The following is a 288,358-nucleotide window of genomic DNA, read 5'->3' on the forward strand; positions in this document are numbered from 1 at the left end:
GCAAACACAAGGGCCTATAGGCAATGTGAAGCAGGCAATTACATTCAGACTTTCTGCTTGTGTGGCTGATCTGATTTGTGCAGATATAATTCATGTGTCTAGACAACTGGAGAGATGACTGGATAAAACTCAGCCAAATGGTTGACTTAACAGCATCAGTTAAGCATTTCAGATGGGCTTAAGATGTAAATCCAATAAAATATGTGGATTGTTTTCATGTGAGGGAGGATTTCCCTTTCACTCTATTGTAGTCATAGAACTATTAAATATTTTTACACTTACTATTTCTTTAATAATATGGAAGAGTTTCATATTAGTCTTCATCACTTAGTGATATATATAAATCCTAGGAAATTTGTCCTGATGCTTATTCTTTGAAGATCTTTTGCTGGAGGTGGCATGGGTGCTTTCTCCTTATAATTTAAATTTATTTTTATTTCTAATGTTGTCAGAATGTAGAACTTGATTCCGAATCTCTGATGTAACTGTATAAAAAATCATGTATGGTGTCATGAGTTCCAGAGTACATTCACTTAGCTGAAATAGGAGACAATGGAATGTGAAGGTCTTCTGATGTTTTATTTGTTTTATTTAGTAATAGGTGAAATTACAATATAATGGTGAAGGATGAACATTCTAGAATTAAAAGCCAAAAAACCTCAAGACTACCTATCAGAAAACCCATCAAGTACTTCTCAGCCCCAAAAGAATTTTCCAGATACTGTATTTTAAAATACTTTTTAAAATGGCAAGTGGTATATTTTATGGCTATTGGGAGTATTTTCAGTGTCTTTCTGAGCTTTTCTGGTTTGACTAATTGACTAATATTGAATTTATGGAATTCAGTAAAACTTCATCTTCTACTTAAATTAGCTGCCTAATTTTAGAAAGGGTAACATGAAATATGAATGAGAGACTTTCATTTTTCTGGAGTTATTTCTGTTTGCCTTCACTGTATCTATCTTCTTCCTGTGGATACTAGGAAATGTCTGTTGTATTCAGAATATTGCCAAATTCAAAGTAGAAAAAAAACATTCCCATGATAATTCCTAATGGAAACTTATCACAATATAAAAGGTGAACTACTGTAAAAGTGCACAGGCCTCTTAAAGCTTTCCAGGAGCATCCATTGTCATGGACATCTGCTTCTTATAAAAGTGAGGGCTCAGATACATTAGTAATCTGAGCTTCCTGAATCTTAAGAGGAGTAAGACTGTTCTTCAAGCAGCTAAGGCCCAAATTTATGGAGTCATTTAGGGGTTCAAATCAAATCCTGAATATACATTGATAGCAAATCCAAGGCAGAGAGTGTTAATACAATAGGTTCACTCTGAGGAGAGTAGCTGAAAGAAACTATACTGTGGTATTCTGTTGGTCAGAGTTAGTCCTCATTGTGAAGTAAGTAATCATCAAATTACAGGTTTGTTGATTGGAACATTACCAACAATTTTCAGAATTTGTTCTATGCTATGCAAAGTCAGTCAATACATTGTCTGAAGTTCTTGCTCAGGAGAATTTAGTGCATAATGGCTTTCTGCACCCACCAGAATTTGCCAATACTGAGAAAAAAAAATCATCAATTTGGTAAATGAACCAAAGTTTCAGACATTTGGGGTGAGTAAATCAAACTAAAGCTGTTAAATGTTTTTAAAATCACATTAAGTATTTTTATATATTACTTCATCTCTTTTTTTAATACTGAAACTCAGAGCTGATGTTCACAAAATAAAAAGGAACATTGTAAATAACTCTTATTTTTCCAGTTTGCAGTACAAACACAAACAAACAAACAAACAAACAAATAAATAGGTAAGAGGGGATGGGAGCAGCTTTTCATTGTTGCTTGTGACACAAATTTGTTCTCAGTTAGGTTCCAAAGCTGTAGGAATGACAAAATCTTCTGAGCCTAGTTATAGGTAAAAGAGGAATGGAGTTCTTCATACCATACTACAACTTGAACATGTCCTAGCTCACTAATTTCTGTACAGAGAAGCCTATGAAAACATTTATCTAAAGTTTAAATACATATAGCTCTAAACAGAGAAGCTATTGTTAAATGATTTAAATTTTCCTAACAACAGCAAAGGAAATACTATGATTTTTTTATAACAGCTAGCTGATTGACTTTCGATAAAATTACTGTAGATAAGAAATGGAAAATTACTTGGGTTTTTTACATGGCTGGTCCTTAGATTTTGAAAACTTTTTCATTTTATGGACTTGATTTTATTGGTGTAATCATATTTAAATCTTTCAATAACAACTCAGGTTTGCATGAACGTTCTACCAATTTTGTATAATAAATCCCAGTGTTTTACCACATAAAAATTTCTTCATGTGATGTGACCAAAATCAGTGGATTAGCATAAATACTCCAGAGAAGTACTCAAAAAAGCAAAATTTTTTGAAACACTTAGTTTATAAAATAACATTTTATTTATCTGCCATGTGGAGAGTATAAAAAATTACATTAAAAAGATTTCATTAAAAAAATTACAAAAACATTACAATAGTTTCAGTCCAGAGTAGCAACTAGATCTGCAGCAGTGTGACCCAAAAGTGACGGTGAGAGGCAGGGGGTTATGTCTGACACTCAGAGCACAGCCAGGAAAATACATGGATTTTTCTGCCCAGGTGTGGAAGGCTGCTAGCAGAGGTAGTGCACAGCTACTGCTTGCAAACCACAGTCACATGCAGTCAGGAATAATTTCAGTGTTACTGTAGGGAAAAACTGGAAATAAAGAAGACCACAGAGTTACAGAAAGACTCTTTTCTTTAGTCTCCTAAAAAGGAATCAGGCAGAGCTGAAAAGAGCATCTGGGAGAGTTTTACTGTTTCTATTCCAGTCCATGTGAGAATAACAGTTGCTTCTACAGGAGTATTTTGTTGCTTTAAAAGATTCTGGCCTCCACTGGAAGTACAGGTTTTGCAACAAGTTAATTATTTTATCTTCTCATCTTGTACTTGTCTCGTAAGACCCCGGATGGAAAAGTTATGCAGTTATACCAGTTATACCATACTATATTTCAACATCACTTACGATACCAACAGTGTGAACTGATGTAGAACCATTAATTTTGGAAGCACTCAAAGCATTAGTAAGATGGAGCCACCCGCTGGCTCTATAAAGTGTCAGGGAGAATATATACCTTAAAATGCTGCTTCTGCAAGCAGGTAATAAGATTACTATTTCTGAGCTTTTTCTATTGAGGGCTTTTGAAGTATGCTGTCTTAGTGTCTCTGATGAATTTTTTCCATGTAGTTAGTCCACACCTCTTCCCTGGGTAGCCAAGCCTCCATTCTGTGATCACTTACAAGCACACTTAAGATCTTATGCCACAGAGTCCTTCATGTGCAAGGAGGTTTAACAACAAGGTTTGTTGCAAGTTCAAATCCTGTCCATATTAGTAGCTTTTACATAATTAAAAGAGCCAGACCAATAAAAAGCTACAGTCTGTACACTGATTTGGAAAGGAATTAATGACAGAAGCCAGAAGCTATAGAGGGAGATGTATCAGAAACTGAATATTGTTGCATATTATTATTTAAAAATTGTGGTGCTAATTACTTTAATAACAGATTCTGGATACAGATTAGATGCTGACAAGATGAGCAAACTTGAAATACATGTTGTATATCATACATGTTTTTCCTGTAATACTTACTTTTTTCACAAAACGCACTGGGAACCTGACATAATTTTGCAAAGCAGAAGTTTAATTTTGCTGGACTTTACCTTGATTTATGCAAATTAGACATGGTGTAAAATATGAATCCTCATACGGACCTCAATTTTGAGGGCTATTCCTGGGTGGAAAAGTGCTATAAACACATTTGGAGTTAGACAACTGCCCCTGCAGATAAATGATGTAAAATTCAAATCATATTATGGGAGTATTAAAAGTCAGAATAACCCCAAAAGAGGAAAAGGAACTATAAAACCAGCTGAAACTGGTCTACACACTTGGATCTCTTTCAAAGTGCACGTGCAGCAGCCATGGAAACAGGATGTTACTGCAAGAGAATTTCGTCCATGAGCATCCAAATTCCACCCAGTAACAAGAAGAGTATAAAAGGGTACACAGAAAGGTGTGTGGTGGGGACTGTTTCTCTGTGTGCTTCTTAAGCAGGGCTTCTGGGATACTGAGAGCTCTTCAAAGCCTGGCTCTGAATATTTTGCTGGACTGGCCACCAGGTAACTGATGCTAATGTAGTTTTTTATGTATTATATGATGACTCCTATTGTTACAGGAAGGATCAAATTTAATCCTACCTGCAATACTAATGTTGAAAAAATGTGGTTGTTTGTTGTAACATTAGATTGCATTTGAATTGGAGTCTTACTAAAGAATTTAATTAGACAAATTCTATAAAAGGAAGAACTGTTCAAGCTACAGATAGGCAATATCTCTTTTCTCCAATTATCAACACTGCCTGCAAATATATCTCTGCCTACTTAAAAAATCAAACTTTTTCATTGATCAGATTGCTGTATTTGTCTGTGCATAAATACGGTCAGGAGAACGGAGCTGTGCTTTGTGGCTTGATCATGAGTTAGAAAGTGCCCTTTTTTCAGATTCCCAAATCACTGGTATGGTAATTTTTAAAAAAATTCATCATAGACTAAGGAGATATATGAATGTGGCAGCCACTCTGCATTCAGCATGAGACAATCAGGTTCTTCTGGGTACTGAATTGACTCTAGACCTCTGAAACCCCTGGTTGTGTCACGTGCAAAACCTGTAAATCTTCTGGCAGTGGTAGCTGCAGGGTTTCTCTGGGGCTGTTATCAAGCCTGTAAGAATACTGCATGGATTGTGTGAAAGCAGCTAGAGAGAACCTGTAGTGAATGAAGTTTTTGGGAACAAACTTGGTCCTGAGAGCACTTCTTGGAGATGCAGCATGGGAAACAGAGAGTACACTGCCTGCTGTAGTTTTCCAGAGAAGGATATTAGACTCATTGGATTAGAATTAGAATAGAATAACTGGATATACATTCCCTAAAAAGAGAAGAGCATATGAAAGAAACATTTTGATCCTACTGATAAGAAAAGCTTGGCAAGTCCCAGGACTCAGTTAATCACAAGAATCATCTCACTGACTTTGTACACTTCAAACCAAAGGCTAAAAGCTGACATTTGCCTTTTTGGTAGTTGTACTATGTAGATTAAAATCAATGTAAAGTTTGCTCCCATCAGCAAATTTCAAGTGTGGTATTGTGCAATCCAGTTTAACTCAGACAACTGCTGATTGGAGTTTGAGCTTCCAGATGACATCTGCAGGAAATTTGCTGAAAAGTTTGTAGAGTAAATTCAACCCATCATTCTCTACTGAAAGTGAGTTCTGTAATGTTCTTCCCATACTTTGTTCTGAGTCTTTATAGAGATTGCTCAACTTAAGCAGTGGAAGAAAATTCCTACTTCTGACTCATCACTTCTCCCCCTGAAAGCCATGGTTGGGATGCACAAGTGCACCCAAGGAATGTGGAGGCCTACAGGACCATCCGTGCCATGCAGGTTGTGATACAGTCCTAGATTTCAATAACACTCCAGGTCTTTTTTATTGGGGCAGTTATGAGCAAATATACCACTAATAGCCCTGGACTTTTTAGTGGACTTTAGGATTGACAGCTCCCTTTAGAGTACAAGCATGAAAATCCTGAGTCTTTTTATACTGCTGTCAAATAATGTAGCATTTTATGTATCTTGTTGCTTTCTCATTCATGCAACAAATACGTGATTTTTTTAACTGATTTTGTAATGCAAAAGGAAGTAGAAACCTTATGTGAATTCAAGGTTCACCTTCTGACTCAACTCTGCCCCCAGTGAACAGTAGAACTTTTGCTATTTAAATATATTTTCCTTTGTAATTTATGTATATTTTAATACTCTTAGGGTTTTTTCAATATACACATTAATATTTTATACACAGTTTTCAAGTTACTGGTGTAATATTTACATGTAAGAAACCTTTTATTTTAAGATGCAAACCCCCTGGTTTTTTGTTTATATTTTTTTCAATTGTTTTTTGATCTGAAGTGATTTTTTTAGACAACTACTTAGGACTGAAACAAAAGAGATCCCATATGTGTGGAATCTCTTACTTGTTTTCATATTTTGCGTGCTGCCTGGTATGCCTAGCCCTTCAATTACCTCACTACTAATTTCAGCTTAGTTACTGGATTTATTTTGCAATCATACAGTGTGTGCCTTTGTGCCTTTGACACACAAAGGCACACTTTCCTGACTACAGGAAGCTACTCCCTGAACTATTGATTCATTGCTAGCTCAACCCTCACCTCCCATTTTTTAGGATATGTTCTGGAGAAGCCATCTCTCTTCATCTGAAATATTTAAGTGTTGGAGTTCCTAATACTGTTGTGGAAGGGAACTGAGGAAAATCTAAACTGTCACAGACTTCACAAAAAGTGGCTGTTTACTTATGGCACCATGATCTCTGAGCAAAGGCTAATTGCTGTGCCCTGTGAGGGACCTATGGCCGAGGCAATGGGGAGGTGTAGGCCTTGGGGAAGGACCCCTCTGGGGACAGTGATTTGTGTGCTTGGCCTACCCATGCTGGAACTCAAGGTCTGACCCATGGCAGGCAGTGTTTATAGCCATAGCTGTTGTACTTATGGATTAATCTTCAAGTATTTGGAAAAAACCCCAAACAAATCCAAATCAAATGTCTATATATTTGGTTAGATTATAAACATTAATTGAAAGAGCTTAAGTTGCTGTTACTATCAGCCACTGAAGGGAAAATCCTTGACAATTATATTCTGTAATTTGACTCCGTGCAGAATCATGCAGATATCAAAATACTACTCAAGCTCATTAGTGCTCCCTGCTGTCCCACATTGTATCTGGCAGCAATTCCTAGGTAAGTAGGCTACTGTCCTTTAGGCCACCCACGTGCACTCATCAGAGCAAAGTCATTCAGTGACCAGTTAGGCGAAGAAAGAATGGGAATGTGGCTATTGAATGGAGCGGTTCTGAGACTGATGAATCTAAAATGCATTTCAAGCATGTGTCTACACACCACTATCCAGTTCTTGCAGCTGGCTTTACCTGGTATTGAGCTCTCCCGCTAGAACTTCCAACATCTGCAGTACAAAGCCAGCTGAGAGCTTCAATAAACACCTCAATAACATAACATGGTCTAACAGCAGTAGCTGATAACCTTCCCCTGAGTCAAAAGCGTATTCTGCAAGTTCAAGCAGCATATTTTTTTATATACTCCATCAGCTCAGTATTTTCTGGTAACTGAATTAAATTTATCTATGGGTTGCTTTGTGTTTTCCTATATTTGCCATAGTGTTTTAAATATCAGTTCCTCAAGTACCTGACTTTTCAGGTAGCATTTCCAAATGCTAGCTATATAAGGACTGTTTGGCCTCCAAGATCTGGCAAAAGGGGGTGCACTGTAATATGTTTTGAGGTAAGTTTGTGGGGTTTTTCTGCATAATTTATGATACGAAGAGAACTTTAAGAGCCTTCTATTTGTAAGGAAAAAAAAAAGCCTAGAATTCTTTTTGAATAAGGAAGGGGAGGTAGTCCTAATACATGATGCAAAATTCATCTGGTGGATTTCCTTTGTGAAGTTGAAACTGGGCAGAGTGTTTGGTTTTCAATCAAAAATAACTTTCATTTCTTGGTTGGGTTTTTTTGGTTGTTCTTTGATTTTTTTTTCTCTTGGGTGGAGTATTTGGTTTTGATTGTTTTATTTATCTGATGTCTTCCTGTTAGATGGCTGCCACATTCTGTGTCATAAAACCTATTGCTGTGGTAGCTGAAACATAGAAATGGGTTCTGTGTCTCACAGATTTCTCAGGCACCTCAGGTCAACATGGCATCAGAAATTAAAGAGGCAAATAGAAGTGAACAAAAAGACAAGAGTGACCTGTTTTTACAACAGGCAAATAAAATTCTGCTGAGTTCTGTTCTCAGGCAGCTATGCTGCTGTTGGTACAGACTAGTTCACACTTCTTGTGCTCACGCTTGTTTGGGGGTGCAGATTTCATGTTGTAGTCATCACTGCTGCTGTAACTCTGAGAACTCCTGGAAAGCTCATCCCTCTCCATGTAGTCCTGAAGGTAAAGCAAAACCCCCCTTCAGACAATGATAGACTATGACCTGCTCTCTAAATCTTCACATTGGCTCAGCTCTCTCTTGTAATTCCCCTTTCAGGTGGAGAAAAGTGTGCTGCAGACTGAAGGAAAGCTAAAATACTTGGCTTAGAAAGAGAAGATTTCTTCTCTATGAGAAGCAGGAAAATGTGTGTCACTGGAGAGTCAATCTGCATGTGGGCTTAAATCCTGCTATTGAGCTCCCATGTTGCAGGACTGTAAGACATAAAGTGTTATTATATTATTAATGAGTAGGTGTCCACACCTGGTGTCTCAGCTGATAAGGACCTTCTTCCATAACTTGTGGGCTGACTGTGGCTGCTGAGGTGAATAATCTATTTTAAATACTCACTGGTTTGCTTCACTATTCTCTATGCAATTGAAAGCATTTATCATTCCTGAGAAGCATATATTTATAGCTTTTCTTTTATGTTCCACATTAAAGGGCTCTGCATATTTATTAGCTGGTGGTAGTGAGCATTATATATTTCACATTTGTTTGTGGTTGCTTGTATTTCCTGCTGTTAGCAGTCCAGCAGAAAGCTAAAGGAAGCTCTTACAGCAGTAACAGCACTCAGACTCTTACACGGGATTTTCTAAAGAACAACACACTCACATGGAGCTATTTTCAAAATATGGACATTTAGAGGTAATCACAGACAACTGTTTCAATAATAACTGAAATTCATCTTCTGTGTGATTGTCAGTTCTTCTTTTATATTTGTAAAAACTTCCAGTCATGTCACATTTTGCCCTGGCTGTTTTTCATTTCATATTTCAAAGGCAAGTGCTAATTTTTTAACACAGTGCTGATCCCTGTTTCAAGGCTGGTTAAGTTTGGTGCTTGCTTTCTGCCAGCAAGGTTTTACACAAATGTATACACCCTTTTGTGATGCAGAACATAATAGTGAAACCACTGGATGTTTTATTTTCTTTCCCACTTAGACAACAAATGGGGTATGACTGCTGCTCCCTAATGGGTAATTTTTTTTTTCCCCTGAGGAAATAAGTTTCCAAGGCTTGCGCTCTTACAGTAAGTTGTATTCTGTTTTCTTCTGTTTCATTAGGGTACACTCATCTTTAGTGAGGTTTCTTTATGTGACTCTCTATATGTATTCCTCCTGCCTCGGGCTGTGTTGGGATACGCCGGAGGCATGGGCGGCCAGCCAGCCTGGGGACTCCGCTCCCCGCCGGCAGCCTGGGTGTTGTCCCCCGTTTGCAGGGCATCGGACATTCCCACGCTAGTACCACTCGCCCAGGTGAACTCAAAACCAGGCGAGGCACGCCCGTGGCGGCGAAGACAAACGATCGCGCCGTCCATTTCCCCCTGGGCGCTCCCAGCCCGACAGAAACGGAGCCGCGCAGGGAGCCCGGCCGGGACCGGTGGGGCGGAGAAGCGGGAGGAGCAGGTGAGGGCGGAGAGGTGCCCCCGCGGGCCGTGCCGTGCCGTGCCATGCCGTGCCGGGGGCGGGCGCAGGAGGATGCTGAGGCAGGCCAGCGGAGCGCATCCTGACGCAGCGGCGGCCCGAGCCGCGGCGGGCGGGCGGATGGCGGGCGGCGGCGGAGCGCCGCGGGGCTGAGGGGTGGCGCTGCCGCCGCGCCTCTCCGCGCCGTGTGGCGCCGTGCAGCGCCGTGCCGTGCCGCGCCGTGCCTTGCCGTGGTCGGCCGGGCGCCTCTGCAGGCTGGCCCCCTGCGGCTGCCTGCGGGGCGGCAGGGGCGGGCGGGCTGCCGGGATGATCCGGTTCCGGAGCTCCAGCATCAGGTCGCTGAGCGCGGAGATGAAATGCACCGTGCGGCTGCTGGACGACTCCGAGATCTCCTGCCACATCCAGGTGCCGGCGCGGAAAGGGGCGGCGGCGGCGGGGCGGCTCGGGGGGCGGCGGCTCGCGGGTCTCTGGGCCCGGGCGGCGGCTCGGCTGGGCTCGGCTCGGCTGGGCTCGGCTCGTGTCGGCTGAGCTGGGCTGGGCTGGGCTCGGCTCGGCTCGGCGCGGCCGCGGCGGGAGCTCCGCTCCCCGCGCGCCCCGTTCTCGGCGGGGGCTCCGTGCACCTGCGGGGCGGCAGCCGCGGCTGCACCGCCAGCTCCCGGTGCTGCGCCACGGCGATGCACTGCACGGCGCGGAGCCCGCCCGGCCGCTGCCGGAGCCCCGGGATCCTTCGGGCTCCGGCACTCCCGGCACAGCGTCCCCGCGGGCGAGAGCAGCGCTCTGGGCTGCGGTGGCCCGGGCGAAGGGGGAAATGCCGGCGGCCACTTCCCCGTCCCGCGGGGCGGTAACGGGGCGCCTGGACGGCAGGGCAGGGCTGCGGAGCCGATGTGCGGGAGGACTCGCTCTCCGACACCGGGAAAGCCCTGCCTTGGAAGCAAGGCCGGCGGCGTGCGGTGTCGGGAACCGCCGTTACCGAGATAGCGGGCAGAGTTCAAAATGAAGCTCTGCCCCCTCTTCCTCTTCATCTAAGACAAAAGATAACTTGGAGCAGGCTTTTCAGTGATAGTAGTTGCTGTGTGGTTGGGAGAAAAAAAAACCCAACAAAAAACAACTTCGCCGTAGTGCTTCTTCCTAATTACTTAGTCCCTCTTTTTATTCCTTCAAGTAATAAGGATAGATGAAGAGTGTGCCTTTGTGGTGTACCAGCAATGTTTGTAATGCGTGAAAGCAGGGGTATTTCAGGTGTTCTGACAGGAACTGTAACTCTGGTTATACTCTGGAAGACTTAGAGATTCTTACAGATTTAACGGCAAGCATGAAAATCAAGTTACCCTCTGAAATTTCCACAGTGTTCACAGAATAACAGAACATAAAGCCTGTTACTGAGGGCATTGCCCAAGTGTCTCTTTTTAAGGCACTGGCAGGTTTGAGGCATCAGTTCCAGGAAGCCTGCTCTAGTGTTTGACCATCCTCTTGGTAAAGAAATGTTTCCTGATATCCAGTCTGAACCTCCCCTGATGCAGCTTTGAGCCATTCCTATTCCATGTTGCTAGATGCCAGGAACACAGCAGCATTCCCTCTCCAGATCTCCTCAGAGCAATGAGGTCACCCCCTGAGCCTCCTTCTCTCCAGCCCAGACAGACCCAGAGCCCTCAGCCCCTCCTCACAGGATGTGCCTCCCAGCCCTGCCACCAGCTCTGTTGTCCTCCTCTGGACCATCCCAGGACCTTCTTCCCACCCTTCTCAGAGTGTGGGGCCCAGCACTGCACACAGGACTCGGGGTGAGGCGCACCAGGGCTGGATCCAGCGGGATGATCCCAATCCCAGCTGGTGATGCTGTGTCTGCTGCACCCCGGGATGGGGTTTGCCCTCCTGGCTGCCCGGCACACACTGCTGGCTCACCCTGAGCTGCTGCCCACCAGCACCCCCAGATCCCTTTGGCAGGGCTGCTCTACACACACTCCTCTCCCAGTCCGTGGTTGCCTACTAGTTACTCTTGAATGGCGTGTGACCTGGAAGTAACAGGAAATTACCAAAAACATTTTGTACTTGTATCATTCTAGTGCTCTCATTAATGAAGAGCATGGTTATAAGATTTATTGAGTAAGAAGCAGCATGGCCTTCAGAGTCTTTTCTTGAAGTTAATGGAAGCTTTGCATAACTTATTTGGCACCTTTAAAAATTAGTCTCTTTAAACAATCATAAATTTAAGGTCAGATTCTGAGATGATGTTATGACAGTTCTTTGGGCTTGAAGTACTCAATAGATTTACATATGCTGAGAGTATTCTCTTCAATGCCTACAGGGTAGAAAAAGAGTTACTTTAACACTTCAGGTATTGTATTATGCAAGGTGAAGCAATGAGCTCAGAACAAGTTGTATGGTATTACATTGTTGTGGCTCATTCTGCAGGCAAGAGAAAAATCACTGTTGAAAATATTTTACCTATTAGATTTCTAAGGATAATTCTGAAGATTGAATTCTGTTATAATCTCATTCAGAACTTGTTTTCCTGTGTCTGTACACTGACAAAAGCATTTAAAATGTGGGACTAGCTCAGATTGTTTCTTTATCCTTCTGCGTGTGCATAGCTTTTTATTCCTTCTAGAATGAATTAATAAATCCCAAACCACTCAACTTTTTGTCTTTAATCTCTTTGTCAGACCTGTATTTGAACTTCATAATGTGGACAAAACTTGCTAGGAGCTTTAGCAATACTAAATTTTTTTTTTTCTTTTTTTTTGTTAATCAGAGGAACTCCCACTTGCCTGTTAGATCTATATGTGCATATTGATGCATATTGATGCACTGGGACAAAATAGCCCAGATGATGTGCTGCTGGGTTAACAGTAGAGATGCCAGGGTTGTGCTGGCTGGAACATGTTGGACAGCTGTGTTTTGGTCATTAAGATGATAAGAAATCCTAATTCTACAACACTGAGAAATGCCATCAGAGTCTCCTAGGGACACAGGATGCAGTAAGGAATGTGATGACTGAAATTCTTGCTGTTCAGGGAAAAGGAAGGGGAGATATGTAGCTAGTCTAGATGATGAGGTGTATAGGTATGATTTGATACAGTTTAGCACATCAAGTTTTACCAAACCCTACTTTTTCAAGTATATCTTTCCAGCAGTTGGCTTGTACACATAGATTAGTATCACAGGAACCTGGTACCGCTTCTGGGCAGAGGTGCATGCTAATTTTTAGATGCACTGTAGATCTTTGGCCCTACAAAATATACAACAAGAATTGTATGTTACTCATCTAAAACACTGGGAGTTTGTTTTAGGAAAAATAAGTGGGACGAGATATACTTAAAAGCTGCATATGCACATGTGTGTATTTTTTTCCTTCTTCTGTAAATTTCAGTGTTTAGGTACGAAAAGAAAATACATGTTTCTTTTATAAGTAAAGTTCTTTCAAAGTAGTGCTTCATCAGGTGACCAAGCTAATAAAGTTTGCTTTTGGAAATTACATTTTTTTAGCAAATAGTCTAGTGACAGCATATGGTGCAGTGGGAGAATCAGAGAATCAGAAGTGAATCATGCATTTTTAGACTCCAGCCAACTAGTTATTGAGTTGTGCAGTTGCCATGTAGGTCACCAAGTTGCTCAAGGCTAGGTTTGCAGCTCAAAGGTCAAGACTCAATGTGCCGTCCTCCTCATCTGAGAGACTTTGTGACTGCAAAACAGATGAAGTGGTGACAGACACAAGAATGAGCTGGGACCCGAGGAACACCTAACTAATTCTTATGGTGATGTTTATTTTCCCATGTGAAGGTTTTTGTGTTTGTTTGATTTTTGTCTCTGTAACCTGTAGCCAGACAGGCTATATAGCAGCAGTACGGTGAAGCGGCTGCGGCACAGCTGAAATGGAGAGGTTATGAAAAACAGCCTGAAGGGCCAGTGGCCACTGTCTGTTTCCATTTGCAAGAGAAAGAGGTGACCTGCTTGTGCAGTCTGCCTGATAAAGCACAGAACCCAGGTTTGAAAGAGGGCAGTGGGGGAAGCAGGTCTTCAAAACTATTGGAAATGAGTCTGGAGCAGCAAGAACACCTCCTTTCTGGAGGTATTATTGAGACACTTCTCTTCTGACTCAATGACAAAATGGGTAAAATTTTCCAGTTTTGCTGACTTCAAGCAATAATTTAATGCAGCAATTTACCCTTTTAGAAGCAATAGCCTAGACCAAGTCTTGGTTTAACCTGTGCCACTTGCTCACTCCTTAATTCAAGTTTTCTTTACTCTGAGATGTTCAGGTTCAGCTGTGTACAACCGGAGATAAGTTTGGCATGACTGAAGCTTTTCCTCTCATTTAGAGCTTATTATTGAAAGATGAACTTTGTTATCTGTGTGTTTATTTGTAGAAATACTGCATGACTGGGTCTTCTTGTGCCCCAGCACATGTGTAAAATTGTGTTGTAAGGGGCCTTTTAAATGTCACAGGTTTTGCTTTGAATGACCTTTCCTGTACAGAAATCTGTTTTGATATTTCCAAAAATATCATTTGGCTACAATACTGGGTTTTTTTAAAATTGTATCTAAATAGTAATTTGATTGTTGCTTAAAAGAAAAACTTGAATTTCTATGTGTGTCCAGATTTGAACAAGGAGAAAATGTTATTTTTAAAAGCTGATTTAGGAATCAGGGAGAAAATATAGCAGAATAAAGCTTTGATTTACTCATGGTCTGTTCTTAGACCTTTTAACTTTTTTTGCAGAATTTAAAATGAAGGTGATAAAATCTGAGAAAGCTCACTTCCTTCTGCTGCTGGTAGTTCAATAGTGTAGAATGGTCTTGTGCTTTGCTAATCTAATTTTGGGAGCAGCTTCTGTACAGTTTGAATACTGCTGCCTGTACTTCAGCTAATAATTTATTTGCTTGACTCTTTTTTTTTTCTATTTTTCTTTTAAATGTGACATACACTGTTCCGTCTAGTTCTTTTTGTAGCACATAGATCACTGAAAAGTTGTCTACTTGATTAATATTATCTGCTTGGTCTGTGTCTTACAGGCAAAAGCTAATTTTAATAGAAATCTGCTAACCAGATAACACTATTTAAAATTCCCATCCCTCAATAAAATGTAAAACCCAAACCAACATGCTGAAGCAGGCTGTGAAGTAAAAGAGCAGTGACCACAAGTCTCACTGTGAAGGTATGCTGAATGTCAATGAGTTAAAAAAAAATAAGTGGGAAAGGGAAGGCAGCATGAAAAGGGAAGGCAGAATGCAAATAGTGGAGAGGCCAGGGATGTAAAAAAGGCAGCGAATCATAGCTGTGGAAAGGGAGAGGTTAAGGGATTATGTAGACAGAAGGCAGGAGATTTAGTGAATTTATATTTATCCTGTAAGCGATGTCAGAAGCATAACCAGCAAGCGCCTTGAGCTGCTGGATTGATACTACAGCGGTTCAAAATAGTAAGATGAGATAAGGGCGGAGATGCAGGTTAGGAAGAATTATTCTCTGTGTTCTGTTGACACATTTTAGAAACTGCTCACTAGGGCTTGTATTCCTGTCTTCATGTTTGAGCCTCTAATTGTACAGTTACAGGGGGTACTCTTGGTGAGAGTTGTACATGAGAACACTCTCTAATGAAGCTAAGCCTGTGGGTTAAAGCTATTGCTGTTGTAATTGCATGTGTTTGATTAAAGTTGCTTCAATGTATTTATATTCTGTTTGTTTGTTGGAATTTGTTTTTTGTTTTGTTTTTGTTTTTATACATTAATAATTCTTAAAGATGTGCTCTTAGCTTCTTCCAAGTCTTTCTGAAAAGGAAACAGGAATAGAGTGTGGTACTAGAAGATTACTAGGGTGTTGGCAGTTTTCATTAAAAAATAAGAAATTGATTCTGTTGATAGATTTTAATATGTGTTCCTGAAACTTGGTACTTGCTTAACATTAGTTTTCTTGTCTCTGATAAAGAAAAGGTGCATACCCATGTGTAATACTGCCATATTACTAACAATTCATAAACTCTGTTGTTATCTCTTGCTATTTTTTAAGTGAAAATACTCACAAAGCTGGTTTGTACAGGATTTTATCCAACATATACTAAACTGCAGATGAACAGCTTTACTGTTGGCTAAAGCTTATTAATGATAATTTTTTTTCTCCACAATCTCATGCTGTCTGATTAATGACCAAAATCTAAAAATTTCCTGTCCCAAGACCATGATCTTGCCTTTAATTTTTAACTGCCTGTTTACTTTTTGTTGTGATTGACATTGCAATTCATATTTTGATTGCTAGTAAATAAAGGCATGTGTACTTAAAGACTTACCCAATCCATGGTTAAGATGAAGGTGTGTTTCAGTAAAAAGAAACAATTTAGGTGATAAGTAACTTAATATAAAGTACAGTCTTTTCACTTTTACCCTTCTTTCATTTTCCTTTTAGCTTTGCATAAAAATTTTTACATTCATTATGGTCAGGCATGTTTGGACACTAGCTGAACAGCAGAGGTAGAGCTGAAGTAAGAATAAAAGGCAATTGGAAAATCTTTAAGCACAATGCAGCACTGCTTATATCTGTGAACTGCAAATCATAATTTTAATCTTGTGTGTAGAAAAGTGGCTCCTGTGAGATACAGAATGCTTTGCAGGAACTTCATGCACTTTTTTGTTCTGAAAGGGCTTTTTGCACCTCACCCAAAGGTTTTCTTGTACCTTGATACACCCTAGTCTATATAAACATCTTCAGTGCACTGATACAGATTGAATAGATGAGGCAGCCAAGAAGAAATAATATGGCAGAATTAAGTAGCCAAAATAATTGATTTGTAAGGAAGTAATGTATTTTTATGTTTTGGTTGTATTTTTCTAGCTTGGATTTCCTGTAGAGGTTGAAAATTATTTTACAGTGTGTATCAATGCTCCTGAACTTTGAGCTTTAAGAAAAGGAGAGATTAATGCCTTTCCTATGGCAAGGTGAGAGAGAGAGTGGTTTTCACCGGTCCCCTGTAACAGATATTATATTAAAAACTCAAGTTCTAAACACTTAGGTTAAAGAATAGGAAAAATGACAGCTGATTTTTCTCTTCTTCCTCAAAAACAACCAGGTGGTTTGGAAGACTGGAAAGTAATTATCTCTGTGATAAAATACTTGTTTTCTGTAGCACAGGTTCTTGTTCTTCTGAGTATTTTGGCTTACTAAATCAAACATACTGAAATGGCTCTCCATCTTCTTGTCGTTCTCTCTCTCTTTTTGCACTTCCCCTCCATTCCCTAGTGAGGATAATGTCAACCTGTTGGCAATGTTCATAACGTCCAGATAATCCTTCTCGCCTTGTCCTGTTAAAGTCAAGCTGTCAGCATTCGACTTTGGCCGTGCCTTTCCCTGCTGTATATGGCATATATCTCTTTATAGTTCTTCCTTTAGCTTAGTTTTCTTGTCTGTTCCTTTATTTTTGATTGCTTAAATACTGCTCATTTTTCTCCCTAGCCTTGTTTTCTAACAGACCCATTCTAGACCTTACAAGTCACATTTTTGTTCCTTCTTTGCACTGTTTTTAATTCCTTGTCTGATAGTGAAAACACAGTTTTAATAATTCAGCAATTTAATATTAAATCTTCTTTTTGGCATGAAATAATAATAATTATTATAATAATGATTATGATAATCATAACAACAACAATAATATCACACTTTTCAAGCAACATCACACTTTTCTTTTTTCACTTCTCCACTGTCAGTTTATGTTATCTTTCCCAGCTGCAGGCAATCAATTCCTAAAAGTGCTTTTCTTTTCCTCTTTTCAGGGTCTAACATGTTCTTGGTGGAGGTGTGTTGATAACCACCTCTGGCCGTTTCAGTGTGCTTACAATTTCAAGACAGGTGTTGTTCTATGACAGTTGTAAGCCAAGTGTGAGCAGGAATCATCATATTTGCTGCTTATGGGAGCTACTGAAGAATACACACTGATGATCTAGTACTGTTATATTTAGAGGAAAATTTTCCCCTCTGGAAACTTGATAGGAAATGTATCATACCAATCTGTATATGGTTAGAAAACATATAAAATTTCTCAAGGCTGTTCACAGTCAGAAATGAGAAGGTAAAGAGCGGTATACCTTAAGTTCTTTTTCAGCAGAAGTGTTCACAAATGGAAATAACTCCTGCAATAGTTGGAAATCCGGTGATTCAAAATAATTGCAGTAAGATACATAAGTATTAAGTGGCTGCAAAATCATTGCTCTTTAAATGCTCCCTTTGGAAAATAAGTTAAATGAGTCAACACCTTCATTAAAAATACAGTAATTTTTCCCTTGTTTACTTGAACCCCAGGTAGAAGTAAATTATTTATATTGAAGACAAATTTTGCTTTTTTCAAATACATTATCTCACAATGATATTTTCCCCATAGCAACTCCCTTTGGATCAGAACTGTACTTTAAAGAACACAAACCAAGATGATTTCCATCTTACCAATTTTTTCTTTATGTTATAATATTTAAACTTGCTGTAAAAGGGCAATGTTGCAAAGATAACTTTGGAACTTCTGACAACACCATGTAAAACCTTTTTCATGCCATGCATCTGTATGCCCACTTTTCACAGTTTTTCACGTAACAGAAAAGTAATAAGAAATGGTATTACAACATGAAAACAAACACACAATACCCTCATGTTCCAAACCCAGACAGTGCCAGAAGAATTTACAACAGGTCATAATAATTTATTAAACATAAATAAGGTGAAGTTGTGAGGATATTGATGCATGAAGTTCAGACTACAATGGTGTGTATTCCTTTTGTTTCCAGATGCAGAGACTAGTCAAGCACTTTTATCTCCAAAACAGAGTGTCTATATGTGAACTGCTTTTTGGGAATGGTTCCTGGACTGTCCTATCTACCAGTCATTACCTGGGAGCTAGTCAGCAAGAATGCTAATTTGGAGAAACAGTACTGTTGTGTCCTAGCAGTTTGCCTGGCATGGGTGGTGGATTTCAACACTCCAAAATGCTTGGAGTGTTTTAGTAGTCTTAGTATAGATGCAATCTCCATTTTTAAAAAGGAAGAAAAAGAAAGAAAAAAGATTTTTTTTTAATGACTGAAGATGTATTTTATAGTTTGATACTAAATCATGTGAAATGGTAGCTATGTTCATGGCACTTTCATTTTAAGTGGAAAATCTGAAGAATTGTGAAGAGGATCTTCAATGGTTTTTGGTTGCTAAACCAGGAGTCACACTGGTTTTAGTAGGTACTTACAAAACATCTGCATTTAGAATATGTGGCTGTAATCTTGGATTTGTACCTGTAATCTGTTCTGTGATGACAGTCTTGATTTTTCTGGGGAGTGTGGGGGGTGTATGTGTGTGCTGTTTCACTTGAGTGCTCTTAGCAGCAGAGTCTAATACAAAAGTATTCTGCACAACTTCAGTCAATGGTGTTCTGTTCTCATTTTTATGGACACAATCTCCAAGCCCTATAGAGGAACAATGAATGAGACATGGCTGTTTCTTTATTTGAAGAATACTTGCAAAAATGCAGATGAGAATGGAATGGAGTGCTATGTATGCCACAGAAATTCTACAGAACATACTTCTAATCCTATTTATTTTCACTTTTCAGAACAAAAGGCAGCAGATCTTTCACATTCACCCTATTAATTTAAAATTGAGAAACAAAGATAAATACTGCACAATCAGAGGATGATAGCTACTCTTGTGTTAGATGGGACAGTTAGCTGGGGTATGAGTTAAACTCTGAAGCTGTGCTGTGCCAGCCTAAACTTTAATGACTTCAAGAATTTATCTTGAAACATTCAGTGTGCTAGTCAGTGGAGTGCACCACACACATTGACCCTGCTTGCTCCTGCTCTGCGTGAGTTTTATTTAGCTCCATCCTTGGAAAGGGAAGGGAAGGAAACAGCAGAGGCTTTCACAGACGGTGCTGTGAGTGATTCAGTGTGCAGATTCAGCCATTCAGAAAAAATCATTCCAGCAGCTTGAGGAGCCCCTGCCAGTTGCTAGGTGCATAGCCAGAGAGGTTTTCTGTTTTGACTGGAGAATCCACTCACATTTCCAGGATTTCTGGAGTTTTTTCATATGGTCTCTCAATTGGTACTTAACAGCCACCAGAATAGAGAAGATTTGAGCAGTTGTCAGTCCCCAAACCAAACCATGCTGCTGGCTTGTAGGATTAAAGCAAGAAGAGTGGTACATGAAAATGGAAAATTACCAATTCACACAGTTTCAGGACAGTTCTGGTTATTTTTTGTGTGTGCATTATACGTAACAAAGAGGTAGCAATTTTCGTCCTCTTACCTTCTTGAGAATCAGAGGCTTGTATCTTGCCCAGAAGAATTTATGGTGTAATTTCAGTGAAAACATAATGGGGGAATGCTTCATTCATATTGTGATGATGAGATCTCACAAAGTAATTCATGCAGCTAGCCTGAATTTTAACATAAGTGTGGAAAAAAATGCTGTAGAAGAGAAATTCCGGTAGCAGGATGCTGGTACATGTGGGCATGAGGAAAATCACGCTGCCCAAGGCTAGTGTCCACAGAGGACACAGAGGCAGAAATCAACTTTATTTGAATATATAGAGAGACCGCTCTGTCTTCTTTGTGCTCATGGGGAAGAGAACAAGACTACAGTTGTGTAGGGATTTCTGTTGTTATGTGGTAAAATGCAAAGACAGCAGTATTGGTTACATCTTACCAACATTTGCACCTGTACTTTTGTTTCATTCTGTTATGTAGAAATTCTTTCCAGTGAAAGAACACATAGATTTTAAATCTACAATCACAACCACTGAGGTAATTTTTAATAATCTAATATGTTCTCCTCCTTGTTCTATATTTACATTTGTTTTCTGGTGTCAAGGGATGAGTTCTGTTTCAACTAGGTTTGTGCAAATAACTTGCTCTCTCCTGACTCTGTTAGAGCTCATTCATCTTGTGAGTGTAGGAAGAACTACAGGAGGCTGGGTTGGACTGGAGAGGAAGGGGAAGTAGGAATTACAGTTCTTCTCTGTGGCCACAGTGGTTTTGGTTGCTAACTCTCCTGCCTTTCAGCAACTCCCAGATTACTGCCTTCTCTGAAATGGGTAAAGATATCAAATCTGTGCCTAGACACAGACCCTCTTTCTGAGGCCAGGATCTGACTTGACATTCACACCTCCTTTTCATTACCTGTTTCTTCAGTACACCAGATTGTTTTCAGTGCTTTTCACAGATTCTCTTTGTGGCTCTCCCAGGTTATGATTTATACTTTTTGTTTGGAAGTGGAGGGCTTTGTACTGTCTTGGAAACAGAAACCTAGACTGGTTGATAAACAATTCCACAGTTTGGTAATTCCTGTAATTATTTCACAGGGACTATTTAAAGAATTGTTATAGGTTCTGTAAATAATTTTTTACTTGTGTCCCACTAGCTTTTTTCACCCCGAAGTACCTTTTTGGATCATTGTTATGATGAAAATGATCTGGAGTTAGTCTTTGGACAGGGATGGCTAGAAGTTCCTTGCAATATTTTGGACAGAGATTGTTTTCTGGTTTTTTTTTTTGGGTGTTCTTGTTTTGTGTTTTTTTTTGTTTTTGTTTGTTTGTTTGTTTTGTTGTTTGTTTTGTTTTGTTTTGTTTTTTGTTTTGTATTTTTTTGTTTTATTTGTTTGGTGCGCTTGTTTGTTTGAGTAATCTTTTGGAATTTATTTGCTCTGTGAATTATCTTGACTCCCTTGTTATATTTTATTGCTCTTGTAACATACTGCTTGCATAGGGTAATGTGTGTTTGTGCACACCCTATAATTTTCTAATTTTCTTAGTCTGTACAGTTGTAAGGCCTTTATAATATCCTAACTGTCTCTATGGGGATTTTTTGCAATTCTTTTATATTAATCAGGTTTTGCAGTAACTACGTTGTACCTTAAAAACTTCAATTTCTACACTTTCTTGCTCATTAACTAGGTTATTCTTACAAGTTTAATTTATTTTAATTGATTTCAAAATAAAAAAAATCTTATTTTTCATGGTCTCCTTGCTGATCCCTCTCAACCCCAATCACATTTTTAAAATATCTTTTCCAAAGCTGTAATGGTATTTATGCATTTTTAAATTGAGATTTAAAAAACCTTACTGTTAAAAACTTACAGTATTTATAGTACTGATTTATCCCCATTCTTTTTATTTGCACTGTCGTGTGAAATCCTGAATGATACCAGGGTTGTTCAGAAATAGTGGAAATATTTCTAGGTCCTGCAGGTGCTTTCACAAAGCATAAGGAAACAAGTAAATTTTGATAACTATACCTCCCATTCTTCCTGTAATAAATCAGCACTGCTAATATATTATTTGATATGAATATTCACATATTTTAATGTTTCTTTTGCGTGTGTGTACACGTGTTCACTCTAGAATTTATTTACACACCATGTCCAGGAAATGGTACATAGTTTTCTTTCATGAGTCATAAGTAGTTCAGTGGATACCTCTGTTCTGAAAAAATAGACACAAACTGAATGTCCTGAAAAGCTCCAACATCTGCTTTTTCACTGTTCTATTTTTACTCTGTGAATGCTCTTGTTTCTTTGTGGTCAGAACTACCATTGTAATCCAAAACCTTTAAGAAAAATTGTCTTTTCCTTTTAGATTTTCCATAAATATTCTGCATTCTGATAATGGAAGAACTTGCATTTGATGTCTTTCCATTAGCCTGTTTTTAAAAGCTTTATCTTTTATTGTTTGGAAAACTACAGGGAAGATGCAGATGTGGATTTAGTTGCCTTTGCCTTCTTTCTTCTTCTCCCCACCCTTTGCAGGAGGACCTTTTGGTAATTTTGAGGGCACCGATTTCTAAAAATTATTTTGATGTCCTTCTTCTGCTTAGCCAAGCTGTACTTTGGTGGTATTCCAAGAACAATTAAAATTCTACCAGGTGTTGACAGGTGTGGCCCAAGAAGTAATGTATTATTCTTCATTCCCAAGCAGGTTATTGGTTTTGCTGGTGATGTCCTCTCTTCTCCAGCCTCAGAGACAGCTCTGTGGTTCCCCTGCTGCCTGTCTCAGTATAAATTATTAATATAGTAACTTATATTAACCTCTTTCCCTTGAAGCAAAACTCTGTGTTTTCGCACTCGGTCACAGAGATAATCTGTTTAGAAAAGAACTTCTTTGTTCTGTTCACTGCATCAAAGTGGATTTTAAACCGCTCTCCTAGCTTCTGTTTTTTTAAAGAACAAGCAGGTAGGCACAGTGACATGTAAATTCTTCCTGAAATTCCCGATTCACTGACTTTGCAGTACTCAAAGAAGACAAGAAGAGCTGTGATTGTGGTGAACATGCAGAGCTGGTTTGTGCCCTACATAGTGTTTGGCACTTCTCTGAGAGATGCAGAAGAAATTGCATTTTCTAACCTCCCTCTGCCTTCTCCCTCTCCAGAGGATTTCCTGCTTACGCAGTAACCAAAACGTTTGCTGGAGGAGGATTCTGAGTGTTTTATCCTGCAGACTGGATGGTACAGGAAGATTATGAATCCATGGGGAAGCCAGTTTAACAAATTCTGTTTCCCTATTGTGTCTGTACAAATTTGATATTACTTTGTAATTAAAGTTGAATCTGCTTCTACAGGATATTGTTTTTCTCATTTTGAACTGTGAAGATTTGCCCATGCATTCCTGAAATAGATCAGCTAAATATATGCTTAAGAAAGAAGGGAAATAAAAGGGAAAGTACTGTCCTCCCAAAGGTTCAGTGGGATTCTTGTAGCAGTATTTCTTTGCAGAAATACCATGAGTTGGGTTGTCTTGCTGAGAGAAGGGTTTCTGCTTTATGAACAAGATAATTGTATATTTCTGCTCAAAGTAAACATCATTCTGACACAATTCATGAATGCTAGATATTTTATGCACTCACTGGAATAAACAAAACAGTGCCCTCTCAAGCACGTCATCTGTGATTAATGTTGTGCCTGCTTTTACACATCTTTCAGCTACATCAGAGATCAAAATGAACTCCAGCACTTGAGGGCATGTGGGGAGGATTTTAGACACTCTGGAGGAAAGTGTGTCTTTAAAGCCTTAATGATTGCTCCTTCATCTACACAGATTTGCTTTAACCAGTGCCAGATCTGCTGTAATATTGATGACATCCTTCACTTTATTGGTGGCCCAAATGTAAAAGAGCATATGCTAGTAGTCAAATTCCATTCATTGTATAGGGAGACCAGAAATGTTGAAGGCTACAAAAAGGATGTAGGCTACAGCTACAGGTTTGGCATGGAACATGCTTTCTGTTAAGTAAATGAAAAATGTTTACAACTCTGACTTTTGTGCACTGGGCACATCCTCTGGCTTAGCTGGTGTGAGAATTTGATTAAGCAAATTCTGGAAGAGTTCCCTGACAGTGAGGCAATTAGTAAAATGTTTCAAGATATAATGGTAAAGTTGTATGTTGAGTGACTGCTTTTATCCCTGGAAGGGTATGAGAGTGTGTGGAGTACAAAAAGCCTGTTGCTTTCCATCTGCCTTGGTCTTGGTACGGAGATTTGATGAAGCATTTGGCATTTCGGACACAACAGTAGTAGTTGGTGAAAAACTAGACATGAGAAATAGGAATGCTTAGCCAGACTGGGCAGTATTTGAGCTCAGTTTTACGGGCTGACAATATGAGATTGCAGAATGCCTGAAGTGGGGCTGCTCATTGCCAGGGCTGTGCCTGGGAAATGGGCTGACTGAGGTGGTCTGGTCCCTCAGGGAAATAAAGGCTACCTCCCATGAATTTTATGGTTTCAGTGGGACTATTCATCCCCTTACATCTAGGTGTAGATTTTAAGGACTAAAGGAGGTTTCAAGGACAAAATCTGCTGTTGAGAGAGAGGCTGTAATGGCTATTTAATTTGGATCACTTTCTCAGTTCTGCAAGAATGACTATAAAATTCAAAAATCTGAGATAGAATGCTCTCCCCTCTATACATGTGGATACATTCATGTGGGAATATCCTGTCTGAGATTTGTATTTCAAAAGAAACATTTAGTTCCTCAGGTTACTGTGTGGGATAGAGTGTTTTGCGCTGCACTGGAACTTGTCTTCTGCAGAGCTCATGAATGAGAATGTGCTTTGCTATGGGTAGTGTAGAAAAATGAGTTACCATTCTTATTTGTGGTCTGCCTTCTGAGCCTCTCCCCTTTTGCAGAGAGAGGGGATGAAGCCTGCATTGATCGCAGTGTCTTTGTAATACCCCAGGTTTGCAAAGTCACTGTGTCCCCCTGAAATGCTCAGGAGAGAAGTAGACATGCAGACTGTTTCTACACTGTCGCTGCTCCAGAGTTGGTGGGGTTTAATAGAAAAATTTGCTTTTGTGCTGTGTGGGATAGATATTGTGTCCCCGAGGAATGTTGAGCATTAAGCTTTCCTGTATCTTTGCCATTCTCACAAGCTATGACCTTGTGTACAGCAGTGTTACTGCCAGACCTCAGGCACACCAGATCATCTGAAGCACTCTATTTTCCGATATTGTTTACTTGACAACCATTTGGGAATACAAATGGAGAGCACAGCACAGGTAGCATTCAGAATTTCTAGAAATCACACCATATGCCTCTCAGGGGCTTATAATTTGGTGAAAGCAGAATCATGTTCTTTCAGAGTCCATAGCTCCTCAGTGCCAGAATTGTCACAGATTATCAGTCTACCCTTTTCTTCTTTTTTGCAAAAGGGGCTGATAATAATTTTCCTCCATACTAGTAATTTGTTTTCTCTAAGATGTTACAATTTTATTTTTGCAGGATTTGCCATTTTTAAACTAAAAATATATGTTGTGAAAGTTTGAGCAATTTTCATTAAGAATATCTGTTATTTCATTTCTGTAATTTAAAAAAGCCACCACATCAGACAACTAACACTCATACTTCAGTTGTCTCTGTATGAGTATCTATATATCTAATGAATGCAAGAAGCTGAGGGCCAACATGCAAATGACAGCTTGAAACAGAATGAAACATGTGGCGTGCATTTCCATGGGCAGTGACAGCAGTGTTTACTGCATTATCACATTATCACAATATTGCTACAGAGCCTAAGGCATGGATAAGGACCCCATTTTGCTATGCAAACACAAAGTATGATGCACTTCCACTTCATGTCTAAGGACACAGACAGAGTGGAATAGTATATTACATATATAAATAAAATAGCTTGCTGCCATTTAGATGAGAAGTTGTACTTGAATCTCTATGTGCTCTTGGTTCAGGACAAATGGGAGGGAAAACATAGCAGTCTGTATGTGTGTATTAACATGTATTTTGCCAATACATGTTAATAAGATTGGTTGGACAGTGTTCACAAAGGCAGGCAATAATTACTGAATCATCGAATGCAACTGAGTTATTTTCTGAGCCAGGGTACTGAGCCCAAGTCCTTAAATTGAGACTGTTACCTAGATGGGCACCAGTAGATGAAGAAATGATGCAGGACACTGTGGTGTGGTAGCCTCTGCATATTGCCATCTTTGCCAAGAAGAGAGGGGATTGGAACGTTATAATGAAATGTTTTGCATTCAGTTTTTTTGTACAAAAGGTCTGACCTGGAAGGAAATGCAGCTCCTTGTTTTGGAATTTTAAAAAATGTGGGAGCTAAGAAGAATAGGTGATTGTTATCCTCTCTCACTCATGAGGAAGGAGACAAGGAGGCTTAAAGTGAGAGGGTGCTGATGGGCACCTGATAGGCTGAGCTACAACAGGGAAAGTTATCTGTAGATAACAGGTGAAAGTTATCTGTAGATAATCACATTTGTGGCCCTCCACTGAACTTGCTCCAGGACCTCCATGTGTCTCTGGCACTGAGAAGCCAGAACTGGACGGAGCACTCGAGATGTGCCTCACCAGGGCTGAGCAGAGTGGAAGGATCACAGGATCACCTCCCTCAACCTGCTGGCAATGATCTTCCCAATGCACCCCAGGACACCATTGGCCTTCTTGACCACCAGGGCACATTGCTTGCTCATGGACAGCTTGCTGTCCAGCAGGAACCCCAGGTCCTTCTCCTCAGAGCTGCTTTCCAGCTGGTGTTGGGGGTTATTCTTCTCCAGTGCAGGACCCTGCATTTGCTCTTGTCAAATTTCAGACAGTTCTTCTCTGCCCATCTCTCCATCCTATCAAGGCTGCACTCTGGGGTATTGGCCACTGCTCCCAGCTTTGTGCTGTCAGCAACCTGCTGAGGAGGCCTCTGTCTCTTTGTCCAAATCATTGGGCTCAGTATTGAACCTTGGGGGCACCACTTGTGACAGGCCTCCAACCAGACCCTGCATCTCTGTCACTGTGTCACCTTCTGGGATCTGCCAAACAGCCGGTTCTCAATCCACATCCACTCATCAAGATGGTATTCCTGACTCTGCCTTTTTATGGTATCATGCTACCTAGAGCCTTGCTTCAGGTAGACAACATTCACCACTCTCCCCTCATCCAGATAACAGTCCCACTATAATAAGGTAATCAGTTTGATTAAGCATTACTTCCTTTTGGTGAATCCATGCTCAGTACTCCTTATTACCTTCTTGTCTTTCACACGGCCAATGATGGTATCCAGGATGAGCCATACCATCACCTGAGGTGAAAGGACTGAGGTGAAGCTGACTGTCCAGTGGTTCCCTGGATCCCTCTTTTTGCCCATTTTGAAGACCAAAGTGATGTTTGCTTTCTTCCAGCCCTCAGGCACCTCTCCTGATCACCACGATTTTCAAAGATGATGTGAATAGCCCAGCGACAGTGTCTCCCAGCTCCCTCAAACATTTGTGGGACTCCCATCACTCCCACTGGGGCCCATGGACTTCTGGATATCAGGTTTACATAAGCAATCTCTAAGCCGATCTTCCTCAACCAAAGGAAAGTCTTTCTTCCTCCAGACCTTGTTCCTTGGTCAGGGAATCCTGAGGGCTGGTCTTGTCAGTGAGGACTGAAGCCAAGGTGGCATTCAGTACCTCTGCTTTCTCTGCAGCCTCTGTTGCAATGGCTCCTGTTCCACACAGAAAAAGGCTCACACTTTCCTTTTTGTTCTTATGTATTGGAAAAAGCCCTTGTTAACCTGGATGTTCTTGGGCAGATTAATTCCAAATGGGCCTTGGCCTTCCTTGTTGCATTTTTAGACACTCTGACAACATCATAGTAATTGACCCAGGTGACCTGTCCCTGTTTTCACCTCCTTTATATCTCCTGCCTATGTTCAGATTTTGACAGGAATTCCTTGCTGATCATGGACTGGTGTTGAGCCTAGATGAAGTGATTGTTGAATACTCTAGGATCCTGCTCCCTTCAGAGCATGTTCACGTGAAATTCTTCAAAGAAGGTCCCTGAAGAGACTGAAGCTAACTCTCCTGAAGCCCAGGGCTGTTTCCTCCTCAAGCAATACAGAATTCCATGATCTTATGGTCACTGTAATGAAGGTTGCCACGGCCTTCACATCTGCAATCAGACCTTCCTTGTTATATATAGTTTAAGGTCTAGCAGCCCAGCTTTTCAGGTTGGCCCTTCCATCACCAGTAACAGAAAGTTGTCATCAATGCTTTCGGCAATGCTACCATTTGGATTGTTTGTGCTTTGCTGTGTTGTTCCTATCACAGACATTAAAGTGGCTGAAGTTCCCCATGAGAACCAGGTACTTTGACTACATAAAGGAATATGCTGAAGCAGGAGACCATGGAAAAAAATCTTTGCGTGATTTTTTTTGAAAGATACCAGTGGAGCAGAATGGCATTTGGCAGGCTAGAGGATATGATATTGGGATAATGTAGTCACATAATAACAATAATGAAATAATATCTTCATTTATTATATTTTAATGTGCTTAGGAGTTAGGATGAATAATGATTATTTGTAGTAAGAATATGATTTTAGGAAACAAAGTAGATGTGTGTTATGAGATCATGAGCTTTGTCATACTTCAAAATTAACTGAACAAGAAAGAGGTTTTCAAAAGTGTTCCTTGACAGGCCAAGGATGCATGGGCTGTGAAGCTGGCTGTGTATTAGGTGTGCTTACAAGAAGGTAATAAATCTCTGGAAGCTTAGCAGTGGAATGATGTTTGCAATTAATAAATGATATTTTAGTACTTCTTTGCTTTGAATTTGGCATGGAAAATTCTGACTGCTACTGCCCTGTTGTGTGCTGGCAGAGTCACAGTCTTCTGGATGATATCATCTAGATTTATATTTTCTGTGTTTCGAGGTTGTCTCTAATATTATCTACAAGCTTGAAAGGCGAGTTTCCAATCTATTGAGCACTTCAATTACTAAAAAATTGCTATACTTTTGTACAGCAAATCATATGTACTCTGACCTTGGGAGAGGTATGATTTTCAGTTCTTAAAAAGAATTACACTTTTTGACAGTCAAAAATGGCTGGCATCTCTAATGTGAGAATTTTAGTGTGAAAAACTCAGGTTTAGCAAAGTGTTAGGGAACACTGTATAAGGTGCAAGTGCAGGTGAGCTGCTTGTTGACTTCCAATGTAGTTTGCTGTTTTGGAGAAAAAAGTTGAGGTATTAGGGTAAATTAAACTCCATTTAGAAAAAAAAGCAAGTGTTTCTGTTGATTTGTATAAGGTATTTGACTAGCTTAAGTTGAATTAGACTAGATTAGTTTACTAAACTAGGATAGTTAAAATTAGACCAGAGGCTTTCAGCATGAGACAATCAGCTTATATGTTAGTGCTGAAAGACAGCAATATAAGGAATGCCTGCTAGAAAATGACAATCTTAAATAACTTAATATTTTTAAATCAACATTTCACAGTTGTCTTTAAAGGATTGTTTAGTGTGATTTAAGATTGTGTGGTGAAGAATGCCAACTCACTGTGTCAGTTTTCTATTCTTGAACAAAAAATATGTGAAGGAAAACCATTTTTATGCTCACTTCATCATTCATTAACTACTCAGAGATATTATGTATAAGGTTCAATGTGGTACACCTGATTTATGAAAGTAGTTTTCTTGTTTTGCAGCAGATTTCTCCTGAACTTGATTGGCTAATCAGAAGTGAATGTAGCTGTACATAGTGCTCTCCCTACTTCTGATACCAGAGATGTAGGAGAAGGAAAATCTAAATTTTAATGTACTTAAAATGCTTTTTTAAAAGCATTAGTTATATGTAAGTTAGTTATATGTAAGCTATATGACAGATTACATGTTCATTAACTACAAAAAATGCATTGAGCCAATGTCTTTGAATATGAAGGCACATAAGTTTAGGTACCTTAAAACGCATTGATTCCAGCTAAATTAACATGTAACTAATTGGATGGATCTATGCTTGTCCAACTCCTAGCAGAGTGGATTTGGAAGGAAGTTAGAAGTTATTTGTAGTCCTTTACAGCTAATCTATGTTACTGTGGGAATAGGGTTATGATTTGCATCAGCTTTAGGCAAAACCATGCCATGAATAATACACAGAGCTTGCATAATTTTTTAAATTTTAGATTAAGGCATGTACAACTTCTGTTTGTTTAACCAGTTAGCAACATCCCCTTGAAGCAGATCTTCTATGCAAAACATCATAGGAAAGGATGCAGGAAATAGATCAGTCTTCAGATGCAAATCACTTCAAAAGCTCAGGGTGAGAATCAGAAATTTATATTTGGCAATTCTAGTATGGAGAAATGGTAAGGTCTTTTTGAAAAACTACTCCACTGCATTAAGGTGAGGGAAACCAACGGAGTGGTTCCAGTGCAGTCAGTGAAAGCAACGCTGTGGAGGGTATGTTGAAGGTACACGGACTATACATGAGTCACCTTTTTTTTCTGAATTATGCCTGGACTCTGGACTCTGCGCATGAACAGTACATAAGAGCAGTTGCTCTGAAATACATGTGCATTCTTACAATTTTGTTAGCTTACACTGAAGAGGGTCATTTTCTCAGGGGCATGACTTCATTTTGGTGGTGGTCTTCATTTTTTTTAAACATACTGCAAGTGGTTTATCAGCTTGCTGGGTTGCAGTTAACAGAGGTTTGGAATATTATATCCAGCTCTGCTGGTACAGACCTACTGACAGTCTTGGACTTCCAGAAAGAACAATGGCTAATTTAAATGTTACACCTGGCATCTTCAGTAATGTTTCTTCAGGAAACTGAGGATTCGCTCCCTTAATCACATGAGCATCACATGAGCTTCGAAAGTTAATTTTATGCAAGAATCCTGAACTGCTGTCAGGCCAAATAAATAATTTGTGTAAAGCTATGTAGTTTTTACAAAGACAGTCTTATTCAAGCACTCAGAATGCTGAGGTTATTTGTTTTATGTACTACAATAAAGCTGATTTTATGCTGTATACAAGCAGATAATAAGCTGGAGTTTCCTGTGATGATATTAGTCCAGTCTGTGATTCTGAGTTATAATCAAGGCAAAAGGAAAAGTTACAAACCATCCTATTGTCATAAAAGAGTGTTATCAATACTTGTTATAGTTGTTTTGCTTCATTTTCCCTGCACAATATTAAGGATTAAATACTTAAATACCTAATTAAATACAAATATGAAAAATTTGTATTTGTTTAAATAGCAACAAATTAAAAAAACCCCAACCCTTTCCAACATGACAAACCTTAGAAAAGCTGTCTACTTTTTAATAATAATTTAATAATTTTTGCAGCATATTATATACAATATTTGCAGTGACAGCTTTTCCTTTAACAATTACACAGATTGTTCACCTCAATGTCTTGTACAAATTTCATAAACTGATAAGAACTGAAGAAATGATAAGAAAAATATATAAGCACAATAACATACATGAAAGTAGTACTGTAGACAATTCACACTTCCAACTCACTTCCAAGCCATAGTTTAATTTTAATTAGTAGACATTTATTTTGTTTACTTTTCAGTTGAATTCTAGTGCCCATCCCATTAAAACAGAACACAAATGGAAATGATGTCTAGCTTTAGGAAGTCTTCCAAATGGAAATGGAAATATTGAACCCAGGCTTGGTGATATTTAATTACTTAAATAATTAGGTAAGTATATTTAATATAATGACATGGTTAAATTGGATAACATTTTTGAAGAATAGCAACTACAGACAACTAATCTAAAAGAAAAAAGTGCAAATATTAAAATTGATTTTTTTGTTTTGTGTGTCAGTAGTTTCCTGGTTGCTATTTTAAATCAAACGCACTTGCCTAACAGTTTTCAATGTGTGTAATGGTTGAAGTCCCAGTTTGGCTTCAGGTTTTACCAACAAAAATTAGCAAGCAAAAATCCTGACTAGTTTGGAACTGAAGATCATTCCTTGCTGCTTTAAATTATGCCTGATGAGGGGTTTTTGTAAACATTTCCACCTTTGCAGTTCATCTTGCAGGCTAAATTCTGCCTTCAAATGCAAATGTCTGTGATTGCAAGCAGTGTTTGCACGGTGCAGGGTAGGTCAGGGCTCAGAATGCTGGCGTGTGTACTGGCTCTGCTACTGTGCTGCTTCATATTCTGGGCACTCCTGCCACTGGCCTGTAAAACAGGAGCGAATTATCAATTTAAAGAGAATTTGAAAGGCTGTGTTGGCTGTGTTTTCCTTAATTCACTCTTGTGCTTAGGAGGAGACAAATATAAAGGTCCCAGGTATTCACATTTACTGAAATAGATCTTTCAATGTAGGTAATATTATTTAAATAAAGGGCACAAAAGTGTGTCAGTCCTATTTTTGTATTATTTTCTTTTTATCACAACAAAAGGATGTTTGAAAGCACTTTGAGGGAGAGAGAGACAGTGTTAGATTGGAAATTTATTTTAATAATAAATAATTTTCTGGGATTAGGACATCAGTGTTTTTGAAGATACAAATCTTACTCTGCTTTTGAACTAAAAGTAATCAAGTCCATCAATAATATGATTTTTGTAAGTAATTTAAGATCATGTTTTAGCTTCTTCCATTTTCATAAACCTAATTTAGCCTGTATGAAAGAGTTGTAAAGTGAATTTAAGCATGAGTCTCTAAAAACACCTATTTCAGTTAAAGAGAGAGACATTTTGGGGTATGCAGTTTCTCATGAAATATAATTTATAGAAAGGATTATTATGAGCATATTTCTGATTCCTGCTCAGTACTTCACTGAATTCTGTATAGTAATACTAAGGTTGAATTACCAATCACAAAGATGTCCTTGTATCAGGAAAGGTTTTTTGGTAAATGGGAATCAGTACATTTTATTACTTGGTTGTAAAAACATTTACTTATTTATTTGTGGTTTTCAATGCATTTATTTGTTTATTTTAAAGAAACTATATGAGTCTGAGGGGAGAAAAGCAGAAAGTGTATATGTGTCACTTGTGGCGAACTTTTAATTTTTAATGGAATTCAACATAATTTAGCAAAGTTATCCTTCCTCAAGCAGCGATACTAATTGCTAGTATTACCCACACCCACTGATAGTATTACCATATATAGTGCATGTGTATGAAATTCTGCACTGAGGTATGGCTCAACCATATGCAGAAAGGATGTGTTCTATGTGTTCTAATGTATTTATCTGTTTTATCTGTTTTCTGTTTTTAAGATGCCTTTTTTTTAAGTGGCAGGGTTTTAGGTTGTTTTTTTTTTTATTTTATTTAGGGGCAGTGGATGAAAATTATTCTGAAAATCCTTGAAGGTTGGAAGCTGCTATCATTATCTGAAATTTTCAGCTCAATTATTCGGCTCCTGAACCATTTGATAGTTTAAAACAGAAACTTTTCTGGCCCATTATCTTTTGATGTGTAACTAAAGTCTCTGTCATTTAACATTTCTGGTCTTGAATCGATTCTATCTCTGATGTCATTGAGCAGAGAGTGTTTTCATTTCCTCATACACACCTGCACACCCACTCTTTATAAGGCTGTCTTGTCTCTTGGGGTGGAGGCAGGACCCGGGTTTTCTTCTTGCTGAAGTTTTTAGCAATGCAGTGTTAAGAACAGGAACCACAGCATTGCTACATGTACTTCACACATCCCTTTGTGCCTCGAGATCTATGGAGGCGAGACAGTGGTGGCTGTGGCTGTGCCACCAGGGCTATTGATCACACCCTGGTGGCCTCTGCTGCCTTGGCTGGTAGCAGGGATGGCTGCTTCCTTGCCTTGAGACAGAGGACAGCACTCCAGTGATAGCTTGGAGAAGGATGGAGTTCCTTGGGAATGATGGTGAGGGGCTGCACAGGATAGGGATAATTTGCCTTGACACCTGTATTAGGCAGTGGAATTGTTTATGGGGCAAAATCTGTGTGTAGCTGGGGGGCTCCTGAATCTTTTTGGCTATAGGTCCATAAGGTGGGCAGCTGGGACCCTAAGGACTTGCTTTGTTGCTGATGCAACAAAGACAAGATTATATTTGTGTAGAAACATTAGAGCTTTCTCTGACTTCATCATCTTTATGTGTTTCCTTATCAACTTCACTTGGTCAGATGTTCTTTCTTTGGAACTACAGAATGCTTGAAAAGCAAATTTAGTCCTATTTATGCCATTCCCAACATCTGAAGCTGACAGCAGTCCAGTTACAGCATACAAATTTTGTATATTTCCATTCTAGCCACTATAGGATGCCTCAAGTTATAGTTGTAGCTTGAATATTAAGAGGTGCTTACGCTTTTATTGTAGAGTAGTGAGCAAGTTCTGCCAAAAAATTCCATGGAACATTTCTTTTTTAGTATGAGATTCGTATTATTCATCTTATTGCAGTTAAACTGTGTATCTTCAAAGTTTTTTCATGGTAGTATCTGTACTATGGCTGGGGATATACTTAGGGTACAAAGTGTCTTCAGGAATGGGAGAGACACATTGGTTTAAGCCATACTGAATACTCAAAATGGTACTGGAGAAATTCAGCAACTCTGAATTGGCCCTTTACCTCTTTGCTTTATGAAAAATTCTTGGCCAGGTTGTACGCAATCTTGCTATATTAATCTAAATTCTCAAATTTATTCCTAATTTGTAGTAATCCAGAGGTATTTGCTTCAATTTTTTTTAATAGTCTCAATTGTTGGCCCTTTTAAAAAAATTGTATGCTGAATATATCTTCAAAAAATGCAAAGTATTCATATTCTTATGTAATATTGCAAGGTCTGTATTTTCCACTCTAGTCAATATTTTAGCAATGCAGTGTTAATATGTATACGCAAAGTATACATATTCTTATGTAATATTGCAAGGTCTGTATTTTCCACTTTTCATCAGTAGATGAAGAATCCTTCCTGGAATTCTTTGGTTTGCGCCTGTTCAAGTTTTGATTTTTTTTTGTTGCTCACTAACAGAGAAGGTCCCACATATGAAGTTGTCATTTGTGCTTGACATGGCCAGAGTGACCATGAAACAATCGAGTTTAAAATTTCTGTTGTCAGGAGGAAATGTGACAGCAAAACTTCAAGCCTGGGCATGGGGAGAGCAGAATTCAGGCTTCTTAGGGAACTAGTCAATGAGGGCCTGTAGGAAATGCTTTTGGAGGTGCTGGAGTACATTTTTGCTGGTCACTTTTTAAGCACCACCTGTGAAGGGCACAGGAGCAGCAGATCCCAAATGTCACCTGTTAAGCAGGTGAAGCTTGCTGAACAAGGATCTTCTTTTGGTGATAGGGCAAAAAAGGAAGGTGTAAGCCCAATGGAAGCAAGGTCAGGTGACATGGAAGTATACAGAGATGCTGCTCACCACTCTAGGGAGAAAATTTGTGTGGCTAAAGCTCAACTGGAGTTGAACAAAACTGTGTGGAACAAAAAAAGGAGTTTTAAAAAAATTCATTAATTGCCAAAGGCAGTGGAGAAATGAGATTGGCCTGTTGCAGAATGACCATGATCACCTCATGAACAGGAACACAGACAAGCAAGAGTTGTCAAATGCTTTCTTTGTCTCTGTCTTCAGCACTGATGATGGTGTCTGGGAGTCCCAGTGTCCTGAGATGGAGGACTGTGGGTGTGACAATCATGAACCCTCAGGTGACTCTGAAGTTGTGTGGGACCTGCTGTTCCAGCTGGATCCCTACAAATCTATGGGGCCTGATGGGATTCATCTGAGAATACTAAAATCATCAATATTGTCTGCTGTCATTGTGAGGTCTCTCTCAATGATTTTTGAGTGGTCTTGGGAATCTGCAGAGTTCCTAGTTGACTGAAATGTGTCAAATGTCCTACTTTTCAAGAAGGATCAAAAGGAGGACCCCGGAAGCTACAGGCCTATCAGTTTCACTTCAGTGACTGGTAAAATTACGGAGAAGATTATTCTGGGAATTACTGAAAAATACTAAAGGATAATGCAGTCACCAGTCATAGCCAGCATGGCTTTGAGAGCAAAGCCTAATCTGTCGAACCTGGTTTCCTTTCATGACTAGGTAACCCACCCAACTGACCAAGGGAAGCCAGTAGAGTTTTTGATACTGTCTCTCACAGGATCCTTCTGGACCTAATGTGCAGCCCACAGCTGGATAAACACATCAGGGGATGGGTGAGCAGCTGGGTCACAGGTCAGGCACAAAGGGTTACAGTGAATGGGGTGACATCAGACTGGGGACCTGGCACTGCTGGGGTTCCACAGGGCCCCATCCTCAGCCCTCTGCTCTTCAACATCTTCATAAATGACCTGGACACGGAGCTGGAAGGGATACTGAGCAAGTTTGCAGATGATACAAAAATGGGAGGAGCTGCTGACTCCCTCCGGGGCAGGGAGAGGCCCTGCAGAGAGACCTCCACAAACTGGGGGTCTGGGCAATCATGAAGTTGCACAGATGACATAATACCTGCTTCAGTGGAGGAAATTAATGGCTTGTTTGGCCCACTTTCAGAGCCTGGACTGGTTCTGAATTTGCAATTACAAGTATGTCTTTTCAGCAGCTGCTGTGTCAGTCAGCATGGTATTGTGACGTACCAATACCACGGTAACTTGAGGCCAGTATTGTACAATCTGTCACTAGTTGAGCTCTCTTGCTCTTCCTTCCCATCTCTCTTTCTCCCTGCATAAAAACTCATTTTGAAGATGACACATACTTTCCTAACACACTGAAAACAAATTGTTTATTTTGATGCAAGTTCTCATAAGTGGTGATTTGTAGAGAGATTATAAAGGTTTCTTTCTAGAGGGCTGGATGCAGCACCACTGGAGTGGCTCGCAAGGACAAACTTCCCGAAGCTCCATTCACAGGCTTTGGATGAAAATCTCCTATCCTGATGATGATCTGTAATAATTTTATGAATCACACTGACTTGGTCACTGAGATATTTACTCTGTGAATATCACAGTTAACAAAGAACTACGTAATTAATTTGAGTCTACTGAAAGTAGACCTTGATTAATTCACTGTCCACAAGGACAAGCATCAGGGAGTAGTTGCTCTGTGCTGATTCCAGCTCTGCAATGCCAAAAGGTACTGCATGTTTTCTAAGCAATTGGGAACTGAAGCAGTATGTTGCAGCTAAAGCCCTGAGAGAGAGGGGGAAGAATTTCCTGCCAGAATGTAAAAGGCGTTGCATATCTGGGCCATTGGTGGAGCCTTGACAAAGTACAAGCTGGCTGTGGGCCAGAATCTGCCATTTAAAATAATTTTATGCCTGGTTTAGCATGTTGGAAACCCATAAGCAGTAGCAACCAGTAAGCAAATAAAATTGTTCAGCATCAGCCACTGCTTTCAAAACACGGAAGAATTAATTTGGAAAAAATCTCAAAATAAATGTAGGATTTTATGCATGTAGTAGGTTTACTTTTGTGTTTGCACTGCTGGTCAGATACTGCTGTCAATTTACAACATATTACAGGACTATAGTAAAAATATAAATTTTCAGCCTACTCTCACTTGTCAGTCACCTTCACTTTTGCTTTCTTCTCCTATATATTTTGTGCTTCCTTTGTAAAGTCTCCTTTTACTAACTTGTGATTCTTACTTGGAGAAAATGGAAAAAAGGAAAGAGGATGATGACTGAACTAGAGTGAGAAAAGCAAGAAATGAGGGAGAATGTAGAAAGTGATGCTGTGGTCAGAAATTGGATTTGAAAAGAAAAGCATCTACTTCTAAATCTTTAAGGAAGCATAATAGATGGTAGGTTGCAACATTTTATTGTTTTCCTGTTTAACTTCTGCCAATTAATTCAGGATCTTTTCAAATGGTCATAATTATTTTTTAGTAGCTGGACTGATGAGTTGAAGTTTTCTGTTCCATTGTTGGATAATAAGTGCTTTGTACATTTAAGAATTTTATCATACTTAAAGTATGAGACAACTGCATTTGTGGCATTTTCTGCATTTAATTATAGAGTCATTTAAGTTGAGAGAGGCCTCTAAGATCATCAAGTCCAGCCATAAAACTAACATTGCCAAGTCTGCCACTGAATCATGTCCCTAAGTGGCATGTCTACATGTCCTTTAAAGTACCTCAAAGGCTGGTATTCTCAAACACATACCTGGTACCTCGTACCTGGTACCTCAACCACATACCTGGTACCTCAACCACATAATTTTTTCATAAGATAATGTCCAATGAATATCCATGAATAATATCCAATAAGAAATAGCCTTTTAATGCTGATTAGTAGTACACGAGTAAAAGTTGTACATGCCAGCTGTGAAAATGTCTGGCTAAAATTCAACTCATATATTTAGGCCATTTTTCAGAAGTCCACTTTCCCAGAGTCAACTTAACTCCTCCATCTTGTGTGAATGGCACCTCCCTTTGTTGCAGAGGGGTGATAGAAAGAGCCATTTCTAGCTGGGGCAAATCTGCTGGTGTGCAGATCAATTCTCTGTATTACTCACCTTCTCTCTTCAATAGAAACATAAACTAAAATACAGCATATGGGAAACCACAGACGTGACCAGCTGAACTGTGGCCAAGTTGCATTGCTAGCAAAAGACAGCATCTGCTGTGTAATTCTTGTCAAAAAACAATACTAGTCTCATTCACAGGCATTTTCTCCTTTTGCCTAGCTCAATATGCATGGTTAATATTGTTTGCTAGGCAAGACATGTACTATTAAGATTAAGTGAAAGGCCTTGGTGTGGTGACTAAATCTGTGGAGAGGATGGTGCATGGCAACTATGGAGCTGTAACACAATGATGCATAAAACCAGTATTCAGGACATTTCAATATTGTAGTGAAACTAAGTACTGAAATTCAGTACTGTGCAATTAAATACTGTAGACAGCTGCAAAGTAATTTGAATCAAGTGATTTTTTTCAAAATGTGATAAGAAGAAGAAAATAATTTGAATGTGGAATGTCAGTGTTGTGTATTTTCCTGAGGTACAGTTAATTACTTCTCAGTGGCTGGCACAGTGCTGTTTGGGACTCAGTAAGAGAATAATCTTAATAATTAATGCTACTACACTGGGAGGAGCTGTTGACACCCTCAAAGAAAGAAAGTCCGGGCAGTGAGACCTCAGCAAACCAAAGATGGGTAGCCACCAGTTGTATGAAGCATAATAAAGATGTGCCAGATCCTGCACCTGGTATGAGGCAGCCCCGGATCTATGCACAGACTGGGAATGAGGTGCTGTAAGCAGTGCCATGGAAAGGGACCTGGGGGTCCTGGCAAGTTGAACATGGGTCAGCAGTGCCCTGGCAGCCAGGAGGGCCAACCCTGTCCTGGGGGGCATCAGGCACAGCATCACAGCTGGGCAAGGGAGGGGATTGTCCTGCTCTGCTCTGAGCTGGGGCAGCCTCACCTCAAGTGCTGGGGGCTGGTTTGGGCACCACAGCATGAGAAAGACATTAAACTGTTAGAGAGCATCCAAGGGAGAACTATGAAGATGGTGAATGACCTTGAGGGGAAGCTGTATGAGGAGTGGCTGAGATCACTTAGTCTGTTTAACCTGGAGAAGAGGACACTGAGGGGAGAGTTCATTGCAGCCTACATCTTCCTCATGAGGGGAAGAAGAGGGGCAGACACTGTGCTCCTGTGCTTAAGTACCCTCTAAGAAAAGAATTATTTTCTAACATCCAAGATAAAACAGCACTATCAGTTTAAAAACATTGCCCATTGTCCTGCCACTGCATGCCCTCTCCCTTCTTTTTATAAACCCCTTAAAGGTACTGACAGGCCTCAATAAGGTCTTCCTGAAGCCTTCTCTTCTCTAGGATAAACAACCCCAATTCTCTTTGAAGAGGTGCTCCATCCCTCTGATCATCTTCATTGTCCTTTGGACTCACTCCAACAGTTCCATGTGCTCCCTGTGCTGGGACCCCAGAGCTGGATGCAGGGTTCCAGGTGGGCTCTCACCAGAGCAGAGCAGAGGGGCAGAATCCCCTCCCTCCCCTGCTGCCCACGCTGCTTTGGATGCAGCCCAGGACACGTTTGGCTCTCTGGGCTGGGAGTGCCCATGGCTGGGTCATGTCCAGCCTCTCACCCACCAGCACTCCCAAGTCCTTCTCCCCAAGGCTGCTCTGCATCTGCTCATCCCCAGCCTGTGCTGGTACCGGGGGTTGCCCTGACCCAGCTGCAGAACCTTTTACTTGGTCTTGATAAACGTCATGGGATTTCCATGAGCCCAATTCTTGAGCTTGTCCAGGTCCTTCTGGACGGCATCCTCTCCTGTGGGTGTGTCAGCTGCATCAGACAGCTTGGTGTCATCTGAAGACTTGCTGAGGCTGCATTCAATCTCACTGTCTGTGCCATTGACAAAGACATTAAAGAGCAGCAGTCAGAGCCCTGATGGATGCCGCTTGTCACTGACTTACAAATGGGTGTAGAACCATTGACTACAACTCTCTGCCAGTGTCCATCCAGTCAATTCTTTATTTACTGGACAGTTCATCCATCAAATCCATGTCTCTCCAGTTTGGAGATAAGGATATGATGTGGGACCATACTGAAGGCCTTACAGACATTGTTTGCCAGTCTTCCTGTGTTGATTGTTGCTGCCATGTCATAGAATGCCACCTTACTGGTCAGGCACAATTTGCCCTTAGTAAAACCATATGACAGCTTTGGATCACTTCTTTGCCTTTTAGGTGCCTTAGAAAATTTTCAGGGAGGATCTGCTTCATGGTCTTCTTCAGGAACAGAGATGAGATTCTTGGGCTGTAGTACCCTAGATTGTCATTTTAAAAATGGGGGAGATGTTTCCCTTCCCCTCCATGAAAACACAATATCGTTTTTTCAGATGAACTACACATAAAGACTTAAGGGACAAAGAAACTGAAGTACCAGCTCTATATTTTGATGATTCCTTGATTGATATACCTAATTTTAACTCACAAGTTTAACATTCCCGAACCTACTGCTGTGCACCACCAGCAGCTCACTGCAAGCAATGGTTCAGCTTCTGAGCCAACTGGTGTAATGTCTTTGAAGACATACACTGCATCAAAACCACTAATCTACATCAACCAATAACAGGATTAAAAATACATCAAAACAGAAACTCAAAATATAATGAGGCTAAAGATATAATGAGGCTCCTCCCCCATGCTCCCAGTTATAGTCTCAGGAGCTATCATAAATTACTTTTATGCAAAAAAGCTCTTTGTACATATGGATGCAGGAAATATTTCTCCCATGCAAACACGTTGTGAAGCCCACATGTATACAAACCCTAAGGCATAAACAAATCATCTGAGAAGCATGGTCATATCAGAGTTCCCCTGACTCGCACATTTAAGAACTGACAGAGGCAAGAGGATGAATGATTGTAGAACATTCCTCCCACAAACACTAAAAATAGTTTTCAAAATACTGGATGAAGTCTAGCAAAGAAAAGGCGAAAATCTATTTTGAGATAAAAGAACTTTGGTTCTGTCAGTGGTGATTTCATGAACAATATTAATATTAAGGAGAACACCTCTTAAGTTTTGAGGTACTGTAGTTGGCTAATACAAGATATATCCAAAACATGTAGTAATTTTGATTACAAGATAAATAATATTTACCATATTAAAAGAGTTTTGTATGTAGCTCCTTCAGCAACTTTTATTAAATATCACAATAAAATTATAGAAAAACAGAATTTTCAGTACACCAAACATTCCTTGTGTATTACACTTCCAAGGGCTACCAATATATGGTGATGCCACTACAATAATTCTCACAATCAACCTTGATTACACTGCTTTTTCCTCTTACCCTCCCCCTTTTCCTTTCAAATGGAAGCAATTAGAAGTTAGCTTTCCTAGGAACAGCTGTTAGGGGTTGTACAACAGAGCTAAAAAGAAAATCTCATCAATTGCACTCATAATCACCATCGTTTTGGTATTAACAGATATCACAGTAACCTCAAATCTTAAAATATTAAGTACTTCAAAGGTCAACAGTCCAACGATGTGGAACAGGACGGGGGTAACAAATGCAGATGCATTTCCATAATATATTGTGAACTTCTGAATTTTAGAGATCTGATCCTCACATCTAATTCTTATTATTATTTGAAATTTAATAATCTATTAATATTTAATAGATTAGAAGTCCAACTTTAGAGTAATTTTAAATATCTATAATTAGGAACATGCTGATATCATAAAATATTTTCATTTGGTCTGGATTGTTCTTACTTCTCCTTTCTCTTTTTGCCTCATCCTAGCATCAAGCACTACAGAAAAATCTTTTTGCAAGTTTTTACAATGTTAATTCTTTCTAGATGCTAATTCTTACTACAGGACATTTTTATAATAGGCTAAGTAGAGGCAGAAGTCTCGCTCCTGGTTAGTCCCCCCCAGCAGAAGATCTTCATGGGACCCCTCAAACTGCATCTGTTCACTGTTCACTGTTCACTGCATGTTCATGGAGAATTCACTACTTGTGCATGATCTGCTTGCCAGCTTGTCATCTGGCTATGCAAGCAACATAATTGCCTCTGGAAATGGGGACTGTGCCTGCTTGCAGTTGCAGGTCCTCAGCAGGAATGCTTTCACTGTGCCACCAGTGCTGAATACTACCAACACACTGAATACTACCAACAGGGTTCCTAGGTGAGCTTCTAATGCCATGGCCAGACAGCCTCTTTCCTTAGGACAACTTCTTGTCATTGGGCCGATCCATCAGGCAGACCAGTAGCTCAATCCAGATGCTGTGGTGTAGATTTTGGTTTAGTCGAGAATAATAAGCCTTCTCACAAGGCTCAGTTGTTACCATTGCTTTATTAAACAGCTTTCTTTGATGTCAATAGAGGTTCCTCTGTCTGGAAGGAATTTCCAGATTTAAAACTGTGACTTCTCATCCTACACATATGTCCGCACGCACACATGCGCACACGCAAACACACACGCACACACACACGCACAGATACTCTTGCTCTCCCTCAACCTCCCCTTCATCTTTGGCATGTGTTAAATGCAACAAAGCAATCAAAGGAAATGGAAAGCAGTTTGTAATGTGAGACTAACAGTGTCATGCACATTTTACTGTAATACTTAGAGTTATAAAGAAGAAAAACATTAAGACTGTAAGGCCTCATACCTAGGATTGTTCTGAAAGGTGCTGGACTGTTTGGTGTCAGCATTTTCATCTTCAGCATAGCTGGACTTTGAGATTTTAAGTCCAGAAACCAGTTTGGAACACCTACAATCCCTAAAGATTTTTACGTAATCCTGGAATTTTAGGGTGACAATTATTCTTAGCAATATCCACTAGGCAATAGACTTTGCAACGTTATATTTCTTATTTTCAGTTCTACTTTCTTTTCTTCCTACCCTCACATTATTTCCTATGTCTGTTCTTGCAGAATTAATGGAACTAAAGGAAATGTGCATTCCAACTGGAAATGTATAATCACAGCTTTCAAATGACATGCTGTGTTAATATCCACTCATTCTAGATTTAGATCCTAATATCAGCTAGAAGTATATTGAAATTACAAAGGCAAGAACATGAAGTAGTAGTCCTACTGACCACTTTTGAAATAAGAGCAGTTTCCAGTGGGTTTATAAGTAATTTTCTGATGTTTTGATTATTAAATTCTTCTCCCAGATCTTCTCAGGAACAATGGAAGTCACAGTGCAGTGCCGTTTCTGAAAAATATGCAATAGCCACTTGAGACAGTGATATTTTAGCAGCAATGTTTCCTGATTTTCCAGTTAAGAGGAAGGTGTAATGGGAAAATACTGGAGGTAAGAAGGAAGATAATGAACCTGATTTTTGCTAACATCTCCTGTTAGCAGCTGCACTTTCTCCTCCTCTTAGGAGCAAATGCTACACCAGCAGTAGCAGCAAGAGTCCTACATTTGGCATACATTAAAGTAGCACAATGCAGTGCCAAGTAAGGAAACACCAGCAACTTGGAACAGGACTCTTCTGGCAGAAATCAAATGATTGCTTGGATGAAATTCAAGTTTCTGCTACTGGCTTAAAACTGGCTATACTGCTCATCTATCTAAGAAAATTCAAGTACCAGCAAATACTGAGCTAAACAAGATGCTGTTTTCTCAGCAAAAACACTTGAAGTGTGAGGGAGTTTGCAAGCTGAAAAGCTAAACATGCTTTATCTTTTACCACTTATCACTTCACCACTTTTTATCACTTTATGTTTTTAATTTTTAAGTCATTTTAGTCTTTATCAAATTTCTGTATCTTTATATCACTGGCTTAACTACTGTCATCATAAGCCCAGATGGCAACTATGCATTGGGCACACACTTGTTCCCACCCCCCACTGCACCTGGTGGAATGGGAAGGAGAATGAAAAGGGAAATTTGCAGGTTGAGATTAGAACAGCTAAACAGCTGAAGCAAAGTAAATAGGTTTTTTTTTTGTTAGAAAAAGGATAAAACTCAAGGAGAAACAAGTGATGTACAGTACAATTGCTCACCACTCACAGACAGATGCCAGATCATTCCCAATCACTTATCAAACCCATTTCCAGGTAACTCCCTAACTTTATATACTATGCAATATATTATAGGTTGTGGAATCTTCCTTTGGCCAGTGTGTGTCACCTGTCCTGGCTGTGTTCCCTCCCAGCTTTTGTTTTTTTTTCCACCACTTCACTGGCAAAGCATGACAGACTGAGTAAATGCTTGACTTAGAATTACGATTGCCCAGAGAAACTGTGGATGCCCCATCCCTGAAAGTGTTCAAGGCTGGGTTGGATGGGGCCCTGAGCAGCCTGATCTAGTGAATGGCATTCCTGCCCATGGGATGATCTTTAAGGTCCCTCTTAACCCAAACCATTCTATGATTCTTTGATTCTATCTACTGTGCATTTTTGAACTTGCAGTTTCCTTCCGGTAGAAGTCTGTAATCACTGACTTCTGTAGAATATGTAGACACTGGTTTAGGAGGATCAAGAAGTGGCAAACTTTTTTGATAGGTAGTTACTGATGTGATCCATTGCAGAACTGCTGACTGAGAGAGATTAGTGTTAACACTATGTATTTTACTCCTAAGTGCATTTCTGTCTTTTTCACTTGGGTGTGATGTACTTTTAACTGTATTCAGAATTTAGTGTTAGAGGCAGAAAAATAAGTATGAAGAAACTAAAAACATTGGGTCTCTAGCTAAAGAAGTTACCTGAGAGACACTTCTAATAAATATTTAAGCATACCAATACCTTTCTTAAAATTTAGTTATCTGTGGGTGAATATCTTTGCTCCTCCAGTTCTTTGTGAAAGCATAAATTGTGTGCATTTTCTTGAGCACTTGACCTAAAGGAGAACACTCAAGCAGCAAAAGCCAAAGTCATGGTTGTACTACCTTGTCTTTGCTTCCATTTTACATGTGTTTTTACCCACCTCTCACAAAATTTATTCAGGTTGGCTCTCTGTAGCAACAATTTTACAGATTTGAATGTGCTGTTCACGTCCCTTTAGAAATTTGTGCTTACTGATATGGAACTGCACATCCTTATTCTACCCCATGCTTCACATTGATTCCCTCTGGGATATTTTACAAGTGTGTACTTTTGGAAAATGTACAGTAAACCTACTTTTGAAAGTTGACTTTAAATTCCATACTAGTATTCTTTTCAAAAGGACAAATTGTGTGGAGTGAAAGAAGCTAAGTATTTTAAAATGTGCAAACAGCTCTCTGAGTACCACTGTCACAGTTATATCAGTGAACTTCTCCTTGTTAGACACTAATAAATAAAGTTTATTTAATTAAATTTTAAGAATGCAGTTTGCCTTTTTATATCAACTTTTATAGAGGTTTTCTTTTTGGTAGGGTCCTGTGTTACAATAGGTAAATATTCTGTTATAGTAGTTAACCTTTTATTTTAAAGGAACTTGTACAAATTGAAGCAATTGTACATTTTGCATTTATCTAAAACTGAGTTGTTTTCTCCATTAACTGAATGGCATCACTGTAGTACAGGGTCACACTTGCTAATTTCTCATTCTTACACTTGAAAATTGGTATGCAAGTGGGAAGCTGAATGAGTGGTGGGAAGCTTTTCTCGCTTCTCCCCAAAACAATTTGGCAGAGCTTGTATGAGAGCAATGTATGAGACCAATGGGACACATGCCTCTATCATCCTTAAAGAACAGTGGGCTTCTGTTTTAATCCTGTTTAATGCAAACTCTTTGGTATTTTTTACAAGGATTAAATTCCTAGTTCATGCATGTTTCTGAAGAAAAATGACTTACAGATGAATAATAGCTCTTGGCTGATTTCACATAGTATTTCTGCTAGGAGGTTGGTGTTAAAACATGCAGGATTGTCTTATGGGCACACAAAATGGCATTTTGGCAAAATGTTAGTCTGTTGGGGCTTGTTTTAAATAGTATTAACAGTCTTGTGGCACTGAGCTGGTCAGGTCCAAAACTGATATGCAGAAGGATGAGAAAGAGGAAGTGAACAGCAAATATAAGCCTACACTGCCAAGCAAGGTAGGGTTCTGTGTTGTCTCTGTTGGCATCCTCTTGGGAATGTTTGAGTAGTTCCCTGGGAAGTGGTTTGTAGTGGAGACAGAAGAGGTGAAGGAAATATTTATGTGTATTGACAGTATCTCTGAACTTACATTAAGTTTAGGAAAGCCCCTAAGAGAGGAAAACCCCCCAAATTTAAAAGTACCATGGCTATGGTTTTCAAAACTGGAGACTCACAGGTTCTCAGGATATATATTTATGTGGGAAAAGTATTGAACTTGCCTTCACCATTAAAATTCTCAGGAGTCATTAAGATTCTCAGTCTCAGGCTCCCAAACTCAGTTTCTCCAACTGTCTCAAAACGCGTTAGTTTCCTGGCTGAAATAGGAAGCATTGTACTAATTACCATCACAAAGCTGCTCCAAGAGGATTGTGTCTATTAATATTTATTGGAAGTGTTATGTGACAAAGATGGGGGGCATGTAAAATGAAGGACTGTAGAATTTTTTTAATACATTTTTGCAATGTTGTGATATATGGCCAATTTGGTAATGTAGTGTGGAGATGTTGTTTTACCTGGCTCCTGCAAAAAGATGCATTCAGATCCCTCAAAGGAATGCTGTCATACAGATTACTCTTACCTTGGATGCTCATATTTCACAGTCTGCTGAAGCTGGAGGCAAATGCTGAACATTTCATCTCTGAGGAAACTACTTTTATAGAAGTTTAAGGGGTGAACTTTCAATGGTGTACTTAAAGACTGTTTCCACTCTTTACTCTTTGCACCTTCAATTTTTTAGTAGCTGTCCATTCATTTTATATCTCCATGAATTAAGTAATAATTTTTAAAAAGAGGTCAACCTTTTTTCCATCTTTTAAAAAAAATTATGTTTTTATTAGAAACAGTTTCTATCAACAACAATTTCACCTCCTTACTTTGTAAATCTGTGAACTGCAGGACAGATCAAAGGGAATCTAGTGCACAACCTGTAAGTAGGAAGATTAGAAATCACTTAATTGTTTTCTTTTTCTTCCTCTGTTGCAGGAAATACTAAACAGTCTCTCTGTACAGATAAGCTTAGAATGGTGAATACACAAGTAGATAGGAGAAGAGAACATGAAAAAAGAGAAATACTCTTGCCCAGAAAATATTTGAGTTTCTCTGATGAATCATAAAGGTGTTTAATTTTTTTCTCTCTTGTGCATCTTACCACCCTGCAGGAACATAAACTAAGAGTTCCTCCCCACTTTTACTTTTTGTTGCTTTAGGCTTTCTAGAACCCCCAAAAAGGCATTAGGCATTTTGCTTTTTTATGTTCACTTGCAATATGTATTCAATACAAGGTCTTAACAATTTGAGAAATAACTGTTTTTATTTTCTGATATGTCTGATTGATAGATTTTAAAATCACCTTTAGCTCTTATTTGCACAATTTTCATTTTTAGCTTCCCCTTAGTGCTGATGTGATCTATAAAAATGCTTGGAACTGTCAGTACCTATGAAAGGAACAAGTATTTCTGATCTGCACTTGTAAATACATATTGTAATTAGGTTTCCCTGTGATTTTGTAAGTATAAGCACTGTCAAGTCATCACTGATCAGTGATGTGCCAGTGTTCAGTAATAACAGAGCATGAAAATGTGGAAGGACGCCATTCTGGCAGCAATGCTGTCCATAACAAATTTTGCCTAAAAGAGCAGAGAAGAAAATCTTACTGTTGCAGGTTAGTGAAATAGGGAAGAATGTGCTTGATTTTGATAGACAGCTCAATTCAAAACTGTCCCTGGTCATTTCTGCTATAAGCAGAGATCCTTAACATAGATCATCATCATGGCATGATAGAATCATAGAATAATTTGGGTTGGAAGGGACCTTTAAAGGCCCTTTAATCCAACCTCTCTGCAATGAGTAGGCACAAGTAATGGGCAGAGAAAAACATAAAGTAGAAGTTCCAAATAGAATTCTAATATCCTAGTCAAAATAAACAGCAAATACAAAGTCATACTTTTATGACTTTGTATTTGCTGTATTATTTATTTCGACTTGTTCTAGTTTTCAGATTTCTTTTTTTTTTTTTTTTTTTTGTAGGGGTTTCTTTGATTGCTTTTGCTTGTTGGTTTATTGTTTTGTTTGTGTTTTATTCTTGTTTTTCTTAAAGGTATTTACAAGCATCAAGTCTCCACTGAAAGATATGGAGACCTGCTCTTGAGATCAGAGCAAGGTATTTAATTGCCAGGAGCTGTAGAGCATGTGCTGTTCCCTGTTAACTCTTTGTGCAATGACATGCAGAGGAGAATTGAGGAGGAAGTTGTAAGATCATCACTGAGCTGTGTGAAGCTGTGAGGCAATTCCTGTTTGTGGCAGGGCACTGGAGGCACGGCTGCAGCAGTGGTCAGAATGTTACTATGAGCTGGGAAAGCAGTTCACTTGCTATTTTTACTGTATAGATCATACCCATTTGCTTCATGTTTGTTTGCCTGAGGAAAAATTGATTCTAAATGCTAGATTTTCATTTGGATGATTCAAAACGGTGGATTTTCTGTTCCTCTTATTTTATATAAAATGTCTTTATTTTTTGAATTTAAGCAATGATTGTTCAATAAATATTCAGTGATGGATTATCTAAATTCATCAAAGTGCTAAACACAAAGAGCTTTCTTACCTTCTAATTTTTTGTAATAAAGAATATCAATATCATGTTCCTGTAGGCTGATTTTTTAGAATGTGCACTCTCTCATTTGAAGTGTCTTTGGTAGCATTAGGTGTGGTAAACATAAAGAGGAACTGGAATTTCCTGGAAGGAAAGATCAAAGAGTGTAAGGATTGTGCAAAATAGAGATCCATTGTGTTACTGAGTTTCCTAAGGAATTTCAAAGAAAATTTCAAGCCCTGCTACTTTAAAATATTTAAGATTTATGAAACTTATTGGTCAGCTTACCTTTGAGCTAATGAACATAAAAGGAGCAGTAATTAATTAGCTTTTTTATCTCTAGAAAAATTTAAAATTAAACTTAATAATGAAATTAATACACAGATGTCTTTGAAAGCATGAAAAAATGAAAGCAGAGTGAAGAAATGAGGCTTAATCATTCTGTTTCATTGCATAATTTGCTCAATCCCTTTGCCTTGAAGATGTTGTTCCTCTTGTTCTACTGGTTCCATTTCATACCTTTGCTGAACAGTGCTCTGATGTAATTTCCCATGACTGCACAATTGATACTGAGAACAAACCTACTTTTTCTGGCTTGCCTTTGGGAATATGGTAAACCTTTCAAAGGCTCCTGCTGCAAGTAGGTTAAAGGGATACAGCAATTTGGACACAGTAGCTGCTTATCCTTGGTAGATCCATGTGTATCTTGGGATGCTACACATCCACGTGTATCTTGAATGCTGAACCTTCACACCCGTCCCAGCTGCTGGTTAGGTGCTGGTAAAAAGCTTTATGCCTTTGCTCTGCCTCTTTCAAGTGTGCTTTCACTGTGCTACTACTGAGTCTGGTGCCTGCTGACAGTTTTTCTGGTTTTTACTGCCCTGCACAGAGGACATGCTAGTGAGCAGTGTAATCTAGGCACACATCTTCCCTTTGCAAATCTGCCTCCCTCATACCTTCTCCTGAGAGCACGTGATGTATGCCTGTGGCACTACCATGATATATACCTGTGTTTCAGACCTTTGGTGGTCTGTGTGATGGGCAGTGCTGCCATTTTGCAATGTTTAACACACTGAAACAAAACAAAAAGAAAAAAAAAAGAGATTACCAAAAATATGTAAGCTTGTGCAAAGGGAAACACAAGAAAGGGTGACCCTGGCTTACTCATGCTACATATACATTGAATTTTATTGAGACTAGGACAAGATAATTTGTGCACTGATTTCTATATTTGACCTTCAGATTTGGGTATGAATGTGAGCTCCACAGATTAACAGGAAGAGCCTTTTTGTGATGTGCGAATAGCAGCTTGCATTGTAGGCTGAGATGCTAGCCTGAGACTGCAAAGTGCTGTGTGGTGCATACTTCTTTTTCTTTTCTCCTCCGCCTAGCTGTTAACTCATTCAGACTCCATCAAATGTAAAGTTGGACCCTTGCAGAGTTAGGCTGTGACTCTTTTTTTATTTAAAAAGCTGGTGAGACTTTCAGAGTGGGATCCAAGATTTCTAGTAAATAACTTTAAAATATGACATTTTGCAGGAGGGATCCCCTAAAATAATCTTTTCAGCTAGTATTTTAAAACCTGAAATGTGTATTTAGCTATACTACTTACTGATTTAGAAGGGCTTAATGAATTTCTCCATCAACATTCTTCTCACACATGCATTTCTAGAAACCATGAAAAATTTGTCATGGTAACTTGAATGTCTGTATTCTAGTTAGCTAATTCTGCTAGCCCAGAAGCTGGTGCTACTGAGGCAATAGTAGTAAGTTGTTTTATGCTGATTCTACTGTCACTCTCACTGTTACATGCTTTAGTCATGGCACACTCTGAAGTGAATTAGTATTGAATGTTTGAATGTTATTTTTGCATTCCACCATGTTACCAGTAAAGCTGGTGTAGAGCCAGCCACAATAGGCCCTACCAAGACAAAGCTGAGTCAGTTGCTGGATGCATCCCATAGTAATCTTTTCCTCCTCTGATTTCTGTGATGATTCTGCTTTCCCTTACCGTGCATAATAGTGTCTCACCACTGGAATCATCTGCCTGTCCAGGGTTGTAACAAAAATTACTGTCAGGGGGATAAAAATATTGTCCGTATTTCCTTTATGTGGTCTTTAGGATATATTGGATTATGATTAATAGTCTGAATAAGACCTTGAACTACCTGTGAGGTTCTCTAAGAAGCCAGTATAGGCAAGAAAGTTTCCAGTTTGCCTTTTATTAGCCCTTTTGTGATGCTTTTGGCAGGTGCAAGAGTAGGGTTTTTATTAACTTAGGGTGTATCTAGAAAAGAGCTAGTGTATTTCCCAAGTCATGTTTCTGAGGGCAGACATGCTCTGGCATTCACTGATGCTGCTCTTTACCTTTTCATTCTGAGTAAATGAATCCAGTCTTAACAAGAAAACAAATATATACCTTTCTTATTCAGATGTTTTCTGTGAATGTGCTAGCAATTGAGATGCTGCTATTGCCAGTTAAATTTCCTTTTACATCCTTAATGCAGCTCCTTTCCGGAGGAGTTATGTTATACCTATGTTTTTGTACATTGCCAGGAAACAGTCATCTTATTAAGATGAAAAGTTAATAAGAAATTGCCCTCTGCAGAGGGGCTAATTGTTCAGGCTAGTCTGGAGCAAGACTGTCTTCCTGACTGAAATGCTGTTGTTAAGTGGATGGAATGGATGCATGATTAGATTATCAAGCTGAATAATGCAGATGGTTTTCTTGCTGTGTTTTGGGTGTTCATTGCTAGAAGAGTACAATAAAATAGAGTTTGACAGTACCTAATGACTCGCTGTAGCAAAATAGGCACCAAGATGCAAAGAGTATAATACAGGTATTTTTTCACACGATAGGAAATCAAGTGGTAAGGCAGAAAACTGTCAAAACATAATTCATTAAATTGAGACAATTTGTCATTAAACCTTGGATTACCAAGCACAAAAATTTATTAAATGGAAAAGATTGTCAGATGCTTGTCACAGGTTATCGGAATAAAGTCTATTTATACATTTGGTGTAGAATTCAGACAGCAGATATTCTTCTGTGTTGTCTTGCAGCTGCAGTTAAACACAATGTTGATCTTCACAGTAAAACAAACTGGCTTTTGCAGTTTATGTTTTATTGTCTGGATTCATGAAGCCATTTCAGTAGAATGTGTTGTACTGATTGTAGATCGGATATAATTCTGTAATAAAGGGATTAATTTTGCAATTTAAAATTTGAAACCTGTAGTTTAAATGACCTTTAGATGTTTGCTTTTCCGTGGTATTGGCAGAAGAGTATTGTACTAGGAAAGCTAAACTTTGTCCTTGGCACAGATTAATATCTCTATGTTCAGGAGAAAAGCTGAGTTGAATTCTGGTTTATGAAGTCCTGGCAGGACACTGTTGAAGTCTAATAGTTTATTGATAACTGTTTTGATTGCAGTATTTTATTTGCTGCATATCACATGGCACGTTTGCGATTGTTTTCCAAGCATATACAAATCACTCCCCAAACAGGAAGATTGTCTTTCAAGAAAAGAAAACTGCATTTACACAATATGTCTCCCTCTTTTCTCTCTCTTGGTGGTGTTTTGAGGGGATGTGTGCACTTGCCTTAGCTTGGGTCTCATGTTTCCATGTAAAATTTTAAGTTCAACTAGAGTTTAGTGCCCAGTTTTATAGCAAATCATTCCTTCAGGAGTAGATCAAATATCACAACAATTTTAGTGCAATAATGGGAGTCATCATTGTCATCTCCTGGTATCACCCAAACAGAGAGTGGTGTGAAACAAGAGAGGGGTATGACAGCTGTGACCTGATTGTGCAGCTGAGAGGTGGAGACGTGCCCCTGTTGTACAACTTTTTTTGGAATATTGAATATTGTAATTTTTCTTTTGGTGATTTGAGAAAGAAGCTGAAAAAATATGTGAATTTCTATCTTAATCTGTCAGAGGGTTTTTGGTAATTTTTTTTTCATGTGCACAATGTACTTAACTAATAATAATTTTGCAGGATAAGAATCTTAATGTTTTAGCTTTCTGGTAATTTCAAAGGTCTCTGGCAGAACCCATAGTTCCAAGTGGTAGATGAGGGAGGGTGAAGTCAGCTGGGTAATATTCTAATAAAAAGAGAGAAGAGTTTGAAATGGCCACAAGGAGTCTAAAGTGCATGGAATTGCCACCTGCAGTAAGCAGGATCTGTTTTCTGTGTTTTCATGGCTGAGATTTTTTTGACAAATAAAAAATTTAGCTTAAGCATTCAGTGCATGGTTCTGAGGACTTCCCTTGATTCTGCCAGGAGGGAGGAGCTGTGCCTGTTTTTCCTCCTGATATAGGGTAACATTGAAATTTGAGTGGGACAGTGAGACAGGAATCCTGACAGTCACAGAGCCAGGGCTGACATCTGGTTTCCTGTGTTTTCATGGTAGGGAATGCACAATTCCATCCAAGGGCAAGCTGCCTACCTTCCTTCTGTTTCATTAGTCTGTCATGAACTGACTGGGTGTTTCCAGTGCCAATATAAAAAGAATAAAAATTATATCCATCCCCTTTTTCTTTCCTTGGTGCTAGCTCAGCATCAGCTGTTGGAAGGCAGAGGAGACTTTCCCAATTTTCAAATGCTTTTTTGTTCCCTTCATATTTTTTTAGGGAAAGGATGCCTATAATCTCTACAGCTGCTCAGTATATGAAGAGCTTTTGGAATTGTGAAGTTTTGCATAATTTTCAAGGGTGATGTTGAGGAACAAGGTAGATGTTTGACATAGATTTTTGTGCAGGTATATTTTAAGTCTTCATTTGAATGATCTGTAAAAAATTTCACCCAATATGATGGTTCAAGTTGACTGGTCCTAACTGTTTTAGGGACTCAGTGAAACAGGGATGAAACTGCACCTTAAAACTTTTTGAGGAAAGCTGTGCTTAAAACTTTGTAATGTGTTCTGGCTTGTGATAAAGTGAGTATTATTACATATGACAGCATATATACATTTTAAAATAACAGTTTTTGAATGCTGTCAAATAGATCAAAGTCCTTCATTAAATCCATTTGATGAAAAGAGATTGTTCTAGATAGGTAGCTCTCTTTTTTAGTATTTTTATTTTAGTAACAATGTTTGTGGGAAATTATGGTGCTCAGTGGTGCTATGTTGCCATTACAATCAAAGCATGTTTTTTCCAAGTTTGTTTTGTAAAGCCTGTAATGCAGTAGAATTAACCAGCATCAGAATCTGCATATTTTCAATCTCTCTTCTAAAAAGCTTTAAATCAAGATTGACTGCCTTGTTTGAAGACATGCTGTAGAAAAAAAATGCAATTATTTCATTTTACAAAAGATAAGGCTGGGAAGTATGAGACATTAATTGGATAAAATTGTATTTGTTCCAGATTATGCAGATAGCTAAATCATCTAATGGCCTCCTCTAATGTTAGAATGAATCCCTTAGTGTCTTTTCTTGACATCTTTTTTGTATTTATATACAAAGTGTGTACCTGTATGTATATGTATAGACACATATGCACAAAAAATATGGGGTGTGTATGTGTGAGATGTAGCAAAGACTCAGTATAAGCTAGAAAAGGAAATACCTTTGATGAGCTAAATGCATGATGATGGTCAGCATTTTTAATCTATTGGCCATTGCTATGAGAGATTCTTTATTAAATATTTCAAGACTAGTATCTTCAGCCATGTATGAGTATGCACTGCAGAGGTTCAGTGGAGTCAGTTTTAAATAGGTAGTAATGTCTGGAATTACTGGAACACCTTTCAGCCATCCTGCAGAATTGTGCCTTTCAGTAGGTTGGTGCTTTCTGACAGCTGTGCACTGTTGTCCACTTGTGCTGCTCTCCTGCCATGACTATAACCCAATACAGATATTTGTGTATTGGGTTATAGGCATGGCAGGAGAGTTTATATTTCTGTTTCTGTTTGCTGTTGAGAGAAGATGATGAAGACAAAGCTTCAGAGGATTGGCTGCTGGGTACCTCGATGTGTGAGAACCACCTGCATGGCCTGAGGCTGGCTACCCACTGCATGGTGAAGAGGAAGATAGGCGGAACTGGGAAGGGTTAGAGAAGACTAGGTGGTGAGATTGGGCAGCATAAGAGCAGAGTGTCATTCCTGCACTAAAATAAAGTTTAAATGCCTTGTATGAAAGGGAATCTTTCATCTTTTCTAGAAAAATATATCGTGGTTTACTGGTTCTTGTGTCTCTGATATGGTTTTGCTTAACTCTGGTGCATTCTCAGTTGAGTTTTCAGTGAGGTCTGTTCTTCAAGGCTCTTCAGAGAACACCTGGACATGGGTGGGTTTGGGTTAATGGCAGCTGAAGCACTTGATGGTGAAATCTTCAGAGATTTGCAGAATCACAGAAAATTCTGAGTTAGAAGGCACCCACAAGGATCATCAATTCCAGCTCTTAAGTTAATGGCTCATAGGAGGATGAACCCACAACCTTCACATTACCAGGCTCTAACCAACTGAGCTAACCCCAGTGGTCTTCCCCTGCTTTCCTTCTGCTTGTTGATTTCCTTGTACTTAGGGAACATGGCTAAGGATGATTGCTGCATCCCACAAGGAAGGGTGCAAGGCCACTGAAGTGTCTGATTGCTCTCTCACCAATTTCCATGCTGGCTTGTTTCTTGCTTTATTTTTCAAAAGTTCTTTTTGCACCGATGTGTCAGGCAGAGAGAGAAATCTGAAAAGTTGTCCTGTGCTGCAAGACAAGATACCTTTTATTCTTTGGTGTCATCTGCTCATTTATATAACTTCTCCAGTTTTGAAAAAGAGGTTCATTATAAAATAATTTCATCCTGAGGTTTTGCAGTCAGCTTTGGCAGAGCAGTTACAAAGCTGTCAGAGTTTTGCTTCTTAGAATCTGCATATCAGCTTTGCAGTGCACCTAGCTCTTTCCTAAGACATTTTTTAAGAAGTTTTTTTTCTTTCACATAAGCCTGTAGTACCCATAGATGACCTGGGTGAGGAGAATGTAGCCTTAGTTTGCTCCCAAATTACAAGAGGTTTAGTACAGGTTTTCTACTCTCAGAGGACAATAAGAAATCTTACTTTACTTTTTATTTTGCAATAATATTGAAAGCCATTCACTCCTTTTTCAAGTTCCTTGGTTGTCTTCCTGATTTTTTCTATTGCTCTTCTTCAATTCTAAATGTGACATGAATTTAAAGAGAGACCATTCTGATGAAACAATGACCTAGGAACCAGCTGTACTCTCTGTTTATGAAAGTTACTGTATGTTATATGTTTTGCCAGGTCTCCTTCCACTCTGTAATCACCTGTGTGAGAACAGGAGTTTATTTAAAAAGTTGTGGTTTGATGTTTAAATACCTGTTAACAAGGCACATTCCCTAAAAAATTTGCTTAGGAGAACTGTGGTTATTTGTATACAGGAAGTAGGTTCCATTATATGTTTTTTTATCTGCCACTACACATAGTAAAATGAATATAGGCAATCCTATTAAGCATCATCTTCTGTTTTTTTGGTTTTGTTTTATTGGGTTTTATATTCAGTTGCAACAGGCAATGTGGGTGGTTAAGGGAAATTGATAAGGGAAATTGTGTGCATAAACATCCTCTGCATCCACTGATTTTTCAAGGCTTTCCCCAAATGCCAGCCACCGGGGAGAAAACTTCCAATATATAAACACATAATCCCTAGTCCTTTTTCCCCCTCCTCGTCTTTTTTTCATTCAGTTTCAGCCAAGAGCTAAAATTTTATAAATATCAAAGATAGCAAATTTTGTCCTTAATAGATAGGAAAGAATAGACAGAACAGTATATTTGTAAGGTCAGGAAAACTGAGTTACATACATTTGGTATGTCATTCAGGGCTTTGCTTTCCTTTTACTAGATGGGAAGACACATTTGCAGCATCCTAGGATTTATTTTGGGGGAGGCCATCTTAAAAGATTCAAGAGTAACTACTGCTAAGAAGAAAAAAAGTATGCTGAGTTCCCAACTTAGTCAAAAAGGATGCATTTTAATCGTGTGTCAGTATGTTCCCCAACTAAAAAATGTGGAAAACAGACCAATTACTGAAACAGCAAAAAGTGAGGTCAGCTTGCCTTTGATCTCTGCTGAGTGTGTGGGAACAGGAAGTCTGAGCACATGATGGAAAGATGAAGCTGAATCTGACACAGTAAGGGAGAAAGTAAAGTCTAGTAAAGGTGAAACAATTATAGGGTCTGTAAAATGCATTGCTTTATTATCTTCTTTTTTGCAGCTGTGGTTAATGGAATAAGTCTGTAGAGCCCTCTATTTGAATTTCTATTGTGTGTTAGGTTTTTGTGATGATAGTTAAAAGAAATTCAGAAAGACTTGTTGTTTTCAATCTGTATTCTTATAAGTACTTCTTTAAAGAGTGGAAAAAAAAGACAATAGTTGTAATTTTGTGAGGTGATGATTATAAATGCAAGGGTAACTCTGGCTATGCTATGAAATGGAGGTTTTATTTTAGGTAGTGCTAATGAGGCAGTTTGTATGTCTTTCAAGGACTGAATGACCTCCAGAAAGAAAGAAAGAAAGAAAGAAAGAAAGAAAAAAATCAATCCAGCTTTCCCAAAATGCAAAGAAAATTGTGAGCTGGGGAGTTTTTTTTTGGCAAGGAGACAGAAATTTGTATTACACAGAGAATGAGTTTCTCCCCTGATGCCAATAGCTGGCTTTTATTAAATAGCATTGGGGTGCCTTGGTGTAGGCACTAAGTCCAAGGAAATCTTCTGGAGGACTTCTTTCTTCAGTGTTTTCTATCCGCCATTAATTTGCTCTTTTGAAGATTGAATGTCAAATCTTACAAATTTAATGTTTGTTTTCCTTCAAAACAAGCATTTAACAACTGGGATTATTATGAGGGGGGAAAAGTACTAATGAAAGATTCTTTACTGTGTAATTATTTCTGACAGGAAAATATATTTAACCATATGTGTCTATAAAGCACTAGTTGAGCAGCTTGGAAATAATTTCTTGTGGTAAAATTATTCCTACAGTCTGCTGAAAGAAAGTACAGGAATGAAGCATTTTGCTGAGTGGGAAATGAGCCAACATGATCCTTGAAGTTACAAAATTTCTGCAGTCAGAGCACATAGGAAAAGTGATTAAGCATTCTGACATATTACCAAAGATGTATAGAAAGGGGTTACTTACCTAAGGCAGGTAAGCAGGATGAGTAGTTGAAAAAATGTGTGTTGGTGGATTCTAAATTAGTAGAAGGTGAGGGATCTTTGTGTTTATCCCCATCCTCTTTCATAAAAACTTTTTTTTTAATGTGCATTTTTTGAAGATGCACAGTAGGTATGATATGGTTTTGCTTTACTCTGCACAAGGTCCTCTGAGGCATAATGACATAATTATATTGTATGTCTATCTGACAGTTCAAATGCACAGCATGGTGAGGATTCCTCAATTAACCAAAAATTTTATCTGGGCCCTTATCACATGAGATTAGTGTATGAGTTGCATTTTCAGCTGGTTCACTGAGAGCTGGTGACTTCTTCACCATGACTGAGGGTCTTGTCTGTCAGGAGACATTATTTGTGAGTTGCAGGACTTGTTGTGATTGGGTGTGCTCCAGGGATGATATTGCCAGATCAATGACTATACAGCTGGGTTTGTGATTCCGGAATTATCCACAGAGTGATGGATCAAATTTCTGTGATATCTAGTTGTATATTCTGTTCATTATGTGAGCTCTTAGCCTTTCACATCAGCCTAATAGCCTTTCAAATGGGCATTACTTCATCCCCTCTAGGGATTATGTTCCATGATCTTGGATTTCTTCCTCCATTCTTCCCACCATGTGACATCCTGTGTCATGCTTGCAGACATTCAAGATGTGTTTCCTTGTCCGAGGTGATGAGCATGTGGGGATCAGCTGAGGGGCCACTCAGGGCTTGCAGGGGTTCCCCCGCTCTACTCATAGCTTCTTTCAAGCCACCCTTTTCTCCCACTTGGTGTGGAGGCAAAGGTGTGTTTGTTCCCACACGACCCTTACCATGGTTGGGGTTCAATATGTGCAGCTGAGCCCAGAAATGCGCTCCTGAAGGGGCATTCTGGCCACTACCCTGGCTGGCTGTTTTCATCTGGGCAGCACAAGTGAGCTGCATCACACACTGCTGAATGTCACTTTAGCCTGTGCTCAGGGATGTGTCTGTTTGGCTAGAAGAATTTTTGGTGCTTTTCTTTTTTAAAAACATTTCTTGTAAAATAAGGACAGACTGCTATGCATCTGTTGGAAAAGGCATATTTAAAGAATGGTACTTGGAGTTGTACTTGAATATGCAGTGATTTTTCTGTCTTTTGAAACTACTGAGGAGATTCAGGCCAAGGGAGGATTGTTGACCATCCTGTACTGGGGGACATTAGGTATTTTTTATTAAATTCCTGGTTTGGCTTTTATGTTGCTTCATAGGTGGGGACTGAGAACTCATTCCTGAAATCTCTAGTCCACTTTCCTAGATGTGGTATGATGTCAAGAATGAAAGAGAGAAAGCATAGTCAGGTTTGCTGAACAATGCTGGATATTGAATAAAATGATAGATTTGTTGACAGAAGGACTCAATTCCTTTTAAGAAATCAATAGTGTCTCAGATGGCATCACAAATGCAGTGCTAATGGAAGCTGTTATCAGAAGTGAGCAGTTAATGCTGCAAGGCTTCTGTGAGGCTCACACTTCAGGGACACAAAGCCTAAATGGCTAAGTGATGCCCATGTGCACAACAGCAAATGAGCATGAGCCCTGTAAATGAATATTGCATTTGTGGTCTCCTCAGTGCTTGCTGGCCAGACTGGTGGAGACTTTTGAGAGCTGCAGTATGCAAACTATAAATATTTCTTTTTTATTATTTATAACTTACCCATGGGTCAGAGTGATTTACTTGCAGAATATCACTGAGGTCAAGAACTGATTGTGTGAAAGCTGTTAGCTGTCTTCACTACTGCTGCTCAGGTTTTACTGTGTAGTAGAATATACTTTTCATTTTCCATAGTATTTTGCTTTTAGAATAGTTTTCATTGCATGGGACTGGCATTGTGAGATTTTTTTCTGTTGTGTAATTTTTTCCTTTTCCTCTTCATCTCTTATTTTTTGATCACTATCCTCATACAATCACCTCTAATTTAAGAGAGCACAAAAATATGCTGTCTTATGGACAAATCTGTCTGTCTGTTGCAAATGAATAGTGTAAATGAAAGAAAAATAAATAACCTCAAATGATCCTCATTTTCCAAACAAGATAGCACATAGGAGGAATTTGACAAGTATGTTTCTGACCTCACTGCAGCAGTTATTTCTGGGTAAATTTTCAATGCTTGAACCTTTAGCCTTGCAGTTTCAATGAAGATTAACAGAACTTCCTCAGCTACATTCACATATACACCCTTGAAATTGCTGTTCCCTTATTTCTCTTCTTCCCAACATAAACATTATTCTTTTTTCTTTCCTTTCTCCTTTATTTTTAAAATATATTTGTATAATTCTTCCCCAAAAGAAACTGCAAATAAAGGCCTGTTTATGGGGTTCTTTTTCCCTTAGTTCTCTTGATTAGTATGTATAGCTTAGGGCCCAATGGATAATTAAGAGCTTAGAAATTTGAGTTTAAAGACTGATATAGTTGCAAAAATTATGTTCTTTAAGATCCATTCCAGGTTACCAAATGAATTCTAAAACCAGAGTAGTAGGTAGTTTGTGTCTCAGACATGAAGCATTTTTTATCACTACTGACTGCTAAATTCCCTATGAAATAAGAAGGGCATTAGTTCTCTAATGTTTTCTATCATCTATTCACATACTTTTATTTGTAATAGAATGTATTAAATGACAGATTTAAAAATTGTTCCTTCACTAAGTTCTAGAATTAGATAATGTTGATAGAAATGATTTTTAATTAATATAGAAATAGTAACTAGTATATAGAACAAAATATATACTTTGCATATACATTTATATTAGTTACCCATATAAAATATGTGGAAGAGGTAATTAACATAAAATAATGTGTGTTATACTCACTTATAATTAAGTAAATGTCAGCTACTTTATTGCAGTGTCATGTTTTGTGGCTTTCATTAAAAATCATTGGCCCTTATTTTTGCTTCATTTTAGGTTTGTAGAAATATAATTAATTATTCACTCTTAACAGAAGAAAAATCTGTGATAAACACCTGGTTTCTACAATGAAATCTTCAATTTCCAATTTGTATGTTTTCTTTCAGCAAAAGTTGCCTTTTGTATTTTGGGACTTAAACTACAATAAAAGAAGTAAATTATAACTGGCTCCTCTTGTAACTGAGAAAATTTTCTGGTTAAATGTTATATACTAGACTAGACTCTAGTTTAGTATACTCTTCTGGTGTATTTTCAAATAGTATAAAATACTGTAGGATGCTGTTTATGGATGGAAGGAATCCCTTTTAAAGAGTTATACCACTTTAGCTGAGGAGTGAAACAGGCATGCTTTTATTGTTCTATATATTTTGAAGGCATTATTCAATATTGACTTCTTGTGAGACCTTTTCATGTATTCCTGTTGTTGTTTCCAAAGAAGGAAAAAAAAAAAGGCAAAGGACCTTGTCTCTGTATCTATCTTGTGAGTACTTGCTGTCATCTGTAGTTTCAGTGAATCCATAAATCCAAAGAGCCATAGGAAGTTTGCAGAGGGCATTGGATATTGTCAGGGTTAGGGCTGGCCCAGTTTTTCCATGTCAGAATTGAGTCTGTTCCACCTCACTGACTTTTGTTGCTGCAGAATGAGGTTCTGTTCCAGATTCTGTTATTCAGACAATAATTAAAAATTTATCTAGAAGGTACTGAGAAATTCCGGCATGCCTAGCTGTCTTCCTTCTCTGTGCCCTTAGTTCTCCTCCCTATTCAGCTTCAAAGGACAGATATTAAATGAATCCCATTCCAGTGATGCTCAGTGAACTCTTTTGCTGTGCAACTGGAGACAAATACAAATGTGATGATAGCGGTATCAAAATGGGCATGAGCAGGGATTGCTCCCAGTTGTCCTTTCACAGCCAGGCTCTGGTGTGTGAGAGCTGGCCCCATCCTGAACTATGGAATCATTGTCAATGAAATAGAAGACATGTGCCTGTTGCTGTTCAAGTAATTTCTCTCATGAAAAGCCTAGAAGAAATACGATCTTATTACTGGTAGAGGATGTCCAAAGAAAAGTCAAAAATGTGAGACATGGCAGTCAAAGATGTAGTTTAACTCCGTTACTTTTTATAATTGTTACATATTGTCAACAGAACTATCTTTTTTCAGTTTTTAGTGGATAAAAATGCTTTTTGCTTTTGTTGGTTTTTTTTTTTTTTTTTGCTCCTTAGAGGCACAATGGTTTTGTCCATTTTTCTGACTGGATTAGTTTTCATTCTACTGTTCTATCATGATTGTTCTTCAATACATGCATTTAATTCTTTTACATCTATTGAACTTCAAATATGTTGCACACCAAAGGAAACAAGCATAAAAATCAAACAGCATGCTTGCCTTGCCTGAGAGCCTGACTTTAGACAGAAATGCTGGTTTCATTGTGCTTTGTTTGTTGTGTTGATAGTTTTTTGGTTGGTTTGTTATTTTGTTTTTTGTGTTTTTTTTTTTTTGTTTTTTTTTTAATTTTTTTTTTATTTTTTTTGTGCGTGACTTTACACTTAAGTAAGCACTTAAGTATGTGACCAGCTTTACACCCAGGGTCACTACTGGGTGCTGTTCACACAAGTAAAGACACTTATGGGATGAGGATTGAAATCCCCAGTACAAATAAATACTGTGTTTATGACTCTGCACACTTCTTAGTAAACTCAGTGACTTCCTGACAGAGATAAGCACAGCTGGCAGGACTTCAGTGGTTAGATAACAGAGCAGAAACATTGTGTTTAATCTGCTTGTGATTCTTGCTCTCCTTTTGACGACATTCAGATAAATAGACACAGAACTCCACAGTAAAGCAAATTCAAATAGGGAAAACATTTCACTGAATGAAAGATCTTAAAATGTTATAAGTAGTTTTCCTCTCATTTTCTGATTTGTGAAGCAGTCAGAAAGGTTTTGTGATCTTGTTTTATGTCATTGGAGAATTGTTAAATTGGTAGAACAAGTTACACTCTGCCTTGCTTTTTAAGTTGCATCAAGATAGGTGAAATAAAAAAAAAATCCCCAAAGCAAGCGTAAGATGGAGATAATGTGTTAAACTGTGCAAGAGCTACAAAGATTGTTGTTTGGTTTAGTTTCTGTATACCAGAGAAATTACCAAGGAATTAGGTTACTCAGTCATAAATTTGCAGAGTTGCAGAAATGGAAGCTGTAATAAGAGTGTCTGGTAGGGAGAATGAAGCATTCTCCAGTTTGTTACTCAGTTCCTAGAGCTGAGGAACAAACTCAGGTTGCCCTCTGAGTCTATCAATGGAAGACTCTGTGTGATCATGTTTTCATATCTTGTTGCAGCACAGAACATCCCATTTTGCTTAATTCTTTTGTCACAGCTGCTAGTTTAGTTTGATACATATTTGTTTCAATGGAAATGAAAACTTTTGATCCAGCTTAAAAAAAGCAGTGTTTAACAGTTATTTGCAAACTGACCTTGTGTGTTTGGGGATTTTGTCATTTACATGGTATTATATCTGTTACATATGTCTTGGGGTTTGTTGTGGGATTTTAGTGGTATTAAGGTCAGATATTCAAATACAGCCATAGGAAAAACATAATCATCTTGTCTGTGCCTATTTATCTAAATAAATTAGAAAGTCATTCCTCAAATTTATTTATAGAAATCTCCAAATTTTTAAGTGTGTGGAATATCTGCACTATAGGACTTTGTTTAAAGCCAGTGCATGGGTTACAAAAATATGAATGAAAATATTTCTTATTTGAGATAGAAAGGCATATTTGAATTAACAGACTTAAAAAAGTGGCTTATTTAATCATATTATTTAATTGAACACAATGTGTTGATTGCAATTCAGGACATTTCATATATCTCACTTACAGACTTTTCTGACTATTGTTTCTGCCTGCATATGTCTTCTTTAATGGACAATAGTGGATAACTTCTGAGTGAACTGTGGTATAATTCTCAAATATTTGAGCTGTGAAAATTTTAAGTGTATGACTTGACTATTACTTTCAGATTCCTGTTGTTTGTGGCTGAAATTCTTCAGTGGTATTGTAAATAATGGGTTTCTTTATTATGTAATTTTTTCATGTTCTGACAAACATTCTAAAATGTAATATAAAATTATTTTTCGGAATTGCTACATAGTACTTTTTTGTATAGAAGGATTTAAGGATTGTTTTTGTATGTTTGAGGGTTTTTTTTGTTTATTTTCTTTTTTTTTAAGGATCACTTAATTGGAAAGCTGTATAGCAACTGTCTGAAATTTCAGGCAATGTTTTATGTTCTCTGACCCAAATCCATTCCCCTGCTCTGTTGGGGATGACTAGCTGTTCTTAATTTGTGTTATCCAGATTCTTTCACAAATCAGAACGAAACTGGGTTTTAATATATTCTTTTGTAGCGTGGTAATATGTAGTAATGTGTAATAAATAGAAAAAGATGATTAAATTCTAAAGCTCAGAAGAATTTGAAGCATTGTTAGAGAAATGTAAAAAATGTTTATTTATTCTGCTCTTGGGAGAAAATAAAATTAACTGCCATTGCCCATCCTTCTTGTCATACAATCTATTATGAATTAGGACTTGATGTGCAATGTGCCACATCAAGTATTTTCCTCTGTGCATCAATTAAGATCTCATTATTTTTTTCAAAATTTCAGGTGTCTAGAAGGCTTTAATAGTGGAACATTTCCAATTTTCTATGAGGACTCTCACTACATTATGCATGTGCTGAATTAGCTGACTTTTGTGCATCTTGAATTTTTTTAAAAATGTAATGAACTGAAGTGGGTATATTAACCAAGGGTGAATTATTAACTAGTCCCTTCTATTTATTGATGGGAGGCTTAAAGATAGCTAGAGCATGAATCTAGCTTGGAGGCTTTTTGCTCTTTTTAGTTTGGTTTGTTTCCATCATTCATTTTCCAAGGAAGAAAACTAGGACATCAATTCCTTTTAGAAAGAGAACGTTGTCACTGGATTTATAAACATTATATGTGCTGTACGCTTTTATCAGTTTCTTCAGGAGCTCAGAAATTTGTGATTATTTAGGTGACTGAAGCAAAGAAAATTTTAAAATTCATAGATTAGAATGTGAACTCCTAGTAGTTTGTTGTAGAAGATTGTATTACTGACTGTTCTTCCAGTGTGTCCTGGTTTAGGGCATACGAGCATCATATAGCCAAGCCAGAACACAGTGACACCCTCTAAAGTTGTCAGATGAAAATATGGATAATCTGTCTTCCCCATTTCCAGTGTTTTAAAAAATGGATTTCATTTGTACACTGTTGCCAGTAAAATCTGTTTTCATGTTTAATTGTACCTGAGTCATCTAATAGCTGTTATTTCCCAATCCTATTTAATTTGCTGTAGATTAGTTTAAAACTGTATGCAACTTAAATGTCACATCTGTGTTTATAATTGCCCCTACTGCCTTTGTGATGAAATGTCACCATGCAATTTTGTCAATATTTTGATGGTCTCTCATAGTCACAAAACTTTCCAGACACTTACAAGATTTTAAGTAAGAAAGCAGTTAATTGAAATATGGCTGCATAAGTGTATGGGTTTTTTTTTTTTTTTGTTAGCCACAGGGAGAGTGACAGTTTTCCTTTTGTATTTTTCAGACTTTGCTAGGACTTTTCCTTTTGAGGAAAGCATTCTCTATGTTGTCTCCAGGATGCCCATACTTGTAACTGGGTACAGCACAAAGAAATGTCAGGGAACGTAACCACTCTTAACAGTAAACCAGTTGATTCTTAAATGTCTTGAGGCTGGAAAGAAACCTGTTGCATCTAGGTTACATGGGAAAATGTAACAATACAGGGTGCAAAGCATGAGGATGCATGAGCACAAACTGAACAGACAAAATGTGTTAACATCCTTTGACAAAGACTGTTTAAAAATAGGAAAACAAATTATGGAAGCACCATGTGCAGACAAGGCAGAGATATCTCCAGGCAAGTAGGAGACCATGGAAGAGTGCAGGACTAAAATTTATAAGAGATAGAAGGTGGAGACAGATAGGAGAAGGGGAATCAGATGGCTTACACAGTAGCATTGGAAACAGAGGTGGCCACATCTTTTCCTCTTCCTAGGAAAAGGAAATCTGTAGAGAAATTGGCAATTCCATTGTGGCTGGAAGTGAATTTGGGAAGAGAGGAGGTTCCTATGGCAGGCAAGGTTAGGTCTGCAGGAGCCTCAGTATACGGAAGGGCAATGCATGTCTCTGTCAGGGCCTTAACTGAGGGTGTTTTTTATTTAGTTATCTGTTTGTTGAGTGATGGAGACCAAAAAATAAGCAACTGTATCTACGTGAGAACTCCTTAGTAACTGTAAAGATAAGAGAACAAAAATTTAGTTCACAGATCATATTATTTTCTAACTCTCCACTCTTTAGCATGTCTCATTTTTCCTGTTGGAAGCAGTAGATCTCACCAAACAGTGGTGGTGCCCAGGCTATCACTTCCTCTGCCCTTTAGAGCATGACCTCTGACAGGTCATGGTGCTGGTTTGGGCTCAGCTACTTCTGTGCAAAATGAATATGCTAGCAATACCCAGCCTTGAAAAGTACCCATGAGATACATAGATGCTGTCCCTTCAATTTTGCTTGCCATGCTCTTTACAGCTTAAACAACCTCTTAAATTCTTAAAAAAAGTTTGAACAAGGCATAGCATTAAAGTTTTCAGGAAGCAGTTTGGAGAAAAACAATTAAGTATTATTTTTATGTAAAGTGATTTCATGTCCTGTGTAGTTTCTATTCAGTAGACATTAAAGAACTGAATTCAAATTGTTTCATGTCAGCAAAGGGTAGAGACTCCTGGTCTGCAGCAGAGATGTCTCAGTGCAGGATGAGGGTGAACACATAGAGGGAAAAAAATGTAGAGACCTGACACCACTGTGCAGTAAAGCACCATTCGTTGTCTGTTTGGAAGGGACTATTTCAGGAAAACAGCTTTAGTCCCATGCTAATACTGACACAAATCACATTTCAGAAAAAAACCCACATGAACCTTCACATTAGCTGGGTCAGAAGAAATGTGAAAACTCGTGTAGGATCTCCATATAAAGCATCAGATAAATGAGAATAAACCCACACTCTTGAGACTGAAGAAAACAGAAAGAAAGAATGAGATTGTTAGCTAAATATCATGTGTAACAGTAAGATTTGGCTGTGGTTACCCAGTGACAACACAAAGATGAAAACTTCTCTTTCAGTCATTTCGGCATTTGTTCTTTATACTGTAGCTTTGACTTAATGGAGGGAATCAGTGATCAGACCTCTCTTGCTGTGGGCATTGTGTAAAGATCCAATAGAGTACTCACATTCAGATCTGCTTTCAAATTTAGGGGATAAAAAAACACAAAGGGTTTTGAAATTCCGTATGTAAATGTTATGCCATTATAGCATCTGTGGAAACATGATTGCTAGTAGCATATTAAATCTCATAAATTTGTAGCCATTAGAGCAGCATGAGTTTTCCTGAGGTAGGAGTAGTAATGATATTTTCTTAATCAATCTGTGAATGTGCAGGGAGTGTATTTATCATTACTCTCTTGAGTCTTATAGAGACAATAAACACTTAAATCCTTGTCCTCATCTGAATAACAACAAATTTCATGTATCATTTTCCTTGACACTTTGTATAGATTTGTAGACAGCAAATTCAGAATAGTCAACATAATGTATAATTTCTTTATCTTTTTACAGAGAGAAACCAAGGGTCAGTTTCTTATCGATCACATCTGCAACTATTACAGCTTGCTGGAAAAAGACTATTTTGGCATTCGATATGTTGACCCTGAGAAGCAGAGGGTATGTATATAATCTCTAACTAAATTTGCTTTAAAGTAAACTTAATTGATATTTTTTTAATAAGAATGTGTGTTCTGATGCAAAGTTATGTATCTCTGAGGATTTGTACTTGGGCTGTAATCTGTAAAGGTTCCTAAAGTGGCATTATTAAATTAATTTCCCCCTCACTTAATCTATTTATTATCATGCTATTACTGTATTATTAGTATTATGATTTGTGTAGTTCTGGGCACTTAAACTAGAACCGAATCTATAGGCATGACTCAGACAACGCAGAGCAGCTCTAGGCTCTGACCGTGTGCTGGAATTTGGGATTTTTAATTTTCTCTTAGTGCATGATTTTTGGGATATGTAAGAAGAAATCCTATTATGTTTATCAGGTAAAAGCAGTCATTCTGTTTCACCCATCACAGGGTACCTGGACTTAAAATCTGTAATATAGAAAACAGATGTGATTTGTCAAGCTTTGGAGGGTTCTTCAGGCTGGTCCTCCCTATAAGCATCTTTACATTTCTGCAATAAAAAGTTCTCAGGCCTGTGCTCTAGACATTTTTGTGTACAGCAATTAGTCATCCTTCCTAGGTGTTAGGTGGTTCTGCAGGTTATATTTCATAGGTGATTTGCTGCTGCTACCCCTACATGGCTTCAGATTGTATGAGAGTAGGGGCAAATGGTGAACACAGAAAGCAGAAGTCCTGAGATACTGAAATTCAGAACTGCTTCTTCACCATGTTGTCCTGCTGGTTTCAGTATTAAGACTTAGATATGTGACTTTAAATATCTTGGGTACATATAATGGCATTTAATCTCTGGAAAAAATTACCAGTTTGAAGCTTCTGTGATTGAAAATGAAAAAAATAATTTGGCTGGATACCTCTTACTACACCTTAATTAGTTTTGTCAAAAATCACAGGGGTTGGGTTATCACCATCAGCTCAACCTTATAGAATTGCAAACGCTTTGCAAAGCTACACCAAATAGTTTCCATTGCATCCCCCTTTTAAAGTGAAAATAATTAGCAGTTAGTTTCACCAGTGTTCTTAATTCTTCACAATCATAAAAGTTATAGAGTCGTTCACTTCTTTGGAATTGATAGGAAGATTAGGTTGGGTTAATAATTGGGCTATAATTAAGTAAAACTTTACAAACACTTCTGTTGGGTGTTTCTCTGACAGTCACTCAAAAAACCTACAGAAAAGTTATTTTACTTAACGGAAGTAAAGAGGGTCTTTTAAATAAAACCAAATTTTTGTCAAAATACTTTAAGATAGTGATACTTCAGAAAAGAACTCCAAAACCTGGAAGTGATTGTGATGCCCATTACATCACACTGTATGTGGTTCCCACATTTCAAAGAGCTGTTGGCTATATTGTTAGCTAAATTTGCTGCACTGTCTAATCCATCATGGCTATACAGTTGCTGCTTTACATCTCATAGTATAGGTAATTTAGTGCTAAGTTTATGGAAGATTCTACAGAAGCTAAAATTTTTTATTGCTTAGCAGCACGAGACAATTGGAGAAAAAAAAATTTGTTATAACCTAAAAAATTTTGTGTTTTCATTTCCCTTTTTATCCCACAACTAGAGAATACTGTTGCCATTCTGTGTAGTATGGACCAGTACCAATTGCTCTCATGTTTTCAAGCATATCAATAACGTCTCTCTATTTCTTTATTTTAAATTCTGTCATGAATTAGGACATGATTTATAAGGGACCCTTTTTTGTACAGACTTAAATGCTATGTTGATGAGTTGAAAGCAATGTACATTCTTTTATGTAACAATTCACAAAAATAAGCTATTTTTATATTCAATACCTTATACTGTTGCAAACATCTTCCTGGAAGCCCAAGAATTCCTTATTTCTGCACCCCAGCAATGACATGAATATATGATAACCCAGACACTCCCACATATCTCCAGGCTTTGCCACCTCATGGTTACTGTAAAAAGTTAATTCTGTCCTGGCCAAAACCAGGACAGCTCACTAAAAACTATGGAAATTGCAGTTTTGAATTTATGAGGTACCAATTTATGAGGTATGTGGCAGTTTTCCTCACTGTTTTTATTTTAGCAATTGTGAGTTTAGATGCCTGGAATTCATCTAACAAAAACTCATCAGTAGTTCCCTAGGTATGTGGTTAAAGAGATATGCTATAACAAGTATAAGATCACAGGAGAAATGTCATATGGCTGTAGCCACTATACAGGTATGAGTACTTATATTTCTGTAGAAGAAATTTTCAAATTTCCATGGAATAAGTGTATTTGTAATTTGGTCGAAGAGATTTCCAAGACTTAGTGGAATTCTTACAGGTCCCAGTGAAGAGAAAGGGACACACATTTTCCACAGTACATTACTAGGGCTTGGTGAGATGTGCCACGGAACACAAACAGTAGCCCGGCAAAGATCAGTAGGTGGATTTCAGCAACAGCTGCTTTCCGAATTTAAACCTTGTGGTTTGGGCAAGCACAATTATTTTGAAGGAAAGCGATAGTTCATGCTGTCATGTTAGTTGATAATGTGTGTGACAATGTACTTCAGTGTCCCAGAGACAAATAAAGGGATGTGGGAAAACGAATAAAGTGACTATCGACTAGTCTGGTTTTAGTGCATGGCATGGCTATGGTAACAGACAACACTTTGTTTTTCTCTTAGGACTGTATTTGCAGGAAGGTATAAATATCATTAGGCTCTAATGAGACCTCAGCTGCTCTGATCTAGATATCTGTATTCAAGGAAGATCAACTTAACTGAAGATGGAAAGAGGGGAGAAGGTGTATTAGAAGCATAAAGAGAGTGGAGAGCTTGTTTATGAGATGATTCTAAGAAGAACACACCCTTTTAGTGCAGGAAAAAAAGGCTAGGAAGACAGGGTTAAAAGGCTAGGAAGATAGGAAAGATACATGCATCAGAGTGTAAAATAGAAAGAAAAAAAATGTTTAAGCAAGGGAGGTGGTTCTTACAGTAGTAAGAGCTGCACTGTCTGAGACAGTCCTAATGGAGGCAGTAGGGATCTTTCACCAGGCTGGTCAATAATTTTGGGAGAATTCTCTATAATTTTATGGAAGGGGTTTATATTAAATATCAGCAAAGATAGAGACTAAGCACCATCTTCTGACTGTTCTTTCAAACCACATGTAATAGGACCTGAAACAAGAAAGCATAACTCTTTTTAGGAGGGTTATTGTTGATTCTGACATACATAGCACACAATGGGTGTTGCTTTGCTGAATTTCTTGGAAATGCTAAATGCCTCTGTTGTAGCATTTTATATGTTGCAGATTTTTATATTCAATCGCATAGTCTCTGTGTTTGCACAGAATGGGCTATATCACTGGTTCCAAATGAAACTGCCAAAATCATGCATTTAATTCTGGCTTTTAGTGAATTATTCTTGATTGATTTTTTTTGAACAGTGATGTACAAAATAATAGTATATTATTATACAGTGTACACACACACAAATATATATATGAAAAATTATGCAGATTTATGCCACTGGCATTTAGTCTAGCAGTGATGCTTGCCTCCATTTTATTAAGTTTTAATTTTTTTTGTGCAAAGGTTCCATAGTTGCTCTGAAAGCTAATTTGCAGTCTTTTTGTTTTATAATGAGGGAGCTCAAGCAGGCAAAAATGCCAGCTTTAATTAATCCAAAATATCTTCTAAATGTAGAGTATGCTACTAAAATGTAGCATTTTGACTTAGGAGTATGAAAATGTTTGATTGAGTTTGAGAAGTTAAAAAATTAATTGTTTCAATATTTCAGATGTTTAAAATTAAATGTTTCAAGGTTTATGTTTAGAATATTCAGAATTTCTGACTGTGTAAAAAATGTAGAAAATTGAGCTAATTGTCTTATGTAAAAAAAAAAAATTGAAATACAGGAAAACAGCTGGTGTTTTTATAGGTTATTTTTCAAATAAGTAATAATATATATTTCTTCCTCTCCCCAACTCTGCTTTTATAATAATCCTTTCCTCCTACATAAATAAACATGTGTGTATATTTTGGACATACTTAAACTTTTTTGAGCATACATAAACTTTAAAAAATTTTCTATAGTTTTCCATATTCTTCTCCAGACAAACTCTGGATGACACTCTTAACAGAAGGTAGCATTTTATTTTCTTTTATGTCTATGGGAGAGTAACAGTGACAATAAAATCAAATTGAACTAGTAGTTAAAAACCCTAGGTTCTCCACCGTGTTGTACCTTTTAGTGTCACATTTGGATGGTCTTTTGGGGAAACTTTGCCTTAGTGTAGATTCAAAAATGTCAGTGGTGTACTAATAGTATGCAGTAAATTGTGGTATGCCATTTTATGTCTAATGATACTGAGAACAAAGGAGTTCCTAGTGTTCATATATTAACTGTTAATTTTTTCATGTGGATTTCTGAGACAGTATGTGGGGTCATGTTGCCTTTCTCCCTGACTCTAAACATTTGAACAACATTTGAACATTTAATGAGTAACATTTGAAGCTACTTTTGATAAAATTTGACTAGGGCAGAGATCATCCCTCTGCACTTGGCACTGGTGAGGCCACAACTGGAATCCTGTGTTTGTTCTGGGCCCCTCACTTTAAAAAGGACTTTGAGGTGCTGGAGAGTGTCCGGAGAAGACCAACAAGGCTTGTGAAAGGACTAGAAAACCTGTCTTATGAGGAATGGCTGAGGGATCTGGGTTTGTTTAGTCTGGAGGAGAGGAGGCTCAGGGGGAACTTCATCACTCTCCACAGCTCCCTGAAAGGAGGGTGTAGTGAGGTGGGCGCTGGTTTCCTCTACTGTGCCAGCAGTCAGAGGACTAGAGGAAATGGCCTTAAAATGAGACAGGGAAAATTCAGACTAGTTATTAAGAAATTTTTTTCACTGTTAGGGTGGTCAGGAAATAGGTTTCCCAGGGAGGTGATAGAGTCACCATCCTTGGCAGTCTGAAGAGAAGTCTGGATCTGTTGCTGGGTTATGTGGTTAGTGATTTAAGGGTTATATTGCTAGTGCTGGGTGAAGGATGGGACTGGATGGTGTTAAAGATGTCTTCCAGCCTTGATGGTTTTATGATTCTATATAGTTCTCATGTGTTAAGTTCCTCTATGGGTTCATGAAGATTAGCTGCCACATTGGTGGATAGAACCCTGTTATTTTTCTTACTGAGGAGAGCACTGAAAACCAAACCCAGCCCAGGAAATCTCAAGAGAATAAAGAGACATTGATACATTGTAAGATACACTGTAAGAACACAGGAACATCATTTTGGAGCTTTTACTTTTTAACAGTTTCAAATAGGAATCATGCCTGGACGGGCTGTTACTGATTCTCCTGCTGAAGGAACTATTCCTGGTACCTTTCCATATACTAGATACCATATTGAGGCCAATTGTCACACTCCCACACTTGTGGAAATGCAGAATGGCTTATTCTCTGGGTTTATTGTGTAGCATCTTTGTGGTTTTGGACTGATACAAGATGAGAATAGGATGACAGAGTGAAGTTGCTGTTCAACATCTTCTCTAGAGTGGATTTCTTGTTGAAAGAGGCTGTTGTTCTTGAGTGCAAGGGGAGATTCAGCTGAAAAATGCGAGTGTGGTAAAAGATAGTCTTTAAGTCCCTTCAGAAGGGCACCTGAGCAATCTGAGCAATGATTTAAACTTTGAAATACTTCTCTCTTTTTTTTTTTTTGTTTTTTTTTTTTACTCCCAGTGGATCAATCTGAGCACAATGCTTGGGATTTTGTTTTTGAGTGTGGAAGTTTGAGGTGGTAGTTAGACAGAAATACCTTGGAGCTACCCATGGTGTAGGTTGGAAACGTCATGAAAAGGCTTTGTAGGACCCTGAAGCAATTGTGAAGTCTTACCTGTCACTGTGGAGATGTCTGAAATCATAATCACCCTTAAGCATTAAGATGCTTTGTCATGTGGGTGTACTGCAGGGCTGTCTGGGAGTAGCAGAGCAGCGCAGTGGTTTTAGCTCTGTGCTTGTACGAAAATAAAGCTTTCAAATTAGTAAAACTACTCTATGAGTACACTCCCTCTATGCAGCTGATCCTGAATGGTAGCTTTGAGTACACTGGAATTTTCTGACTTTCCCAGAGCATAGAGCCTGGTTTGCTGCTTTGATAGGGGGGTGACATTGGATACTATGGATTTGTTGGCATGCCTGCTAATTTCCCCCTAAAGAACTATTGCAGATAAAATTCTCATTTTGCTTTCAAGCTTAAATATGGTGAAAATTGGGTGACACAGATATAGGGGTTTTTTTTGGTCAGATTTTATTTCATTTGTTTCACTAGTAAGGGTGGTGTATACCAAAGTGTATCACTTATCTGGGCAGAATATTTGTTTAATTTTACAACCTAAGTAGTTCAGCATTGTGCCAGTATTTACTAGGAAAGGAAATTAATCTCTGGTCCATTAGTAATTAATTTCTTTATCATGAAGTAGTGGTTCTGTTTTTAATGGGAGCTATAGACAAAATGTACAGCAGTTCCTCATCAGAGGGACCTTGGGAAAAGGTCATCAAATCTTGGGTGCAGCTGATCTCTGCTTTAGCAAGAGCAGCTTTTTAATACATGTTTCTAAAAATGTGTACCTAGTCCCACATGAGAGTGGTGGAGGTTGGCAGAAAGACATATCAGACAACTTGCAACCTCAGTTTAATGAAGTTATGTTTTTAAGGACTTGCAATACTCCACACAGTTAGGAGTAGAGACCAGTCTGGGAGATCTTCAGTCTCTGTGAAGGGGTAGAACAGAAGTATTATGGGCAGAACCCCAGGGTAACTGAGCTATAAGTTAATAAAAACCTTAATCCTTATCCATGCACATGAACCTCTGTTCCAGGGCAGAGTTATCACAAAAGTTATTGCATTTGTATGAACTTTTGCTGCAATGCTGCTTGCTGTGTGCTGTTCAGGTCATGTTAGTTCAAAATAATAGAACTGGAAAAGGAACAAAGAAGGCTGTGAGAATTATATCTAATAGAAATGGATTTCATCCAGAGCTGGAGTAAAAAATAATATGTCTAGGAAAAGAGGTGAGTGAGAATGAATAAGAGAGAGTCAGAGAGTAAGCAAAAGTAAATGAGACAGAAAAATATGTTGTAAAATAACTTGGAGAAGGTGATCAGGGAAAAGTTGCCCTGTAATTCTTAGAACTGAGACACTCAAAGTAAACTAAGTGTAAAGTCACTGGTATTGAGAAATAGTTTTTAGAAAACCATAGGCAGTAATAAAATTCATTGTAGCTGTCATGAATTTGAAAGAAGTGTTAAAAATTGGAGTTTGGACAAATTGTTAAAAGCCTACAAAGATTTAAAACGAATTTTAATGGAGGCTGGGAGCCCATTGAGCACAATGGGAGCTACTGCTCTTGTTCTTTCTCTAAGTGCTTGTTTCAGACCATTTTCAGAGACTAAGTGCTGAATTAAATGGCCTCATGCTTTTACTAGTAGAGCTGCATTTATGTACTAAACAAAAATTTGACAGAAATGAATAGTAGTATGAAGAGAATATATACTTATATATATACTTAATTCAGCAGAAATATTACTAACTAAATATCTTGTGTGAAGATTAGTAAACCTGTAAATGAAATCCTTTAATATTATCATATATTGATAAAAACAAAGATTTTTTTTCCCATTGGTTGTGAACCTGTTTTCTTTGAGAATATGGTGGCTCAGGTATCCATCAATATATGCAGATTTTATGGCCAGATGTTCAGCTGATGTAGAGACTATGGATAAGTTCCAACATACGGCAGTGATAATTTGGAAATTTGTTTAATAAATGCCAGTTCAGAATCATATTCTGAACCAGTGATTCTGCTCCAGTGTATGTGACTACCTTTTCTGGACCAGATAAATGTTTGTGATAGTGATGTACCTTGTTTCTTTCTCATTAACATGCCACTAAATAACATTGGTGCTCTGATTTTGGAAAAAATACAGAGGAGAAGATCTTTTGCTATGGCAGAACAATGTCAATATTCTTGATATAAAAGTTCTTGAAACCATGAGACAGCAGTGTTGGCCTCAGGGCATGAAGAAGGAGACACAAATTATGCCCTAGGTCCTTTGGCATCTCTTGTGCCTGTAAGAGTTGCCTGCCACCTAATTAATTCCCCTGTCTGAACTTCTGTGAGCTTTGGATAGGTATTTATTTGTTTGTTTGTTTTTGTTTGGTTGGTTGGTTTGGGTTTTTTTTTTGGCAGTCCCTATGCAAGTCCCTTCTTTGAAGCTGAAGCAAATTTACCCTGATTTTGCTCTTCATTCAAGAAAAATATTAGATATTCATTTTTATTAATATAGGTTTATTTTCAAGATTAATATAAGGAGTTTTCAATAAAATTAATTATTCTTTTAATTTTCTAGCAGTGTTTCATATCTCCATTCTCCTGCTATTTTCTGTCGATTAAACAAAGTTTTCCAATCCAGCCCTTGTCTGAAGTATTTTTGAAAAACCTGCAGGTTCTTCTGATTCTGTTTTACTGTATGCAAATCCAAGCACTTGGCTAAGTATTGCTTTCTGAATGAAATTTAAGTATTCATAGTATTTGGCCACTTTCAGTTGCCCCTTCCTAACTGCTCCTCTTCCAAACACAGAGACATAATCAAAAGCCTCTAGGCTGGGAAGAGATGAGACTTTGCTTTGCTTCCAGTGCTTTGAGGCACTAGAACAGGTTGCCCAGAGAAGCTGTGGATGGCCCATCCGTGGGAGTGTTCAAGGCCATGTTGGATGAAACTCTGAGTAACGTGGTCTTATGACACATGTCTCTGTCAATGGAATGGGAGGTGGAACAAAACAGTCTTAAAGTCCCTTTCCACCCAGGCCATTCTTTGATTCTATCACTGCTTCCTTTTTCCTCACAGCTTCTTATTTAAAACTCTTAACCCTGTGCTGGATCAAGACTAAGCTCGGTCCTCTCAGACCTTCTCAGTGAATGGCTTCATTTGAAACAGGTCAAAACAGGCTGAAGTGTTTTTCACCAAAAGCATATCAGTGTTTGTGGAGTTAAATTGAGTTTCTAGAATGGTGCTTTTACCCTTGCAGGGTGTCCTTGTTCACCCTGAGCTTTTGCTGTGAAAGCTGATAGCACATCAGCTGCTCAGCATTTGTGGGTAAGCAAGAACACACCTGGCCTAGCTAATGACTACTCAGCGCCACTTAAGGGCTGATCAGAGGTGAAGGCTCTATTTACAAAGCAAAAATTGCACTAGTCTAAAACACAGCATACAGTTGCAATGAAATCTGAGTCAGAAGGTGATGCTCAGCATATTTTATCATCCAGCACCAAAAGTGATATCTGTGACAGTTTGCTTATGCACCACTGGCACTTGAAGCACCAAGACTCGTTAGCTATCCCATGACTGACCTTCAAGATTTCTGTGTATCTTTCTCTCACCCTTCTGTTTTCTGTGAGAGCACCTGTCAGATCTCTGAGATACCTAGCAGCTACTGAAACCTCTTGTGGAAAAGAGATTAGAAATTAGTAGTGCTGAACATGAATCTCCTCTCAGGATGCTTGGCAATGTGTTAACAGGATTAGGATCAAAGTATTTTCTTCCCCATTGGGCAGCAACCATGTTGCTAACGTGCTTTCAATGAAACAAGAAGTTCAGCCCCTGCAGGAATGATTTCTGGTGATCATTAGCTACTATCACACGTAAAGCCTACACCCTGGGTTGAGGGTGTAGGCCATCCTTCAATTAAAGCAGGCTTTGTGAACTACAATGTCAAATACACAAGACAGAGATGAAACTGCTTAAAATTGCTGGAGTTTTTTTTTTTTCCTCTCACTGATTTGCACACTTTAGTGCTAGTAAAGAAATGAAAGATTATTGTCCCTAGTTACAGTTTTATATCTGAGTAGTTTTGTTTGGGTTTTGATTACAATAAAGGGTACAATAACTCATTGCAATGAACAGTTGAAAACATCTGTGGGCTGTTCTTGCAAGGCAGTGTGGCATGTGAATTAATGACTTTTTTTGCAGCTGAACATTTAAAATGTTTCTAAAATTTATCTTTAGAAGCCAACTCGAGGTGTTATATTTTCATTCACCTAAGATTTTTTTTCAGGGAAGTTGTTAAAAAAATATTGCTCCATGAAAAGAGCATTTTGGAAAACCAAAAATTTTCAATATAAAGTTTCTGCAGAAACAGCTTGATTAATTTATAGGAACCTTAATCTCCTCCTAACTATAACAGCTAATTAATCTGGGAATAAATATAGCTTGGATACTGTATAGTAGAGATGAGGTACAGGTATTAATTATTAATAGTCAATGCTGTAAGGCTGAAAGATAAGTACTCACGGGAAAATCTTTCCTAAAACTCAAATTGAAATATGCAAACAAATATAGGGGTGGCTATTTCCAGAAATATTAGCAATGACTAGGTGTTTATCTTCCCTTCACAGTCAGAGAGCATTAAGCACCTAATTGCTGTGTCTTTGAAAGTCTCCACAAATTATGAGGTAACTCCTCTGTTTTCTGGAAGATTCAGCTGAATTGTGTACACGTTTGCAATCTTCCACCAACAGAAGGTCACAGCAGAAATCTGAGCTTGTAGAAACTGCCTGTCACTTCCATGACCTCCATGTGAAAGCCTAGATTGCTTAATTGCTTGGTGTCTTTTCAGTCTGTTTTTAACCCATGAAGGTCAGGTCTTAGTGATACACATTTGATTTTGGAAATGTTAGGTAAATCTGCATTCCTGGGGGTTTGAGAAATTTCCATGCTTCCCCTCTTTCACTATTCACATGATTGGTATCAGGGTTTCATATTTGCAAATTTGCTTTTTTTTAATCTCTAACTGCTTTGTTGTAATAGGTAATTAACTTTTCCAAACAGTTCTAAATGCTGATCTGGTCTGTGCTGATACTCCAGCTTGGTATTTCAAAAAGAAATATCAAGAAAATCGTGTTGTGTTTCTGCTAGATGAAAATGGTGAATACACTTAACTTTCAGTTTCCTGGGAGCAGTACAGCATGGCTCACTGTCCAAGTCTCCTTTTGCTGTCTGAATCTTCATCTAGGACTGGCCTGATCCTGGTGGATGTGGGGTGGGTCTGTGGAAAGTGGACTTCTATATTGGTTTGTCTTGGTCTCCTATCTGTGAATTCATTCTGGATTATGTACCTATAAACCATTGCAGACTGTATAAGAATTCTTAAATCAGATTGTCTTTATCTTTTTATGAGCAACTCTCAGCCCCCATTATTCAGAGTGAAACATATAAATAATTTATGTGTATTATCTAAAAAAAGAATGAAATGAGCTAGATATTTCTGGTAACTCAGTGAAACCGTCATTGCTGATTCAATTATGTTTCTTTCATCTTTTCCCCTAAAAAGAGAGATACTGGGAAAACAGAATAGGTAAAGAAATGTTGGAGGGTTGTTTTTGTGTTGTGGCTGTTGTTTGAAGTTTGAAGTTGTTGCTTTTTGTTTCCATATCAGTCTCTCGGTGATAAGTGAACTTCAAAAAGAAATTCGTTGCAGGGCTTGTCCCCAGTACTACTGTAGACTATTTGTGAGTGAGTTTCTGAGCAACCATAGCACATAAACCACAGATATTGAAAATGCTCATTCAATGGTATTTGTTTTTTCCAAAGTTCTCCTTCAGAAAACTGATTTGCAGTTATCCTGACTGCACCTGAATTCTTGAGATGTCATAATTTTTAAAGTAATAATTTTCTGTCAGTTATTAACAACTCCTACAATATATCTACCCCTGGCCTTTCTCTGTAGTAGAATTGCCAAAGGTTATGAGGAGAAATGGTAGCCCATGTTTTAGGATCCAATATTTTAAGTATTGGATATTGTTTAATAAATGCTACGTTTTCTTTTTGCAGTTGACCAAAGGGTTTTAGAGCTAGAATGAAAGGGTTAAAAATGAAACCCCTTACTGCAAGGCCTTCCAGTGTTGAGTATGCTTATTAAAACTGAATGCTGTGCTTTTCGACCAGCTGCTTCCACAGCACAAATCTCATTTTACTGTGGAGATTTTTGCTTAAATGAAAAATAATAATACAAAAGCTGCTGGCTGTGGTCTGAAGTGGCACTTGAATATCAGCATGTTCTTTTGTCTGACAAAACATCCTCCTGAGCAGGTGAGCTAGTGCTAGCAGGGGATATGCTAAGGCTCTTAAGTAAAGTGTGAGCCTAACTTATTTTCCTGCCAAAAGCATCTTTTCCTGTAAATTTATGCACCTACTGATAAGCATCCATACCTCTCTGCTGTATATTAGCTATGATTAGGTTATTGTGAGCATTTCACAGAAAAGTGGATCTTTTTCCCTTGAGATTTTTAATTATTGCTAGAAGAGAACAATTGCTTGTGTTTTGACTGAGAATATAGTACTTAGACATCCTTTAGTTTTAAGAAACGTAGAAGACAACACTAATGAAGAGACAGTGGTAAAGTTTCTGAATCGTCTCTCCTACTGTCTGATATGATTATTCTTCTGGAAAAAAATGTCTAAAAGTATAAGACTAAAATGTCTACTGCAAGCTGAGGACTACAGTCTGTAGTCCTTTAAATATGTCTTTGAAATATCTGTCTTATTTCTATCTCAACTACATCTATTTTAAAGGCACTAGTGATATCAAGTATGCTTATACAGTACAATTCCATTACGGAGGTGTTTTTCTCATTTATGTATGTCTCAGTGAAATAAAATTCCTACTTTTCATTTTTGGTACCATTTACATTTACAAGGCTATTTTTGATTGATATTAACCTCTGCTCTCTGCTTTGTCTTTTCAGCACTGGCTTGAGCCCAACAAGTCCATCTTCAAGCAAATGAAATGTAAGTCTTGAAAACTCACGCTTTTAAACTTATTTTTAAATAACAGAAGGTTTTCTTGTGCTTCCATGCAGTAATTTAGAATAAGCTTCATTTGTTTCTCTATGTAAACAGGTCCTTCATGTTAGCACATGAAGGAGTCCCAAAAACTCCATGCTACCCTGATCTTACCATCTTACAGTGTTCTGCAATCAAAGCTTTTCCTTACTGCTCATGGCTACAGCCAGAGGCCAGCATTCTTTGGATGGCAGATCTGGTCAGAAGACCTGTATGTCCCAGCTCTCATTTTCAGTCAGATGCCATCAGCCAGTGGGAGATGGCAATAAAAATGGAGTGTGACAATTGCTTCTGGGTCTTTTCTGGTTATCCTTCTTTCTGCTGCCCCTTGCTTCCTGAAAATGCAGAGCATTGGCTTAAGATCATTGTTACTGTCCAGCAAACTCAAGTACCGTGGGCTAAGCAGTGAGCTTTCTGCCACAGGTGGGGGGGACTTAAGATCAGTGTTTTAAAAAGTGTCTTTAAACCAGGAATGTATTATTTTAATTATCTTATTGAAATGTTACTTTCTGGCCTATGGGTTCCATTAAATCGTCCAACTGTGAAGACCTGTTCAGGAAACAGAACTGCTTTAGCAGTCAGAAGATTATATGCAGCAGCTTATTTGGCAATTCTGGACAATTGCCATGGCTCATTAGAAGCTGCGTCTTAGCTGTCTATCTATCTATCTATCTATCTATCTATCTATCTATCCATCTATCTATCTATCTATCTATCTATCTTCTATCTTATGAAATGAAGGATAATTTTATCCTCATATTGTTCATATACAGTTTTCTGTTTTAACAAGGAGCCTTTTTTGTGGGAGATAATGTATTTGCTTTAAAATTTAGTGAGGCTTAAGAGATTGTCTAATATGCAAAATCAATTAATACTGGGTGTTGACTACACTATACGGAATATTTCAAGGAATTCTTCCACTAATGCAGCCATACCACAGTATATGCATGCATGTGTATATATGCCAATACACATATATCTGCCATATTCAATATGAACTTGTATATCGAGTGTTTAGCTAGCTGGAGTACTATCCAGTAATAATTAAGTTTAAAAAAGTCAAATTAGAATGAAGTTGTTCTCCTCAGCAGTGCTAGTAAAGGAAGAAAAGAGGGAAGAACAGAAAAAGTGTAAGAATTGTAAATTAACTTAATCTCTTGCTTCCTTCTAATGTGTTATCAAAAGTAGAACAATTTCCTGAATGTATCCCCTGCATTTATGTTACTGCTTTCACCCAACAAAGTATAAGGGCTCATTCCTCTTGTGCACTTTGCAAAGCAGCACATGCAGGGGCTCCGCCAACAGATGTGCTGAGAATGTTTTGACGTATTCAAAACAACCTTTCCTGCATATAGATGCTGCCTAGATGTGATAGGTGATAGTCCATGAATTCCGTAGATGTAGTGATTTGATGGCCTCATCAGAGGATTTCTGTGTCTTTTGAGATAGAATCCAAATCAATACTCTAAAAACAATATGTAACAAAAAAGCAAAATAAAATGCATCTAATATGAGGATGTTTATCATAGTGAAAAGGTCTTAAGAACAACTGCCAAAGAGAATAAGATAATAGCAAAGGATTTTTGTTACCAGCCTTAGATTTAGGACACAGAAGTTGGATTAAAAATTTATGTTTAAAAAGTTGGGTTGGCAACTTATATTTAAAAATACTAGTGTAAGTTAACTTTCTCTTATGTCACAGAAGAAAGACTTCAGTCGCTACAATAACCCTTTAAGGAAAAAAAAATAGAGCTATATATTATATATATATAGTATATATATTTCGTACATGTGTAGAATCCATGAAGATTATGATCCCACAGGTTTCAGGACATTTTTTGTATGAATTTGGCATCAAGAATCTTTTGACTTATTTTTCTAAAAGTAGGCTATATTAATGTAGAAAACAAAAAAAATTCTAAAGGAACAGGGTTAACTCATAGTTGATCTAGAAATATTCAGTTTACTATGAAAAGGTTTAAACTCAGAAGAAGAAATTATTGATACTCACTTGGAAAACTTCCCAGTGTCAGGTGGCACAAGTGAGGACTGGAATTAGTAGAAGGTGGAAAGTCTAAAAACTGTAGCAATGAAGTGACTGGTTAATAGCACATATGTTATGTATACATGACTCCTGGGAGAAATGGTGGCAGAAAGCTATTCACAGTGACTGTACTAAATGGAAGTTTCCTTTTATTTCTTTGCATTAAGGAATTCAGGAAAAAATGAATAATTTTCTCTGATAATCTCTAATGACTCAAAAACTTCTAAATTCAGTTGAATGTTTAGATTTATGTAGAATTGTGAAGCACTTGCATAGGTGCAGAAGAAATTTCAAAAATGTTTTGTTCTTGAGCTCAGCTACCATATGTGTGGAGTTTCCTTTTCCTCCATCACTGCAGCAGCAGGATTTGCAGTCTATTTATTCATAGCTCAATATTGACAAATATTTGGAGCAGAAAAAGTTTGACTAGTAGAAGTATTCTACTATACATTTTATTAGGTACTAGCTTTCATGGGCCTCAGTAGTACATTAATCATTCAGGCATAATCCCTCTATAATCAGGCTGTAGAGAACTCATAATCTGGCAACAGTACATCTCTGTAAGTAAAAAAGAATGTTGTTTCTTTGAATCTCTGACGTGTTCATAGTATCTTTTGTGATATGCTACAATTTCAATTTCTTTGGCTTTGGAAAAAATTGCTTTAAATTCATATTTAGTAACTGGTATATGACAGGAAGAATTGTCTAAAATTTTCTATCTTGTCTTATCACATATGAAACTATATTTAAATGCATTTCTGGTGCCACACAAAAAGAATGAAGGCATGGTACCTTTTTTGTCTCACCATCTACCTTTTCATTTTTCATTGTCATTGTAATGTTTGTGTTTTAACATGAAGTGTAGGTCTGTGCCTCAGCCATTTTTACCACTGATTTTGCCTGAGAGGGAAAAATTCAGTTTCTGAGAAATATCCTGAACCACTGCCAGTCTTGTTTGTACAAATTGAAGCCAATTGGTGACCAGCAGCTGCAAGCAGTGTGTTTCCAACAGTGTGACAGAAAACTCTCTGGAAGGTTGCCCAAGGAAGCTGTATCTTTGTGGTTCAGGATACAGAACTTCTAAAAGAAACTTCTGTTCTTTGCATGTTTTTGTGTATACTGTTATCTCTCCCAAATGCTGACAGTAAAGTTCTCTGTTTGGCAATGTTGTTGCTTATTTTCTGTCTAGTAATGTTATGGTGTAAAACCTAAGTCACATCAGCACTAATGTTTTAAGTAAAGAAGAGTTTTCCCATGCACTTTCTCTCCTGCTGTTTTTTTAATAACTTTTAAAGATTATTCTGCCTAATAATATGCAGCTCTCCTGCAACCTGCTTGGTGGGAAATATCCAAATATGTGAGTTTTGTTATTGATGGCAGTGACACAGAATAATTTCTGTTGCTCTGATGTGCAGGCATTCTAAATTTTCATGTTTTTCTTGTTACCTTGCATAACTGAAAGAGAGTAGGTTTAGATTACATATCAGGGAAAGATTTTTTAGTGTGAGGGTGGTGAGGCACTGGAACATGTTTCTCAGAAAGGTAATAGGTGTCCTGTCCTTGGAGGTGCTCAAGGCCAGGTTGTAACCTGGTCCAGTGCAAGCTGTTCCTGCCCATGGCAGCAGGGATTGGAACTTGATGATCTTTACGGTCTCTTCAAACCCAAAGCACTCTATGATTCTATGATCTAAATGAGTAATGCTACAAGGATGTTCTCCTGTGTCAGGTCATTGGAATTTTTCAGTTAATTTCCATGATCTCTAATGCTATCCTAAAACCTGAAAGGAGATGGAATGAACCAGGGGATCTCAGTACAAATGTAAAGAAAATTTTAATCAAATGTGAGATTCATAAATACATATATACATATACAATGAAAAATTCATAAATACATATACAACAGGAGTTTTGTGTGATCCTTCAGGCACTAATATGAATGCTGTGTATTCTATAATCCTCATGAATACTTCATAACAGCATTTTAGGCTTTATTATAAACACTTGACAAAAATCCACCTTGCCCTGTGTTGCTCTGTAACTAATGAGTGCAATGTGGGATAGCCCTAATTTGAGATTTATGATAGATCAGGTACCCCTTATGCATAAAAACACTGAGTAATTTTCTGCCTGTCTTTAAAATGCTCAGCAAGGAATATGGATAAAGAGCTGATTCATCTGGAAAGGAAACAGGTATATGGAAACAACTATGTATTTCTTAATGGTTTCCCAGAGATGCTTCTGCAGAAATAGTGAACACGAAGACTATTTGAGTGTAATATTTTTTCTTGCTTGTTTGTTTCTTAAATTTCACTAACTTTTTGTAGGAATCTGTAGTTCAGAGAATATGTAACAACAAGGAGAGATGAAGGAAGTATTCTGCAAAGTTGCATTCTCAGGACTATGAAGATAATTTTAATATCTGCTTTTGGCTTTCAGTATCCATGTGTAATTCATGTACACATGTTCATGTACACTGACAGTGCAGTGCATTATAGAACATAATATTTGTGCTTGGTGAAAAGGAAATTGTGAAAAACAAACTTTCCAAAAAGTGTCAACTGAGAAGCTTCCATTTTTCTCTATTTGGTTGACCCCTGTAAAATTTCAATCAAGTTTTTCAACAGCTTTTAAAAACTATTTTCATCTTTCATAGTGTTGTGGTTTAACCCCAGCCAGCAACTGGCCTCATGCAGGCACTTGCTCAGTCCCCCACAATCAGGATCACGGAGAGAAGGGTAAAAGCTGGAAAACCCATGGTTAAGACAAAGTAAATTTAATATGGAAGGGAAAAGAACACACAAGCAAAGCAAAACTAGGTATTCATTCAGCCCTTCCCATGGGCAGGCAGGTGTTCAACCATCTCCAGGACAGGTAGGGCCACACCACATGTAACAGTGACTTGGGAAGACAATTACTCAAAATATCCCCTTCCTCTTTCTTTCTCCTACTTTATATACTGCACATGATGTCATGTCATCTGGCGTATTCCTTTGGTCAGCAGGAGTCATCCATCCTGTCTGTGTCTCCTCCCAAATTCCCATGCACTCATAGTCTCCTCACCAGGGTGTCAGTATGAAAAACTGACAGTATGAAAAACTTCTCTGTATTATCAACTCTGTGTTCAACACAAATCCAAAGCACAGCCCTATACAAGCCACTGCAAAGAAAATCAACACTACCCCAGCCAAAATCAGCACACATAAATATTTTATTATTTTTTCAGATTCTTTTTCTATGAAGAAAGTGGTAATACAAATGTGTGGTTTTTTTTGTAGGGTGCTTAAAAGTAGTTCATGTGAGACTCAGTCCCTTACTTACTGATTTCTGTACCAAGGGAGGCATCTCCCATATTCCTCTTTGTTCTTGTCATGGTGTTGTAGGTTTGGGAGTACTTTAGGGAGATCCTTCCTTTTTGATGTACATAGAATACTGTATCTTAGTTAAATGTAAATGAAATAAAATTTAAAAACATACAGCCAGTTGCCTTGAAAACTATGCTCTGTGTGTAGCTCCTTCATGAGAGTTTAGATCATTACTTGTTTCAGCATTTAACATAACTTAAATGATTTTATTTGTACTTTTTCTTTCACCTCTTACATACTGTTAGCATATAAACTGGCAAATTAAAGGTTCTGCTTCAATGGAGTTTGCTGTCAATACTATTCTCCACACTAAAGTCCTTTGAAATTATTGTAATTGTGAATGGTTTTTAGTGAGAAAGTGAACTCAGATAGTAGGAAATTCTGACAGAGCCTCAGGCATTTTGCTATGCTAGCTGCTTCTTATCTGAGAGATAAAGGACCCTCTGAAAGAAAAGACTTATAAGAAATAGCTACTAAAAAACTGATTATGTGACTTGATAGTTTTGTGTTGATGAAATGGGCTTCTGCAATTCTGCTCTATTTTGGGAAGGTTTGTTGTTAATGTCTCCACTTTAATATGGAAGTGGTCAAAAGTAATTTTACTTACAAGGAATTGAGAAATTATCTGGCTTGACAATCACATCTCTTGAGCTGATAAAATTCAATGCCCGTCTTGGTTTCCGCTATGAGAAACCAAAGAGAGAACATGAAGTCCTCATGCATGTTTCCCCAGTGTGGTAAAATGTATGAGAAAAAGGCCTTGCTAAACATTCACATATTATCAAATGTCTGTTTGGAAGAACATTAGGCTTATGATCTACCTTAAAATTAAGATGGAGGGTAAAGTGGATATCTCTGGGGGCTCCCTTCTTCCCCACTCAAATGTTCATCATGGCTAGTTTTCTAGCTGAGAATAAGGAACAGACAAAGACGCTCTCCTGTAGTTGCAGGGAACCTTTTTATCTCCACAGATGAATTAGATGGATAGATTCATATTTTTTTTACCATTTCAAATTGCAAGTTGTTTTTGTTCCATTCTTGCACAGCAATAGAGAAAAGACCTTGGCTTAGCAGGCTGCAGCAGACTTGTATAGTATTGCTGCACTGCTGAGGAGGAATATTGTTACAGGAGCTTGAGTCTAGAAAAAGATTTGAGAAATAGGCTTTAAGCTGCCTTGACAAATCCCCTGCATGTCCTGTGCATTGGTGTGTACTTCTGTCACATACTGTTCTTCTGCTCAAGTAAAACATTTCCTACTTTAACCTTTCCTATGAATGTAGCCTATTTTTATAGTGCAGTGTATGTCGTCAATTCCTCACTGTGATACTCTTTACATATAGGACATCTGATACTTTTATGTGTTTACCATATACTGCCAGAATGGGACTCTTCTATTGTAACTTTTATTTATTTATTTATTTATTTTTACCACTGATAAATTTTCCTTTTTTATTTTTTTAATTGACATCTGGAAAATTGGGTGAAATTCAGTACATTTTTGGAGCCTTGCAGTAGGCTTGCATTTGCTACGGTCCTGAAGACATATGCATTAGCTATTCTTTTATCTTCATGGCTATTTCCAAACTAATTCTAAATCTGCCAAAACATTTAAAAGTGAGAGTTTTTTTCCCTTTTTTTTTCTCCAGGGGAAGAGCTCTTGCTTGTTTAATACAGGTTGTCTCTCCTGTCACGTTTTTAAACTGGAACAGTATTCCAAAATTTCCTCCCTTAACAGTTTTAACATGACTATTGAAGAGTGACAGAAACATTTAAGATTACTTAAGTTATCTTTTGCTGTGTCCAGGCAACATGACTCCTTAGTGAGTTTCTGCATGGCTGCTTTCCTTTCTGGGACAGTGAATTCACTTTACCTTCTACTTTGCTGTTGCGGGGCAGTTTAGACATAACACTGTCTTCTGTTTTGCAGTCACTGTAAGACAATGCTGCAGTCACATCGAGGACAGCAAAGCCCACAGAAAACAGACTGAGTGTTTCTCTAGCTTTCAGAGGGCTTCTCCAGATATGAAAACTGTGAAAATTCAAACCATCTATAGAGAACAACAAAGGCTTAATTTTTTTTCCTAATTTCCCCTTAATTTCTATTTATTAATGATTACTTGCTTTTTTCTTTTCCTGTATTTTTCATATTTCCATTCCCATCCCTTCTGAAATTCTTCCTTGTGTCTTAAATGAATAGTTATTTAAACAAGGAAAAAAAAATTAAACCAGCAGTTTTTGTGGAAACTGACTGTACTTAAAATAAGTACAATGTGAGATTTTAAAAGAGGAAAATATTCCTTTATCTTCAAGAAGAGCTGAGTCTTCCAAAAGATACCAACCGTAACAAAAGATTTAAATCATTTTTATTTTCTATTGCTGTTGTACATCACATGGAACTATGTGATATCTAGGGATGTGTTTCTGAAACACTGCAGCATACACGTAGACACTGCAGTCAGAGTAGCTTGAAGAGTATCATGATTGTTGAACTAATCACCACTGGTGAGCTTAAGAAGATGGTACAGTAAAATGTTCTGGTAGCTTACTAATTACTGTTACAATTTACAATTTAAAAAAGAAATGATTGATTTCACCCAGTAATGTCTTCCATTTTCTCTGTAATTTTTTCTTGCCCTTTTCTTCTGCTTTCCCTTTTCCTGCCGTAAAAGCACAATCTCTTCAAGGTTTTGGAAATTTAAAATTGTCTGTGTACATTGAGAATATATCCAGACCAAAATATATTAAAACTAATTAGAATATTGTAGATCTGCACTTTGCTCTAAATCAAAGTGCCTGAGAGGCATGACTGCAAAATTGAAATATTTCCTGTTATTGTGATCCTTTCCTCTTTCTCCTTTCTTTTTCCCCTCTTTCTTTTCTATTGAAAGGATTGTACATCAAGCCTGGTACTGATATCATTGCTCAGAGTTGGGTACTATAATCTTATTAAATACTGGGAACAGAAATATTTCTACTGTCTTTAGTTTCATTAACTAAATTAATTTCTTCAATTTTGTAGTATTATCATTGCTTACTGCTTATCGTTTGCCACAAAAGGCGACCCCAAAATAAAGCATATATAATAATGCCCTTGTTTGAATCTCTGCCTAAACTAACCATTAGTAAGTGACTTTAAGGTCACTCCTTCAGAGTGGCTTAAGCAATGTTTGTTTACTATGGTTCTCATGCTTTTTGTTTATAATGTTTCAGCTCATCCACCATATACCATGTGCTTTAGAGTGAAATTCTACCCACATGAACCCTTGAAGATTAAAGAAGAGCTCACCAGGTATTTGTTTTGTTTTGTTTTGGGTTGTTTTTTTTTTTTTTTTTTTTGGGTCCTTTTTTAGTCTGTCCATTTAATGTGCTTTGCTAATAAGTTCAAGAAAAAGCAGATTGTTGTCTAGGGTAGGGTTCTCACTATTTCTGATAAAATTAGCATAGGCTGACATTTGCAATGCTGATCTTCTTTGTACTGTGATACCTATAGATTTTTTAAAGCAGTTTAAAGGATATCTTCTATAACATACAGACAAGTAGTTACGCTATACAAGAACTTGCAAAAAATGAAGCAATGGTGAAATGACTGGGCAAAATTTACCCTGATTCTTTCCCTGGCAGGAATAAGTTTCCTTCCCTTCCCTTCCCTTCCCTTCCCTTCCCTTCCCTTCCCTTCCCTTCCCTTCCCTTCCCTTCCCTTCCCTTCCCTTCCCTTCCCTTCCCTTCCCTTCCCTTCCCTTCCCTTCCCTTCCCTTCCCTTCCCTTCCCTTCCCTTCCCTTCCCTTCCCTTCCCTTCCCTTCCCTTCCCTTCCCTTCCCTTCCCTTCCCTTCCCTTCCCTTCCCTTCCCTTCCCTTCCCTTCCCTCTTTTGCTTTCTTTTCTCTTCAATTCCTCTTTTGCTTTCTTTTTTTTTTTCCCTTCCCTTTCCTTTTTTCCCCCCTCATATATTCTGGAAAGTTTAATTCAGACCTGACTATTTCATGATGTTTATGCATAGTCTCATTAATTTTTCTCTTGGGTGTATCTTAAGGATCACAAATAAGACAATCTTTTCAAAGTAGTGAGAGACCTTAAGCTGATACAGAGATGCAATATATGCATACTTTTCAAGTACAGCTGCTCTGGAGGGTAAGAATCCTTGCTGTTTATGTTGGAATTTTGAAAATTTTGTTGTGAAAACAGAGTTGTACAACAGCTTAGCTGTGCTTAATGAATGGGAGCTCTGTCCTTCCTACGGGCCATTGTGAATATTCTGTTGCTCTGGGCATTTTTCCAAGAAGTGTACGTGGGGGGGAATGTAGGAGAGTAGCTCTTTTGAGCTCTGTACCAGCTGTGCAGGACTGTGTGTGTGCTTTACCACCTTGCTGGAGAGCAGGCCACGCTGCTGACTGCTGGCTGCATGCTGCAGGAGCACCAAGTGCCTCCGCACCTGCTGCCTTGGGCTCTTGGTTGATTCTCTCCCCAAGCACTGCATGTGCTTGTGCTCACAAGTCACTTCACAGTGTGGGGGATCCCATTGTCACTGGCCTCACACTGAAAGTTTCAGAAACAGCTTATGTTCTGCTGAATGGTACATTTGTAGTTTGTATAGAACAGCTGGGGCATGCTGTTATTTTATAGCTATTTATCTTGGATGAAATACTGGAATTGTACAGATGAGTGAACAGGTTGTAAACCAGGAAGTCAATGGATTTTCAATATTTGCTACTGTTTGTCCTTGGATGAACATTTTACCTTTTATCATCCAGAGTATGATTGTATAGTCCTTTCTCATTCAAGAGTCTAAATTAATTGGCTTTTAAAAAACCTGGATATCCTCCCAGGATAAGTTTTATTGAAATGTAAAGCACCAAGAATTCGCTCACTGATGGTTATTGTGCTGTGACTATGTTTTAGTCTTTGCTGGGATATTTCAAATAAATTTTTTAAGTGAAGTTGTTGTGTGAAAAATGGGTTACAGTCTTTTATAAAAACTAATACCATTAAGAACTTAAAAAGGAGAAATAATTTGAGGCATCATTTATTCAACATGTTTTTCTATCTGATCAGCTTAATAGTTTCCCAAGTTATTATTTGGGAAGCTTAGCTTCATCTCTGCCATATGTCTTACACAATAACAAAATACAAAAAATGCTCCTGAAATGAGCAAGTGAAGTGCAGTCCTGCAACCCATCTCTGAGAATTTGCTTCATGACCAAAGCAGAGGGTCAGATTCTAGGTGATGCTCTAGATTGGCTGGAGTTATTTTTATTTTTCTTGAATTGCAATGATTGGTGAAATTCAAGCAGAAGAATGTTCATTAGTATTTTAGAGAGGACAGTCATGAAACCTTGAGGACTAGTTCTTCTAGTCCTACTAGTCTTCTATTTCTTCTAGAGGCTTCTTGGTAGACTTTTGCTTTGCCTTTTTTTTAGTGCTGCTGTGTTCACTTGACAATCATATTTTTGCTGTGTGTTCTTAAGATGTTTTGAAAATGAATTACTAACATTGTCACCCTTTGACTTAAAAACTATCTGTACTTTGCAGCTGTATGTACAGTCAGCTGAATGAGAGTAATAGTGTTTTGCATTTCTGTCATTGTCCGTGCCTGTGGATGTCAGAGCTGCTCTATCACTTCTTCAGCTGGGTGAAAATCTGATGGGTGTCTGTGGTCACCATTTAAATAATGAAATTAAGTTACAGTAAGACATTCTATCACATTGCCATACTACTCTTTGTTTCAGAACATTAATTAACCCTGTGGTTAATGCCTCATATGGATTATTGTCAATGCAGTCTTTTTAAAAGCTTTATAGGAATAAATCTTTAATGAAGCATCTTAGAGACATCAGAGAGACTTACAGGTCTTAAAAAGAACTGGTTTTCCTACTCTTCCATAGAAAAAGCTGATGTGAAAAAAATCATCTGTACAGTACAGCTTTGTGTCTATGGGGTAAAGGTTTGATTTCTGTGAAACCAGTGTAACATACTATTCAGGATTTAGACATCACTTGCAGGAAGAAAATTTAAGAGTTGTCCCCTCAGATTACTGATGCTTCATTTCTGTCCTGCCTTGGGCCCAACCTTCCCTGGTTGGGTTTGACTGTAATCCTTGACTTACTCTGTGGTTTAACATGTGAAACTATTTTCAGAAAATGAAGGTGGAGAATTATCTATTTGAAGTTATCACTATGTCTATGATATCATAGAAAAAAACCCTGTAGTAGTCTGAAAACTTGTGCACACTGCATGTTTGGAGGCCAGGAGTGCCTTGAGCAAATGATGATGCTGCGTTCTTGCCTGTCACTGCATTTTATAACACTGCTAAGGACAACTAAGAATATTGTCAGTCACATTGTACCTTTCCAGACACTTACTTTCATCTTCTCTTGTTTTAATTAACAACCATTTTCATAGCTATACTTTTGAAATAAAATCAGGTTCTGCCTTTGGATGTCGAGGCACTCTGAAATATTATTGCTAAAGTATTGGTTTCTCTGGGTCTGGATTGAAGGTACTTGAGATGGTAGATCATGTTCAGACTCAAGTGTTTATTATTTCTTATCAGTGGCACAAAATGGCTAACAATCTCTTGTTACAAGGTCTTTTAAGACTAAACTATCCAATTAAGAACTGACACTAGATTATTTTCCCTTTTAACCCAATAACTGATCCCAAAGAGCCCGCAATGCAGATGTTTCTGCCCAATTACAAAATGCCACCCAAACCCACAACGAAGAAGGAAGAAGAAGCATGAAGAAGAAACCCAGGATGACACCCTGTGCCCTCCATCTGGCTTCCATCCACAACATACTAAAAATCCCAAAACCTAAATTTCTTACCAAGTGATACACCTACGCACGCTACTCTCTATTTCACACTTTTGTGGATTCTAGTCGATCTTGAAGTCTAGGAAACTTTCTAGGAAACTTTGACCCCATGAATGAGGGTCAAAATCAATGCTCCCCTGGGGGTCAGGGCACCCCAGAGCAGACAGAGAAATATTCCCAGTGCACTGGGTTTCCACACTAAAGGAGAAATTCTGTGGAAAATATTTCTGCCTCTCACTGTGGAAGGGAGGTTCTGTGTGGTCCTTGGTCGCTGTTTTCTCTAGAGTGAGCTGGTGTTAGGATGGTAATTCACAAGTTATCTTCAGAGGACATGGGGGTTGCTGCCTTGATCTCTCTTGCTTATGTGGTAATAGACCACCTGAAACCCAACTTGTCATTGAAGTCGAAATCTTAATGCACTTCAGAGCTTCTCAGCCCAACTACTTAATGGATATCAACATGGATTTAGAAGATCTGTCCTTATTTTTGGAAATAGTTTCCACAGCAGAGCACTAAGGCTGCACATTTGAAACATATTTGAGAAAGACTAAAGACACACTTTTTCTTTTTTAATTAGGCAATTTTCCCAATGACTTAAAAAAAATGTGATGAGAAAGTGGCAAGGATTTAACTTATTTTTCTCAGATGATTTGGCCTCTGCATGTGCACTGGAGGCTCAGCAGACTGAAACAAAAGCAGTGTATACATACTTTTCAATGGTTTGTATAATCTTTTAAATAGAGAAAGATGCTCAGCCTTAGAAGAACAGTGATGCTCCCTGTAGGGTGTTGATCCTGACTTGCATGCCTGGCATCAGCCAAAGCCTTTCTCTCACTTTTCTCCAGAGCTAGACCTCTCTCAGGGGAGAGAAAATGTAATGAAGGGTCCATGAATTGAACTAAGGACCAGGAGAGATCACTCACCAAATACCACCATGGGAAAAGAGGCTGCAATCTGAGACAGTAATAGAATTTATTACTAAAAAATCAGAGCAGGATAATGAGAAGTAAAATAAGACCTTAAAAATGCCTTCCTCCCCACCCCTCTGTTTTTCCCATCTCTACCTACTTCTCCAATGGCACAGAGAAATGGGAAATGGGTTATGGTAAGTTCATCACAAATTATTTCTTCTGCTGCTCAGGGAGAGGGGACCTTTCCTTCCTGCACTGTGGGAGACAGTTCTCCATGAACTTCTCTGATGTGAGTCCATCTCACAAGTGGCAGCTCTCAGTGACCTGCTGCAATGTGAGTCCCTCCCCAAACTGCTGCAGCCGGGGTTACTCTTCCACAGGGTGTAGTTCTCCAAGGACAGGCTGCTCCAGTGGGGGCTCCTCTTTCCATGGGCCTCCCATGAGTTCACAGCATCCTCAGGCATCACAGAATTAACTAGGTTGGAAAAAACATCTATGATCATCGAGTCTAAGCTATGACCTAACACAATCTACAGTCAGCTAGACTATAGCACCGAGTGCCACATCCAGCCTTTCCCTAAACACCTCCAGAGGTGGTAACTCCTCTGGAGGAGTTTACCTCCATGGGCAGCGCATTCCAGTGTCCAGTCACTCTTTCTGTGAAGAAATTCTTCTAAATGTCCAACCTAAACCTCCCCTGGTGCAGCTTAAGACTATTTCCTCTTGAACTGTCACTGGTTGTCTGGGAAAAGAGACCAAGCCCCATCTGGCTGCACCCTCCTTTCAAATAATTGTGGAGAGCAATAAGGTCCCCCCTGAGCCTCTTTTTTCCAGGCAGAACTGCCCCAGGTCCCTCAGCTGCTCCTTGAAGCCCTTGTGCTTTGGACCCTTCACCAGCCTTGTTGCCTTTCTCTGGACACTTTTGAGCAACTCAAGGACCTTCCTGAACTGAGCGTCCCAGAACTGGACACAGCACTCAAGGTGTGGCCTCACCAGTGCTGTGTACAGGGGGACAGTCGCTGCCCTGCTCCTGCTGGCCACTCTGCTGCTGATACAGGCTGGGATACCACTGGCCTTCTTGGCCACTAGGACTCACTGTTATTTCATGTTCAGTACTCTCTCAGCCCTTTCTTCTGGCTGGCCTCTGTCCACACACTCTGACTTCAGCCTGTAGCACTGCAGGAGCTTGTTTTGGCCAAAGTGCAGGACCTGGCAAACTCATACCATTGGATTCAGTCCATCTATCCAGCCTGTCCAGGTCCCTCTGGAGAGCCCTCCTACCCTCCAGCAGATCAACAATTTCAGCCCTGGAGTCTGGAGCATCTACTGCCCCTCCTTCTCCACTGACCTTGGTGTCTGCAGAGTTGTTCCTCTCATGGTTTTTTTTTGGCTGCAGTTACATTTGTGCAATCACTTCCCCTCCTCCCCCCCTCCCCCTCTTCTGAAATCTGTTATCACAGCAGTGTTATCACCATTTCTGACTGGCCCAGCCTTGGCCAGCAGCACATCTGTATTGGAGCCACCAGGGATTGGCTCTGCTGGACATGGAGGAAACTTCCAGCAGCTTCTCACAGAAGCCACCGCTGTATCCCCATGGTTACCAAAGCTTAGCCATGCACACCCAGCACACTCCTTTACACCGGGGCCATCTCTGAGGGTTTGAGTTCTGCTGCATGTGTATGTGGAGGATATCAGGCTCTTCTGAATGTTACATCTGTGGCTCTCTAGGTCTGGTTATCTGACACTTACAGATGGTGTGAAGTCCTTCTGTTCTAGAAAATAGCATTTAACTGGCATAATTGAGCATATCTAATGAGAGTAATAAGTGCCAGTTTTTAATTACGCAATAGCAACATGACACCACATCTTCACATCTCCCCTGTCAGGAGGAGATGTTTCATAGGTATCTGTGGCAGGGGACAGGGGACATCTCCCCTGTCCCCTGCCACACATACCTATAAAACATGATTTCAGTTTCTTTTCTTTTTAAATCAGCATTTTTAATGAAGCGTGACAGGACTGGGGATAGAGGCCTTGAGTACATACAGTTTTGGTGTTATTGTTAATTTCCTTTTCTCTTATTTTTCCTTTTAAAAAAAATTCTTTTTGGTTAATTCCCTTTGTTTTTCAAGAAAGTATGATAGCTTCATGGGTAGAAATTTTCTTTTGCTATGTGCATCTAACTGTGCGCAGAAAAAAGGATATTCACTATAATGCCCAAGGTTATTCTGCTGGCATGGCATGCAAAGATAAAGAATTGCTATGAAGAAAGTTTTACCTGCAGAAATCACTCAATGCACAACATCCCAGCAGACTTTATGAAAAGCACAGATACTTTACTCTGTGCCATTCTTTTCTGTTCTTGTTCACAGCTCAGACCCCACAGCTGGAAAAGCCCGAGATGCTGTACATTAACAAGATTTGAGCAATCAACGCAATATGAACAGATAGATCCAAAGACTGATCATACTTTCTATTTTGTTATTTATTTTCAGTGTTCTTGTTTAGGTAATAAATAAACCAGTAGTTTTTATTTCTTATATATGAAAGAATCCCAGGGCTTCATGCTCTCTTATCTTCAAACCCCTACATTTTAGTGTGTATGTATAATTAAAATGAGAGACTATAAAGTCATTTGAGGTCCCAAAGAAATGCTCTAAAATGCTACAGATAATACTGTATCAGTGGTAATCCATGATTATTATAGAAGAAACAGTTCTAGAAGAGGGCATGGGTGAATAGATGGTGTAATTAACCAAAGATGGATTATTTCAACTTGCTTGCATCATGCCCTTTTTCCTAATCCATACTTCCTAATCCAAGAAGCAGTTCTTCAATGACTAGTCTGTCATAAATCACTGCCACAAGTATAGCAGGAAAAGCAGATGAAAAAATAGTTTAATTTGAAGTCATATAAAATGATAAAGTCTTGGGGTATGTAAAGATGACACGCTCAGTGTTCATCTAGTCCAGTCTCAATCAGCTGTACTTGATGTTGCCATGTGCTGGAAGAGTCTGGTGCTTTTCCCTCTGGAAGCAGGAGGCCAGTTGAGTTTGACAGTGATTGTTAATGCCTGAATGGATCTGGTTCTTAATGCCTTAATATCAAGTGATTTATTTGCAAGTTGGAAATTTGTGCAATATATTTGTGCTATTAACCAATAGCTCTAAGGTGAGTTCATACGAGCTGGGCCTGTGCTGCTAGCCCTGTTCCAGACATCACTTAGGAATACCTCTGCTCTTCCTGGTACCCCCTTCTGCTCTTCTCAAAGTGTGAAGTCATAGCTATGCTTTGATATCTATGAAGGTCCATTTATCAATTTTGGCTTTGTCAAGGACATTTTAGCAGTTGCCAAGTGAGTTTATAGTTTTAATAGTACTGCAGTCACAATCAGATTGAATAGCATAAATCTTAAAAATGAGTGTTTTGTTAGTAAGAGCACTTGATGCCTCAGGCTTGCAGATAAGATTCAGAGTAGGGAAAAAATTACCAAGAAGGGTCATGGTTTTTTTGGTGGAGATTGCACCTCAGGGAGAAGAGACCTTGTACATGTTCATAGCTCTTCTTGTGGTCCTCTGAGGGGAAGGCAGAATGGCAGAGAAGATGCAGAGCAGCCATGGTGTTTTGCAGAAAAGACTATTCCCGTGCTGTGGTGGGACTTTCATGTAGCCAGGAGCCAAAACAATCTTATCTTTCACCATTCCTTTGTCTGCTTTACTCATTAGTGAAATTAATTATTAAGTAATAATAAAGATTTTTTCCCCCAGTAGCCTGTGCTGTCAAGAAACTCACTGGGATGGTAATTTATCACCCTTGTCCCAAGGAAAGACCATACAGGCACTGACCAGCTCTAAAGCCAGGAGGACAAGCCCATGTCTTGCTAGCTGCAAGTGGCAGTCATAATCCTGACCGCAGAAGTCAGAGATTTGAGATTACTGAAAGCTGTTATTAAAGCCACCTTCCTATCCCCCCCCCCCCCGTCCAGGGCATAAAATGAAGTACTTCTTTTTGAAGGAATAGTTTTGGGCGTTTTGGGGCATTTTTTATTACCAGGAATCCACAATTTTGGCAGTATAGGAGGGGTATAGGTTCTGAATGGAAATATGGAGTACTGATACCTTCATTATATTTTGAGTCCTTACCATTAGTACACCTTCAGAAGTTGTAGAACAAGAAGGGTGATTCTTTCTACAGGTGCCTGTTAACACAGGCATGCAGTCATGCAGTTTTCTCAAATTTTCTGGTGTTAGATATTTTAAAAGCAGTAGAATTTTCATTTTTCTTGTGTTTGGCTGAAGTTTATGCTTTGAAATCATGATAGATATACACCCAGTTCCTAATTTCTCTACTAGAATTTGATTTATGACTGATCAGAGAGTTAAAAAGGGCAACTGCTGTACTGACATCAGTGTGGCATGCTTATTGTCATGGGTATGTGTTTTACAAATGGGTTTAAGCCATGATAACATGAACAAAACTTTCCTACTGTTTCAAAAAAACAAGAAATCTAATAGATGAACACCTTCCCATCCAAATTCACTAAAGGGTTTTGGAATTGCTATATTAGGACTTTCAACACTTTAATTCATGTGTATTCATGTTAGTATTATTTTCTGGATATTTTGCCCATATTTGTGTAATCATTCTTTTTTTGTACTTGGTAATACTGTTTCTCTTCACAATCTGAGGCAGTTGGTTTACTATCTGCTATGGCAGATGCCTTCTTTCCTTTGCCTTAAGCAATTTCCCAGTTCCACTGATTTTCCTCTAGCTCTAGTGTTAAGGATTCAGTGGATAGTAGTTCTTCATTTGCCTTTCCCACTACCTCATGATTTCAGAAGACTCACTCTTAGTCTCCCTTAATCACCATCTTGCCCTATAAGGGAGGCTCTGTCTTCTCATTCATTTTAGTTCTTCTCTATTAATCAAGCTCAGCTATGTCCTACTCAGGCTGAAGGGACCAGAGCTAGGTAAAAAATTCAAGGTGTGATAACTTCAACGCTTTAAGTACTGGCAAAATGCCCCTCTGTCTTTTTCGCAATATCATTCCCAGTGATGCCCAACATTCTCTTGGGTTTTTGGCTGCTTCTGTACCCTGAGTTAATGATTTCAGAGTGATGAAATCTTTTTCTTATTTTAAAATATATCAAAATCCATTTAAAGGATTAGCAAATAAGTAAGCAATATATTTTAGCTAATATAATTATTTTTTCTGTCACAGAATCAATTAGACTGGAAAAGATATCTGAGATCATTGAGTCTAACCTGTGATTCAAAACCACAGTGTTCAGTACACCATGGCACTGAGTGGGGTTTAAGACAAGGCCACATCCAGCCTTGTCTTAAACCCCACTGGACAGTGATTCCACTCTCCTCTCTGGGGAGCCTATTCCAAAGCCTAATCGTCCCTTCTGTGAAGAAATTCTTCCTAATGTCCAACCTAAACCTCCCCTGGTGCAGCTTAAGACTGTGTCCTCTTGTCCTGTCACTGGTTACCTGGGAGAAGAGACCAAGCCCCATCTGGCTGCACCCTCCTTTCAAATAATTGTGGAGAGCAATAAGGTCCCCCCTGAGCCTCTTTTTTCCAGGCAGAACTGCCCCAGGTCCCTCAGCTGCTCCTTGTAGCACTTGTGCTCCAGTCCCTTCTCCAGTCTTTCTCTGGACTTGCTCCAGCACCTTATTGTCCTTCTTGAAGTGAGGACCCCAAAACTTGACACAAGAATATAAGTGTGGCCTCACCTGTGCTGAGTACAGAAGAAGAAGGACTTCCCTACTCCCTCTGGATGGACTGTTCTTGATAAAGAACAAAGGCTGGGATGCCATTGGCCTTCTTGGCCACCTGGACACACTGCTGGCTCATGTTCAGCCCTTTTCTCTTCATGGCTCTGTAAAGTATAGAAAATATGTTCTCTTATTTGTGACATTACATACTTGTACGTAGTAGTTAGTGTTTGGTGGAGATTCATATGCTTTGTCAGGAAACCGGTGCCCCTGCAGTGTACTTGATACTATCTGCTGTGGAAGACAAAATGCAAAGTTGGTATTCAGAATAATATGCATAAAGAACTCAAAAATTCTTCTAGGTAGAAGGACACCCAAACCAGGAATATTGTAAAAACATTAATTTTCCTTCTACCACTCTGTACCACAAACAGCACCATGGAAAATAGTAGTCAGAGTCAAATAGAGTCAAAGTCAGGCACCATGCTGAGATAGCAATTTTTTGAATTGCTGGATCTCTGGAGGTGACCATATCTGTCAGCTGGAAAGACTGCAACAACACCAAGAGATACATTTGCTATGAGAATAAACTGTATTAAGTGACTTGAACAAAGTAAAAAACCACTGTGTGGCCAAATCACAAGGTTTGGCTGTGGGAAAGCTTTCTTGCCTCACTGAACACCTTAAAATAGATAAATTGTCTGTTAAGCAGCTAACAGTATGGTCTCTGGGGGTCATGATGCCTGCTTAAAAACAAGAATAGTTATTGCTGACCCTTAATCTGCATGGCAGGAAAGGTTTGGCCGAGCTGAAGTTGAGTCATCTGTACTGCAAACAGATGATAGATGGAAATGAGGTTATTCCAATGAGAGACATTTGTGAATGTAAGCATAAGTTTACTAGCTTCTTATTAAGCTTGGATACTTAGGGCTGTAAATCAGGTTATAAAGACATGCCAGGGCTTGGAAAAAACAGCTATGGTGGAAGGACACATGAAGAAGCAAAATCAGTTATTTTGCAAGCTATTTCTCTAAGTGTATGCAGTTTTAAGTATATACATACACCTCAGTGAATTTAGGAGTCAGGGTTTTTTTTTCATAAGTTTTTGCTGACCTGGGTCATAAATTACTGCATCAGTATTACAGGAAATGCCTGAAGTTTAGTGAGCCTTTGGTAAAATGTGCAAAAATTCCTTTCAATTGAAAATACATTTATATTTTTCATTTGAAAGAGTTCTAAAGTCTTAGTCCTGTTCCAGGCTGCCCTTCTTGCTTTGTAGATCTCAGCCAATCTTCATAGGACAGGTGCTCCAGCTGTCTGATCAATTTGGTGGCTGTTCTCTGGATTTGTTCCAGCAAGTTCACCACTTTCTTGTGTTGCAGACCCCAGAACTGGATGCAGGGTTCCAGGGGGAGTCTTACCAGAGCAGAGTAGAGGGGCAGAATCTCCACCCTTGACCTGCTGCTCACACCCCTTCTGATGCAGTCCAGTGTAAGATGGGCTTTCTGGGCTGTCATTGCACACTCTTGGGTCATGTTGAGCTTTTCATCCACCAACATCCCCAAGTCCTTCTCTTCAGGGGTGTTCTCAATTCATTCTCCATCTAGCCTGTGTTTGTGCTTTGGATTGCCCTGACCCATGTGCAGGACCTTGCAGGTGGCTGGCCTTGTTGAGCTTCATGAGGTTTCCACAGATGTGTGTAGAAGCAGACTTGTTTCTCAAGCTTGTTAAGGACCCTCTGGATGGCATCACTTCCCTCCAGCTATGTTGACAGACCCCCACACAACTTGGTTTTTTGGCAAATGACACTGAGGATCTTCAATTGTGGTCAGTGACAATTTGCTTAGAAATAACACATGTTGATCTGTCGACCTCAGAGCTTGGCTAACAAGCTGTGCTCTGAAACCTTGGGTGGGTTTTTTTGGTACTGCTTAAAAGCTGAACACATTTTAGCCTCAAGCTAATGGTCACTCTGGAGAATGGCATCCCATTTTTTCACTCTGGAAAATCTTACCAAAATTCTTTGTGTAGGGATTGCTCTATTGCCTAAGTTATGCATGGTATTTACATATATATATATATATTTATATATATACACATATACACTGAACCTTTTCTGGTACGCTGTCATTGCAGATTAAGAATTTTTACTTTATCTCACTGAGGCCTCTGGTGCACTCTGTTACAGGTAGTTCCTCTGGGATCTACCTGTAGAATAGCAGTACCAACCTACAGAAGTGAATTTGTGAGCTGTTACTGGATATTGATTACAGGAGGGAAAAAAAGGTGTAGCAAAAAAAAAAAAAAAAAAGCCCTGAAGTGTAAAGATGAATGAAGGGATGTGTTGACAATGAGACAAGATTGCTTTTCTCATTGATAACTGTATCCCATTTATTGTATTAAGTAAAGATCCAAGGAAAGGAGAAAAGTTTCTCTTGCCCTTCAGATAGTATTTCCTGGCTTGCTCTTGATGCAGAAGCTCATGATACGACCAGGTAACAGGAGAAGGTAACTTGGACAAAATATGTCTGACATTGGTGTTACTCATAAACTACATTTTTATTGGCTATGCTGTATGTTGCTCAAGGTTGGAGAGGACTGGCAGGAATGTCAAGGAATGTCCTGATGGTCTGCAGAAGCCACTGAGTTTTGATAGAAACTGAGAAGCCACTGAGTTTTGATGGTCGATTTTTTCTGGTCAAAGCAAAGTTTAAATAGATTATTTTCCCAGACGGGTGAAGTGGCTGAATGGTGTGGCTGTAACCTGCCAGGTGCTAGGAAAGAAGCTGTGAGTGGTAGAAGCTCTCTGTGGTAGAAGACAGAGGACAGGTAGACAGGTAGAAGGAACCTTTTGTTTTGTTCTCCCCATTTCTTTAGAGAAACAGATGAATGGGAGAGGTGACTCCCTGCAAGGCAGGTGCCTCATACCTGTGGCTCTTTAAGCCTTATGAATTTATTGCTCCCTTCAAACTTCATCTGGGATTCTTTACAGATTAAAAACCCAAAAAACCCAAAACCAAACCAAACCAAACCAACCAATGAAAAAAGCCCCAAACCAACCAACCAAACAAAAAAACCCAAACACACAAACAAACAACAACAAAAAAAAACATCCAAAAAACCCCCCCAAAAAATTCCAAAACCAGAAGAGGAAAAAATAAAAATCTCCACCGTGGTCAATGTACTATTTTGCCTACAGTAAGAGAAAGATTTCCTTGTGTAAACTTGTATATAATAAAAACAGAGGTGCTCAAACAAGCTTACATTACCATAATTTATTTCACATTAGTAATGAACATTGTAATAGATGTATTTTAAATAAAACATGTTCTATGACATTTTACATGGGGTTTTGTTATTTTTGCCCTTATTTTTTCACTGTTACTGAAAAAAAATCTATTTACCATTTTTTTTCTTGTGGTTGTGTTTTGCCTTTTCTCTGCCATTTGAAATAACAAGAGGAAGATTCAAAATAGTTGCACAGCTGGTTTCACACTGATATGTAAAATCTGTTACAAAAAGATAGCACATAATTTCTTAATTTTTAAAATTATATTTCAGATACCTCTTATACCTACAAATAAAAAGGGACATTTTCCATGGCCGTCTGCTGTGTTCCTTTTCTGATGCTGCCTACTTGGGTGCCTGTATAGTCCAAGGTAAGTATGAACAGGCTTCTTTAAATACTTCAGTCTTATGTTGGTTCTATCAAATAAGCAATGCAAAAGTTGTGACTACAGCTTGCAGTAATTTGTTGTTGTTTTTGTACTGTTTCCCTGTATTGATATGCACTGTGAAGTAAGTAATTCAGCCACTTAGCCAATGAAGTGGAGCTTAAAAAATTAAACCAAAAAAGTTATCGTAGCATTTTAGTGAAGAAGTATGCCATCATTGTTAGATTCCACTTACCAAAAGAGAAAAACTCCATTCCAAATCCTGAATGGAAATGTAGCCTATTCTGTTTGAATTAAGCAGGAAGAAGTGTCGTTTGATGCCCTTATGTTAAAGACCTGTATGGTGATGGAATCTTGGACAAAAATAGAAGATGTAATTCAAGAGGAAAGAAATTTTAGTTTATTTTCCCTAGCTTTTTTTTTTTTCCCCTCTCTCTCTCTCTCCATCATTTCCTTAGGACCAAATTCAGAAAGATGTCTTGAATTGTACAGAGACAAATAATCATCTTGAAATGTCTGTTTAGGGAAACCGTAAGTGTGAAACTTCCCTTTATTCTGCCTTAAGGTGAACAAAGCTCTTAATGCATTAGAAGGCAGTGTATCCACACCAAAACTGAGCCCAGCCCTTATTAAATGAGACTCATTCAGAAAATTAGAACACCAAATGTCAGGTTTGTGTACCTGAGTGACACATCTTTTAGAAGAGAAACCAAGTTCTGCCCATTACCTTGATTAACATTGTGGACTGTGTTTCTCTGCTAGAACAGAATTAGGACCATTAGGACAACAGAATTAGTCCATGCCACTGTAGATAAATCATGTGAAAAGGGGGAGAATCAGGAATCCATTATTTTAGGTCTGCCTGGTACCAAAAAATAGATACTCAAAGGGAAACATTGCCAAAGGTTCTGTTTTACAAAGCATTTTCTGCCACAGAAAATAGTTCAGTATTGCTAATTAATGCAGTAGTTAATAAACCATTGAACTTCTCTTGAAACTCATTGATTAAAGTGACAGATATAAGGATTTTCTTGTCTCAGTTAATTATAAATTCCTCAAAGAAGAATTTCTTGAGACATACTAGATTCTTACTGACTGTGGAAGTACCTTGAATTACAGTGCATTTACTGACTTCTTTCCCTATTAATTAATGTTGCAATTCAATTTTTCTGCTTTGTTTTTTGTTTTGGATCTGTTCAGCTGAGCTTGGTGATTATGATCCTGATGAACACCCCGAGAATTACATCAGCGACTTTAAGATTTTTCCAAAGCAGTCTCAAAAGCTTGAGAAGAAAATAGCTGAAATGCATAAAAATGAATTCAGGTAATTTATAATGCTGTTTGATAAAGAGACAGCTAAGAAATACTTTTATCTGTTTCCAAGTAGCGCGTGTTAACTTAGGAGGCTTTGTTCCATGAATTATAATAGAAGCTCTACCAATATGCTGTCTGATAGGCTGTATTTGAGAATGTGGTTTCAGCTCAGGGGGTTTTCTTTGCCTGTTAACCTTCATTAATCATAGTTGATTCCTGCATGACTGCTGGTAATTTAGACTTCATTTGCTTGAAATGTAGGTCTGGTTAGTGGGAAGGGCTCTCATGATCAGAGCTGCTCTAGCTGATTAGTGGAATAACATCTTTCATTTAGGTAGCACATGTTTCTTGCTCAGAAATTTCTGTCTGTAGCGTAATTCTACAATTCTTGGTAGATATTGACCTGATTGAAACTATAATTAGGTTATTTTATCTGTCGGTGGTTAACATAGTGGTGAATTGCACAGAAATGTATTTAAGTAACTTCCTTGGAAGACTAAGGAGGTGAGATCCAGAACTCTCTGCCTGCTCTTTTTTCTGTCCTAAACTTTTAGTACTGCAACAAAAGGCAAAGGAGAAAACAGATAGGTCAATAGTTTGATTTTTAAGTTAAATGAGTTTCAGGAGAGAAGGAGCAGTGAGCTGCGCAACTATACCCTCTTCAGGGTTGTTAGTGAATGACATGCACAGTGTCTGGAGGGAGATTTCATGAGGCCCTTGGCATCCTGCTTAGTTGAGGATGGTCCTCAGAACACGGGGAAAGGCACAGGATGTGCAGAAAATCAAATTAAATCAAAGTATTAATTACATAACTAGAAGGATATTTTTATGGAAAGATTACAAGGCCCTTTGCACTTGCTTACCCTGTGTTCTGTTTTCATATTTCAACATATGCAAAGAAAGGAGCAAAATTCCTTTTCAGGAGAGTTAAAGCTTAAAACACTTTTTATTTCCAGAAGCCTATAAAAGATATTTTGAGTAAAGTTCAATGCTCATGACAATAAGCTTGCCAGTATTAATGTGTCTTTTTTTTTCCTGAAACCTATATACTTTCTTTGTATTTCTTTCAGTGAAATCATGTTTTAAACGGTTTATATCTAACATTTTTTAAAGCAGTTCAGCCTGCCCAGTACACAGACCCATAGAAACAACATTTTAAAATAAGAATAACTTATTTTACTGTCAGTATTTTTCCATACACTGTCTACAGATTTCCAAAGGATAAATTCAACCTTTAAAAAGATATTTCATCAGTTAAGCCAAGGTGCTATTGAAAAGTCTGATTAATTCAGTCTTTCATTAACAAGCTCATGCTTTATTAAAGTTAGGAGAAGAGATGGAAAGGTGGTGGGACGGTGCTCGTTGGTTTTATATTTTGTAACACTGGCAGAGATGTATTTTTCTGTGTTGGTTTGCTTTTTTATGAATGTGTAATTCTGCATTCTTTGTTCATGCAATCATCTAGTTCTCCTGTTATGAATAACCAGACATATTTTTAGCTCATCTTTTAAATCCCCTTTCCTGTTGGTATAATCTGTCTGATCCTGTGACAGTAAACTTTGTAAACTTTCACACAGGTCCCTCTGGAATTTTCCAGGTCCTGAATTCCTTCCATCAGTGGTTGCTCAGCACATGAGGATGTCCCTGAATTTCTTCAGTATTCTTGTCAAGGGACACCATTCATTATTGCATTTTGGAAATCAGATGACTGATTAGGCTGACTTTTTTTGCTTGTGGATCTTCTAGTTCCTACCAAAAAACCCAAACCAAACCAAAACAAACAAAAAAAAACCCCACCAAAAAACCAAAACCAAAAACAAAGCAAAACACCCAAACAAAAACAAACCAGGAGGTGTTTGAGACACATCTATGTTTTATAGCACAATTCTTCTCATATATTCCATATATTCTTCTCATATATTCTCATTATATGTTCCTTAATTTTCTTTCTATTCTATATTTTAACAATTTTAATGTTATGAATTTTAGGCTCAGTGGCTCATAGCTCTTTGTGGCCTTCAAGAACTGCCATCTTTCTTTTCTGTTTTCTTTGCTTATGTCAGCATCTTGTGTGCCTTACCTATTTCTCTATTATCAGAGAATAAAGGCAGTTTCAGAGCTGTCTGGGTAGCTGCTATTTGGTAATTTCCCACTCTTTGTTTTCCCCAAACTGATAACCCTCTAATATTTTTTACATCAGACATTAGCCAGTCATTTGTCAGGAAGTTTTACCTTTTTATGGATATTTAATTCCATGGATCTCTATTCTAGCAGTACAAATTAATAAAACATATCTGACATATAATGAAGTATATAGAGAGGGTTCCAGTACTAGATGATCAGATTTCGGTATAACTAGCTGGAAAAAAATTATAGGAAAAAATGGGCTTCTCTCTGGCATTGATTAGCACATGTGTTTCAATACGTTCAATGCATTCTTCAGGAAGTCAAATTTTCTGATAACAATTAATATTGTGCTGCTCAGTGAGTATTTTTAAGAGTTGCAAGGGGTCCCTCAGGTCTTTTCCTACTAGGTATTCAAGTGAAATGTTAGCTGAACAGATGAGACTGAGAGCCTTTTTAATCCAGCTGCCATTCATCTGCCTTCAGAATTGTAATCTCACACTTTCAGCTCTGTGAGTTTTTTTCACATGTGTAAACAAACAAAGATGATGACATCTCTCTCCAGCACTGGGCTACCATATCACCAAAGCCCTGGGGCTTGGAAGAGGCCAGTTCTTCTCTGAATCCTGTATCAACGTCCTTAAGACCTGTTCATTGGTCCCACCTTTTCTTCTGTCCTACAGAAAGATGGAAGAGCTTAGCTTTAGAAAGGAGCATGAAGATCAAGAGGGGAGTGTCTCAGAAGCAACAGTAGGGTACTGTGACAGCTTCCAGTGACTCATTCAGTTTTATTTAGAAGCCTTTTTTAATTACTTAAAGCAGATGTATGACAGGGTATCATTATTTCTTATCAGTTTTGGCAATGAGGTCATTACTGGATTTAACAAAATATAATCCATTGTGTGACTTTCTGTTGCACTTAATTGCAAAAATATAAATGTGACAGACAGAAATTCATGGCAGGTTTGTTGAGTTGTGATTGTCTTGCGAATTTTTATTCTTCCCTCATTAAGGGAGGGGGAGCTACAGAACACAATAAAAGACAGAAGAAAAAAATACCTTCTAAAGAATTTGATATCAGGTCTTATGTCCTTTAACAGAGTTTTTTACTCTGATAAAGTTCCCTAGTTTTGGAAAGATACCTTTTAGCCAGAGCTCCCAAAGGCTAGGCACCAGAAAATATAAAGATTTCTAAGGGAAATATTGACATATGTCCCTAACAAGGGAATTTATGTTTATAGGACTAATCTTTTGGTAGAGTTTTTCCTTGGTTTTTTTTTTTTTTTTTAATTTGGTTAGTTTTGGGTATGGTTTTTCTGGGGGAAATGGGACTCTTTGTATTTGTTTTTTTTTTTTTTTAAAGAACTCACTGGTTGAAAGTAATTTCATTTGCCATCTGAAAACTAGTATTCAATTTTTAGTTCTGATATGAAATATTGCACCATATATTTATGGAAATGTTATGTAAAAGGCCTTGAATTTACCTGAAAGCCCCCCACAAATATTTACTTTTTCAAAGTTACATGACCTGTTCAAATGCCTGTTTTCAATGTTGAACTCATATAGGTAAATATAAGGTGTTTTTATTCCCTTGGATGGTCAATGTGGATGCAGGCTTGGGGTATCTGAGTGTTACTGAATAGGCTTTTGTTTCTACTTAGTATATCAAATGATTTGCAGGAATCATATGTGAAAGACTGTCTTTTGGGAGTAGAAAATTTTCCTCTGAGGGTGTGAAATCACTGCCATTTTCTGATAATAACTATCTCAAAAATGTTAAGATAAAGGGAGTATTTTCTTGAAAACCAGAGTAGCAAATTATTGCTTGTCTTTGATCCAAGCTAAAAGAGAAGTGTTTTTTAAATTTGTTTTGAAAGGCATATAACATTTTTATCCTTTGCTGTATCATCTACATTGTAACTACTCAGTGAGGATTTAAGCACGTTCCAATTTCCTGTGCTCCTTTGACTCTTACTGTGTTCTCTTAGCCGTCCCATCAGCTCCCATGTGGCTTTTACAGTGGTGCCAGCAGGAGCACAGGATATCCCAGTCTCCACCAATGTGGGTCTCCAGCTCTTGTGCAGCTGTCAATGGAGCCACTGGCAATATAACTATAAATGTTACTGTCTGAGTGCAATCTGGGAGGCTGTCCTAAAAGACTTGGCAATGGTTGCTAGAAAATGCTTTTCTTTGTGGGCGTTAATATAATTTCATTCAAGATTAAACAACTTCTTGCATGCTGTATACATTGAAATTCAGCATACATTGAATACATTAAAAAGCACTAAAACTAAATTTTGATTTAGCTAATCCAGAATAAGGTGGATTTGTTTCATTTAGGTGCTTCTCACAATTAAAAGTTCATATTATATGGTTTTATGCATAGTGCTGGTGGCCCACTCATGAACACTTTAAATTTAGCTTCTAGTAGTACTTTAATCACTTTGGTATCTAACAACCTCGTGTACACTAAGGGAATTTAATTCAAAGGACAGACAGTATGTTCCAAAACTTGCAATTCATTTTACAGAAAACAGAAGCCACTTTTCTGGGGATCAAGGATCTGTTGAGGTTTATGTGGAGCTGAGGGGGATGTTTGGATCAGAGCAGGGCTTGGGCTACTGCAGGGATAAGTGCTTTCCAGACCGCAGGACCCAAAGTATTTTTAGTTCCTGGTTATACAAAATATAGTGAGGGCTTTGGGGGGCTGAGTCCAGTGTCTTCTTCATTTCAGCTTTGGTATCGCATGCTGCCTGAATTTTACAGTGAAGTAATTTAGATTTATCTATCAGGCTGTATGTTGGCCACTATCGCTGCTTGAAAAACAACTAATTCTCTAAGTATCAAAACATCATTGTGTGTGGTGTAATAGCTGAATAATTTGTTTCTATTCTGCTACGTTTTCCAGTGTTTTCACTCCAGGATTCATATCAGTTGTAATCTGGATGAATCAGAGAGATGGTTGGAATGTAATCACCTAGTCCTTTCCCTGAAGCATTCCATGTGTGCTGATTTCCTCAAAGCTTTTTTCTTCTGAACCATATTTCTTCTGACAGAAGTGTTCTTAAAACCAATTCAAATAATGGAACTGTTCTTATAATTCTGATTTCACTAACTAGAAAATAGTAAGAGTGAGATGTTGTTTTGTTTGATTAATGTTTGCATGGTAAAGAGAATAATTCCAGAAGCTCTATGCTGAGGTGGGAATTTATTGGAAGAGGCAGCTATAGCAGTAATCTAGAGAAAGGAACTTCACAGACAAGAGTTGTCTTTCTCATTCTCATTTGGAAAACTGAAAAAATATATCCATACATGGGATTTTTCTTTTTATCTAATTCCAGGATGTATTCAGTAGAAAGCATAATCTGCTTGGGATGAAAACACTTTAAAATTTATGGCAACATTGATAATTTTTTATCTTTAGGACAGATTTTTCTTGTGTCTATGTGCACTTGCGCCTGAACTGCATTTTTTTACTTTATTCCCTGGGAAGACTGGTCATAATGCTGATCTGCAAATGTCATTTTTTTGTCATGATAGTTGTTGCCTGTCTAATGGTGAAGTTTTGATTCAGGTTCTACATACTTAACACACTGATATCTTCAAATGCCTGTGTGAAATTTTAAAATGTACAGATTTCTTCATCAGCTGGAAGGAGCTATTTCCTCTGCACCCTCCTCCCTCCTCACCTCTTCTCTGTTTGGAGAAGGCTTTATGGGCTAGATGTGTCTGATTTACACATTTCTCTGTATCATGGGAATACATTTTAAATTAATATTAGATAAATTAAAACTGGATCTCTTCTGCAAATAAGTTCTGTCTTTGAATGCGCTTAAAGCTGTCTGTGTGACTGCATCAATTTATGAAGTAAAGCTGAAATACAAATGTCTGAGCATAGACTTCAGAGACATCATCTCAGTCTGATCTCTGAAGGTACAGAAGTAATTTGAAGCATTGTGGTAGAAGGAGTTATGTAAGTGGCACATACCATCACAGCATGCATGCATTTAATGGACTTGGTAAAAGAGTTTGATTCTTGTTTTAAAGTGGTTATTTTGGTCTTACTGGGATTCTATCTATCTGGGAGAAAAACAGCTTTGCAGTAAAAGTTAAAATTGATATTTAAGCGTTCTGCAGCTTTCTAAGATTAGTATATTTCAGCAATCTTCAGCAATTCACTTACTTCCTAGCTGATAATATTTCTTACCACATACAGACACATTTAAAGGCTTTCCTCTGCTAGTGCCAGATTGGGCTGGCCTTATTATTCCGATAAATTGAACTACAGCCTACAATGCAATTTCACTTACCAGTGTAGTCATTTGGTGCTTTTCTTTGAGATTTTCACCACTACTGTGCTATTCTTCCCACTGCAACTTAAATATTAGCAATCATAGCAGGTTTATTTCAATGATTCATAGCACTATTATTGTGATGAAAAATAGTAGCAAAAAGACTTTATTTAAAAACATCTCCACTATCTACCAAAATATTCTGAGCTTAAAGTAAAAGTTGATCAAGACCATTAGCAATTTAATTTTATGACAATTGGAGTCTCAACTACATGTAAAAAGATTTAAAGATGCAACACCAAAAACTTATTCACATGGTAAGCAATTCTGTGTTCAGTGTACCGTGCAGCTAAGTGTGCTGATTCTTTAGCGGAGTTCTTGCATTATTTTAGGTTAGAAAGAACCCTGGGTAACTCAGTTCTGCTGAGAGATGTCCTCTACAACCTCTGGGATATAACAGCAAGAATATTTAATAGGAGGACATCCTTCTTGAAGTTGTTACTGTTGTCTCTCCTGAGATCACAGTGAAATATGTCCAAGATTGCAGGGCAGGGCAAAGAGTGGCTGATAGAGACTGAGCCTGTGTTGTTTAAAGCATTGTGGCTGGTGTCCCTGGTTTGCATGGAAGTTAATATGTAATATCTCTAGAGGCCAGACCATTATGTACATATTTATGTGCGGTTTTATTAAAATACATTAATACACCTTACAAAAGGCAAATGTCCAGAAATTAAACATAGCTAGGACATACTCTAGGAAAGTATTGCTATTGTATTCTGCAGCAAGTACATTTTCTTGACGTAGAGATAAGGCAAAAGGATGGACTGTAATTTTTATTACTAGTTTGTTAACACTAGTATCTCACAACACTTTATAAGTCAGTAAGAAAATCAGAGAAGACAAATCAAATTACCTCTCTAATAGCACTCAGGAACAAGGAGGATGAGAATAGTATTGAAAATGTTTTTTCTTTGCTGTTTTTGCTACATTGTTTTCTTTGTCAAAGGGAGTTAATGCTCAATCCTGTTGTATTTCATCCTTAACTTGCACTAAGATTTATGACTTTAGTATGTAATAGATACGTACTTCAAAGGAAAGGTATGAAGGGGAGAAACTTCTGGAATGAATTCATATTGGCAGTGAGTGAAGCAAGTAGACCATCACTGTGACACATCCTGGAAGTTATTCCCTGTTGAGCTTCCTTGCCCTTTGGGTGATAAAAGGAGCTTTTACATCCTCTAGTGCATACTTCTCATGAGCCCCAAGTTAAAACAGAGTGTGTTGCATACTTCTCAGTGTTCTGTTGAAGTATTTGTTTCATTAAAATTTTATTAGGAACTTTTGGATTAATTTGATTAATTTGGATTATTCAACCTAGAGGTTGAATAATTAATTCATAGCTAAGGGCTGTGGAACTCTAATTTCACCAATAATCCACTTTTTATCATTTGTATGGTATGCAGAAACTTTTCTGAGTAGTAGTTTCTTTTTTTTGTCCTGTTCAATATTTTTGCCATGCAACAGATGGATGCTGAAGTGCCTACAACATATAGAAAGGGAATATATCTTTCCCTTAATGCTGAATTAATACTGAAAAATAAGGTCAAGAGCAATAAATGCACTGAGACCTGAATTTCCTGAGAGTACTGAGTTTCAAAAAAGCAAATATGTATTGCCTAAATATTCCCCGTTTTTCCACTCTAAAACACTTGCATGAGTGAGTACACTATAAATTCTTGTGTAGGTCTGTTTGTTGTATATAGAAATCTTAAGGGCTTATTAACAAAGCAAATCAAAAGCATATCTAATGTTAGAACAGTGATTGATTAAAAAAAAAGTTGACTTTGCTGATAGGATTTGTTACAGTTATATTTTTATTTAGTAAGAAAAATTTCATTACTAAGTTACACACGAAAAGCATATTATCAAGGCTTAAATGTTAATCCTTTGATAAGAGATGAATGAGGATTTTTTCATTTGATATTGTCCTTGACTCTTGTGCTTTGTGATGCTCTTTTAAGGCTTTGCACTGTAGCCATTTGATTAGTCTGTAATTGGATAAGATCAAATTTGTCCATGTCTTTGGCTTTTTTTCCCCCCAAATACCACACACAGCTTGTTTCACTGGATGTACACAAAATCATCATAGCTGCAGAGGCTATATGGGGAGGGAGCCTGATAATACTTTCCTGAATGTCTCTTTAATAGTAGTAGCAAGTTGAGGTTTTTTCCCCATTTCAACATCCCAACTCCCCAACCCGCCTTGTTACAAACTGCTTGTCACTTTTTGGTCCACTGAAACCAGAAGATTGACTATCCTTTGTACCAGCAAAGGAAGGTGGATTAAAAAATGTGTTTTGTAATCCTTTGTTTTTGTAAGGCCCAATATCTAATAAGCAACCGAACTATTTGTTTGACTTTTCACTATGCAACATAACTATTCAAAGAAATTTAGGTCAAACTAGTTAATTACTTCTGTCAAATGCAGTTGACTGTTACATGAAATAAAATTGTTGTCTTTTTAGGGGTCATTTATGGTCTTACAGTTGCGATGACGTAAAGTTGTGATTTAATAGTATTTAAAATGGAGTAAAAGCTTAATAGAGCTACCAAAACTGAGTGGAAAAATAAGCATTTTTGTTTTGATTGCTGCTTTGGTGCTGCTTTCTCCTTAAATATTTACACTTAGCTGTGTAAATACACATTTGTAATTTTTGGTGTTCCACTTAATATATGCTCTTCTCCACTGGCAAGTGGTGAGAAAGAGACTGAAACAGGAAAGACATAGAAGGCCACTTCTTCTCTAATATATATATATATTTTAGTTTAGAAGTAAAAGATCCACAAAAATGTGGTCTGAAATAAAGCGAAGGTTGTGTAGTGTCAAAACAATACTGAAGAAACCCAAGAAATATCATGGGGTTGACTAGGAGATGATTAACAGTGAAGTAAAAATGAGCAATTTTAAAACTTTGTAACAGAAATGGTTATTGACACTTACATTGCCATAGATCATCATTCTGTTAGGTTCAAAATAGGATTTGATGTCCACAAGCATGCTAGATGTTGTTTTAATTGTCAAACTAAACTTTGGGTTGGATGCTGGATATCAGATGTTAATACTTGTTGTTTTCTACCTGAAGGGGAGAAACAGGCTTTCAGGGAAATTATACTACAACAATATACAGCGAAGTATTAAATGTCAATTCCTATGTACAATTTGCAGTGTGAGGCTAGACTCACAAAAAAATTCAGGGGCAGAATAAAGTATGACTATCACTATGGTCCTTGAAAATTTGTTTATGGCTCTTTTTCCTTTTTTTTTTAATTATTATTTTCATGGAAAGTATTTATGAAGTCTGGCTTTCTAAAGGCCCTAGGCACTGCTCATTATCATAAAACTATATTGTCTTTCAAAATCATGTACTCTAGTTGTTCAGGTACAGAAATGAAATAATACTTGAAACAGCTCACTTCCAAACGGGCATTGTAAATCTGTGTTAGAGATAAAAAAATCTCTATAAATATCAGATAAAACTTACTCTAGACCCCAAGTCTTCATGTCACGTTTTGGGCTTTAGTGTATATTCGCTGTTGATTATAGACACCCTAAAAATAGGGGTGTATAAATGGAAATGCTGACAGATTCTGAGCTATCATGTTGGTAGCAGGCACTGCTATAATTAGACATACATCTGAGTAGGCAGTGTAATATGATTGCTGTGTTTATACCCTGCACTGGAAGGAATGTCTGTTAATCTGCACAATCCTTTTAAACGAAATGGGGAGCAAGAGTTTGTGGAACAAAGATGCTGAGGTTTATTTCATAATCAGGCTGACATGAGGGTATATCAAAAGACAAGAAATACTTTCAAAATATGAGATAATTTTGTTGTTGTTATCTCAGGATTTTAAAAAAATCCTCAGAATTTACCTGAAAACATCAGGCACCATACAATTCAGCAGAAGAAATTATATGAAAAGTTTTCCGTCTTTTTATTACAAACAAAACATGGTTGAAATAGTTTGAATGTCAGTAAAAACTTTCCTCAGTCTTTAGGCATTTAAATTCTCCAGTCAATAAGTCTTTTTCTCCTATTTCTTTTTGCCGTCAAACTCCATTTTCTTTTGTAATTTCAGAGGTCAGAGCCCAGCTGTTGCTGAATTTAACTTGCTTCTTAAAGCAAATTCTTTGGAAACTTATGGTGTTGATCCTCATCCTTGCAAGGTAACAGTCCTTTTTACTAACTTTTAATAAAACATTATTTTTACTAACATTTAGTTAAGAGCTAGTAATGGAATTGATTTAGCTCTGGTTTTTATCAAGGTGCAAATAGTCAGCAATTTCTAAAAAATCTGCCCTGGAACTACATATTATGCTTAAGCCTTGGAAGAACACTGACTGGCTAGCATTTCTACATCAGTCAAAAAAGGGTGTCTCCAGAGGAAGCAAAAGAACATTACAGGAGAATTTAGTAGGTTTTAATGGCATAAGCTCTGATAATAGTCCATGATTTCTTTGCGTTTAGTGCAAAGGTTTCTTTTAATTACTCCAGTATGAAATATTTTTTGCTTGCCAAGATTTTCAGGATTCACCATTGTTTTGACAAGAAAATGACAAGAAATTGATAGTCCATGCAGATCAGTTTTTAAAACACCATCAAAATATGCAAATCTTAGGAAGAACAGCAAGCCAAATGTACAAGGAGAAAAACCCAGTTCCCATTCCCACTTCCCGCTTTGGTATTTTGTGATCTTCTGTAAGAAGGTGATCTTAATTACCAGTTCTGATTATCTTGTATGCGTGCATTTTTAACTATGCAACTGTATCTCTCTCATCTGTGGTGTTTATTTTTAGAGTGACTTGCTTTTTGTTTTAACTGCTGCTTTTGCTTTGCCTTGTGTATTATCTCTTCTGTTGGGACAGTTTAGTTAGCTGTTCTGGTAGTGATCATCCTTAAGCAGTCAGCCCTAACACAAAACTGTGTAAGGTTGTCTATGTACTTTGTTAGGAATAGTGCTCCTGTGTGAAACACATGGTCTGGCTCAGTGAGACAGTAAACCTGAGTGAAGTCAGTGATGCAGTAAACTTTACTTTGAAACCATACTGCAGATTTTCAAAAGGTATCCCAAAAACCAAGGCATAACTGGCTCAGAATTACTTCTTTACCTGTGTGGTGGGGCTTATGGTGTGGGGGCCAATTAGAGGTTCATCACCCATGCCTGAGGAAAATTTGTCAGTCTTCTGGAAGTGAACCTCAAAGCAAGGTCCTTGGCAGGCTCCTTATGACATGTTCCATTTGGTGCTGTGGCTGCTGCTCCAGAACCATCCCTGTTTCTGTTCCCCTTTGCTTTGTTGTTAAGACATAAGGCACAATAAAGTTGATTATCTTTATCAAGATGAGGCTGTGGAAGTTGGGATGGACAGAAAATCCAGTTAATACAAAACTCATCTTAATCATTAATCAAAAATGATAAACCAGAACTTTTATAGTGGAGCTATATTTTAAAAATTTTCTTTTCTATTTGAAAGGCAACAGCTATTTCTTCTGGTTTGTACTGAAGAGTCCGTGAGTATAGAACTCACAGAAGCTTATATTAGTAAATGCTGTCTGTCAGTAGTACTTCCAACACAACACCTTGCAGAGGAACAATGTACGGTGAAATCTTCAAAAATATCAGTGTTGAAGCAGATATGAATCCCTGGTTTGTAGTTAGCCCTCCTTTTAAGAATGGGACATACACAGAAGTACATTTCCAATAAATTTGGTAAGTCTACCTAAGAGGTCCCTGGTGTCATCAGCTACAGGTAGAGGAAAACAAAGCATAAGATATTGTTATTCGAATGCCTAGAAATAAATGAGGTCTTTATTGCAAAGGCTGTCCTTTCCTTTAGAAGTGTATATTTTAAAGGCAAAATTTGTTTTGAAGTGGAGAACAAAATAAAGGTAATTTAGAATGGAGTAACAATTTATGCTATCAGTAAAAAATCAGTAAGAAATACCTCAGTATCAGTAATAAATACCTCATTGGATGAGGGGAAAGTTATGTTGCTATGTTTCTTTTTCTCTTTCAAGGACTCATTTGGGACAACTACATTTTTAGGATTCACAGCTGCAGGATTTGTAGTTTTCCAGGGTAATAAACGAATTCATTTATTAAAATGGTAAGCATATGATGTAATAGTATTTTAATGAATAAGCATATCTTCTCCTGTGTCTTCTCTTCCTACCATCTTCACCTGCATTTGTTGTCTTTAAGGAGAACCATGTGACTATTACCTTTCCTGCCCCATTATGTTTCTGTTTAAAGGATTTTAGATAACAACTACAACTACAACAATAACAACAACAATAACAATTTAGTCTCATTCAACTCCCAGTGAAAATTATTCTACAGAGTTCATTAGTCAATATAATTTACAAATGCTGAAACTGAGCACGTTGATTTTTCAGCTATCTGTAAATCACCAGTGAGGTTTACTGGCAAAGAGCCCACCTTAATCTATTTTACTTTTGGAAATATTGCAATTTGTTCATTTAATTATCCTCAATTTGAAACCATAAAAGAACTTATTTGGTAAACAGAGGAGGAAGAGGTGAGAATGCATTTGAATTTAAGTCTCTTTTTTAAAGAAATAAGTACTTATGCAATTGTCTTTGGTTAGTCTGATTTTGCTTTTATTTGAACTCCTGGACTTACTTAATCTGTTAGCCTCACTCAGCCACATTTGAGGAAGAGGTAAAACTGAGCTCCTGCAGATGATGTTAAGAGCAGCTGGCCACACCCTCACCAGTGTGGTGAAAAGTGACCAGTCATGCTTAGACACTGATAATCTCATTTTAGCCCTGCTGCTACATGCATGCCAACAGTTGTACATGTTCTATCTCTGAGCTCTCAACCTGTCTTGTGGGATCAAGACAGGCAGAAGGTGGAAAAAAGATGAAGCTGGGCTCCTTGCTGCATATCTGTAGAAAGTTCTCTGAGTGTTGAATAACCTGAAATCTTCAGAAGTGTAAAATCAGCATAGTCCTGTCTGTACAACTGAGTTCCCTATGGAGCTCTGGGGACACACCTATCAACAGCCATCCATTTATAATCATGGGTTTACAGTACAATTTCCCCAGGGTTAATTGCAGGTAGCTGTGGTCACAGTACTTCAGTGGTTTGTGGTTTTGGCACAAGGAAAACATAACAGTAATGTCAGTCTATGACACATTGAGGAGAGAGTAGCCCTTGCCAAGCGTTTGCCCACCATACTGTGGGAAATGAATCTCACAGCATTTAGCTTCTCATGTCACTTCAGGATAATGCATCCTCTGGGCAATCCAGGCATACTTATTAAGTGCATTAATATGTAAACCAGATAAAAAATAAAGCAGTGATGGAGGAGGAGCCAATAAATTCTCAGTGTTACAGTAGAGGCTGAAAGTCAGTCTGGTGAGTTTTATCTGAACACTATGCACTGCTTCTTCCATTTCAGAGGCCTAGAAATGAGTGCTAATAGCTGTAACTTATTTTAGCTGAAATTTGCACTACACAATAAAACCCCAAATTTTTATTTCAGATTTTCTTTTCAATGTAAAAGCTTTCTCAATTATTTTTTGTTTTCTCATGTAAAAGGAAAACACTTGTTATAAAGTTTCAGGTATGGCATTGTCCTTACCTCCAAGATTATTCCTATTTCAACTCTGATATCCAAAACCTTTTGGGGAAATTTGTCAAAAACAGCAGTGGCTCCATTTTAACTCTGGTAATGACAAAATTTCCATTACAGTTTAAGCAGAGGCATGACATTGCCTTTTTATGGATCACTGTTATTCCATATGAAGATTGAGCACTTAACCTTGATTAAATTAAATTTTGATATAAATTTTCTCACTCAAAAAGCCTGTCTATAACAAATGCTGCCAAACATTTTCTTTTTCTTCTTGTTGTGCTCTGTTACTAAGAAGTGTGATGTGAAGCATCAGATAAATTAGTATAGAGAAAAGAATATTATTTTTCCCTCAACTTAATTGCAATAGACATTGTAAGATTTTAAGATGTAAGAGGAATTACAAACTGTGCTGTAAGTATAATATAAATATAGGCTTCTGTCTACCTTTAATTTCCTCTTCACTTTCTAGTAGACAGATTTAACTCTGTGAAGATACATAAGGATGTAAAAGAAATAGTCTGGACTTATCTTCTCAAAAAAATTAAACTCTTAAATAATTTTATCCTAAATATTGTAAGGCCTGTAGAGGGCTTTTGTCATTTGATTGCCTGCTTGACTTTGTTAATCAGGAAAAGTTACAGGCTAGTTACTTTTCTTATTCATAACTCTATCTTGTTTTTCCTATACTTAAATATTTTTTCTCTTTCTAGGTGTGATGTCTACAAACTGAAATTTGAAGGGAAGACATTTTATGTGTTTGGAGCTCAGAAAGAGGTTGTGTTTAACATTTTTACAGAGCTTCTGTATTTGATTAAGATTGTATGAGACATATGTTTTTAAATAAACAAACTATCAATAACTGTACTTAATATTGTAACTAAAATATAGAGTATGATTGAATGTGAGTAATTTTTGAAAAAATGTCTAATTTGCAAAGGGTTGAGACATTTCTCACTTAATATTCACACTGGGCTATGTGGATTGTTTGTGGTTTTGGACGCCTTTGGAGTCGAGGTTTAATTTATTTTTAAGTGCTAAAGTTGTACTCACTCACTCTAAAGTACAGAAGATATCTGTACATGATTACAAACTCAAGTAAGCATTGATACCTGGATCAATGTGAGGTATTTTTCTGATAATTACAGTCCCATCGTCAAATCTTGGTGAGCTAAGAAGGTTAGAGTGTATCTCATGTAGTTAGGTCCTATCATTGGGCTGCTGTCATTGAAATCCTAGAGACTTGCCTACATCAGTTCTTCCCCTAGATCAGACTGATATAGCCTAAGGTTATGGTTTTGAATGGAGATGAGGAAAAAAAATGAAGGAAGGAAATAATGCCAGAGGTATCACAACTGCTCATGTGGTTGCAAGGAGGTTTTGATGGTAGGACATTAAATGGTGGAGAGGAGGGAGAGGTGGGTGGTACGTAGTGCAGCAAAGAATATTGAACCCAGAGATTTCCCTCACTCGATTTTGACCAGTTAAACAGTTGTTTTAAAGGCCACTTGTACATATGCTCTTCCTTCCCCCTTTGAAGCATCTCCTTTTCTCTGAAAAAACTGCCTGGGCTTTTTAAATATCAGCTCTGTATGGATCGTGCATCTGTGGGTGAGCCACAGATTTACACTATACAGGAAAACTTGGTCTTCAGTGTATCTGGTTAAAGGTGATGCCATCAGGTAGAGCTATTTCAGTCATTGAGAATTCAACATTTTCACTTCTTTCATTTGTTTTCTTTTCCTTGCATTTAGAAGAAGGCTGTGCTGTCATTCCATACCTCTACACCAGCAGCCTGCAAGCATCTTTGGAAGTGTGGGGTGGAGAACCAGGCTTTTTACAAGTATGTACCCCTGAAGTAATTATCTGTAGTGAAAGTAAAAAAAAAAGTGTGTGAGTAGAGGTTTGTTCATTGTGAAATGTTCCATTTAGCTAACAGAAGGCAAAATGTAAACAGAAAATATGCAAGTTAATGGGGAATATTATTTCACTTCAAGCCAGTATTAGAAATTGTTTAAAATATAAATGAGACAGGAAGATATTGGCTCCAGCACAATGCTTTTGCTGCTCTGTAGTGAGATATTGGATGGACAGAGTACTGTACTTGTGTCTGGGAGCATAGCTGTTAATCTTAGCCCAGCTGTAGAATATCTTGAGAATAAAGGGATAAAATCTGTCATGCTTGATTCTTTGGGCTCTTCTGCCAAGAGGTAATTGTTCTTCCACTTGAAATCCAAGGCTTAGTAAGAGTTGATTGAAAAATAAACAGTTCTCTTTAATGATTTAAGGAAGAAAAGAAAATGTTCTTAGACACATTTTGAAAGATACCTGTGATCTTGTTATACATAAAAAGCCTGTAAAGTGACAAAAAATAAAAGTAGTATCTACCTCCTTATTCCCTGAAAAAGACCCTATTAATAATTCCTCATTAAAAACTCCTCTGCATTCTTTCTGCCCTCCACTGACTTTGTTAGGTCTGTTTATTGATGCTTCCCTCTAGGCATGTAGCTTTTATTCTTGCTACTTAGTGTTTCCTTACAGGCTCTCACATATTTAAGAAATATTACTGTTTCTGTGTTGGCACACAGCCACACCAGGGAGCTGCTGTAAGGGTAAATAAAAAAGAAGTAGGAAAAAATGTATCTTCTAACCTGAATGTTAATGACCTGCTTTAATTTGGAGAAGAGACTCCCTTTCGTTTCAACAGTGATACAATAATTTATAATCTATCCAACTGATATATTCAATTGGATAGAAAAAAAGAAACAGGAAATAGGAACTGGCAAAATGCATTTGTTAATTCTCTATGTCAACATTTACTGTGCTTGAGACTATATCAAGCCTAAATATAGTCTATAAATAAAGGCTAATTTGAAATTTATCCGGAAGCATTTTCTGTTGTAAGTAGATTTAAGTAGGAAAATACTGCATGGAGTTTGAATAGTTTTATTTCATGTTACAAGAAATAAATTTGGAATAGGAGATGATATCCCCCTAATGAAGACAAATTACTTAGAGTAGAAATTAGCTCAGTGTAAAAATGTGTCGGGGAGGCTCACAGGAATATCACCTCTCTGCTCTTGTTGTGAAATGGCAGTAATATTAACTATTTGGGTTTTGGTCACAAATACATCATTTAGGTGTTTGATCTTGGCTAAATGCCAGATGCCTACACAGTTGCTCTTTCACTCCCTCTACTCAGCAAGAGGAAAAGGTAGGATAAAATAGCCTATAGCTTAGGATAAAGATAGAAAGATTGCTTACCAATTACTGTCACATCAAAACAAGCCTGAATTGGAGAAGTTTAATTTAATTTCCTTTTAACCTTTTCACTCTATTTCAATTTGTCAACAGAGACAGAACTAAAATCACCCTTCCCCTGTTTCATTCCAGGATCACCTTTACTCCTTCATTTCTGACTCCTTTATGTCCTCCTTGTTCTGAGCAACTCAGGGAGATGGGGAATGGAGATTGTAGTTCCTCTCTGCTGCTCCTTCCTTCTTACACTCTTCCTGTACTCCAATCTCCTTCATGAACTCCTCAAGCATGGGCCCTTTCCATGGGCTTGCAGTCCTTCTGGGTATACCTGCTGTACCTTGTGTTCCTCCCCATGGGCCACAATGCCTACCTGGAGCCAGCTCATGTGTGAGCTCTCCATTCCTTCAGAGCATGCTGGCCTGCTGCAGGGTCTTCCATGGGCTGCAGGGAGGATATCTGCTCTGTGTTTGGCTGCAGCGGGACAGACTCCTTCCCCACAGTTTTTTCCATTGGTGCAATCTGCTCCAATACCTGGAGCACCTCCTCCCCCTCATTATTCTCTGACCTTGGTGTGCTCAATGCTGTTTCTCTCATCTATTTTTCTACTTTCCAAATCATTTTATGGAATGGAATTATTCCTTAACAATGATTGCTTAAAGTTACACCCACCTGTTTCAATTTTGGTGGGTCTTTCAAGAGGACTTCTTTAATAAAATGAAGATTGGAAATGTTATTCAACAGATAGGGATGTGAACAATAGATTGGAAAATTGTAATGTTTAATATGCAGAGTGCAGAAAAATAACAATAATGCTTCAAATATGAAACTGAAGCCAAAACTATCTATAAGTAAAGCCTTAAAATAGTAGTTTTGAAAGAGGAAATATTTTCACACGTTTCAGAGAAATAGAGTTGTGCAGTGGGAGCTGTTATTTAGCAACATTTGATAATTCTCTTTTTTTTTAAGTTCTATATAATACCAACAAGATATTCAAATAAGATTGAAACAGACATAATCAGTGTAAATAATTCATATCATTGACAGTTTGCCTTAATTAAATTTGGTCCTCTCCTCTTCCTAGAAGAGTTTGAGACTTGGAATTTAAGGGAAGGTCATGTTTCCAAAACATGACATGTTTTGAAAAACAGAGCTTTAGTCCTGTCTTGATCCAGATTCAGGGGTCACTGTTGCAATTATTCAAGTAGATACTAATAATGGACTGTTGTTTACTAGAGTCTGGGAATTAGAGACTGTACAAAATCGATTTGCCATTTTTCAAGAGAACATCAAGGAAATGGCACGTGAGGTGCTCTTCCATGATTTGTAATAAAGATAAAAGGTTGCCGTGTACTTGTTGAATACAGAGAAGCAGTAGGGTATGATGTAGGCTACTAAGAATAGAGAAATAAAAATTGACTGAATAGAGATATTGGAGAGGCACCTACTTCAGGAGACAAGTTGTTGGCTTTATTATTTCTTTGTTTTCCTAGTGGAAAAGCAGAAATAGCCATATTTTCCCAAAACATGCTGGTGTTAAAACACACGTCTCAGAGTCTTTGGTATACCATGGTCTTTCCTTCATCCTGGGAATGAAAATTCATAGAGATGCAGCAAGTGTCTGCATTTAATTTTCTTGTTCTTATGACAATCACTTGTTCCATGTTCAGTCATTCTGTGCTGTCTGAATGATTTTATGTGTGCTTCACTTTTTGTATAAAGGCCTTAAAAAATTGAAAAGCTCATTTTTTGAATATTACTTTATGGTATAAAAATTACAAAGCTTGTAGTTTGCCTTATTCGTTTTTGCTTATCATGTCCTCAAAAAGGTGACAGCCTCTCTTATTTTTTTTCCAAGGTATGCAAAGTCCAGTCAGATCAAGACAATGTCCAGCAGCAAGATATTTTTTAAAGGCAGTAGATTTCGATATAGGTGGGTGTTTGCTGTTTCTTATTCATAGTAAATCATTTCAGGATGTAAGAAAATGTAAGTAATTAGTCATGGCAAATTCAGGGTTGTTACTGCTGGAGGGTCTGTTCATGCCTAGCTGATGTCAAGATTTGAAAATCTTCCTGTTGCCTTTTCTAGTGTCACTCAAAAATTAAGCAGGAGTTTTCACACAGACACTTCTGTCAAGAGTAGTTCCACCAGCAGATAGCTCCACTTTTGGTGCAGTTTCTGTAAAAATTAGAATGTGTGGACAGTGCAGAGATTTTATGCCCCCTGCAGCTGGGCAGCTCTGAACCAGGTGTGAGATAGATCAGTTCAACTCATGGTGTTCTACTACAAAAAGTTGCTTTTTTTGTGGTGGCTTTGTGGGCAAGTAGTCAGCACAGTTTTATTCTAGAACATTATTTATGCACTTTATTGCAATTTTTTCCCCCTTTATTTTAAATTTTTTTAAAATGTAACTTAATTTTCTACATTTATGTAGTTCTTGGCATGTATCTTAGTATTTACTTGAATATTAATTTCATCTTTTAATGTAGTGGAAAAGTAGCCAAAGAAGTTGTGGAGGCAAGCTCTAAAATCCAGAGGGAACCTCCTGAAGTTCACAGGTATGTCTTGATGTTCAGTATTAAAGTTTAGGACTAGGGAGGATTATTGCTTTCTAGTGAAATATTTCCCCTCATTTTCTATCAGTTGCAATTGCTGTCATTCTGAGCTTCCACAATTACACATGCAAGCCTTAGGAAATATGTGTCTGACAATGTCTCAAAATTCAGAAAAATGTCTCCTATAAAGGAGAACCTAATCTGTGCTGCTTTGAAGCTGAGTTTAAATAATCAGTCAGATTGATAACTTATATTATTTTTTGTGTTCCAGCATCAGCTATTATTACATAATCCTGACAGAAAAGTACACTCTAATTTCATTCCTAGATTTTGTTTGATTTTGGAAGTTCTTGGTTTCTGTATGTTTATAGATATGTTTCAAAGTATACTTCTACCTTTTCCATAATGCAGTCAGATTGAAAAGCATGAAGTTCATTCAGTAAAGAGGAAAAAATATTCAAGAATCTTTTGTTCAGAGGAAAATTTGGCTTGTGAGAAATAAGCTGCTAAACCTTGCAAGCAAACTAATGCTTTTGGGTCCTTATCACTCATTGTAGTGACAGTAAAAACTCCTAAGAACCTGGAGAAAGCTTTTCAGAAAAGAAGGAGGCCATCAGGGAAAACTCTTTGCAACCATTTTTAAAAACAGGTTACTTAACAGTCTCAATATTCTATTGCCATATTCCCTTTTTTGCTGAGATTTCATGTTTGGGGAGAATAGACATTCTTTACTTTTAATTGAATCTTGCTATTCTGTCTATATTTTGAATAAAAGTAGATTGTCCTTACTAAAAGATGGGAATATATTTGCAGTAAATATTTATAATATGCTGTCCAGTCACACTATGTAATTAATAGTTAGGCCATGCAGGCATGCTTTCAGACATGTTTTTCCAGATTATGTTTTAAAATTAGGTAATTGAAGGTCTAGAATGTGTTAAATGATAACACAGAAGGTAGAATATAGATGCATCACTGAGGCGGTATAAAGTACTTGGGCACACAAATGCATATTAAATGAGAATAGTTGCTCATTGTAGGAAATAGCTTATTGCCTACAATCCAAGAGATTTCTTTGTTCCAGGATAAGAAAGTATTTTCATACATTTATTTTTTATCTTGTATTTTTCTTTTCTTTGATTTCTATATTTAGAAGTATTTTAAACACATAATTTAAAACTTAGTGTCCATAAAGATCAAAGAACAATTAAGTTTATAAAGCAACATTATATGGATTTAACATCCATAAATAGCAATGTATCTCTTTTATCATTAACCTTCTGACAAAGCTTGCAATTATAATATTATGGAAGCTCCAAGTTCAGTTTCTTAGAAAGACTAAGGAATATAATGATTTCAGGTGCTTTTATAGCTCAGGTTGTGAAATGGGAGACAGAGGTAGCTGATCCTTCTAAAAGCAAAAGCAGGCAAAAAATATAGAAATTTTTCAGCTCAAAAAAAGAGGCATGTTTTAAAAAAAGTTTCTTTGCGAAAGGGGATTTGGGAAGAAGAAATGATGGCTTTTCATCATTTATCAGAAGCAAAACATTCGGAAAAAATATTTGAACATAAACATATATCTATATATCAATGTATCTATATATCTATATATCTGTATATCTGTGTATCTCTATATCTATATAAAGTTTTTCCTCCCTGTGCTCTCACCCTCGAAGTCAATTCAGTTGTACCATGGTTGCATTAAGAAAGAAACATGCAGTTGAGAGGAGGGTATTGCTCAGAATCTCTGTGTTTGGATATTACACTTAAAGCTCTGTGTACTGAAAATCTGTGTCATCATGCAGGATTAATGCAGTGGCAAGCTCTTCTGCCAAGCACAAAATGAATGATTTCACTTTTTTGTTCCAGGGCATGCCTGAAGGAGGGATCTTTGTAAATAAATATGGATCAGAAGCCTATGGGTGCTCCCAGGCACAACTTGTATTTTGGGAGTTGTTTGAGAGCTTTTTACAACAAGAACAAAGATTCAGGGACTGCATAAAAAGCCTATGGATTTATCATTGGGTTGGAGTTACTATAATTATAATATCCTGAGGGAAAACCCTCTGCAGATAGTGAAAATTTAAACTAAATAGTTATCAGAGAATACAAATAAGGATATAAATATCTTTGGGCATGTGTTATGGCACATGAAATCATGTCAATTGAGCAAGAAATCTTGTTTATTCCCACAGAATATTTACTGACAGGTAGTGTGGCTTAAGAGTTGTACACCTGTGTCCCAAGTTTACCTAAACCTTCAGCAACACACAATTCCATCTTCTGACTTGCAATAGGTTCTTTGTTCAGTTTGTTTATGTGGAATTTTAAGTTGAGCCTTTTGTGCAGACTTGAAATGCATTTTGTGAAACTTCAGCACTGTATCAACATACCACGTGAAGTTAAGTAGGATACTCTTCCATTTCATCTTTGTTTTTGTCAAAGTAAATATTTTACAATATAATGGTTAAGATTTACTGCAGGACTCTTGCTTCAGGCCTGTATCATGTAAATTCTAGATAACATATTCAAAAGAGCCATTTTATATTCTCAGTAATATATTTTTAGGCTAATAAGCATAATGACTGAAGAAAATCAGCAGCATTCCTAAAACTTTCCAAAGCATATTTAACACCTGCTACCAGGAAAGCCTCTTAGAGTGAAGTAAGACAAGAAAGAAAACCATTGTGAGTGCTGGGAGTCATGGTGTAGAGGAAGCATCTGGGGTGCGTGGGCATGAGTGAGAGCACTCTGTATCTGTAAACCACAGGGATACAGTTGTTCCTGCTTTAGTCTTTGATCCTCAGTGCTCAAACTGTAACAAATCCTTTCTCCAGTTCTGGAGGCAATGGAACAACTTTTCCCTTCCTTGAATCCAAATATTAGTGGTTGCTGTGAGCTGTGGAGAGGAGCAGCACACTGAAATCCTGCCTGAGACGAAAGGAAGTCAGGCAGTGTAAAGGAGCTAGATCTGCACAAAACCTCTCTCACACTTCAGATGTTGAAATGTTTACATCTGTGGAGGGTGCAACACAACACAGCTGAAAGCAGCATTCAATGTGTAGAGCTTTATACAACAGCTCAAGGCCTATTAATTTATGCAAAGTGATTCTGAGATGAGACCTACTGGACTGCAGCTGTTTCTAGTAAGCAAACTGACCCTGTTTTCCCCATTCTTTTAGAACGAGCATCACCCAGAGTCGCAGCTCTCCGTCCTTGAACAAGCAACTCATAATCAACATGGAACCTCTGCAGCCTCTTCTTCCTTCTCCCTGTGAGGAGGAAGAGGTTCCTTCAGATGAAGGTGAGTCACCCAATTCCCACTGATATTTACTACAAAGCATATGGGAAAAGATGTGATACTGACTCAGGGATATGGAAAAAATATAATCATTTTCATTAGGTATTCCTGATCATTAAACCTCTGTATGTCATACCCAGTAATGATCACTATCCCAAGAAGCAGTGCATTAGCCTTATGAGAGATATATGGTGAGGAAAGTTACTGCAATTCGGTTTCTGTTTCAAAAAATCTTTTAAACTGTCAGGTAAAAGGATCTTAGAAAATAAATAGTTAAGATGGCACCTTTTTCTGAATAGTGTCAGCAGTCATTCAGGAGTGAAAGCTGGCTGTTTACTGCTGGATATTTTGTTTTTCTTGATTCTCTTTACTTTCATATTTCCTTCTTTCTGCTTTAGTCTGCCAATTTAATTTCCTTGACAAAAAAAAAGACATTATTTGCAGATCAGCTGGGAAAGATCTTTAATTTATCTTCTTTGACAAAATGGGACATGATTGGAAGATAAGTCTGGATTTATTCTGTATACCAATGTTTTGCATGTATTTCTTTATTTCTTGATATTTTTAATATCATATTGAACACCTTTATTTTTGAGATACAGTCACTACAAACAATGACATGAACACCATTGCCAGCTTAAATAGGGATAATTGCCTTTGTACTAATAAAAATAAAGCCAACCAAACAAAATCTGACACTAGTTCTTGCTTGAGATGTAGTGAGGTAATTGTTTCAGAGGTTGGGAAATACAATATTTGCTGTTGCTTTGTTCTAATCAATGAAAACCAGAAAAAAGCTGAGTGAGTATCTTCCTTTTCATGGGAGTATGTCCTAATTTTATTTTATAGGAGTTGTATGAACATGTTTTGTTCATTCTTCAGAGTTTGGACACTGAATGTAGCAAGTACAGGGTGAATTACATTGTCTGTGTTAGTACTTTATTACTATTAGTAGTAGCAGCTGTTAGTTTTAACTGAGAATTTGCCTTCTAGCAGCCAAGTATCACCACTGTGCTTCCTCTGGGCAGTTGTCACCGCTGCAGAGCAACAACAGCTTGCTCTGTATCCTGTAACCACACTTAAAACTCCTGGCGATGAAATCCATTTTTGGAAACCGGTGACTTGCTGCTATATGCTCACCCGACAGTGCTTGTTTTAAATGTTTGTGTTATGAAATTTGAAAATTACATTTCCTTTCAGTCAGACAGATTGTTGTTGCTATGATGAGCTAATAGACATATTTGCTGGTGGTATTTAACTGCATACTTTATATGTTGTTAAATATCACCAGATGCTAAGTTAACAGTATTTAGACTTTTACAGTCTTTTCCTGCAGAAAACTTGGCTATATTATTGCAGCTTGAACTGATCTCACAGCTCTTCGACAGTGATGCTGGCTCTCTTCCCAACATCCACTTCTGTGGATTCCCACCTTCTCCCTTGCATCAGCATTAATCACAACAGTGTGAACTAAGAGAAGGAGTTAAAAAATAAACCAACAACCAAAAAAAAAACCCCAAAAAAACAAAAAAAAAAGAAAACAAAAAACCCCATAAAAGAATCCCAAAAACAAACAAACAAACAAACAAACAAAAAAAAACCAAACCAAAAAACCCAAAAACCCAACCAAATAAAAAGTAAATAAAATAAATTCAAAACAACAAAACCAAACCAACCCCAGTAACAACAGCAAACCAAATTAAAACAAAAAAACCCAAAAACCAAACAAAAACCCCTTAACTGTGCAGTCTTCGATTATTGCTTAACTCAACTATTGACTGGATCATCAAGAGAGTCAACCAAGGTCCTGTGCTGGGGTAAGGGCATGAGCAGGAGGTGGGGAGAGGGGAGGCATCCAGCCCTGAGACAGACACCACTACCTTGGAAGACTGCTTTTAGTGTGCTACAGACATGAAATAGCCTTGGTATCTCTGTATATGTCTCAGCCCAGTGAAGCATACTTTCATTTTGTTGTTCAAAAGGCAAAAGTCAGTGTTATCAGATCAATAATTCATGTATGAAATCTCAGCACAGAAGTATCAGGTCACCAAAAAGAAGCTTTCATCATTTTGTCAAAACTACATTAATATCCTGTGACTGGAGAGGTATAGTATTGCCTTTTTAAAAAAAATAGTCTACTCAAAAAGGTGAAGCTGTGATAGCATCTGGTGCTAGAAAATCTGGAGACAATGGACTTGCATCTGCAAAGGCAGTAGTCTGTCTCACCAAAAGCATACAGTAAAAAGAAGGCAGCCACAGAATCTGTATAGCAGGACTGCAAGAAACATAATGTGTTCAACTACACATGGAGCAAGAACTGAGCTATGCTCAGTGCTGGTGAGGCTGCATCTCAAATCCTGTGTTCAGTTCTGGGTCTGTCATTGCAAGAATGTCATTGAGAGGCTGGAGAATGTCCAGAGAAGGGCACTGGTGTGAGTGAAGGATCTGGAGCACAAGTCCTATGAGGAGCACTTGGGGGACCTGGGGTTGTTTAGTCTTGAGGCAGGTTGGGGTGACCTTACCACTCTCTACAACTCCCTGAAAGGAGTGTGCAGCCAGGTGGGGATTAGTCTTGTCTCCCAGGTAATAAATAACAGACAAGAGAAAGTGGCCTCACATTATGCCTGAGAAGGTTTAGTTTGGATGTAAGAAAAATATCCTTACCAAAAGGATGGTCAGACATTGGAACAGGCTGTCCAGGGACATGGTTGAACCAACAACCTCTGTGGAAGCGTTCAAAAGGTGTGTGGGTGTGGTGCCTGGGGACATGGCTTGGTGGTGAGCGCAGCAGTGCTGGTTAACAGATGATCTTGATGAATTTTCCAACCTAAATGATTCTATGAGCAGGATTGAGCACACATCTGCTACCATCAGTCTAATTGTCTGTCTTTGTGTGGGTGCTTGGCTGTGTAAAATTTGGTTGTACAGGAGAGTCATGTGGAGCTTTTGTAGGTACAACTTTTAATTTTTTTTTTAGATAGTCTCTTGTTGACAGTTAATATAGAGAGTTAATATAGACTCAGAGTTTCTGAGTCAGTTGTAAGATTTTAAGATTTCTCCCTTATTTATGGGTAGATAAAACTATGGGAAGCAATTTGAAATTAACACAGTCATTTCTCTTTTGCATAAGCATGGTCACATGAAACTTAAACTATAGATTTTACTTCTCAACATCAGTATGTAGGAATACACTGGCCTTTTTTCCCCCTGCACTAAGATTTGACGCCTTGGATATTTTTATAATTCTGTGTGGTTCAGCTGTTATGCTAGCAACTGCTAGCTGAGATGGATGTTGTGGAAGTTTGCAATGTTATGAGGCATTTAGAAATGTTTTAAATGTTGGAAATCTTTCACAACCTTGTCTGGCTGACACTTGAGTCCTTGTATAGGCCTTCCTTTGTGTATTGAAGATATTGGTGGTTAGATTTTTGTAAAAATTCATGTTTTCCAGTTTTTGTAGCCGTGTACACAATGAAGAGTCAATCCCTTTTAGTTAGGATTTAATGATCCTGTTTTGGCTCTTCTGACAGTTATGAGAATAAAAATGAGAAAAGAGGACAGAATCTTATTTTTGAAGCGGTGAAAAAATGGAGATAGGAAGCAAAGGGGTACTTGACCTTTCCTCACACCCACAAAAAAGTGTTTGCAGAGAAGGAAAGGAAGAGAGAAATCTTTGCTCTGGCAGAGGAAGAAAACAGGACCTCTGCTGGATATTTGTACTATACAGGCTGTGTAAGAAGAGGAGCCATCATAAAAATGCTTTCCAAAAAGCTTCATTGAAGCAGATGTCTTTTATGAGAGAAACATCTGGGTGTAAAATAGACATTTGCAGGACTCCTTCCCCTGCTGCTCTCTTTCCCACATATTTGCACACACATCACTGATTTTTTGGTACAAAGAGAACAAGGACGTCAGATGATAAGGATTCAGGTAGTACAATGTCATAAACATTACAGATGAGTTCTCTGGGAAGTGAGAGACTACATCCCCACCAGTACACTCCTTCCAGTTTGTCTCTTCTCTGTGGCTTTGGTGTACCAGGAAAGAGTTTCCTTCCCACTAGGATAATGTGATGTTGTGTGTATGGTTGCCTTCCAGCTCCTAGCTGGAGCAAGTTATCAGCAGCCAGCATAGGTGCATCATACATTTTTGGGAACCTGTATATCTCTGCTGGGCAGCAACAGGGAAGTGACCAGCCTTCTGAAACAACAATTCTTTCTGTCCAAGGAGAATCTGTCCAACAAGTGTCCTCAAGCAGGAACTGGAGCTCATATGTAAAGAGAGAATTTTTTTTTCCAGTCTTAGAAATTTTCTGTTCTTCTTTTACATGGGCAGGTCAGGCTTTTATTCTAGACTAGAAATTAATGTATTTTGGTCTCACCGGTTTGCTTTGTGGGTAAGATTTGTAAGCACAGCATGGGATTTTTCCATTGTATTTACATGTTTCACAAATAATTTCCAGGCAGTGATGGGGAACTGACATATTAAAGCATTTTAGAAAAATAATGGCATATTAAAGCATTTTAGAAAAATAATGGGATTATGGATGCTGCCCTCTTTTTTAACTGCACTATGTTTTGGTGCCTTAGATATTTTTATGCCTCTGTGTGTGGTTCAGCTGTTATGCTAGCAACTGCTAACTGAGATGGGTGCTGTGAAAGTTTGTATTGTACATCATGAGGCATTTGGAAATGTTTAAAAATAACCTCTGGTTCTGTTCCCTGCTGGGATATTTTTGTTAGCGAGGTTAGAAGCTTGTCATTTGATTCATTGAGAGCAACCTGTGTGTTAGTCTCTCAAAACTCAGTGGGAACTTAATAAAAGGTCAAAGCTGGTATGGCTAGAGCTTTTACAAGACTTTGAGAAGAGGAATTAGTAGTCAACATGGTGAAATGTCTTGTAAAAATCCAAACCAAGAGAAGCATTCATTTGCGGATGGTTAACCACTGCAACAAGGAAGTGTGCATTCGTTTACTGCGGCATGGCTCCAAGATCACAGCCAGAAGGGCTGGTAAATTTACATTTATTTTACTCAAACCTCTTTTTTAAACCCTCTTACCCCAGTTTAAGTTAATAGTTGTTTCTTGGAAAGGAACTGTACTGTAAATGACATGTACAGCAGAGAATAAGACCAAATTACTGACAAGAATGAAGTGGCAAATGGAAATGAATGAGACAAAACATAAATTTATTGTGTTAACTTACAGAAAATTGTAGATTCATTTGTTAATTGGTAACAAATGAGGGACTGGAATTTTGCCTTTGTATTTTTCTGTGACTGAGGTGGGGGGAAACACTTTGAACTATAGTAATTTATGACAAAATGAAATAGTTGTTAAACTAGAACATAGTAGATTTTGAATATAAGCTGAATGCAGTAGTTGAGTTTTCCAGTTGTAACTTTATCTGGTTTATTTTTCTAGATACGGAATAATTTCATTGACTGAATAATAGTTCTAAGGCTGGTGGAGGAAGGTAAAACTTAGGCAGTCTGATTTATCTCCCTTTTTCACTACACACAGGAGGAGTGCAACCCAAGGAACAAAAAACATTCAGTATTGCTATGAACAGCAAAGGGGTGTTTTTTTTACGAAATGCCTTTGCTAAAGATCCCCTTCACTAAATATGTCCATTTCCTTAATGTTATAAGACATCTTTAAATTTGTTTTTCCATGCCTTCTGTAGTACTGTTGATGTATGGGTGCCTATAGGTTGAATTGTTTCAATTTTTACTAACCTGTATTAAATCTTTGCATTGAATCTTCATTTCAGCAGATTAGTTTTTAATCAAAGAATTAACTGAAAGTGTTCTGGCAAAGATTAGAATATCGTTACTCTATTGATATCTGAAATTTAGAAAGCAGCGAGTGCAGTAGATACATGAGAAACTGCTTCTTGCATGATTTGTCTTTGAGTAGCAGCAGCGACTGGTTGTCTTTGTTTCCTGAGTTCACCACTTAGTGAGGACAGTAGAATCTCTGAGAATAGACCTAACTCCCTTGATTGAAACATAGTAGCAAAATTGAAAAAGCATTATTTTGACATGTGTTTTGTACTTTTACATCTCAGTTAAATACTGATTTCAAATAGATGCAAGACATCTTGTTGGTTTAATATAATGACAGCAATCATAAGAGGTTTGTATGTTGGGACTACACTAGTTCTTAAACATCTTGAATTTGGAGTACTGTTCATTTTGAACAGTATTGCTATTCCTTTTGAAGTGATCATGCAAAAAAGTGTACACAGACATATATATATATAGAGAGAGATATGTACCAGCATATAACACATGTATACCAGCACCAAAGAATGGGAGGTAGCTTGTGCAAGACTCCTAAAATGGCACATAACTCCTTGGGAGAGCCCGACTGCAACACTTTCAGAACAAATGTTGTTCAGAACAATGCTGACTTGTGCTGGGAGGGGTCACCCAAAGCTGAGTGGGAATGCTGAAATATCCCACTTGCCCATTTGCTTGGGTGCTAAACTTTCACATCAGTACCTGGCACTTTTCAGCTTCACTGCCCTTGGTGTGGGGCTGGACACTGAGTCACTGCAGTCGCATCACCAGGTCCTTCTGTCTCCGAGCTGCTGACAGATGTACCTTGCCTTCTCATTCCTGCTCCCACGATACACACTTATCTCCCTGATGCTTCCTTCAGTCCCATTGCTGCTTAATCCTCTTTCTGGCAGGGGATCAACAACTCTGAATTTAACTCCTTCCAGGCCAAGGGGAGATGGAAAACAGGCATCCCAGAATGCCCACCATGCAGTAAGCTCTGCTCTGCTTCTGCCTCTGTGCTTTGTGTGCCCTTTGTGTGGAAACCAGAGCAGTGGCCTCCAGTGTCTGTCCTAGCTGTGACATTGGGCACTATGACACAACACAGCTGGGAGGCGAGCTGTAATGCCACAAAACATCCAACTGATATGAACTGGCAGCTGGGACAGGGCTTTGCTCCCTTCTGGAAGTTCCCATTAGGCTAAAGCAAGCAGTAATGGCCAGCAAGAAAGTCAGGTCACTGCCTAAAAAGGAGTTACTATAAACTGTCATTGATTAACTCTCCTTGAAAAGCTATAGCAGGTGTCTTTTATCGGCACGGGATGTGGGTATGGTACAAATCTGTGACCTTCTGTCTCTGAGGGCAGGAGGTCTGGCTATGATGCAAATCCTGCTTGATATAGGTCCTGTGTAGGGAAATATTTAAATTCAATGCCATTTTAAAGTCTGTCTCATTTTTCTACATTTTCTTTGTGACATTCATGCACTTTGCTCACAGGACAAAATCACCTTCTCTTTCCCTCTGAAAGGTCATTCTATTCATAGCACAGATGAATTTTGTCTACATGGAAAATAAGCAAAGGATACATGTTTCTAGAGGAAGAAGTAAAAAGGACAGGAAGGATTTCTCCTAATCGCAGCCTGGCTGGCCTTTTTTGTTTGCATGTGTGTATGAAGAGTTCCTAGCACTGTACTCTCTGAACCATAGCTAATTTTCCATTTGTCTCTTTAAAGTGAGTGTATGGTCACACTCGTTTCTTTCTCCAATATTAAAGGCTGTTACAGGTGTGTAATTGTGTTTCTGGTAAGAAAAGCCCTGTGCAGGATATCCAGCCAACAGACACTGTGTGAATTGAATTTTTTAATAAGCAGAGGATGCATTCTTCTGAGGTGCTGTACTTCCAGCAACTGCAGCTTCTTAAGAATGGTGGAACTAGAGCTGCCCTCCATTTTGTTAATCCTCAGCTGCTTTTTTTGGCCCCTGTAGAAGTACTAGCAGCTGACAACTTTTATGTCAGACTTCTTGCACGTTCATGTTCACAGCAGATGACCAAAATAATGTCATGTCTTATTCAGCTGTTCATGCTCCTGGCTTGGAGCAATCGCAGTATTTGGTGGAAGAGGAATACTGAGATTCACCTAGGATAATGAGATCTCTGGCTTTGTAAAATTTGCCAGAAAAGTGTAGCAAACTTTTGCTGTGGAAATATAAGAAATAAACCCAAGTTTATTTACCTGATATTTCAGTAATCTGTATTAGAAGTTTCTGATTTATGCAAAAAACAACTTTATATCTTTATTTTTTAAAAATATCAAATAAGCTTGCAGCAGCATCATTTAATGCCCATTCTAAATTTTCAAATATTGATTTACATTAGTATTTGACTGATATAAAATGCAATTACATTGATTTAATGAGTTAAAATAAAAATAAAAGTGTGGAAAATTCTTCCTAGCAGCTCAAATTAAATAGTGGAATGTAAATTTGATGTGTGCTGCAGAGATGCAACACATTACCATTTTAATACAAACCCTTCAGGAAACAAAAACACTGACATGAAAAGGTTTCTCTGTTGCCTTCTATCAACAGGTAAACCCCACAGTCAGAAGTTTGCCAGTTATTTATTGCCAGAAAAAAATACAGTTGTAATGAAAGTTAATATATGTTGTTTATGTTCACTGTGCATTTTATGCAAGTTGGAATTTACTCTGGGGAGGAAGAGGAGGCTCAAGAATCATAAATTTGGTGTGACCTCTCTTTGTGGTAGCTGCACCTGTCTTCTATGATGAGAAACATGATGAAGATATATTACTGACCTTGCACATAAGCTGGTATAGAGAGACCTATGGCCAGAATTCTTGAATTTGGGAGAGTAAAATTGTGTGCTTTCAACTATTTTGAAATGTCTAAGTGGCTCAACTTAAATTCTAGTAATATTTAGAATATTTGAAAAGCATATTGGAGAATCAAATGGTAGTACTTGTGTATCTAAAGATATGTCTAGATTCTTAATGCTGGGTTCCAGAGTTAAATAGTTTTGGCTCTTGTAATTTAATGTATTGTGTGTGTACTCTCAAGTAACTTGAATATGGTTTGATGATCCAGCATTACCTTCTCTTACTTAGGAGAAAGATGCTTAGAAGAAACATCCTCCGAATCTGTTCTCACTTCTTGGTGTTTATACTCTTGTTTTGTCTCATTTCAGTTAGTTTGTATCCTCCTCTTGATGACTGTGGCAAGTGTATTTCTTAATGTAAAGACTGGTGTAGACAATTACATTCCAGCACAAAACAAGTTTCATGCTGAAATATGATGAATTTCTAAATTGGCTGTGATAAGAGAGGACAGAGTAGTTGCTGCAAGGAATTATTTGGTAGGAAGTCAAATTAAACTTATGAAAATTAAACTAATTGAATTATTGAACTAATAATTAATGAGGACAAGGTTTCATTTCAGCTATGCACTTTTGCTGCTGAAAGGAACTCTCCTGCTCTCTTTCTCTGTCCCCGGTCATGTGCTCTTTCCACAAGAATGCATGACTAGCCAGCTCAGGAAAAAAACCCCATCAGATGCTAAGCCAAGCTGCTTTGCTCAGTGATGAAATGAAAGGAAGCAGAAATTGTGATTTTGGTCATTTGGCCAAAATGAGAAACCTCACCTGGTGGCATGGCCAGTGATGTCTAGAGAAGAGGGAAAAGATAACAAATTACGGGAGAAGAGATCTGTCTGGGCCATTTTGAATACTTAGAAAGGGAAATTTCCCTGAGGAGGTGTCTTAACATTGCTTTGCAAGGCAGGTCTGTGCCCAACTGTCCTCTCCACTCCTACGACTGACAACTAACAGCCATCACTGAAGTATTGATGGAGCTGTAAGCAGCCAGACTTCTTTGCAGACTTCTTGCTGTTAGAGATAGACTGGAAAAAGGAGAGTAAGTTTTGAGAGAGCAGAGAATAGTGTCATAAGAAAGTATGCTCTGTAAAGGGGAGAGAGAAATTTAGAGGAGAGAAAAAAGAACTAAAGAACTAAATGAGCAAAAAATAAAAAAGCGACATGAGAAGGAGTTATTTTAACAGGTGAGGCTGTTACAATGCTGTTCCATTGACATCTAATTCTTATATCATGTTTTAACCTTCCTCTCCTTTTGCCCTTTTTACTGTTAACATGAATTTATCATGATAATCTGTTGTCTCTTTTTAATGTCATGCTCTATACTCAACCTTAGCTCCTATGTTACCACAATCATTCATCTCAAAGCAATGAGAGTTGGTATTTTTTGTTGTTCTTCTTGTTGTTATTATTATACACCAAAGAGCACCAATCCACACATGTAGTAGGTATTAATTTATACCAGGAATCAGATTGCCAGTAGAAAATAAGGTGCTCTCTTTTCTGCTTTGCACTACACTATTATCATCGGTAGCTACATCAGACCCTCTTAAGCAGATCTGATGTACTGCAGCATTGTAAAGACACTGCCCTCTTCAAAAAGCTTTTCCAGTTTTTGATAATTGTGTACAGTCTAGTTTTAATATGCAAAATTATTGCAGAATATTCTTTCCATACATCTATTATATACTCTTGGAAGGCTGACTTTTGCCCCCAGGCTGTGAGAAATTTAGTATCATTGTTTTAATCTCATTTCTTCAGGTATCCAGCTGCCAAAGGAAGAGGAGATTTCAGTACCTGTGACTTCAAGCTCTCCAGTAAAGGATACTGGGAAGGATGTTGATCTTGCCATTGAACAGGAAGAGAAGATGAAAGAGGAACCCTTAACCATCTCGGAGCTGGTATACAATCCAAGTGCCAGCTTGCTGCCCACACCAGTTGATGATGAGATTGACATGCTCTTTGATACCTGCCCAAGAGCAGAGAATGAGAAAGATGATACCGATTCATTTGAGGAACTTGAAGCAGATGAAAATGCATTTTTAATTGCAGAGGAGGAAGAACTGAAAGAAGCTCGGAGAGCCCTGAGGTGGAGCTATGACTTTCTGATGGGCAACATAGAGGTGAATGCTTTTGTGAAGAGTTTCTCCAGACTTTTTCTTGTAGGCCTTGGACTATTGTTGTTTGTGTTCCCCCTTTTCCTTGTTCTGTTGGAGTCGGACCTTCAAATCTCTTTCCTTCACGAAATCCGCCAGACGCCGGAGTTTCAGCAGTTTCATATTGAATATTACTGCCCCCTTAGGCAGTGGATGGCTTGCAAAATAAACTTCATTCGTGACATTCTGGGCAGCTTTTAAATTTTACATTAATATAATACAGCTAAGGGCTATATTCAAAATTTCAGTTAGTGACAGCTTTCCATAATGCCCCTGGGCCCATCTGTTGGCAGCTGCCTTCATATCCTCATTTAGCGTTTTCATTACAGACTTGTCAGGTTCTTAAGTTCCCTTTACATACTTAAATTGCCATTTTAGTTGCCAGCTTATACAGTCACCTCTCAATAACCAAAAAGAAGCTTTATTTTAATTACATTGACTTCTATCTCATTTATTACATTTTATAAGACAGGGTCACATTAAGTTTCATTGTCCTTAACCTTTCAATCATGACACTAAAACTGATGATATTGAAAGAAAACCTTTTTGAATATACTCCTTAGTGAATCAATCTCTTCTAACCAATGCCTATACAAGCAATGTTTATGCTGGGGTTTCAGTTTTTGTTTGTTTTTCTGTTTGTTTGTTTTTTATATTTTTATGTGTTTAAGATATTTTGGTAAGTTTTTAGTAAAAGACAACTTATGATGTTATTTAAATGTACACATTGGTAAGAATAATGCAGAGGGGCATGCAGGGTGTTTTTAATGTTTTACCAATTATTTGTTTTTAAACTGTGGCTGGAGAATGAATTTAATGTAGCTCTATACAAAGGAATTGTGTTTGGGAAACAGACAGAAAGTTCACTCAAGTTCTGTAGAGGCTGCCTGGGCGAGGTGAAATGACAGCAAGTATGCAAAAGAATTTCTGAAAGGCACAGTTCTATAGCTTGGGGAAGTGGGCAGAACTGAAATAATCCTTCCTCTTATCTATCAGGTTGTCTTCCACTTTATCAGTTCTGTAGAAAGTCTTTACAAGATAGTCCAAGTACGTTTAGAGAAAGATTGAGTCTTCAGTCTAAATGTAGATTATTGTACATAACGGAAGACAATAATAGTAAGTAGCAAAAAAAAAAAAAAAAAAAAGCAAAAAGAAAAAAAAAAAAGCAAAAAAAGGACCCAAAAATAAATCAGTAGGTGAGTGAGCTACTTTTTAAAATCATAAAGAAGATAAAAAGGTGAAAAAGGAATAAATTTTTCATACTTCTTTTAAAAAGCAAAGCATTAGGCTGTACAGTTGATGTCAAAGTAATCTACTGGCTCACACTTAAAGGCTTAAACACTTTAAGAGATGAATCTTCATGCTTGATGCCTTTTATGACTAATCTCTAAGACAACATATTTTCTGTGCATAGTAATATACTTCCTTTCACATATAGCACCATACTCACCCTCATTCCTTGTTATTATGAGCCCAGTTACAAGATCTAATGCTGTTTTGTGTAACATGGATTTGTATATCTAAAAGTATTCCAATATAGCTTAGAGAACATATTTACGTAAAATCTTGTCAATGCTGAGAGCATTTGAAGGCCCTCAAATATACTACAGAGGTTGTATCTAAGACAAGAAAGTTTTTATCCCTTCTCTCCCACAATCTTAGTGCAGCCTTGTTTCATATTTAAATTAAGGAGCTTGAATTCTGGCTTCAGACTCTTTCTCCTGCTTAGACATTAATGAATTGGAAACATATTTGAGGCTATTTTATTAGATGTGCATTCTACACATTGTAACCACATGTCTAATTCCTACTAAATAAATTCCATTAGTTTCAGTATCAGGGAATCTCTTTTGCTTGGTTTTCTCTTGTAAGCCTTTGCAAGTGTCTAGTTTTAAAATGGCAATTTTCATAGAGGATTTTTCCTTCCCTTCTAATCTTCTCCAGTTTTTAATAGACAGAACAGTTACAGGGCTTAGGAGTTCCTTTCCTCAGCTGAAAACTTTTGGATTACTCTTCATCTCCCCTCCAACAAAGGCTAAATTAAACAACAGTGTTTTTTATTGTCTTTGTTTGTCCTTTATAATCTGTTTCCCAGAAGAATCATTAATGATTAGTTATTTAATGCCTATTTCTTCCTGTGCTACTTGCAGCTAAATGATCCTTTCCCACAAGGTAATAATCATTCAGCCTAATAGAAATGGAGAGTGAACAAATGCAGACATTCAGTCTTAACTGGAAATTATTCATTTGCATTGTTGCTGAATATAGGGGTCAGAAAAGGTGTTTTCAGTGGTGAAGGCTGTGACAGCAGACATCCTGATGGACTGTGAAGACATGGTTCCATACAACCTCCTAGAAAGTCTGAGAGTCACTTAAAAAAAAAAGTTGGTTACAATAGATTTGTCCCTGTGCACCCCAGAAGGAGGAGTATTGTAATGCTTGATGTAACTCTTGTCAGAAAATAGCTCAGTTGCATCAGAACATAATCTCAAAAATTGTGCCAGTGCAGTGAGGTTTTATGCAGGGTTAGATGCAAGTGTGTGTGCACATGTGCTTGCATTTACTAACCACATGTAGACATTCACACCTGGCTTTTTAATATTCTCACCTTTCCTTCCTGATATTCCCTGGTCTATCAAAGTAATTTAACTAAGTCATGAAAGTGTTATAACTTAAAGGTCAGGACCATGTCATACACAGAAGGATGTGGTTGGACACATTAAGAGAGTGTAGCAGCTTTTTACTGGTAAAGATGACAGACTTGGACTATGGAGCATCTATAGGTGAAGTATTGTGTATTTCTGTCTGTGCTTGGATTATATTGTAAAATGTTATGTACTTGAAATCTATTTTGTGGTTTGTCCAACATTTATAAACACAACTCTGGGAAGTATTAAAAATGGTTTTATTTCATGGAGTGTAAGGGGAAAATATACCTGTAACTTGAGCCTTATCTTTGTACAGTGAATTTCACATTTCTATATGTCAACATCCTGATTGTTTTGTATGTTGATATGATGGCAGGAATCCCTAATAAAATTACACTGGAGAAAAGCTTTCTGTAGTTATGACAGTTTTTATGGGGAAAGATTTTCTATAAATAATACTTTTTGTCACGAAGTACTTGGAATATAATATAGTAGAGATTTCTTATGACTTTTACGATGTTTTCAATATGATTTTCTTTATTCATCAGCTGGTGAGACACTAAAAAGTACTTTAAAATAGGATGTTTTTAACATAGTTTCAGGCTCATTTACCAAGACACTGTTGGTTTGCCTGTTTGCTACATAAGAGTAAGTCAGATTCCTGAGATACAATTTTTGCCCACAGAGTGAAAACTGAGAGGCTGGTTTTACAGTCAGGCCATGGTAGTGGACACATGGCTATGAATTGTAGAGGCAGGTCTGGCTAGATTGTTATGTAGAAAAAGCTGTGTTTTCTTACATTTAGTTGGTTTGGAGCTCTGACAGAGCAAAAATATTTGGTAAGAAATATACAGTCTGCAATGAAGCGATTTATTATAATTCTGGGGAGCTAAGAGAAACAAAAGCTACTTCCTAAGCACATAAAACACTTAGATGAAGATATTACTGTACTGTATAGAAAGTGCCAAAATCTAAATAAATTCTGGCAATTTGAAATGTAAAAACCCAGTACTATATAGTATAGGTAGACCTATTAATTCAGTTAAAAGGATGTAGGTTGTAATACAGCCGTCAAAAGAGGTTTCCGTCCTGCTTTAACATAAGAATAAAATATATCCTCCTCAACATTGTTTGTATTCTGAAGTCCCACTATAATTTATGGAACTAGCATTTATAAAACAAAGTATTTTTACTTTGAGTAGAAACTCAGCACTTACCATAACTTCTTTCTGAATAATCACACACATTTCTCTAAAGCTACATTTCACTGAAATGTCATGCCAGAGGTGCATTTGAAGAAATCATGCTGCATTTTTGGTGCTAATAGTCACTGTAGGTCCTTGACAACAGATGTTATTGACCAAACTGGAGATCACAAGAACTGGAAGGCAAGAAACTTCACCTGGAAGTCAAGGTACATTTCTTAACATTTTGTTTGGTTGTGTAGGCTTTAGTTGTGTTTAAATCCCAAAGGAAGTAATTCTCTCTTCTGTTTGCATGGATTTGCTGTGCATTTCCTTAAAGCTGTCATTTTATATGGAAAAAGACATATGTTTGGGACACTCTGTGAGGATTTCAGCTATCACAGCTGTTAAACACCATACTAAAAACTGATGCCAAAGTGTTATGTCTTTCATTCTGCCCCTTTACAAAGGTGGTTCCCTCATCAGCTTTATCCTCAGAAATCTGAGGGAGATGCTGTGACATTTAGAAGCTGTCTTGCTTGGAGTTTCTTTCTCTTAGGGCAGGTGATTGATCTCAGCCAGATGAACTCCCTGCAGAGATCCTATTTTACAAAGGTTCACAGCTTGCCCACAGATCTCATAGCTCACTCCTAAAAACATGGGCATTATTCGTCCCTGTAATGCTTAAGGGCAGTATGAATTTGTAGCTGTGGCACAGCTCATCACACACATCAGCTGCTATAACCAGCCACAGCTCGGTGCTTGTGTGTTACATTGAAGAACAATAAGGCAGTAATTTCTACTTCAGCATCGTATAGTGATGGAGTACTAAAACATAATTATAAAAATAAAAATTCAACAAGTGCTTGAAAAATTACTTTTTCTATTTATTTCATTCTGACCTTTCCCATATTAGCTTACTTTTATTTTCTCTGAAGAAATATTTGTTGAGCTCATGAGATGGCAGATACTTTGGAGAAGAAAAGTGGCTCCCTAGAATCTTCATCAGTATCATGATAAACAAATATTACCTACTAATTGCTAGTTTGGTCATCATTGGTTTAAATGGACCAAAAGTCCAGGTGAAGTAGGTCACATTTCTTTGATTGAAGAATAATTAAGTATATTCTTTGAATCTATTTAATTATATAAAAAGATTTAAATATATATTTAAATGTACAATAAGTATATAATTATACAGTAAGGATTTCTTTGATAGAAGAATGATTAAATATGACTGAATAGGGCACCTATTTCTAGAAAAAGCTGTAGAAAGAACAACATGGAAAGCATCTCATTTGTAATACTATGTATCTTATGTCAAATTCATAATGAAAAGCCTAGTTCTAAATACATTTTAAAATATTTTCTGTGTTTCAGTATTATGCACATGAATAATTCCCTAAAGAGAAGTTTTGATAGGGCTTCAGGTACTTTTGAATTAACTTCTAATGCAATGAACCTATCAACAGAAACTTAAATGTCATCTAATGTGGTTTTCTCAAATCTTCAGATTCTTATATATTCAGGTTCTTCTTCCCCAGGATAGAGCTGTATGCACACAATGACATACACTTTGGGTATGGGAAAAAATGACTTCTGCAAAACCAAAACCCAAATAAAGGCTTCTGAGCACCAAGTTTGCTTAAATCTTCTTCTTGAGAGCTAAGTTAACAGATGTAATCCTCACTCAGAAGCTGTATAACCACTGGACATAGCCAACTCAGTAGCACAGTGACCATCACCACTGCTTTACTGGCTTTGCCTAGCTCATGGCGTCAGCCATTTCCCCCTGAGATCCTGATATGACCACAGAGAACTGTAATAACAAAGGCAATGTAAGGAAATATCTCTGCTGCGCTAATGGGCATAAAGCCAAAATAAACATCAACTGGTAGTGAAAAATAGATTGAGTCAATTTTGCTTCATAGCTGTCTAACCTGCTCTTGAAATTTCAACCTACTGTTAAGCCAGAGTAGCCACAGTAGCTGACTTGTATTTTCTTTGGACAGCTCACCAGAAATGTTACTTAGCGTATATTTGGGACCATTAATATATCCCCACAACTTTTGCCGTCACAGATGTATAGGACATCCTCTTCACTGGTTGCCCCTGCCCTTTCCTGCACACATTGTTTTCCCAAAAATTTCTTTTGGAATCTCAGAAATGAGATAAAACATCGCGTCTCTAAAGATCTGAAGTGCTATCGGTGCTCAGAGAAAGGACTCACCTTTTAATGTGTGAGCAGCCTTGTCATAGTGCCCCATGGCTGGGCTATTTTAAGTGCCCTTACAATAGCACAGCAGCCCTGTTTAATGTGGGAAGGAAGCTCAGAAGCTGAAAACAGAAACTCTACTGCCAGCCATGTACTCATGCCTTCCTCCTATGTTGTTCTTCCGATCAAAGTCTCCTTTGCTGGTCTGATTTGGCAATTACCCTCCACAAAGCTCCACCTGTCAAAATGTCATTTCCAAAGCCCCTCTTCTGCTTTCATCTCTCATGTGCAAATTTAGTACGTGCCCTGGATACACAAACAATTGTACCGAACTTCAGCATTGCCCCCGGGCTTCAAAACACGAACAGCTTAGCCCTGAATATGGTGTGCTGGACAACATGACCAATTTTTTAGTCTGTAATAGTGTATAATATGTGCAAATTTTTATGACTTGCATTGCAGCAGTCACTTTGTTGTATTTGTTAAAAACCCGCAATTATAAACAATTCTACTATAATAGCACCCTCAGAAACTTTATAAAACATCAGGACCCTTAAAAAACATCTGTTTCAAAGATTTTGGCTCTGCAGGTGTCACTGCTGCCTCTGAGTAACAGCTCTGGCTTTATGGTTGTACTTTGCATATTGATTTCTGGCGTTATCAGTACTCTCTTGGCAGGACAGCAAAAAGTGCATTTAGTAAAAATTGATCAGCAAAACTCTGAAATCACAAGATATTTCCCCCAAGAAGCTCTACTAATGCATCACAAAGTAGTAACCTAGAAAAAAGAATATAGCAAACCTAAAATTATGCAATCACTGTCAGTGTTAATAAAGTAGACCCCACATCTAGCTAAACATTTTAAAACTATAAAACCTCGATAATTATGGTATTTATATTGTCTTCAAAGATATACAAAGTAAGGAGTGTAATCCTATTTGCATATGCATTTATCCAAGCTCCCACATAGATGATAAAAAAAAAGTAGAAATGATAAAAACCACAGTGGTGTCATCAGCTATAAACAGGGTGTTCTTCAGAGCTAGTTTTACTATGAGTTTCTTCATGTTTTCATTTTCCAAATCCTTCCTGTTTATGGTGTCTGGTGGATTTAACCTATTGGAAATGCTGTAATGAATCAGACAGGATCTAGTAATGTGGGAAAAGATGTTTTAAAGGTAATTACCACACCAGACTGAACTAAAATCAGCAAAGAGATTTGGAGGTCCTAAGTAAGTCTTAGCAGAATATCCCTGAGCCAGACACACTGGTCAAGGCTCAGGTAATTGGGATCTCCTGCACCTACTTAATTGCTGCCATGATAGAAATCAGAGTTAAAAGTGTAATTAACACCCCTAAATAAGAACTTGAAGTTCCTCTCCTCCCCCAAAACAACAAACCATTTTGGTATAATTTAAAATGAAGTTAAATGTGAAACACATTTAACCCAAATATAACCAGCATCACCGGATGTCTTAAATTCTATTGTTTCTAATCAGTTTGTTGTTAAGATGTATGTATGTATGTATGTATGAAGATGCTAACTTATCATTCAACTATTATCTCTTTTTGTTCCTGTTCAGGCAAAAGGACTTACTACAGGTAATATAAAGATCAAAATGGAGGTAGATTCTACATGTTATTGTAAGCACTTGTTCCACTGAGTTGACTATAAAGAAGCAAGATATTTTATCTCTTTCTTTTCCATTTTTCTCAAAGTCATTATTGGGTTACATCACCTCAGATGTTTTAATGTATTATTATTCACATATTGTAATCACTTGCTTTGTTCCATCTAAAAAACTTTTACCTGATGTCTTTAAAATAATTATGAAGCAATGGCACTGCAGTTATTTAATGCAATATTTTTAATACAATCACTATATTTAAGAACATAGTTTTACATTTCTCTAAACGTATTTCTTAAGTTGTATTTTTTTAAAAAGTATATATGCCTAGTTGCTTCTAACAATTAAAGACAAAGTAGATGGGTATTGGTACCCGAGTTTTATGCATATGGAAACAGCACATTTCCAACAACTAAAGTGTAAGTGTTGCAACTCTAGTGGCAACTAAAGTGTAAAATACATTATAGGATTTTCAGAGAAAAGCTGTGAGCAGAGTATAAGAAAAAGCTCTATGAACCAAGGCTAATGCAACTTAAATAATGGGCTATAGCTGTTAGTTTATCTGAAACTTTTAAAGCAGTTATGATAACAAAATATTAATTATTAACGGCCTGAAATTTCAGGTTAACTAAGATTGAATTAATATGAAGAGATCTCCCTATCTTCTGGGTTGCTGGGGATCAGAAATCTGTACTTAACAATACAAATAACTTGTAAGAAGAATACAGAATACAAAATAACTTGAAAAGCGCTTGTCCTCATTAAAAATAAAACCACTGTTCAAGAGTGTCCTCTTGTGGCACTGTAGAATAAGCCATATGAAGTTGTCTTATGTAGAAACACTTTCTTAACAACTAGATTCTGGAGTTGTTTGGGGTGTTCTGGTAGATGTTTTCGTTTGGTTAGTCAGTTGGAGTTCTTTAGGTTTTGTTTGGTTAGTTGTTTTTTTTTTTAAAATGATACTAAAAGAATATTTGCAAAAGTTTTTGAAAAGGTATTTATAATTTTAGGAATAAGTGTTTTAAGGTTGGTTGATCTGGGAACAAGCTTTTACACTGTTTCAGGAAGACACAATGCCAAAGGTCTCCAGAAGTGTCCCTTCTTGGCCCCCCAAGGGGATGGGGGCTGGATGGAGCTGACAGAGCAGAGCCATCCTGAGCAGGGCTCTGCCATTCTTGGTTCCCCTGCAGGTCCATGAACATATGTATCTCCTGGTATTTGCCCAGTGTAGATATATAATAGAGTTGTGTCTGTAAGGCATAGTGCAACCTGCATTTAGGTCCTGGGCTGAGTTGGTGTGGTTCTAATGACCCTCTCACTGGCACCATGCATTGCTCTGCAGGTCAAGCTTGCCTTTAGTCATGCCTCTCAACCCCACTTGGAAAAGTGTTTATCATGCCATCATGTTTAGCTGATGGTATCATGAATAAATGTGGCTAGCCCCAGCTTTGGTATTTACAGTTTAGTCAAATGGAATGCCTTTAGTCACTTTTTCTGCTGCTTGTCCTCTGCTTTTGACTTTTCTCACCAAAGTCAAAGTAAAAACAGGTGATCTCTAATTTGCTGAAGGACTGCTGTAGTTCAGGTGTCCCAGAAGTTAACAGGGATATTGGGCAGGATCACAGAAGGTAAATCTGTCCATCTGGGGCTGATGGCCTCTGATGTGCATACACCTCACTAAAAGGTGTGTGCTCTAAAATGTCCTAATGCCTGTGCCTGCACTTCTGTGTGGGCAGCTTCTCCTGAGCACTGTGGAGCAGGATGGGAGACATCAAGAATCTGATACCATATTGAAAAATAGGTTAAAACAGTGCTGGAGAGTAGACACAAAAAAAGGGAATGGAAATGAAGCCAATAGAGTTGTGTAGTTGCTAAGGCATAAAATGCCAGGATGAAATATTTAATTTATAAGGGATTGTTTTTTCTCATGAGCAGTCAATTACTTAAGAAACAACAAGGTCTTGCAGTACTTTCATGGAGCAGAATTTTTCACTGACAAGTTTGGCATGGAAAAACCCTGCCAGCACTGTTCATGGTCAGATGAATAGTGCCGGGGCTTCTGCTGAGTTTCACAAACTGGTCAAAAACGGGAAATCATCACTTGTATCATTTTATCAAGCCCTTCTCCTGAATTTTATCAAAGAACTATCATTGATAAAATTGTTGTGGTGTCTGGTTAGTCCCTGAAAAATCTTTGTGGTTATACAAAAGAAAATTAGTTTCTAATACTTAGTTTGTAGAGAACAGGATGTACTCACAAAAGATAAATTATCTGAGACAGAGGCCTTTGGTTTTAGACTTCATTTAGCAAGAAAAATAAAACCAAGGATATTTGAGAATTACCCTTGGAGAAGGCAAGCAAGCAAAAACATGTGGGAGAAGTTTGCTTTGAAAATTAATGTGGGCTGATAACCTGAAAGCCAGGTTTTGAAGAAAAGTAATTATAAATAAGCTCAGTATAATTTTCTTAACTGCTCAGATGGTGTTTGTAAGATGAAGCTAGTTTCCATGTTCTTCGGTATTGTTTCTGTGTCCATATTATTTGTAAATTATTTGTTTTATCTTGCTTGTCATCAAACCCATGAGGCTAGGTTGCATTTCTTGCTGTGCTGGTTAAGATTTGGAGTCAGCTGTTTATTTCTTATTTTCCTTACCTCTAACAACTGAGAAAATTCTTATGAGCCTCAAATATAATGTTCAAATGGTAAAAATACAGAAAATTATTATTATTATTATTGTCTATATTGGAAGTGGAGAATAGAGATCAGCTGAGAAACTTAGAAATAGTTAGGGAAAAAGCCTTAATATGTAGGGAATGTCAAGTCTTTGGGTTTTCAAAGGAAAATGTAGAAAGAAAACTTAGTTTGTGAATTATGAGTAAGAAATTTTTTGAAAGGACCTCCAAGTAAGTTTTCTAACAAGGAAACCTGCTTTTCCTCACTGTCTCCTCTGTAATCTTTTTTTATTTCCTGTTATATCCTACACAGCTTACTTATAGTTGTGGGTAGCAATCCTCATATCTGCAAAAACCATATTAGTAACATTTCATTTATTATAGATTTCATTTGGGGCCTACTTTGTTATAGATATAATCATTTTCCCGTAAATATTAGAGGAATTCTCGCGTGTTTAACTATTGGGTGTCATTTGGACTTGGCTTTTCTTCTGACAGTCTTGTGGTGATCATGCTGCCTGCCCTGCTGGAACTGGATGGGCTGTGCAGACTGCTTGGATTCAGCCCAGTGGCTTTGTTGATGTGGATGTTGTTCCTGAGGCCAGCAGCTAGGCAAGCACCCTTTGTTAGAGCAGAGAATCAAAAGAGTAATAATATTTTTCTTGATTCCTTTTGATACCCGCATCCATGTGCCCCCTGGTCCATGAGCAGAATGCCAAAGGAGGAGGTGGAAGACCTTTGTCAGTAGTAAAGGGTGTCTAACATACCTTAAACCTAAAAAATGATATCACATGACTTTTGACTTCTGACTTCTTTTTTGCTTTATATGAGTCAGCCTGCTTAGGCGAGTTACTTGGGCAAAGAAATAACATCATGGTGGGAGGAGAAATCCAGGAATATTCAGTCTTTCACCCATAATTCTTGATTATTTATATCAATTCACCTTAGTGGCTTTAAACCCTGTGAAAGCCTCATATTTTAAGGAATCTGGCTTGCATTGAAACTATAGGCTGTCAGTTTTGAGTTAGGAGAATTTGTCCCAAATCATCCTCTGAATGAATTTATTTTAATGATTATTTTAACTTGCAGAATTGATCTGTGAAAACACAAAATCGGTCTTGGACGTACTGTCAGTTCAATCCTCCCTTTCACTCTTCCCTTCTTATTCTTCATATTAAAATTGAGATCGATTAACTTATAACATACTTTATTGCCTTTTTTTGCTAAAATAAAAAGTAGCAATAGGACTCTAAGGACTCAAATACTCAAGTAAAGTACTTTAAAATAGTATCAACTTGAAAGTGTCTACTTTCAAATGAGCACTCCAGTCTGAATGAGACATTGCCGAAGTTCCTTCATCTTAAGGGGAATTTATGATTACATAACTGAGCACTGAAAACTCTTTGATATTAACCCTTACAGTTCCTTATTGATTGCTTTCTGGAATAAAATTGTTGGCATTAAGCTGTAAGAGAGAGAAGAGGGCAGCTTTTTGTTTAACCTAGGCTATTTATACATTTGAAGTTGAAAGTTGAAGTGAAGAATGGATGGGCCAGACTTCCTGCTATTTCCATTACTACTTCTTTTCCTTCAGTAAGATCCATACAAATCTAGATTTACAACAAAATATGTGCAATATCAACCTTATCTTGGCTTTTAATTTTAAATGGAAACATCAAATTCAAGTACATGATAATCCTTTTTGAATGACATCTTGATTGATAAATTTCATCTGACATGAAATTGTGTATTTCATGTGAATTAAGGCACTGCAGTACTCATTCAGGGGAGCTGAGCTAATTTAGTATTTCTGAGCTTTCCAGACCCAGCTGGACCTGGGAAACAAACAAAACTGTAGATTTTGCATTCGACTACAAGCAATATTTTCACATATTTTAATCTCAATAAAGTCAGTATTTCTCTTTCAAGATTGTTGGGATTTCATGTAGCTTTAGCAGATCAAAAGAACTTTGCAGAGGTATATATGTCTATATCAGAGAGTTTGTTGACTATGTATCAGTTTAAAACCTTTCTTCCTATTTTTTTGACTGAGAACTTCACTCATTGGACCCTTGGAGTAGTACTCTGTGATTAAGAATTTTATTTTAAAATTAGATTTTATTGTTTTTTATTAAGCTTCACAGCTGATTTAGTGACTAAATATCAATTTTATCTAATACCCTATACTATGTTTCTGTTCCAAGACATTGTTTATGGAAATAGTTTCATCGTTTTGTTTCTGTTGTACCATTTAAATTTCTGATTTGATTTTCAAATCAAGCAATGTAAAGATTCTGTTTGACTAGTAGAAAACATACAGTTTTGATACAAACTGGAATTTTGTGTATCATTGTATCTCACTTAAACATAATTGTCAGCATAGTTGTGGTTTGATTTGTGATATATCAAAGTAGCAATAGCATACTGTGTAAAAGGCTTTGTAACCTATAAAATTGAATATCAGCTAGTTATTAATATTCATACATTCATACAACCAGAGCTTATTTATCAGGATTAAAAGTAAATAAAGAAAAAATGTTCTAGATGCTTAAGACAGTAAAGGAAAATTTCAATGATCTGTCTTACTTGCTATGAATACTTCAAATTTTGGTAACTTTTAAAAATGCAATGGAGCGAATGCAGTTGTGCATATACCCAATTCTAATTGCTTCTGAAAAAACCTTAATTTTCTCAATTATTTCATGTTAGGCATATAGTCTAACTGCAATAAAGGAATACAGTTCTTATGTCTTCATGTGGCATTCTCTGAACTCTCAATTTTGAGGGTTTTCTTTGTCTCCATTAAAGAATTTCCTTTACTGGAGGCAGGATCAAATCTACACTCATTGCCATTACTGAACAGTAAACAGATCATACCTCCTGAATATGAGTATTCAGTGCCTTGGTTTAGTTGATGAGGATGTGTTAGGTCACAGGTTGGACTTGATGACCTCAAAGATCTTTTGCAGTCTAGTTCATTCTGTAATTCGGTGGGATTCTGTAATGACTGTTAAATACAAGTAATGCATTTTAATATGGCTGTTATTAATTGTGCTATAAATACACTTTGTCGCTGTTTTTCATGAAGTGGTAGGAAAAATGGCATTGTGCTTAAAAATGTATTACTCAAAAAAAAACCCAAAAACCCCAAAACAAAAAAAACCCCAAAAAATTTACTAGATTGATCTATTCCAGCACAATCAATTTCTGCATTTGAAAGGTGTTATCCAACAGCACATAAAAGTCTCTTGTATAATTCTAATGTTAGCATTTCTATAGCCCGCTTGTACACAAATCATATGCAGAAAAGCTTTTCTTGGGTGTTCACATGAGAAAACTGGTTTTAATGCATCACAATGTAATGAAGAACTATGAAACTGTGCTAAAATAAGTTATCTTACAGTGGAGGAGAAGTTTTGCTTTTTCCTTATTAAAAGTAACATTCATAATGATTTGCATTAAATAAATGTGTTTGGTAATGTTAAGTGTTTTCACATTGTATAGGAAGGAAATTTTTCGAAACAGTTAATCCTTGGAACAAAAGTGAATGGTCCAAGGACACACTCAGATAAGTCCAGAGTTGAATAGTCATCTTACCTAAATGGAGAGCTGAAATCAAGGTTGGCTTACTTTTTTAACTTACATTTATTACAAGATATTTCTTATCTTTAAGGAATATTCTACCAAGGGCTTTAATTCTGGTTTTTAAAACTGCAGTGTCCTTAATCTTTACCTTTAGCTTAAATATTTTTCTGGTTTTAGTGTCTTGCCTTATGGAGTGTCCTGTGAATGATTTAGGTTGAATAAATCAAAGTACTGTTGTCAGAGCTTTGCTTTAATACATTCTTCAGCAAGGTGGTCGAATACAATGAATACATTCCTTCAATCCTTTAATGTTTCTCTCTCATTGAAGAATGTTCACAAATAAGACAAATCTGGTATTGTTAATATCCTCTAAACCTCCATAATGTCTGTGGTGTAATTTTTTTATTTAAAATGTTCAGAAATTCATAGCTTCTTTTTTTGCTTTGTTTTGGGTTTTTGTTTTGTTTTGTTTTTCTTTTTTGTGTTGTTTTATATTTTTTTTTTTTTAAGTAGAGAAAGAAATATTTAAAACAGGCAATAGAAAAGTAACTATTAGAAAGCTTGTATTCTTAAGTAGAGGAGATTGTTTAGCATGGACCAGATAAGCCTTTACATGGGAGGTAAATTTAGTCATAGAATCATAGAATCATCATGGAAGAGACCTACAAGTTAATCCAGTCCAACCATCTGCCCAGCATTACCACAGCAACCCCTTAACCCCTAAGGTTCCAGACTTCTCTTGAACTCCTCCAGGGATGGTGACTCCATCACCTTCCTGGGCAACCTATTCCAGTTCTTGATCCTAAAAGTGAAAAAAAAATCTGAATCTCCCTCCATCTTCCTCTGGTCCTCTCTCTGCTGGCACAGTAGAGGAAACCAGCCCTCACCTCAGTACACCCTCCTTTCAGGGAGTTGTGGAGAGCTGTGAGGTTCCCCCTGAGCCTCCTCTCCTCCAGACTAAACAAACCCAGATCCCTCAGCCATTCCTCATAAGACACATTTTCTAGTCCTTTCATGAGCCCTGTTGTCCTTCTCTGGACATACTAAAGCATCTCAAAGGCCCTTTTGAAGTGAGAGGTCCAGAACTGATCAGGGTTCAAGGTGTGGCCACGCCAGTGCTGAGTACAAGGGGATGATCACTTCCTTAGTCATGCTGGTCAAGATGCCATAGGGCTTCTTGGCCACCTGGGCACACTGTTGGCTCATACTGAGCCACCTTCAACCAGCATCCCCTTTCTACCAAAGTGCTCCTGACCCATTCCTCCTTCAGCCTGTGGCACTGCATCAGATTGTGATCCAAGTGCACTACCCCTTATTGAAGCTCACAAAGGGATGAAAATAGTTTTCAAATTTTTTTGTATATACTAATTAACAACAGAAATACATTGTGGCTTTTCATGGAAAGGGGAACAGATGTATTGGACTTGCTCAATATTCTTCCCTTTACTTCTTCCTGTTTCACTTCTCTGAATCAGTTTCATTAAATGTGATATTGTAGTATCTTCCATCCCACTTCTAAATAGACAATATGGGCTAGAGAAAAGGAAGCACAGAATTGTCTTCTTATCAGCTTACAAAGTGGAACTGGATTTTACACATGCCTAGAAATACACAGCTAATACAAAACTAGATTAGTGTAGCATCCCTGCATTTGGTGGTAATCACATTATGCTTCTTTCCTGCCAAAAAGAATTTGGACCCTGTGGATCTAAATTGATTATTAACCTTCCCTTATTTCCAATTAACTCTGCTGTGTGGTACACAAAGTTACTGAAAGATTGACTCTGAAAACCAAATGCATGTTACTCACCTTTAAAATGTAACTAAGATTATTAATTCAAAGTATATTGTTTCTCCATGTCATGTATGAGCTTGTTTTCTTCATTCTTTTCACATTCTTATATTTTTATTCTCCGTGCTTTTGGTGAGGTCTTCTTCTACTGCCTACATTCTACCCCTGCTGAAGAGTGTTCACAAAGGTTTCTGCTTTGCTTGTAGGTTTAAACATACAAAGTAATGTCACCCCATTTGTCATGGGATTATTTCAACTATGCATCGTGTTGTTCATATTTCTGAGATAAGCCTTAATAAGGAGTAAAAAAATCAGACCACTTTCTTAAAAATTGGGAGAGTAAATAGGCCCCTGGCTGAATGTCAAATCACTGAGTCACTGAAGTAGAGGAAACATCCAGAGATTGTCTCATGAACTGCTCCCACTCAAACACAAGACAACTAGAGCAGATTTCTCAAGGCCAATCTTCAGCTGGTACTGAACGTCTCCAAGGTCAGAGACTCGACACCAGTGTCCTTTGTGGCCATTTCCTGGACTCAGTCCAGTATGACCATGTTTCTCTTATACTGGGAGCCCAGAGCTAGACCCAGTTTTCCAGGTGTTTCTCAGCAGTTCTGAGGAGAGAGAAATGATCACCTCACTCAATCTGCTGGTAACACTTCTCCTGATGCAGCCCAGGTGGTTGTTGGCTATCTCTGCAGTAAAGGCATAGTGATAACTCACATTCAATTGCCCACAGGACCTCTAAGTCTTTTTCTATCAAGTATCTCCTCAGCTGTGTGTCCCAGATTGTTCTGATGCACATCGTTATTTCTCCCCAGGAAAATGACTTTTCTTTTCCCTTTGCTGAGCTCAATGAAACTCCTATTTACCCGTTTCTCCAGTTGTCTGACAACACACCACCAACTGGAGTAGTAATCAGATAGGTTTGGATTGTTTTGGTAGCACTGAGATACATATTTTAAATTATGTGTGCTATGTGAAATGCAAGGTAATATTGTCCCTGCAAAGTTTGTTGATATTTCCCATAGGATAACTGCTTTTACTGAGCCATCGATGAATTTTTTTTCCTTAACCAAGCAGCTATTACTCAGCTAGATGTATATATTAGCATATACCAAGAGTGAAAGAAATGCCCTTATTGTTCAAGAAATACGTGCCACCCTGTTGGATCTAATCCATATACTACTTATGACAGATGTTACTTAGCAAAGTTTTCTGTGATGAAAAAGGCTTTCTGCTCTCCTTCTTCAGCGAGGTTCTGACCACCTAGATGCGCACGTGTATGTAGGGGAATTGTAGATTTGTGATCAGGGACATCTGCCTTCAGATCTTTGCCACAAATTTCTGTTATGACTAGGATTGCTCAGTGAACCCAAGTTGCTTCAGTTCAGTTAAATTATTGAAGGGAAAAAAAAATCAAATATTTTCCATTGGCATTGAACACTTCTTTCATTGTTCTCAAGAATTAGTCAAAATCTAATGAAGTAAAAACATCAGCAAACTTTTATCCAAAGACCACAGGGTAACAGAAACAAAGCAGAAGAAAACTGCATGCACTGGATGACCTGAATAGTTAATAAGTTAGGTAGTTTCTAAAAAAAGAAGAAACTCAAGGCTGTGACTAAAGAAGCAAACAAAACTGTAGGTCACCTACTGTAGGGTAGCTCTGTCATGGCTTATGTCACGTTCTCACAGTGAATTCCTGAGCAAATACACCTTGCACAAACAAACGTCAGGAGTTGCATTTCAGCAGTGCTGAACAAATGTTCCAGCAACGAAGCGTGCTGTTCCTTTGGAGAGGCCGCAGCAGCAGCAGCAGCCGGATACAGCGGATACAGCGTCCCTGCAGGCAGGGGCAAGGCCTGGCCCGCCCTGCCGTGTCCCACCAGCAGCTTGTGACACAGGAAGGCAGGAGGCCTCTGTGCAGGATTTTGTCTGGTTACAGGCTATCAGCTATAGGTAACACACGTAGGGGTAAATGGCACCCATCAGGCAGGCATGGGATAACGCAAGTCAGAGGGATTTTTCACTTGGTCCTTGTGCTTTAGTTCACTTTGGTTGTTGTGCATGTCATGAAACAAAACTTCAAAACTCAGCAAGGTTTTTTCAGCTGTACATGCTCAGCTGTGTAAGAAAAGCTGTTTGCTTGGTGAGGGTAGTTGTGCAGTACTTCCAAAGACAGAATATGTACTCAATTTCCAAGACTGATTAAGGTATACTGTTATGATTGACAGCTGATACCTCTGTATCTACATTCAATATGCTATCAGTACTCTGCTACTTGTGATGCATAAAGTTAGAAAATATGAAGGTAATGTGGATTTTCTTTAGCTGGATAGGAAGCCTCTGGCAAGTGAAACTATTTTTTTTCTGAGCTGAAGAAATTTCAAGAGATAGCCTGCTTTTATTTCACTCTAACATTTCATACTGACACAAAATCATGTTCAGCCCAATTTGTCAACACAACTATGTACTTTATGTGTATATTTTAAAAACTTTCATAAATTCCTGTATTCCTATGTTCGATAACTGTAGCTACTTTCTACTTTATTCACACCAGTATCTTAATTGGCATAATTAAGAGTAGGGAAATAAAATGGTGAAGCCTTTACAAAGACACCTATACAAAATCTGCATGCTAGCACCAAGGTGGCATTGAGGGAAAAATTTCTAAAAGAATTCCAGTTGCTGGAACAGAAAGAATGGCAGGATGGCAGAGCTAGTATTCTGAGTGTACAAAGGTGTGAAGATCCTTTGCTTCCCCTGTAATCAGCTATTGTTATTAGCCACTAGTGTTATTAGCATATATTTTATATTTAGCATATATTTTATATTTAAACTAGGTTACTTTAGGAAAAACTACATATCTATATTCCCTTTTCATGGGTATTTTATAGGCAAACATCAGGCTGAACTAGAAATAGTTTCATCATTTAGCTGCACTGTAGTTGTAAGTGCAGACAGCTGTTTTGGGTTCATTGGCAGTCTCCCAATTGGTTCTAAAATACTCCATCATGCAACAAAAGTGGAGTGGGAGGCATCTCTCTACACAGTTCCTATTCTTCAGTGTTTATGTTGCTGAAAATCCAGTCTTTTTCTACTTCTAATGTTTAGCCCATACTCTTAATTTCTGTTCCCAACCAGTTGTTTAGATATAATTACTTCTAGTCCGTAGCAATGGCAAATGTAATTTTAGGGAGTGATTTGCTAGCAAGGATTTGGAGACTGAGAATAGGGCCTTCTCATGTAATCAGCAGTTCTCTTTAGGAAATGGTATTACATGGGTGAATAGACTGTATTTGACTGTTTAAAATAGCTGGCTTGTTTAGCTCAGCTAAACAAGTATCCAGTATCCTGCATATTGTATATAACAAGCATGTTGTATTCTGTATCGTGTTGAGGAAACAGGTGAAAATGGGTCCTAGAGAAAATTACAGATATTTTCTTAAGTTTTACATGACTACAAAGCATGGTTGGATGTACAAAAACACCTGTTTATAGATGCCATAGAGGCAATGATTTTAAAAGAAATAAATCTTTGAGTTACAAACTCAAGAAAGCAAAGAGGTGTTAACCCCTTTTTGCAGCAAAGCCTCCTCACCCTCCACTCTGTCACAAATTACAGCTACTAAGCAGTCCCAGTTAGAGTGCCCTTTTCACAACTAAAATATGATTTATTTTTCGTGTCCTAGATTTGGATTCTTCTTCTTCTTGTGCACTGAGCTTAGTAAAGTGCAATCATTTAATCCTTTATTTATCTAGAAGTTTTGCTTTCCCTTTTTTTCTTGCTGTCTAGTGCTCTTGATATTAAGCAGCTCATTCAAAGTCTGTTTCAGGTATTTATATAGAGTACTTCCTGGTGTGGGATCATCAGCCAAATAACAATATTTAAAACAGAGAAAGGGAGGTAACTGAGGCGGCATTTATTAGTGCCTTGCCCTGCCCTCTACTTGGAGCAGGAAGTCTGTCTTGGAGCAGACTTATGGGGTTGCTATGGACACTAGTATACAATGTGCTGCAAACAGAAAAGGACTGAACTTTCCAGAGGGCCCTTCTGACGAGTAAGTTTCAGCAGTTTGGAAAATATTGAACCACTAAGGTTAATTTTTCAGCAGTAACAGTCAAACTAACATTTGTAATAGCAAATCATTAGCATTTGAGTATGTATTACAAATGTTTTAGTTGTTTTATTTAAATACATGCCTGAATTAACTCAAGTTTCTGCTCAGGTTTTGCCTTGGTTATTTTGTTCAAAGTCACTTAGCTGGAGTCAAGGCTAAAGCACTTTCACAAAAGAGCAGCTCAAAGTAAAGAGTTCCAGCTGGAAAGAAATACAGTAAGATCTTGGGTATTAAGATCCTTTCAAGACCCAGACTAAGAAAAGTTATCAAGTCCAGAAGGGCTCTGCCTAGATGGAAACCATTGTCAGATCATGACCATGTTGAGGAGGTAATTCAAAATGTAAATGTGGAATGTGAAATCTGCTCTCAAGTATGACCCGAGAAGTGTACTTTAGATGAGTTTTCTTGAAAGGTTTTATTATGCTTCCTATGTTAGCCCAGATACGCAAATGTTGTTAAACAGGCTCAAACAGTGCAGAACTAATTAGCTGACATCAATGACATTAGTTATTTGGAAGTGGATGAAGTAAACATGATCCACATGAACAAGATGATCATTTTCTGTGAAATAAACAGAGCATGACCATGGCTGAACTGTTCTCTATGTAAGCCTGACATCCTACATGAAATTGCTAATGCACCTTCAATTTTGAGCAAGCACCAGGTAGTCCAAACTTTATCAGAACATTTAGAAACAAACACAAAAATGCATCAAACCCCAGAAACCACTTTTTTTTTTTTTTCTTTTTAATGCAGATTAAAATTAGGGGTAACACTTCTAAAAAAGTGGTAGTATAAAACCAGAAAAGTGATTGTGGTTTTATGCCACTTGTGTTAAAGGAAACAGAGCTTTGTGAACACACTATGTCAAGAAACAAAATTTCACCTGTGAAATTCATGTCTTTCTATAGATTCACCTTCTAAGAGAAATAAACTTACAGGAATCTGCTATAGGACCTAATTGTCTTGCAGAGTAACAAGTATTCAGCAAAGCACATTTTTAAAATTTTTGAATTATTTTTTGCAATATCTTCAAATGAGCTAAAAATATGTGTTTTGAAAAGCAAGAAAAAGGTTTTTCTAAAAGTTTTACACATACTTACAGAATGGATAGAATTACAGAAGTTTTCACTGCTGAATATACTCAAATGATACCTTCTGTTTGGGGTACACTGTCTAGTACTGCTTTGATCAGTAGCTCAGAAGCTAGAATTGGTATTCAGCATGGCTCTGCTCTTTACTAATTAGCTTGATTGGCAGAGCTAATTAGCCTGGATATAGCATTGTGCTGATGCAATTAGACAGCTTTTTGATACATAAGCTAATATTGTTGCATGGCAATGGGGTGATCCAGTTCATTAATAACTAGATCAGCTCTTGCCCTAGTATGGCATTGCATTTCCTGCTGTAGATGTGTTCACAAGGACTTTGCACAAGGGACAATATCTGAAAATTTGCCATAAGGATTAACATCCTGGTGGACATTTAAGGTTAGCCAGGTTGCTTTTGCTGCCACTGATCCTCAATCCTGTCTTAGGAAGACTTCCACTAAACAGGTGGATTTGTAAAAGACTTTGAGCTAAACTCATTGAGACTAGACTTTAAATGAAGAGAGGAGAGAGTTTTTAGAAAGTGATTTGATTATTGGTGTAGCCTATCAATAATTTTGGACTTCTTTGTTTCACAGAATCACAGATTGGCTGACATGGGAGGGAGCTCTAAGTATTGGCTAGTCCAACACTCCATCTCAAAGACAACCAGCTGGCCCAGGTTGCTTAGTGCTGTCTCCAGCTGGGTGTTGAATATCTCCCAGAATGGAGACTCACCAGGGAGAATCCACACCCTACAGGGGGACCAAGTTCTAGTGTTCAATAGTCCTTAGTGTCAAACAAGGACTATCGAACACTAGATGATCATTTTTAATCTACTTAAATGTAAATTCTTGCTTTCACTTTGTGCTCATTGCCTCTTATCCTGCCATCAGATGAGAGAAGTTTGAATGTCTTCATTATAACTTATGATCAGGTAATTATGCACACTAAACCTTCTGTTCTCCCTGCTCTCTCAGCCTTTCCTTCTGTGACAAATGCCTAAGTTCTCTAATGATGGAATATCAGTCTCCTTCACAGCTGTTGCTAGCATTGGTCCCGTGTCTGTCCTGTGCTGGGAAGCTCAGACATTGACCCAGCTTTCCAGGTGTGTCTTACCAGTACTGAGGAGAGGGGAAGGATCACCTCACTCAGTCTGTTGGTGATACATTCCTAATGCAGCCCAGGCAATTGTTGACCTTCTTTTGGGAAAATGCTGGCTTTGACTTGTCCAGAGGACTCACAGGTCTTCCTTTCAGGCACTAGTAATAGGTTTAAACCACTGTCTGGAAGTGGGTTTATATCATTGGCATTATTTCCTTTGTTGCTAATTTATAAGAAACGTTTATCTTGCTGTCCTTACATCTGACTACATTTTATTTCAGAAATCTTTAGGTTCTCTAATCTCTTTCCTACACTTTATAATTTCATTTGTATTACCATATATTTTCTTCTTTTTAACATTAATTAAATTTTTTTTGTTTTTTTTTTTTTTCTTATTGTTGTTTCTAAATGCAGTTCTCTGTTATTTAGGCAAAGATTACCAGAATTTAGTTCTGCCAAACACAGCATTTGTCATAACTTCTAATTTTAACTAAAGAGCTCACAGCCCAGTTTTCTCTGAACATTCTTCTTCCCAGTAGTTTTTCTTACAGCTTTTTGAAAAGGGAAATTTAGCCCTTTTGAACAGCAAATTACTTGTGGGAACTGAATTCTGTATTTCCATAACAAATACATGTGTGTTACAAAATCGGAACTTTAAGCAACCACTAGTTTGCAATCTACCAATTCATTAATTTTTATTCTGCTGAGATTAAAATAGATCTATTTACTCTTTTGAGTAAAACTTTTGCTTTTTCAATTAACTTCTATATTATTAATAAATATTATGATTTACTGCTTATTGTGTAAAAGTGTTGTATAACAAATAATTTGAAGTCTACTCAAAGTCATCAGGTTTAATTTTTATCTCTTACAAACAAAGATATTAAAGAAGGTATTTTTTGTCTGGTCTTATCTGGAGATATCAAGCTATCAAGCTTCAATTTTTGTGTTTTGTTTTGTTTTGTTTTTCTTTTGTTTGTTTGTTTGTTTTTGTGTGGCAGTGGTGGTTATTTTGTTTAATTTTGGGTTTTTTTGTATAAAGTATATTGTTGCATTCTGTAAATAAGGTAGTGAAGAAATCTGCACATTTAGTCATTTAATACTGAATTTGAATAGGAGAAGCATTGCTTGCTAATATTAGTATCTTATATTTCTATTTTTGGCACATCAGAAATCATTTTCTTTTAAGTGGAGTGAAATAAAGTTCAGGTAATTAAAACAATTTTCATTTGCAGTCTGACTGCAAAAAATCTGAACTGTCATTCTGGAGAAATCAGTGGCACAGGTCTTGCAGTTGTAGCCCAAAACCTAGATCAGAGATATTGATCTTCATGAATTCTTGGGTATTTCTTAACCTAAGTCATCCAAGGACCTGCTGGTTAATTAAAGGTCTGTTTTACTGAAACAGTTAAATTTCCCTGTATTTGTAACATAAATTAGGTTTTCAGGTTAAAATGGAGACTAAATCTAAACTCTGCAGCACTTCTGTTAAGGTACATAATTTTTGTCTTGATTTTACAGCTGGTGCAAAGAACAATTAACTTCATTAGGGTAACTAGTGGCCAATTTTTGTCTTACTTGCACCTTTTTTTGCAGCAAACAGTGTTCCTGATGCACAATATTATAACTATGAGGAGATTCAGTTTAAAAAAAAAAAAAGATAATGTAGCAAGTTTAAGGCTAGTAAAACCTATCTTGTCTTTAGCAGAACATTCAAGAAGCCCAGAGTTAGGGAGTGGGATTGACAAACCTCCACATTAATGCAAGAGAAAGGGCGATGCAGAACCTGTAATAAATCTGGGATGTGTGGTTTCAAAAACCCATTATCACTCCAGCAAATGCAACCATAAGCACAATTAACTTTGGTTGCCTTTAACAAGATGCAGATGTCTAGCAGCATGATCTGTCAGTATGCTTAATTAATTATCCATCCTAAAAATGATGAATCAAGAACTCTTTGATTTTGATAATTTACAGATGATTTAGAAAAATGTTTTTATACAGAACACATTTCCTTTCAGAGCATTCCCTTGCCTGTCTCTTACTAGTCCTTATAAATTAAAGGGGTTTGTGTGGAAAATTAAAATCTTTCATAACAAAAACCACGAGGGGGAGCCCATGTCACCACGTTGTTTATTGGCGTTTTTTTCTTTTTTTCTTTTTTAATATACTGAGTAAGTGATCCTCTGTGGTTTAAAGAGTTAAGCATGATGTTTTTTCTTTAGTATTCACATGTCTTCAGCCTTCTTTTCAACCAGACCCAGTGAAAAGTCATTTGATACAGTTCTGAATGTTACCTTTATATAGGGGAAGTATGAAACAGCTAAGAACCTTATTTTGTATAAAACCAGAAAAAGAAAGAAGGTCCTGAAGCTCATTTGACTCAGCTGGTCTCCAATGAGTTCAGAAATTTTTAAATCAAATTTCATTTGGGTTTAGTTTTCCTTCTGTGTTGCCACACTGAAGAGGAAAACGTTCACAGGCAGCATTTGTCATAGATGGACTTTTGCATGCATACAGTCATAGAATGGCTTGAGCTGGAAGGGACCCTAAAGATCATCTTGTTCCAAACCACCTGGCATAGGCATGAATGTCACTCACTACATCAGGTTGCTCAAAGCCCAATCCAGCCTGGCCTTTCAGGTATGTGGGACATCCACAACTTCTTTGGTGAACGGAACATGTTGAGAAGCAGAAGAAATCCATTGTCAAGGCCTCAGCTACAAAGAAAGTGTAGATATAATTCCCACTGAATTGCCTCAGAACTATAAGATGACACAGAGAATTCAGTGTTTGAAACATATTAGGAACTCTTACATACAATTTGAGTGTATTTATTAACAAGATAGCCACATATTTCCAGAGATGTAGCTAGACCATTTTATCCCTAGTTACAGGAAGTCATTCTACAAAAGTGGCAATAAGAGGAAGACAAAAATATTGTGTTATTTGGACAAGGAAAAAGATTGGCAAACAATGTGGGAAAAATATTTACATCAAATTTTGCATAAGGCAACAACAGTCATTTGGATAAAATAATTGATAATAGAGATGAATGGATAAGTGCTCAACATTTTGTAGGGGAGATACAGGTTAAGTAACATCTGCATAACTTAGATATTTGCAATTTATTGGGCCTTCTGTGCTTCCTCCTGACTACTGCTCCTAAAGTGCAGGCAGATAAAACCTTAGCTGTAGGTATAAAGTTATAATTGTGGAGAAAGGAGTCCCAGGAGACTAAAATTCCTTAACAAGTGCTTATTTTTGAAAGGAAGAGAAGCAAGTACATACTTTCATTCCTTGACAAATTTTCAGAGAAATAATCAAATTTCACTATTAATAGTGAAGGGAAAGAAAAAAAAAGCAAAAAGTAAAAGCTACTCTCTTTCAATCAATCTTACCCTGCTCTGCAATATGCTAACAAACCTTGAAGAGAGAGTAAGATACCAAATAAGTTTTTGGCACTGTTCTCTATGTTGTTCTCACAAGCAATCAAGGGAAACATGCTATGTGCAAATATTTACAAATAAATGAAAAAATGTTTTGAATCTATTTCAAGAGTAGATGGCAGTGATTTGTTTTAGTATAGAAAGAATGCTTTGAGTTCTTCACAGTCTTTGCTCTTGGCCCTCTATAATTTAGAGTTTTCAGAGGTGGTCCTTATGATGCTTCTGGCTTTGTAGTTGAAATCAAACTGAGCGCGTGTGGCAGGGCTTTGCCAGTCACGATTAGGTAACAAATCCAAGTATGTATCAGTAATGTCGTCTTGCTTCACTAAAAGGCAAGAAGTGAGGAAATAAGAAAGTTTTTTACATTTCGACTGTTGGAATCTCAGAGCGGCTACTGCTTATTGTTGTAGAGGAAAGTCTCTCAACAACAGGAGTCAAGTAGTCTTGTTAGAGAGTGATACTTCATATGCATGGGTAAGTGCACAGTTGCAAACACACAGGTATAGACAAACTGTTTAACACATTTCATATATTTATTATGCCCCAAATCAGTAGTTTGAGCTGGGTAACAACCAAGAAAGGTGGACAAATCCTTCATCATCAAACATGAAGTTACTGGTAATAGAAATTAGCTTGCAAATAGATTGTCAGTTACATACATTTACTAGTTTTCTTCCAAATGTTAGCTGTGCCTGCATGCTTCCTAATGAGTGTCTTAGATTGCACAGTAAAATTATTTTAAGACATAGAATAATTCTTAAATATTTTAAGACTAAGAGTAATTAAAGTGATATCTGCAGCAGTTCATTTTTATGCAATAACTATTTCATTAAATATCCTTTTCTGTAAGTTTCAGATGATTTTGTTGAAAAAAAAACCAAAATCCACTCTGATAAAGGAGTTACGGGATATAGTTTCCAGTATTTTGTAGGACTTAGTTTGGTAGCAATATTAATTCTTAGCTCTGGTGCTGGGAAACTAGTGTTTTAAAAAATTTGGACTAAACACTCTTTCTACTTATAGCTCACTAAATATAACTACAATTCGAGCCTAGTGGTTTCTGTGAGAGACAGGCTCTTCCTTTCCTCTTTATTCACAGATTTTGGGGTTCATCTTTTGTTTATATATGGTCTTCTTCCCAGTGTTTTATAGCAAACCTAAAAAAAATCTATCTGGTTGCACAGCTCTGTAGCAACTCAAGAATTCCCATATCCATCTCTTCAGTTCATATTTTTATTAACTGCTAATGCGACTAATCATGACACTTTTATTCCTATTCATGACTAATCATGACACTGGAAAGATGTGTTCTTTACCTGTCAAGTGTGATGATAACACAATCCTACAAAATTATCTTGGCAGATGAGTAGGGGAAGAATATTGGATTAAAATTATAAATAGTTTTCAATCTTGTTAATATATCTGTATATCTGTATATTGTTAATATAATGTCAAATATGAAAGCAAGAGAAGGAAAGAAATTACAATATTTAACTGGAGTCCCATGGCCCAATTCAATAGAAAGGTTTTATTTGTAGTACCTAGTGATTTGAAGATTGCATAGATGAACCATTAATTGGCAAATGATTTAAAAATTATTTAAAATGTAATAGAAGCCTGTTTCAGTGCTTTATTCCACAGGAGAATAATAATGAGTCTTCCACTGATTAACACAAGTTTTCTTGTTTTCACTGGAAATTCATATTCGTATCCTGTTGTACAGAGAACTAATTTGTAGTACCACAGTAAAGTTTCTGGCATTTACAATTGGTTTCATTCTACTGGAATGAGTAGGTTTCAGAGCAGGGGTAGAGAGAATTCAGTTGCCAAGGAGACAGAATGCCAACCAGAGGAAAACCACAGGGAGTATCTGAATGGGGCAGCCCATAATACCTGGCTTCAGTTCACAGATACTGGCATCCAGTGGACTGTAACCAAGAGGAGAAAAAAACTTAGAAAGGACTTCAGATCGCTTTGTGAGGAGTGATTAAGGGCAGCCTTGTAATGAGATTATCAGCTGTGGACTTGCCTTCTGTTCGGAGGACAGAGCGGAGCGCAGGTCCTAAAGGCTTCACTGCACCACTGGGGCTGGGACAGAGGATTTAACTGGCTGAAGAGGAGGCGAGGGAGGACACAAACCAGGCACTGGCTGTCTTCGCACGCACTGTAAACACACCCTGTTTGTCCATAAGAGTGAGTGTGGTGAGTCACACTGAGAACTAACTTAAGATGAACTGCCTGCGGGCTGGGAGAGTAATTGCTTGCTGTTGCAGTTGCTGTCCACAGCCTGTGGCTCGTAACTCCTGAGGCTGAGCAGAGAGCAGCCTGGGAGCTACATGATTCAATTTACACTATAAACTGTTGCATGTAGCTACCTACCAGTCACCCTTGAGTAGAGCATTTCTCCAATTAATTTAAGTTGAATTAAAACAGTTTTAAACTTACAGCTGGGCTTTTTGACTTTTAAAATTGATAGAACAAAATATGAATGCCCCAGCTTCTTCCAGTTTACCATTTTATTTCTAACAATAGACCAAGGAAAGAAAAATTTTATTTGCTGTCCATTATTTTCTTGTCAACATCTGTGACTTTAGCTAATGAACGAGTTATATTGGAATAAGATGTAGAGAACAAGGGCATTACTATAATATTACATTGAGGTATAACAACTTCAACTCAAACTCAAAAGTGAAATTCAGCAGCACACAGCCACATCAATAAACAGCTAGAGTTTTGCAAAGGTGTACCCTATTCACACCTACAGAAATATTTATTTAGTTTTGGAACATATAAAATATGTAACTAAACACACATAAGTTAGCATAAACAGCTAATTTTTCTCATCTAAGTCTACACTTTGTATATGAAAATTATGTAGTACATGAAGCATGTAGGTTTATATATATATATATACACACATATATATATATACATATATATATATACATATAAATACCGATGTATTTTTAAATGTGCTGGTAGAATTCTATTAAAAAAGAAAAATCCAAAGCCATTGAAATTGTCGGCTTTGGGTTGTTTTCTTGCTGTTGGTTTTTTTTTGTTTTTGTCTTGTGTTTTCTTTTCTGTTCTTCTTTTTTTTTTTCTTTTTTTCCTTCCAAGACTGGAGAAAGAGACACCAATTTTTGCATTTCAGTTTTCGAGGTACTTCTGCCCTTGGATTCCATATTACTGATGATACTTCAAATATCCTGGTTGAAAAACACAGTTAAAGATAACTGCCATTCACATGACCACGTGTAGTAAAATTATCAGTTTACTGTGACAATGCAGATTTTTTGGCATAAAGTTTTCACCTTAAAGCTCAAAAGTTTTTGGTTTTCAGTTTCATCATCTGTTTTAACCTGTCTCAGTAAAGGTATGCACAACCGTGTTTACATTGGAAGGTAGATACTAATATAATGTCCAAGGAAAATCTTCCTTAACTTTTCTCAAAATTGGGTTTTAGCTGCTGCAAAACAGTGCTTGTTTTGCAGAACTCTAAATCTTTATTCTATGCAGAATAACACCTGGTGATAACCTACTGGTTTCAACAGCTGGGTTGTGATTACCTGAGGGCATTAATCATTACAGCTGGTTGGAGATGTGTTTTTCACACTCCAGAAACACAGATCTATGTCAGAGCTTTTTCTGTTGATTGAGCTTTGAAAAGTGACCTGACCACAGGTTTGAGACAAGTCAAGGCAGGACCCTATCAATTTCTCTACTCTCTGGTAGGGAACATCTCCTTAATATCCCTTGCCCTTACATTTATTGACATCCACCTGTGAGAGATCAGGTTTCATTCCAGATGTGTTTATGAGTTATACATTGAAACTAAACAAGAAGAGTCATGACATGAATTAGTACTGCTTGAGTATGTCACCATCTGACTGTTCAGATTTAAGACTGTGTGCATTGTTCTCTAAAGAAATTCTGTGCTGTAACAGAGCTAATCAAACATGAAATAGAACTGAATGTATGAATGTCCTGTTTCCTGGCTTTGTACAATTTCAATTGGTAGATATGCTGTGTAAGAACTCAAATATCAACCTACATTAATTTTATGTTTCAGAATGTACAACAGGCAAATGATTTGCTAAGAAAAATAATCAAACTGGGAAACAATAAGGATTTCTTAACAGTGAAAACTATGCTAATATGATATTTGGAGAAATAAAGCAACAGGATGCATGAGAATATGAGAAAACTAGCTAATTGTTTGCAATAAGTCAGTGGTTTTATATTTTTCATAATGCACAAATCTAATAATCAGCAGGAGTACATTGTGCATATGTGTGTTACACATATATTTTACACAAAATACTTTTTTAACATAAAATATTTTGACAGTAAGGTATAAGAATGCATGTGTCACCCTGTGATAAAAGGAATCTTGGCTGTGTATCATCTAAAGAATAAACAGAAAAATTAAGGGTGTGAATTGTGACATTTTTTCAACTGTCCAGATAAAGGAGTAATCTAGAGCAGCCTTGCTAGCCTGTCATTGAATTTCCTTCTAATACATGGAATCAGAAAACATTTATATCTGTGGTTTGTATGTGTGTGTGTTTCTGACATTCCATTCATTATTGCAAATAAGTGTGACGCAGAGGACAGAGAAGCTCAGCCAGATGAGACCTATTTGTCTTTTGTTTACAGCCAGTGGCCAGTCCTTTTCCTCAAATGCTTGCTCAGGGTGGAGAGAAGCAAATAAAAAATCATGTGAATGAAGTAAAGGGTTATGTAGACTTTAATATAGATTTCTTCTGAAATGTAATGGAGCTGAGTTTTAGGTAAAAGCCTTGTTTGGTGTGAGAGAAGGCAGATTATTTAATATCTCTGACAGTCAATTTATTTTATTCAGTAGCAAATTTCTCGCTGTGATTTGTTGGGAGGAAATGCTGGTCTCTGACTTTATTCTAATAAGGAGTTTATCCAACTGGTTCAGAACATGTTCAGTGTGCAACAAGTATAAATTAATTGAAATTCAGTCATGAAATCCAATCTTGACTTCAGTACCTGTATGACTTCAGGGGACAGAAAACTTCTCTGATGGTGTTTGGGCAACAGGTGAAAATACCAGTGAATATCAGTCTTGTGAGTCACCTGATGCAGTTGTTGAACCCAGTACAGGCTAAACTTTTGATTTCTGCTTGTTTTGCACACTTCAGATCTGTCCAGGAGCATGGAGCACACCACTCCTCCTTGTCTGGATTAACTCTTCCAGCTGAAGAGGCATGTCAGTCTATTTCTGTCCAAACTGATGACAGCTACCCATTTCTAACCAATACATTAGCCAGCCAGATTCTGTATATTAGAGAATAACAGAACCAGTTAGGTCAGAAAAAACCTCTGAGATCACCATGTTCAACCTTTGACCAGACACTACCTTGTCACCAAGACCATGGCACTGAGTGCCACATCCAGTCTTTCCTTAAACACTCCGGGGATGGTGACTCCACCTCCTCCCTGGGCATACTGCCCTCTATGACTTAGTTGTGTAAGTCTTTCCTGCTCATATCTTCTTGGCAGGATTTTTTAAAAAATCCTTTTGCTTTCCAGGATTGTAGGAACTGCTTTTTTTGTGTTTTGGGGGTTTTTTAGTGTGTTTTTTTTGGATACAATAAATATAGAATGATTCCATGCTTATTAACTACTTAAAAGATGAGCAGTATTCAAATGGTTCTCTTAATATACATGTTTCTAAGCAATGTTCTGTAAGGAAATTTCTTTCTTATTCTCGTAAGCATGTGAATGGTTCCACTTTTGCTAATCTTGCCTAAAATTAAAATCTTTTACATCAATATATACCAATATATATACATACATATAAATGAATAAACATTAAAAGAACTGATTTAACTTAAGACCAAATCTTAGCTCATCATAAAATTATTATTTTTAACTAATGTTAATAACTAATACATTTTACTCACCCAAGTATGTTACTTGATAGTGTGAGACTGTGAGCTGATATATGGGTCTCCTCGAGCCAGGTCTTATAAGCTCTTGGAGATTTATATCACACCCAAGATAGCTCAGCTACCTTAGAAGGCATAAAATCAGCAGGATGGCTTCTGTGGTAGTGTTGGAAACAGAGAAGTTTTAATAAAAAGCAAAATAACAAAACTCTTTACAGAGAAAAACCAAACCAGGTGCAAGAGGTTCTTACTCCTGGTAAAACACCTCACAAAAAGTGATTAGTTCCTTTGTTTCTTCTTTTTCTACTAAATTGCTTAGGCAGGACTTTTGGCTCCTGTCCAATTAGCTATCCTTAAGTTTGAAGTGAAGTCCCCCAGGTCTTATGAGGTGTCTTTTTACTAGATTGAACAGAGAAACTTCTGGGCCTCTTTCCTTTTTAAGGAAACAAAGGATAGTTTTGTCATTCTGTCAACAGGGAGCACATTCCTATAGTGAGCTACCTGAATTTCACTTGTGGAACACGGACATGTGAGCACAGACACTCTGTAGCAGTCAGCAGAGAGGTGGCAAGTGGAACAAGATTTGAACCCACTGTGTTAGCTGTACTGATTGAGTACACAAGGGTTCAATGCATGGAAGAGGTGCGGGCTCACTGCACATGCCGCCTCTATATTTGCAGGAGCCTGGGATATCCTAATGTCTGGTAACCATAGAAAGCAGCTGCTTTGAACAGGCTGCCAGGCATGTGTAAAATCCTGTTCATATGGACAAATCATAATTTCAATTTGTACAAAGTTTCTGGGAAAATAAAAGGATCTCTTAAGGGAAGGTGGTGCACATGGATTTCATGTGGTAGTCCCCTACTAAGAGTCATCTCCTCCTTTTTAGGACTTGATGTTTTGAAACACACAGTGGGGTGGTATCTTGTAGGTCTTATGAATTTGAAAAGCAGTTTTCTGTGTAAAAAGGGGAAAATGTCTGATCTCTCTTAGGAGTAGGTAATTCATAGTTCCTAAAGGCTGCATTTTGTAAAAGTTTTTGGAAATTTCATGATATTTTTAGTTGGTTTCAGTTAAACTAATTGTGAGAAATTGAGCAATAGGAGCAAAATTTTATCTGTTTGAAGCAGTCCATACTTGAGAAATTAGTTTATGCATTATTTGTTGGTAAGGATGACATACTTCAGATATTGTAGTAATATCATCCAGTGAAAACTATTACCACTTGTGCTGCACATTCCAGGGAAGGATTTTTTTTCATAATTCAACAGTTTTTTGTTTTTTTTCCCCTCTGGCATATTCCTTAAAAAAATTACACAAACAAGGAAGAGAGGAGAGTACAAGTAATCAGCTGCACTGTCCTCAGAGCAGTTCTTCAGCATTCTATGCAAGGAATGTGGGTTATAAATTAGGCTGATGGAAAGAAATCCTTGTCCAAAAATCTGATTTTCTTCAACAAAGAAATCATGCGTGTTTTAAAAGCTCTGAGGTTGCTTAAGTATTTTCTGTTAAGGATCATCTGACTGATTTATTTATTTAGACTGACATGATTCTTTGATTCTATAACATAAAATTGTTTTTATAAGGATGGACTGCTGATCCTTCATCCGATCTTCCCATTTCATACCACAGTATTGGATATTATCATAAATTTAGGTATATCAAAGCTTAAGACAGGACTCTGCTCCTCACAGAGTTCCAATTCCTGGAATTGTTCGTGATGAACTAGAGCCCTGACCAGTCAAAAGGAAACCCAGTAGGGTACAAGTCCTTGCCACAGGAGCATCTAATTCTCCAGACTGCCTCTCAGGAGTCGATCTGATTTTTTTCTACATGTGGTTTTACATTTCTTCATGGCAGGCTTCAGTTAGTTTTAACAGTAGGAAACACAACACAATGAAAACATTATCTTCCTTTGTAATTATGACACAATCTTTAGTCTGAGTTTCCTCTTCCAAGGTTAGGCATCTAAAATAAGTTACTTACATGACAACTTTAAGATTGGCCTGATTTTCACAGCTGGCAAACACAATCTGTGTAGCCACTGTATGTTTCACAGGGCTAACTGAATTTCACAGTTTAAGAAAACAGAAGTACTGAGTTGATTTTGGAGTGGCCCACAGTGACATTGGCAGTTGCCTGAAGCTGTCTGGGTTGAAATGGGGGCACAGGGGCCCTGCAGGCAGCCCTGCAGGGCTGTGCTCCAGCTGCATCTAGGCAAGCCCGCACATGGGAAATTTCTGCTTTCCTGAGCTGGATAACTCACTCACAGTTATCCCAGGAAACTCTTCACCATGATTGGTAATACGTCCTTTAAGGATATCTGGCTTTAAACTAGCTTTGTTAAGCACTGGGCACAATGTGCCAAGTTGAATCCTTCAGTTGAATCCTTCAATTTCCTATATGTCTACGTATGGCTGCATGACAGGTGGTTGCCAACTGCAACCAAATATAAACAAATAAACCTGACAGGATCCATATCCTGTAAATAAAGTTTCAGTGGCTCTTCTGACAGTTCTTCTCCAACTTCTCTTTCATCACTTTCAAATATCTGCTCCTCTGCTTCCATGTAGGTCTTGTATTAAATATGGATCCTCTCTTACTTCAGTCCCTTGAATTTTGTAAGACAGAAAATTACTCCAGTCTTGCAAAATACGAAGACAGATTGAAGTAGTTATGCAATGCATGGAGAGGGGAGCTCCTCTTCTTCTTAAAATAATAGAAATGGCATAGAAAAAAATGGCATTAGAGAATATGAAAGAACTGATTTTGTCTCTTTTCTTCTTCAGATGGAATGAAAATACTTGGAAGAGGCAAAAAAGAATAATCATGATAATTTCAAAAAAGTTTTTTAATCAGAGAGAAGGAAATATGTTAACAGAAACTGGTAATAAGAACAAAGAATAAAGTCTGAAGTAATATAAGACATATAAGTAACATAAATCTCTTCAGGAGAAATGCTCTTTTGTATGCTCCTAGTTTCAGGAAATAATCACACCAAGTTTGCAGCACAATGCAGGTTCAAGATTATGATGAGAAATTTAAACAGGGACTTTCTTATCTGGGTGTATATTTGCCATGTGAAAGCAGCTATAAAACATATCACCTTGTCCTGTGTGACTCCTTTGGGATGAATGGACAGTTTAAGCTGCAGTCTGGTTTGTTGCAGAATACAGAAGGTGTTCCATGAATAAATCTAGTTTTTCCCTAACTGTAATCTGTATTTTCAAGGCAGTTTGACCGCTATGAACCTTGAGTTGCAAGTGAGATCTCTGGTGGCTCCTGTTACACAGCAGTAGCTTTAATTGTAAACCACTAGAGAAAAATGTGAAGAGTTGAAACTAAAACAATGTCTTTTGCCTTCTCTTTTATGTCACCCTTAGGAAAAGTAAAAGAATGTGAGATGGTGTTACTTACCTATTTCTCAGAAGAATTGTAAAGGGATTTTAAGTTGCATTTGGAGGACCTTTTTCAAACTCCATATATTCAAACTCTCCCTTTGTTAAAATTTTCTTCAAATCTTGCTATTTTCCAGAGATTTTTCCTTTGACAACTTATACATTATTTCCTTTTATTTCCTTTGATTTTTCTAAAGCATACAAAATTACATTGAAACATCATCAACAGTAGTAATGTTTAAATATTCTGCGTTTAATATTTATTTATGGTTTTCCAAAAGTAAAGCTGACTCAGCCTTTAAATGGTGTTATGTGTAGGTCTCTATGCCTATAGAACCTATGAAGGTGTTTTTAAAGACACCTGGAAGAATGCAGGGTTAGCTTGGTTTTTGTTTGTGGGTCTCTTGGTTTTTGTTAGTTGGCCAGCTTTTTCTTGGTCTGTCTGGAATGTGTGAAGCTCAGTTTCTGCAGAGATGCCACTCTAGGTGCCATTAAAATACTTTTTATTAACCACAGAAGACAAGTGAGGGCTTGGATATCCTTCAGTCTTAGACTATGGCTACAGCATTTCCTTTCAGATTGTGAGGACTTAATTCAAATATGAAAGCATTATTATTGTCATTAAGGTCAAAATGTGTTCTAAAAGCCATTCACAGCTAACTTTAAAAATGCAGTCAGGTTTTGTTATTCTCACAGGAATATTTTTGTTCTTCAGGATACTATATTCATGTTATACTAATTCATAACGACTGTTATTCACTTTTATATGCTGTCCATTACTTTTTCAAAATTTCAGCTCTCATAGATTTTTTTACAGCATTGTGATATAGTTATTTTAAGTAGTGTATTATGTTTTTATTAAATTAGATAGCACAGAAACTCATGAAGAGATTTTTAATAAAATAATGTGTTTTATTTAAATATCACTTTTTAAAATTTATCATGAAAGTAAGAATAATCATGAAAATCTATGGTACTGCTACAATAGATCATTTAACAAATTGTTAAGAGCATAACTTTTTCTGTTGCTCTGGATTGCTTGTGAATAGTTTTTATTTTTTTTCTTTTTTTTCCTCCCTCAGATTGCTGTGTTCAAAATTACCTACTGGTTCATCCTTAGTTTTGATTGAAAGTTATTAGTTCACACAGACTATTTGAAATTAGAGCTGTCCTTACTTTTACTGAAGACAGTCACATGCATGTTTTTCCTCCTGCATCAGGTGGGGGAACTCGATGGCCTCTTTGTGCTGAGAGAAACCCCAGGAGTCAGCAGAGCGCATTCAACTGTCATACAGCTATAAAGTGGAATGAAATATAATATCCCAAAGCTTTTAGTCATATAGAATGGTCAGCTAAAGCACTTAGACATCACCATGGCTAGAGCCTAGTTCAGTGCAGCTGAGCGTGAGCTGAGCTGTTATTTGTGTACGGCTGTTTCAGAAATCAGGTGCTTTTGGAAGAGGGTCAGACTGTCACCAAACGCATTTATGTTACAAACACAGAATTAACTTTTCATAGGAGTTCTTGAGTATTTACTTAGAGGCAACTTCGTCTGTAGAAAAAAAAATCATTGGAATACTTATTTTTGTATCTTCTCCAGTTGTGTAAATATTGAGGAAGCCTCATATCAAGCCTGTTAATGGATTCAGGCTCATCAGAACATGTTATTTTTCTTCATGCTTTGGGGACAGGTGAAAAGCAACTCTCTTTTAATAACAACCCTTTAGTGGAAGAAATGTTCAATAGAATTAATTCTCTTTTTTCCTGACTGATTTTATACTGTGTTGCTGAGATGAATTGTCTTTTCTGCAATTTCCATGCTAAGAAAAGAAGATTCCTTAAATTGGTAGAAATGAAAAATTAGTGTGGCTTTATAACTCTGTGATTATTTTATGGTTTGTTTTACTTTTCTTCTCTGAGTCATGTAACTTTAATCTCTTTTCATTTAAATCCCCCATTAATTTTGTTTTATGTTTCCTGTATGTTTCCTTTTTAGAAGATCCTTTAGGAAGGCTTTACTACATCTGCATTTTTGTCCACCTCTCCAATATTTTATGGCAATATTTTTTGGTCATTGTAATAAGTAATAACTTAAGGGTTTTTATTACACTTATTTTATTTCTTTCATGATAAAAAATTAACCCTCCTTAGGTGGAGAAAGGTGAAATTGGCCATGTTCACAATTATTCAGCATTTAGGTTTGAACTATTGTCAAAGTGTGATGTATTCAGGAAGTAAATTCTAATAGGATTATAATCTCAAATGTTATTCTGACCTTTTATAAATAAAAAGGCCTACACAGGTAATTTTTCTGCTCTTGTAAATTAAAGAAAAAGGCTGTTCTCTGGCACTGACGTCAGTGGACATGGCAGTGTCTACCTTATTATTGAACTGGATGTGCCTTCCAAAACAGAGTGGCCACATTAAAACTGGATTATCCCATCTCCCAAACAGTGTTCATTGAGACAGAATCATGGGAGATGCTAGCTGTGCTGCAACCAACGCCAGAGGTTGTTCTAAACAATAGAACAGCATAGGTAGGTGAGTTTCAGTGTCTTTGTCTGGGAACAGACACTTACAGAATCATTAGTTGCAGTTAAGGGGACTGACAGATACCATCAGGTTTTGGCTGGGGAAGCATTAATTTTCTTCACATGGCTAGCACAGAGCTGTGTTTTCCATTTGTGCTGAAAACAGGGTTAATAACATAGAAATTGTTAAAGCTGAGCAGAGCTTACACAGAGTGAAGGCTTTCTCTGCTTTTTTGTATGGCCTCACTGGTGAGGTCTTCAGGGGTGTCTAGGACTTATGAGGGCAAACAGCCAGGACAGGTGACCCCAACTGACCAAAGGGATGTTCATATGACATCATGCTCAGTATATAAAGGAAGAAGAAGGGGTGTTTGGAGTGATGGCTTTTATATTTCCAGGTCACTTTATGTGTAATGGCGCTCTGCTCTCCTGGAGATGGCTGAACACCTGCCTGCCCTTGGGTAGCAGTGAATGAATTCCTTGTTTTGCTTTGCTTGTGTGTGTGGCTTTCGCTTTCCCTAGTAAAGTGTCTTTAGCTCCACCCATGAGTTTTCTCACTTTTATGCTTCCAATCTGTCCTTGATGCTGCTGGTGGAGGAGTGAGTGAGTGGCTGCGTGGGGATTGGCTGCTGGCTCGGGTTAAAGCTTGTCCCCATCCAAAATTGTTGTCAATGGGGCATTGACCAGTCGTTATGATGTTTTCCCCAGGAATATTGCCCAGAAGGCTCGAAATGTAGGAATGTCCAATGGCCCTATGGGCACTGAGCTGCTCAAAAGCAAACATCCCTCTTGGGATTCACAGGTAAGACATTCTTCCCTCGTTCTTTTAAGGCCTGCCCTGTTGATGGTACACAGAGTTTGCCTAACATGAATAGCAGAATTGATGTGAAACAGTGGCAGACACTTTTGCTAGGATAAAGTAGGAAGAAGTACTGAATATGTGTGTCTTGTTTAAGGAGGAACCTGAAGGTAAGAGCATTGCACACAAGATTGGAAATGAATTCCGTCTTCCTCTCTGTCTGAACAGATTTAAGTATTTCTTGCTCTAGCTAAGCAAATATCTTTCTGACTGTCTTACAGCTGCTCAAGTGATTGAGTAGATACCATTTAGTCAGAATCTGTGAAAATAATGTACGATTTTTTGGATCAGACAGAGAGAAATAAAAGATGGATTAGAGATCAACTGGCATATGGAAAGTTGTCATCTAGCATTTTCACCAAAGTCTATTTTTGTCTAGTTATAATGCACTGTAAAACATAGATGCTTGGCACAGTGGCTTTGAGCAGCTGTGTGCTTCTCAATTCCATCACTGTCTCCAGTATCTTTGTGGTTAGGGCACTTGCATGAGGAAAAAGAAAGGTAACCCTAATTTCCTTCAGGCAAGGCAGTGATTTAAACTTGAACCTTCTGCTTCTGGGGAAATGTTCCAAAACACTGAGCAAGAAAGGGAGATAGGTAGAGGGTGAAACAGTGACGATTGTGTTTGCAAGGGAAACCTGGACCTTGCTGTGTTTTTGAAGGAGCTTTGGCATCATTTTGCAGAAAAAGGTCAAAGCTAATCCTGACTGGAAGGAGGCATGTCTGTTTGACTTAAAACTGTTTATCTCTCCCTCAAAAGGACACTTATATCCTCTGTTTTCAGCAGTGCTCATTGTTAACAGGATTTGCACATGGGGAATTGCATTTTGAGATGTCCATTTCTTTAAGAACAAAGAAGCTTCATCAGTGGTTTTGACTATTAGAATTGAAAAAACTATATAAACTATATAAACTATATAGACTACCCAAATCAAGGAAGGCTTCCCATAAACAAAATTTGTAAGTATTTTGTAAGTAATCATACCATTCATAAGTAATCGTATTGCTAGCTGCTTATGTTATTCAAAAACACTACAGATTTTGAGAATTGGCAATATAATATGTCTTTAGAACAGACTTCTAATGTTATTTTTTGGGGGCTGGAGAACATTAGACCAGCATGAAAGTGATAGCTAACATGTCCAAACTAGGCCCAGCAGTCATAATCAGTCATTTCAGCATCTCCCTGGCTATTCAGTTGATCATACAGACAAGCTTTTTAAAAAGACTGCCAATACTTAATAATTTCTGCAAAAGCACCTTGGGTACTTTGATATTTAAATATCAAGGGTCACTTTTGTCTTTTTCAGGCTGAAGATACTTCACCTGAAAGTTGTATACTTCATGATCTGGAGTCATCATCTGAAGTTTGTTAAAGTGTTATAATACCATAAGAGTCTTTTAAACCTTCATTGTCTGAACTGCTAAATGTTTAGGAGAATAAAAAAAAAAAATCTGTATATCCTGATAAACATTTTTGGCTTTTAAATGTACCTCTTCTTAGACAAAGGACTTTTATTGTCACTTTTTGTGTCATTTTATCACAAAGTCAAAGCACAAAATTGTGTTCTCTCAAAATATAATTTTTAAATTTCTTGGGCTAAGTTTTTAAAGACATAGATCATGCCTTTTTGAGGGTGAATCACATTCAGTAGGATTAAAATTATGCAGCAGGGAATGAGAGCATGCAGAAATGTTCTATGATCTGTCCAGACTTGGCATTTAATATGTGCACCTATCCTATGTGTTTCACACAAAGTGCATGCCAGGATAGAACCAGGTAAACAGTTAGTTTAATGCCATCAAAGCACAGTTCAATGCATCAAAGCAAAGAAAATGCCATCTAAGTAATAAAGAGTGCAAAGGAAGACACTTTGGCAGTAAGAGAATGGCAGAAAATGGAAACCACTAGGAAAAACCACTACCACAGCCCATCTCACGGAGAACTCCCAGACTCTGCTCTGCACACCATCACCCTCCTCTCCTTGTCCTTCATGTGCCTATTCACACTGTGCTTCCCTTCCTGATGGCAGGGGTGATGAAGAGGTCCTGGCCAAGTAGGTACCAAAGGTACAGATGGAGTGCCACACTGGAAGTGTGATGCTTTGAGATCTATAGTGATTTGTAGAGATGGTAAAGTTTGTGCTGGGGGGGGGAGGGGAAGAAATTGGAGTAGGTTTATATAATTAGTTTTCAGTTGTGATGCCTGTGTATGATATTTTCAATATCACTGGTTGATTCTATTTTATTTATGCTCTCTTGATGTCATGTGCTTTCCAAGTAGATTGCACAATTTATGCTCAACTGCTTAAATTGTCCTAATGTAAAACAGAAAAAGCTGAATAAGAGAGTAATTGCAACCACAGAGGGATAAATTTCCTTTCTTAGCCAACCCTAATGCTGGGAAATTTAGTTAAAGTGTGCAGAAACTATCCAAAATATACATTCTGTCCTCAGCAGATCAGAATAGTATGGATGACATTGTAGATAATGCCCAAGTCCACAAACAATAATGATGAAAAGTAAATCAATGAATAATTGTTCCAATTTATGTTCTATTTCCTAACTTTTAAATGCTGGATGTTCCAAGTTAAAAATCTTCCTTTAATACGTATGTAAGGTTCCTAAGACAACATATAGAGAGGGATGGGAAGAGGGCTGTTATTTCAGGCATTGAATCTGACTGGAGCAGAGTACTCCAGCTTTTTTGGGCTTCTGCATAGCTCTGCATAGGTACCTTCAGAGACCACATGTATTCAAATAGCATTTCCAGGTTCCATAGTTTATCCCAGTGGTCAGCTCAGCTCCTTTGCTTCTTTGCTTCCTGAGACAATAGGTCTTGATATCATGTGTTGCCAGCCTTTCTTTTCTGACTTACCTGTCTCTTCCAATCTGTAATATTTAACCTGTCTCTATAACAGTGTCAAAATCCACTTTTTCCCACTCAGTAAAATAGGACACTTTAGTAGTGATACAATTAATCCTTTCTTGTTCATCTGTTGCCTTAGGTCTCTCCAAAGTTCCTAAGAATGATTTAATTTTCTCTTCTGCCTCTTCAGCCAAATAAATGCTTGGGCTAGCTTGTGAGTTTCATGGCACAGTGAAGCAAAACAGATGATAGACTGAAAATTGAAGGCATGGCATGCCTGTATCTTCAGTATCTTATGCATGAATTAAAAACTTCTCTTATGAATTTAAGACTACTATGCCACATAAACAGTGCCTTGTATTTGCATATTTATTTAATTTAGAGCTGGATTTGAAGAGCAGGTCATTCTAAGAACAGAGACATGATTTCAGAAGAAAGCATGCCATTTGCCTGCTGGTAATCCTGGTCTCACCACTCTTTGGTCCATTAAGACCATTCTTTGGTCTTAACAAATAAACCATTTATTATCTTTGTGTGGTTGTGTCAGAACTATTCAACTGACCCATGTCCTGCCAAGCAAGCATGGGCTGTGTAGTATCATGCATCATTGCAAGCATGATCTGTTTTGCAGCATATACCTATGCCACGGCAGTGCTAAATGATACACTGTGCTTCATGCCAGTGCCTGAGATTTGTGTGACAAAACTTCTGTAACAGAAAAAAGATAAGGAAAAAAGGGCATGTCCAAAGTCTATGCCCTCTGCTTAGCAGCCCAAGGTAGTGACTATAAGTAAAGATACACACAAGAGTACGTTACAGAGTGGGTAGGATAGCTGACCAATGTCAACTCATAACTCTGCAGCCACAAAAAAAAAGGCAAAAAAAAAAGCAAAAATAAAGCAAATAAGCCATAAATAAAGCAAATAAGCCATAAATAAAGCAAATAAGGTGAGCACCCTGTCTGGCTAGTCAGACACAATCAGACCTGGATGAGGCTGCTCCAGTTCACCTCATGAACTTGTCCACTCTGAAAGCCAAATGTCCCAGCCCCTATAAAGAGAGCTGGGTTCTATATACAAGACAAGTTTCTCTCTTTTGATGGCTGAACTACCCTTCATCAACCCCTTAAAGGTTCCATGATACACTTTAGTTATAAAAAATTGGTGGATAAATAAAAGACCATAGAACAGGAAGAATAACTTTTGTTAAATTAATTCTGTTTTACTAAACACTAAGAAACTGATGATGAGCAACTTTACCATTATTAGTAGTTTTGCAACTGTGTGGTGGAAACGTATTAAAATGTGTAAAATCACAAATTTAAGTCTTTCTGCTATCTTATATTTTAAAGCTAAAATTTAAATTTCAAATTGCTTAACAGATACATTTCCTTAAAGTGTGGGGAACATTTTACAAAACTCTTTACTCTCTAGAGAAAGACTGCTGGCTGTCTGCCTAATCCTGATGGATTAATAATCAAAAGCTGCAAAAAATGAAAAAAAAAATCCCTTTGAGGCATTCTACATCTTAGGCAAAGGAACGATAGTTCCCATTTACAGTATGTGCTTTATTCTGAGGAGAGGTAAGATGGACTATTTGTGCTTTGCTAGATCCCATAATTAGGCTGTTTTGGTCAATAAGGAAATGCTGCTTTGACCGTCAGATTTGTAGTCTGTTTATCACAACTGTGACATAACACAATTTACATTTGCAGATAGACATTAACAAGAATAAGTGCAGAGAAATAAATAATAATTTTAAAATATCCCTTAGATTCAAATGGAATCTGAGTCTTGAATTTGACTTCAACAAGGAAAACATCTTGACTTCTGTCAAGAAAGACACTAGTTCTTCACAAAGCACTGAAAAGCTGCCTCCTCTAGTTGATTGATTTGAATAAAGCTTTTGCATTTTCAGTTTAAGATGGGATTTTAACAGTCCACATTTCTAAATCACCGCTGGTGAGACATCTGTGAGCACATACTCACAAGGCATAATTCCAAGACTATTCGTGCCAGAGAGAATTTATCTGTTCAAACTTTGTGTTATCATGTGGCCTCTGGGTCTTCCATGAACGTGAAGAGTATTTTTACTATGTTGGAAAACGGCAGTTAGGTTTAACACCTTATACGGTGACCGCACAGTGTCAGGACTCACATTTGAGTGCTGCAGGGGGGTGAGACATGTGTTTTTACCCTGCGTTGCTGTCTGTAGTTACCTGTGCCGTTCGTAACATGCTGGGCCCGAGGGGAGCCCCGTGCCCTTACACCCCGTGAGGAGGGTGCGCCGGGGGCGCCGGCAGCCCGCCCCGGGACCTGCCCCGGCCAGGAGCCGCCACCTGCGTTCCGCCTCCCGGCCGTGCCCGGCCCCGCGGGGCGCCGGGGCGGAGCGGGACCCGGCCCGCCCCGCCGAGCCGCAGGTAGGGCAGCGGCCCACACCGTCCCATCGCGTTCTGCCCGCGGTCGAGTCTCCGCGCCCCCGGCGCTGGCCGATGGATCCCGAGGCGTCCGGGGACGAGCTGTCTCGCCTGCGCGCCCTCTTCCTGGCGTGCGACGCCAGCGGCTCGGGCCGCATCGAGCGGGAGGACTTCGCTGCTCTCTGCGCCGAGCTGCGGGTGCAGCCGGCCGAGGCCGAGGCCATCTTCCAGCGCCTCGACAGCGACCGCGACGGGGCCATCACCTTCCCGGAGTTCGCCCGTGGCTTTCGCGGCGCCACGCGGCCGCAGCCCGCTGGCAGCGAGCCGGGGGGCGAGGACATGGAGGAGGAAGAGGCATCAGCGGTTTGGGTCGCCGCGGGGCTGGAACAACCCTGGAAGGACTTCGAGGTGCGGCTCGGAGACGAGGCGAGGTACATCCCCAGGTAAGGTCCGGACCCGACCGCTCCGTCCCACGCCGACCCCGGTGGGGGGAGCGGGCCCGCGGCCCCGGGGTCGGCGGGCTGGGCCATGGGCACCTCGGCCCCGCCGCTGCCGAGCTGGCCCCGCCGTCCTGCGGGGCGGGAACGGCTCTCTCTCCTGGCGGAGCCGCCGCCGGCGCTGATGCAATCCCAGCTGGGGAGCGGCCGAGGAGGCTGACCCCTCGCCCCCGTGCCTGCAGGTGCAGAGAGCTCTCCGCACACCTGCCTCTCGGCTGCGGTGGTTTCCAGCGGTGTTCTTCCAGCCTGCAGCTGCTCCTGGCTCCCTCTGCTCTGTTATGCCAGCGACCCACGTGGGAAAGTCTGGCTGCTAGAACGCAGGAGATGTGAAGTTCTGCTGGCTCCGCAAGAACTTTCTCCTCGTGTTTTTCCCCGACCGGCCCCCAGCATTTTTCTTTTAGCCCAGTCAGTCTTTTCCTGGTAAAGGCTGACCAGCAACATCGTTGCCTCCACATTAACGGTGTTGGTAAATATTGCCCTCTATGGGATGAGCTCCCTGAAGTTTGTGAGAGTCTTTGTCCCCGGTCTCAGTGAAATGAAGACAACTGATGGTAGCTGCGTTGGAGAGTAAACCCATTTACCACGGGTCTGTCAGTACGCGGCTGGTTCTAGTGTACAGAGACACATTTTGGTGACTCTCAGGAATCTCCCTGAAAACTGAGGTGGTCAAAATGAATTTGAAAATGTTGGCCATAGAAAGTACAGAGTGGTTCTGCTTAATTTTAAAATTGTAATTTATGATGGAAAATAAGTAATCTGGGTTTCAGGACTTGGCAGCTAGTCAAGAGAGGTTAAGAAAGTAATGCACTTGAATATAGATAGCTCCATGTTTGTTCTATATATTGCTCTTTAAATTCCTACCTATACCAATTTGGTTCCAGCCACATTAAAAATATTTTGGATTATGAGGCGAAAATTTTCTTCAGAAAATTTTTCAGTTAACCTACTAGTCATGTGTAAATCCAGAGTAAATTTTCTTTTCTTTGTGGATTAATACACTTTAGTCTTATTGGACTGCCCCATTTCAGACAGGTTAGTATTTTTGTACAGGTTTTAATTTGTTCATGGTGCTTTCCTAGTTAGACACTTGCTTTCTAAAGGACAAAAGACTGTTTGAAAGCTTGAAGACACAGTTAATAACCTGAACTCAGAAACTCAGTAGGAGCTGGAAAAAAATCTGACTCACGAGCAGTGGTAACTTGTGAAAGCATCTGTCTCCTCTTGGTAACAGTTCCGTTTCAGTATCTTGGTTACTGTTTGCAGCAGCAGTTTCAGTATAGTCTGTGTCTAAAAGGATAATAGGAAGGGGAACAGCTTTAATTGGCTCCACTATGCAGACACATCTGGTAATTTTGCTAAATTCATCATGACATAATGTAACTTGTGTTATGGTTCTTTTATGTAAAAACTGAAAACTAAGTTTTGATGGTTAAATACTATCAGGTAGGCAGTAATTTGATGTAAATGTTTCTTATTCAGGTTCAGATTTGAACATCCTTCACAGTTAGCTGTATTTATTAGATGTGTGTCAGTGTCAACTGAAAAAGAATGTGCCCTTTGTTTTTTTTTTCTCTCTCATCCTGAAGTGCTAGGAGCAGGTGTGTTCTACAGCTCAACTTTTTTCCAGTTGTAGTCCATGTCTTTTCTTGTTGAAATGTACGTGTAAGGTTTTTTTCCCATGTGAGTATTCCCACTAAAATCATTAGGACCACTTACATGAGTAATAAATAAATTGAAATTCTTGGAGAATTTCAGTAGAAGAATATAACAAAATCAAGTGAAGTACAAGCTGGACTTCAAAAAAGATATTTATCTTTTTGTTTAAATGATTTAATTTGTTTTAGTTGTTTGTCACTTCAAGTTTTTATTAAGGAAAGGGCAGTACTTTGAAAACTAGAACAGGCTTGGAACACACCTGAATCTTTAGTGCTATAAAAGAGTTGGCATTCTTATGCTGGGATTTATTGCTCTTCATAGATTTGTTGTGACATTGACATCTGTGAGAAAAGTAATTACAAAGGAGAAACTCCTCAAAGCCAGATGAGTGCAGTTGGGAGTCCATGTTTTTTAATCTCAGTTGTGTAGTTTTTATATTGATCCTTTTGGGGTTCAATTCCTCAAAATGCTCTGCCTTGTGGCCGCAGGCTATGGCACAAGACTGTGGCCAGCAATACATTGGCACATGTGCTTTGATGCTGTTGGGGTTTATATAGAGAGAAACAAGGCATAGCAAATGGAAGTAGAGAGGTAAGGATTGAATTCAGGAGAAAATGACACAGTAAACATCTGTGGTCTCTGTCCCTCCTCAGCTTGAGTGGAAATCATGGAACCCATGGAAATCAAAGGGAAAATGTCCACCATGCACATGGTTCTGTCTCCGTTGTTTCTGAAACTGGAAGTTCAGTTTCTGTGACTAAACTTTTAGAAGACCTAAATTCCCTCCATAACGAGGTGTGAAACCCAGTAACAGATCTATACCTTGCCCCAGTCCTCAGTGTAGTAGCAGGCATTTAATGCAGAATTGTTTACTGCCAGATACTAAAATAAGCGTATATTAAAATAAGCATATTTTGAATTTAATTACTTCTTTGGAAAAGATAATTTTATTATGGGATGGATCATAGCTCTGCTGTTTGGTGTATCAGTTGCACAGTCCTTTAAGATTATACTTCAAAATATTCAAGTCTGTGCTGAAGCTGTGGTTTTATTTTTTGCAGTTAAACAGGCAGAGTCACATTAAAGAGTCTCTTTACAGCCTTTCTCCTTTCCTCCTCACTTGAACAGATTTTTTGTACTAAATTAAGTTAGATTTCTTGGTTAGGTGTTTACTGTGAGTCAAAGTATGTTTGCCTTAGCTTTTACTTGTGCTTGGTGGGCAATTTGCCTCTAGGGAAAATAATGGTGGAAGGTCTTTGCAGGCTGATAACCTAATTTGTGAAGTCAGACTTCAGTGGAATTTTACAGAGGGTTGTTTGCTGTTGTTGTTTTTTTTTCTTCTGGTTACTGTTTTGATTTGTTTGTTTTTAATTTAATTTAAAATGCAGCTACCCTTCTGCATTGCTACATTTAATCAGGAATAGTGAATAATTAAACACAGAATCATGCAGTGCCTTTAGTTTATATGTATTTATAGTGAATTGCCAGTTGGAGATCTGTTTTATTGAGAAGTCAACCATGTTCATTAGTTTATTCTTCTAGGAAGTATTTGCAATGGTACAGGAGTGGACGAAAAAGAAACGTACCTTTTTGGTGCTCCAGACAGTGAGTGCTTCAGTGCTCTGCTGCACTGGAAATGTTTAGCCCTTGATGGTGTTACTGGACTGTTGCATTCTTTCTTGTGGCCAATCTCAGTTTGAATTTCAGTGGCAAGACTAAAAGGTTTCCTCTATGCTCTTAATAGACAGTTGTTTTCCCTTAAGTGTGTGGGAATGTCTCCCTAATGGAAATCCTTTTCCACTCTTCAGCTTGAGCAAGGAATAATCTAACATCCTTTGACACTACAAGAAAAATCTGGTACTTACCAATGCTGTGGCATTTCTCTCTCTATAAATAACAGGCAAAAAACTTCCTGGAAAACAGATTTTTAAATTTCAATGTCAAAGACTTCAGTCAGGAAGAACAAAGGCTTGGGACTGTCAAAAAGACTAAGCCCTACCAGGAAACTTTTGTGCAATATTTGGCAAATTGGATAATCTTATTGGAAAATGAACTAAATTAATTAGAGCATGAATGGGTGGATTAATCTGAAGCAGAAAGTTTGTATCCCTGTTTTGAGTTAAATCTGCTGCCACTGAGAGGCCTCATACTCCATTGCTTTGCTATTTAGTCTTTGTTTTATTTGTGTGCCTTGTACTTTCAGCCAAGCTGACTATTCATCAGACTCAGATTTCAGTGCTGCCTGATTGTGAGATTTTATGCCTCATACAATTCCAAAGTATCTTAATGTGATTATAATAACAGTGTGCTCCCAGTCATGTCATCTGGAGCTGTATAGAAAATGTGGATCTGGGGGATTTGATCAAATGAGAAAAGCATGCTGTTCTTAATGTGAGCTACTTAAACTGTGAAAACAGGCGATGCTCATGGGATATACCACTGTACTACAGCAAAGAAGAGAAGCTCTGCTGCATTAAAAACCCATCCAAAACCTGTCTTGCTCTTGCTGTCATAAATTAGGATGGATTTTTGCCAAAGTCAATATAGAGCACAGTATTAACTTTTTACAGCAATTTGTGTTTACTTCCATGAGATGATCAACCGTGATATCAGAACTGGAGAGGTTTCCTTGGAAGTTGAAGCATGTTCCCTGGAGAGGGGATAAAGGCAAATCCTGGGAAAAGCCACATGCTGTGTCCTTTTTTTCACCACTGTGCTGGAGAGGGGGATCTGTTCTGTGGGAATGTTGTCTTGTCTTTTAATACATATCATGACAGGGGTCTGAGAGATGTGCTCTGCTGGAAATGTGGTGAATGACTTTCTGTGAGCTAGAAGACTTTCTGAGCTACTTTAAAGTTTACTGCTCTTCGGATTTTTGCTTTAATCCAAACAGCGTCTGTGCCAACAAACTTAAGCACTGTAGCATTCATTTTCCTGGATTATTTTGCTGGTATCATCATGTGATCATTTGCCATAAGGTCTCTGAGGTGCTCTCCTTTTCTTCAGACTTAATCTTTCCCTGCCTGTCCCACAGACTTTTCCACTGTTTCTCCACTGGCTGTAAATCACACCTCTAAGGGAACAGCATTCATGCTTTGGAAACATTAAAAATCTTTCCTCTGGGAATCAGACCTTGGCTGAGCTGTCTCATCTCAGGGTTACTGATTTGATCGTCTTTTTTTAATGCAGCCTGTTTCCGAAGGGGCAGATACAGAAAAAGAAAAGGTAGTATTAAAAAAAACCCATAGTGCTTCAAGTTCACAAATATTTTGAATTTTACACCATGTTAAAGTTCTGTCTAATCTATTTTTCCTTCAGGCACTCCATCTAGAGTAAGTGTTAGGCACTCAGCTGTGACAAAGTTAGATCCTTTCTAATCTGGATCAGATTTGGTTGTTCTTTTCTGCTGACTGGTACAGTGGCATATCCAATGTGTCTGCTTTTCAGAAAAAAGTACCTGTCGATCTCTTGGAGGCACACATAGGCTGTTGGTCTTCAGTGTAAGGACAGGTATCAGATGCATAATGCTTTAGCTTTGTTTTGTTCTGACCACCTAGCTCAGACCACCTTATGCTTCATCTCTTCATGTCTATACCAGAACAGAACTTCTACAAGTGATGAGAGCAATTTTACCAGCTGATCTACAGTAGAAAGGGATCATTAAAATAGTCTTCTAAAAGCTAGTACTGCCCTTAGGGTCAGACTGGGTGGCCTGTGTCAAACAGCATATTCTTTCTGGTGACCACACATGTAAGATACTGAGCAACTCTGGAGTTGTTATTAGTTGAAAAATTCCATCATCTTTCTCTGAACTCTGTTCAGAGTGTGGATTATGAGGCAAATGGTCACTGTATAAATCAGCAAACCAGAAATAATACTATGAGTTGATAAGGATTAAGATAGCTGTGTGGATTAAAGGAAATTATAACACAATATAATCTATATATTTGATATCGCCAAAATCAGTGTTGTGGGTTTTTTTGGTGTGAGTTGTCCCCCTGCCTCCCTTCTGCTCCTCTTCTATTCAACCATAGTATTTTAAATCTATCATATTAGAAATTGCATTGTAATCAGAGCAGTTTTATTTTCTTTATGCAGTTCTCACAGGAACTCTCTGAAACCATGTGAATACTGTAACTTTGCTTAAGTTAACTCATGTGAAGCTGTGCAAATATTGACTAATTACTCTTACTAAGTACTAATTTTACAGATGGTTTATGCTATAAACCATAGTTTGAGATGAGGTAAGGTAAAGCCAAAGTAGTCCTTGGCCACAATGCTATACTTTTTGTGGATTACTAGTATTTGGTGTCTGCACTTTGCAGAAGCAACAGAAAAAAATGCATGCATGATGAATAGTATAACCATAGTGCCAGATGAACAAAGTGACAAATTTTCCTGCCATATATTAGAAAGTGCTCTTTCTATGCATTAGTATTTGTGAATACCTTTAAGTTCCACACTAACACAAATGTGTTAATGTGGAACTTATAGGTGTGCAGCTAAATACACTGAAAAATGAATTTAGGATTTCAAGGAAAACGAGTTTTAAAGAGCAAGTCCAAGCATTTGAGACTAATTTTGCTGAAACATTTTCTCTAGCAAAAGGACAGGCTATTTAGAGTTCAAGTCAGCTTGGTGAAATACATTTGTAAAATATTCTTTAATAATTAATTTTGAATAACTAATGAATTTGCAGAAAAATAGCATGTATTCAAGAAGAAGGGGCAAGAAAAAAATTGGGCAGTATTCATTGCAGCTAATCTGCCCTGCTGCAGCAGTGTCACTGATATTCACTAAATCATGTGAAAACAGATGAATGATTAAAAATATAAAAATGGCAATTTGGAACAAATAATCTTCAAATACTTACTGCATGTTGATATAATATGAGTCCATATAATTGCTGCTATCTTTATCATGGAATGACTAAATCACTGACAATCTTTGCAGTTCATGAAAGTGTATTACATCCCTCTGAAATCATAGGTGATTAAGTAATCCTGCTAATTTTGGTGCATGACTTTGATTTCTCATCTGTTTTGTTGTTGTGTTTGGTGGTTTTTTGTGATTTTTTTTTGATTGATGTAGTAGTTGTGAGTCTACTTTTTAATTGAGACATCCTGTATTGTTGCTGTAGAAGCACTCATGTAAGAATCATTGAGAGTTTCAGTGACCAGCTGTGATCTTTCCAGGCCCTTTCTGGACTCTTGCATGGTTGTACTGATATTGGATATGGATACTTCTTGAGCCTAAGTGCTGCTTCCTAAAACTGTGTTACTGAAATATTTTGAATCCAACTGTGTGGTAGCTGGTCATTGGGCAAAACATTTTTTTTTATCCCAGAAGGAGAATAAAACCTCACAGTAACTACTTTGGGTTTCTGACTACTGCATCTTAGAGCAGACTTAGATGTGGGGCAGAGGATCAGCATTACAGGCCTACTGATTTCTAGCTTAAATTCAGGCATGTGTCTTTCCAGATCACAGAATATTCTGAGTTGGAAGAGACCAACCAACAAGGATCGTGAAGGCCAACTCTTAAGTGAATGGCCCAGACAGGTGTTGGTCCCACAACCTGGTGTTATTATCACCATGCTCTAACTAACTAACTCAGGTTTGCATATACTTTGAAAAGAATTACAGAGTAGTTATGGTTGGAAGGAGCCTTTGGAGATCTTCCAGTCCAACCTCCCTGCCAAAGCAGGGTCGGCTAAGAGCAGGTTACACAGGAATCTGGCCAGTTTTGAATGTCTCCAGAGAGGGAGACTTAACAATATCTTTGGGCAGCCTCTTCCAGTGCTCTGCCAGCCTCAATGTCAAAGAGACTTTTCCTCATATTGAGGTGAAACTTCCTCTGTTTTAGTTTAGGGCCGTTGCTCCTTGTCCGGTTGATGGACACCACTGAAAAGAATCTGGCACCATCCTCTTGGCACCCACCTTTCAGATATTAATGTGTTAATGAGATCGCCTCTCAGTCGTCTCCAGACTAAACAGGTTCATTTCCTGCATTTCATCTCTCCTCATAAGAGAGATGCTCCAGACACCAAATTATCTTTGTTACCCTCTGCTGGACCCTCTCCAGTAGCTCCTTGTCTGTCTTTTACTGAGGAGCCCAGAACTGGACACAGCACTCCAGATCCAGCCTCACCAGGGCTGAGTAGAGGCACAACTCCCTCGACCTTCTGGCCGTGCTCTTTCTGATGCACCCCAGGATACCCTTGGCCCTCCTGGCCATAGGGGCACTGTCAGCTCATGGATGGCTTGTGATCCACCAGGAGTCCCAGGTCCTTCTCCACAGAGCTGCTCTGGAGGGACAACCCCTGGCCTGTGCTGGCACTTGGGGCTGTTCCTGCCCAGGTGCAGGACCCAACACCTGCCCTTGTGGAGCTCATTAAGTTTCTCTCTGCCCAGCTCTCCAGCCTAGCAAGGTCCCACAGAATGGCAGCAGAGCCTTCAGGAGGATCACCACTCCCTCAGTTTAGTGCCATCAGCAAACTTGCTGAGGGTACATTCTATCCCTTCATCTGGGTCATCGATAAACAAGTTGAACAAGACTGGTTCCAGTATTGATCCCTGAGAATGGCGTTGACTACAGGCCTCCAGGTGGATTCTGGAAATGTCTTTAACAGTTTTTTAAATGCAAATAATTAATTGAATAAATATACATTGAGTAGTTCTTTAATGTTGCATTATTTATACAGAGTTTGTAGCATCTGATGATCAGATAAATCTGTTTGTTATTGCTACTGTTTGTGAACTTCAACATTACTCTCTTTAGAATACATTTTGAAAAAGAAATTGTGTGCATACATTGGAAGATATTTAACTTACTAAATACAGGTAATACAGGATTAGCCTTTGTAAAGGAGATTCTCTGCAAGACAAAACCACAGAAATTTCTCAGGCATCAGTAAATCTTTATCTCTTTGTGCTGGTTTTATGTTTCTCTATCTCAAAATAAATGCCAACATTTCAGCTGGAAGCAAGTGTTACAACATCCTGAAGTTGTTAAATTGTTTAAAAGGAAATTTGAGTGATAGTAACATTTGTGGTACTGTTTTAGTAAAGTAAGTTAGACCTTCAGTGGAGCAATCACATACAAGAAGCAGAGTGCTGCAGCATTGATAATCAAAGCTGTGGAATTGCTTCAAGTGAGAAAAAATGAAGAGAATACACACGTTGTTGGATTGCACAGTTGTTGATATCGTGTATGGTGAATGTATTAAGTAGCACTACCTGCCCTGAAAATAGGAAAACTTTAGCTGTCTAACAAGGAGGATTGTTTAATCAGAGTTGAAGCTTTCATTTGCAACTAAAAGGGAGCATATGTTTGTAATGTTAGATATGGTGTTGGACTTGAACTTGCAAAACATCGTTTCTGGCTGTATTTCTGCTTCTGATAATGTGTATTTCCTAATTACTGGCCTGTTTTCTCCACCTTTCTAGACATCATCTTCTCTGTTCCTTTTTTCCATTTGGTTTTTAAGTTGTTGAATACGTGTTCATGTTCTAGCATATAGTCAATGTCAATCACATTCAGTTTTCCTAAGGACAGCTAAATTCTGTTGCAGAATATTTTCTGCTATGTTGCCTAATGTAATCCAGGAGTTGGAACCTAGCAAGTAAAACAAAGGTTTGCATGACATACCAGTAGCATGAACAGAAATCAGTGCTATTTGTGTAGTAGACTTTGTAATAGTGGTTTGGCTCTTACGCTATTCTTTTTTTTTTTTTGTAAAGGTTCTTTGCTCTGACAATTGCTAGAACAGCATGCAATCTATGTAAATTAGTCCAGATTAAATAGAAATCATAATATACTATTCCTGCATTGAGACAACTTTTCACTGTGAATTTCAGGAGAGCTTTTAACAACTAAAATACCAACAGAAATGTTTTCTTTCTTCTTTATGAGATATATCTGTCATTTTTGACATGAGAGTAATATACAGAATTAACTTCTTATAATGACAGATTTATTTGGATATAGACCAGAATAATTTGTGTAAGACTGAAGAGCTGTATTCTTATTTTGCTTACAGCCCACCTCCCTCTGTCTCCTTCCCCTTTTAACTTAGGTAGTTGGCATTCATACCCGTTTTCAGTTCTTATGCAACCTCCTGAAATCTTATGTTTCTTCATGGATTATGATTAACATTAGAGCAATCAAGAAACTTGATATACATTGTGGGGTACTCCAGTGGCATTCTCTTCACTACACTATGAACAGAAGTAGGCAGTTTGGTGTTTTTTTAGTTTTTGTTTTTGTTTTTTTCAGTAGCTATATTAAAGCAGAGAAGTGGAAATAGTAAACCTAATTTAAAGAATTTTGACATACTGTACTGAATGCTGAAAGCCTGTATCTAGCTTGCTAAATTTTAAAAATAGGTAAAGAGGGGAATATCTTAATTTGTAGTAAGTTTCTCAAACCTGTGATAGAACATTGTTCCAAATAAGTGCATTAAAATCTGCATATTTCTCTTTTTCAGACAAGAGCAGGTCAGTGTTCTGTATCAGAACATACACATAGCAGAACCAAGATTAATCCAGCCGTATGAGCATGTCATTAAGAACTTCATCCAAGAGATCAAACTTCAAAGCACCGAGATGGAAACTCTGGCCATAGCGGTAAAAAGGTATAGTGAATTGTCTTTCTAGTTCAGTTCTGTGGTTTCTTTTTTATTCCTCTTCTCATGCTTTTATTGATTAAACTATTGAGAGTTAATGCTAAAATGTGCCGTGCAAAGTATTTCTGTAAACTGAGTTCTGAAGTTAGTTTGTGTGCATACCCTTGTGCATAAGCATATATAGCAGCCTGCAAATGATTGCCTGTTCATACTTTTGATAAATTCTGGGCCAAATTTTTGCATCTATTGTTAGTTAAATGCCTTAAAACATTTTGACTCCTCTTCCTTGGCTGCAACTTTGAGTTTTATCATACACGTCCACTATACTTTTATTTTAGAAATCATATTTTTGCTTCGTGAGCTTCAAGGAATGTATTTACCTGTTTTAACTACTTGGCACTGTCAGTCTCACATCATAACTGCCAAAACCAAACAGATTAGGTCAGAACAGAGATCTTGTATGTGTGGGTGATGCAAGTTGCTTTTGAAGTCTCTTCATAGGATAACAAGGGCACCTTTCATCTTTGTAAATTAATTTAAAAAATGCAGATGTATTTAATGCTAATCATCAGCTTGCAGCTGTTATTTAAAATCTAATTTGCCAGTATCTTCAAAATAATTTGGGATTTAGGTGCCTAGCCACACCAGTTTCAAGGTCTGGGCAATGTTAAACTGTTTCCTTGTCTTTCTGTCTAATTTGTTTCAGTTGAGGTGGGCAGATAGTTTCACACAGTGTTTCTTTCAAGCTGGAGGGCAATTCCTAAGAGAGTATTTTCTTTTAAATTTTAGGGCTCAAGACAAAGCAGCAGTTCAACTCAGTGAGTTAGAGGAAGAAATGGAACTACGGATACAGGCTGCAGAGCATAAAGTTAAAAAGGAAGTGAGTATTTTATATTTACAGCATTTCATAATTACTGAACTCTCAGTGATCTTAAGCAGGATTGATGGCCACGTGTGGTTTGATCCTGATGGACTGACTCAAAGCTGCTCTAGACAGGGCCTGGATGAAAAAATACTATACTTGAGATGAAAAAATGCATGATCTTAATGCTTTCCTAAAGAGGAATATCTGCTTAGGTGTAATAAACCAAGAAAAAAAAGTCTCTCCCTTTTGTGGGAACATACTGGCCAAGAAGAGTTCCTTTCTGAGACCAGTATTGAAAACAGACTGGAGAAAATTATATTTCAGCACTAAATAATGTAATCTAGTTCTCCTAGTAAAATAATTTATGTATAATTTAATGCTTCGATTATTTGCTCCTTCTTTGTATATCTGCCTGGAGAAATGATCTTTTTTTCCTCCGTTCTCCTGCAACTACATTTTAGAGACTTAAGAGGGGGTAGCTGTGATAGCAATGTTCCTGGGCCCCTCAAACTTAATGGGAAATTCTGTTTTGATCTGCTCAATTTTATCTGTTGTTTCAACCCACTTGCAGTCTATATGAAGAGGAGTAAAAATCCTCTTCTCTTACCCAGGGAGAGATATATTAGAGCCACATGTGACTGAATAATTCAAAGGAGCAAGACCAGTTCCCTGGTTCATTTTGAATTGTTACTACATTCATTTAAGATAAGCCAAACTTTATATGAGCATAACAGTTTGTAAAAGTGTTTTAATGAGGGCATAAGAAATGCTTTAATTAAAACATATAGCATGGGCATAATTATTGCTTGGTCGGACACGTGGTGTACTGAACATCTATGTGTATTTGCTATGGGTTCTTTTACCAGAGTCCTTGCAGAACCAGAAGTAACAAACTGCTGTCTGCCAACTTGCTGATTTTAAGTAGTTCACACTAATTGATATGTGAAGGTAAATGGTATTCTGATAGATTTACTTCAAGTAGCTTTTTATCCTATACAGGAGAAAACAGTCCTACCACACCATAAAAGCCTATTGTGTTCCTAGAAACAAAATATAATGGCATAAAAATCTTAAAGATATCACACCTGCCAAAAAAATGTGTGATTTGATGTGTTTAACTAATGGTAATGCAGCTCCTAGTAGAGATAAATTTTCACTTCCAGAGAAGCTAAGTTGTTAATGTTTAGAAAACAAATACATTTTCTCTGAAAAATTACTCTCCTCAAAAAGTGACAAATCACTGAAATACCCTTTTTCACTGCTTAAAAAAGATGACTGGGATGTGTGTGTTTGCAGTTATGTTCTGGCATTATGCAGAAGTGGGTCTTCTATGTATTCTCTACATCTAGTCTGTGTTCTCAATCACTGTTTGCATCTAGCCATAGGTATGAAAGATGGTCTGTTAACTTGTTTCTCACAAGGCTTTTTTAATTTTCACTCTCCAGTGTTCCTTGTAGCTCCTAGCTCCACATACCGCACCTACTAAAACGCCCCGAGTGTAAATGTTAAGTTATTTACTTTGTGGGAATGTACTAAGCCATTAATCTTAGTGTCTGTAATCAAGGCTATTGTTTGTCAGAGTGATCTCACTCATGCCACCGGGACACCTGCTTCTGCATGAGCCTATCCTGTATTTTGTTTCTTCAAGGGAAGCAAATAGTTACCCAACAATACTTACGAGTCCATGTAGTTGGCAACAGTAGGGGAATCCGACTTAAATTGATTACTTGGATTATTGTTTTAACACATGAATACCAGCGTCACCTACAGGAAATTCTGAATTCTAAGCAAAATCTATGCCTGCCTCTTCCACGTGAAAACTCAACCTGTCTTATTGGCTCCACTTCACACTGCTGCATTCTGACTTCTTGTGTTGTGAAACTGGAGTCGCTGGGAGTGATTGGAGTGAGTAGAGCACACCAGTCAATAGCACACCACATCCCCGTAGGCAGTACTTGGTGCAGTCTCTAAACACAGGCACACACCCTGCCATATGCCCTGGTAAAAGACGGCATTGCTTCCCTTTCCATCTGTTGAGACCATCCTGGTGATGTGGGTGGTATTGAATAGACAGCAGTGAAAACACCCCCTTGTCTCTGTTCCTGGGATGGTACCATTTATCTAAGACTAGAGATGCTGTCATCTGCTTTTACTGACATGGGCCTGTAATGTTCTAACACTTGCAAGCAAAAAAATTAAAAAGAAGGAAGTAAAAAAAAAGTGACATTGAGAATGTTAAGCACAGGAATCATGAATGAAAAACGCTGAATGGACCCAAATCTTTATTCTCATGCCACTATTTTATTTGTATGAGTGTTTTAGAAGTGGACTGCAATTACAGAATCAGAACCTATGGATCTTCAGGAAGGGACAGAATAGAAAGACACATTTGTCTAAGCAAAAAGCATGTGCTTTCCAAACTAATGAATGAATTTTTTGATAAACGTCTGAAACCTGTCTCAGCTTCTAATGAGATTGAAAATATTGCAGGAGAAGCAAAAGGCTGAAGAAGCACTAAATGAGCTGAAGCGCCAGTATGACACTGAGGTTGGGGATCTTCAGGTGACAATAAAAAAACTTAAAAAGGTAAGTGAGTTGAAGTCTGGTGAGTTTTTTTAAGTATTTTAAGAGATCTTGACCTTATGAAATGCCTCCCTCAAGATGGATAATCATAATTGTAGGTTTCTAATTTAATTTGTATTAGTAAATGGCAGCTGCAGATAATTTTTAGGTTGTGTTTACATTCTGTGCTATTGTATTCATGCTTTGTAATTTGTTGAAATACTTAGGAAAGGGAGCAGCAATTATTACCTAAATTCTGTAGCTTAACAATTTTCTAGGTCCATCAGGTTATTAATATTGCAGTTACCTAGTCTTATGTTTGGCCCATTAGAAATAGTCCAATAAGTTGCAACTAAGTATTTGTAATTTATAAATAAAGATGGAATTTGAAACACGGATATTGTAATTTACATATAGTGCCTTTTAGTACCCAACTTTATGTATAGTGCCTTTTAGAACTCAACTGTAATCTGAGATAGTAATTTGATTCCTAGTAAAAAAGTAAAATGAAATCTCAGGTAGGAATGATGTTTTGGAATATTTCGTAATTTGGGTTTAATTTTGACCTTGGTTTTTGCTATAAGTTTTATCAGAATTATAGCAAGCAAAGTGGATATATTTTTTGGGTTTTGTATTTAATTGCACTTAGAAGAGCATTTGCAGAAATGGAAATTTCTTACAAGAAACATGAGAGCTTCTTGTCCAAGTACTACGTAGCTGAGGTAGTAATAATTTTCTATATTTTTTTAAGTTAGTGTTTCTCTTTGTTTTTATCTTAACAGCAGTCTTCTGTGTCACTAGTTATGAATATTTTATACCTAAAGAGTGAAAAAAGCATATCAATTTTCTAGAAAGCCAGTGATTTTTGAAATAATGCTGTCTGCTAGTACATTTAGAAAAGCTCTTAAGTTCTAAAAACTTATGTAACTGTAAAACCTTTTAAGGATTATTTATTGTGATTTTCATAAGGTTTTTTTAATCAGAACAATCAAATAAATTAATTGTGATTTTTTTAATACTTCCAGCTGGAGGAGCAATCCAAGTCTGTCAATCACAGGGAAGATGTAGTTGAACTGAAAAAAAGGATACATGATATGTTGCTGGTAAGAGAATGTTATTAACATATTAATTTAGTCTCAGTTTTAGTGTCTGCAATACAGATTGTTATACTTGCGGGGATTTGGGTTTTGATTTTTGTTGGTTTTTTTTTTTGTTTTTTTTTTTTTTTTTACATTTAGTAATGGTAATCTAGAAAACCTTTGAAGTCACGAGTAAGTGTATGTGGATCTTTTAAATTGAGAAAGAACCTGTTTAAATGTATACACATTCTATATAGGACTTTTAGAAATGGCTTGAGATCCTGTGGTCCCATTTGTTTTTGTAACTGAATGGAAAATAAAAAGTTCAGAGGTTCTCGCATGTTAATTTAATGACTTCTCTGTTAATTTAGCCATCTTTAATTTTCTTTCCCTCTCTATGCCTAATTTTATAGTGTTTAATCTTTGTGTTACTTTGCTTTTTAAAAACTATGGTTTTTATTCTACTATTATAATATATCAACATTTTTTGGAAGTGACTGTGACAGCTAACATCTAATATCTTCCTTTTTTGAAGGAAAATCAGAGACTTAGGAAAGATCTCTTAGAAGCGCAGACAAATATAGCTTTTCTGCAGAGTGAATTAGATACCTTGAAAAGCGAGTATGCAGATCAGTCTTTGAACACTGAGAGGTAAGTTAACCAAAATCTATTCTCTGATGTAATTATTATGTATGCAGTTAGCAACTGTTATTTTCTAAATTTGCCTTAAAGGGTAGGTACATGTTTGATACCGTGTCATCAATGCTTCTCCTTTTTCTTGTTGTGTTTCTGAAAGAGCAAGTTCTGTCTATGATGCAAACTCTCAATCTTGCAACAATATCCATTGATTATAGTGGGACTTTATTAGGAATAAAACAACAGTACAGAATCAGGATTTTTTTTCTTCATGGCTTGCACTCATATGAGGACCCATATAAATTTTAGTTTTGGAAGCCTTCCATGTCTATCTTAACCATTTGTTTTTCTAAAATGAATGAAAGCTACTCCAATTACTCTTTTAAAGGAGCATAAAGGGCAGTTTCATTGTGTGGTTATCATCAGATAATACAAATTATATTTGAAGGGAAAAGGAGACAGTCCCCATGGTTATTTTGTACAACTTTCATTTTCATTCACAGTCTTTGTTGAGTTATAATTGTAGAGATTAATGAAGTCACCAAATTATCTTACTTTGTGTAAAACTGCTCTCAGCATATTTCAGCATAAGTGTAAACTCTGCCAAAGGCAATATGGTGAAAATGTAATACTATCCTGACTAAGCATAAGTTAATTTAAGTTTGTTGTTTGTTTTTGGTTTTTTTTTCCCAGGGATCTAGAAATTATTCGAGAGTATACTGAAGACAGAGATAATCTGGAAAGACAAATTGAAATACTTCAGTAAGTTTTTAGAAATTCAGGTTTTTTATTAACAAACTTTGTCCCACCATATCTGAGATAAGTATGCAAAAGATCGGGTTGAAATTTGGGGAAGAGTTTCAAGTTAAAATACTGAAAGGGCCTAAATGATCATAAAAGGTGGTGTTCTCAACTGTCATAAATATTACTGTGGTATTAATTCTGCGGTGGTACTGACCCACTAACACTTCAGTTGTTTTCTTTCCATTTCTTTTCTTAGCCCCACTAACTTTCATTTCTTTCTATTAAGCTGCATGTGATTTGAGTCTGTCCATGCTATCATAAAAATTATTGCCTCGCTCTGTTTTCTATTGGCTTTGCTTCTCCAAAGCTTATTGTTTTTCCCTTATTGTTGTCTGGAAAGTACCAAGAATGTGCAGTCTTATACAATAGGTGCACAAGAAGGGTCACAATGAATAGATTTTTTTTATCTCTATTTAATATCCTTATCCTAAAAAAAATGTTTTTTTCAAGCAGATTAATTATATTTGTCTTCAGAATCACCTCAGCAATATTTAAAGGGTAGTCATTTTGTACAGAAATGTCTGGACTAGTTGTTTTTTATTGTGTGGTTTGGGTTTGTTTGTTTGTTTTGTTTTGGGTTTTTTGTTTGTTTTTGGTTTTTTTGGGGTTTTTTTTTTTTTTTTGGTCACCATTCCTACAGTACCTTTTTTTTCACTGACCAGAGACCATGCTGTACAAGTGAAAGTGGGCTTCCTGGACTGCCACTGAAGCCTAAAATTCTCAGTGATTTTTTTCAGATAATTTGTTTGAGTATCTGTCAGTGTGTTTCCAGTTTCATGTTACTCTTTAGTGTTAGCTAAAGAAGAAAAGGGTTTTTTTAGAAGTATTTTGAAAATTTTTCTTTCGGAGAATTTTTCATGTTTTTTTGAGTTCTGCAAGTTGAACTGTGTTTCCTTGTTAGATCAGCTAATAGAAAATTACATGACAGCAACGATGGTTTAAGAAGTGCACTTGAAAACAGTTTGAGCAAGTACAACAGATCATTGGTATGTATTTATGATTTTGTTACATTGTCATAGAAGGTGAAAGAATAAACACAGCACAATTAAACTGGTACCTCCCTGGGTACTGAGAAAATAGACTTTTTTTCAGTGGACTCACTGTGGGGATACTCCTGTGTAGTTTTGTTAGATTTTACTTACGTTTTTTTAAGTACTGGAAGTTTTGTTAGAGCACAGCTGCTTTCCAGGTGCTTTGGAAAATGACTATTGTAAAAAATATTCTGTGATATTTTATGAGGTGAATAAATCAACAGTTTCTCCTATGCTAGAGGGAATGTATTTGTGTTGTGTATGGGAGGGTCCTACCATTGACAACACACTTTATCAGAAAACTGCCCTTTTTTAATAGCAAGGTCTTAACCTAATTCAAACTTTTGTCCAGGCAAGTCACTGGGAAAATGAATAGCATGCACTACTGACAGAGACCTTAGTCAGACCCTTTTGGGCTCTTAGAACTGCATTGGAGTCTCTTGTAGCAAATGTCACTTGAAATCCTCCAAACTAGAGAAAGGAAGGGTTGAAAGTAAGAAAACTACTCTACACTGTCATTTTGCAATCCTGTGAAACCTGTTAAAACTCTTAAAACTAATGATTTGGCATCATGAAGAAAGCAGGTAGCTTTTTTAGAAGGATGGGACCAGAATAATGGGCCCACAAAGACAATACTGGAGAGGAAGGAGGAAAATAGGGGTCAATTCACTGCCTGTTTGCGGTATTCTATATCAGTGAACGAGTGCTTTTTGTTGATACAAGCTACAGATGCAACAATGGATACCATTTTCTACTATCATGCCTGGAAATATAAATGAGCATATTACATAGAAGACAGAAGAAGCTGTTTCCAGTTAATAAATGGAGGCGCAGCAGAATGTACAAAATACTTTTGTCCCATGCTATTAGTCGAGACCTTTCCTTCACGATCTCTCTTAGGAGCTAGGAGGTAGCTCTCCTGAAACTAGCTCAGCTAGTGACAGTTCCCCATTTTTTTCAGTAGTCAGCATGCCATGGTCTAAATATCACTTTTCAAAGCTTAGCATTTCATAGTCTTGAGGTCAGAGTCATGAGGTAGTCAATGAAATCACCCTCTTGGAAATTCTGTTGTCTTTTGTAGTTGAACATGTCTAGTATGTTCAGTATAAAGGCAGTGGTGAAGCCTAAATGCTATAGGTAATAAGCCTTCTGATCCTCAGTCATATATGAAGTATGAGGTAATATATATATGAAATATATATATATATTAAAAATATAAATAAACATATATTAAATACATCCAATTTGTAATTTTGATGATGCACACTTTTTTCCCTGAACAAATCTAGATATAATCTCTGTGTTCATCAAAGTTATAGTGCATTTACTATGTATCTGTTGCAGCGGTTGGCAAATACCTCACCAGGAAGTACTATTTCTAGAAGCAGTCCTAAATTTAATGGTGAACATTCTCCTTTAAACCCACGGTATGACAGGTAAGCCAGGCTTGCTTTTGTTAATTTGAGAATGGCTTGTCTTAGAAGACGAGATTAGTGTTAAGTAACAGACAATGATTCTGTCTGATTTAGAACAAATGTGTGACCATAGCAGATGATCCAGAATCTACTAAAGTCAATAGGAATCTTCTCAATTACTTCAGAAAGCTCAGAATAACCCTCTTCAGTAGATGCCATAAACTTATGGAGATGTCAGACAGCCTCTTGTCTAGTGTTGGCCTCTTTTGATTCTAGTTTGAGTCTCAGCCTCTTTGTCTCCAAGAAACTATAAAACTCTTCTGAGGTCCTTTGTTAGCCTTTCTCAGTACTTGAGAAACAAAACGTTTTTGGTTTTGTGTGCCTTTTTTCCCATATAATAATTAATACAAATATAGGCCTGATTCTTCAAATCACCTTATCTCACACTGACATGCAAGAGTAGTGGATGCACTTGGATATTTATGGGATAAGAGTACAAAGCTACTAAGTTATCTAAATGCAATTAGATAGTCAGAGGTATTTATTTTTCTACTTACTAGATAAAGATCACTGATCAGAACTTCCTCATCATTTCAGAGACTCCCTGAAGACAGTGGGTCCTGGAGGCAGCCCTGAGTGCTGTCAGTCATGTTATGCTTTCACACTTGTTTTTTTAAAGAGATCCATCAGCAAAAATGTGTGTCCTTAATCAACTGATAGATTATTTTGTCTTCTTTTTCTTTCAGTGGTATTCCAAGCCATAGAGAGATCTCTAATAGAGGTCTTAGTAGTCTGCCAGAAAGAAAAATATCTTGGATAGGAATTGAATTGACTTCACTTCACACTTATAATATCCCCATTCATTCAGCAGTGTCCTTCTTATTGTGTTGTCTCCATGTGAGATGTGTTTGCTGGCTGTAAAGTTTTGCTTGTCAAAAGCGCTTTCCTGTTTCTGAATGCACAAAAACCCAATTCCCTAATGTTGTACCCTCTGCAGATTTTTAGAGGCATCCACTCTAAGCTGCATATTGCATTCAGTAATTTTCTGAGGGAGTACCTAAACCTCTCTGCAGGCTTGGCTATGTTGTTCTTTATGAATATATATTAGTACATGCCACATGGTGCAGCCCTGGCATTTCCACAAAAGTGAGAAATACAAGGCACTTTAGAAGAAAGTTTACGTGGTAGGAATAAAGTTTAGTCATAACATGTGTGACTTGATAATATCAAAAGACAGAAAGAGATGTGAATGTCCCAAAACCTGTTTGTTTTCAGTACTTTGTCTCCTGACATCAGATCAGCATAAGAGGTATTGGTTTGTATACTAACATGATTTAAGCAATCTGTTCTAAAATGTATGGGGTTTTTTTTTTTGTCTGTAAGATTCATCTTGATCTAACTTGCCTTAAGCATATATGAAATTCCCAGCTTTGAATTCATAGTTCAGTGCAGTTAAGAATTGCCTGCTTAAGAACCTTATTTCAGGGAATGCCTGACAAGCTTAACTTTGTTATAGCATGCACTCTTCCTCAGTAATTCAGTGATTTGATATAGGCTAGTAGGTGCATGAATACAAAGACCATGTAGGCTTTGATATCCTACAGCAAAGATCACATGCATGAATGTGATTATTCATTAGCCTGAAGGGGTGTAAATTAGATGGTTCTGAATGTTACTGCATAGGACAGTGATGCCACTGTCACCCCCATTTGGCCAGGTGCAGGGAAGAATTCGACTCAGTAACAGCTTCATAATTTGGTGATTTTCCCCAGTGTACTCTCCTGTGTTGTGCCATCACAGGGGAGCCCCTCTGGGAGCAAGCTGTTGTTACAAGGATTGATGCTGACCTTGTCTGGTTTAGCAGGTCTGTGCATCACATTCATTCCCAACATGGATGTGATGGCCTAAGCCAGACCCTCTCTTCTCTGCTATGACTTGGAGACCTTTACTGCCTTACTTTCATTGATGCTTGTCCCTGTCTTGCTGAAGGAGCATGATAATGATTGTAGCCATTGTAACCTCTTTTTATAAGATTGGTTTTCTTAGGATTCACTCTATTAACCTTCCTTTTTCTGTGGTTTTATTTGCATAAATAAAATTTTTTTTTTCTGCAATCCATACTGTCATTGCTGCATTAATTAAAATATTTTTATATATTACAGTATCCAGAAAGGGAAAAAAAAGACTTTTAAAGGAAGGGAAAGGGAAAAGAGAAGAATTCTGTGTAAAAGTTTAGGTTTTGCATGGTGTATCAAACTGTAAGAAAATTCTTTAGTGACTTCTTCCACTATTACCGATCTCCTGGACTTGGCTACTCCATCTTCTATATTTATAGCCGTTTCTTATTGGCATGCACATGCATGCCTCTGTGAACAAATGTATTAATTTAAATGAAATACAGTATGTCAAGGTTGTTTGATGTCTTAGAGTAGGCCAAAATTCACTAAAACATCATATGTATTTTTCTTTTTCTCATGTCTTCATAGTACATCACTTTCTGAGTGTTTTTTAGGTAGGCTTTTTAAAATTAATGGATAGTCATAATTACTGACACTTGGAAAGTGATCATCAGTAACAGAGATTAAATAATTTGATTTGAGCATCCCAAGACATATGATTGAGAAAGAAATGCTAATGTTAAGTTTAAGACATATGTCAATCCCTATCTTGCCTTTATAAAGAATTTCTAAGAATTGACTATTCCAGAAGGGCTCAGATTTTGTTGGGAAGAGCATTTATTATTGGGATTTATAATATGGAATAATTTATTTTTCCCCCTCCAATATTTTCTTATTAGGTCATCTCATTCGTCTTGTGTCGATGAAGATTATGATTCTTTAGCCCTTTGTGACCCGATGCAAAGGATAAACTGTGAAGTTGACAGCTTACCTGAGAGCTGTTTTGACAGTGGTTTGTCTACCCTGAGAGATTCAAATGAGTATGATTCAGAAGTGGAATATAGGCATCAAAGGATTTTTCAAAGGTCACAGTGTATGCAAGAAGGCTTTGGTGGTGATGCTTCTGATACAGATGTAAGTGCCGGATTTACTTCTTCTCTGAGAAAAGCCTTTGATTGGAGACAAAATTAGCTTCCTGTTTTTAAAATAAAATGGATCTTTGCCCACAGGCCAATTAAAAGTAAATATCTGGGTCATACGTATTTAAATTAATCAGTGAACATTTTTTGAAAATGTATAAGCAGTTCTCTTTTTGAATTTACATTTTTTGATGCGTTTTTGGGTAATAAATTCATTTTTTAAGTTTTTGTTGTTTTTGAAGTTTGTCAAGCTGTATGCAGAAAGAAGCTCATTTTCTAATGATAAAAAAGTGGATAGAAATAAAATAGGTTTCTATTCACTTCCTCTTACTATGCTGTCGCTGTGGAGAAAAAAAAGCACCTATGAGATAGAATACTGTTAGTTCACACATTGACTTAGAGGCTAAAGTCTTGGAGAATTAAAAAAATCTAAGAAGGTATTACTGTGTTTGTTTTATTGCTAGTAACATTGAAAGAGTTTCTGAGGACTACAAAGTAAAAATAATATCAAGCACAGTGTAATATGGGTTTTTTTTTAAAAAACCTGTTCATTTAGTAGACATTAATCTCTGTGGAGACTTTGCTGTGAATAATGTTGATTACAACTGTGCTCTACTTGATTTAGCTTGAGTAGTAATAGCATAGAGAGTAATGTCTTTGGGGAAATTCTTAATGTTTGCAAAATAAGCTTTGAAATAAAGTATTGTCCTAATTGTTTGCTGTGACTTTGTTATAAGCTGAAATTTTCTAATAGAAATTAGTTTGCTCTATTAGAGTACTGAAAGAATGGATGCCAAACAATAAAAATATTAAAAGACAAAATGTAGATTATACTAAACAGCAGAAATGAATGACAACAGAATTATCACAGTATTTTGATTAGAATTGCACAGCTGTATCTGATAATTTATCTCTGTTTAATCCAAACTCTTAGAGTGTTTTACTCAGTCCTAGCTGTGCCTTTCCAGAAAAACATACTTTTCTCAACAGAGAACTAACTCATACTTTCAGGTTCCAGAGATCAGAGATGAAGAAGCATACAGTCCTGCTAACAGCACTGCAGTTTTAGACTGGAAGCCCTCACGACCAGTTAGTCGAAGCAGCTCAGTTGCTTCAACGAGGAAATACATATCTGCTCTCACCCCTCAGGTAACCAGTTCTTCAGGGGAAAAATGGAAAAGAATGATACAGAGGGGTAGGTTTTTTTATGAGTTGTTAAAGAGGGATTCTTTTTATTTTCAGTCAGATGCAACTGAATGCGCTCCAAAATACCCCAGTACAGAGAAGGCTTACAAGATTGTTCTTGCTGGAGATGCAGCAGTGGGAAAATCCAGTTTTCTTATGAGACTTTGCAAGAATGAATTTCAAGGCAATACCAGTGCAACTCTAGGTATAGTTGGTGTTCTTCTTAAAATATTGAAATTAATTTCATTGTTATTTTGCAGTGAAGAGGATGAAAAGCTTGCCTTTGTGATTCCTTGCTAGGGATTTACACAAAGAGTTTCTTATGCAGGCTGTGAGACCTAATTGAGTACTAAAGCTTAGTAATAACAGCTGTTTGTAGTAGAAAATAGAGTACTGGTCTAATTTTTCTTTATGAAGCCTCTTTCTGAATGACACAAAGCACCAGAGGAGGAATGTCAGTGTAAGGAGCTTTCAGTGTGTGTATGAGCTTTTCTGCATTTTCCATTGCTTTCTTGTTTTCTCAACACTTCCCTCTTTCATGTCTTTCCTACTATTTTTGTTGCAATTTCTTCAAAGTGTTATTGAAGCTTTGCTTTAAGTACAGCTAGAAGGATTTCTGACTGACTTCTGTATATTAGTATACTTGTCAGCTAACAAACTTAAGTTTTAAGGATTCCAAAGACTGAATTTTGTCTTCCAATCAAATCATACTTTTATATTAGTTTTATTGCCTCTTGTCAGGATTTTTGGTCTAATTTATCTTTTTCTTCCTTGGTATTTGAAATCAAGTTTTTTATGTGTATTTTCACTTCTTTGATAAAACTGTTTAGAGAAATAAAGCAGTGAGAGTTCTTGCTTGTTGTTCAGAGTGCAATTTCTATCAATTCTTCTCCGAAAAGGCAAATACATTCAGGGGATTATTGCAGTTCAGAAGTATGGGCATGACTGACTGAAATCTCACACCCTATTAAAAAAGATGAATTTTGGATAAACTGTTATATGTAGCCCCTACCTTTTAATTATTTGTGGTTTCTTTAAGATTATTGATGGGTTATTTTAGACTATACACATGATTCTTTTCAGGTGTGGATTTTCAAATGAAAAGACTAATTGTTGATGGAGAACCTACAGTGTTACAGCTGTGGGACACGGCTGGGCAGGAGAGGTTAGTGATACCCTGCACTTTACCTTATTTGAATTATTTTGTTTGTAAAAGTCATTTGCCTTTTTTTCATCTAGCTGGAAAAAAACCATTCATTGTATGGTCCATATGTAAATATCTGTAAACAGATGCAATTTTTCTCTGCTGAGACCTCAAAACAGGTGGAATGCTTATGTGTCATCTTCGATGATGCCTGAGGTATCAAGAGAAATAGTTGAGGTTCACTGCAGGATTAATTAACTAAATCTATTTGTCCCTCCTTGGCAATACTAAACGATGGAGTAGATGCATATGGTTTCTTCTGTTTGTAGTCTTTAGCTTTCTTTGCCCTTATTACACCTGTATTTTTAAGCAGAACTTTCTTAGAGATTCCCTTCACTTCCTCCCCATCTCCTGTTCTTTCCGTAAAAATCATGGTCCCAATTTGCATTGTATTTATTATATAAAAACTTCTTTCCAAAGACTTTGGAATTTTGTCAAAATTATCTTTGTATATTGCTGAGTTTATATCCATGATTCTTCAAAATATTGTGTAAAGTTTCCTCAAAATCCTATGACATCTTTACTTGAGAGCCATTAGTTCTTTACCAACAGCTTTTAGGGCTTATTAAGAGGTTAATCTAGTGCTGTGGAAGTCAGTTTAAGATGTTCATTGACCAAGATTTGTGTTGGCTGTATGTACGTAGGAATCCAATCAGCCTTCTTCTCATGTAATAAATTTGTGAAGGATATTTTAATATCCATTGTAAATACCTAGTTACTATACTTGGTTGAGTAGATTGTATATTGAAAGATTGTAGATTGTAGATTGAAAGTTCATGACAAAGATGGCTGTAATTGATCATGAAGTCCTCAAATAATTTTACAGGATTTCCATCTTTTTTAAAGGAAGTAAAGTGAGCAATCAATTTAGGAAATTACATGTAGGTCGATCATAGAATCATAGAACCGTTAAGGTTGGAAAAAACCTAATATCTTAGTGATATTAAACTGAACTATTATTTGATAATGTGGCCTTATGCAAATATTTTCTTTTTTTCTAAAAGATTTCGAAGTATTGCTAAATCATACTTCAGAAGAGCAGATGGTGTCTTACTGCTATATGATGTAACATGTGAAAAAAGCTTTATTAATGTGAGAGAATGGGTGGATATGATTGAGGTAAGACCCTTGCATATGTTAGAACTTAAAAGCTATGTTTCACTGCACTATTAGGTTTTTTTATTTATAAAATTATATTAGATGTAAATTGTAATTATCCAGACTGGAGGCTGTCATAGAAATAAAAGCTATGTGGAAGTCCTAAATGTATCCTGATATACTCAGTTAGAATTCAATCTGATACATCTTTGTGTGTTAAAGGATGTTGTGCAATGACACTCTTACCATTCACTTCCTTTTAAAATGAATGTGACAGCATATTTCAGATACCTTCTTGTGGATGGCTTGAATATTCCTTGGAGTCTTTGCATTTTAAACCAATGTATTAGATTCTGTAAATTACCTATAGCTTAAGTGAAATTTTCAGTAATTCTTTCTACTTATGCTTCTTGGTTTTTTTATTTGAATATGAATTCGCATGTAGTGCAAGGGGTTTTTCTCTTCTGCTGGGGATGCTTAATAGGAGGGAAAGTGGCAAGCAAAATACTTAGTTCATCTTCTGTGAAAGCATTTTCTTTTAGTCATGGTATAGGAGTTGGTTACTTTTCCCTTAGTAATTTTGTCATACAGCATTTAGATGCAGTAACTAATTCCATTAGATTACCTTAACACATTAAATTCCTTTTTGGGAAACAAGGCTTATGGGAATGGAAACATGTCTTTGCGGGCTGAAAGTTAAGCTGACTGCTTACATTTAGAGTGCTTTATAGAAAATTCTCAGCATAGCTTTTATAATTTGTCAGTTTTTTTCTACTAGTGTACAAGACTTTGTGGAAAGGAAATTGATATAACATGATGATGTTAGCCATTTCTTTGTGTTGTGAGTGTTCTAGCAATAACAGGATGTGACTCCTTACAGGATGCAACTCATGAGAATATTCCAATTATGATGGTGGGAAACAAGGCAGATCTCCGTCAAGATGTTACAGAACAAGGGCAAAAGTGTGTGCCTATAAACTATGGAGAAAAGCTGGCTATGGTAAGGTCCAAGTGTACCTCATTAGTATAAAATGGTCTTAGGAATTTTTATCTGAAAACCATATGAGAAACTAGTAAACAAAGGTAATTTTATGCTCATTTGTCCAAGTCAAGTAATGCAGATTCATGGACTTAGCATTAATCTATCGTGTTTTGATGGTGTTTGCTGGGTTAAATCACATCTCAGTGTCTGCTGAGCTGAAGTTCACTATTGGCTCTGAAAGACTTCTCAGTCTTTCTCATAAAAAGGTGGATGGACAGACGACTGAGTTTTTCTGCTGCTGAATAGAAGTTGCCAGTTCAAATATGAGGCACACTATTGACTGTCTGTCCAGATTTTCTGTGGAGTATTTTCATCTTCAAGAGACTCTTGTATTCCTGCCACATGTGCGGAAAGAAAAAAATAATTTTCTGCTATAAATAGAAGTGTGAACAAGTTTTTTTTGCATGTATTTATATAGGTCAAAGCGATGCACAAATCCTGTGTTTTGTAGAATAATAGGAGGAGTCTTAAGGGTCTTGGATGGATGAGTGCTTGCACAAGTGATTGATTATACTGGGATAGATACCATGTCTGTCACTTGTGGAATGATGTTTTTTTGGTTAACTTACAATAACCAGATGCTATAGTTACAGTAGCTAGCAAGTTAGGTTAAGTAACCTGTCCTGGCCACTTTCTTACTATTTTACAGTCTTGTGGACAAGAAGATTGAATTTGAGCATTAAGTTTATAATATGGCTTTTTTTCAGTTTATTAATTCAGAATATATAAACCAGAAGTAATTAAAAAACAATTACTGTTTTATTTCACAATACTAAAGAGAATGTGTTGGACAGTGAAAAACACTAGCAGAAATCCTGTTCATTTAAATGTACTGTCATTCTTTGTGTTATTCAGGAAACAATTTGTAATTAAATGTACCCATTCACATGGGAGCCATATCAGATCAGTTAGCTTAACATTTTATTTTTACTCACAGACTTACAATGCACTATTCTGTGAAACAAGTGCTAAAGATGGATCTAATATTGTAGAAGCAGTTCTTCATCTTGCTCGGTAAGTAACTATGTTTTATTTTCACCTAAACACATGTGAGTATATTTTATAAAGAGGACATTGTATGTGAATACACATGGAAAGATACACATATAGTTTTAAAATTGTACCAATGCTAAAAAAATTTGAAAAGAATACTCTGTTAAATCATTATAGATAAATGCAAGATGGGATGTATTCACAGTTTAATGAAATAAAATTTTTGCTTGAAAATATTACAAAGCTCTGTCAATAATTAAAATTTAAACCAGGACTCAGTTACAGAGCCCACAATTTTAAGATCTGTTTGCTGAGTGAATTGTAATTTTAATTGTACATGGATTTGTTTTCTTGATGATACTTTTGTAATTTATTTTGAAATGTAATAATTCTATGTGTAATTATTTTTGATTCTCTTACACATATTAATATTTATTCAGTTTTATTTCTGACCATTCTAATTGCATATATTTTCTTTGATGTCCCCTTCTCTAAATTATTTACAGATAGAAATTCTGCTTATGTACATTTAGCACCCTGGTATTTCTGTTATAGTGTGTGAGCCAAATATTACAATTCTACTACCTTTTCAAACCATTTTTGGTTAAAGTATAATTTTGAAAGGCCTGTAAGAAAGAAGAAGTTGTGGTTCCAAGAAAGTGGTCTGTAACCCATAATCAATCATACATGCACAGCTTTTAAGTCTGCATTTCTAAAAAACATCCAACAACATGCATTTTTTCTGTGAAAGTAAATTCATACTTGAAACTGAAGTTATTTGTTTTTGTACTTAGAGCTATGAACATACTTTTTTTTACGATAAAATACAGATGCAAATAAAAACTTCTCAAAAGAAATGGAAGATAAATCAGAACATGAGGGAGTTACTAGATATTAAAAAAATTCATATTTTTATCACTATGAATTGAATAGAAACGTCAATATGATTACCAAATTGGAAACTTGTGAGACACGTTGATTCTGTGCTAATTTATATTGTATTAGCCATACAGTAGATGGTGATGAACTCTGCAGCATATAGTGGTAAAAATAGAAGAATGAACATGAATAGAAATGTGTTAATTGAGTGCAAGTTTTTGTTTTTGTTTTTTACAGTGAGGTGCGAAAACGAAGTGATAATCAAGATGATACAAGATCAGTAACCAGCCTGGCTGGGACACCTGTCAAAAAGTCAGCACTCACAAAAACCTGTTGCAATGTTTAAATGACAGATAATTTTCCTTAACTAAATAACTTGTATATTTAAAAAAACCCAAGTTAACAACTAAACCAAAATATTTCAGTAGTGTTTCCTTTTTATTATGGATTTATACATTTGTATATTTAGAAGCTACATATAATCTTCAAAGTCCAGACTCTACTTTCTACTCATTCAAATTTGTGAAATTGCTTCACTCCATAGACTCTTTCTTCAGTTTTTTAAACTAATATTATTCAGTGCAATGAGCTCAGAATCAATGCTACAGTAGTCACTGCATACAATACTGTAATATATATTATTGTCTCTACCTGCATGTTTCTTCATGGCATTCGTATTTCTTATATACAGAACATAGTAATATCCAGTATCACTCACAGGTAAAGAAAAAATTACAGCTTCAGTTAATATAATCTCTTTTTGATCGAGTCTGCTTATCTAGTTTATGACAGCCTTAAGTATATGTTGATTAAACATTTCTTAAGAAAACTCCAAACCATTAAGGGTTGCCTAGGTCCAAGTAATCCCTAAGTTTAGCGGAACCAAAATGGTCTTTATCAGGAGAAGACAGTGGCAGGTGCATGGTATTCTGGTGTAGTTCCTCAAAAGTTGGCTAGTTAGAATGCATTTCATTTTGAGTGTTGGGGTTTGACTAAGAAGTGAGAAATAGACTTTATAACTGATCCTACACAGCTAAGAGGTGAAAGAAGCATTTGTCTGGACTATTACAGTTCAAAATTCCAGAGAGAATGTAACACCTGTGATATGTAGAATTGCTGAAATGAGTTATGATCCAATATCTATCTGCCTATTTAAGTTAGATGCATATTGTTACTACAGACGGGTCCAAGTTGTAATTTTTCCTTTGCTTTTTCAATTATCTTCTATTCAGTCTCTAACTGAAAGATTGTAATAGTACATAGGAGTCTGATTTAATATATATTTTAATACATTTTTTATAAGTTTTAAATCAGCAGATGAAAGAATTGCTGCACATGCACAAGCATTTGTAAAATTTTTTCAGTAAAAGAACCCTGGAATGAGCAGCAATCACTTTAATGAGAGTTCCTTCAACTGATTTTAGAAAAGTTCTGAGAAACTTACCCCAGAGGGTGGTAGCTTTAGGTGTCAGCATCTCTAAACTGAATTTTGCTTAAAATAGTTCCCAAGAGTTCCATAATGTAGTAAAAAATTATGGGCATTTGTACAGTTAGCGGTCAAAATCCAGTTCTTCTTAGCTTTCACTGATTTTGATCAAAATAGGATAGGATCTTTTCAGAGCCAGAAAACTGTTGTCTTCTCTGTTTCCATTAATAAAACATCTTCAAGCTGAAGCCTAGTTTAGTAAATCAAACCTGGATAAAGTTTCATCAACTGATGGAAAAACCGTATGACTAGTAGCTGTTTGTTGCATTTTATTAGCACTGTATGGCCTGTACTGTGTTATCTCTTGTATAAAACATGGGGATCTGATAAACAGGAAGGTTCATAATTTACAAATAATAAAAAGGTTTCAACTAGGAAAATAATTGGTTTTAGGCATCCTTTCAAATATGTAATCAGAGCAGCTAATCCTTGGGTAATTATCAGAAAATTTTTTACCAAGAGAGAGAAATCTAATGCCAGAATGAATAAGACATTTTATTTCACTGTATAATAGTTCAGACCTAGAAGACAAAACATGTTTGGTGAGGGTTCTTTGAAGTACTAGGAGAATCTTCACATGCTACCTAATTCCATGCAGGAGATTTCAGGGTTGTAGCATCTTCCCAAACAGCAGTACAGGATGCCTCACTGTAGTTCTGAGACTTACCTGAAGCATGTGGCAGAGAATGCAGGACACTCAAGTGTATCCGAAATATGCCTAATCACATACATATTGTTTGCTGTTAACCTTACATTATTTAAAAAAATTAAAATACAGCTTCAATTAGCTTCTTTGAGCAGAAAAGCCAAATTTAACTGACTGCTTTGATGAGGGCCTCTTCTGTGTTCTTTGTGTGAACCCTTCCCTTTGTCCATATGAATGAAATGGAAATTAATTTGGGCAGTGTTTGCAGTAGGGAAAAGTGTGGAAGATTATATAGTCCTTGGTTTGTGAAGTGTGAGCCTTCAACATGTAGGCATTTGCATTTTCTTGGGATAAGATCAAGATTATAAATTGTTACTTATGTTCCAAAAATGTTTCTCACTCAGTGTTGTTAGCTTGGAGAGCCTGGACTAGGGATCAGTGTTCTAAGTGTGTGTCCGGAGCTACTGTGTTTCACCAGCTTTGTGGTCTTGGCCCCCAGTAAATGAGGTGCAGTGTTTGCTTAAACATTATTGACACACCTGCATGAGCAAAGTGTTTTGGCTGGATACAGGGAATCACATAAAGTGATTTGCAGGAAGGATTTCTGGAAGTGGTTTTGTCCAGCCTTCCAAGGACTCAAGCAGAGATGGACTTTGGCTAGCTCTAGATTTGGTTATCTGTGGGGTTGGATAGTCTGCCTGTGAAAATGCTCTAGGACAGAGGTATTCCTACCATTCTGGGCAACATGTTCTCATACTTGTCCTCCTTTTCTGGATAAACATTTCTTTTCATGTCCAACTTCAGTTCCCCAAATGACTACACATTTCTAACAGTTTTCCCCCATTCTGTAGAAGAATTTGACTATAACCTTGGTGATTTCCCTTTCAGTATCTGTAGCTCTCCCTTGGCCTTCTCTCCACCAGTGTCACAACATCAGGAGTATCTCTTGCAAAATGTCTCTGGGTTTCACATCCCAGAAATAGCAGCATGCGTGCATGTGTAATAATTGCTTTCATATCTAATATTTTTATCATACAGAGGGTGCCATGAGAGTATCCATGTTTGTAGAGAGGCTGGTTGAAGGACATAAGTTCAGGGACTTGCCTCCATACCAGTTTTTCCCTCTCTGCAGGCCACTGATGTTTTCGATACTTTTGTTTTTCATTTATTTTAATAACCAAAATCTACTTATGTTATTTAGTCAAATTATGTAGCCAGAATCAATTTATTAAGTTCTGTAATTTTTTGAGTCATGTAAAGCAACTTTAATTTGAAACAGTGTTGTTTTCTAAATAAGATTCAGGGTTGAAGGTTGTTAGCTGTTAACAAAGTTTTACCTTGGAGGAAATTTATGATCAACGTCTAGAGGACTGAAAATGCACTATTAAATGGGGATATAGCTATAGCTCAGTTGGAACTCATTTTAGAAATCCTGTGATGGTCAGCTCCATCAAATTTTGAATGTTCACATAATACTGTGTTGAATTTATGTTAAAGCAAAAGAACTTGTAATATTTAAATCTAGAAATTAAAGCATGTATTTATACGTGGAAATAATGAATGCATAATTTTTTCTGTTGTTTCACTTTAAAAGGTTACCTTGTCTTCCGCCTAAAAGGTAAAATGGCAAACATCAGCTTTATGCTCTGACATGGTTGCACTATTGTCCTTTGAATGTTTTTATGGTTTTGTTTAGTACATAAGAACTATTTGTTTAATCACACAAATTTATTTTTTTAGTCGGTGAAAGTGTTCCCTTAAGACATATTTATTTGAAAAAGAAATGTCTTTTATGTTTTTCCTCGTGATCTGTAAATAAATTATTTTTATTCAGTTGACATGGAAACATTATTTTATCCTGTATTTTTGACCCTTTTTAATTGTAATTTATTACGCATTTCTGAGGCAATAATTCCTATGACACACTCCAAAAATGTTTTGATCATGTAAGTTCTTGTAACTACTTTGTGCCTGTTTAGCATATATTACTGGCTTAATAAGACAAACTTCAGCTTCTAAGTTCTGTCATTGCCTTACATGGCTTAAGTATTTTTCTGTGTAACTACTTTTGTATTGACTAGAAAATCCTCTGTTAGGAAAAAAATTACGGTTCTAAATCTGTATTAGATGCTAAAATGTAGTTTAAGGAAAATATCTATAGGCCACTCCTTCAAGGAACATCGTTCAGCTGTGCATACATGCAGATCTCCAAATAAAGTAATAAGTTCTATGCTAGTGTAGGCAATCCACATATATATCCTTTTAAAGAGGTTTTCTATTTTTTCTCCTATCAGCTGTTATGCATCAATGGAAGGGTAGCATTTTAGGTAAAAATACTGTAGTCAACGATCCCTGATTCATAAACCAAAGAGAATAATATATTCATGGTACTTCATTATATTATAAAGAAACATATTTTCAAGATGTTTCTAGTTGTGTTAGATAATTGTAAAAATGGACTAATATCTCATGTACAGTTCCAGTGGCCTTTACCACTACCTCTACCAGACTTGATATAGTGTGTAATTCTCTAATGCTGTCTGGGCTACTTATGGATTAGAGAAGCTTTTTGTAGAGTGCCAGTTATTTTATTATTTATCTTCCACTCTATTACTCTCAGTCCTAATCCTTTTTTATTGGTATCCTTAGGACTAGTAATACCAATATTTGTTATTATTAATTTTTTAAAACTATTCCTTATTTTGAGGAAACTTCCTGTAAAAGAAAATGTGACTCAATATGTAAAATGTTACTGAGTCTGTACAAAGAAGTCCTTTCTCTGCAATTCTGCTCCTTGAGTTACAGCTTCAGATAGCTGGACTAATACAAAATTAATCATGAAGTGGCTGAGTAACAAATAAAACCAAGCTGTGGAAGTTTCCCACTGCATAGAAAAGGAAGCATGTAAAATGTGAATCTCTTTTTAAACTAGTATGAGGAAGAAATTGTACCCATTGTGTGTTCATCTTTGATAAAAGTCTGTATATACTATAAATAATTCTAAATTATGAAAAGGTTTTAAAAATTTCATACAACTAAAACTGGATTTAGTGCAGCTTGTCTTTCCTTGAAACAACTCATCATTTACTGTAAGTTTGTATATATAGGTTCAAAACTGACACCTTTCCTGTATTAAAAATTACTGTATAATAAAATACGCTTCAATAGCCATTTTTCTAAAGTGTATTTTCTTATCAGTACATACGAACAGCAGTCCAGCATAACATCTGTGACCTGTCAGCTTAATGCTGTTGTTGTTCACTGACTTCTGCAGCCAGTTGCATGCAAGAGTGATGCAACTAAACACCGGTATCTGGCTGCCTCCAAATTTTTAGCCTCAATGAACAGTCATTAGCTTTGAGCTGAGAGATGTCTCTTACTGTGATTCTCAAATAAATCTTCTGTACTTCTTCACAAAGATGCTGTACTGTACTGTAAAGATGCTGTGCTGTAAATTAGCTGTACTTCTTTACAGAGATGCATTAGCCATGCTCTCCCTAACCACTAAGATGTGATATTGGTAAAGTAAGAAAGAAAAGAAAATAAGTAGCCCAAAATAACAAGCCTCTTGCAAATATGCTTCATGTAAGACTCTAGGCATCAAGCAAAAAATACTTAGGGGGACGTATATCAAAGACAAAAAATGCCCCAAAATACAAATTAAAAGCTGCATCAGGTAAAATTGGCCCACTTAGATGTTACCATGGAATCACAGAATCGTGTAAGTTAGAAAAGACCTTCAAGACCGAGTCCATTGGGTAAGACCAAGTCCTGTACTTCTAAGCTCACATGTGACCACTAATGATTGGATTTGGAGCTGAAGCATGAATGTGTGCTGTTTCTGAAGGAGAACAATAAGCCCTGGAAGGATGGGATGGGGATGAGGGGTGTGTCACTGTCAAAATGCCCTTTTCAAAACCCAATTTCCTTTCTTTTAGAACTCAAGACATCATATTTGCTGATGTCTTGAAAAATACCTCTTCAGGTATTTTTCCCTTTTATTTTTGTAACCTCTTCTTCACCAGCCACAAAAGCAGTAAGAATTAAAATGTGGTTTTGCTTCCTTTATTGCTTCCACAAATTAAAAGTTATTGTTGAAACTGAATCATTTAGCCATATTTGACACCTGATGTTATCAATGTATAATCAGAAACTATTTTTATAATCTTACATTGGGGGCTATATCTTTACTGACATAGTCAGCAGGGAAGTCTAGTTCACCATCTAGTGGTGTAAACCAAGGAAAATTAGGCGTGCAACAACAAAAGCTGGTCTTACTGCAACAAAAAATACATACCTGGTAGTTTTGTTTAAACTTTTCTGTTACTTTCTGCCAATAATCGCAGATTTTCTAAGAACTTGCTATTGTTTTCATTTTGAAAAAGGTATTTTAAAAAAATCTTAATTAAAAATAGGAAGCAAATCAAAGACAGAATCAAGGATGTTGTCCTTAAAAAAATGGAAAAAAAACCCCCATGCATTCCTTATGATCAATGACAAAATGTAAGATACAGGAAAAAAAGACAGGGACTATATTTAGTACACAATGCTGACTGCCTCATGTTTGTTTTTCCTGAAAGTAGCTTTCCACTTCAGTCTGTATCCATTCCTGTGGAATGTTTCCTTTTTGTAGCTTTTAGGGTATTGTTCTTTTCATGTCACAAACATATTTTTAGAGATAACTGTAGTTGGATTAGTTGGAGAAAATCTTCAGGAATTTTGCAGTAAATTTATCAAAGTTCTCTTTATCAGTTGAGTAAGTTAAGTGCCTGAGATTTGCAATGGTTCCACAAAACAAACTCACTTAACATTTATATTCTGAATAGATGCACATTCTAAGATAAAATAAGGAAACAAATTAACTGTGAAAAATGTCTAACTAAAACCAGGTCTGTGAGAGCAGATGGTACTGTATGAAACTATATGTGTAAGTGATGAAAATAAAAATAGAAGCTATTTATTGAGTGAAATGTTTTAGATTAATCTAAACCCCAAACTGTGAATTATAGTACCAGTTTGTGAAGTAGTTGATATTTTCCAAAATACTTCTGCTAGTGTTTATGCTAAACTAAAGACATTGTTCTGGCACAATCAGAGCTGTAATATTAAACTTTTCCATAGCTGAGTTCTGGACCACAAGAATCCTAGCTGCACCATACACAGCCCTTGCCAACTCTTGCAATTCTTACTCATTATACTTGATCAAACTGGTGGGAATCTGAACCAAAGCTGTATAGATGAAGTAAATTCTCCTAAGAGATTTCTGCAAATGCACAAGAATACGTATGCTTTTTCCACATGTGTTTCCAAGTCATCAGAAGTGACCAAACACAAGTGATAGTGTAAGGCTAAGCAGTGACTAGTAAACTTGGTTTGTACAGCAATGATCCAATTCTGGAAAATCACATTTAGGGAGCTATATATGTACACATACCTGTATACACGTAAACATTAGAATATATACTCTTTCTTCTTTTTGTTTATATACAAACATGCACACATTTATGTATTTATGCTGCATATATACATGCATGTGAAACAATGACTACTGTCTTTCCCTTAAAAAAATTAAAATCCTGGATCACAGAACCCTTTCTGTAGTGGTTTTCGTAAAAGATAAGGGTGACATCAGTCATCTTGTCATGTTTTTTTCTCAGTGTACGTCTGCTCTATATCCAAGGCTGTGTCTTGCTAAACATGTACTGGCAACTACTTTTTACTTTTGAAAACCAGAGAATTTTTAGTACTTCATTGCAAAGTGTTGTGAGCTACTTTGCATATAGAATCACAGAATCATTGAGGTTGGAAAAGATCCTAAAGGTCATCAGTCCAACAATTAACGCAGCAGTGGCGTCACTAAACCATGTGTAAGTGCCACATCTACTTGTCTTTTAAATTCTTTCAGGGTTGGTGACTCAACCAGGTCTCCAGGTGTTGGAACCCAGCGCACAGGAAATGTTTCTCTGCCTGTCCTGAGAAGTCCTGATCCCCAGGAGAACACGGCTTTTAACCTTTGTCCATGGAGAAAGCTTCCAAAACTTTGGGATGAATCAGAATCTATGAGTGTGTGAAATAGATAGTAGTGTAGTTTATCACAGAGTGAAAAACTTAGAGGTTTGGGTTTTCAGTATGGAGGTAAATAGAAGACAGGATGGAGGATTTTGGGCGTTGTCTGATCTCCCTCTTGTTCTTCATCTACTCCATTTTCTGCAGTGTTGGCAGCACAGAGTGATTGGTTAGAAAGAACCGCAATGCAGATGTTGTGTGGACAGACAAATGATTAGTTATTGGTAGAAAGGTAGAAATAAAATATGTTCTAAGAATTAATTGGATTAAATAGATTTAAAAGACCTTGAACCAGTGTGTCTTGTTACTTTTGTATGCTAAGTCTGGCATGTATACGGCGTGCTGAACTTTTGATAAGAGAAAAAATAAACAGTAATCTGAAGACCAAAAACCGAGCCCTGTCCTTCTCTCATTCCTGGCACAGAACCTTTTAGGGGTCTCCCCATCAGGGGGACCCACAAGGGAGGTTTCTACACCCTGGCAAGGCTACTGTAACAATTTTTGTATCCCATTCTGTATTTACCTGAGAATGTGTATCAACTTTTGAGTATAGAAGTGCCTCACAATGAATTTCTCTCAAGATTTACATGGATAATTTACATTGCAAGGTGGTCATAAGGAGCAATAGTGTCTTTTCTATAGAATCAATGGACCATTTGAGCATTATAGTTCTCACAGAACAGCTGTGCTTTTTGAAAAAGAACGTGAATAATTGTAACATCAAAGTGCTGTGATGGACATAAAATCTGTCCTTAAGTGGGGAAGATACACAGATGATTTTATGTGCATAATGGATAGTTTTGGAGATTTTTCTTGCTAAAGAAAGTCTTGTGTCTTTTCATCTCTCTTTTTTTTCTCTCTCAGTGTATTTACAAATAATAATGTACTAGGGTGGGTAGAAGTCATGCAGCCTGTGTGTAGTTGCTTTCCCAGAGAACATGATGACAAATCAAGGTTTTAAGTGAGTTCAAAATAAATATGACACTTAAAGTGTATGAAACAAATAGGTACTTTAAAGTCTGAAATATCTTTTGTGTTTAGTTACTGATAGGATTTTGTTGAATAAAAGTAGTAAAATTTTACTTCCAAAGAATACATTTGAAGCCAGATGTGTAGCCTTCAAACCCAACCAGTGAAGCATGGTCATGCTTATATTTTTAAATGAAAGATGTATAAGAAGGTTTAACCTTAATCTTTTTCTTTAAAGACAAGTTCTATAAACATTTTGTTAAGTCATAATATTTTGTTAAATTCCATCTTTTCCTTACTTTTACCTTAAATTTGTGATTTAGGATTTAGGCAAGGGAGTACTTTATATATCAATAATTTAAAATATTTTCTTTTTAAGGAAAGTAGTTTATTGAAAAAAATATAAGCAAATATTTGAAGATTAAAAGACTGTTTGCACAGCACATGGAAAAAGACTTTCTGTTTTTCTCCCAAGTTCTGAAGTTTTCTCATTCTTATTTTCATATAAGAATGGGAAACGATCTTTTGGTTTATCCTGTGTCTCTACTTGTCTGTCCATCCCATACTCACTATCCTCTTTCCATGCTTTCCACACCCTTCCATTCATATCTTCTGATTTTCTTTCACCCATATCTGTTTTTTTGCAAACATCCATCCCTTCTGTTTAACAATGGACTTTGTCTCCTGACATTCCCAGACTGTCACAGAAAATTTTCTCAGATAATCATGATAATTTCTTCGCCATGTTACTAAAAAGCAGCTTAGGTGGTAGACACTTCCTCTGAGATATTTCAGGTAGGGAAATTCAGGTAGTGTGAGGAAGGAAATTTCAGGTAGGAATTCAGGGATATTTCAGGTAGTGTGTTTTTGTCACTATTTCTTTTCAGATCACAACTTTTTCGTGAAGTAGAAAAGTGCAGTGCAAGAACCTAGAGGAGTGCACTTATGTGTCCCAGAGATTGAGTATAAGTCAGATAGCTGTTTAGTATAGCACACTATTCTGCCAGCTTCATTGCAGAAACTAAAAGGTTTACTAATGACAGAGGAAATAATTTGCTGCATTCATCTGAAGTGTTGTAGTCCTGGGGTAACCAGAAAAAGGGAATGTGTTGTGCTTGTCAGAGCACAAGTGCATAAGAATACAAAAGCTGTTGGAAAGCTGAAAGATAAAAAGTGCATGAGCATGTTTTTTTAACTATTAATCTGATTCAGAAGAGAATTTTACTGAATCTAGCTACAGAAGACAAGTTTGCAAAATCAAAAAAATATGTGTCCTCACAACTGACTGATCTGCAAGGCCTGGGTATGTGCTCTGATCATGTTCCCCATAAGGAACACACTTGTTTCCTGGTGAAACATAGGTTTAAGATTTTGCATCAAGAAACTGCATCAAAGGCTATGATTTTCACAATTTTTTTTCAATACGGGCAAGGTCCCATCAGAATACAAATCTATAAGCAAAATAAAATAAAATCTATAAGCAATATTCACAAAATATTGAAAATTTGGAACTACAATATTAAGGACTATCAAACAACTTGTCTATCATATAACACACTTTTTGTAAAAAAATACAGGTTAATTTTTAGCAAATATTAAAGCAGTCACTTATTCCCACTGAAATGCTGGGCAATTTTTGGAATGAAGGCAATGATGCAAATTTATAATTTACACTGCTTTTTGTGGAAATGTCTGAAAATGTTTATTGTGAAAGTCCCCAGTAGTGTAAACACTATCACGTCTATAAGAAGTTTCATACCTAAATTACACCCATTTGTTGTTTAACTAATTGTCATGTAATATACCTTTCTTGCTTTCAGCTTTTCTGAAATGCTTGTCATGCACAATTTTACTGACACGCAGAAGTATTGCTGATTGTAATTGTATTGCACTACACATTTTATTTGCAGAAATATGTACTTATTTACATTCAAATACTTTGTTTAATCAAATGATATTTTAAGGCTAAGGTTAATTAAAATTTCAGTGTCATTAAGTTCTGTCATAGTTCTATGAGCAGAAGATCACTTATCTTGAGAGCAAAGAAACCTTTTGCAGCAAAAGCTCTCTTCCCCAGTTGCATCTTCTGTGTTGTCACTGGAGGGCAGCAATGTCCAACAGAAAACTATTTTACTCCTCAGGTTTGGCTCGTGCTGCAAAAGCTGACACTCAAGCCCCCCATTTTAGAAATACATCCAGTCCAGACGTGGGTTTGTACAGCAGAGCATTTGCCCTGTGCTAGTTAAATCCAGTTCTGTTTTCATTAAAACAGCCTTTCTGAGCTGTTTATTACTTGCTTGTGAAAACTCCCCCAAGGCTAAAATTTCACATTCAAGAATCTTACACCACCTTCCCACCCTCCTCCCCACCCCCACTACACTGGACTTTTGCTGTAGATTGGTTTGGCTGTTCTCTTGTTGGAGTCTGTGGTGCAGCAGATACTGCTGTGACCATGGGTGCCAGCTGCCACCTTGCAAAAATAGTTGGATGAATTTCATTCTTTGATTTATTTCATTTGTCTTTTAGGTTACTATTATTATGAAAAAAACATTGTTAGGGAAATTTTCTCTAGTGACAAGCATTTCATTATAGCTTTGAATGGAGGGAAAGAACCCCATTCTACCTCCTCTGACTGATGTTTTACAGAATGAGGGATGTGTGCTGTGTTTTGTGTCCTAGACTGTCTTGTGGGCTTAAGAGATTACTTCTTCTAAGGATCTCTTTATATGTGTATCTTGCTAGCCTGACTATGTTAATTTTGAGTAAGCAAATAATAAAAATATAAGTAGAAGACATTCACTTTGTGAATATCCTGATTAGAGTTTTTGTTAGTGCAGAGGCATGCATTAATTGACAATTAACTCAATTCAACTAAAACAGCTGTAAATGTTAAGACTGGCTTGTCCCAAGGTATTTACTTATTCATTGCTCCATTTCATCGATGCAGAAAGGTTAGTTCTTTACCCTGCTGATCAGCCTAGGGTAATGAACAAATGTTTGCAGTTGGAAACAAATAAGCTCCATGCTAGCCTTACTGTGTGCAATGGAAAACACTTGCAAACATAGAAAAAATGACTCATTAAGTGGTGAACCTCTGACCCTGGAACAAAGACGCTGACCTGATGCTACAGGAGTTTTTGCCTTTACTGTGGAGGCTGTGGGCTGAGATGAGAACTAGCCCACCACTGCTCTCACTGCCCCTGCTAATAAGGTCTAGGCTAACTACCTGTGGCTTTGGAGATCTTGATGCCCCCCTGGGGTCATGGCATCCTTGAATCAAAAATTGCCATATGCTGTATAAACTAATACATAAGGCTATCTATAAGGTCCCAACCTTTGGCAAGGTGCTGGCTGGTGCTGGCCAGTGCTAGTGGGCTAAGGTGGGATAAGGATCCCAGGAGCTGGAGAGTGAGGGTGAAGCAGGACCCTGGCTCTGAGGGATCACCCATAGTTCCCCCTCAGCAGAGGGGCTGCAGAGTGGGAGTGGGAGGGTGAAGCCACAGGGCTATGCTCCCAACTACTATAAAACTTTGTCCCCTGGCTTGACTGGTATGGTGAGGTGGTGGGTCCTGATATCTACTGCTGGGGATAAGCCCCAGGGTGTATTTCTTTGAGCGGACCCTCTCCCATATTGTGTGTACAAAATATGGTCCTTTCTGTGGGAGAAGAGAGAGCACATATTGCTCCGTTGCAGACCAGTGAGACTGTGGTGAGTGTGGAGAGGAAATCAGTGTAATGAATGAAATAATTTAATAATTACTGGAAGGAAATAGGCTCAGAGGTTTGGGGAGAGATGAGAACAGAAACCAAAGTGGGTGAGTGGAGGTCTAGAGAGAGTGCTGTTTATAAGGACTGCCTGCAACAACACCTATTTTTGAGAGGATATCAGGGCTGTAGACTCCAAGCATGCTCTTCTGCAGTGCCAGATGAATTGCATGAAGAAGGATAATACTTTGTGCTCAGCCAGTCTGTGTGCAGCATGTGTCCTTGCTGCACACTGGGTGACTGGGTGTTGATGCTGCCTTGAGCTCCTACACACCCTGTGGGGGAGCAGGGCACAGCCCTTCCATGGGACTCTGCTGTACAAGTTTATATGGATTCCCATTGGTTTACGTAAGTTTTGGGGGTTTTTTATGACAGAGAATTTCAAGATTGTTTCGTGTCCACTATCTGGAAGAGGCCCAGATCTGACATAATCTATCTCTCTGAAGGACATGTTGGTGGCTGCAGCTGCTGGGGACTGGGAGCTGGGGCATTCAGGCTTAAGCCAATGGACCTCTCCAGCCGCCCTGGGCAGCAAATGCTGAAACCCCATACAAACTTGTGTATAAGCCTGACGGTGTAAAGGTAGGATCTAATCCCAAATTAAAGGGTAACTGTATAGAAGTTATATTACAGACCCGTTGGACCCCACAAGGAGTTTGTAAGATGGTGGGGGTTGAAGCTACTGCGAGGGGATGGTGCTTCCAGAGACAAAGTGTGAATTGTTACTTTTCCTTTTCCTGAACTGGAACCATAAGGAAAAAGGATTTTTTTTTAGGTCTCATAGAAAGCTTTGATTTCTGGGTTTTTTTTTTTTTCCTGTGGTTTTGAGAGGAGTTGAGTGAGATAACAATAATTTAAAAGCTAGTCTAGCTGTATTTCTTGTGGAGATTTGATGTCAAATGGCATATATATGTATGTGTGTGTGTGTGTGTGTGTTCATGTGTGTGCCTATTAATATATATACACACACCCCCACACAGATTTTTCCAAAATGAGTTGCTTATGAGGTTTCAAAAGCCATGTTTGTATGATTGTTTTTGTGTTGCTTCAGTAACTCTGGAGCATTTATCCATGTAACAGCATGGCCTTCTGCTTCACTGGTTATATAGAACTCATGCCTCAATAACTTTGATAGGATTCAGATGAAATGCTGCTTAGTGTATTTTGTGTTTAAAAGCTTACTTTTAGCAAATAAGAAAAGCAGTCATTTAAAAAGACATAATCAGGTTGACTTAATAGGCTAATTAGGTTTAAATATATATATATATTAAAATAGATGGCTGAACCACTTCTTTTTAATTGATGTAAATGTTGCTTTTTATTGTGGTACAATTGAAATGTGGACTATTGTCAAATATAGTTTTTGTAAATGAAGAGATCTTCATCCCTGTATAAAAAAATAATATCATAATTGGCAGTGTATTTGAGGAATTGATTATGAAAGTTGTTTTAGGAAGACAAATATCCATGTGACTTTTACAGAATCTTCACAAGTGAACAGTTACTACAGGGCATTGTGGTGCTAATTTCAATTAGCCTGCAAGAATAAGCTTAACCCTTGTGTTACCAGTACTCCAAAATGATTAAACTGACAGAGTAGAATTGGCTATCCTAGCAGATAAGTGAAAGTCCATCAGACAAAAGTTAAGCAAGGAGCACCCCTAGAAGGGTAGTCCCCATATTTCAGCTGACTAACTGGTCATTCTCCAGTTGCTTTCTTGAAGGTTCTTAGAGCTCAGCAGTTACTTTCAGTGTTCATCTGTTGTTCCAGTGACAGATGAAGGTTGATCTGGAACAAGTAAGAAAGTAGTTTTTTGAATCTGAGAGTCTTACCAGCTGTGTCTTCTCATATGTCACTGAAATTCCATCTCAAACTCTGGTGTTAGTAATTCCTCAAGTATGGGAAAGCGGAAGGGTTGTCTTGCAAGTGAGCTTCCTACATTAGAACTCCAATAGTTTAAATTCCAAATCTAGAATTCAATCCAGACTTGAAACAACTGATTGCACCTAGGGAAAGAGGGATATGACAGGTAATAGTTGAGCAACTATTTTTGAGTGCTGAAATCAGCAAGATCTATTAGATAATGTTTAAAAGATTGTTAAATTCACTTGGTTTATCTCATCAAAACTTAGTAAATAAGAGACTAAGAATGCCTGAAAGGTTTTTTTTCTTAACAAGCAAATGACTACCAGTTAGAGAACTTATTTGGAGAAACATGACAAGTTGTGGTTATTACACTGTCTCCAGAGTACTCTCCAGAATCTATAACATGTAGCTGTTTGCCAAAAATGGCTGGAAATCTACACTGGTGATTTTTTTCATCCTTTTTTAACTAGCAGGAAATATGCTACTCAGTGGATATGGAATTGACTGGATGGCCACACTCAGAGAATTGCAATCAATGGCTCAGGTGGAGACCTGTGACCAGGGATGACTGGTGTCCTCAAGGGTTGGTGTTGGGGCCAGCGCTGTTAAACAGTTCTGTCAGCAACATGGACAGTGGGATGGAGTGCACCCAAGCAGCACCAAGCTGTGTGGTGTGTTTGACACACTGGAGGGAAAGGATGCTATCCAGAGGGACTAAGAGGTCTGAGACATGGGCTTGCGTGAACCTCACGAAGATCAACAAGGTCAAGCGTAAGGTCCTGCACTAGGGTCAGGAAAATCTCAAGCACAAATACAGGCTGGGCAGAGAATGAATTTAAAACAGTCTTGGTGAAAATGCCTTGGGAGTGCTGGTGGATGAGAGGCTGGACATGAGATGGCATCCTAGAGAATCAGTTGTGTACCAGGCTGTATCCACAGCAGTGTGACAATCAGGGCAAGGGAAGGGAATTGGTTCCTCTGCTCTCCTCTGGTGAGACCCCACTCACAGTGCTGCATCAGCTCTAAGGCATGCATCACCGGAAGGACATTGAGAAAGTCCAGAGGAGAGCCATGAAGATGATCAGAGAGCTGGAGCATCTCCCCTGTGAAGATGGGCTGAAAGAGTTGTGACCATTCAGTCAGGAAAACAAAAGGCTCCAGGTAGATCTTACAGCAGCCTTTCAATATCTAAAGAGGGGCTACAAGAGAGCTGGAGATGGACTTTTTTACAAGGGCTTGTAATCATAGAACAAGAGGAATGGCTTCCAACAGAAAGTGAGTTGACTTAGATCAGATAAAGGAGTTTTTTACAATGTGGTGCTGAGACACTATTTAAGGTTGTCCAGAGAATTTGTGGGTGACCTGGAAGTGCTCAAGGCCAGGCTGGACAGAATTTTGGGCCACCTGATCTTGTGGAAAATGTCCCTGTCCATGGAAGAGGGGTTGGAAATAGACAAACTTTAAAGTCCTTCCAACCCGAACTATTCTATGATTCTATGAAATATTGACATCAGATGTTTGCTATTCCATTTTTCTGTGGTAATCTTGGAGCTGCTGTTTCAAGTACTTTTCCATTCATGATTCAGGAACATTTCCACAAGACATGCATATATACTTGAGCTATGGAAATTAATCTTTTTGTGAGGTACCATGAGTAGGTACACTTTAAACACTTGAAAAAGAGAACTCCCTGTTCGGTCATTTAACCCCACAGACAAATAATTCTTCCTTATTTGGTCTAATGAATTTTTTTTTTTTGAGCTCATGCAAAAAGATAAAGCTCCTCTCGCACTTTGAGAATTGTTGCAAGACAACTTTAACTGGAACGGTGAAAGTCTTAATTTATAATTTGTTTTTATCTGATCCCTTTTTTCAGTGTGTGTCCCCGTTCCCCCCATCCCCCCCAATCTCCCCCCTATTCATGGTTTCAGTATGAAACTACACTGGTTAATAAAGTATAGAACAGGAACCACTGCCTGTATTACAAAACTCTGTTTATTTTGAGAAAACCCTAGGCTGTGCCTCCATGCAAGTTGTTTTTCCTGCTGTCTAGGTAAATCAGGTATTGGTGAGGCTGGGTTCATATCAGTTAAGCTCACCAAACAGCTGCTTAATCTAAGAGTTTTTTAATTAAAACTTTATTTCCTTCAATTAGAGACAGCTGAATGCCCAGCAGTGAGGAGGCAGAAGAATGTGGGCTGTGGAGCTGGTCTCTACTATATATTGGAAACATGTAAAATGTATAATGGGGAAGCATAAGAGCTAAAATAAATTGCTTGAAATAAATTATTCTGAGTAATAAGCCCTGCTCAGTGGTGAGCACCATTTGTCTAGAAGAAAACATGGTTTTCAAACCTTGCTTAGCATGCAAGTATATATTGTGAGCTGCTTCAATTGCTGGAGCAGTGATCTGGGTGTTGTAGTTTGATTTGGTTAATCTTTTTTCTTCCATTGTTTCAGGTGATCAAGGGAACCTGATAGGGCCAAAGAGCCTGTAATAGTCATTGTTCACATGTCAGCCTTAGATTCATCTTGCACAAGAAGAAATTCTTACATTTTATTGCTTATGTTGTTGACATAAGTAGCTAGAGATATGGTGTTACTTGAATCACTAGAGTGCGTTATCTAGAAACCATGGGCGAGTTGACACCTGAAATTCTTGTAGCTGACCCCTGCCTCTGGGATAAGAGTAAAACATTTTTTGAAAAACTGTTGCAGAAGATAGAGCAACCAAATGTAGGCTTAATCTTTTCATCCTAGATATAGCTCTGTGTGGCAGAAGACTTAGTTCTCTTTTGGTTTTACAAGAAGATATTGCAAGATGCATAGTATTATCTCTGATAAATTTTTTCATAAGAGTCTCACATCAATAAGTACAGAATGCCAAGTTGCTATCTGAAGGGATTTGGGAATGTCAAGGAAAGCTTGACATTCAAAGAATTAAAATACAAATCTTAGTGTGAGCTTGGACAAAAGAAGATTTCTCTGATTTCCAACTATTTTTTCTTCAAATCTCTATACTTGTATCAAAAAAGAAAATGTAACTTTATGATTGTTTTCTTATATTCTGCAGAATGTATGTTGTGAAGTGGCTAGTACTGTTAAACAAACCACCTGATACAAATGGATGATTTCACTTTTTTTTTGGATGGCTTTTTCATGGAAATGGTTGAGTAATTTCTGATAATACATCAAAATAAATTTAATATAGCCTTAAGCAGAGAGAAGCATGAGAAAAAAATTCTTAACTAGAAAAATTTGCTGTAATTGTAAGCAAGGGATAAAATTATAATAAGCATAATGCAGTCTTCCTTTTTCTTGCAACACAAATAAAGTAAAACTGAAATGAAAATTTTAGAGGAAGAGAAGTAGAGTATATACGAGAGTCATTACTTCTAAACATGATGAAAAATATGTAAAGTCATACTTGTGTGTGATATCTTACTGCATCAATATCCAACATGGAAAATTCAAAATTAATTTTACAAAATTATTTGATAGTTTTCTGTGATTCTCTTTTTGATTCACATTTCTGTGGATGCAGGTCTTATTATTTGGTAGGAAGGATTGATCTGTGTATTGATTTTTGAGGGGTACCTAAAGTCATGTAGTCCTTTGTCTTTCATCTTCCCTTTTCCCTTTCCCTGTGTAATTTCCCAGACAGAACCTTTCCAATAGAGATGAAGCATGTTTTTTCACTTGTGGAACAACAACACCCTAGCTCTCTGAGACAGAACCAGCCACCAGGAAACAAAACAAGATTAACTGGGCTGTCTGTTGTCCCCCCAACAGAAAGAAGGCAGTAGGATAGAAGGTCAAAATAAAAGAGTGAATGGAGACTATAGATAAGAGGGTCTGTACATGGAAGGACAGTCAATGAATGATGAGAATGGATGAAGACCCACCTCCATTGGAGGTGCTACCAGTGTCTGAAAGACCTACACCTCCTATCACAACCACTTCCACAACAACAAAAAAGACAGGATATAGTTGTAGGTGATTGCCTTAGAATTGGAATGGAGTCCAATATGCTGTGTGAACCTGGGTCCAGGGTTAAGGACATCACCAGGAGGCTCCTGGTGATGTCCAAGGCCCTTGGACTACTGATCATTGTTAGTCTGCCATGGGGGTAGGGATGAATTTGCAATGCATAGGTTTTGGGTGATCAAAATGTCCTTCAGGGCATTCAGATCATTGGTATGGAATAATTATATTCATGGACAAAGGAAGGGCTGTGAATGCCACCTACCTGGATTTATGTAAGGCCTTTGACCTGGTTCCCCACAACATCCCTCTGTCTAGATTGGAGAGAAGATTTGATGTGTGGAGTCTTTGTTGGGTGAGGAGTTGGTTGAATTGAGTTGGTTCCCCAGAGGGTAGTGACCAATGGCTCTCTGTCCTTATTAACACCAGTGTCAAGTGGTATCCCTCAGACGTACATATTGGAAACAGTACTGTTTGATGACTTGAACAATGACATAAGGAAAGGGAGCAAATGTACCTCTAGCAAGTTTGCAAATAACATGAAGCTGAGTGATGCCATGGACACTCCTGAAGCATGGGAAACCATCCAGAAGGGCATGGTCAAGTTGAAGGAGTGGGACCATGGGAATCACATGTGTTTCAACAAGACCAAGAGCAAGGTGCTGCACCTGGGTCGCAGCAACCCCCAGTTCCATCACAGGCTGTGGGATGAACAGATTCTTCTGAGAGGGACTCGGGGGTGCAGGTGGATGAGAGGCTGGACATGACCCAGCAATGAGTACCTGCAACCTGGAAAGCCAAAAGTGTCCTGGGCTGCATTCCCAGCAGCCTGGCCAGCAGGGAGAGGGAGGGGATTCTTACCCTCTGCTCTGCTCTGCTCTGCTCTGCTGAGGCCACACCTGGTACACTGGCTCCAGCTCTGAAGTCTACAACCAAGGAAGGACATGGACCTGTTCAAGCAAGTACAGAGGAGGGCCATGAATTCTAGTAATAGCACACTATGTCCAAATAAATGCTTAATGCCATAACCTCAGGAAGACCTTAAGATAAAGGCTATTGGAACAAAGGAAATTCACTGTATAAATGTAAGGTTTCATGCCTACTGTACTGTGTCTATTTGAGATAGAGGGTTTCTTTTTTTTTGTTTGGTTTTGGGTGTGGGTTGGGGTTTTATATATATATCTATATATCTTTTTTTTTAAATAGCAGGCTGTATGATGCTATTTTGAATTTGTTACTGAAACACTGTTGCCAACAACTCATATTTTGGCTATTGCTGAGTATTCTTTGCCCAGCATCACGGTTTTCCCTTTTTCTTACTTTCTTCCCTCACATTCCCCTCTTAGGGTTGGACCTAGGCAGGAAGCTGGCAGGAGAGCTGACCCCAAAAGACCAAAGGGTTGGTTTAGGCCATATAACATCACAGTCAGCAATGAAAGCAATAAAATCAATAAAAGGATAGAAGGAGGGATTAGGAACATTTGTTGTTTTGGCTTGTATTTCCCCAATTAATCATTGTGTGTTATGGTTTGCTAAGGCTCTGCTTTGCAGGAGGTGGCTAAACATCTTCTAGCATATGGGAAACAGTGAAACTGTTTGCTTCCACATGTAATTTTAACTCCCCTATTAAACTGGCTGTTTTAATCCATGAATATTCTTTTCTCTGTTCTGTTTTCTCCTCTTTCCAAGGGATAAGGGAGTGACTGGCTGGATGTGTAGGTATCTGCCCTACCCACCACAGGATTTTTTGTTGCACAATGGGGCTTAAGAGGTGCAAGATAACATCAGACTGATTGTAGTTTGAATTTATAGCTGTTATAACTGCTTAGCTGTTTATTGGCAGGCCCTAATGCTTGCCATGAGGCTCATTTACTTTACTGTATATTGGAGCCTCTGGCTTGCTGATGACTGTTTTTGGTTTTTGTTGTTTGATGTTCTGCTTATCATCTTACTTTGCCATGCCATTTTGACAGCAACATATTCCCATGTGCCTGGGCTGGTATATGAACCTGGCAATGCTTCCATTCATGTGCTGCTATACCAGATATGGATGGAGTCAACTATGAACTAGATCAAAAACCCCTGAAGGCACTATGGCTCATGAATAAACCCAGGCTGGAGCAGGCACGCCCTCAGAGGAACTGCATCCCATGGAGGATTCATGCTGGCACAAGTGCAGTGTGTGGATGTTGTTGCAAAGGTAACTCTATCCAAAGGGAAAAGGGGTGCAGATTGTAATGGATATACATTAACCTTATCATTTGATAAGGTTATTGAACTGGTTGTTTGAGTTGTATGTTGTAGGAAGTAGTACAGTAGGAGCAACCCAAGTGAATGGAGGACCAACCTCAGAAGGAGCTGGGCAAGTGAGCTGGTGACAGCCTGAGCTGTCATTGCTTCTCAACAACAGGCAAGCCTTGTATTCTGTTCTGTACTCTATAGAAGGCACCCCATCTATGGTCTCAACAAACCCAATGGACTTCTATCTTTCTCCTATTTTCTCTTCATCCTAATAGAGAGGTGAGTGAGCAAGCAGCTGTCTGCATATTTGTGTATTGGCTGGGATTAACCACCACGCTTACTTGTCTGTTACAAGATACATTTAAGAAAAGGTCTCTCTGGATGTGTTTGTCACTTCTCCCTTGCTGAAGCCTAGAGTTCACCCTTTTAGAAAGAAATTAACTATTGGATGCTATTGGAAACAGAAACTTAGCCAAAAAAGGACCTTTCATATGATCCAGTAGAATGTTTTTTGTTATTGATAGAGAAATGTTCCTTCTTGATTTCTTTTATGTTTTAATTGAGTTATGTTACTTGGTTTTGGTATCTTTTCAGCAGAAAGACATGCTGAGTCAAAACTCAAACTAGTACTTAAAATTAAGATAATGTGAGAAATCACTCAAATTCCTCAAATTTATAAATGGACAGTGAATGGATTATTTATGCAAAGACTTCAGTTTTGGCTTGAGATGCTTTAATTTGCAATTAATCAAGTGGTAAATACACCAAAAAAGAGAAATTGCTTATGTTTGCAAATGAGCTTTATGATGATTGTGGAATAAGAATTTGATAAGAGTTGAGAACCCTCCACTAAGAGTTTTATAATTTTATATATATGACAAAAACTAGACCTCCTTTCTATCCTGTAGATTAAAAAGGAGCAGCACTGAACAACATGACTGACACCAGTAAAATCAAGCTAGGTAAAATAAATGGATGGGAAGCCAATGAAACTTAAGTCAGCTTATTTTTCTTTTCCACTTCTTTTGGTTCTGAATAAATAATTCTTTAATTAAGAGAGTGTATGGTAAAGACCTTAGCCCCTCTTGAAGTATGCTCATAACTCACAGGACATACAGAATATCTTCCACACCAGAGAAGGGTAGCAAATTTTAGACAGCAAACGATAGAATATGATAGCAAATCTTTTTTCCTTGTAAGAATATGGCAATGTCATTTAATCCTAGTGACTGATTCTACTGGCTATCCTTCTTTTGTCATGAAAAAGAAATATACAAGGTCTAGCCAAACAATTGAATAACTATCGATTTGACAACAAATTGTCTAACATTTTTATGGCCTTTTTATCCCTGTTTACAAGAAGAAAAGTTTATTTTGTGGCAATAAGCATCTGAAACTCAAGCTTTTTTGATAGACAAAGCTCAGGCTGATGTGTGTAATTCTTTTCTTCTTAAGTATGAGAGTTGCGGTGCTGAATTGGATTTTTTTAAGTGTTTATTTATATATATATTATTGTTTTTAAAAAGAAATTGCTAAGTGGCAGAGATTTCAGGTACATCAGGTAAAAGAATAAGTTTTACGTACCCTTGCCAAGATAGTCCTTCTTTGTGGCTTTCTTGCTCAAATCTTTTGGTTGAAGAGAGGGATTTAGCCTTTTGGATCAAATGTAAACATGTCTGTTGGCCTGGATTTAGAAATGTCTGATAACTAAGGCATAGAGTATCACACCTTAAGCTCACTCAAACAATGATGCCAATATTCAGTGGTCCGGAATTGTGTTAAAAGGCAAGACCCAAAAAATAAATAAATAAAAGAACAAAAGAGGAAAAGACCTGCTGGGCATGAGGTAAATTTTCTGATTCATCTTTTAGCAAATAGGGCAGTGTTGCAATCAGTGACAGCAGAACACATGCCGGGGCAGTCATTGGAGCAGAAATTCCATGTTGGTGTATAATCTTTTTCAAATATAAAAGAAAAATTAAGTAATGTTTGAAAATAGTAATTCTTTCTAGTTGAAAAACTGATTGGATTTGAAAGCATTGATTTACTTTTAACTGTGAATCATATCTTTGGTGTGGTAAATAATCCTAAACTCCTTTGCATAGATACACATTTAATTGAGATCAGCTTGTGGCTGCTTCTCTCATTACTTTAATTTCTCTATGTACAGAGAAGAGTAACCTTTCAGAAAATGTGTAATATTATGATATCTGATGAAAACTACAGGAAAATAACAGAATGAGTAACAAATCAGGCCATAACAGAGCAATGGATGATCTGTGATAATAACTTTGAAATGTGAATTGTTTGCAACACCTTTCCCTTGACAGATTTGATATTGTAGGCGGAAACACTTGGTCAAAATCTTCACTGCTCTCCTTCTGTAGTGTCTATGTCTTTTCATATTTAACATGACAATATTCAATTGTTTTATTCTTATACAATACATTAATATATTTGACTTGTACTGACATACGTGAAGGCTCTTTTAATGGGATTTTTGTGTGCACAAAATCCATGGATATCTCACTAGACTGTTTTGTTTTTCATAATGCCTTTGTTGTGGCTCTGTTATGTTTGAACGGAAGAGCTATTACAGAGCTTCTGCACTTGAAATTCATGTCCCTAATATTCAGTAAGTTGACAAGCCCTTCAGCTCAAAGAAATGTTGAAGGTAATACATCCTTCCACAACATGTAAGGAAATCTTTCAGTATAACAGAGTACTTGAAAAAAATGAAACTTAAATTGATTAATGATGGTACTTACTAATTATACAGTAGTTTTCCTCTTCAAGATACTTCAATCATTAATTAATTTTCAACACCTTGCTATCCTCATTTGTTCCACCATTTGCTACTTCACACTTTACTCCTATTTTCTACCATCCCCTAATTTTCCATTGCAGATAATCCAATCTCACAGTGTTTTTCTTACATCCATTTGGTGGTTATCTATAAGCACCATCTGATTCTTCAGTATATGTTTCAATGCACACTCATCATTGAGCATAAACCACAAACCTATAGAACATTTAATGTGCCGTATTTGAATGTGCATCAGATTCTGGAAAACTTACCATAAATTGACCTGAAATATTTTCAGTGGGTTCTAGATTTAGCACTGCTGATTCATTAGGAGGTTGTCATATATAAAAATTGCTGCTATATAAACAAGTAGATGAGAATAGCTTCAGCAGTGTAAATAAATACTTACAATTAATTCCCCTTTCAACTTGAGAATGTAAGAGTGTGGAAATATTAATGAAAGTATTATGAAATGATCAGTTTGCATCATAAATATGAATTTTAATTCCCTAGAATATTAGAGAGAAACAGACAAAATTTGTTTTAAAATTCAGTAAGTCAAGCATCATAAATCTGTGGTACAGCCAAAATATGGGACACAGGAAGATAATGCTTTCTTTTGGGATTTTGTGACTGGCTCCAGAGAAAAGCATTGCTTGCATCATCTCTCCTGCAAAAAGGATGGAACTGAAATGCAGATACTTGCGGCCTGTCTCTGGATTTAGAATAATGGAATGCTTTGGGCTGGAAAGGACCTTAAACATCATTTAACTACAATCCTCCTGCTGTGGTCAGAGGCACGTACCAACACACCAGGCTGCCCAAATCCCCATCCAGCCTGGCCTGAACACTTCCAGGAATGGAGTATCCACAGCTTCTCTGGGCACCTTATTGCAGTGCCTCACCAGCCTCACAATAAAGAATTTTTTCTATATACCAAATCTAAATTTCTCCTCTCCCAGCTTGAAGCCTTTTCGCCTTGTCCCATCCCTACAGTTCTTGATGAAGAGTCCTTCTCTCTGGCTTCCCTGTAGGCCCCCTTCAGACACTGGAAGCTTACTATGGTCTCCATGTAATTTTCTCTTCTCCAGGCTCAGACTTCCCAGCTTCTTCACTTTGTGTTCAGCCTAGAAGTGCTCCAGTTCCCTTTGGGAATCCCCTAAGTACAGCAATGGGCTTTCTTTCCTTTTTTGTTGGCAATGTTAGGTGTCCATTAGGATAAGGATCCATTTCATATAGTAGAAATTTGTGACAACTTGTAAGTTCTTGTTAGTGTTTCATATCTGCTTGAGAATCACTATCTCTCCTCATTTATAATGTTATGAATACCTCAGAAGTAAACAGGTTTTTTTCCATTCTCCATTGACTTCATTTACAGGAGCTGTTATTTCCAACATTTTTAAGTAGTCTGTTTGATGTTTGTCTTCATTTCAATTTGTTTATTACAGATATATAAAACTGTGCATGGTATTCTGTGTATCTGGTATTCTCCCCATTCCCAAAATGTGTACAGTTGCAGAAATGTTATCAAAATCAAAGGTTTCTACTTAAGGTAACAAACTAGGAGGTAATTTGTTTTATTAACTTATGGCTTCAAAATGGGGAAAACTGATGGTTGTACTGGATGTTTGCATAAACATTTCTGACTTTGTCTTGGAGGCATATTGCTATTACACTGCATATAGATTAATTGTGTTGCTTTAAGTTTTCTGAAGCTGTTCCACATGGGTTTATTGGCACTGAATTCTCAAAAACTGCTTAACTTTGGTCTTGAATTCAGAGTTTTGAAATCCCTATCTAACTGTATTTACCTACTCTAGATTATGTTAGATCCATTATTACTAGTGTAGTATAGACCACACTTTGCAATGTGTTGGTCTATAAAGCATTATTTACATTTATGATGAGAAAGACTACTTGATTAGTTTTTTGTGTTTGAATTTTTCCTTCAATCCCAGCAAAGTGCGAAGGGTTTTGTGGTTTTGTTTTTTTTTTTTTCCTGATTATTTTTAATCACATGTTTAGTTTATTTTTAGCAGCTGTTTTTCTCTAATGAACCTGTTGAGTTGAAGTCCATAAAGATAGAAGCCCAGCCCTTCTTCATGTTTAAAAAATATAGGAAGTTCTGCTTATTGGTCATTTGTAACTGAGAGATTTTTTAAACTTCAAACAAGAGCTCTATAGCCCTGATGTGATGTCTATCACATCATCAGAACTAAAATAGGTCTTACTCCTGTGAAGATTTCTGTAACAGAAGATTTTAGTTATTCTATCAAACAACAAAACACCCGTGAGGTCTTTCTTCATATTACAATGGGAAGCTAGCTGAAATCTTAGGAAGTAAAAGGTTGTGCGTCTTTTATTTCATCTAGAAAACTGTCTGTTCTTTTCCAGAATTGATACTGACAATTCCCTTGAATGAGCCTACTGAGCTAAACATGAATCTTTCTTTTACCTAAGATTTCTGTAGTAAGGACCAACACTTCTGGGTCACCAAGTAGATGTTATTTTCAATGCTTGCTGCTACTTCATTTTGTGCTTCACATTGCCTTTTCTATAAAAATAAGTATTTCTCTCCCAAAATCAATTATTTCTTATCAACATGTCAAACTTAATTTTTAGATTAAAAACTAGTTCTGTATTTATGTACTCAGAAATTCTTGGCCTGTCAGAAAATCTTACTGCACAGGTGTATTGGTTTGAGAGGGCTTGGTTCTTGGCAGCAGGGCAGCCACAAAGGTGGCTCCTGTGAAAGAAAAGCTCCTGGAAGCTTCCACCATGTCCAGCAGAGGCAATGGCTGATGGCCCTGAAGATGGACCTGCTGCTGGCCAAAACTGGGCCAATGAGAGAGGCTGGTAATGTCTCTGTCATGACACATTTAAGAAGAAAATCAAAACAAAGTCACAGGGTTTTGCTCCTAGTCAGAGAAGAGAACATGTAAGGGAAACAACATGGAGACACCAACCAGTGGAGAAGGAAGGGCAGGAGGTGCTCCAGGCACTGGAGCCAAGATTCTTCTGCAGGTCTCTGGAGCTGAGATTCCTCAGTGGTGAGATCCTGGTGAAGGAGCTGTGCCCCTGCAGCCCTTGGGGATCCATAGGGAATCCAGAGATCCACCAATAGCCCATGGGGATCCAGGGGGGATGCAGATATCCACCAATAGCCCGTGGGGGATGCAGAGATCCACCCACAGCCCACAGGGGATGCACAGATCCACCAACAGCCCGTGGGGGAGGTGTTCAGGCTGAAGTGGGTGGATGCCTGGAGGAGGCTGTGATCCAGTGGGAGACCTGGTGGAGAGAGAGGGCCCTGCTTCCAGGCTGGAGCAGCCTGTCCTTGGAGGGCTGCACCCCATGGAAAGAGAGGCCCATGTCACAGCAGTTTTGGAGGACTGCGTGCCCATGGGAGGCGCTCACACTGCAGCAGGTGTGGTGCAGCTGCTGCTCGTGAGAGTGGACCCACACCTGGGAATCTCACTGAGAATTTTCTCCTGTGGGAGGGACCCCATGGTCTCACAGGGGAAGGACTCCTGTCCCAGAGCAGCGGAAGAAAATCTCAGTGATGAACGGACCAAAACCCCCATACCCTGTCTCCCTGCTCTGTCTGTGGGAAGGAGGGAGGGGCTGGGAGGGAGAAGGTATTTCAAGGTATTTTATTTATCATTTTCTTCCTCTGACTCTGTTAGAAATAAATTCACTTTGCAACTTTGCAAACTCAGTGTTGAGCTTGTTTTGCCCTTGATATATTTGTCTTGGTCCTTATCTCACTCGTGAAACCTTCATTAATTATTTCCCCCCCTCCTTTACCCAGCTGAGGCAGGGAAGGGTGAGCAAGTGACTCTCATGGGTGCCTGGCATTAGGCCAGTGTCAAACTACAACAGGTGATAAGCATGCAGCTGGAGAATGCTAGGCATGGTCTAAATAGGTCCATTTTTTAGCAACAAATATGATGAATAGAAATATTCCTCATATGCTCCTAGCATAAATGATCAAGGCCATTCAATTTTTCAACAAAAACCCCAAGAAATATAGTGTTCTACCATTTTTTTTCCTGGGTCTGAAATGCTGTCCAATGGCAATGACAATTGTTCTACTAAAAAATTAAAAATATGATTATGCTATCATTAAGAATCTCTTATTTATAAAACTTTCTGGAAAGATTATGCAAGACTGAATAATGCTGATCTAAAGTGATGAAAGAGATGGCATGTGATAGACATGGAAGCTCGTAAAGATGATTATAGCAGAATCATTGTCCTAGAATTGATGGGGTAAAATATAGATTAGCTTAGATTTCTGTCTTGACCCTTTTTATCTCGGAAAAACAGACTGAAAGGAACTGATGGATGTTATTTTAGTAAACCGATAAGGTAATTACCCACAGGGCTGTGCTTTTCTGATAGACTTGCTGATGAGCAATATTCTTATTAAATTAAGTGTAAGAAAAGCCTGGTTTGGTCTTTATAAAGAAACTGCTCATTAACATAAACCATTTTGCTTTCACTGAACAAGTTTAGAATTGAATAACTTGGGGGCTAATTAGCCCATCTATATTCTGTGGTGATTTTAAGAAAGATATGCCATGCCTAAATTCCGGCCTATGCTCTGTAATTAAGTGTAGTTGTTGTTTGGAAGAGTAACTAAAGATTCCTCAGTGTCATAATTGCACCTGTTTGTAGCTCTGTCAAGCTCACAGGTAGTGTTTAAATGGGTAGATTTCACTGAAGCTCTTTCTAGGAAATTGACTTAAATGACAGGAAAAAATTGGTCCAGCAAAATGGTTATGTACTGGGATAGAGCCCCTGAAAATCTCCATTTTTAGAACAGTCTTTTAGACTTTAGACTTAGTCTTTTTAGAACAGAAGGAGAGGGGTATGAAATAAGCTCTTTGTCAAGGGACAAGTATTTGTTTAATTATGGGGTTACTTCCATTTGAGACTTAACTAGCCTATAGCAAAAGAGGAGGGGAGAAGAAATGCTTCCTCGTTTCAAAAGGAATCCAAGAAGCTCTCTATTGTCTTTAAGCTTTTTTGACTTTCCAGAAGGGTGGGCTTACAGGTATCATCTGAAGGCAATAAATATTGTTGTGTGTATTGCCATTGCTCAAGTCTTGTTTAAATCCAATAATAGTTGTTGAATTTGTATCAACATGTAATTATCAAGTAATCTGACAAATTCAAGGTCAATATCAACAATACCGCAGAACACTATCTCTATCTACTTATACAATTTTTACAACTTTCTCAACACGTTTCTTTAATCCTCAGAAATAGTAATTTTCCAAAGTCCTAATGCCATTGTAAGAGAATCTGTGGATCACTAGGCTTACCCACATTCTTGAACTGGTACTTTTATTTCGACATCCCTTCTGGGAGAGCTGCAGGTGCTGCAGCTCAATCTGCATCCATGTAACCTTCCACAACCTGCTGACCATACCGTGGTGAAGAAGCGTACCATCTCTCTACAAGGTCACATAGGTCTTCCTGAGGTGGGAGGCCCAATCAACCCTTTAAGCAGAGCAGGCTACACTTCTGGAGTGAAGCTGCTTAATCAGGTCCAGGCAAAGGTCGCGACAGTGGTGAGATGACATCTAGCTGTGTCAAACCCACTCTGAATGGCTGCTCTGTTACCAAGGTCTTTCCCTCAGCTGCTGTTAAAATCTTACCCTTCCCTTCAAGCTCATTCTTCTTTCTTAAAAAGACTTCTGTTATTCCGCTGGTTATAGTGTTTAATTTTGGCAGATGGTAATCTCATGCAAACCTTGCTAAATGCCTCACACTGTTACCAGACTTTTGGCAAACACTTTGTGAAAATTTTGCATGGGCCATTCATATATGCTCTCCATGTTCTCATGTCATGTCACCTATTACTATACAGATGACATCACCAAGAGGGACTTCGTGAATTCTCCATACTTAGTTTCCAAAGTCTTGCATGAAATTAGATGATGACCTAATTTATACAAGTTGTCTTATTTATTGGAAGGAGACTGTAGATAGAAGGAGACTGTAGAGAAGTAATGTGTCAGACCAAATAATGCATCTGGGAAAATCAGATGTTTTAGAAACATTATTCTTTGTGGGTTTTCCTAATCTTTTTGTGTAACATGGTTCTGCTTCCTACAAATACTCTTCCTCTGTGAGTTTTAGGCAAGGCCCACAGAGTCCACCAAACTGTTTTGTTTAAATCCAAGACACAGATAAAAGGGATATTTTGGAAAGGGATTTCTTCCAAGTTCAGGGTAGGTGTGGGATTAATCAGAATTGATGTCTATTGTGCATGGCTGAAAGGTTTAATCTTCACAAAGGGGTAATGATCTGCCTGCTTGGCTCCAGAGGCTAAAGGAAAAGCAATACACCTAAATACACCTAAACTGAGGTAGAAGTAGAGAAAATTGAGATTTTTTCCAGAAGCCTAGATAGCTTCATTGAGAGTAAACCTTTATACATGTAAAGTCAATCGATATAAAGAAGTCTAATTTAAGTCTTTCCATGTGCTACCAGGTTCTTGCAACGTAATCTTCCCTTAAGTAATCCATACTTATTCTATAAGAAATTACCTCTAACAACTTAAGTGTACATGAGGAACCAAGGAACATAAATATTTCTCTTGTGCTGTTGGGAATTTTTTAAAAGGGATATCACTACAGCTAGTAATACAAATTCATTTTCAGATAAGATAGGTGTGTGGATGTCAAAGATTTTTTGGTTTCTATTGTTCTTGAAAATGGTGATTCTGATTTCTTAGGTGATAAACATTTAATTTTACAGTGCTTCTAAATGAATTTTGGGTATGGTGATACGATTAAATATGACTATGTTGAAGGCAATAATAACAAGGTCAGTTGGTCTCCGATTCAATATCAGTGATGCACAGTCTGTTGGAGGGGCAAATCCAGGATGAATTTTGTTAAGGTTCAGGTGGTGTTATTTGTTCATTATTTTCCACTATCATGAGCAAAGATAGTGATTTATAGTGACTCAGCTTGCATTTACCTGAAGAATGTCTGTGTACCCAGACATCTATGCATCAGCAAATTGTTACATTTGTGAATGGCAGCTACTCCAGAATCTATCCAAAATTTAATGCAAGAATTTCTCCATTCAAAAAACCACTAGTCTGAACTAGGGACAGTTTTATTCATTCATGATGAATGATGACTGATGTTCGGTTGTAATTTTTTTACAGTGTTTTTCAAAATCTGTAGTATGCAGTACATTATTTAGAAACACAGTGTATTTCTTGGTTATGGTTCACTGCATCCATGTACTGTTTGTTTTTCCATGTGGTGTAGTATAACCCCTCATCCTGACTCCATGACTTTGGGGCTTCTATGGCAGATAATTCTTGTGCAATTATTAGCACAAGAAAGAAAATTGCTTTGTTTTATCAATGCCTTATCTTAGGATCAGAATTTAGTTCACTACAAACAGTTGTAGAAAGTGAAAGGCAAGTACAACTGAATCATTAATTACTTTTATTCGCAAAGAGACCTCATTGATACATTACCACTCTTGAAAGTTGTTTTCAGAAATCAGTTTCAGTTCTGCAAAGTACTTATATTTTCTGATTACATTTGAGAACCAGGGTAAAATTGTCTTGGTTTGAAAGGAACCTCCCTTGGAATGGAGAGTATGACTGCTGGCACAACCAGCGAGAGCAGAAATCCCAGGGAAGTCTCTTCCCGCTCTCTGAGCGCTTTGGTGCGGTTCCGGTGGCGGCCGGCAGGGGGCGCTGCTGGCTCCCGGCGGGCCGGGCGGGTGCGGTGATTCCCCCGCGCCTGCAGGGGGCGCTGTGCGCGGCCCGGCCAAGGCTCCCTCACGCCGTCATGGCGGCCGGGCTGGCAAAAACGGGGCCCAGCAGGAACCTCGGAGCAGCGGCTGGAACGCCAGCGTGGGCTCACCTGGGGCAGCAAGCAACAGGCAGCAGACGCTCTGCAGCTGTAGCTGGAACCGCGGGGTGTCCCGGCAGGCAGGAGATGCAAAGCTACAGTCTGGCAAAAAGCCGGAGTTGTGGCAGAGGAACGACGTGGTTGGACAGTGGCAGCCCGGCTCCCAAACACAGCCAGGAGAGGCTCCCTTGGAGGGGGAAGGGGCTCAGGGTCCCGGGGTTTTCCCTGAGGCACCTGAGCAGATGATGAAAGTTATTTTTTTAGTGAGGTGGTGTATTAATAAGGTCCCAGTGTAATGGCAGTTCTTACAAGAAGAGCTCCACTCATGGTAGAAGAAAGCAGGAGATGGAACCTCACAGTGGTGCTGAATTCTCCCCAGAGCAAATACAGCCTGTCTCCCCCTCTGAAGCTGACAGGGAAGAGAGCTAGGAGCTGTACCCAACCCCTTCCTCCAGCCCAGAGATACCTTCAGGTATCTCTGCTGCTCCAAGAGAAACCCCTCAGATGAGAGAAGTGCAGCCAGGTGCCCTCCTGTGCTTGGCAGCTTCTTTTGTCTCTCCTAAATACCAGTCATTATTGTTTCTTAGTCACAGATGAGACAAAATTCCATGACAGAAAGAAACAAAAGGAAAAATCTTAAGCCTTAACAAGAATTTATGTGTAATATTTTGGTGTGATAACATCTATGAAAGCTTTTAATGCATTTTGGGAAAGAAGTTTTTAACACTTATTTTTGAAAAATAATATTAGATTAGATAGGAAACTTCCTGTTAAATGTCTGTCAGTCTTCAGAAAACGAGAAGCTTTTTAGATATTTTCTACCTGTTGATAGTTATTCCTGAAAACACTCAACTAACTTCCTTAATTAGAAGTATTGTATAAATCTCATTATTCTTGAAAACAGGTGGTGCTTTCATGTGCACTAACTGTATTATCCTTGCCTATACAGTATTTGATGTCATCCACAAATGCTGCTTGTAGTGATACTAGAGATTTAAATCATAGTGGAATAATGCTGTAAACAATGGACTTAGTCCACGTCCTCAGCAGTAAATTTCTTTAATATCCTTTTGTATTTTGAGATTAGAAATTTGAGGGATAATGAAAATATATTAAAAACTCTGAAATTACATGGATAGTCCAGTTAAAAAAAAATAAAAGGCATCTCCCTCCAATGGCCTTACTCATTGAGATGAAGCCATAAGCTAGATCATATAATCTGTTACTTGCTTCCTGTTGGGCTTCTGAGCTATATCCTAGAAGTCTTGTGATTCTGCTGCATATTTGTCAGTATAACCTGGATCAGGGATGAGATAGAAGCAAGTGTATGGGATACTATAACAGCATTGGTTTGCTTAGAGGTCACAGTGAAAGTAACCCTATTTACTGTACATGATTGCCCTGAGATCCACATCTGCTCTCTTCCTTTCTGTCACTAACAGTTAGTACTTCCTATTTCTATGCCTATGCTTCTTCACCCAATTATTCAGTGAAAGTGAAGGCTTACAACTCATTGGATCTTAATATATCAGCCATACACACCAAACTCTGAGGTATCTAGTGACACATATGTTGGCTGTTTCTCTGTTGCTGGCAACCCACAGATATTTTAGTTGCTGCTGAATAGCACTTACCCTAAGTCAAGGACTTTCCTGTTTCCCATGCTCTGCCAGCCAGCAGGAGCACAGAAAGCCAGGAGGGAGCACTACCAGGACAGCTGACCCAAAGCAGCCAAAGGGATGTTCCATACCATGTACATGAACTCAGGGGGAGTGGCCAGGAGGTATTTACTGCTGCTGAGGGATGGGCTGGGCGTCAGTCAGCAGCTGCTGAGCAGTTGTGTTGGGCATCTCTGGTTTCTCTTGGGTTTTAGTCCTCTCTTTCTTTTACATTTAATTATTATTATTTTACTTTCTTTCAATTATTAAACTGTTCTTCTCATAAGCCACAGGTTTTACCTCTTCATGATTCTCCTCCCTATCCCCTTGGAGAGTGTCTGTTAGAGGCTAAAGGGTATTTAATTGCAAGCAGGGGTTAAACCAGGACATGCCCACACAGCAAATAAGTCTGAAAGCATGGCTTGAAGTATAGCCAGAAGGAATTCTATAAAGTCCATGAATCTGTGTGTGCCTGTTTGATGATGTAGTGTACAGTGAGACTCTTCAGAGCAGGTTGCCACATGGAGGCATGGTGTGATCCCAGCTGCTACAAGGACTGCTCACTAGAAGCAATCCAGGCATGACCAGTAGGAACTCGCACTGCTCTTCTCTGTAGCAGAAGTCTTTTGTCTCCCTATGTGCTAAGGTTCCCTCCACCTCTGTATTTTCACATTACCTATAGCTTTGAAGAACTAGGCGTCTGCAAACATTTCAAAACTTTATCTAAGAATATAATGGTAAGTGTTTTAATACAACATACAGGCCCAGCTGGCATTGATTCCTTAGACACCTGAACCCTTCCAGAAGTGTGTCTCTCGGGAACTTTTGGCTACTTTTCTGCATGCACACAAACACACACACACATATACATACGTATATATATGTGTGTGTGTTTGTGTGTGTACGCATATATCTATTGGGTAATACTCTCTAATGCTAACTGATAAAACATAGTTTCCTGAATTAACATGGTGTACTGAGCATTGCTCTAATGAAAATGTTCACTAGCTGCTTCTCTAGCTAAAGATAGGGAGAACTAATAGTTTCAGGCAGGCAGTACCAAATGTGCAGACTTCCTCAACCTGGGGAGATGCTTTTTCCACACTTTGATGGGGAAGGAAGGAAAAAGCAGCATCTGCTCCTACATTGTGGAAAGAAAATACCAAGCCAAGAGAAAAGATAACACTTAACTAAACAAATTTTAGATTAGTTTTTCATATACATAATAGCGTTGTTCACATTTTATACCTTGCACTAGATTTTGTTTCAAAATGAAAAGGTAAATGAATTAATACCTCAGCAGCTATGATAAATTCACTTTTAAACCAAGTTGAAGTTAATTTGGAAATTCTTAGGGCACTTGAAAATAAACAAACGTACAAATAAATAACTAGATAATTTATTTATTTAATAAATAAATAAATAAAATTGCTTTTGAGATGCACCTTCATAAGCTGACGGGTCTGCATCTGTAAGATCTTTCTCATTATTATTTATGCATGTCTTCTTCCTGCCCTTGGGACTCTTTCCTGGGGCAAGAGAAGCTAGGAAGACACTGTGGTAGTAAAACAGATAATAAAAAATATTTTGTTGGTGCTCAGTATTTCAAGAAATGAAAGTCTGTATACATTAGAGGACTGGAGAACTTTAGACTACAGAAGTGTTTGGAATGCTCAGCCCTGGGTTGCACTGAACTAGCACCCCTCTCTGTTGCAAGCTGTCTAGATGTATGCATGAAGACACCTCAGTACCTGTTCTTTAAATTTACAGATCCAATATAAATGGAATCACAGCATCATAGAATATTTCAGGTTGAAAGTGTTCTTTAAAGGTCATCTACTCCAACCTCCCTGGCATGGGAGGGGACACTTACCACTAGACCAGGTTCCTCAGAGCCCATCTAACCTGATCCTGGATATTCTCAGAGGGGTATCCATCACCTCTTGGACCACTTCGTCGGTGCTTTAACACTGTCATTGTAAATGCATTAGTTCCCTTTGAATGTAGACATAGGTAGATAAACTTTCCCCTCCATTTGATATGGCAAGTGGCAAACCTTGTCTTAACACACAGTATCTGAACACCCCTTGATATTCCATGTAATTATTCTCCTTTACAAAAACGTGTAGTCAGTAAGTAGGAATTCAGTAACAACTTCACATGGAAATGTGTACCTGTGTGTTGTATATACATCATTACATAAATATAAACTATATATCTGGAGTGACATTGAAGGCTGTAATCTATTCAAATTGTCTAAATGAGGTCAGAGCTTTCTTAACACTGACACAAAGCAGCCTATGTCCAAATTATTTTAAACTGACATCTGGAACACAAAGTTTGCTCTTAAACTGTCAATTAGCATGGGCAGGAGTCCTTCTCAACTCCTGAGCTGCACTTGAAAATTTTTTAGGAGAGCAACAGGGGCCATCAAAAAACCTAGAATTAGAAATAACTGGATTTCTGTGTATTGAAATATTCCCTGGTGCTTTAATTTACTACTGTGCATGTTATCTAAGAAATGATTTATTTGCACAACTTGAGTGTACTCATAACTACATGGGAAGCATATGACCGCGTACTTTATGCTGTACAACATTTCCACCTGGCAAGCAATTCATCCTTTCTATTAGCTGGCAATCAGAATTTCTGGTGCTAGAACACTTCCCTTTGGCATATATGAGTACACATTAAAAAAAGAGGGAAGTCATTAGGAAATCCTTGCTGGCTGTTGTCCATAACTTATTTTAGCTTGTTCAGCAGCACATGGGATAAAATTTCTTCACTCCAACATAAGTTTTCCCATTAGCAAATTAAGAGGAAGAAATGGGTAGGTAATGAAGAATTCTTGGTTTGAAATGTTCAGAAATGAAGTCCAGTATGACATGTAATAGCATTAGCTTGTCACAGATTTATGTGACATATTGATTAGCTAATGGCAATAAAAAAGAAAAAATTAAGATGCTGCAGACAGTCTGTGATGTCTGTGCCAGAGACATTGTGATCCATTACTGATTTGTGACACCCTAAGAAGGAGGACATGATAACACTCATAAATCAACAGTGAAGAAAAAACTCTCATATCCTGACACTAATTTTACCAGTCTCTTTATGGAAATATATGCTAGAGAAAAGAATATGGTTTATGGAAGAAGACTTGTATGAGAAAGTATCAGAGCGATGAGTATCAGAACTGCTTCTGGATTGTAAATGTAAGAAATTCTGTAATAATATTTCCATTTGTCTGAATTTTAGAAACAAGAAACAGCAACTCTTTGTTGGTACCCTGAGAAGAGTGAAACATTTTTTGGCAGTCCACTTTAGTCTAGAGAAGACAGTTGTATATTTGAGGCAGTAAAAGTTCCTGATTTCCTGGTGTACTTTGATAATTTTGATTACAGGACTCATTCTTCCAGTTTATGTTTTAGTTCTGTGAGACTTAGCTGGTACAATATACAGAATGTATATGGGGATTTATGCTATAACTATATGAAAGCATTCTGGGATTGCCTTCAGAGGTTAATAGGCAATAAACTTATATAGGGGTGGCTGACTTTCCTGACCTTGCAGACTACTCATCAGAAACTTCCTTTGTTGAAGGGCTGTGAGATTCATCTCATGTCTTGGACTAATGAGGAAAAATGGAGCTTTCAGGGGAGTTCACAGGAAGGAGGTGCTAGAGTAGAACAAGCCAGGAATGGCCTTTCCAAGATTTACTTATTTGTTTCCTCTACAGCTGAGGATCTCTACTGCCTGTTCCTAGCATGGCCTCTCTCCTAGCTGTGCTCATAGTCTCTATATAGGAGCATCACTACTTGAGAATAAAGTGAGAGCCAAACGTTGACTATAATATAGGAGAACTTTCTGATTTCATACCTGAAACATAAGATAAAATTCCAGACTTTTCTGTATTTATCCTGTTCAGAACTTTACATAAAAATATTTATTACATAGAGGAAAATTTAAAATTACCAGCTACTTTGATTTCTGGTTTTTAAGTCTAACCATACTTCATCCACTGCCTTTGTGAAAAAAACAAACTCTTCTAATGCAAGATCAGAAGCTGATCCTTATAGTGGATATAATTGCAGGAAAAACCTTGATTTTTATTCTCCTTTGACCTATAGAAAAGGTAGTGAAATTATTCCTGATTTGAAAATGCCACCACTATATTTCTGCTGCCAAAGTGCTCTAGCAACCACAGGCTAACAGAAGACTAGCAGTCTTCTTTAACTAACCTGTATGTAAAAGCTGCATAAGCTGCTGTGGCCATTTCACAGTTCCTCTGGAAATAATTCTTAAAGATACTCAAAAGCAATTTTAAATATGGTTTGCGTAAGAAATTTTTATTGCCTTTTATATTTAAAATCTCTATCAGGAAATAAGACTACTTCTGTTTAAATCCCCTAGAAAAGCAATCCTGTGCTCATTATCCAAGCCACCAGTCCAGAGACAAAGGGTAGAAACAAGAAACAAATTACCACATTGACACCCAGATCTTTCCTATTTTGTCTTGACAGCATTTCATTTATATGGTGGTGTATTTTTCCCTTGCAGCTATTGCCTCCTGTTACTCTTTAAGGTAATTGAAGCTGGGCCCAAAAGACCTTAGAGGCTTGTATCTTCTCCTCACATTAGTGACACTTCAGTGATAAACTTGAACTTAAAGTTACTGAGGCGTAACTGAGGGTTCATTTGATAGCTAGTGGTTTTCAGCAGCACTGCAGGGCTTCAGAGGCTCAGCGTGAGCGAGATTGTTAATGTCCTGTGAGGGAAAACAATAACACATTTCATTAATGCGTTCATGTGTGAAGCATCCATTAGTGCACTGGAGGTATTAATGACGTTATGCTTTAAACTGACATGTGGGGCATGACAGGAATTGCAAGGTCTGATGAGAACAGATGACAAGATAAGCAAATATTTGAATGGCTTCATTTGCCTGCAGGTCAAACCATGGTGCAGGGGAGCTGAGAAAGCTAAAACCTGGGAGAGATTAGTGTTCTCCTTGCACGGACTGAACCACAGGAAAACTTAAGAAAGATTGTTTGCTAAGTAAATAGAGAGGTCATTAAGGACAATAAGTATGTAAAAGGTACAAGCTTAATTATTGCTGAGTCTCAGTTTGTAATTTGAGTTAAATTGCTAAAGCCATGGCACAATTCAAGGTATAGATATACAGACAAATATTTTGATTTTATAGACATTCTTTTAATTTTCAGTAATTCTCCTCTTTCTGCCTGATGTGAAGGTTTAAAATTTATAGCCAAATAAGCTGCTGACCATTGCAACAGAACCATTGCACTTTGTGCTACAAATGAGTTTGGCAATGAGATTTTAATAAACTAGTTTGTCTGCAGGCAAGCAGAAATTGTTACAGGTGATAAGATTATTCTTCTCTAATTGTCATGCACATTCTTTATTTGTCAGGTTTGAGCTAGTTTTGAATTAGCAGATAAAGGTCTGTTCCTGTTTTGGACCTGTGTTGGATTGCTGCAGGAGGCTCACAGTGCAATGGATTTGACAGCTGCAACTCAGCCTTAGATGACAGCAATGCACATCTCAATGCCATCCAGCATAATTTAACATGAACAATCTGCCATGCTTGGCAGATCCTTGAAGAAGGGGGAGGAAAAGGCCACTCCTTTGCTTCCTCTGTTTCAGAATGATTTTGTACAACCAGACATTTCAGAAGCAGTAACACTCACTAGCTGGCTAATGCAATGAGGCTGCCGCATTATGACTTTTGTGTAAGTGTTGCTGCGCAAAACCAAGGCGAAAAACTTTTGCAATGCCAGTTCTCTAGGATCTATAAATAAAAACCTGCACATTTTGTTTTGATATCTTCAACGCACCTTCATCTAACTCATTAATGAGTTAACTTCTCCATGCCTCCATTAACTTCTCCATGCCTCACTATCCTCTGGGTTTCATCTTTTAGTGCAATGTAGGGACTTCCTGTCCAGGCCTTTCTGCTTGTACATCAATCAGTCTTGTAATAGTTTAAAAAACTAAGCAAATTTATCTGACAATTTTTCACACTGAAATTCTGGGAAGTTTGCTCAGAAGTTTGCATTGCAACTGTTGTCACAAATATTACGCATTTGAACTAAAATTTTCCCTGAAGATACATTTTTGTGAGAGAAGTCTGGAGTCTTCAGCTAGAGTCTTCAGGAGGTGGGAAGACATATTTTTTACCCTATAGCTGGCAACATGGAAAGATACTGTCAAGGACAGTGTGTGTTTTCCTTTTTAATAAGCTGCAGATTTATGTGTACAGTTTGCTTGGTCTTATACTTGTCTTCAGTAACAAGCTGTCAGAGAGAGCATGCTGATGGACTGCACATAACTTTCTCCAGCTAGACAGTCAAATTTGAACGCTGTCCTATTTCTTGACCATCCACCCTTCAAATTAACTTATGCTGTATCTTGTCCTCAAAGTGCACACTCCAGATGGAATGGGAAATGGCTAGCTGGTATAGTAGATTTGGGAAGGAGTCAGAGCTGAGTTTCACTGAGCTGGTATTTGTCTATTCTTACTCAAGGACTCCCTTAACAGGACAAGTGAGTAGGAGCTGTGCAAGAATGACCCTACAGATTCACCCCCCACAAGGGTCAATCTGTAGGGTCATTCTTGCACAGCTCCTACTCACTTGTTCTTGCACAGACAGAACACCGAACACCTGGTTTTCGGTGCTCTAGCAACACATCAGTTTGGGTTTTGTGTTCTGTCTGTCCTAACTAGTTCTGTTCCAAATTCTGCCTCTAAACATCAATAATTTTCTATTTAAGACAGACACTACTGCTTAGAAATTGTCAATTAAAGGAATGAAAAAAAGTCATAATGTTATAGTATTAATGTATATATGTTTATTATGTTAAGGGTCTTATTCTTAGGGTCCTCTGCATGTCATGGCCTAAACTTACAATGCAATTTACTTTTAAATGATTTCCAGGCTGCTCTAAAAATAGAAATTTTGATAAACAATTGAGCTTTTGAATGCTTATTTGAACTGACCCTCCAAGCCTCTACTGATTTCTGTTTCCAATGCTAAACTAGTGTCTGTGATGGTGGTGATGATGATGAAGGGTAGTGTATGATGTTGATGCTGAACTTTAAATGATTAAGGCAAGAGCCTAAAATAACAGGAGGCCTTTGAGCATGAATTATCCCATGGCAACAAAATGACACTACAGTATTTTCTGTAGAAAATGTGACCTTTTTGATGAGGACATGCCTAGAGATGAATAACAAAATACCAGGTCTGTTCCTTTGCCTTTCCTGTTGAAAATGACTGACCAATATTTCTTCCCATGGCATGCCTTATCTAGTGGAAGATAAAGAAGTGACAGTGAAGAATCTGAGTAGCCATAAACCTACATGGAAAGTAAATTGGAAGTTTATTACAGGCATGCAGACTATGCTCTACGCTTTATGCACTGAGAGAACGGACTTACAGAACACAAATCTGAGAGTTTTTCCTGCATGACTGCAGGAAGGCTGTTGTGTGGATGCATGGTGTGTAATGTCAGATCAATGAGTCCACCATCAGGGATACAAGTTTGTATTTCAAGACAATAATGGTGTAATAGTTAACCTTTTCATGGGGTGGTATCTGTGTTGCATTCTGTGGATGTCTTACTATTGCTAGTGCTTCTCTGCTTAAAATACTCTTTCAGCTGTGAAATCTGATTTAGGAGAAATAGCTACACAGTCAAAAGTTGTTATGGTAGAATGAGAAATTTGAATCTTGGCATTCTGTTTGAGAGAAATCAGATAAGTATGGCTTTCTTGCTTAATGATTTCAAAACCTTTTTCCTTGTTTTCTTCATGAACATTCATCTAGTTACTAGACAGCAAGAATATGTGACATATACTTTCTATCCTTTGCTTTTACAATTTCCCAAGTCAAACTGAAATTTTCCAGAATAGCTCTCAATTTTTTTCCTTTGTGAGAAAACTGTGGTTTCTTACAGTGAGAGATGTATGTCATACTGGTTGCTTAGAACTAAATGTACTAAACATGACCAACCATTAAGCTGGGTCCGCGAAGTCACTTGCTCTTCTTGGTAGAGTCTTTAAGACAACTGCTAAGAAGCACAAGGATATATTCTCACAAAAACTTTAAATTTGTTACGAACTAAGAACTTCCAGCTTACACCAAAGGCCTGGCAAACACTTTCTTTGTCTTTGCTATTAGTTTTAAAATAGAAGCTGTCACCTGAAAAAAGAAAGCCAGTTTGACAACTCAGTGTTTATCTTTGCAGAGACAAGAGAACACACATGTTCTCAAAATGTGTGGCTTTTGAAATGCAAGGTTTGAAAAGCTTTGAAGCCTTTTTAAAGGCTTGTAGAATAATTCTGTTCCATTACTTAAATAAATCTTACCTCTTCCTTTGCTTCCAACACTTTCTTACAGTCTTATTTAATATTTCTACTCCATACTAGGCAGCTCTGTGCCTCTCTAGTTCAAGGGATGAGGTCCATGGAGGAGGAATTCAGAAAAAATTAGAATTTTCCAGAGATCACATTGAGAAGAAGTGGATACCAGACAACTGAGAACTATCTGATAGTGATGGGAGAATATCCTTATCCTTCCTACAGTGATTTGACTACATGACAAGTCCATTCTCCCAAACATCTTGAGAAATTGTGACTATGTGATGCAAAAATTCATTTGGGTTGCTGGTTGCAGTGAGACTACAAATAAACTGCAACACCAAACATGGGGCTCACCCATGTAGAAGTTTTTATTGACTTTTTCTTCACTGTTCATATTTGAGTGTCAGTTCTATTAGAACAGGCTAGCTTGTGTTTTCTTAGAGTGTTAGACTTTATAAGCTACTGCAGGCATCTTCCCAGGGAACTCTTGGAAAATACTAAAGAAAGAATCCTAAAGAATCTAACTTGAGTAGCAGAGGATCTGCAGCATAAACTTGTTCCAAACAGCTGAGCACTAGGAATCACTCTGTTTAAATGTCTGATGCAAACTTTTATATAAAAAAACTGCTGAGTTACAATTAGTAACAAGAGAGAGTTTGTCTTAACTTGGCTACTTTGTATTTTGCTGATTATCATCCACAAATTCTGGTCTTTGCTGGCAAACAATTCAAGGAAAGTGCTCTTTTCTGTTGCTGTAATGGCATATCCTGATCAATGGACATCATTTGAAACTCTTAGAATAAATGAAAACAGAATTAATATAAAATTTTGTGTTGCTTTGGGTTTTTTCATTTTGTTTTGTTTGGTTTTTTCCTGTTTGTTTTGGGTTTTTTTTGTTTGCTATGGATAGTTCTTAAATATTATAAGGCATTTAGATACCTCATACTTTTATGCATATGTGAGTATACAAAAAATAATAAAATGCCTCTAACTGTATAAAACAGATGTGAATTTTCTCTATCCTAAAACAGAGGAAAATTAATCAAGAGATTAATTCAGAAACTCATGTTAAAACTCTGCTGAAATGTACAGTGACATGCACTTAAAAACCCCTCAATTTAGCATGATTCTTCCTGCTGCAATGAAATAGAAATGTTGGAGAAGATGGAATGGTAGAAATGGTATCTATATAAGATGAGATTAGAAATACTTTTCATACACTAGAAGCTGCACATCTCTGAGATCCGTATTTCAATTACTTCCTTAGAAAATGCATAAGTGATATATGAGGATCAAACCTAGTTTTAGGACCTTGCTCTGCCACAGATTTTGGAAAATAAACACAAAAGAAAGGAGAAGAATGGGGTGGCTAAGCAGCCTGGCAGTTTTTGTCTGAGCCAATTTAATGAGAGAAAGTGTCTGAAATCTAGTCCACGAAGAGAATGAAGATACAGAGTTTAAAACTGGTGAAAGGAGAAACATCTGAAGAAGAAGGCAATGGGTCAGACAAGCTAGCAAACAAGTAACAGTTTAACAGACAGCACTTAAAAGTTTGCAGTTTTAAAAAATTGCTGGATTTTCTTGCTGTACTACATGCTGTGACTTTCTCAGAAATTGTTTGGAAATAAAATTACAGTGTTTATGATTATTTTTCTTACATACCTTCTAGGAAAAACTTGTAGTTTTGCAGTCTGTGGTATGATATAATTGCTCACCTTGCTATTCCGTAGTATATTTTTACTGACAAATATAATGATAAATCAGTAATTTCTGGCATATTTCATTTAGACACTAATTGCCGTTCTAGCTCATTATTGATATAAATGATCCAGCAACTCTAACTGTTAAGGGATGAACAAGGCTGTAATCATGGTCCATAAGCTTGCTACACTTTCAATAGATTTGAATGAAAATTAGAATATGTGTGTAAATTGGTGGGTAAAAGGGATGGGAGTCTTTCAGCCTTGTTAAATCAATACATTTTATTGGAAATCAGTGTTAATTTGGATGGGTGTTTTCATTAGGAGCTGAGCAGTATCCTTGGCTTGGGCACCAGGTGTCAGTCTTGGTGCTGGTAGAGAGGAGAGAGCTTTTAAAAGATCCTGTGTGGCTGCATTAGTGATTCTTTCCCAAAGAGTTCCTATGATGCCTAGCAATGCATGGGAGGAAAAAAAAAAAAGGAAAAACTCCTTACATATTGTTACCAATACCATGAATGAACCAAGATACTTATTCAGATATGTTACAAAATTACTATAGTGTCCTTCTGCACTTTCAGTCCCCTGCATCCAGCAGAAGAGGAGGAACATGAATTTCTGGAAATGATGATATCTTCATACAAGTAGTGTTGAAATGTTTGATTGAACACCTTTTTTGAATCAGTATCATTTTATGTACCTACATCTGTCAAAAGCTAAAGAAAATAAAATTTCTTTCAATACAAAAAGAAATCTGAAGGGTTTCATCAAAAAGACAGTGTCCAACACAACTCTTTGGAAAGAAAGTGACTTTATACTACGTGACATCTTTGGTCAAATGCAAATATATTGACCGCTAGCTAGGAAATACAATATTTTAGGAGACTATTGAATAATAATTGTTAATTAACCAAGCCAAAGAATTTGTTTGCAGGTTAGCTGCTAATTGGAGGATGCATTCAGAATTGCCTTCATCAACCATGCAGAAAAAGGAAAAATTGTACTTTTAAAGTATAAAACACATCAGATAACATGATTTAATTCCACACCTCCTTCAGCTTTCCAATAAATGTAAGTTCACATTACAAAATGTAGCTTGGGATTTCTATTAGAAATTGCTCCATATTTAAAAGTAATAACCATATATTCATTGACTCAAATTTGATAATCTAATAAGACAACTGGAAAAAAAAATGGACCATCAGTCAGATGTTTGAAAACCTTATCTCTTCCTTCCTCTGGGTCTTCTATATCTCAATGCTTAAATTCCATATTACATAGAGAAAATAATTATTTAGTGAGCCTGTCATTTCTCAACCTGAGAACTTCCCTAAGACCTCTGATCCTTTGCTTCAACACTTGGATTCTGTTAGATGAGTTTGTTTCTTCAAAGTAATAATAAACCCAGCTGAGATGATAGCTACTATCTTAAAAATATTGTAAGAACATGTACTTTTTGCCAACATGAGTCACTGTTGCATGTATGTGTCTCAAGAAGAAGGACCTTAAAATGAAATTAAAAGTCATTGAAATTTTGTCAAATTTTCTACAATTAGTACATATTGTAAACATGTACATGTTGTATTAGTACATATTAGTACTTATCGTAAACCACATTTTATTCGTAGTATGCATTGCACATTGTTTTCTCAGTCATTGATTGAAGAGAAACAAAATGCAAAATATGAGTATTTAAGAATGTAAATATAAATTTATTAAAATTTATATTAAAATTTTATATTTATATGAATATTAAAATTTTTCTTGTACACTTAATGGTTTAAATCAACTTGAACTGGAAACAGTAAGAAATTTTCTTGCATGAGACTTTTTTTTAATAACCAATATTGCAGCCTGGTAAACATGCTATGAAATTTAATAAGCATCTTGATTATCTCATTTGGCAATGTCCTGTGGAGAAGCAGGACATGTGATTTCATTCAGATATTGACAGTGGACCTTCCTGAAAATAGCTGATCTCAAAAACCCTTCAGAAGTCATGGAAGAGGGGAGACCCTAGATTTGTGGAGGTCTTTTTATGTCATCATCTTCATTCTGATTAGTGTTTGTGCTGAAATGCATGCAACACTAAAGTTTAAATCTGAAAACCAGGTGATATTTGCAATGTAGAGAAACACAACTCTCTTGCCATGTCTGATATTAAAGTTTGACTCATCTCTTTCCTGATGGTTGTGTACCATGTTTCAGTAAAGTCAAGGACAAAAAACAACTTTGTATTGAAAAGGGGATATGAAAGTAAGGATATTTATCTAATGATAGTAGTTGGCTTTGGATTCCGTTTTGTACCCTACCACTGACTTTCTGTCAATTTTATGGAACTCCATTTAACCAGTTTATCAGTAATATTTGTTGTAATTCCTATGAAAACACAGGCCTTCTGCCTTTCCCCCCTTCACTAGCCTATCTAAGAAGAATATCTAAAATGTCAGTATACATGAAAACATAGGTGTGAGGATGGGGATATAGAGGTCTTGAAGATCATTGGCTACTTCATTAATAGGTGTCGCATTATTATTCCTCAGATGGGGAAAATGATGAACAGCAGCTGATGTGCAGATATTTTAAGATTCAGCAAAATGTGTTATTTCTAGTACTGTTGGAATGTAAAATTTATCAAACATCTTTTTGCCTACCTCTAAAAAAGTGCTTTGAAACCTCTCTAGAGAGAGCTAGTGATCCATCTTTGCATGTATCTAGTAAGGGAGGTTTATTGTTTGAATGCATTGCTCTTTCCATATAACACCACTAAGTCTGCTGCTTCAGCACTTGCTTAAACCAGTTTCCTTCCATCATTGTCCTCCTAACATTCATTCCAAACCAGAAGCCATGAAAAATTGAATGTGGTAAGTTTTGAAATGCTCTGGCAATATCTGGGATAACTCCCTGTTTGGTGAAGCACTTCACAAAAATACACAAAGAATTATTGCCCTTTAGAGGCCCCAAAGAACATTAAGAAGAATATTAAGGAGTTCATATGAATATGGAAAGATTTAAGCTGATTTTCTGAGAAGCAGAGTTCCATCATAAAAAGCAAAAAGAATCCATTCAGAAAAAACTCATAGTGACAGTAGAAATCCTATTGTTCTTGGGATGGGGGTCAGGTCCCAAATTTTTGTCCAGATGCTAGAAAAAGCCACAGGAATCATTGTTCTCCATAGTATTAAGAAAAATCTGTGAAATTAAAAAATAGAGGAGATTTCTGAACCAGTCAAAGAGGGAAGAAAGAAATGGCTTTCTCTGATATGCAAGGTAAGCAAGGCGTGACTATGCATGGACACCAGGATGAAAATATAATATTTCTCTAGGTGTAGATTTTTGGTTGTCTGAGTCTGTCCTGGCTACTTTGCCGCAAATTTAACTGTGCTAATCATGCATTGGGATTAATGGCTGAGGACACAGAGTTTTTTAAATGTGCCTGAGTTCAAGGCTTAACTTTACCATTTATAAGAGGCAACAATTCTATTTTCTGCAGCCAATGAGCCATTTATTTTCATCAGCCAAGTAGAGGTGTAAAGATATGCCTTACAGTGACTAAGCAGCTTTTAAATTTTTTTGTCTATTTTTTCTTTTATTCCCATTACACAAGATATAGATTTTTTGTGGTTTCTTGGCTTTTTGGGATTTTTTTGGAGGGCAAGGGTCATTGTAGATTTTTTTTTGTTTGTTTGTTTGGTTTTTTGGTTTTTTGTTTGTTTATTTGTTTTTGTTTGTTTGTTTGTTTGTTTTTAATAGGAAATTTAGTGTAGAAGATTACCTGAATAGATAGCTTAGGGAAAGAGCTTTTTTTCTATAAGGAGTCATCCAAGAGATGAAATTACTTAACTGACACCAAGTGATGAATAACTGTAGGAAAACAGGAGGTAAATATGAGAAAGATGAAACTGTATATGACCAAATGAGCATACCTTATGAATGAAGGGGAGTAAAGGAAGTGTAGAAGGATGTAAATAACATAAGATAGGGCATGTACATAATTATGCAATGTATTATTCAGAAAAACTGAAGTAAGAGGTTTTTTATTGGTTTTGGGTGTTTTTTTTTTGTTTTTGTTTTTGGGTTTGTTTTGGGTTTTTTGGTTTTTTTTTTTTTGTTTGTTTGTTTTTTTGGTTTTTTTTTTGTTTGTTTTTTGGTTTTTTGGTTTTGTTTTTTTTTTTTTTTTGTAGTATTTTATTCCACCACAATGGGAGAATGACTGGTGGAGAGGTTTTTAAAACGTCATAGATGAGAAGTGGCATGACTTGCCATTGTTATGGATGTACAGGGCAAAGAAGTGAAGGAATCTGAGATGACCACCAGGTTTTGACCTGTGTATATTTAATGTGGGTGAAAATGTTGCTATCTCTTTTCATGTGTTTAAAAGTGCTTTACAGCCTATGGGGATTCTTGACCTAGTCATTGTGACTTACTTTCTCATTTTTGTGTTCTAACAAAAATGGTGTTACTATCCAGTTCCTATGCTTGCTCATTATGCTTAAGTACTCATATAGCTGGGCAGATCTATATCAACTGACATCTAAAAGAAATTAAACAAGCTGACTAAAATGGGAATTGATACTAATTTTAAAATAAAATATTATTTGAACTGGATTCTACATATTCCCCCATATCTTCTTTTGAGGCCTCTTGTTAGAACACCTGATAGGCTCATATTAATTTAATGACTGAGTGCTATCCTAATTCTTAAATAAGCAGTCAGTACACATCAATTCTTTTTATTTGTTAGTCATAAGAAGACACTTGAGTTAGTAGGAAATGTTGCAACAAACACAAGGGCCTGAGAATGTTCTTCTCCCTTGGGCTGTGCTGGTGGGGAGAGAGTGGAGAGCAGCTACAGAGAGGAGTGTGAGGGAACACGGATGCAGGGGCAAGTAGAAAGGCCCACTGGAAACGGGACAGCTGGGTCAGGTCTGGTCAGGGCTCGGTAAAAGAGTGAAACTCTGCAGTAATACAATTAGTTGGCTACTGTTGCATTCCTCTGTAACAATATATAGCTGTATCCTGAGAATGCAAGGGAAGGCAAGAGAGGTTTTTTTTTATTGACAATCACCTGATAAGGTAAGGGGTTTTTTTCCTAGATAAAGAAATTAGTCATTACCTGATGCTGTTCAGATTTGCCAGAATGTCTTGGGGAAAACACACCCATAAAAAATGTTAACAAATTGTTAAGTGTTGAAACCTGTAAGATTCTGAGGGGATTTTTTTAAACTAGTAACTTTTATAAATGATTTTGTACAGTGAGACTTTTGAAATTTCACAGAAAACACCAAAGACATAGTTCTAAGTGCTAAGGTTTACAGTTAAACTGATGAATCATCTATGTAAAAGGTGAGAGTTGATAAAAGTTGCAAAATCCAGATACATATTTAATTTTCTCTCTAGTTCAGTAGGGAATGGGGGAGAAGGAGCAGGTCATCTGTGATGGGGATCCATTTATGGTGAAAATATTGTAATTTGGCTACAAAAACACAGAGGAATGCAGCCTTTCCAGCTTCAGTGAATAGACACTAAGATGTGGGCAGATCCATATACTCCTTTAAGAAAAGGACTTGGACCTATTCTCATCTGTTTCTGTTTTGCAAGGTCCCAAGAGGTCCCTGGCCACCTGGAACTCAAGAAACAAATTAAACATTGGTTTTGATTTGAATCTACTTGAGTGCTGAAAGTTTGAAGATAATTAAAGCTCAAAATAACCATGGAAGAGGTAGGCAGAGCCAAATGCAGTCACATAACAGAAAAGGACATTTCTCTGCCAGATTAAAGACTAATTTTCATGACTAATACATGCAAAGAGTAGTATTGACCCTTTTCTGTCCTTCCTTGTCCATATGAGCTATTCAGGCTGTCTGTAGAAACCATGCAGAGCAGTACTGGGGATATAGAGACAGTGAAAAGTAACTTACAGAAAACCTTTATTTCAGATGGCTGCCTTTCCATTGTAATTATTTATCTTCTAATTATTAAGAGAATGCATACATATTTAACCTCCTATTATGCTGCCATGGTTCTTGGTTTTAAGTTATATGGTCCCAAAATGAGCTTTACATTTTACAGAAATTAATAGATCAGGGGAATATATGGGATTAATCTTTTCCTGCAAAGAATTCATTCATAGATCTTTTGTAAAAGTGTCCATTTCACATTCAGTAGCAAGCTGCTATAGAACATTGAACTTTTGAATCCAGTGGTTTTCATGGTGCTTCATTTTGTGCTTATGGACTCTTCCTGGTGGAGGTTTCTTCCATTTTATGACTATAATAAGGAGTGCTCAAACAAGGTACGGAGTGATCAAAGGTCTGCAATGGAGGTTGGGCCAAACTATTGTGGTAAAATGTTAGCAGTTTCCAAATCTAAATTTTTTTCTTCCTGAAGGTAAGAGAACAGAGGAGGAAAAGGATAAAGCTGTAAGACTTCCATTTATCTTGTTTTTCTGTGTAAGTTAGAGTTCTTGAAGAGTTCAGGTGTAATCACAGCCTTCTGTTGCAACAGGAAGCACCATCTGCTGAGGCATTCTGTAAGCAATATAACGTCTCTCCAGAGACAGTTTAGCATTCAATTCACAGAGAAGGATGGCAGGGACTTGTAAACAAAAGAAGACAACTGAAGCAGTGAAGAATGGGCTGTGCTCTGAAGATTCAATATGTTTCTTTATAGCCAAAAAAATCCTGTATTGCTATAAAAGCCTGGCAGAGCTCTCTGATGTATTAATTGTGGTGGTTTTTTTTTTTTTTTTCATTCTACCTTGTTATTTGAAAGCCAAAAAGTAATGCCAAAATACTGTCTGTTGTTTTTGTTGGGTTTTTTCCACTGAAACCCCCAAGTCTGTATGAGTCTGTCCCAAATTATGTTTCAGGAAACTATTGTTTAAAGAAAGGGAGAGAAAGCTTATAATTGCAGCTCAATAGTAATTAAATAGGTAGGGTATACTTAAGAAAGTATTGGCAATGACTGCCAATGAATATAAAGTTATGAAGTCACTTGGCATTCCAAGTGAACAATAGACTTACTAGTTGGCAAATGCCTAGTATACAGAATTTTTATATCCTATAAAATATTTTAAAGCAGACCAGGAATGTAGTTGTGGTATTGGAGAGATGGATTGGATGGAAACTATTTCCTGTTTTGAATTAAATTGAAATATCAGAATTATAGACAGCATATCCATAGGAGTGCCATGAAGTATAGTTCTTATTGGTCTTATGTTTAAATGTATTAAATAACAAATATAAGGTACTGCAACTTTAGAACGTGACATCAGAATTTATAGCTTCTCCAAAATGGCAAAGTCTCCAGTTAGCCTACTTATCCTATCAAAAACCTTAAAATAACAAAATCTTTCTTAGTCACTGTCCTGTGTAAAGCAGACATTCAGCTTTCAGGACATGTGAACAGCTTCTGTTACATGGAAGATCCCCTAAATCTTATCCATAAGGAAAACAGAGTTGACGCTATTGTCTGTCTGTGATGAAAGAGACACGTGTGAACTAAATGGCTTTTGTCTGTTTTTCTACCTTACATATCCAGAATATATTAGATCTGAATGACGAGGGCCAGAGAGAAGAGAAAGAAAAATAAAAGGAATATATTTGTTAATTAATTTCCACTTCGTGATAGTTATGTTGTATTAGGTAACGCAACATCCTCATAGTTCTGGTGCAAAGTGTTGGATGTTAAGGAGTCCAATATATACTTGTCTATGGAGATAATGTTGAGGCTGTTTTGTCACTAAAACAAGTGAGTATCTAATCAGAAGAAGTTATATGTGATATAGGTGGCTTTCAACTAAATTGAATATTTTAATTATGACATAAAACACGTGGTTGATGGAATGAGCTTTTAAAAATTGCACCCTTATTTTCAAGTGGTGCAATTTACCACAAGTACCTGAAAATACAAGGTTATGTGTTGGTGATCTACTCATGGATGAAATTCACTCATAAGGTATTTCTAATTTGTTAAACCTAAAAGATAAGAGGTACCTTGATTTTGGCCACTAAGATTTTGTGCTCTGACTAAGATGCAGAACATTTAATAATTTTTATTTTATGATCTGTTGAGCCCTCAGGGCTGCAAAAAGTCTCACTGGTGCAAAGGGGACCATATGTCCTCACTTACAAAATGACAACAGTAGTGACTTTTACTAAAAGATGTTTGAGATGGAAACAAGGAGGGAAAATATTAAGTTCTAACTTAATAGTGCAGAAATCAGCACTCTGTGTTGGGGGCACAGAGGAAGTACAGATTAAAAAGCATGATATGATGGACACAATCATCTGATTCACATAAATCTTATAAGAAATGAGAAGGAAGTAAAGTATTCAAATCTATCTCCCCCTCCCTCAGATCTGCTGTGTTTATTGACTCATAAGTAGGTATCCATTCAAGACTGAAGCCAGTATTGATAGATCACCTTTTAAGAAAAACTTGCTCATCTGTGTAAATAGTAATAAACAATCCTGTGGAAACTGGAGAATCATATTTGGAGAACAAAGCTTTTTGTGCCTGAATCATAAAAGTATTACAGTATTAAGACAAAGTATTAAAGAATTAAGACATGGTGGCCCTCTGATCCCTTTCCAGAAGAACTTCAATTTTTTCAGTCTTAGTACATGGGAACTGTCCTCTGTTTAAATCCATGGGGGTCTTGCCCCTGTATTTTTCTTGTGTATCAAGGCTTTCTGTAAGCCCTGGGAGATATAACTGGAAAAACTCTGAAACAATTTAACGGTTTCATGTTTAGAAGTAAAAACTACCTGCAGGACTTACCCCTAGAAATTAACAGTTTTTGGACAGCTGCTTAGCACAACCTGTAATGCCCACTGTTAGGCTGATTTCCTCCTTAGAATGGGTGACTAAATTATGAAAATGCAGTAATCTCTTATGTAGATTTATCATGAAGTGTAATTTTTCCCTGTAAAGAGGACTTTCTGATGGATAATAGCAATTAAAGACAATAGGTTCTTTGCCTAGCTTTCTTAGACTAGCTGTAGCCTGACATGCAAAAAGAAGGAAAAACCCAAACCTTTTAAAATGTTTTTAAAAGGGTTTATTTCATAAGTCTGAGCATCAGACTTACAAAACTCTGCAGGCATTGTTTAGCATTGTTTGGGACTAGTTGTCCTGTCATAAGTTAACACTGTGAACTACAGTGTCCTGGAGTCCTACTGTGTATAGCAGTAAAGCGGTAAACTGTTTAAGAACAAATGCCTTTAGGGACTTGTACAAAGCATTCTCTTAATCCTCTTCTTACTTGGTTTAGAGATATCCATACAGAGACCTGCTTGTTCTGTATCTAAAAATTGTCCTGTTGATGGGTTTAGGAATTACACAGATTTAGGTTTTTAGGCTTCAGATTTATACTGTTCATTCTATTCTGCTCTCAGTAATCCAGCAATGTGTCTGGTCTGCCATCTGGAATGACATACTGGTGTATCTTAAATAAGAGGAATTTGCTCTTTTTTGGATTTTCCACTGTAGGCCTGTGTAGTCAAGGACCTGACCTATCTCTAGTAAAACGTCCTTTCCCTCTAGTTGCATGACTCTTGTTTCATAACTTTGAGTATTTTTCCTGCTGAAGAATAACTTCAATATGAAAAGGACTCTTTGAACAAGGAGTCTAGCCCAATATCATATGAAAGTGTCACCTATCCTATTTTTAAATAACACCTTACACTGATATTGCTTCAGGACACTTGAGACTATGACTGTGTTGTAAGCTTGTCTACTATGTGCATGTTGCTTGAGCAGGAATATCTGCAGCATTTTTTCAGTTATGAAGTTAATTAAGTGAAGAGTACTTACAGGTAATACTTCCATTTATGTCTTCCATCTGGAAGAGAGAGACAGAGTTAGCTTTTGTCTTTTAAATTAAAAGCTCTAAAATAAGCAATAAGCTGTAAACCAAACAAAAATAAAATTCCCAGAAGTAGCACTCCTTGTTGGATAGGTCTTGCCAATCTCAGCTATAGCATTCTCCATTTCCCTACTTTCCATCATCTCTGTCATCTGTTTCCTGCCGACACATTGCCCTAATTTTCCTGCAGTCGTGAGAGGGGGTGGGGCCCAGAGCTCTGTGGGCATGGCCAGCTTGCTATTCGTTACCACTGCTGTCATGGCTTGGACCCTGGCTTCAGGGGAAGGAACAGCCACCACACAGCGGAAGCGACACCATTTTGTTCCTCTTTCCCGAGGGAGATTGCAAGTCCAAGTGATACACACAGCTGAGCAGAATGGAGGCGAGCTGAGCCCAGCCCAGTCCAGCCAAATAATGCCGAATGTGGCGGTGTGCATGCACCACAGGTGCCACAAGGAGCTGTAATGGAATGGAGCGATGTGGACAATCTGACTTTGTCCATAATTTTGTCCATTGACTCAGGGAAGGGGAGTTTCTCACTGCAGGGCTGTGGTAATGTCTGCCATTTTCTCCTTTGTTGCAGGAGGCTATGTGGTGCCAGTAGTGGTAATGTCCAACAACTTTTCTTTGTCTCAGCAGCCATGCTGGGTCAGGGTGGTGAGCACATTTTTGTGTAAATATCTCTCTTTTTTGTATGCTTTTATTATTAATGTATTGTTGCTGTTCCTGTTAGTTTCTTGCTGTTTGTTTTCAGTAAATTGTTATCTCAGCCCACAGCCTCTGCCTGTGTTCCTCTCTCACCAGAGGGAGACTAATTTGGAGTTTAATTCCCAGCTGGTTTTAAACCACAACATTTAATTGGACTGTGAGAAAATAAGGGCATACACTAATAAAATGAGAGCATTTCAGACAAGTTTTATTAAGTTGTTCTTCTGAAACACAGAAAAACTGAAAACTGATCTTCAGTGCATTGTATAAACACTAACAATCAAGATTTAGCTGTTTTAATAGGGGTTACTTCTATGGATTGACATGTTTGTGCTAGCCTAAGGGAGATTTTTAAGGAAGTAACAAAGCCTCTCTAAGCAGTCAGAGGTTTCCTAACCTTTTGCATCAATAGGGGCCTGAGAAAAACATCTCTGATAAGAAAGGGGTCAGACTACCCAAAACAAGCTCTGCTGATTGACTGATATTGTGTTGTATGTATCTGTAAAAACTCATCTCTGGAAGAAAGGAAGTACAAAAGACAGAAGATCCTTCTCGAGCAGATGTGACTTTAGATGTCCTTGATGTTTTTTCTTGACTTTGGCATGTGAAAAACCTTACATATTAGACAATTGTTGAACCCATAATACTGTGCAAAACCACACAGCCATACCATTAATGGTAGAAGCAGAAATAATAAAGAATATAAGCATAATAAACATTCCTGTAGATGGATTCATAAAAGTATCAAAACATTAAGTGGTGTCTGCAGCATTTAAAAATTATCTGCAAGAATGGAAAAAAAACGCCTCTTGAATAATGGGGCTGTTGCACATATATAGTCAATCACTTCTAGAAGACGTTTGTACATCTCTGTTGTTCCATTTATATTTTTAGCCTGTGAAGATGGATCCCTTCAGACTCATGCCTTTTTTATCATGCTTATTTCATTAGTGTTAGTACTAAAAAATTGCAAAGCTTACTGTGAATTTTATCTTTTCTAACAGTTTTGCAACCAGAAGACCAGAAATATGACTTTGCAGATAGTGAACAGGAATCCCTAGAGTACTAACAATTTGAAGTGCATGTTAGTTTCTCTATTACTTGATCAATGCTGTCACTAATGCAAATCTATTCCCACAATGCATGGAGTATCATTAATTTTATGTTGTTTACGTACTCTTGCCATAAGGTTAAGCAATTCCTACTATTAAGCTAGATGAAATTGCATTACCTTAATGAAATGCACTTTACTGATAAAGAAGAATGTCACTTTCACAAGTGGAAGCGCTGTTAGCAAATTTTTACGAGAGAATTCCCAAAATCATATCTTAATTGCTTGGACAGCTGTGTAGTTTACATAACGAGCAAACAATGCCAAGGTTTTTTATTTTCTTTGTCAGCTGTATTGGATGTTAGTATGCGTGGTGGACCTTTTTTAGGCCTTTTATTACTTGATTGCAAATCATTCTTCATTGCTGCCCAAATTTATGGAAGGACATTGCTCCCTGAGGTGCCATATCCTTTCAGGTCTGTAACTGAACATGACTGATGGCTCCAGTGTAACAGTTGCTTATTACGGCGCTCACTGAGCTATGATTGCTCCAATACTTTATGTTGGCAGATGTGTTTCCCTTGGAACAGCATCTCTGAGACAGAGGTCATTGATCAAACCCCCCTCTGGCTGTTCCATTATGTGCAAATTATTGCTAAAAGCAGAGAGACTGAGAAAGAGCGGGGGTGGGGGGTGGATGTGCGTGTGTGTGTGTGCATACGGTCTGCTCACTGCAGAATTGAGGGAAAGGAAAAAGCTAACAAAATGAAGAAGAAAAAAAGCTATATAAATGAAAAAAAAAAAGCTTTCATAATGGGATCAGATGGAAGAGAAAGAAGGAATACTATTATTTTGGAGGAGGAACAATTGCATAAAACGGTAGCATTTTCTTTTTTAACTGACAGTATTTTTGCCAATGCTGTATTGAGTGTGTGTATTTTTAGTGGTGGAATGAGTTAATGGATAAAGGCTTATTCAGTGTCTAAGACATTTCTATTGACACTTGTTAAATAAGGAAGAGAACATTTATTTATTTGTTGGAAAAGCCCTTGCTACACTGTAGTGGGCAGCGACTGAACTGTGCACCAGGTCCAAAAAATCAGAATGGAGACAAGGTTGTTGAGTTAGGTAGAAGACTGTCTGAATGAGACTATGGACAGTCACTATCACAATCACTCTTTAACAAAATAAAGGGTGTCTTGATATGACATGGCTGGTGTTGCACAGAAAAGAATAATATGAGGATTCTGTGAACAGCTTGTACTACAGGGATGGGCTAGCAAAGCTTTGTGAAATTTAAATGTAAACTTTGACCAGGAAGTCTGTCACTCCTCTCCTCTCCTTGCTTCACCTCACCTTGCCTCACCTTGCCTTTCTTGAAGTAATGGAGGAGTGTTTTTGCTAGTATCCAGTTTCCCAGGCTTTGTTTTAGAAGTAACCGAAGGTAGAATCCAACATATATATAAATAAAAATGCAATGAATACTCAGTACAATCCCATACAAAAAGAGATTATGGCAGAAGTGAGTCGCTGAATTATTTAATATAATTTTCTAGCTGTACGTCTAATATCACTGAGGTTAACATGAAGCAAAAAATGCTAATTAAAAGAAAATCAGTTTCCAACCTTTTTTTCAGTCATCAGGATCTGTTCCATGAATCTTCATTCATGGAGACAGCCAAAATTTAATTGAACGTGGTCCCAGGAATATTAGTGGGCCCTAGTGGGAACCTAGTAAAGTTTAACAAGGCCAAATGTCCCTTACTATCGCAGGGGAGTTTAACTAGATGATCTCTAAGACTTCCCTTCCTACTCAAACTAATATCTAGTTCTTTAGTTTGACAAAGGTTTCTGGATCATCTTCTTCAGTAATTATTAATTTTAATTAATTTTATACCTTGTCAAATCATAGTGTGATTTTGAAGCCTTTGCCAGTTTAGGGAGGATTACTATTACTTTATCTATCATGCAGTAAAAACCATTCTGATTGGCTTTCAGGTCTGTACATCTCATGACAAGCGTAATGAATCTATTGCCTCCCAGCTGTTTCTATGTACCTTTCTCAAGTACACCTGCTTCTTATCCTTTTAGCAACAATAAAATCAGACATTGGAAAAAGTTTTCTATAAATTTCTGCTGAAGCAAAAAGCAAGCTTTGCTTTGATGTCCTCTTTCTTCAACTTTTAACCTACTATCCTACTGATTCTGACTCCAGATGTCTCCTCTCTGATTGCATTGAAACTTACTAGTTTCTTAAAAAAGCTTGCTATAGCTAGTCTGGTTTAGTTTCTAACTTCCCTGTTTAAAAAGAAATATTTGGGTGAAATCCACAGCTCTTGTAAATGGAGGTAACCATACTCAAAAACTTCAAGGACTTGGACCAGCACAACTAGATAATTGGAATGACTTTAAACCATATAAATCTGAGCTCCCATAGACATGTTTAGGAACAGCATTTTCTCTGAGGAGTTCTACTTTTCTTGACAAATAGTTTTACAGTGATTTTGCTGGCTACCAAGCAATTACCATGTAAAGATTGTCAATTGTTTATCTGCATACTTTTAATTATACCTACTTTAGCTTTCTTTTCTACTATTATAAAAACTTCTCTTTTTTAGACTAAAGAATTCAATCAAAACCAGTTCTTTTGAAGAAAATAAAGGACATGTGATTACTAGATAATTTCTGCTCTCTACTCTCCCTTGTCCTTTTATCTGATAGGGTATTCAATTTTTATTTTAACTGAAAATTATAATGATCTTTGCAGTCATTCATGTTTTTAAAATGACAAACTGAAAGAAAATATTTCTTTATGATACCTTTGTCTATTGATTTTTCACATTGTCATTGTCACTAATCTGGATAGGATGAAATGTTTGAAAGATGTGGCTTATAATAAAGTCTCATTTCCTTATGAGGCCCTTTCAACAAAAGAAAAAATAAGATCTTATTTGGGAAAAAAAGCAAGAGGAGATAGAGAATTGCAAACACACTTCTCTCACATTGCACTTGCTTTGGTTATGGCTCTTGGTCAGAATGTGGAGACAAGGCTCCACTGTGCAGAAAAAAGTTTCTGAACCATCACACCAGGCCAGGTTGTTTTTCTCTGGAAGGCATGATCATCTGATTATTCAGGAATCTTTGCCTTTTTTCCTTCGAAGTTATCCTGCTGAAATGTATCTTACCCTCACCATTAACTATGATACAAAATATGTTTAATCCCTGTCATATGTGCTTGCTGGGGGGAGTAATGAAACTGACGCATCCTTTCTCTGAGTAAAAATGACTGAAAATCCATCAGTTCTGAAACAAATGTATGGAGAGGAACTGTTATAATTTAAAACTAAGTTGTTTATTTAGAGAATGAATTGTGTTTCTTCTCTTTCCTTTCACCTCAAATAAGACAAAATTGCTGTCTCAGAAAATACATCAGATCTTTATGGTCTGCTTACAGGATGTACCAGCAGTGTTCTTATCAATAACTCATACATTTCCCTTGTGCTGGTTGCACTGTTTGCTACCTATCAAAACAAACACATAGGCCATGATCCTGAAGTTGTACCATGAAGAAACCTTCCCTACCTGAATGTAATTCCTTTTATATTACTTTAAGTAGTGACGAAACTTATAGAAAATAATTTTCAGTCGTTTTTGATGTAATATGGGTACTCGCAACTGAAAACTGGGACTACGGAGTGTGTGTAGGACTTACCAAATACCTGCTATTCTTCATAATTAGATATTTTTGACATAGTTTATATTGCTCTAAACAAGTTCTTTTAGAAGTAATATTGCTCTCGCAGTGGTAGGTTAGGATCTTTTGTAGTTTTGGGGAACAAAGTATCTAGAATAACTGATAGACTTCAGGTCAAGGATGACCAATATTTTTTTTTCTCTAGACCACGATCTTGACAATTTGTCTTGGAATCCTCAAAGCCCCTTGCATTTACTCTCATGACATTAGGAAAATCATGATGCCATTATTTAAATGTCTTTCCCCATAGGAATTACATTTGTTCTTGATTATGTTCATTTTATACAGGGAGAACCTTAGATAGCAAGGCATATGTAGCTTGCAAAGACAGCTTTTCCAAACGTAAAGACAAATACTGGACATTTGCTATAAATGCAAAACGTATAGGGCACAAGTCAAGGTTTTTTAACAGCAGTATAAACATTGTCCTTTGATCCTTTTCTGACAAGGTGTTGTCAGCTCTCTAGTGAATTGGAGTTCACACCTACTTAAAACAACTCCAGCAACGGGAGTTTAAGAAGGGCCAAGGAAGTTAAGTGCTTAAAACCTGATTAATGACTGATGCCCAGTCTAGGGCCTTGGTATTTCCTCCTAGAAAATGATGTGCTAGGCAACAACCTGTGAATTCACGTCTCTTTTCCCTCAGAAAATATGAGTTTAAGTAGCTCTTGCTCAGTGTGATGAAATATGGGAAACAAAAATATACACAATCAATGTAAAATATTATGAATTTTTTTTTTGGTTCTTCAAATCATTCACCTGTGGCATTAAAAACAGAGTGCAAAAACCCAACCTCTTGCTGCAGCTGCCAATTTTCAAAAATACCATTTAAAATCAAGAAATCTTTCTGGATAATGGTGTCTTTATCGTATATTCCTAATAAATATTTTTTTTTCTGCTTTTTTCTGGCTAAGAAAAAGTCCTAGCACTAGTGAAACAGTCTCAGATAGTATGTCAGCAACAGAGACTAAACAAACCCATGTTAAAGCACTGTAAAATTCTGTGCCAAAGAATTCACCCAACAGACGCTGTGCATGCCATATAGTATTTATTCTTGTAATTAATACATGAATTCTTAAAGTGCTTTTAGTAATGAAGGCAATATGTGTAGCAGCACGTTGTTCAGAAAATTAGATTACCTGTTACTAAGAGCATAGTTGCTAAAAGTCTTTTACAGTCATTCTGGAGTAAGAAAGGCTGAAAAAGCAGTCATTCCAGGTCAATGAATATCTTGTCTAAGCCCTGCTGACTCTTTCTAGATTAGGAAAAAAACCTCCCAGCCTTTCCAGGTCAATAAAAATATTTCAAGTCTGTGACTTTCCTTGAGATGTTGACAAGTCAGTTAGAACAATTAAACCAATACAGTCATGATCTAGTCATCATGGTTGAACTATGCTATGTAATATCTTTTACCAAGCTGTGTAATCTTTCAAGTTTTTGAAGGCACAAATTTGGACTGGTAATATAACAGCTCTCCTGACATGGGAATATAAAAAAAGGTTAAAAAAAAAAGACCAAAACCTTCAAATAAAAACCTCCTTTAATCATTAAAAAGTGATAAACTTGGAATAAATTTGTTGTCTAATTTTATTTTTTATGATTTGTGATCAGATTGGTGTATTTCTTATATGGTTTCTACAAACAATTGCATTACTGATGCGTTCCACTGTGTTCAAAAATGGTGTTACTTTTAAGAAGTTTTTAAGCTGTTGAAATTAGAAGGAACAGTTTTAAGGAGCTGTCATTACATTGGCAATCAAAGACAGGACTGTTATGTGTGCTCATTTCAAAAGTTCTTCTCCCACAGTGTAACATCACAATTGAAGGTTCATAATTATTAACATTTCAAGTTGCGCAGTCTCATTTATTTAAGTAACTGGACTTAAACTCAAATGTATGAAGTGACATTTCACTTCATAAGAGTTCACTCAAACATGATTTTTTCATTTCAGTGCAATGTGGATTTTAGCTGTCCTGTAATGTATGTCTGTGTAGCTGAGATTTTATTTCTTTTGATTTGTGTATATTTTCTTGGGTGTTACTGAATAATCAACCTTTAAAATTTTGATAGTCTATTTTCTCTACAGCTTACTTAAAAAAATTACTAAAAATATCTTATTTGTTTTTGGGTTTGTATCTTCTGCTCTTTCTGTGTAAGGAGCAGCAAAGTAAAAAACAAACTGACAAACCTTTTGGTTATTTCAGACATAAGTGGAAATGCTTGTTTTTATTCATCTAAAATATCCTTGATGGCAAGTAAGGAAAAGCAAGCTGGAAACATTAGAAACTAGAAATTAAGTTAATTCTGGGGAGCATTGATGACATCTTAAAAGTTAAGGAAAACAAAACTATATGCAAAAGAACATGAGATGATACCAGTGAGCAAAAATAATGTGCTGAGGTATGTTAATGTTTCTGATATGATAAAGAGAAAATGAAGAAGGTACACTGTCAAATGATACTATACATGCTTAATGATTGTGGGCTTTTTGGGAAAGATGCAGGTGTTCATCTCTGTTGAAAATAAGGCCATTAAATGATAAAATATCTCCTAGATGGAAGTGGCAATATTAGAGAATATGAGAAATTAAATTCTCTGTGCACACATTCTGAGCCAAAGGCAACAATATTAGGAATAGAAATTAGTTAATGATGCTGATCTTAGCATCAGCTGGTTTAGTATATAAGAGAGATAAAGAATCCTAATAAATACTATTGAGGTATTGAGGTAAAATGAGGTTTAACTAAAGTTTTAAAAGCCCTAAATGCAGGTAAAATCATTATGCTTAGCTTCTGCATGGTAGGAATTGGAAAGTTAGAGGAGAAAAATCATCCTGGTCCAAGAAGGTGCTTGTTTTTTATTTGGGGAATGACAATAGCTTGAAGTCATATAAAGCAGAATTAATGGTGCAAAGACTCAAAGGTCATTCTGTAAGGAACCCAAGCTGGATCTCAGAAAAAAAATGAAAGTGATTAAAAGGTTGCTTATCACAAGTGATTGCCAAATCGTGATGTATATTGAAGTACAGCTTGTGTGAACGTAATGTTAGTTTTGTTTCATATCTACAGACCACTAAAACTGCATTTGACCAAGAGCAGTGTGGTTAAGAGTTAGAACTTGTGCAGGTCAAGGACTTCTGGAGCTAAGCGATGATCCATAGCCTGTTGGTGTTATTCAGAGAAATCAGTGAGCATAACAGTAAGAGCAAATATGAGGTTTCACGTGGTCACTGACAGAAAATGTCTTAGTAAGGATCAGTATTCTGATTTGGTATTTCAAGAACAGATGAGCAATCATTCCTTAAATAATCTGTATTTCTGACTTGTTGTAGTTGATAACTGCCATAATATACATTATGTGAAGGCAATAGAATTGCCAATCTGTGTGAAGCTTCAGCTGAAGTCTAATGAGATTCTCTAGGCAGACAAACTTCAAAGTAACATTTAATAGCCATTTTTACCAGTGATTCAGTAACAGGTGATCTGGAACAAGGGCAGTTTCTTGAATTACCTTGGGTAAAAGCAGTGGAGAGTAAGTAAAATGAACTCCAAATATCATTTGATGGAGTATAATAAAAGAAGAAGAGATCAGGATGGTTGCATAATCAAAAAAAAAGATTAGTGTGTTCCTCTGTGCAATGCTCATCTACTCCAGAAAAAAGTCTTATTTTTACTTCCAAACATCACATGTTGCGAACTGATACAATAACAACAACAACAATAACAATAAAAAGTTGTCTTCTGGCAGTTATTTAAAAAGAAATCCTGATTTCCATAGAAAAATTGGGTTCTGATGGAAAAACTTTCAGGAAAACTTTAGATAGTGATGATTTCAGTGTTAAGTGGTAATTCCAGACAAGTAAGAAAAGAAAGAAGCAAAGACAACAAGACAGAAAATCTGAATTATTTAATGGGATATATCACTATGACACTGCTATTTGGTGTTTCCTTTTCTTTTGAAGTCTGTCATAAGATATTTTCTAAAATAGCTAATATTGGTCGATTTTGAAAAAAACCTAATAATTTAAAAAATATGGTAGTAGTGTTCATAATGGAACTCTGTGCTCTGCAAAGAAACTTTTAAAATTACTTTACATCTTAATATAATGGAAGGAAGGATGGCAGGAAGTGAGAGGAGGGCAGAGGTGATTCTGTCTCTCCATCTGCTTAACTCTTTGCTGTCTCTCTTTTCCATTTTTTGCTTATAGTTCTCCACACATTGCAGCACTCAATAAGAAAGTGTTGTACATATTTAGAGAAAAGGATTTTAACAGTGTTAAATGGTGGGTACATGTAAACTTAGTCACATCATGGGATAGTATAGTGTAAATGCTTGCTTAGCAAAGTATTTTAAATGTGTACGGGACATCCTTTTATGTTACAACAGTTAAAATTTTATTGGTACTTGGCATTACTGGCTGTATGTCTTGCTATTTCAAGACTAGGAGCACACCCTTTCTAAATACATGCTAAACATTTATTTTCCCTGGTACTGAGATATCACTGAACATGGATAAGAAAGTCCATTTTCTTGAAAAAACACAACAGAACAACAAAACTCCTGAACTTCCCATATCTTTTGCAGAAGAACGAGTCAAATATTACTATCACATCTGTCAGTATTGAAGAGGAACAAAGGCCCAGTTGTATTTGACTTTTCACGATACACAAAACCAGGTCAAGTATTTCTAAGATGGAAAATTATTAATGATCATGTAGTGTTCAACACTGTTTCTGCTTTTGATGTGTGTGGAGAATATGTGGAGTGTTTCCTGAAATTATGTAAACTGGCAAGCAAAACCTTTGGGACTTCCAGGTAGTGGAATCACTGACTACTAGAGTGAGAAGTTTGTTTCCTGCAAAAGCACTGTCTCTTTGAAAATTGATTTCTGATTGTAATGTAATTGTTTTCTAATTAATTGTAAAGACATAACTAGCTGCAGAATGAAACACAGATTTGACTGTTTGGACATTGGCTATACAGCAAGCACTGAGTAACACTTCAATCAACTGTATGCAGAACTGTACGGATACTAATTTGTAGCTCTGAAATAGAAGAGTGTTTTGCTGAAAGTCTTCACATTGGAGACAGTAAGAGTATTTAACCTTTAATCTATCCAATCACTCTTATCCTTAAAACTGTGGAAGGAAGGAGACGGGGGACAGCAGACCAGTGTCACCTGCGTGCCTGGGAAGATCACGTCACACATGCTCATGGAAACAATGTTAAGGCACATACCAGACAAGGAGACAACCTGAGACAGCCAACACAGCATCATTGAAGGCAAGTCCTGCCTCATCAGTCTGGTGGCCTTCTATGATGGTGTGCTGGCAGTGCCCAACAAGGACTGATTGACTGATGTCATCTACCTGTAAGGCCTTCCACATTGTATGCTTACCCCAAATCAGATCTTGGACTACTTGTGGATAAGGAATTACCTGGATGAATGCAGCCAGAGAGTTTTAGTCAATGGCTCTGTATTCACATGGAGGCTGGTGACAAGTAGGGTCCCTCATGGCTCTGTCTTGGGCCTGGTGCTCTTTAATATCTCTCTTTAACATCTTTATCAATGAGACAGACAGTGGGATTGTGTGCAGCCACAGCAAGTTTGTTGGTGAGTGATGCAGTGGGTTCTCATGGGTCCAGCTTCTCAATTTGAAATCCTGTCCTTCATGCTGCATTTCTTGGTGGTTCCTTTTCTATGTGGCATGTAAAGAATGCACTGTTTAGGAGAAAAATTATTAGGAATATTTTTCTAGTTCATCAGAAATTTATTATATGACTTTAGAGATCACAGAATCACTGAATATTGGCAGAATTAGATGCCTGTCTTCTGCCCATTGCTGATATTTTACATGAAAGTAAAGACAGATAATGTATGCATTCTAGATGATGAATCTTTTGGATATCTGACAGTATATGTTATGTCTTTATGTGCTTTTTAAACCATCTTAATTTTGAGGAATATATTCACTGGTCATAAACAGAGATACTTTTTTAAGTTTTGAATATCAAAATGGAAATTAATTATGCTGAGTTTAAACTATCTGAACTAGAAGTTAAAAACTTTTATGATTTTCCATAAACTTACTGTTTATTGGGAGCATATGAGAATTGCAGATATCTTTACTGGGAGTATGAGGATCCTTTAATATTTCAAGTAGCAGCAGAGTTAGTGAGGAATGTGTTTAATTTAGACAAAATTAATATGAGACTTCAGTAAAAAATTACATGTAAAGAATAGACAGACTTTATTGAGAATTAGTTATTGCCTAAATTGGGAATCCAAAGTGAAGAGACTGAAGGACTGCCATGAGAATCTTCTGCTCCTGAAACAAAGCCTGATTTTCTTTTGTTATTAAAGATTTTACTGCTTTTATGGTAAAGGAAATAATGTGAACATTATACCTTGCTGTGTAAATATGGTCATTTCTTTGCAGTGCTTGATCAGAAGCTCTTATTCAACTTGAGGATCACTGTTTTCTGCCTGATACAGAAGTATAAAAAGGCACAGATGCTGCATATATCCAGCTGATTGATTACTTTGGCATCTGGCAGTGTTTCTTAACTGATATTGTGTATAACATTGAAGAAAGCAAACTTTTTTTGCTGCGTTGATAAAGTATTTGCTGCAGGCATGCCTTCTGTAGAAAATTCACATGTAAAAGCCATTCTAGATGGTTATTTAATCATCATTCCATATTTAATCATATTTCATGTGTACCTGGTAGGGAGTACAATGCTTAAATAACAGTGGAGAAAGACTTGTATTTTTTAAGGGAAGACTGGACATACTCTACTGGGATTCTTATAAGGCTTTGAGGGGATTAAAAGGCAAACACCTGCCAAGGCAAAGCTTAAGAAAAGAAATAAAAATATCCTTGGTCTTATTTATTCAATATAGCAGAATAGCATTGGAAACTATGTGGAGTTTTCTGAATACTGGTACTGCTCTGGTAGTATATCTACCCTGTATGTAAGCACATAAAAATATTGCTAAATCACAGCAGCTGCTCTTGGATTAAAATACAATACAGAAGTCTATGCTGTATTTCACCTTAGAGATAACAAGCATATAAATAACATGTCATCAGCAATGCTGCTTGTTTTTAAGGACTGTTATTGGCTCTGGATACAGGATATTTTCTTCTAGTAAGGAGTCATGAGAAAGGCTGGTAGTGTTTGTTTGTGAAAGCTGTGGTACAAAACCCAAAAATTTCAGAGATAGCCTTTTGTTTTCTCCTAGGCACCTGATGCCCAGGGACTTTATCAGTACCTGTAAAGAGCTTTAGTGTGGATTGTGTATATTGTGTGATGGCAGCAGGACACTTTCTCCCCCTTTTCTCTTATTTGGTTACCTTGTATGAGACTTCAGTTTTTGAAGACTATGGTTCAGTTATGGCCAATATTTGTTGGCATAAAATAGCATACATTAGCATTATTTTTAATATAAATTTAAATATTTTTGCAAAAAATTTCTATCATATGTATTGCGATAGGACAGCAGGGCACAAGCAATCCAGGAGCTCCTTCAAATATGCTGGCGACAACTTTTTCATATAAGTGATAGAGGAGTCAATGAGAAGAGGTTCAGTGCAGGAAAAAGCTGGTGGAGAATGTGATGCTCCAAGCAGCTGCAGCTGTAGTGACCATGAGATGCTGGAATTTGAGATTCCCATTGCAGTGAAAAAGGCATTCAGCTAGCTCACTGCTCTGGCCTTCAGGAGAGCATACTTTGGCCTATTGAGAAGTCTAGGAGGTAGAGTCCTGTGGGATAGAGCCCTGGAGGGCAGAGAGGCCCAAGAATGCTTGCTAATATTCAAGAATCACCTCTTCCAAATTCAGGAGTGCTGCATCCTAACAAGAAATAAATTGGGAAAAAATTACAGGAGATATGCACAGATAAATAAGGAAGTGCAGGTGCCAGAAAAAAAGGAGCGGCTTCTATAGGTATGTTGTTAACAAAATAAAGGTAAGGAATAAGGTGGACCCTCTCTGGAATGAAATGGGAGACTGTGATTATGGAAAAGGCTGAGGCTGTCAATAAATTCCATTCCATTTTAAGTCTTCAATAACAGGTGTTCTAGGCACACAGCACAAGTATCGAAAAGAAAATGTAGGCACTGGGAGAATCTCAGAATTTTAAGAGGTTGAAAGGCATCTTAGAGATCAACTAGCTCCAAATTCTCTGGCCATGGGCAGGGATCCCTCCCACTAGACCATGTTGCTCAAGGACTTAATCAACCTGGTCTTGAGCACAGCCCAGGTTGAGGCATCTAAAACCTCCTTGGGCAACCTGTTCCAGTGTCTCACCACGCTCACAGTAAAGACCTTCATTTTACATTCAACGTAAATTTGTTCTCTTTCAATTTGTACCCATTACTCATTGTCCCACCACTGCCAAAGAAGACACAGCATAAGAAGGACATGGAACTGTTGGAGCAAGTCCTGAGGAGTTTGTGAGATTGGTAGGGAAGACAGACTTTACTGAGAAGACAGAGAAGCCTGTCAGAGAAGACAGGCTGAGAGAGATGGGGCTGTTAAGCTTGAAGAAGGCTGAGTGGAGATCTCATAGCCGAGTTCCAGTATCTGAAGAGGGCTTAGCAGGAAGATGGAGAGGGACTCTTCATAACCAGCTGTAGTGATGGGGCAAGGGCAAATGTCTTCAAAGTGAATGAGGGGAAATTTAGGTTAGATGTGTGGAAGAAATTCTTTGCAGTGGGGATGAGGGTGAGGCACTGGACCAGGTTGCCCTGTAGATGCCCCAGCCTTGGCAGTGTTCAATCCCACTTTAAACGGGGCTTTGAGCAACCTGGTCTAGTAGAAAATGTCCCTGCACATGGCAGGGAAGTTGGAACTTGATGATCTTTAAGCTTGCTTCCAATCCTTCCTTTTTAATTGGATTTACTTTTGTGGGATGTTTAAAGTTAAAATTCGCAACTCTTCTTTGGGTAATGATGGAAGTGTAAAAGCCTATGTTTAACACAAGTGTAAATACCACAAGAACCAAAAAAAGCTTATACAATGTGATGCTATGAAATATAATAATTTTAATAAAAAATAAAATTATGTAAAAGGAAAAAATGTACAACCATCCTATCAGCATTACTGGAAGATGTTTCTCCTTATGAGGGGAAAATAATCACTATTTGATTTTCAGGTATGACCTTGCTTATTCTGGGACCATGAGGCTAGAATAGAATTGCAATAAAATTATGAAAATGAACAAAATTGAAATAAAACTGATTGAGAAGTTATTAATTTTATTGAAAAGTTTATGTAGACTTTTTTTCTGAAGAGTTTTACTTAAATTGGGACATGGAAATGCTCTATCATTGGTACCATCAAATCAAGCTGTAGATCTTTTAAAAAGATGTGTGACATTTGCAATCAGCAGCCTAACTTTAAATGTGGAAATATCTGGTACCCATTCAGCACCAACTGTTCAGCAACATTTTGGTACCATTATAGCATGTCTCTTGGAAAGATTTCTGAAGCATAAGCTGTCTGTCAGGTGTGATCTACTCAAGAAAAACTAGAGAAACTCAGGAGTGCTGAATTGAACTATAACTTGGTTTTAGTTAAGTATTTCAAGGGAATAACTGCATTTAATGAGACTGGATAACTCTAAAGAATAAATAATTTATAAACCATCTGATAAAATAGACTTTGACTAAAATAAGCCTTCTATATCTTTATATCTCACTTGAAACTACTGCTTGAAGCCTTCAAAATATTCAAGTAGTCTCTGGACAATATGAACTGGGAAATATTAGCATACAGGAACTATTTTCTGGTACCAATATAAAATGTTGAACTATGGTACTTGATTGAATCAAGCTTTGTTAGGTTATGTGATAAAAGTTCCTCTGCATGCCCACAAAAGAGCAGAGAAAGACACCACCAATATTATTTGACAGCCAAATAATATCCAGCTCCAGCTACTCCTAAGATCATCCCATGGGTCATCACCCAACCAAAGAAAGGCCCATCTCTACAAGCTCAGAAAATCACAGGGACAAGTAATTGCAGATGGGGACACGGCCTGTGGATTTCAGGGTACACCTGCCCTGTCTGGGTCCTTCCAGAGCTGACTCAAGGGACCTTCGGCTTCCATGCCCAGGTGTGAAACCCACCAAGATGGGCCATCAGGAGCAAATCACCTTTTGGACTGGGGCTGGTTCAGGGCGTGAGACACATTATGGCATGGGGAACAAAAGCCTTTCAGGATTGCACCAGACTTGTTACAGTAGAGTTAGGGGAGTAAGGTGAAAAAAGAGACGGAGCAGGATGACCAGGAAGATTAGTTAGATTTTGAAAGTCATTTACTTATTATGCAAAAGCACTACGTGCTTCTACCCAAAAGCTGCTATTTCAAAGCAGAATCAGAGGATCATAGACTCATAGAATGACTCAGGTGGGAGGGAATCTAAAGATCATCTGTTTCCAAACCTTCTGCTGTGGACAGGAACACCTCTCACTAGACGAGTTGCTCAGAGCTCTATCCACTTGCCTTGACCACTTTCAGCAATGGGGCATCTGCAACTTCTCTGGGCAAGCTGTTCCAGTGCCTCACTACCATCACAGTAAGATTTTTTTTTTTCCTTAATATCTAATCTAAACCTACTCTCTCAGTTTGAAACCATTCCCCTATCTTTGCAACAAAAAGTGCAAATGTAAAAAGCTTCAGGGATGTACTAAAATTTTATTGGTCATTAGGAAAAGTGCTAGTTTTAACCTATAGGGAACTTAAATTTATCAGGTTGCTTGTCAGCAAGAAGGTGTAAGTTCCAGTTTGACAGGAAGTAATGTGGAAAAGTTACAGTTTGGAAATACTGTGATCTCAGGCTTTGTCCTAAATCCGTAAGGACCTCCCCATGACACAAAAAAAAACGGAACAGTCTTTTTCCTAGGTTTTTTGAGAGCTGGAGTCAAGGCCAGATAGTTATTCTGGAAAAATAAATATGCTAAAGAAAAGTCACCTTGAATATTTGAAACATCTGGGTTTCAGTGTTTGAAATCTTGAAAAGTTTTGAAATTAATTTGCAAACTTGGAAACTTGAAAAATTTATTAATTTTATTCCAAGGCTGTTTCTGCCTCTGAATGTGTCATCCTTAGCCTTAGGAAATGCACCAGATCCAAGGAGAATTGTGTGAAGGAATTTAAACTATGTCAGTGCCAATATTTACTCCTAAAGGGCTAACCTTAAGGTATGCCCCAGGATGGTTGTTGCTTTGCTGTTTTTGTTTCCTTGGTTGGGTTTTTTATTTTTTATACTATCTATCCATACTTTCCCTCACCATCTGACAAAGATTCCCCAAAGAATTCAGCCCTGCATACAGTGGACAAGCTTCTCTGTATGTAGAGGCAAAAGGTGTGATATTTTAAAGGCAGCCTTTCAGGCTAAATCTGAGTCTTCTGGTTATTGGAGCAGAATTTAATTTCTTTGTATCTGTTTCTTGAGTTGCACTAGGAGATGGTGTCTACTATAATGCTTTGAAGTGATGTATCTTCCAATGGTGCTGTCCTCACCCAAAAGGGAAAATTCTATGATTGGTCAAAAATTTTATGTAAATTTGAAGATCTTGTTCATGCTGGTTGCAGCATCCCTCTGACTTCTTTCCCTTGTGTTGCATTTATCTGTTTTCTGATGTGGAAATTGTAGTGTTTATTAATTCCTTAGCATTTTTTTAAGTGAAGAGACCAAGGCTGAGTAAGCAAGGGGAGGAAAAAGTATGTTCATGGCCTAAGATTCCAATTGATTTTGATCTGACCAGAATGTATGCTTTTGTTTACTCCTTTTTGTTGCAAACACTTGCTCAGAAGAGACATCTGTTTATATTAATAATGAGGAATTAGTGTTCTTCAGAAAAATATTCATATACATTAAATTATATTTGTGTAGTAATATGATAGTCCTGATTAAATAATTTTCCTACTGCTTTAAAAAGGTTTTCTTCAGTCAAATAACTGAGAAGCAGAAACAATGCCATGTAACTCATGGTTTAGGCATACAACACAAATGATGAATTAAAAATAGTCAAAGAAATACAGTAACCAAAGTGAATAGTTTGCAGCAGACCCTTGGGCCGATATGTTCACATAAAGTATTGATGGTGAAATAATGAATGTGCTCAGAAAATGGACTGTTCACTGATCATCTAACTGTATAAAAAAACAAAGAACCCTGAGTTCTTTGAGTAATTTTTTTGTCCTATATATTTTATCATGGAAAAAGAAATAAAGGAGTACCAAAGGGAATATAATCACATTCATCTAGACAGTTTGGGGGGGAAAAATCCATGAAATGGCCATTGGTTTAAATGATGTAACTCTTATATCTTACTTCTCCCAGACATTCTGCTGTAGTCAGGTCATAAAAATACACAAATTCTGATCTCTTTGGCATATGAGGAATTATTTCTGCTGGTTGTTTATAGATGTCTATAAGTGTAGCTTATTCCTGACATAACTTGGTACAACTTCAGTACAAATATATAGTGATGATACATTTCTAAATCCTGAAATAATCAATTTTGACAGACTTTTTTATTCATGTTCAGTGTGATATGAAGATTAAGCAATAGACAGTCAATCAGTAAAATAGCAAGTCTTTAAAAATTTATACTGCCATATAGATGTGAATGAATTTAAACAAAAGACAACCAATATTATTTTTCACTCTTCAATTAATTGCCTAGCCCCTAAACACAATATTTAGGCTTCCCACTAGAAAAGGCCATATTTATAAGAGCTGATGGTTGAAGTACAAAGTGAGAAATTAATGATTATTTTTCTGTTGAAGGCAATTTTTAGACAAATTGACAAATAAAATGCAATTCTGAACACTTAGATAATTATAGGAAGTAAAGCCTTTCTTTGGAATGATGCACATTTTATGTTTGTTACCTTTTTCCTCAAATAATTATTATATCTTGTTTTTGTGATGGGTTTTTTTTGTTTGTTTCAGGGTTTTTTTGCTTTGTTTGCTTGTTTTTATGCATTTGATGCATCTTCCTCCTCAAACTGAAATGAAATTAAAATTTATTCTATTCTTAATATCAAAAATTTTGTCCTTAAATATTTTGGCCAGGTCACATTTCTTCCTAACATGAATTTTCAGCCAGCTCGGTATGTGTTAAAATATCTTTTTCCCACATGAGGGCATCAGAGTTGTTCTAACACAATATGTGGAAGACACATTGTTATGCTATTTAGATTCCTATTTCAGAATATTGTGCACACAGCAATCCTTCATATTATCTTATGTTTTACTCCTAAAGAAGTATTTATGTATTTCTAAATGACTTCTGTTTTATTGCAAAATAGTGTAAACTACAGGATCTCCTTGGGTCAAATTCTGTTGACAGAACTCATGGATTTATATTAATTACATTGTAAGCTACTGCTTGATTTACATGATATCCAGTAATAATAACAGGCTTTAAGCAGAATATGGATCTCATAAAATAATTACATAGATAAGTGTTTGAAACTTACTGTTTAAGTCTCACAACCAATGGAATCGTTTGACAGGGAAAGAATCCTTACCCATATAATGTGCTTTTCACTGTTCCTGTCAGCTGTCTCCCTGACTATGTGGGAAGTTAGTTATAGCTTGGGAAGAAAATAAAAAAGAGGGAAACAGTTCTATTTTCAAAGTGTTTTGTTAAAGGAATTATAGCTACTAATAACAATGACACAAATATTACCAGCATTGTCCACTTTTTAAATGCTAGAAAGTCATTGCAAAGAGTCAGACACAGTGAACCATGGTAAGAGTGTCATTATCTATCTCATATTTATCTAAACTCCAGTTCACAATCTTAGTTTTTCATCGTTCTCTTAATTTCTAAAGTTTTCATATCATTGTTCTACCTAATCTTGCTGACTTCCTGTTTAGTTCAGCAAGTCTTTTAATCGATCAAGTGTAGTGTTGTTCTCAGTGTGGTTATACATGTACTCTAGACAAAATTATTTTCCAGACACGTACCCCAGTCAATGTTCATAATCAGGACCATGTTTTAGTTTTATTATTATTTTGCAGAAAAGTTTAGACGTGTCTTATATTACTTTTAAAAAACATAGTTGTATTATACTGTCAATTTAATATAGAATATAGAATATAGAATATAGAATATAGAATATAGAATATAGAATATAGAATATAGAATACAGAATATATAATAATGTAGTTATAATATACTGTCCACTTCCAAACAGGCAAATATGATTCAGAAGATCTCTTCCCTTCAAGTAGTTTTGATGTCTTTCTGGACCAACTTAGTGCATTATTGAGTCTTTTTATTTTACTTATTCTTTTGTTTCCTAAAATTATTTAATGAAACTGTGAATAAACAATAATTAAGATTACTACCTGGGCAGCACTTTGGAACTCTAATGTAAAGAATCCATTCCATGATGGTCCCACAAATAACTAGAACAGAAGGTTTGCCCAAATTAAATTTGGCTCTGAACACGTTTAGATCTCAAAGCTGAGCTCCTATCTAATATAAATTGACAGAAGATTTATAAAATTGTATTTGACGTAAGGTTTCCCTATCATTAGTTAATTGTATTTTCCTAAAGAAGCAAATAATTGAACCTCTGCTTAAAATTTAGAAGTGTTAAATTTTAGGTTCTGTAAACAACTAAAAAAAAATTAAATAAATATATTGAATGTTAATTTCCTCTACTGGTTATAGGCTCCTAATTTATAGGAAAGCATGATTGTGCTAGAAAACTTACACTCACTGTAAGGTAATGTTTTCATTCAGGTCCATATGCATAAAAAGTCCTTCTGTACTTAGGCTCTACCCCAAAACAAACCCAAACAAAAAAATAACCAACCAACCAACCAACCAAACTCAAAATCCAACCTCCCCCTCTCCAAATATTTTATTCGGAAGGAATGCATACAGAGACAAAAAACCTGCGAAGTAGTTTGACAGAACTTTTTATTACCAAAGATTTCCTTTGTTTGCTTCCCCAAACCCTTAATAGCATTAAGATTTCCAGTCTATTTTATAGGTAAACTGTATTTGCAAGAGTCCTTGGGCCTCTGTGATGTGTGGGGAGTATTTGTTAAAATAGAAAAATACAAATAAAAATTCACCCATGAGAAACTGTTGAGTAGATTCCAAGTGTATTCTCTATGCCCTAAGCAAGTAGAGTTTGTTGCATTTTATTTCTTTACTGATTCTGCAGTAAGAATCAAGATATAATCTCTGACACAGTGTAAAATACCATCTTAGCGAAATCGTCAGCTCTTGCTGCCACACTTACAAATCCCCTCAGGTTCCCAATAAGGCAGACACCTATTGATTTCTTTGTTTTCCACCTTCACAAGTCATAGATTTTCCTGTCTATCTCTAAGGAAAGAATATAGTCAAACTAATTATATACTTAATTTGAAACCAAAAGGGCAACAGGTAGTGAAAAATGTGTTAGATGAATAGAAATCTGTTTACATACTTTTAGTTCTTTTTTTACCTCATTAAAAATATCCTAAAGAGTTAATGAACCTTTTACTCAGCTTAGTCAAGTTTAAATTATGTAACTAGAAGAATGAATAAACAAACTTTTCACTTTAACTTGTTGAATACAAGAATCAGTCGTCCCTATTTCCAATTTCCTTCATTTAATTTTCAGAAAGAAGCCTGGGATTTGGACCTAATGAAAAGCTTAAAACACAGACTGAGTAGAGTCTTATTTTTAGACTGCTAAAAGTCACAGAACTGATGAAATTGCCTCCTCTCAGAGTTTTTAAGCATTGGAAAAAATAATCAATCTGCTAACGACATTTACTGCAGTGGTGATGTACTGTCCACCTAATGTTGAAACAATTCATCATAGGAAAATAGGATGAGGATGAAGAGCTGTATCTGTAATGTGCATTGTTTTACTCTCTGCATTAACCAGTAATAATAAAAAGGATATAATGAAGGCAAAGGGAAGAAAGGAAAAATATTAGAGGTACAAAAATGTCAAGTGAAAGACAAGTGTTAAATTGAGGTGGCCTACGTTTACATTACAGATCATAACCTACATTATGAGAATCAGAAAACACAAAAAAACTTTGGAATATTCTGAAAAGGATATTTAGCATATTCTAAATATCTAGTGAAACTTACCTCAATGCAAATTCACAACTGGATTTTAGTTTTAGTTTTTCATTTTACAATCTATAGCTTGTGTTTGAAAACTGGGAAAATGCAGAAAATGTACAGTGCAACTTCTAGAGAGAAGATAAGGTGGGCTATACAAGAATTCCTCACAAGTGATTCCAAAAGTGATACACATGCTATTTTAGTAATTGAGATAGAGAAAAAATTCTTCTCTTCTTATTTTTGAAAGATTTCTGATTTTGCCATTTTTTTGAACTTGTCTGTATTCCAGTATAGCTTTCTTGGTGAGTCTTTGAGAGTGAAATAAGGACAGAAAAATATTTTAGTATGAGCTAGTACAGGAACAGACAGATAAAACACTTCCTCTGTTTCTGAATTATGTTTGCAGTCTTTGCTTCAACACCTCTAAAATATTTGAGACTTCAAAAGTGGTGTGTGGGATGTAAAAGGGATAAACTAAAATACCATGAATGCTGTCACTCAAAAAATCTGGTTATGATTAGACTGAGATGTGGGACTCTGAAAATACTGGTTGTGTGCAGTGGGTTCTTGTTCATAGTGTACCATTTAAAAAATTAGTTTACTTTATATGTAGGGCTACACTAGCTGAATCAACTTGCATTCTAACCACATATATTAGGAGAGTTTTGTAATTTTTAAAAATACTAACAAGGCACGTTCCAGAAACCTCAGCAATACAAAAAAAAAAAAAAGAAAAAAGAAAAAAGAAAAATTTCCTCTCTGTCCTAGGACAAAGTATTTCAGTTGTAATTATCTGTAGAGCTGGCCACAATGACAATTTAAAATTATATACAGGGTTTATACATTTTATTTTGCTTTCCAGACTTCAAATTTTAGAGAGTTAGTACCTATTTAAGACTGCTTTTCCTTAAACTACTGACCCTCAAATAAGTTGTGCAATGTATTTGCACCATGCTTAATGCTTAAATGCTCAGGTACAGAATGCTGAGGCCAAATGTATTGCTGCAAATATTTTATATTCCCATTCTGCTCCTTGGATAATTTACTTTGATTGCTTACCAGTTAAAGAAGACTAAATTTTGCTGCAGCCTGGTTCTCTACGCAGTTGTCAAGTTTCATTGACTTTGCTACTGCAGGAACATCAAGTTACCCTGTGTTTTCTGTCTGATCTTCCTGTGTTAAACCTGAGTGGGTAAAAAAAAGAAGAAAGCTGGTCTATGCAACTCTAAATATGCTTTTCTTTTTTTCTAAAGCTCAAAGTCCAGCACTTTGCTTGTGCCAAGTCTGGCAAGGTACAATTTGTCTATCGTCTTGCTTCCATACATATAACTTTATAAAGAAGTGATTCTTTCCTGTGAGACTCAAAATTGCATGTTGAGCAGGACTTGTTTCAGGAGGCCAGAAAGCAGAGATACATGTGAAAAACAGGGAAGTTTTACTCTTGTGGTTGTACTTTGCTGGCCCAAGAAACCTCAGCAAATTCTTGAATATGGGGTAACCATATACCAAACAGTTCCCTAATGGTCCTTACACAAGATGTATTGCACCCATCTATGATACTGTGATAGGAGCCTTTGTCTTTCCTTCCAAGTCAAGACAAGATATGTATCAGAATGCCTTGGAGAGGCTTCTTTAGTTCAGGCTCTTCCGCCTCGTGCCTGAATTTCTGCTCTGGAAATCAGTGTTTTATAGCCCAGATATGTTCAGTTAAATCTATTAATTCACATCTGAACTGTTTTCCTCATAAATTTGGGTATCCTTTTTCCTATCTAAAACTTGGCATGAAGGAAGATTGATTCTTTGGGACTTGATTATTCTGAAGTGATGTGCCACACCTTTGCATCTGCTCACGATGTGCCCAAATTACAGTTGCTTTCAATAATCTTCCTTCTACAACTGCGTGATTAAGGACTGATGTATCATTTTTTTTTCACTTGTGTAAATAATTACCTGAAATGACTCCCCTGATTTTTTTTAATTAGTTGCACAAGAGTTCTTATATTACTCCTCCTTTCTTGCTGTTTTCCCCTCTCCATCTCCTTCTTTGCCTTTCATTCTCTGATTGAATAAATGAACCCATGAAGGTGAAGTGTAAATTACAACAAATTCAGCGATATAAACAAACAATGAAGTCACTTGTACAATTTTTTTCTGACATTTTGTGAAGGAGTTATAGAGTGTGATATATTCACTCGCATGTGAGGTAGCTATCAAATGGAATACACAACATTTATAGGAAATTTTTAATTGGGATCCTGTACTGTGACTGCATTCTTAGCTTTTTCTGAGCTGCAGAATGTTAGAAGGGCAGTTTATACTGAAATATACCTATCTGCTCATTTTATTTGGAGCTTGCGCCCTATTGCCACTGACATTCTTAGGAAGTAACTAAACCTAACACTGGCTGGGAAAGTCTGCCTTCTTTTACCTCAAATGATAATAATGTTTTCTCTATTTTATTACAGTCTCTTGAGATTGTGACTGATTTGCATATTCTCTAACACTTAATTAACGATGTCACTTTCCCAGTGCCTTGAAAACAGTTTTCATTTTTTTCCTCAGCAGGCCTCCAACAATTACCTCCCACATTTTCTGCTGCAGTCCTTTTTATTACTTTAATGACAAATAATTGGACAGATTCTGAGTAATGAGGGTGAGAGCCAAAGGACTGTTGCATAGGAGACGGCTGCTTGTTACAAGACACTTTTAGTGGTCTCTAAATCAGATAGACAAGTAGAGTAATGATCATCTTGCAGTAATGAGACACAATTAAGAATCACTGCAGCAAATGACAGAGCAGTCCATTG

General features: G+C 37.4%; 2 protein-coding genes and 1 long non-coding RNA gene across 3 annotated transcripts; all 3 read left to right on the top strand.

The window, feature by feature from the left end:
- Positions 1–9,655: 9,655 nt before the first annotated feature.
- On the top strand, positions 9,656–141,556 carry FRMD3 (FERM domain containing 3). Its single transcript, XM_071424864.1, has 14 exons — positions 9,656–9,960; positions 67,685–67,789; positions 80,559–80,601; positions 89,273–89,351; positions 103,065–103,162; positions 104,378–104,501; positions 115,048–115,135; positions 116,985–117,073; positions 119,278–119,341; positions 120,319–120,407; positions 123,678–123,752; positions 124,310–124,378; positions 127,558–127,679; positions 138,108–141,556. The coding sequence occupies exons 1-14, from the start codon at positions 9,862–9,864 to the stop codon at positions 138,701–138,703; spliced, it is 1,740 nt and encodes a 579-aa protein (XP_071280965.1). The 5' UTR covers positions 9,656–9,861; the 3' UTR covers positions 138,704–141,556.
- A 24,306-nt stretch (positions 141,557–165,862) lies between these two features.
- On the top strand, positions 165,863–178,737 carry LOC139589494 (uncharacterized). Its single transcript, XR_011679032.1, has 3 exons — positions 165,863–166,195; positions 176,552–176,645; positions 178,013–178,737. It is a non-coding gene; the product is annotated as an uncharacterized lncRNA (long non-coding RNA).
- Positions 178,738–182,008: 3,271 nt separating this feature from the next.
- Positions 182,009–214,566, top strand: RASEF (RAS and EF-hand domain containing). Its single transcript, XM_071424865.1, has 17 exons — positions 182,009–182,430; positions 192,629–192,775; positions 193,556–193,646; positions 196,122–196,217; positions 197,219–197,296; positions 197,808–197,923; positions 198,602–198,670; positions 199,614–199,698; positions 201,088–201,179; positions 203,956–204,190; positions 205,207–205,344; positions 205,438–205,585; positions 206,464–206,545; positions 207,589–207,703; positions 208,563–208,682; positions 209,662–209,738; positions 210,834–214,566. The coding sequence occupies exons 1-17, from the start codon at positions 182,063–182,065 to the stop codon at positions 210,940–210,942; spliced, it is 2,166 nt and encodes a 721-aa protein (XP_071280966.1). The 5' UTR covers positions 182,009–182,062; the 3' UTR covers positions 210,943–214,566.
- The last annotated feature ends 73,792 nt before the right edge of the window (positions 214,567–288,358 follow it).

The sequence above is a fragment of the Agelaius tricolor genome, unplaced genomic scaffold (assembly GCF_023055355.1).
Source record: "Agelaius tricolor isolate 1412-34295 unplaced genomic scaffold, bAgeTri1.0.p SCAF_4, whole genome shotgun sequence".
Classification (NCBI taxonomy): Eukaryota; Metazoa; Chordata; class Aves; order Passeriformes; family Icteridae; genus Agelaius; species Agelaius tricolor.

Coding starts and splice junctions, on each gene's coding strand:
- FRMD3 (XM_071424864.1), top strand. CDS start 9,862: ATGATCCGGTTCCGGAGCTCCAGCATCAGGTCGCTGAGCGCGGAGATG. Junction 9,961..67,684: donor AGATCTCCTGCCACATCCAG/GTGCCGGCGCGG, acceptor ATCTTTTTACAG/AGAGAAACCAAGGGTCAGTT. Junction 119,342..120,318: donor TGTTTGGAGCTCAGAAAGAG/GTTGTGTTTAAC, acceptor CCTTGCATTTAG/AAGAAGGCTGTGCTGTCATT.
- RASEF (XM_071424865.1), top strand. CDS start 182,063: ATGGATCCCGAGGCGTCCGGGGACGAGCTGTCTCGCCTGCGCGCCCTC. Junction 199,699..201,087: donor GCAAGTACAACAGATCATTG/GTATGTATTTAT, acceptor TATCTGTTGCAG/CGGTTGGCAAATACCTCACC. Junction 201,180..203,955: donor TTAAACCCACGGTATGACAG/GTAAGCCAGGCT, acceptor TTTTCTTATTAG/GTCATCTCATTCGTCTTGTG.